This window comes from Podarcis gaigeae (assembly GCF_964106915.1).
Source record: "Podarcis gaigeae genome assembly, chromosome: 15".
NCBI lineage: Eukaryota > Metazoa > Chordata > Lepidosauria > Squamata > Lacertidae > Podarcis > Podarcis gaigeae.
In genome coordinates, this window is record NC_139692.1 from 21,651,316 (window position 1) to 21,939,673 (window position 288,358).

The 288,358-nt window shown below is 46.8% G+C and overlaps 1 protein-coding gene across 7 annotated transcripts; it reads right to left on the bottom strand.

The window, feature by feature from the left end:
- Positions 1–5,781: 5,781 nt before the first annotated feature.
- On the bottom strand, positions 5,782–202,041 carry NECTIN1 (nectin cell adhesion molecule 1). 7 transcript variants are annotated; one of them, XM_083714050.1, is made up of 12 exons: positions 200,772–201,968; positions 96,949–97,299; positions 93,245–93,547; positions 92,337–92,454; positions 87,389–87,418; positions 84,677–84,828; positions 33,581–33,728; positions 32,014–32,104; positions 31,505–31,618; positions 23,415–23,527; positions 19,837–19,881; positions 8,181–8,366 (listed from the first exon to the last, which is right to left on the bottom strand). In XM_083714050.1, exons 1-12 carry the CDS (start codon positions 200,851–200,853, stop codon positions 8,318–8,320), a joined length of 1,596 nt encoding a protein of 531 aa, XP_083570176.1. In that variant the 5' UTR covers positions 200,854–201,968; the 3' UTR covers positions 8,181–8,317. The 7 variants fall into 7 exon arrangements, with proteins under 7 accessions (XP_083570175.1, XP_083570178.1, XP_083570176.1 ...); XM_083714053.1 differs by lacking the exon at positions 19,837–19,881 and having other exon boundaries at positions 200,772–201,966; XM_083714055.1 differs by lacking the exon at positions 19,837–19,881 and having other exon boundaries at positions 8,254–8,366; positions 23,339–23,527; positions 200,772–201,966.
- Positions 202,042–288,358: the final 86,317 nt, after the last annotated feature.

Sequence of the window (288,358 nt, forward strand, 5' to 3'; positions counted from 1 at the left end):
ATAGCATCCAGGTGCTGTTTGTGGGCTTCCCACATGAGAACAGCGAATGCTGGAACACATGGGCCTTTGACCCGATCCACCAGGACTATTCTTATGTTCTCATGTGGGTGCAGCCACTAATCTAGGTGGCTTTGAAGAAGTATCAGACAAATTTGTAGAGTCCCACAATGGCTGTTGCATTTCTCAGTAGCTACTAGCCACAATCACTCATGGAACCCACATGTATAGATATCTGAATATGTTGTTTCAGCTTTGTGATGTTTCTTCTTCTTCGGGGCTTTCTCTATCCCTGGGCATCTGCCCTCTTGTCATTTGAAACACATACGCCCCTCTTGGGGACCTTTCATTCATAGAGCTAGCGGCACGAGCGAAAAAATGTTCTAATTGCATATTGATCGAGGTTTGTTCAGCGGTGAGTCTTGTGTTTGAAAACTGGGCTAATTTTTTCTCCTGCTGAGATCTCAGGGAAATGTAAACCAACCAGAAATGCATGCTGCACATCCTTTTGTCTCTTCACAGGTTCTCTGTGAAATCACCTAGAGGTCAATTCCAGGAGTGGGGAACCTCAGGCTTGGGGGCCAAATGCAGCTCTGAAAGCCTCTCTAGCTGCCCTTCAGGACTTTCCCCAGGCCATACCCTTCTCTGGCCACACCCCCTCTCCCCAGACCACATCCCTTATCACCTCAGCTAGTTTTGAAAATTTCATTAAATTAGGGCCACATGAAATTTGGCCACTGGTCGCATACAGTCCATGGACCACAGATTGCTCCCCCCAAGGGCTATGGCCTTCTAGAGGCATACCTCTCAACTGTCCTGGTAAAACTGGAACATCCCCTTTTCTCACATGTGAGCTCAGCAGCCATTTTGGGTGTTGAAATCTCACCCCCCCCAAAAAAGGCATATTTTGGGGGGACGACTGTGGCGTTTGCCTCGTAGGTGGGTCATAAGGAAAGGGTTAAAATGAGTGTGATGTGATTGGCCAGTGGAAACTGATAGGAGGAGTTATGGTTAGAGGGGGAGTTGTGTGCAGTTGAGAGTTGGGAGTTGAAGAAGGAAGAGGGAGGATATAAGTCTGTGGGTTGGTCGTGTTGTGTGGTGATTGAGTGAGAGGAATTGTTAGGTGGAGTCAGGTAGTTAGTTGGGATAATCAGTTTGAAGTTGTTAGGAACAAATAGGACAGTTAAGGAACTAAGATTAAGAAACTGCCAAGAAAAATTAACTGAAACCATAAGCTTGTTCATGCCTATAAAATAAACTTGATTATTTGTTAATGTTACCAACTGACTGGACTCCGTCTGTACCCGCGAGGAGAAACGGGTTGGTGTCAGTGAAGAAAGCAATTACAGTGCTGGCACAGTGTCAAACGTCTGGGGCCCCTGTGTGTTCGCCACAAAGACAAACACACTGCACCCCAAAATGTGTGTTTCTGGGCACCATGCTCTTATGTAAGAGCACAGCCGCCCTCCCCAAGTTGCATCTTTCGGGGTCACAATCTCACATGGGTCACATGACTCCTGGAGATGCATGGCCCAGTTTTTCATCTTGATGTGTTGCAAAGTATGTGGAGGCATATCTGATACTGGGATGCACAACCAAGGAGAGAGCTATTGCTTGAGAACAGAAGGTTGGACTAGATTGGCCTTGGACCTGATTCCATCTCCCTTCCTTCCTTTTCCCTCTGCTTTTCCCCTAATCCCTATCCCTCTGCTTCTTCCCCTTTCCCATTTTTTCCTCTTCGCTGACTTCAAAATTCCTGTCATCCCCCCCCCCCCCAAGTCCTTTTCCCCATTCCAACGCATCTGCTGCTGCTTCTCCCCTAGCCTTGATTAATCGGCGGATGTTTTTGCATAAACTACTTTTGGCCACAGCTCAGAGCAATGCCAGGAGATGTTTGATCACCGCTGGTGCCACCGGCAAGAGGAGTCAGTACTGGGCCACAGTGATTCATGGGCATTAGTGGAGCATGTAATTAAATGGGAACTGTCTCCCTTCCCTGCACTATTGATGGAGGAAGCCGCGGCTTTCACAACTCAACCCCTCCTTGATGTTTTCCATGCGGCGTGTCAGCACCAGACAAGGCCTGTCAAACATCACCTTGAAGCAAAGACGTGTGCAACACGCTCATCAATCCAAACATCTAACACTTCAGGAAGCAGGCTTTCTCTCTCTTGTCCTCCCTCATGCTCACACATTAACTCCTTGCAGGATGTCAGCTAGGAGGCCGGCGCCACAACAGAGTGTCAAGGGCGGGTTTGCACATTCTTGAACATCACTTGATTTCTTACCACTCAATCATTCCACATGTCAGCCTGATTCGCACATGCAAGGGCATGATCTGCATTCTCTAAACTGAGTTATGCTCAAGATTGATCCATAAATACATGTTTCGATCTCCTGCAAGTGTGTATGGACCACTGGAGAAATAACAGCCCAGGAAGAGTTTTCATGTAACCCTTTCCTCTTTGCCTTGGTTTTGGTGGGGAAAGTTCACACATTCATTCATTAGTCTATCTACTGTCATGGCTGTTGAGCAATCAAGCACATGTATGAATCGGACTGATATGATTGCTAGTGATTAGGGATGTAAGAGACTCGTTTTCCATTTTGCCCTGTATTCGTTTGTATGCAGCGCTGCTTCCATTCCATTGCAGTTTGTCTTCCAGCAAAACCTGCATCGTTCTTCTTGCCCCAAACTATGTTATTCATCTTGCTGTTGGCGGTGGCGAAGTGATGTAACTTATGCAATCTACTTAATTAATCACATAAATTATATTGTCGTTATGTTATTCCACCAATTCATTTCAATGCAAAGGAAACACAATCAATAACGTATAGTTTGCAGACTGAAAGCAACAACAGCAATGAATATCGATCTTATTCTCTGGATTGATTTTTATTCTGGGCGCGGGGCAAATAAGTGTGCGCTGTCAGTTTCTACTCCTGTTTCCATTTTCACAGGAATTACCTGACATCCCTCCCATTTATGGGTGGGAACCAAGTTGATCATAACACAACCTGGCTGAAGATGTGCAAAGTTATGGTGACTAATAATAATAATAATAATAAATAAATTTATTATTTCGACCCTACCCAACTGGCTGGGTTTCCCTAGTCACTATGGGCAGTTTCCAACAAAAGATTAAAAATACATTAAAACGTCAGTCATTAAAAACTTCCCTAAGCAGGGTTGCCTTCAGATGTCTTCTACCTGTAAATGTCATATAGTTCTTTATTTCTTTGACATCAGATGGGAGGGCGTTCCATAGGGCGGGTGCCACTACTGAGAAGGCCCTCTGTCTGGCTCCCTGTAGCTTCACTTCTTGCAGTGAGGGAACCACCAGAAGGCCCTCGGAGCTGGACCTCAGTGTCCGGGTTGAACCATGGGGGTGAAGCCACTCCTTTAGGTATACAGGACCAAGGCCGTTTCTCTCCATAGTGCTCAGTCAATGATGGGACAAGGAGGAATTACTGCTTGACAGGGGTGCCAACTTGAATAAAATATTGTGGGAACCCAGGTAAGCCCCTTCCCCACATAATCAATCACATGATGGAGTGCACACACACCATTTGAATGGGAATTCATATCAATTTTGGGGAGGGTCCCCCGGCCCCCCTCGGGTTACATAAGCTTCAGGTTACATACGCTTCAGGTTACAGACTCCGCTAACCCAGAAATAGTACCTTGGGTTAAGAACTTTGCTTCAGGATGAGAACAGAAATCATTCTCTGGCGGTGCGGCGGCAGCAGGAGGCCCCATTAGCTAAAGTGATGCTTCAAGTTAAGAACAGTTTCAGGTTAAGAACGGACCTCCGGAACAAATTAAGTACTTAACCCAAGGTACCACTGTATTGTGGGGCTGAAGCCCCCTCAGCCCCTGGGATTTGGCTCCTATGGTACTTGATGCTTTCGAACTGCTAGGTTGGCAGGAGCAGGGACCGAGCAACGGGAGCTCACCCCATCGCGGGGATTCGAACCGCCGACCTTCTGATCGGCAAGTCCTAGGCTCTGTGGTTTAACCCACAGCGCCACCCACATCCCTTTACCAACTTAGGTAACTTCAAAAGAGTATTGGAGAAATAAGACTGCCAATGGTTACTAGCCATGATGGCTATGTTCTACCTCTGTTGCAGGCAGGAAATGCTTCTGAACAGCAGTTGCTGGAAACCATACAGGGAAGAGTAATCTTGTGCTCAGGTCCTGCTTGCAGATTTCCCACAGGCATTTGCCCGGCCACTGTCAGAACATGATGCTGGACTAAATGGGTCATTGGCCTGATTCAGCAGGCTCTTGTGTAAGAACATAAGAATAAAACAGCAGCTTTATCAACCTGCCTGAGAGTGACTTCAGAACTTTCCCTATCCCCATCCCTCATTGTACAGCAGACATGGGGAAGCCATGGTTCTCCAGATCAAGCCAAGCTACAAGTTCCATCATCCCTTAGCATTAGCCTTGATAACTGGGGCTGATGGGAGCTGGAGTCCAGCAACACCTGGGGGAACATGGGTCTTCCATCTCTGCTCTGAAGGGATCTTGGCCACCATTTTCCTTCTCTCTCACACCTGTGCCTAATCCAGAGGAGTTTGCTTTTCCACCTAAATTTCTCTTCCATGGAATCTGAGTCTGAAACCCAAGTTAGAGAATTACTGCTGTTGTTACTAGAATATCTGAAAGCCCCTGAATAGTTATGTGATGGTGTGTTGTGAATCAGAGGTCAAGATAGCCAGCAACTGAACACCAAGTGACTGTAGAAAATCAAAAATTTGCACAGGATGGGAGATTTGGTGTTGACCTGGCATTGATCTTTGTAAACTAAAAGACTGCAACAGGGCCAGTTTTGTAGAGGATCATTCCCTGTGCTTCAGAGCACTTCAGTTGTTAAAGCTTCTTCTGTGCAAGATGACAGTTCACATATTCTGCCCTGCTGATGAACGTTCTCTGCACAAAGGTTCCCAGGTCTATTCTTCCCGTAATAAAAAACCCAGAGGTTCTCATGCCATTAGCAAACACACATGGATTCTCATGGATCAGCCTGAAATGGTGACAGCCTTTCCCATCCTTGTTTCCATGGATCAAGCTCTCAGCCAGTCTGCACCAAAGTGTAGTTTGAAATCTGGTGGAATAAACTCACCTACTATTTCTGCTTTATTTAACTCAAGAGTTTTCCATTGACAGAATTCAGAGTTATGGGTACCCAGGTGGTTAGCTGTCCAGCATGAGGCTTGCCAGGTTCCCTGTAGTGATGTAGCAGCAAAGTCAATGGCAGGCAAAGGAGCCACTGGAGTCACAGAGGCTGTGAAAGCCTATTTACCAGCTCTTTGCTCCCCTGCAAGAGTAGCACGGTGTCACCGTGACATCAGAGCAGGCCAGCCAATGGCTCCAAAGGTGCCTCAGGGTTTATTAGGGGGTAGGTTTGGCAACCCATCAGACTGATAAATGAGTCAGATGGGCAGGGTTTAAATATTATTATTATTATTATTATTATTATTATTATTATTATTATTATTATTATTTCCTTGGAACTGTGGCAATGCCTCTTCCTTTGTCTGGATAGAGGATAAAGAGAGGTGTGTGTGTGTGTGTGTGTGTGTGTGTGTAGAAATGGTTGCTCCACCCACTTTTGCCTCTGGCTCCACCCACCATTGGCATGTGGCCCACGGAAAATTGCCCAGATGGGAAAGTAGCCCTTGGGTTGAAAAAGTTCTCCCACTCCTAGTCTATATCTCAGAGCAAGTAAAGGAATGAAGGCAGATACATACCACCAAACAAAATACCCCGAACAACTTAATTCAGCTGGGATTTAATTTTGGGCCACATATTTAAAGTGCTAACATATTTTCATTACCCCCCCCCAAAAAAGGAACATTCCACGCCATGGCCAACATAGGCCTTACTAACAACAATAAATATTACCACCAACTTTGGGTGAGGAAGTGCATCACTCCCTTTTCTTTGCTCTGCAGAGGGTCTTGAGGGGGCAGGAGGAAGCCAACAGCACCATTTGTCCCGATATTCACATTTCCTCAGATGGCTCACCCGCCTCTTGCCTTAGGCAGGAAATGACATCACAGCTCCAGGCAATGGCTCCGAACTGGAAACAGGTGGTGTCAAGGAGTCAAGAGGAGGTGCCGCCATCTTGCTTTTGGTCTCATCACCATTGGCTTCCCATTGTTTCGTTTTTAAGCTTGCAGGAAATGGCTGAGGTAGTGTGAACACAGTTTAGCTTGTGTGTCAAAGGAAGGGGGCGGTAAAGCTAAACATCAGCATGGGGGAGGGGGCACAGGGGAGAAGTGAAATCCAAAGTGAGGACCTAAAGTGCATGGAAAACAACACGGGGATCCAAAGTGCATCAAGCAATGTTAGCCTTCTTCAACCAAAGGTACAAAAATAAATGTTGACTCAGCTAGGTTGTGACAGCCTCCATTGCACTGTTTCCCCTGGCAGATCTCCTCTAAGTTGTGAGACCCTTAATACCGTAAGGGCAGAAATATGGCTCATAAGAGCAAATGATCACTTAGGGGTGGGTGTGCCCTTTGCCCTGATGTCCTTGTGGGTCACTGGCAGAAGGGCACACATAGCTCACCCCATAAGTAGGACGAGAAGATAATCCCAACCATTGACACATCTGTTTTCATAAATGCATCAATTTCTATTTTCTTCGGCACTATCCAAGGTGCTTCATGATTTTTCTTCTTCCTTGTGACCTACTCTTCTCCAAGACTTTGTTTCCTCCACCATCCTTTCTTCAGCACCCCCTGTCACAGGACTTCATACCATCCTATTGCATGTGAGCAAAGAGGTGAGGTGGAGATGAATGTCCTTATCTATAACACTTGGAGGATGCAGGAAAATACACATGTGTTTTCACGCCCACCCACACTTTGAATATAACTATGCATATCTATATATCTGAGAGAGATACAAATGTACAGTCCCAAACTTGGGTTGTTGCGGTGTATAAAACTGAGACAGAGAGGAGAAAAAAAGGGAAAGAAAATGGAAAAAAACGTCAAAGGTCTGATCCTGCATTGGCTTTCATCCTTTGTTAAAAGCAAGGAGGTTACCTGAAATCATTCATCTCCACCTGCCTGAGTTGATTTGAGAGTTCCAATCAAATTTGTGCATAGCAAAACGGGGAGGCTGTTGATTCCTGAACTAAACTTAAAAGTTATAGATGCATTCCCCCCCCCCCCTTCCTAATTCAAGGCTTTTCCTTTTGGTCTTAGGTTAAAGGAACGTGTTTCTTTAAATCCACTTTGCAAAACCAACCAGCATTTTCCTTTTGAAACCTCTGAATTGACTGCCCCCTGGGTTAAAAGGAAATAATCAGGTTGCAGGAGGGCTAAGGGACAGGGACCATTTCTTTCACATGGCTATTCACTGGAGTTTTCTTTGCAATGACCTTTGCCTCAAGCTTTCATGTCATGCTTTGTTACATTTCTGGAAACAAGACCCATGAATGAATGGGCAGGATGCAGACAGGGCTCTTAAAGTGGGAAGGTTCTTCGAGGAGTGCAACAGATTGCATTTGGAAGGAAGACAAGAGTCCCAACCTTCAGGACAGGTGTTATAGCAAGGGGTTACGTGTAGAGTTAACTTGGAAGTTTAACCATAGTGCAAAATTGTGTAAATGGAAAACAGACGGTGGACATTTGAGCAAGAGGCACATTCCATCCAGCAGAGGGCAGCAGTGCATGGACACACCAAGCCTGCATGGAACGGAAGCCCCAAGGGGTCAAAATTAGATGGGGTTGGGAAAGAGGAAGATGTTCCTTAACAAACAAGGCAGAGGTTACAGCACAATCCAATGCATGTCGATTCAGAAGTACATCCCGCTCTGTTCAGTGAGGTTCACTCCCTTGCAACTGTGTTTAAGACCGCAGCCTTAACCTAACAACGAAAAGTACAAATGCATTGACACTTTTCAACAAAAACAGTAAAAATAAGAAACGATGGATAGTAGCGATGGGGAGAAACCGGCACTCACACACAGACATCACACACACAACCCAGACACAATCCCCAATAGCTGGAGGGGGTGCAAGTGGGTGGGTTCAAAGGCCGTAGTTGATGTGTGATAGCTGGAAACACATGGAGATTATTTCTTTTGCCCCTCCTGTCTTCATTGCTTTTCTGCGGGGTTCTTTTTAAACATACTGTTCTTTGGGACAGATGTACGGAGCCCTGGAACCGGGAGGTGGGCAGCAAAAGGAAGCCTCAGAATGGCGGGATGAGTAGGCGTCTTCTGGGAGATATGACAAGGGACTATAGACATATGGTATTCTTGCCAGGTACTGGTCTTCACGTGAGTAACGGCAGCTTAGGTAATCACCCGCATCCGGTATCTCTGTGTGACGCTTTCCAAAGTTCTGTGGGGAAAGGGTGGGGGGAAGAGCCACAGACCGTAAAATCACAAGTTTAAACAACATTGTAATGTAAACACAAGCCATCGCATTACCAAGGCTTCATTCACAGCATACATTGAAAGTGCCGTGATCCTGCTTTAATCAGGCACGGTTTCCCCCAAAGAATTCTGGGAGCTGTAGTTTGTTATGAAGGCTGAGAGCAGTCAGGAGGCCACCCCCCGAGCTACAAATCACAGAGTGGTTCCTCCTTCACATGGAACTTTGGGAATTGTAGCTCTCTGCAGCGAAACTCCTCAGCACCCTTAAAATACTACGGTTCCCAGAATTCATTGAGGGAAGCCATGGCTGTTTAAAGTGGCATCATAGCGCTTTAAATGTATGCTGTGAATGTGGCCTTATTCTGCCCAGCATAAGATGAGGATGGTATAAAGCAGCTTTTGCCAACCTGGTGCCTTCCAGCTGTTTTGGGGCTATAGTTCCCTGTAGATGGGAGTTGCAGTCTGAAATAGCTGGAGGGTATGAGGTCAGTATAAAGAGCAGCCTTCTCATTGCTTTATATCTCAGGCAGTTATGCCTTGTCAATTTGTTTATTTCATGTTTAAAAGAATGTAGGAACATTTCTATTTTCCACCCTTCCACTGTAGGAAGAACAACCCAAATCAACTCTGGGTAGCTCAGGGAATGCTAGAAATATCAGAATGGTTCTCTGGGTGTTAGGATGCACATTCAATGTCCTTTGGTTTTGCAGAATGCATTTAGCAGCGGTATCTTAACATCCCGAATTGAGCAGATGGCCATGCGCTGAGGGAATAATAAATACACAGAAAACAAATGAGTTTCAGTCATAAATTCGAGGGGAAAGTAGTAAATCGGTAGATGGCAGAGCAGTTTTTGAGATCATCCTATGCAGAATCCACTTCCAGATTTCCCACCCCTTCCTTTCTAAACTGCCATGATGGATACGCAAATCTGCCAGTTTTGTGATGGACAGATCTGTCAGTTTCAGTTTCACTTGGTTCCTTCTTTTACCTATCATAAGCTCAATTTTCTGTAGCACTAGTTTACAAATTTTATTTTTAAGGCCCCATGAAAATTCATAAGCCCTTTTTGTGCACATTACTCAGGATATATGTGCTTTTGCAAACCATTTCCCCTAATAGGATACATCTTTATATGTTATTTTCACTAATATATACATTTCTATGCACACTTCCCCCAAATCTATGTATGTTTGCACACATCATTTCATTGGAAAACTGCACTGCATAATTTTGAAGAACTGAAAAGTTTGAAGGATGGCTGCGTTTTTGTTTGCACACTGTTTCAGTAAGTGAAAATTAAATAAGTTTGCATTTGAACTGTGAGCTGAACTAGGGTTGCCATGTTTCAAACAGTGAAAATCAGGACAGTGCTGCCAACTGCAGTATTCTGGATACGTCCGGCAACCCTAGCTGAACTGAATTTGTTCCTTATCCCATTTTGCATGATAAAGCCTTAGCTTTGCTTTCCAGTGTTTTGCAAGTCTATCTACCACTTAGGAGTTTCAGGATGGATGGATCCAATGAAAAGAGTCAGTGTGAGACAACCTCACATATAGTCCTTGTGTTAGCTAGTCGCTACCAAAAAAACTGCAATCAAAAGGTCCAGCACTTGTGTGGTCAAGTTGACAACCAATCCCAACATCATGTGCAGACACACAACTGAGACCCCATATGCACCCTATATTTGAAGCACTAGGACGCCACTTTAAACAGTCATGGCTTCCTCCTGGGGACTGTAAAGGTGGTGAGAGTTGTTAGGAGACCCCTATTCCCCTCACAGTACTACAGTTTACAGCGTGGTTTAACCACCAGTCCCTCTTTCCAGGGAACTCTGGGAATTGCGGTTCTGCGAGGGAAATAGGGACTCTACAAGTAACTCTCAGCACCCCTAACAAACCACAGCTCCCAGGATTCTTTGAGGGAAGCCATGGTGGTTTAAAGTGCTATGATACTTCTTTAAATGCATAGTGTGGATGGGGCCTGAATGTTTATCACGCTTAAACCATTTCAAAGACTTCTGTTTCCCGATTCAGTCACCGTGATCCAGAGAACAAAAGAAGAAGAAAAAGAGTCCAACTCTGAAAAACAATTCTCAGGGGAAAAAATCAAAGAAAAATCTGCCATGTCAGTTGCTCATCCCATTTTGCTGTCTCTCTATGGCAGGTGAGTGGCACTGAACTCACTCCCTTCCAAATGAGGGCATGCTCCAAATGTAAGCTCAGAAAATGGATAATTTTTATATAGCCTCTCATTTGTATCAACCCTTCTGTTATCCACCTTTGTAAATTACTCCCCAGACCTATCAAGTGCTTTGGAGACTAGGCTGTGAGAGAAATGTATAATTTAGCAGACAATTCCACCTTTTCTATGTACTAAGCAGAGTTTGGCTACGAAGCTGGAAAACACTTGACGGAATCCATTGAATAGACAGTGCTGCTATGTAGGGCAAGCGGGAGACAATGACAAGGCAAATCTGTATCAGCAGAACATGCTTGTTTGGCACATGCAAATGTCATGCTCGCCCCTCCCCTCGTTGCTATTTCGTTCCCCACAACCGAGGCAAATGAAACCGACACGAATTAGGAGAAAAGAGCAGGAGGCGTAGGAAAGGAGGAGGCAGCAACATTCCTCTAAGTGCTATCAGCAATGGAGGTTTCCACCTTGGCTTTGGGAGCGAAGTTCAGGAGAAGGTGCACCACCCCTCGCAAAACAGAAGTAAGAAGCATGCCTGCAAAGTCTTACGTTTCCGGGTTCCCGGCCTCCTTCTGCACATGGAACGTTCATAGGATTCCTAGCCTGTGTAGCTCATGCTATTGTTTCCCCATTCACACCCACCTGTCTCCAGCTAGCAGGGACACTGTGGCAACTCTGCTTGGAAGGGGTTGCAGGAGAAGGCAAGCCTCACAGAGTTGCCACCAACAGATCCACAATGGCGGAGAGCCAATGAGGAAGCTGGTGGTGGCGTCTCTCACCCTGTTCCTTCCCTCTACTGATCTGGACCAGGAATGGGAGAACAAACACACTGTGATGGCGAAGAACAGCAGGTCCAGGGGAGCTCTTGACAGGAGGCCTCTTTCAGGGATTAGAGCCCTCAACATATACCTAACTATGCCAAGCCTTGATGCTAACGCTGCAAGGTGGGTATATATCTTTTATCAACTTTATAGTTGATAGAACTGGCAAAATGTCTCAACAAGGTCCCTGCCTGGGACTCACAGGAAGTGTTAAGTACATAGCTGTCAAGCGTCCCTTATTTGGCGGGACAGTTCCTTATCCCAGCGCCATGTCCCGCTGCTGTCCCTTATTGATGATGTCCCTTAAATAAGTTACTGAAGGTAATGGGGCCCTTTCTATGTCCAGCTGTCCTTTGTCAATAACAAATTGTTGCTTTTTTGTGTGTTGAATATATGCTATATGGTAATTTATGGACCTAACAGGTATCTAAAGCCATTTGCATGCAACAAAATATGTATTTTATCAAAGTAATTGTTGATCCCTTATTTTGGCTGCTGATCCCTTATTTTTGAGGCTGCTGGTCCCTTATTTTCAAATCTGTAAGTAGACAGCTATGGTTAAGTAACTTCCTGTTGTGCGGGTGTTGCATATGGCTATGGATGTTGAGGGAGTTGGGTCTGTTTAGCCTGGAGAAGACTGAGAGCTGTGCACAATATTCTTTTGAATACAGGAGATCTGACCCAACAAAGTGATCTTTGGGGAGAAGAAATAAAAAATTAAAATAGTCCAGTAGCACCTTAGAGACCATCTAAGCTTGTTCTGGGTATAAGCTTTTGTGTGCATGCACACTTCTTCAGGTATCTGCACACAAAAGCTTATACATAGAACAAACTTGTTGTTGTTTAGTCGTTTAGTCGTGTCTGACTCTTTGTGACCCCATGGACCAGAGCACGCCAGGCTCCATGGACAAAGACAACAGAACAAATTTAGTTGGTCTCGAATGTGCTACTGGACTATTTTTTAATTTTTTATTTCCACTGCGTCAGACCAACACGGCTACCTACCTGAATCTAGAATTTGGGGAGAAGGTTGCCTCTGGGCATGGGTTGATCTTTAACAGGAAATTGCCTTTTACCAAGTTTCTTGGGGCCAATTAGCTCAGTACTGTCTACACTGACTGGCAGTAGCTCTCCAGGATTTTAGGCATGGTTCTCTTCCAGTCCTGCTTAGAGATGCTGTTGCAGATTGAACCTGGAACCTTCTGCATGCAAAGCTTTGAGAGCCTTGTCTTGGCTTCCTATCACCTTTCTAAACACTTTCTCTTTGATCTGCATTCCACTTTCCGACTCCTTTCCTCCCTCCTTCTCTCTGACCTGCTTAGAAACCCTGTCAAGGGCTTTTGTTTGGCATCAAGGTCTTTTTGGATTGTCTTTGCTTGGGAGAAAAAGCCTGAAGGCTCAGGAAGAACACAAAACAACACCTTGCAAGCCCACTTGAGATCTGCCAACCCCACCTGCTGCCAACTTCCATGCTAAATATTTCATAATGGTTGGGTTTGGGGGTTTTTTGGAGGGTGAGAGAGGAAACCACCCTCCACCCACATTGAAAACAAAATGTCACTAATGATTTATTGATGGAACTGCAAAGTCAAATGGATTCATGAGGCAGGGAGCGCATTCTGGAGAACTGTCTGTTCTTGGCTGGATGTGTGAAGGTGGATGAATGAAGTCTAGACCTTGACTGGAGCAACGGGGGTAAATTAAGCACTGGGGGGGGGGGGAATTGGTGAGTGGAAAGGCAGGGTAGTGGGTGGAGAAGGAATGCCTTGTGCTCCTCTTATGGAATCATCCCCTCCAGGAAAGCAATATGAAAAGAGTCAGTCTGTGTGCGGTGTTTTTTATTTTATTTTTAATGCAACAAGAAAAGCTGAATGCTGAAAACTGCAATTATGCAAATTGGACAACTTTGCAGAATGTCACCTTATTATCATTTATTCTGCATAATGCATTCCAATTTGATTAATCATGAGGAGGGACTAGGCAGGAGGCTGAAGACCTACCCGCTCCTGAGCACTTGCTACCAGCTTCCGAGATTTTAGCAAACATTTTGCCACCACTATGTCCCCCGGCATTACAATCTATTTGCAGCCAAAAGGCTTTGTTTTCAGTTTTTCGAGTTAACAACAATAGTCATCCTTTACATTTATATCCCCCATTTCGACTTCCCTCCTCTCCTTCCCTGGTTGCAAAATAAATTCATTTAATTACACTGCACCTCCCCCTTAACATCTTTTTTTTTTAAAAAAAGTTCTATCTACTTTCCCCCAAAGATCACCTTTTAACTGCTTTATTTTAAATTAGTCCTGCTAATGTACTTAGTTGTTTACAATGATTCTTCAAATAATCTACACAGCTTCCCCATTCTTTAATAAAGAAAGTATCAAAAAGAGAAGGTTTTGTTTAAAGGAAAGCCCGGATTTCTCAGAAGGCTGATTTCTGCACACAATAGGTTGTAGTCCACTAAGTTCTACTCAAAGTAGACAGACTGGAAATTAATGGCCCTTGGGTAGTAATGAGTAGAAAGTTGACAACAGGGCAATATATAATTCTGTCCCCCCCCCCCCAGCTCTTGTGGGATCACTGGCCATAGTCAGTTTATATATGAGACAGCTCTGTTTATGCCATGGTTGTGTTATAATTTCAGATACTGTTCTTCTTAAAAAGATATATTATATTTTGGTAGTTAAAGATACAAATAATTTCTCTTTGGCCATGAGGATGGAGTGCTTGGCTAAGCAGAAGTTTGTCAAGTGAATTTGATTCCTTATGATTCCAGAAATCAGGTCCTGGCTGGAAGAAGCCAATTGCCGTTGGAGGCGCTGGGTTGCCCAGGTCACAGGCGAGCCCCTCAATAGCTATAGTGATCATGCATGTTATGGTGATTACATATTGATATGCAAATGAGCCCTGGGCCCTCTGGCATTTGACGGTGCTTCCAGGGTGGCCTCAGGGTGCTGGGCAAGCTGCCTGTCCAGACACAGGATAATTTTTTCATGTCAAGCTCACCATCTGCGGCCTCACACCATGAAGGTTTGTATGCAGTGAAGCCTTCATGCCCAGATATCACAGAGCTTATGGGTCTGAACGCAGACCAAAGAAAGCATCCTTCACAGAGGCTCAGGTTGATTTACAAGAGGCTAAAGGACTGGGTGGCCCTGTGGGTTAAATCACAGAGCCTAGGACTTGCTGATCAGAAGGTTGGCGGTTCGAATCCCTGCAACGGAGTGAGCTCTCGTTGCTCGGTCCCTGCTCCTGCCAACCTAGAAGTTCGAAAGCATGTCAAAGTGTAAGTTGGTAAATACGTATCGCTCTGGCAGGAAGGAAAACAGCATTTCCGTGTGCTGCTCTGGTTGGCCAGAAGCGGCTTAGTCATGCTGGCCACATGACCCAGAAGCTGTATGCTGGCTCCCTCGGCCAATAAAGCGAGATGAGCGCCACAACCCCAGAGTTGGCCACGACTGGAGCTAATGGTCAGGGGTCCCTTTACCTTTACCTTTAAAGAACCATCTCCTAGTTCCCGCCCTTCAACTTAAAATATTGGAAGATTTGGAGCCTCCAAGGCTTTTACATTTGCCTCCAGAGGTCATGTGTCTCCACGCACAGCCAGACGTAATTATTATTATTACCATGTCAGACATCTGTCCCACCTAGCTCAATATTGCCCACACGGATTGGCAGCGGCTTTTCAGAGTTCCAGGTAGGGGGCATCTCTAGTGCTACCTGGAAATGCTAGCGATTGTCCTTCTGCATGCCAAGCAGATGCTCTGCAACTGAAGGTAGAGAGGCAAGCAAAGGAGAGTCGGTCTTAGCTCAGGCATCTGCCAGCCAGTGCCCTTTGCCGCTCCTGCCAGTCACTCCCCGAATCTCCCCGAGTCTCATTTACCTTCAGAAAAATTTGATATTAAATTAAGGGTAATGAGCTAATTAAATTTAATGGGCACCAGTGTCTCTTTTCATCCCTGTGTCTTTACCCTCACCCTCCCGCCCTTTATCTCCAAAGCGATTCCTACATAAGGCTAAATTATCTCTTTTCTATTATTATTTTAAATGGAATGTCAAAATCCCTGCATTTTTTTAACAGCCTGGCAGATTCTGGTTTAAAAGGTCTTCATTTGATGGGTTAGGAAATGCTACATGGGAAACCAAGATTCCCTCCCCACATGCTCCTATGCCTCCAAATGTGTAGTAAGCCAAAATTCAACAGGGGAAGTTTTCCCCACTCTGTAGTTCCATTTCCACTATTCATGAAATTATTAAAGGTACAAGAGCCCAGCAGCTCAGGTAGTGGCACAGGATTGGATTGCTAGTGGCCACCTGATTCCCTGACCCACAAGGATTCTGGCTCTGGTTGTTTGCATCTTGGATCAAACTGCCTGCAGTTACCTCCTTTGACCAATAGGGCAAAGAGCAGGGAATTACCATATTTTTCGCACCATAGGGCGCACCGGACCATAGGGCGCACCCAGTTTTTAGGGGGGGAAATCAAGAAAAAAAATCTTTTTTCCACCAGCCCCAAAGAGCAGCGTACAGGCTGCGCACAACCTCTCCCTGCCGGAGGGGTTGTGCGCGGCTATGGCACAAACCAAGGCAGTGAACGGGATGGATCCCGCTCGCTGTTTTGGCTTCCCCTTTAGCCCCGTGCAGTCTCTCCTTGCTGGGAGATGCTGCGCAGGGCTTCTCCTGGCTTTCCTGGGAGGTGGTTGGATTCCCTCACCTCTCCCAAAAGCCCGCAGAAGCCGCGCAACCCCTTTAAAGAGATCACGGATTCTCCTGGCTTTCCTGGGAGGTGGGGGGGATTCCCTCACCTCTCGCAAAAGCCCGCACAAGCCGCACAACCCCTTTAAAGAGATTGCAGATTCTCCTGGCTTTTCTGGGAGGTGGGAGAAGGGACTGATGCGGCCAGTCAGTCCCTTCTCCCTCCTGTGGAAAAGCCTGCAAGAGCGCACAGAGCTTGTGTGCGGCTCTTGGGGGCTTTTCCCGCCTGCCACCCCCCTGCATTCGCTCCATAGGATGCACAGACATTTTCCCTTGCTTTTTAGGAGGGAAAAAGTGCGTCCTATGGTGCGAAAAATACGGTAATACATGCTCTACGGTGCTCTTGGACAGTGGAGAAATAAATACCATTTTCTTCCAATTTCATCTTCCATGAGTCCTCAACAAACTGAGCATTCACCTTTGGGTGTTTTAGAGTTTCTGTAACCTGTGTGGTTAGAGATGGGAAGTTCAAAGGGAAAAGGAGGCACCAGAAGCCCTCAAAGAAGCCTTGAGAGAATTCCCCCCCTTTCTTTTTTTAATACAAAATGTGTCTCAGCTGGGAAATTTCGCTGCAATGAGATTACATTTTCAAAGTGCCATATGACTGGCTTTAGTTCTTACTTCAGAAGAACTGGGAGGGCTCCCAATTGTGGATTTTGCAGGATTACCATCCTTTCGCTGACAATAAAAATCATCCACCTCTGGAATAAAGAAACAAAAAATATGAGACCTCCCAAGGCGGATTGGGCAGGGGGAGACGGACGCTCATCTCATCTGTTTCACGAGGAACAAATTCCCAGCTCAGAGGGAGAAATGCCAAGAATGGGGGGAGGGTAAGTGATGAGAGGGGAGAGGAGAACCATCTCAAGACTGTTGCTGTAGTTATTGATATGTAATCGGGAGAGGGGTGTCATTTGGGAACAAAAAATAAGAGCTGTTTTGGGGGGGGCTGTCTCTGAAGTTGAAAATCCAAAGAGTTCCCCCCAACTCATTAAAGTGTGGCATCATCTAGGGCAGCCTTTCTCAACTGTGGGTCCCCAGATGTTGTTGAACTACAACTCCCATCACCCCTAGCTAGGAAGGTCAGAGCTCAGGAATGATGTGAGTTGTAGTCTGGGGACCCACAGGTTGAGAACCGCTAATCTAGGGGGAGGATCTGCTGCACAAATCTCACTGAATCTCCCCACAGAAATGCCCCCATGGGCCAGATCGGTCTATCTTTTCCTCTGCTCACCGGGCCTGGTGCTAGTAAATGCCACCATGCCACTGCTTCACTGCCCCTCAGCACCCACACATCATGTTGGGTGCAGTGGCACCCTAGAAGTGTAGAGTTGGAAGGGGCCTAAGGGGTCATCAAGTCCAGCCCCCTGCAATGCAGGAATGACAGCTAAATAATCCCTGGCAGATGGCCATCCAACCTCTGTTTTAAAACTTCCAACAAAGGAGGGTCGACCATCTTTCGAGGTAGTTGTTGAACAGATCTCACCATCAGAAAGTTCTTCCTAATACAGATATACCTCATGTTACGTTTGCTTCAGGTTGCGTGTTTTCAGGTTGTGTCCCGCCGTGACCCGGAAGTACCGGAAAGGGTTACTTCCAGCTTTCGCCACTCGCGCATTTGTAGATGCGCAAAATGACGTCACACGCATGCGCAGAAGTCGCGAATCGCGACCCGTGCACATGCAGACATGCAGGCGTGGGTTGTGTTCTGCTCACGTTGCGAACGGGCCTCCGGAACGGATCCTGTTCACAACCAGAGGTACCACTGTATTTAGTCAGAATCTCTTTCTGTATTTTCAATCCCCTGGTTTGTGTCCTACCTTCTGGAGCTGAAGAAAAAACAAGCTTGCTCCATCATCCATGTGACAGTCCTTCAGATATTTGAAGATGATTTTTGTATCACCTCTTTTCTCTTCTATTTTCCAGGCTAAACATACTCAACTCCCTCAACCATTCCACATAAGGCTTGGTTTCCAGACTCTGCACCATCTTTATCTCTCTCCTCTGCATACATTCAGCTTGTTAATACCCTTCTTAAGCTGTGGTGCCCATAAATGGATACAGTAAACCCGGTGGGGTCTGACCAAGACAGAATAGAGAGGTACTATTCCTTCCATTGATCTGGGCACTATACCTCGGTTGATACAGTCTATAATTGCGTTACTTTTTTCTGCTGCGGCACCACACTGTTGACTCATTGTAGTCTGCTAAGACCCCTATATATTTTTTCACATTACGGAAATAGGCATGAAATCCAGGAGGTGAAACTGTATGTCAGCTTCCTCTTCCTCAGTCTGAGTTTTGCCCTGTATAACTCAGCAGAGAGGAGGAGGATGGGTTAAATCTAGAATTGGTTGGCTCTGCCTGTCACTTCCTCTGCCTGTCACTTTCCCACTAACCACCCTTGGATGGATACCATTTCCTTTCCACCACAGTGTCTCAGGCACTGGGTGAATTCAATGCACTGCATGTGGAAATGGCAACCACCAACAGAGAATGCCATTGTATTTGGTGGCTGCCATTTTGTTTCCCCCACAGTGCCTTAGGGCTTATCCACACTTACCAGGCATAGGCCTGCGCTTTAAAGCTTTGTGTCCAAGCACTATTCCCCCCCCCCCCACCAGAGCTTTCCCTGTGAAAATCCCCTGTTTAGGGTTCAATCAAAGCACATGGCAGTTTGGGTTTTCTGCAGAGTGCCATTTGCTCTGATTCAGCTTTAAAGAGCAGGGTTTTGTGTGGGAAGCTCTGGGACAGGAAAAAAAAATAGTGCTCAGACATGGAGCTTTAAAGTATAAGCATGCCTGGAAAGAGTGGAGGAAAGTTAAATTTGGATAAGCCATGAGATGGACAATAGGCCATGTCCCACTTTGGACTGAGAAAAAGAGAGCTTGGTTCAAGCCCTTGGACGGTGGCTTTCATCCAGCACAGGTAACAGGAAAAAGTCTTGAATGCATAATTAGCAGAACTCACTTCCACTATATGTGGGTTGGCTGCTGGCTTAGATGCTTTAAAATGGGATTGGCCATGTTCATGAGTGATGGATATATCGGCAGCTGTTTGCTTATTTATCACATATATATAGCAGCTACTTCCTGCAAAGGCATCTAAGCTGTTGGCTATGACAATTCAATGGAACCTTCTGATTATACCCAGGATTAGTCATATCCAAAGTTAACCCGTTGACATTATTAGACATGGCTAACATAGGTCCATTCATTGCAACTGATCCACTCTGAAATGAAGACACTAGCTGGAGACAACCCTTCCATCGTTGGAGATAGTTTGCCACTGAACTAAATGCTACTTCCTCAGGCTATTGCCTTCAAGTTCTTGGTGTGAATATCCCAGAGGCATCTGTCAGCCCACTGTTATGAAGCAGGATGCAAAGCCAGATGGGCCTTTGATGGGTCCAGCAAGGCTCTTCTTAGGATATAACTATCTAGGTATTTGCCAAACCCTACAACATCAACATTTCCCAATTCGGTGCTCTCCAGAGTTTGTTAGATTACAATTCCAAGTAGCCCATGGCCAATGGTCAGAGAGGACAAGACTTATAGTCCAACAATATTCAGAGGTGCCATCTTGGGGAAGGCTGTCTTAGGAGCTCCCCCCCCCCCAATTCCCCAAATCCATCAGGAAAGGGCAAAAGAGAAGAAAACTTACTGTCCACTCTCGCTTGTTACATCTACGAAGACCTTGATCCTCATTCTGAACGCAGGACACGAGTGAGACACCGTAAAACAGAGAGGTTACTTTTGCCGCTCTTTGGCTAGGCTAGAACTAGTGCGTTCCTTACCTACTGCTGTTGCTTTCTCTACGGCAATCACAGAAGGCTCTACAGGGCTAGTGGCATGGCAAGGGAGACAAAGGGAGCAGCAAGAACAGAGGGAGGCCCACCCAGCCCTATTGACACCCCACCTCCACTCCTGCCTTTCTGGCCTTGTTCACAGAGGGGTCCTGTAACCCCAAATGCTCCTCTTCCAACCCTTCGAGAAAACACCTGGAAGCAGCCTCCCCAAAGCCTTCATCATAAGTTGCCCGGCACAAACGTTTGCCAGACTTGATGCAGGAAAGAGGTCTCTTGTGCAGTTTCCCAGGCTGATGTGACCATGGAGCAGGGATAAAAGGCATCTTGGTCAATATCAAAGTCCTGCCACCAGACTGACAGCAGACCTTTATGAACAGCAATGAACTAAAGATATTGGCACATGAGGGACTGAGGGACTGGTCAGTTTCAGTCTCTCGTTTCCCCCCAGTCTAAATTCAGTTTGCCACATTTACTAACCATTTTGAAGTTTTCTTTTTCTTTTCTTTTTTAAAGAAACTCACAAAGATTCACCAGCATTTTAGTATACATTTCCACTAATATGCTGCATTTCTGTATGAATAATTTTTGCTAATATATGCACTTTCATGCACACTATTCCCTATTATATGCAGTTTTGTACACATTTGGGGATTGGAGAAGTCCACTGTCAAATTCAAAGTGTGAATTTCAAAACATAGCTGCATTTCCACCTGTGTACTGTTTCGGGACATGCAAATAAGGTAAGTCTGCATCTAAATGGGGCGGGGGTTGATCTATCCGGTGGCTCAGATTGTTATCTCCCCTCCGCCAGGTCAAATTTGACAGGTGGGTGGTGCCATGTACCTGTCAATCACCACAAGGCCTGAAAATCCCCCAAGCCCTTGCAATGATTTTTGCAAGATCTGACAGCATTTGTAAGCTAATTCAAAGAAGAATTATTATTTTCTCCTAATCTCTTCCAGGGCAGCAGCTGCACCTGCCTTTAAGGGAATCAATAAGCAGTGTACAAAGAGCTGTACCCTCTGCACCCCCCAGATCATAGAGAAGCTGCTGACCATGTATCACAATGTCCATCATCCAGTGCTTTCAAACCCCATCTCACTTACTTGCCCTCTGCTTCGGTGTCTTTGCTCTCACCCTCACTCAGTATGACTTGCCACGTGCCACTATGCTCTGTTGCAAACTTTTGCCCCCATATATGGCAAATTCTGGGCAATCACAGCATTGATGCAAAGTGCACAGCTGCGGAGAGCCAATGCAAAAATAAATAAATAAATCACAGCTCCCAAAACAAACACTTCCGTGCCTTTTGTTACAGGGGCTGATTTCCTGAGCCTCTGCCTGTCTTGCAGTATTTCATCTCCCTCACTGTTACAATGCAAATCTGAACACCTTTGGGGTAAACTAGAGGTGATGTGTACTGTTTGGTGATTTGCACATCTGTCTAGGTCTGGTTCCAGGTTTTAGGGAGCCTGGTCCAACTGCCCGTTGGTGGGCCATGCTTACTTGGAGGTGAGCAGCAGTGGTCTGAGCTGCACCAGATAGCTTTGTCTAGCCACCATTTTGATTCCCCCTATTACCCCCAATGGCCTACTATTCTATGGTGTTCTGAAAAGTTAACATGTCAGCTAGACCCAGCCAAGTGTGCCAGTGCAGAAAAAGAGGTATCTTATAGGACATTCACTGCAGACATTGGCATCAGGCCCTGATGAGTTGCTGGAGCCCTGGCTACTGCCCTAGCATGCCAGGGTCTGACAGCAGCCTTGGTCTGTCCAATTCAGATATAAGAAGTAGGATACATCTTATATTTCAAGATGGGGTACTTGAGTGAGTGAAGAGATCTGAATCCTCCACACTCCTGTAGTCTTATCTCCCTGCCCTCCATCACCAAATTTCACTAGGTTTTACACATAAGTGGCACCAGGCTTTGCAACTTCCCCCCTCTCTTGACAGGATTCCTGTGTCCTTAACAGGTGCCTGGCTGACAAAAATTCCACAAGGGAAAGATATTCTCTGCCTGGACACCATGTCCATACCCATAGCAGTTTCTTTCACAATGACAAGACAGTGGTCCAAATGATGGAAGTGGACTTTGTGATGGAGCAGAGCCAGCACCCTGGACAGGACTCAGGGCACTGGCTCAGAGTTCAACCACAACAGTTTCAGGACCATGGACAACAACCCTGCCTCAGCACTGGTCTGCTGCAACCACCACAGATTTAGTCAGATTAATGCTCCACCTTTTGTGCCCTTTGGTGGAGTAATTGGCTCTTTCTAGATGGCAAGGCTTTGGGTGGTGGAGACTTGGTCCATGGAGACTCTGCAGGGCTTTCTTGATCCTCTGTTGCCCATTCTTCAAAGTTTCTAAGCCATGGGATGCTAAACTGTGGTCCTTCAGATGCTGTTGGACATCAACTTTCATCATCCCAACCATTGGCCATGGCAGTTGGCACTGAGCTGGCCAGCTAAATCCCACTTCTCAACACTGTGAGCCTCTCCAGAATCTCTTGCTGTGTGCTCTTGGGTTGGCCTATTAGGACAGACCCTGAAGAAGTGGTGGCTTTTATCTGCACACACCTTTCTTCTTTGAGTTTGGTTTTGCAACTTCTTGACTTTCCAACCACCTTAGATAACTGTACAACCTGGAATCCTGAACTTCAGAAGCCTCTCTAACCTCTCTCAATGCAGCTGTTTGCTGGATTCCTTCTCACCCATCTCCCTTGAGTATCCTCTTGCTCTGCTCAGATCCCAGAGCTGGCAGAACTGGCTGAGGACAGAGGGTGGGTGAATGCTCTTGGCTCTAAGCTCTCATGTGACCTCCCCCAACACAAGTACTCCTTTCCTCCCCATCTCACAATCAACCTCACCCTAGGCAATCACCAGATCAATTTCAAGTGGTGAGCCAAGTACTTTCTTCTCTGCCTCACCCATCCACTTAGAAAACTTCAAAACCCTCCTCTCACTCTCCCCCCAAAGAATACAGAAGCCCTGTCTCCAGAGCAAAGCTCCTGCCCACCCTCCTGTCCTCCCCTCCCCCCTGCTGTACAAAGCAAAAGAGGGAGGCAGGCCATGCCGCCACGAGCTACATGCACAAAGCGCAAGGCAAAAAGCTGGGTTCAGCTCTTGTTCTCTTTGAACAGGCAACACCAAAGGGGGAAACCATCCATTGCAAGGAGGGGAGCATGCAGGTCCATGGCAAGGAGAAAGAGGGGAGGGGGAAAGATAGGATGCAAAGGGGAGTGGGGAAGCCATTCCACAAAAGGGGGGGGGGAGGAGGAGGAAAGAGACAGACATGAAGCCAGAAATCAACCGAGAGAGGAAGGACTGGAAAAAAAACGGTGCTTTGCTTTTGTGTACCTTGAGGCCAGAATCTGAGGGGGGAAAGGCCTACAGTGTCATGCGCTAGCATAAGTTAGCCTGGATGGTTGCGTACTCGACAAGGTCTCCGCCAGCATGGATCGAAGTCCTGGGGCTGGGTGACGTCGCCAGAGCGGAGGTGTCCAACTCTGCGTATTGGACGTCGGAGTCCTTGCTGTTGCCAGAGTTCTGGAGACGAGAGAGCAGTGAGGCATGGAGATGTGGAAGAGGGTGGTGGCGGTGGTGGAGGACAGGAAGGGAACAAGGTGACGACATCGGAGGAAAGTGTGTTGTGTGAGGAAGAGACACGAAGGCAGAGAGGCGTGGAGGAGAGAGAGAGAAAGATGCACGCACACAAATGCACATGGACGAAAACACACAACCAATGGGATCGTGCCAAGAAAGAAACAGGAAGAAAGGGAGAAACAGAGGTATGGGGTGGTTCATGTGTGGGGCAGGAAGACAAAGTGAGGCAGAAAATAAAGAATGACAGTGGGGAAGAGATAAAAAAAGGTTTAAAATGAACAGTAAAAAAAAGGCATCGTACATCGCATTGAGGACCTGAATGCTTGCCTGCTCCACATTAACAATTGTGTAGTGTATTTCAATTTGCCATCTTTACTGGTTTCTTCCCTGCAACAACAACCCTTCAGAGTCAGCTGCTATGATTCAAGACCACCATCAGGAGAACCGTATAGTAGCAGGGCCATAGCTAGGGGGTGGCAAAGTGGGTCGCCGCCAGGGGTGCAGGCGAGAGGGGGGCACAAAATCAAAGTCGGTGCTTTTCCTGAAACTGGTGCCCCAGAGTTAATTTGTCTGTTGCTAGGGGGCTCAATTTGGACAGTTCTGCCAGGGGCGCAAGATCACCTAGCTGCAGCTCTGTATAGCAGATGTCCTCTGTCAGATTTCAAGTGGGGAGGGAGATCACCTTTAAATCACCCACCTTATATCTATACCAATGTGCCCAACAGTATCCTCTATGGTGCCTGCAAAAGGACCTGTCTCTCATTCTGCTCTTTCAGATGTGGCAGCCATTTTGTGTTAAGCCACACATTCCATCGCAGCAGCCATTTTAGCAGCTGCCACACACAGGACTTTTGAAAACCCTAAAGGTGCTCGCTGGCCTTCAAAGGACAGGTGGACCCCCTACAAAGAAGAACTACAGCTCCCAGAATCCCCCTAGACAGATGGGAGGACTCTTGAACCAGTGTAAACCTGTGGTGTGGAATATACTCAAAGACCTGGGCCCCCAGGACTCCCGAATCCAAGACTAGCCTTCCCTGTGCCTTCCCTCTTTGGACACCCATGACATCAAACACACCATTCTAAAGCCATGAAAACATGGCAGCATCCTGAATCTGCGCTTGACCAGGTGGATTTTATTATTATTTTTAACATACAAAGGGAGGGACTGTTAGCAGAGGACCCTCTTCCTCTCCAACTTTAAGGACTGGGGAATTAACAGTTGAAACAGCATTGTTGATACAGCCAAGTCTTCAGATTGGGGTGGGGAGTCTCTTAATGAACCTCCCCATTATTACCCCCCCTAAACCCCCAATAATGATCTCTCAGCTTTTTCCCTCCACATGAAGCACTGCCTTGTCACAGATATTATGCAAAAGGTGCTTCATTCCAAGGCACCTCCCACCCCTTCTGAAATGGTTCACAGCCATTTACCAGCTGTGGGGAAGCCACTCAAAGAGGTTTATGGCTCCATAACAAGCACTTTAGAGCCTGTTGTTACAAGGGCTGATTTCCTGAGTAATTGCCTCTGACTGCCTCAGAGTACCATATCCCGGACTTGGCTCTCTGTTAACATGGCAGGCACTCGGATGCCTTTGCTGATGAGAGATTAAATAGCACGCTCCTGTCCATCTTCCCATCTTCCCCATCGCCATATATTTCTTAGTCCCTGAGAGGAAGAAATTCAACAGGGGAAGATTTCCCCTGCGTATATGTGCAGCAGTGGTCCAAAACTGTGCCTGTTGAGTTTTCCTCACATCAAGAAGATGTTTTTAAGGCACCACTGTGGTGAATCAGAAGAAAAGCACCAGAGTTTGGAAACCCTGGTTGTAACAGGTAATGTGCACAGCAGCCATTTTCTGCCAGGACATCTACATAGGGCTGTGGTCAACTCTGAATTTGGCAAGTAAGAGGCTCTCGATGGCTGGATTGTAGGTGTTTCCTGGGTCCACTTTGGATTGTGCTGCTTCTTTTAAATAAAAGGTGGTGGTGGGGAAAGGTCTGTAACTCCCACCACCTTTACTGTCCTTTAAACCTCCACTTGGTAAGGATTCAACAGCAATCCAGCCTGGGCACACAGCTCTTGCCAGGATTACATTTAGTTTGGCTCTGTGAGATTACAAAACGCTCACATCTTCAGCTCCTTTCTCTTCTGGTTACCTGCAGGTCTTCAGCATACAAGTAGATAAAAAGACATCACCCATTGACATCAGCACTAGGAGCCTCAAGAGGAGGAAAAAACTGTATGGGAGGGGGCAGCGCTTTTTTTTCTAGAAAAATAGGCACTGGTTCTCACTGTGAAGTTGCTACAGTAAGTGCCACACTTTTTAACAACAAAAAGAGTACCCCCTGGAGGAAGAGCATGGGGGAGGAGAGAATAGAGAAGGACAGACCATAATAACCTGCCATCCTGAAGCAGCTTGGAAGAAAAATATATTGCTGAGCATGCCCAGGGTCTGAGGACTGACTTGCAAGGACCTGTCTCTGCAAGAGAACCAGATTCATCATCCATCTTCGTTCTCTAATCAGAATGAGAGAGTTTGGGGGCAGGGTCTAGCTGGGGGGCAGGGTCTGGAATGACAAATTAGAATTGGATGCAATGGAAATTTGCAACTAGTCCCTGCAACCACCCTGATTCTGGAAGAACATAAAAGTTGGACAAAAATGTCAGTTTCGGTCCCTCTCTGTTTCCTGTTCTCCTAATCTTAAAATTAGTTATGTCCACTTCTGCACAAGTTTGTGATTTATATTTTTTAAGCAGTATTCCTGTGGAAAATCTGTCTCCATTTTTGTGTGCATTTCACTCTAATATACACAGTTCCATACTGGTGTATCATATACATTTTTCTAAAGCAATTTTCTCCAATGTACAGCAATTTCGTACATTCTTTTCCATAACCTACATTCTTTTTCTGTATGCATTTTTAAAAATGGAAAACTATGTCACAATATAGGGAAAAGGACAGATGTCAAAGGACAGCTGAGTTTGGGTTCCCTGAGCAAATTTCTTCCCCAGTCTTACAGAAGAATGCCACCTATCCTCTGGGCTCAGAATTCCAGAACCTCTCCGTTCATTATAATTTTCTTCCCCCTTAAGATTAGATCATTGCTCATTTCTACCGTGGAAGCTTCATCTCTTTCTTCCCTCCATCCCACTTATTCTTCTTCCCTGAGAGAGCCAGTGTGGTGTAGTGGTTAAGAGCGGTAGTCACATAATCTGGGGAACCAGGTTCGCGTCTCCGCTCCTCCACATGCAGCTGCTGGGTGACCTTGGGCCAGTCACACTTCTCTGAAGTCTCTCAGCCCCACTCACCTCACAGAGTGTTTGTTGTGGGGGAGGAAGGGAAAGGAGAATGTGAGCCGCTTTGAGACTCCTGAAGGGGAGTGAAAGGTGGGATATCAAATCCAAACTCTTCTTCTTCTTCTTCCTTCTAGGTTCCCCTCTCTCTACCACCCTCCCTATTTTGTCCCCACCTCCAACCTCCAAACCCAAACAAGTTTCCAGCTCTGCACCACCATCAACCAAAGGGACAGGTGTGCATTCACATATTCTTGGATGAAATCAAATTTAAATGAGGCGGCACTGCAGTATTCGTTTTTGGGAAAGTGAAGGGCGTCCCTTCCTTAGCATTACTTCCACACTGTTTTCAGTCCTCAGGGAACTTCATGTATGATCAGCCATCCCTACAACTCTCTCCCTCTCTTTGGAGGATGTGGGGTAGCACAAAGATAAGAGCCCACTGATTGCTTCCTCTCATGCTGAGTTCATATACTGCCAAGCAAAAGGTTGCTGCTCGGCTTCCCTGCCCCTGGGTAGAGAAGTGGAATGGCAATATTTTGCAGAATGCCTGCCCAGTGGTGAAAGCCGTGGTGGGCCAGGGGGGTTGGGGGCAGGAGGCAACAATCCCATTTTACTTCAGGTGGCAAAATGGGATGGGCCTTCCCTGAATCAGTTGCAAAGAAGTTTTCAGAATGTTTTAAACTGTTTTTAGAAATTTATTTTGATGTGTTTGCCACTCTGGTCTCCCAAGGAAGGAAAGGTGTGATATAGTTTTAAGAAATAAACTACAGCACCACAAATGGTCCAGTGGCAATCATTTAACAAGCTAGGGCCATGCCGCTAAGTATATGATAAGGCAAGGTGGGCAGGGGGGGATTATTTAAGAAAACTTGTTTGGGATGGCCTTGTTCAGAATATGATGCCCACAACCCTCCAACTGATTTTACACAGGCCGTACCAAAGACCAGGTGGAAAGGCTGACCCCAATTGCAATGGAACACAATCAGAGAAAACCAATTTACAGTTGACCTCTTTGTGCTGATTGCGGTGATGGGGTTGACCCAGTTCCATTCTGAGGCTTGTTGTACCTTAGTCAGTCAAGGAGTGTAGCCTTTGGGCTTGTTTTCAGTGCTTGGATTTAAACTGATACAACAGGGGCCTGCAACAAAATATTGCAGCATAGTGTGCTCCTGTTTAGTTCCTGCCCACCAGCCAGCCAGCCAGCCAGCCAGCCATGCCCTCTTCCAGGTTACTCCTTTCCCCGCTTCATTGATTTCCAATTCCCTAAGCCCTAGCAATCAGTCAACACTCCTCACCAACTGAGCATGCTCAGTCCTCACTGGACCCTTTGGGGGATTATCCTCCTTTTATGCTTCCCCTCCCCACTTCTACAAAATTTGAGGTTCTCCTCATGCCTGCTGATCCCTCCCTCTTGTAGATGGCATGTTGAATGTGCATTTTGTGCACCCCCCAAAATAAATGCCTCTTCCTGAGACTTTGCGAGTTATAGTGGACAAAACTGGCTTAAACAGACCAAGGATCTGATCTGTTCAAAGATCAGCATCTTGAGTTGCTAGTGCTGCCATGCACTTTTATTCCATTTGGCGAAAGCCATTGTTATGTCCCAGGAGATATGGGGAGGTGGCGGCACTGCCTGCATCACCACATAATGCGCAGGCACCTGTTGCCTCCATACTAATGCTGCCATTGTGCTTTATCTGCTTTTCTCAGAGTCCCTGGCCTGATTCTGGAACTGCCCTGCCTGGCAGGGACTAGGGAGGCCACATGCCTCTGGGACTGTTCTGCCAACTCAGAGGACCTGCTGATTTAGGAGTCTGCTAGGAAAGGAGCCAGCTGGCAAACTGACCACAACATCAAACAGCAACCGGCATTAATGTCCAGGGTCATCAGCCTGAGCAGGGCAGACACAAGGCACAGAAGTGAGTCCAATTTCAGAAGCTGAGGGTGGTCAGGAAGCTCGGGCCATGTTCACACCACACAGTGCCTGTGATACGACTTTAAACAGTTCTGGCTTTCTCCTGGCGAATTCCTGGAACTGTAGTTTTCTAAGGGCGCTGAAAGTTACCAGGTGACCCTCTATTCTCCCCCCAGAGCTAAAATTCTCAGGCTGGTGTAACAATCAATCCCTTTTTCCAAGGAATTCTGGGAACTGTAGCTCCGTGAGATGAATATGGGGTGTCCTAACAAGCAGGGAGCTGCCACGCTAAACGATCAATTTATTACAACTGCGGAACAGATATTATGTGGCACTTGCAACAGTGCCAAATCTGCAGATTGAAGTGGTTGAGTGGGTATCTGTGGGGTAAAGCAATACTGCAAGTAAACTGGTCCCCAGCCAGTTTCTGTATGAAAAATCATAAAGGTAGAGAAAGTGCAGTAAAGGACAAGGAAAGATTTTTGAGATTTTTACGTTTAGCCAAAAAAGATGAGGAAGGGAAGACAGGATGGAGGTTTCTAAAATTATCGTCAGTAAGAAAAGAATCAATAGCAATAAAAGAAGACCCACAACACTAGAACTCAGGGTCATCCCATGAATCTGATGGGCAGCAGGTTGGGACTGACAAAACAAAGCGATTCTTCACCAAAGGTGCAGGTAGCTTACAGAACTCACTACCACATGATGCAGTGCTGACTGCAAGCTGAGATGGCTTTACAGAGGATGACCCAAATGAATACAGGAGGAGTGATTTGCCAGAGGCTGATAGCTGGAATGACGGTACAGAAGCTCCAGGGTCAGAAGCAGCGTACCCGCAAATAAGAAACATTAGCATTGAAACAATAGAGAATCATCATCTTACTCTGCTTCCCAGCAGAATCTGGTTGGTGAAGCTAGGAAGCAGGTTGCAAATGGGCCGTTGGTCTGAACCAGCAGGACTCTCTAAAGTCCAGCTCTTTGCTCTCCTCATGTACCAAGTCACACGATGATCTGCATGGTGCACACTGTTGTTTGGGATGTGAATCGGTGCCCTTCCTGCACCATTTGAAGCTTGTTGTCTAGGGCAGGGGTAGTCCATGTGCCACCTTGAAGACTCCAACTCCCATTAGCACCTGCCACCATGTCCAATGATGGGGGGAGTTGCGTTCTAATAACGTCTGGAGGGCACCACATTGGCTACCCTCTGATCTGTGGCTCTGGATCACCTGCAAAGCAGCCAGAATGACACAGTTTGGGGTGAACCGTCACCTCCATCACCTTCCTCAAGGGGCCCACCTGGGCTAGTCTAAGGCTTTGAATGTGCAGCTTTGGGAAGCGCCGAGCGGCTGTCTCCCTTGCATATGGGTGTTGCAAGCCCATCATGGGCTAGGGAGAAAAAGCCACCTTCCTCCTCCTGTTCTGTATTCCTCTCCCTCCTCCGAAGTGGCCTCTCGCCTGCCTCTCCACTCAACTCGCTTCGCCTTCGGTGACCCCCCCACTAATCTCCCTGCTGTCGCTCCTGCTTTGCATTTACCGTCTTCCTGCCTGCAGCTGAAACAGATTCATACAATACAAGGGCTTTCAGGGAAAAAAAGTGCTGTCCTCATTTAGCAGTCAAGCACCAGCACGCTCCGCTGGCAGATCACTCATCTGCTGTGGCATCCGCCTGCCCTCCCGCCCCCTCTCTCCATGCTCTGTGTGGATGTCTTCCCAGTCTCGGGCACGCTGGCTGGTGGGAAGCCCTATGCTTCCCCACAGGCAAAGCTCCCCCTTGGGAACCTGCACACAGGCCCCCTGAATCATTGTTGCTTTCAAGCTGGCCTCCTCCACAGTCTGAATCCTGCAAGAGGGATGCAACCAGAACCAACAGCAAAGAGCAGAAGCCGTTGACTCTGGACCAAGGCCTGCCCTCTCCCCCTTTCTCATCTGGTCCCATGGCATAGCCCAGCATCCCAAAGAGGCTACTGCTCTCCTTTCACATTGCACCATCACCATTTTCTCCCAAGCTGATACCCTGGCAATCCACCCAGGCCCTGAAATGGTTCTCAAGTCCCATCTCACAGAGTTGGAGAAGTGCTCGCAGGATGTATCACAACAGCCATTGCTTGCTATGAGTGACAGGCTTAAGATTATAAAAGAAACACCTGTGGTTTTTTTGCTTCTCACCCAGAAAAGGAATCATGATGCAACAAGGGGTTCTTGATGGGAAGTTACCTTTTGGGGATAAATGGGTGGGAGAGACCTAATAGCTGAGGGAGTCAGACTGGACCACCAGCTGACTACCAGGGTGCTTAAGTTATATGTCAGGAATGGGGCACCAGTTACCCTCCAATTGCTTTTGGACTCCAACTCCCATCAGCCGCAGCCAACATGGTCAATGGTCAGGGACTATGGGAGTTGGGAGTCCAGCATCCTGTTCCCCATCTCTGATATATGAAGCAGCATTCCACACTGCATAGAAAAAAAAATGTTTAGACGAGACATTCCCTCCTGAGAGCAAGGAAGGCCTCCTCTTGAATCAGGAACGGAGACACCTGTGGCACACCAGATGTTGTCAGACTCCAACTCCCATTGGCCCCAACCAGTATGACCAATGGTCAAGGAGAATGGGTGTTGTTGTCCAGCTGTTCCTGGAGGAATGCAGGATCCCCATCCCTGATCCATGGAAAGGTCCAGATTGTGGGCAGGCAGTGGCCCCCATCCTTACCATCTTGTCAGAGTGAGGGGTTGGCTCGGTGGCTGCCATGTCATAGTAGGGGGGTTGTGGTGGCAACTTCTGGATCTCTTCCTCTGGCTCCTTCATGTTGTCCAAGTGCACTACCTGTGGTTGGTGGAGTGAGCAAAATTCAAGAGAGCAGATTAGCAACTCTTCACAAATATTATCAGTAGACCATCCGTATTATTTGCCTATTAGAATTATCTTCTTTCCCTCTCTCCCCAACTCCCTTTCCCCCTTAATTCTATTTCATTCCACCCCTTTTCTTTTCCTTGCCAAATTTGCAGATTGAATTACAGTATCCCTTGAAGGAACTATGGAAATGGCTACCTCACCACATCCTACCTCACCATCCTACCTCATCACACCCATCCTATCAAATGGGCTCCCCACCAAAAGGCTTCCCCAGATAGGCTGGGCAGAGCAACTCTGACCAGTGGCTGGAGAAACCATGCTTCGTTCTGCTTCAGGTGAGGATGGTCAGCAACGGGGGAAGGTACCTGGATATCCTCTGCTGTTAGGTGGCTTTTCATCTCCTGCTTCCGCTTGGGAGGTGGGGGAGCAGGTTTGTGGGAGGGGGGAAGGTCAATCCTGCAGGAAGAGAAAATGTCAGCCATAGACACAATGCAGGGCACAGGAACATCCCAGAAAGCCTATTTTGTGAGGTTCCAGCCTTCATCTTAGGGACGCGGGTGGCACTGTGGGTTAAACCACAGAGCCTAGGACTTGCCGATCAGGAGGTTGGCGGTTTGAATCCCCACGATGGGGTGAGCTCCTGTTGCTCGGTCCCTGCTCCTGCCAACCTAGCAGTTTGAAAGCATGTCAAAATGCAAGTAGATAAATAGGTACCGCTCCGGCAGAAAGGTAAACGGCGTTTCCGTGTGCTGCTCTGGTTCGCCAGAAGTGGCTTAGTCATTCTGGCCACATGACCTGGAAGCTGTACGCCAGCTCCCTTGGCCAATAAACAAGATGGGTGCCGCAACCCTAGAGTCGGCCACGACTGGACCTAATGGTCAGGGGTCCCTTTACCTTTACCTAGCCTTCATCTTATAGCAGAGTCACTAATGTGGTGCTTTTGGGTGCCAGTGTGCTCACTGATACCTCCTATGATGCTCGTGAAAGGTCTCTGTAAATATCCTTGCAGAAATCCACCATCTTCTCCCCTCCTGCTGAGTTCTTTGTTTGCATTGGATCAGCATCTCCCAAATTGAACACACACCCTTAGACATGCCCATATTTCACTGGATGCCAGGACTGGATCTCTCCCACTTCAGTTCTGAACAGAGGAGCAAAGAGGAGCTCTCAAGGAGTGAGCACGGTGGTGGCTGATGTAGGTTTCCCCCACTTACAATATTATTAAGCAATCCCAGAGTCTCCACGATGAAACTGGCTCCATGTACAGACTGAGTCAAGGCTGATGTGTCATTGGTGCATAACTGGCATACAGGAATGGGCTCAAGTGGGGAGTGAGATGCATTTACAAAAATGGACAGGCCATGCATTGTCCTGGCACAATAACATTTTCCCTAGAAACCCTATTCATCTCCAGGGATGCTTTGAGAAGCTGCAGGCAAGGCAGAAGAGAGAGGGAGGTATGTTCAAATGCCCTCTGAAGAAAGAATATTTTCTTTACCAGTACTAAGAAAATGGTCCCGTTAAAAGGGGAAGCAATGAGATGAAGGCTTGCAAGCCCAGGACAGGGACTTGCTAAAGCTATTTGCCTCTTAGAGTTGAAATTAAATGGGCAGAAAGGGTGGTCCAGAGAGTGCAAAAGTGAATCCTCTACATTAGATTTCCATTGGATGTATCTGATCTCAATGCATCCCAATAATGGGGGCCTCAGGTTGCTCTTGAGCTGTGTCATGGAAGATCAGCACCACGGACAGCTCTTTCCTACTATTAGAGGTGCATAACATGGTTCCTCAATCCAGGGAATGCCCATGCAATAGCATCTTCCACAATTTGTGCCCTATCCTTTTATTGGCCCATGCAATCTCAAAGTTGATCCTCCTCCTTCTCCTTTTTGGGAGAACAGCTATGGGGTTGTAGTGGGCGTGTGGTACTCACAGATCATTGTCAGTGTCAGAGCGGCCCTTTTGCTGTCGCCTGTAGACAATGAAGACAGTCACAGCCACGCTGATAATGAGGGCAGCAGCAGCAACGACGCCCAGGATTCCAAAAATGCCTCCTGGTATCCCTCGGGGCAATGGCTTATCTGTAATGAATAGGAAAAAGTAGTCTTAGGCATGAAGATCATATAAGCAACATTCTATCATTTCTCATTTGCAGAACTGTTCCAAGCCTGCAAAAAACAAAACAAAATGTGGAGTATTACCCTTACATCAGCTCTGCATGGTAGGCCCTTATCACACCATTTACTCCCTTGATGGGCAACAAAGGGAAGGGTTGCAGCTCACTGGCAGAGCATCAGTTCTGCAAGCAGAAGATCCCAACATCCAATCCCTGGTATCTCCAGGTAGCTCTGGGAACATCCCCTGGTGAAACCCTGAAGAGCTGCTGCTGGTCAGTGCAGGTAGTACTAAGCTGGATGGTGTGGCTTGATATAAGGCAGTTTTGTCTGCTCCTATGTTTCTTGTCTGTTTGCATTTTAATTCTCATAGCAAAGTTGACTTCAATTAAATGGTATATAAGTGCTGTGAAACATGTGAACAAATAAATAAAATAAAGAGGGAGCAATATCTACAGGAGTGTTAATACTCCGAGCCCATGCTTCCTATGTTCAGGTTGTATATATGCATAAATAAAGCCATATATCATAAAGATACCATCTGAGCTTCATTCCAAGGAATTTAAACCAAGGTAAGTGCAGGAACCTCTGGAGCCTCTCCCTGCTTAGAAATTGGCATGGTATGTAACACACACACACACACACACACACACACACACACACACACACACATACTGAATATTTTTAGGACCCACCTTATTTCTGTGATCGAAAGTTGTTTTGAATTGTTTTAAATATTGTATTTGAATTGTTGTAGCCTGCCCCGGGACCTTAAAGTGGAGGGTAGAACACATGTTCTAAATAAATAAGTGATAAATAAATAAGAGTGCAAAGTGGCTTGGAATGGGTGGAGGCAAAAGTACCAACCCATTGTTTCACCCTGTGCAAATTGCACCCCTCTCCCTACCTTTTTGCAGCAGAAAATCAGTATTGGCTGTGAGTCTCAGCCCAACACGCAACCTAGAAAGTGACCCATATTGAGTCAGTTTATACCTGCTCAGGAAAGGTGCTTCTTTAGCTGGTTCCCCAGCAAGCAGATGTGCACCCCCCCACACACAAATACCGCCTCTACCTTCCTGTGATCCCACCAGTTGTACATCTTCATCTCGCCAGGCTGTCATCTTTCCCATGTTTGCTTGTCTTTGTTGAGTTGTTTTATTCTCCTGGCCCTGATATACTCTCACGTCTTTTTTAAAAAATAAAGCTGCCTGCCGGGTGATAAATGGATCCTGCCGGGCCTCCATCATGCAGCGACAGGTTCCTTCTGAGCTGCAGCCGTTGCTGGTCTGTTGGGGAAATGCCTTGATGGTGAGGAAGAGTGGGCAGTGCCTTCTGTAGAAGGCGATTCGATGGTGTTGGGAGGGACACAGGACCAAAAACCCAGGACCCGCTGGCTCCGGGTTAGACTCCCATCCTTAGGCCAGTTTGCATGTGGATGTTCAGCAGCTGACGATGGCACCCTCAGGTGTAGTCTTTCATGTGTGAATGAGCCAAACGCAGCTAGAACTTTAGTGCCATCTCCCCTCCCCACTTTTATTTCAGCAGATCCTGTTCACCCATTCAGGCCAGCTCCACACAGACAACAGAATGAGGTGGTACATTGGAAATGGCACATTTTCATACTGGAAGTGGAGGTGGGTTATATTTTATGAGGAGGGAGGGAGGGGGAAAGGATAGGGAGGAAAGAGGAAAGAATAGGGAAAAGAAAAAGAAGAAAGGAAGGGATAGAGAAGGATGGAATTAGAAAACTCTGCCATCTAAGACTTTGGGACACCAGAGTTCAAGTCCTCAGTTGGCCATGAAACTCATTGGGTAGTCTTGGGTCAGCCACTGCCTCTCAGCCTAACCAACCTCAGGTGATTGTGGGGATTAAAGAAGGAAGCAGAGAACCATATAAACCACTTTGAGCTCCTTTCAGAAATAGGTGGATTGGGACATAAACGCAATAAATAAGTGAAATGCATAAATAAATGCAATAAATAGAGCTAGCAAGGAAAAATGTTCTAGCCCAACCTTTCCTGTGCTTTCCTACTTTTCTACATTCAGAGAGTCTAAGCTTTACTTGTACAGGGGACATTCCATATTCTCTCTCTCTCTCTCTCTCTCTCTCTCTCTCTCTCTCTCTCTCACACACACACACACACACACACACACAACTGTCTAACGTGTTGGACTCAACTTCATTTTGCTTTATGCTTACAGCAGGTGTGAGGAACCTGTGGCCCTCCTGATGTTGCTGAACTACAACTCCCATCAGCCCTAGCAAGCACGGTCAGTAACTAGGGATGATGGGAGTTGTAGTTCAGAAACATTAGGAGGGACAAAGCTTCCCCACACCTGGAACAGAGCAAGCCTTGGCTGTAAATAATCCATGGTGTGTGTTGATAACCACACACAGAGAGAGAGATTGCAGTGAGTGACATTCACTGTCCTCAAGCTTATAGTGAAGACATGAAAATGAAAACGACAAAACGAAAAGAGAGGAGGAGGAAGGAGAAAAATGGCAAACTCAATCACTCATCTTAAGTAACAGAGTTCTTGTAACAACCAGCTTAAGATTTCAAGGAGATGAGCAGAGAAATGTTGTTGGTTTCTCAGCTGAGACCATGGAGAGGCCTTGTTTCCCTTCTCTCTCTCTCTCTGTTATAGCCAGGTGACAATTGTTGGGTTATTTTCCGCTGCCTCTGTCTCCCTTTCATTTTAAAATTTCCATTTCTCATTTCATTTCATTTCATTGTACTGTATTGTTTATCGGATGGCTTGTTTTAGCCGTTTTATATTCCTGTGTGCATCTTTGATAGTTGCATGGCAAGAGAAGTAGTATATTGGTTCTAGTCTGGACTGGAAAAGCAGAAAAGAAGCAGTGTGGAAGCAGGTTTCAACTGAGCGTTAGGAAAACCTTCCTAATGGCAAGAGCTGTTTGGAAGTGGGACAGATTTGCCCTGGTGGTACTTGAGCCGACACCTTTCATGGGTGCCACCATCACATCGTGCATTGCAGAGCCATTTTGCATTCATTGGTGGGTTTGGCCAGATGATTTCTGGCTTACTCCTTCCCACTCTATGATAAAAAAAAAATATTCTTATAAGGAACTCCATAAATAAATATGAAAACAAAGGTGCAAAATCCAGCACCCTTCAAATAATTTTTGGGGTGCTGCTGAAATTCTGGAGCAGCCCAAATTCCAGGAGCCTTTCTATCTAAACCGAAGTCACATTTGTATTTCCAATTGTTATTTGCTTATTTTTGGCATTTAAATGCTGCTTAATCATTGCTGTTGTTGTTTAGTCGTTTAGTGGTGTCCGACTCTTCGTGACCCCATGGACCAGAGCATGCCAGGACCTCCTGTCTTCCACTGCCTCCCACAGTTTGGTCAAACGCATGCTGGTAGCTTCGAGAACACTGTCCAACCATCTTGTCCTCTGTTGTCCCCTTCTCCTTGTGCCCTCCATCTTTCCCAATATCAGGGTCTTTTCCAGGGAGTCTTCTCTTCCCATGAGGTGGCCAAAGTATTGGAGCCTCAGCTTCACAATCTGTCCTTCCAGTGAGCACTCAGGGCTGATTTCCTTCAGATTGGATAGGTTTGATCTTCTTGCAGTCTATGGGACTCTCAAGAGTCTCCTCCAGCACCATAATTCAAAAGCATCAATTATTCGGCAATCAGCCTTCTTTGTGGTCCAGCTCTCACTTCCATACATCACTACTGGGAAAACCATAGCTTTAACTATACAGACCTTTGTTGGCAAGGTGATGTCTCTGCTTTTTAGGATGCTGTCTAGCATCCTAATATACTAATGTTAATCATTAGCATATCTTGAACTGAGTACATAAATAAAAACCACACCAAGTCAAACAAAAAAACAAACAAACAACAACAGCCCTCAATTAAACTGAGCCCATGACCTAGGACCCTCGTACCTATGGGACCGCCTCTCCTGGTATGCCCCACAGAGGACCTTAAGATCCATAAATAGCAACACCCTAGAGGTCCCGGGCCCTAAGGAAGTTAGATTAGCCTCAACCAAAGCCAGGGCTTTTTCAACACTGGCTCCGGCCTGGTGGAACGCTCTGTCTCATGAGACCAGGGCCCTGCAGGATCTGATTTCTTTCTGCAGGGCCTGTAATACAAAGTTGTTCCGCCTGGCCTTTGGCTTGGAGTCAATTTGATTCACTCCCCTTCTTTCTTTTACCTTTCTCCTCCTGTGATGAGGCTGCATTTTAATGTTTTAATGTTGTATTTTAATCCTGTTTTTAAGTTGTATTCATTCAACTTGTTTTTATTATTGCTTGTAAGCCGCCCTGAGCCCGGCCTTGGCTGGGGAGGGTGGGGTATAAATAATTTATTATTATTATTATTATTATTATTATTATTATTATTATTATTATTATTATAAAATGCCTCCTGGAGCAAGAAAGTCGTTGTTCAGCAAAGAGGATGCCTGTACAATCTTAGCCCGGAGCCTTGGAGCCACAACATGGAATGCACAGCTTCTAGTCGCTAGGAGCTCTGCGTCTGAGCCAAGTAGGGGCACCAGTAGTGACTCCCCCAAAATCTCAGTGGCTGGGCTATGATATAAGGGACTAAGCAGTGCTTCTTTGCAATGTCAGATACAAAGATGACCTCAGCCTTTGCATAGTGGCATTCAGAATCCCTCTTATCCTGTCCTGTCCAAAAAGATTTGACACAGTGCTGAACATCTCTCTTCCTTGCAGATCGTTTGAGAGAGCTCACCCTGTAAAATCAGCCAGTAAAGACTCAGTGAAAAGGGAACAGACGTCTCAGTCAGCGCCCTGCCCCCCCCATGGAGCTGGAAGGCCCCAATCCAAGTTAGTGTGTGTGGGGGGGGGAATACAGAGACTGGGGTTGACCTCAGAGTGTGAAAATGACCTTCACATTCAAAGGCAGGGAATTTGGGGGTTGGGGGGTGGAACCGGGGTGGGTGGGGAGGCTGCGTTGGGTGGGGGGGAGCTTGATGGGAAAGGGCTTTGAAACATATGATAAAAGGATTTAATTTGCTCTACCTTCCAAGCTAATTAAAGTTGAAAACCAGCTAATTGGTACTTTGTACTTCCAGCTCCAGTGGTGATGAAAGGGAAAGATAATTGCAGGAGAGGAGGGGGGAAATTAAAATGGGGGGGGGGAGAGGGCAAAATGATCTGATCACCTGCAAATAATGGAAGGGTGAGGGAGGAGAATAGAATATGTAGCTTGTAACAAAGCACATCCAAGCCTGATGTCTTAAGGGGTGTGTGTGTGTGTGTGGAGAAACGCTACAGAGATTATCCTCCTCCTAACATCTGCTGACATAAAACAGGCATGTGAGCATTACATTATGTGAAACAGAATTTTGTGACACGCCAGTGTGAGCAAGCCAAAGAAGCGAGCTGTTTTCATGAGGTCTGACAGCGCGGCCCATCAAACGGGTTCTTTCCTGCCTTCCGTGAAGGAAGCAAACCTTCACAATCAAGTCGAAAGGTCCCCGTGCTAGATTTTGCCGTCGTAAATGCGGCAGCCTTGTTCCCACTTGTGACCGTTGCGTGGATGAAGACATTTTTGGAAGTGCTGCCAAAAATTCTATTCCACTCCTAAAGGTACAGGAGCTGTATTGTCCTAATGGCAGCCGATGGCCCAAAGCTGGGGAGTTGTTGTTGGACTCCAACTCCCATCAGCTCCAGCCCACGTGGTCAGTGGTCAGGGATGATAGGAATTGTAGTCCAGCAACATCTGAAGGTCCACAGGTCCTCCACCCTTGCTCAACCCCATGGATGGGGAACCTCTGCCTTTCTAGATGTTGCTGGAATACATCATCCCTGATGGTTGTCTCCACTGGCTGGTCCTGATGAGAGCTGGAGTTCAGCAGCATCACATGTGCCACAGGTTCCCCTTCCTGGTCTCTGGTCCCTGTGCCAACAATATCACTGTAGGTATTATTAAGAGGCAGCATACAAATGAAGGGATACAGTGACAAAATTGCTGTTAAAACAAACCACTTCCACAACAGTTGGTTTTAAATTATTTGGGGAGAAACTCTTGTTGAGTAAGAACACAAGAGCCTGCTGGATCAGACCAATGGCCCATCCAGTCAAGTATCCTGTTCTCCCAGTGGCTGACCAGATGCCTGTGGGAAGTCCTCAAGCAGGACTTGAGTACAGAAGCCCTTTCCTTTTCTGAGGTTTCCAGTAACTGATATTCAGAAGCATTACTGCCTTCAACTAATGGAGCAATGGACTCCCTTAGTTTATACCCAGAACCAGGTACCAATTATATATATATATATATAATTTTTATTAAATTTTCTGTTTTACAATTTAAAATACTCCTTTTACATCCTTAAGATATCAGTGACTTCCCTTCTTCTCTTTCCATGGTTCATTTTACATATGATAAATCCCTGCATATTTTACAGAAGCTATACCATTCAGTATTCCATTACTGCATCCATCAAAACTTGTTTACGCAGTTGAATTTATCTTAATGCTGCCAGCGTTTTCAGCTGTACACAATTATTTCCCATATATCCAATAAACGTTTTCCAATCTTCTTTAAACGTATGTTCTTCTTGTTCTCTTATTCTAGATGTTAGGCCTGCGAGTTGTGCATATTCTGTCAACTCAAGTTGCCATTCTTCTTTAGTTGGGATCTCGCTCGTTTTCAAATTTTTGGGCTAGCGAAACACAGGCTGCAGTAGTGGCATACATAAATAACCTTTCTTTTGACACCTGGGAATTTCAGTCTGAATTATCCACAACAGAAGGGACTCTGGTCTATCGACTTCTTGGTCATGTGGATCTTAGAAGTGTGGCAAGGGGAGAAAATCTCCTTTCCACATCTCTTTGCATACCTTTAGGGCACACCTGCCTTCCTCTCCTCTCCCCCTGTGTCCTACACCCAGCCTTCTCTGCCCTCCATTAAACTGCATGAGCCTGGATGTCACCAAGATGAATTGGAGCTGCTGGCAGTTATCGTAGTGCAAGGCCGATCTTCTCCCTTCTCCTTCCCCCTCCCGTCCCCGTCCTGTACCTCCCCTGGCTGTGTGTCACTCTCTTTCTCTCCTAAACTACATTATCCCGTAAATAATATTTCTGCTTCGAGACAGCTCACTTAACTGCCAGGCCTAAGCAGACAGCCGGAGTGATGCGATATGATCCCTTTGACTACATTAGAGATTGTGGCAGGGAAGGAGATGGCAACAAACTGGGGGAGTGGGTGGGGGAACGATAGCTTTGGCTGGGGGGATTTTTCCCTGTGATGGATCGGCCCCTAATGGCCCTCCTGATAGCAGGTAGCAAGGGGAGGGGGATGCCATCAGCTCCCCTGGAAAGGCTGTAAATCTAATCAGGCACTTTGATTGGAAAGGTCTTGACGGAAGGGGAATGGGATACAGAAATCAATGTGAACTTTTGCTGCAAGCCGAAGTAAGGGATGCATGTTGGCAAAAGTGGAGAGAGGAACACATGGATGAGAAGGAAGATGGAGAGATGAGAAGGAGAAGGAAGGATTAGGGTTGCCATATTTCCCAAAGTGAAAACCCAGGCACAAACGTTGTTGAGCTTTTTTTTTAGTTTTACCCAAAGTTGTTGGGCTTCCCCCCCAAAAAAAAAATCCTCAAAAAAGAAGACGTTTTAAAGATTTTTTAAAAAGAAATTCGCCTAAATCTACACTTTCGACATGAGTTGCCATATATCCAGATTTTCTCAGACATTTCAGCGATTTCCGCCTGGACGCTGTTTCCAACAACTGAATTCCGGTTTGTCTGGGAAATTCCAGTTGTATGGCAGCCCTATCTTAGATGGCTGTTTGGACGCAAACAGTAAAGCAAGTTCCTGTTTTAATATCTTGAACCTGCCTTTCCAAATTTCTCTAGGCAACATACAATACAGCATTAGGGATGGAGAGTTTGTGGTCCACCAACTGCTGTTGAACATCAGCTCGCATCATGCCTGACCCTGGCTGTGCTGGTTTGGGCCAATGGGAGTTGGAGTCCAGCAACATCTAGGGGAGCACAGATTCCACAGCCCTGTTGGAGCAGGTCAGCCTTTTTGTCTCTCTTTCCTAAGGTTGTCTACTCTGACAGGCAGGTCTGTTTCCCAAACCCTTCCTAACTGGAAATGCCAAGGATCTAAATGATCATCCCTCACCACTGGCCATGCTGGTTGGAGCTGATGGGAGCTGGAGTCCAACAATGTCTCGAGGGTGGTGGGTTCCCCATCCCATGATTAATAATAATAATAATAATAATACTAATAATAATTTATTTATACCCCGCCCAAAAGCTTCCATAAACAGGGCTGCCTTCAGATGTCTTCTAAAAGTTTGGTAGTTATTTTTCTCTTTGACATCTGGTGGGAGGGCGTTCCACAGGGCAGGTGCCCCTACCGAGAAGGCCCTCTGCCTGGTTCCCTGTAACTTGGCTTCTTGCAGCGAGGAAACCATCAGAAGGCCCTCGGCACTGGACCTCAGTGTCGGGGAAGAATGACGGAGGTGGAGACGGTCCTTCAGGTATACTGGACCGAGGCCGTTTAGGGCTTTAAAGGTCAGCACCAACACTTTGAATTGTGCTCGGAAACAGACTGGGAGCCAGTGTAGGTCTTTCGAGACCAGTGTTGTATGGTCTCGTCAGCAGCTCCCAGTCACCAGTCTAGCTGCCACATTCTGGATTAGTTGTAGTTTCCGGGTCACCTTCAAAGGTAGCCCCACATAGAGCACATTGCAGTAGTCCAAGCGAGAGATAACTAGAGCATGCACCACTCTGGCGAGACAGTCCATGGGCAGGTAGGGTCTCAGCCTGCGTACCAGATGGAGCTGATAAACAGCTGCCCTGGACACAGAATTGACCTGTGCCTCCATGGACAGCTGTGAGTCCAGAATGACTCCCAGGCTGCGCACCTGGTCCTTCAGGGGCATAGTTACCCCATTCAGGACCAGGGAGTCCACACCCTCCCATCTCCTGTCCCCCCAAAACAGTACTTCTGTCTTGTCAGGATTCAACCTCAATCTGTTAGCCGCCATCCATCCTTCAACCGCCTCCAGACACTCACACAGGACCTTCACCACCTTCACTGGTTCCGATTTGAAAGAGAGGTAGAGTTGTGCAAATGGCTCTTTTACCTCCCTGGGTTCAATGTTCAAAACAGGGGGTGAGGGGAGATGGATGGGTGTCACCCTTAGCATGCTTGGGTGTTTTGTTTTTGAAGCACATGCATATTTCCAAATATACAGGTAAAGCAGATGGGAAGCAAGCCCACAGGGACACAGGAAGTCAAAACCATAGCCCTAAAGCAACAGCAAAAAACAAACAAAACAGAAACCATCCACATCCTTTCACAGTTCCTGTCAACCCCCCCCCCCCCGACTGCTCCTTAACAATCTATTTAGCCAAACTGGAGTCGCTTCAGAGAATAACAGAGATGGCCAAAGGTGTGGAACACAAGTCCTCTGAGTAAAGATAAAGGGGGTAAAGGGCTCCTGGATGGTGAAGTCCAGTCAAAGGTGACTATGGGGTTGTGGCGCTCATCTCGCTTTCAGGCCGAGGAAGCTGGCATTTGTCCACAGGCAGCTTTCTGGGTCATGTGGCCATCATGACTAAACTGCTTCTGGCGCAACGAGACACTGTGATGCGTGCCACAGAGCACGGAAATGCTGTTTAAAGGTTGAGGGCACAGGGAATATATTTAGCTTGGGGGAAGACTGAGTATGTGATAGGATTCTTTAAATACTGAGATATAAAAGTGGGCATATTGTAGCTCTTGGCTGACCCAGAATCCTGGAATATATCTTCAGTTACAGGACAGGAGATTGCATGTCAACATTAGGAGACATTTCTTAAGAATAAGAGATCCAGACAGTGGAACCAACTACCTAGAAGGTTGATGGAGCTCTCTCTCATTGGAGGCTCTGCCAGTCAAGGCTTGGGCAGCCATTTCTGGAGGATGCTGTAGCTCAGGATTTCCTCCATGAAGCAGCAAGTTGGACTAGATGTCATTGATGGTCCCCTCCAGGTCTGTGAATCTAACTCCAAAGTGCCAAACTCTCTCGCATCCTTTGACATCTTATTAAAAATATAGCCTCCTCTCCTTTCAGTTTGAAGTCCAACCCTGTAACACCCCTAATTGTTTCTGAAAGGCAGCAGCCTGATTTCTTCTGGAGGATCATTCCATGGGTTAGGAGCCATTACCAAAAAGACCCTGCTCTGCACCTCCATGGTACAGTCAACAGAGCCTCCCCATCAGATTGCAATAATCTGGGTGATTTGGTATGGGAGATGGTAGTCTCTCAGATGGTGTGCTTCTCAGCTGTTTAGGGCCTTATAAGTCAAGATCAACATAGGGACATTATACGGAGTCAGATCATTGGTCTATCTAGCTCAGTACAGTGGTATCTTAGGTTAAGAACTTAATTGGTTCTGGAGGTCCGTTCTTAACCTGAAACTGTTCTTAACCTGAGGTATCACTTTAACCTGAGGTATCACTTTAGCTAATGGGGCCTCCTGCTGCCGCTGTGCCGCCGGCGCATGATTTCTGTTCTCATCCTGAAGCAAAGTTCTTAACCCGAGGTACTACTTCTGGGTTAGCGAAGTCTGTAACCTGAAGTGTTTGTAACCTGAGGTAAAGGTAAAGGGGCCCCTGACCATTAGGTCCAGTCATGGCCGACTCTGGGGTAGTGGCGCTCATCTTGCTTTATGGGCCGAGGGAGCCGGCGTACAGTTTCCGGGTCATGTGGCCAGCATGACTAAGCTGCTTCTAGCGAACCAGAGCAGCTCACGGAAACGCCGTTTGCCTTCCTGCCTGAGCGGTACCTATTTATCTACTTGCACTTTGACGTGCTTTTAAACTGCTAGGTTGGCAGGAGCAGGGACCGAGCAACGGGAGCTCACCCCGTCGTGGGGATTCAAACTGCTGACCTTCTGATCGACAAGTCTTAGGCTCTGTGGTTTAACCCACAGCACCACCCGCGTACCACTATATATATAAACAAACAAACAAACAAACAAACAACAACAACAACATACTGGCTGGCAGCAGCTCTCCAGGGTTTTAGCCGGGTTCTCTCCAATTCCTACCTTGAGATGCTCTGGCACTGAGCCAAGGCCCCATCCCCAGGACCTCCCTGTGGTTCCCTGCCTTCCAACATCTGCCACCCGAGGCAGCTGCCTCACCCAGCCTAACAGTAGCTCTGTTGCTGTCATCAAATGATCCCAAGTTTGGAGTGTTAGAAGAAAGGGAGAGGGTGAAAACAACAGCCTCTCCTCTCTGTCTTTTCTCCATGCCACACACTGTTTTATAAACCTCAGTCACATCCCTCTCCACCCCACTTAGTAGATTTGTGTTTTCAAACTTAGAAGCTGCAGATGTGTTCGCCTTTCTCCTTCTTATGTGCTGTTTGTGAGTTCCTGGAACATGACACCCCACCCCCCACCTTGCAACACACACACACAGCTCCATGTATCTGTCCTCAGCAATCACCATGGAATATAATCTGTGGCTTATTTAACCCAGTAGCTTGCAGAGACTTTAACAGATCACGCAGTCATTGCACAGAAGCCGTCAGAATGGATGAGTTGTCATGTCAGGGTGGAGCATTCTCTCCCCTTCTCTGTCCCCCCCGCCCCCGCTTCTGCCGTAGCCTGCTAGCTATTAAATTCTCCTGTAGAAAGGCTGCTGCAGGGTTGATGTTTCCATTTGCAGTGACAGAGATCTGGATCAGATTTACTGTCCTGTCCAATAAAACAGCAATGGAAGCATCATTCCTGGTGCGGTAGAAGACAGACAGAGTTATTCAAGTGCCGGGTACCCAGGGGGTGAATGAGAAAGAGTTCTTAACATTGAAGACGAAAGATACGGAGGAATTGAAGGCGGCCAGTTTCAAAGGAAGAAAATGAGCTTTTCTTTAATAAATAAATAAAATAAAATGCTATTATTATTTGCAAAAACACAATTGCGAGAGGGTCAAACAAAAGCAAGGTCCTACACATGCTTAAAACAGACAGTGGCAAGACAGAAGGAGAGAGAGAGAGAGAGAGAGAGAGAGAGAGAGAGAGAGAGAGAGAAGTTGGGTAGATGACCTCACATATATCTAAATCAAGAGTGGGGAGCAATTTTCAACCCAAGGGCCACATTCTCTCCTGGGCAACCTTCCAGGGGCCACCTGCCCATGGTGGGTGGGACCAGTAGCAAAAGTGGGCAAAACAATAGGTGCCATTTCCTCCCCCTTTTACAGGAGGCTACTTTTAAGGTGGGATGTGGGTGGCGTTGTGGGTTAAACCACTGAGCCTAGGACTTTCCGATCAGGAGGTCGGCGGTTCGAATCCCCGCAATGGGGTGAGCTCCCGTTGCTCGGTCCCTGCTCCTGCCAACCTAGCAGTTCAAAAGCACGTCAAGGTGCAAGTAGATAAATAGGTACCACTCTGGCGGGAAGGTAAATGGCGTTTCCATGCGCTGCTCTTGTTTGCTAAAAGCAGCTTAGTCATGCTGGTCACATGACCTGCAAGCTGTACGCTGGCTCCCTCGGCCAATAAAGCGAGATGAGCGCCGCAACCCCAGAGTCGGTCACGACTGGACCTAATGGTCAGGGGTCCCTTTACCTTTACTTTTACGGCACACTCGGATACCCTTTCTCTGTTCTTCATCCAGAAAAGCAAAAGGCATCATCAGTACGCAAGTGCACATTCCAGTCCAGCCCACCACCATGAGGAGGGCATGAAGCAGGGCTAGTCAGGGCTGTGGCCTGGGGAGAGGGAGTGCAGTTGGGAAGAGTCCCAAGGATCAGGGGATGCAACTTGAAGGTCCACCTTTGGCTCCTGACCTGAGGTTCCCACCGCTGACTTAAAGCTTGGTTACTGTTGGGACTGACGATTTGGGGAGTAAGCCAAAGAGCATGCAGGAGAGGTGGATTCTCGAGACAAATATGAAGGATGGGAGAGAGATGAGATCAGCGCTGGGTTCACAGATGAAGTCAGCAAATGTAGGTTCCTCCCTGTCCACCCCATAAATAATTGGCAGAATGGCCCAAGGGAGACTCCATGTGAGCCAACTCCTAGGGCAGGCATAGGCAAACTCCGGCCCTCCAGATGGTTGGGACTACAATTCCCATCATCCTTGACCACTGGTCCTGTTAGCTAGGGATGATGGGAATTGTAGTCCTCAAATATTGTTGATGAGCATTGTCATTCAAATGGTGTGTGTGTACCATACCATGTGATCTATTATACCTGCCCCCCATATTTTATTCAAGTTGACACCCCTGGGACTCTCTCCTAGCAGCTCAGCCACCCCAGAACCCTTCCCCCCATCCCTGTCAGCAAGAGGAAATTTGGCTACCCCTGGGTTACAGGCACCCAGAACTTGCCCACGGTTACTAAGGGGAATGGGTTTATTTCATTGTTGATTAGGGGCATTTATATGCCAAGCAGTCAAACATGTCCTCTGGGCAGTTTGCAGTTGTTTGTTTCTTTATAGTTAGATTTATACACTGCTCTTCATCCAAAGATTACAGGGCGGTTTACAATATAACCAATAATCAATAACAATAATAAAAACACATGTAACAGCTAATATCTCTATATAAACTGCATCACTACAAAATGAATGTTGAACTGAAACCATGCGCTCCAAGAAAAAAAAAGCACTAAAACTCAAAAGTTTGTTTAAAATGTATGTGTGTATGAATGTATAGCTGATGTTGTAATGTGCACCTCTCCCCTGCACCACCCTCACTGCAACTAAGAAAGCAGTGCGCATATTATCCCCATTTAATGTAGGGGAATGAAGGCTGAGAGATAGAGACACACATCCATTTCACTTTCAGACACCCCCCTTTTTAAAAACACCTCTGCCGGGTTGGTGGTCCATAAAATACGGACTGGAATTCCAGATCGAGATTGTGACCCTGCCGTGCAAATGCCCATCAGTGTGCTAAGGTATCTTTGATCACAGCAGGCTCCCTTTCACCTCCCTTCTCCTGCAGGTGAGGCAGAGGAGCCATCAGCCATTAAACAGTCACTGGATATGGGGGGAAATAATCTCTTGTGGAATGCAGCTTGACCCCCTGCGACCCTTTGCTGCAATTTCTCTTTGAGTGCATTCCAGGTAGCAGGCAGAAGCAGAAGCAGGAAAAATAGAAAGTGGATTTTGGTGCTGAGAAATCACAGCGGGAGTGGAGGATTAACTCAGTCACTCCTGGAAGAAATTTAATCTGGAGTACTAGCGAGGGGGGGGGGGAATAAAATCAGGCTTGGTGAAACAGCTCCAATTGCTTCATCCGCTCTTAAATTGGGTGTAAAATGCTTAGTCCAGCTTTGTTTGGCAAAGAGGTAAAAGGAGAGGCTCTTCTTGTCGACCCATAGGTGCTTCTTTGACATCTGTCTGGCAAGCCATGTGTCCAAGGACATATCATGAACAGCTGGTGCAGTCTACACCTTGTTGCTAAGGTTGCCATTTTTTTCTGGCTCTGCACCTCCATTTTTAACAGCTGCCTGCCATACAGAAATTAACCAAGTGACCTTTTCCTCATGGCCTCATCGCTCTGTCAAGAAAAGCCCCAACCCTTTAAATTTCTGACTGTCAGAGGAACAATGGAAAAGGCCTTATATTACCCACACTGACCGCCAGTAGCTTTCTGGGGATTCAGAAAGGGGCTTTCCCTACCCTAATCTCATACCCTCCAACACCCTGAAAGCAAAAATCAGGACGCCATCTTCCCAGGCATGTTCTTCTCTTTCCTCTTGCAACAGACTGGCATCCATTTTGGCCACTGTGATTTGGTGCAATTTGGTGCTGTGATCTCGCCCTGAAAAAGCACTCCCCCCCCCCTTGGGAGAAATCACGGCGAGAAATAATGCCAGATCCCAGTGGCCAAAATGGCTGCCGTTCTCTAGCAAGGGAAAAATGGGATGTCCCAATTTTTCCAGGACACTTGCGATGTGTGCCGCCTGGAGAATCTGCGGGTTGAACTTGAGAGCTTCTGTGTGCAAAGCAGATATAATAATAATAATAATTTTATTATTTATACCCTGCCCATACATCTGGCTGGATTGCCCCAGCCACTGAGCTACAGTCTGGATGCAGTAAACCAGGCCAGTAGAAAGAGGGGGCTCTTCACTCATGGCCAGTTCTCCTTTTCCCGGTTTTTCTCACATGAGTGTTAGTGCTGCTATCCCTACCCATAATTCTCCTTAGAGCAGGGAAATTTGTCTTTCACCATTTTCAATTTCAAGTCGAAAGACCTCTTAAGATAACTCAAAACTTTGACCTTGCCTGGTCAACAGGACAGGACACAGTTCCAGGTTCCAGCAATGGCAGAGTTTAGAGAATTTATGCTCCCTCGTGGTCTAGGTTTTGATCTCCTTGGCTGGCTCTGAGAGCAAAGAGGACTTTTACTCTCCCCCCCACCCCCCACCTCAGTGAAGGATGCCAAAAAAGCAGTTGGAGAATCCCAGGAGCTGGAGAGGCACCCAGACTCAGTGCTTTTTTTCTGGGGGAGGGGACACAGGTGTACGCATACCCCTAAACATTTTGTGAATCCAAGTCTGGCCTCAATGAGGGGCAGTATTTCAATATGAGTAGGAAAATGAGAGTACCCCTAAACATTTATATTTTTTTAGAAAAAAAAGCACTGCCCTAAGAGCAAACAAACATTTCCTCTGCACGAGTGATGCTTCAATGTGGAACGGGGAGAAATGGGGAAGCACTGTCTATTCTGCTGCTGAGGTAACATTTTCAAAGACAGACCCTTGCCAAAAATGTATCAGTCAACGACAATTGGGAACTCCTCATGTGCTATTAAAAAAAATAAAAAGCCACTAATACGCTGGAACTATCCAGTTAAACGCCAATTACGAAACCCTGCAAGCTTCCCGGCTGCAGCATATTAATAACACAATTAAACATGTATCACTTAATGCAAATGGAAAAAAGATAGAACTTAATCGGATGGCAGTGCAACCCCAGGAAGTGACCATTTAACAAACTAATGTCTATTTAATTATAGGCCCCTCCTCTGTAATAAGCTAAAAGACGCCAGTCTTTATCATTTCTTTTCTCAGAACTCAGTTGCAATGCTAGTCTGAGGAATTCCATCTCGGCTTCCCCGCATTGGCAGTGACTCAAGCCCTTGGACAGCTGTGGAGATTAAATTCCCCGAATGGTCCTTGGAATCTTCTCTTTTCTTTGCATTGTCCAGCTGCAAACAGCTGGATGGGACATATATTCCCACCACCAGCTTCTTCTCTGGCATTTAATGTGGGTCTATCCCAATAGAGAACTTTTGGATCATTGTGTTCTGCTATACCATGGTTAATACAGAATATTCCTGCACTGATATATGATTTTCACCTTCCCACTGGTAGGTTGCTGGTTTCCAAGCGGATTCTGAGCCTAAGCGATCATTTGGAAATACAAGGTGAAGCCCCTAAATTTAAAGCTCTGTGACGCCACTTTAAACAGTCCTGGCTTTGACCACAGAACTCTGGAAGCTGTAGTTTGTTATGGGTGCTGAGAGTTGTTAGGAGACTGCCCCCTTCCCTTCGCAGAACAACAATTCCCAGAGTTCCTGGGAAGGGGGATTGATTGCTAAACCACTCTGAGAATTGTAGCCAGCCTCATCAGAGATCACAAAGAAAGGAATATATGATAACAACAACAAGAAGATGAGGAAAATAACAAAGAGACTATCTGGACAGAAGTGGACAGAACTGTGTAATTAAAGCAGCAACAAGAGTGATGTTTGGATCCCTTTCGGAGCTCGAAGTATGGGTACCCCCAATAAAATTCTAAAAATTTGGCTGTATAATTTGGAACTAATGTGATTTGGAATTAATGTGATTTGATTGGCCTGTTAATAATTTTTTTTTTTAAAAGAGAATTGTAGCCAGCCTCACTGCTGCCTTGCCTGTCTCCTTTCTAGTAAGGGTAAAGGTAAAGGACCCCTGGACGGTTAAGTACAATCAAAGGCAACTATGGGGTTGCAGCGCTCATCTTGCTTTTCAGGCTGAGGGAACCAGTGTTTGTCCACAGGCATCTTTCTGGGTCATGTGGCCAGCATGACTAAACCGCTTCTGGTGCAACGGAACACTGTGACAGAAACCAGAGTGCATGGAAACGCTTTTTACCTTCCCGTCACAGTGGTACCTATTTATCTACTTGCACTGGTGTGCTTTCAAACTGCCAGGTTGGCAGGAGTTGGGACAGAGCAATGGAAGCTCACCCCGTCTTGCGGATTCAAACCACTGACCTTCCGATTGGCAAGCCAAGAGGCTCTGTGGTTTAGACCACAGCGCCACCCGCGTTCTTTCCAGTAAGACACAACGACATTGATAATGGGAGATCAAGTCTCTACATGACTGTATTATTGGGGGGGGGGGGCTGAATGCATGAAAGCTTCTAAGCATCTCCTCCCAGGTGTGCTTCAAAGTCCCCATTCAGACCTTTGCATTCAACATGGGAAGATTGGGGGTTGGAGTACACAGGGACATCGGGGGGGGGGGGTCAAACCAGCATGCAGACCACCTCCTTGTGCCTTTGCCTCCTGAGCCAGGCTAGCGGTGTGAATGGAGCCATTTGTGTCATTGTGTATTCATGTTGCTAGTCAGTGTGCAATGCTAAATAATAAAATAATTTGCAAAAATGGGTCAGCTCATGGTAGGCCAGTTGATGAGTGGAGCATGTGGCGAACCACTGAGACGAATGGTTTTAACATGCAGAAATGCCAGCTTAAGGCTGATTGAAGCCACGTCCTGCCATGTCGAAACGGTCATGCACATCAACCCGCATAAATGGGAAATGGCGCATGTTTCCTGCTCCTCGGGGAGCCGCAGCAATTTCCCTGCAGAAAGCACAAAGCCTGCGAGGTCAGGACCGGCTGGAGTCTCTCTGTGACGGGTGATCAGTTCAGGCTGACAGGTGTGAAGTTGGCAATTTTCTTTCCCAAAACGGCCAGATAAACAGGCTGGCAGCAGTCAGGAGAGATGGAGAGGGACGTGGAGATAAGGGGGGAATGGAAACAGAAAAGATGGGCAGCTGGAGCAGATCACTCAGCCAGCTCTGTCACAGACCAGAAGCAAAGAAAAGGATTAACCCTACACTGACTGGCCCACCCACCACAAGAAACATCTTTGGGGTGAGATGGAAAAGGAATAGATTTACAGATCCAGGCAAGGGTTTCTCTGGGCTCTTAAAGGCATGCACCCATGATGTAAATGTGCATATGCTTAGATGATAGATAGATAGATAGATAGATGATAGATAGATGATAGATAGATGATAGAGATAGATAGATAGATGATAGATAGATAGATAGATAGATGATAGATAGATAGATGATAGATAGATGATAGATAGATAGATAGATAGATAGATAGATAGATAGATGATAGATAGATAGATAGATAGATAGATAGATGATAGATAGATAGATAGATAGATAGATGATAGATAGATAGATGATAGATAGATAGATAGATAGATAGATAGATAGATATAGATAGATATAGATTATAGATAGATCTATAGATGATGATAGATAGATGATAGATAGATGATAGATAGATAGATAGATAGATAGATGATAGATAGATGATAGATAGATGATAGATGATAGATAGATGATAGATAGATACTGTAGATAGATGATAGATAGATGATAGATGCCTCTGGGAAAATTAAGGCAGACTCTTGCTCCACCTCCTGTTCTGGCTCAGTCACCCTGTGGGCTAAGCTTTGTTTTTGTTTTGTTTTTAAAGGGAGGGGAAGAGGCAGGAGGTGTGAGAGGTCTGGCACATAAGATCAGGGACTTGGGTTCCCCGGGCATCCTCTAACTCTGGTCCTGCATCCTATCCAAGCAAGGAGAACCCTAATATTTTCATTATACATAGGAGACCAGTTGGAAATATGGTCCTATGTTGAGCAGACTTGGGTCCGGTCCAAAATTTCACAGCTTTCAGTTCTCATACACACCCTCCAAGTGTCACGATTTTCCAGGGACTGTCCCAGAATTACGAAAGCCATCCTGGCTTCTGATTTGATCCCTGTTTGCCCTGCCAGTGCTGCCAGTGCTGAGCTTGGGAAGGAGGATGAGCCAAGTGATGTCCCAAGCGATGGGGGCAGCAAGAGCGGTGACTTCCCCAAAAGCCTCAGTAATCAAGAAGGGATACAAGGGATTATGTCCTACATAAAAATGTTAGCCATGTGTGTGTGTTCAAAGTCTGTTGTTGTTTAGTCGTTTAGTCGTGTCTGACTCTTCGTGACCCATGGACCAGAGCACACCAGGCACTCCTGTCTTCTCAAAGTCTGTACATATGAACTTTAAAAAAATAAGTTGTTGTTGTTGTTGTTGTTTGATTCTGCCTTAAGATTTTAAAACTAGTCTGATTTTAAAACTAGCCAATTAAAACTACTTCTTATATGATGAACAAGACTGTGTGTGTATGCTATGACTTAGGGGTTAATGGTATGATCTGCAGTAATTAAAAAGTAGAAAACAAAATCACCCCCCCAATTTAATGCAGTGTGTTTCAATTGATTTTAGTTCATGAATATGCTTCATGTGAGCTCTGGCTAATACTAAAAGGTAGCCGTCCCCCAACCTAGTTGCCTCTAGATGTTGTTAGACTACAACTCCGATCATTCCTGATGACTGGCCCTGTTGGCTGCGGATGATGGGACCTGGAGTCCAACTACATCTGGAGCGGGTTGGCTTGGCAAAGGCAGGCTCATTCTATCACTTTAGGCCTCCAGGTCCTCATCTAGTGGCAGTGGTAAACCAGGCCTGATTTATATTCTGTGTTCGGGGACTCAGCTACATTAGTCAAAAAAGAGCGTCTTAAATGTGTTATAAACATGCAGTACCAGATGGTGCTATAGGGCCCCAAACATTTCTATGTGATTTCACATAGGGTTGTTGTTTAGTCGTTTAGTCATGTCCAGAAGCATCTTTGGTCCCCATTGCTTAAAATAAAAATAAAAATGGGTCTAGTAAAACCAATTTGAGTTGCACTACTCAAATTGATTGATTGATTTTATTTTTTCATATATCTTTCAAAGTTTGAAAGTTAGTAGTACACACATAATTCTTGTGGTAAACAACCCCACGGAAGAAGATCACAGTGGTTACCCAGACCTTGTGGCTGGTTGTGAGGAGGCCACCATGACATTTCAAGTTTCAGGGCACCCAAAATGAAGGTCTGCCACCTTTTCCCATGTGAATCTGAGGGCCTTTGCTAAAAAAAGAAAAGAAAAGAAAGGCCACAAACAGACACATAGCTCCCAGCTCAGACATCGTCTCTCCTTGCCAGTTGCTGTCTGGCTACTGGCCAAGCTGCTTGCTTGCCCCTGAGGGCAGTGGCAACTGAAAGAAGAAAGCTTGATGGAAGGAAATAGAACATGAATTCAAGCACAAGGTTCTCAGGTTGGGTACCATACTTAACACAACAGCTATATAGTACAATGGTACTTCGGGTTAAGTACTTAATTCGTTCCAGAGGTCCATTCTTAACCTGAAACTGTTCTTAACCTGAGGTACCACTTTAGCTAATGGGGCCTTCCGCTGCTGCCGCATGATTTCTGTTCTCATCCTGAAGCAAAGTTCTTAACCTGAGGTACTATTTCTGGGTTAGCGGAGTCTGTAACCTGAAGCACCTGTAACCTGAAACGTCTGTAACCTGAGGTACCACTGTATTTTAACTTTAGGATAAGAAAAATCTGTGGAGACAGTGATTTGGTCTTTAAAAGGAGTCCTTTCAATATAATGTTGGCTTAAAGACATAGCTTTGAATATCTGCTGGGAAAGAAATGTCCGGATTTTTCAACTGTTTCAATGTATTATTCAGGGCAAGAGAGACGCAGTCAAGAGGCCATGATGAATGCTGAGCAGCCGTTAAAGCAGCCTCTAGCCCAGGGGCTGCCCATTATGTTGGATCACTGGGCCCATTTGGAATTTCGAAAAAGGGTCGCAGGTGCCAGTCACAAAATGGCTGCTCTGCGGGGTGTGTGTGTGTGTGTGTCATAACATAAAATGGCTGCCATACCTAAAAAAAGCAGAAGGGGCAAAATATGGGGCAGGCATGGCCCCCATTAGATTCCACACCTCCAGTGGAGGTGAAAAGGCAGCTACATCAGGACCGCCACTCTCATTCTAAGAGAAGTTTCTTTTTGTTCCTTTCCTTTGTTCAGAAAGGGAAGGAGGGTTGGTGTCCAGTCCTTGCAATGGAATATGGGCATGTTTCAGGGAACATGTGCAGTGTACGAGAGGCTGAGCTGGTGCGGACAGGAACTAAGCAGGAAGAGCAAAAGGTATCTCATTGTGCTATGGATTTCTGAGAGGGATTTTGCTCAGACCCTTCATGGGTGCCATAGGAGGTACTGGCAAGCACAGTGGCCCCTTTGGGCACTACGTTGGTGCCCCCTGCGCTAGCCTGACTGAGAATGCAGGGCCAGCCCTAACATTGGATAGAGTGGAGTAGATGCCTCAGATGGCTGATGATGGGGATTGGGCAGAGATGGCAAGGAAATGGAAAACAGAGCTGTGTGTGCCACGAAGTCAGACTTGCATGGCTTAGTCTGCTGCTCTCAAGCTAAGTCAATCCTGATACCCCTTGCCTGATTGATTGATTGATTGATTGACTGAATAGCATTTGTATACCACCACTTGATTGTAAAAATCTTGGACAGGCCTCAAATATATGTGAGACTGTCTCCTTTTATTGAGAATCTCCTGGGTGCTGTGATCAGCAGAGAGGTCCCTTTTAGTTGTTCCACCTTCCTCAGAAGTTTGGGGTGGTGGTTACCTGGGAGATGACCTTCTCTAAGGTAGCCCTTAAATCCTGGATTTTCCTACCCACCGGGGCGAGTCTGGCACCTTCACTGTACAACTTTTGGTTCTGTTCATTTCAATCCACAAATCAATTTCATTGCAATGGGCCTACTCTGAATAGATTTTAGTTGGCTGCTACCTTATAGGGTTGCATCCAATGAGCATGCCCATTGCGGTCAATGGGCATGACTAACTTATGATTCATTCACTGCAGTGGGATTACTCAGAGTGAAATGTGGTTGCATACAACCTTATAGCTATGCCTAAAGCTGAACTGTGCTGTGAGGAGCTCTGGCAATGCTGTTTCTAAGCTGCAAGGGCAATTTGAGAAACTCTCCCCCTTCCCGCCCTGCTCTCTCTGTGGGAATTTTGGACTCACACCTGTTCCTCGTTTGTTCCAAGGAAACCCAAACTGGGAGTGCACCCGCTCCAGGCTCCCTGCAGCTCCAACAGAGCAAGAGAGAGCTCTGTGTTATGGTTTTATCCCCTCATTGCTCAGCTGTGAGAGGGACAGGCCTGGGAAAAGAAAGGCAGAAATTCCCTCTGGGTTGTTGCTGCAGTGCCATTTGCCACGTTGCAGCCAGGCTCTCGCTCCCTCCCTCCCATTTCCAGTTCAGTGCCCAATCTGTGTGCCTTTGTTCTCTTTTCTGCACTTGGCTAGCTGTGTTGAACCAGCTGTTAGGAATCTAGATTTATACATACTAGGGATTTGTGGGGCCTCTTCCCTCACCCCCCCCAAGCCTCGAGATCTTTCATTCATCTTATCAAGACTCACTTTCCTCTAAATTCTTCAGGTGCTTTTCCAGAGCAAGAACCTCAAAATTCCTTTCGAAAAAAGCCATGAGAAACAGTAGTTCCAGGGAAATGGTCTGTTGGACTATTGCTTTCCTCGCCCCTCACCTTTGGCCATGCTGGTTTGGGCTGAAGACAGCTGGAGTTCGACCACATCTGGAGGGCCACAGCTTCTCCACTCATCTCATACCAACTTTGGCCAATGCAAAGACTGTTTCTTCACCAGCCCTCGACTCCCAACAGGGTCTCCAGGACAGTTGAGGATTGTGATGCCCATAGGACAGCTGGACTAGTAATCCGTGACGGGATTAATTAACATAATGACTACAACTCCCATCATTTGTGACCAATGGCTCTGCTGATTTGGGCTGGTAGTAATTGAAGTCCAATAACATCTGGAAGTCACGATCCCTGGTATGTGGTAATGCTTTCTTTCTGAGGGCATCAAGAAAGGGTGTCTTATCATTCATCCCTTGAGGTGTTCTCTCCTCCTTCCATTTCTGAGCATTGAGAATCCTGGAAACCCTTTCTAGTCTATTTAAAAAGCTGTTTCCCCATATGTGAAGACCACAGCAGGGTTTGAAGTGTAAGAAAGCAGGAGACTATATTAAGAAACATGTGCGGATGGAATTAGATAAGACAGAACCTTAAACCTCAATTGTCGGTATTTTGGGTTATAAACATCGATGCTGGGTGAGCGGGAAGTTAAATTGGAATTGTTGAATTGGAATATAACTGTTGAGTAACAAATTATTTCTATATGGAAAAAAGAATAAAATATTGTTATAAAAAAGAAAAGAAAGAGTGTCTTATCAAAACTCTTTGGGTTCCCTACAGATTCCTTTGCTGATCTAACCAAGGAACAGTCTGAATGTTGGCAGCAACTCTTAGGCGATTTGAGCAATGCATTTCACAAGGACATAAAAACAGTCTGCTAGACCAGAAGCATTCTCCCTCAGACAGTGGAGGTAGAACATAACCACCAGTGCTCAGCTCTCAACATGGCCCCCAAGTGTCAAGGAAAGGCAAAAAGGTGATGTCCGCAATGCAGCTCAGCTAAACATACACATTAATGTTCTCTGTGGGTTCATTCCCATAGACAGCAATGGAAGTGCAGTGCCACTGTTAGAATTCCACTCATTTTAGTAACACTTTTCTTTGGCTTCTAGTGAAATTCTGCTGACACGTCTTCAAATTTGTCTTGAAATTTGCTGTGAGGGGGGAAAACAAACCTAAAGCCAAGGGCATCTCAAACACATACACAGCACTGATCCGCTAAGCAGCAAGGTAGTCTCCGCTGGATCTCTGAGCCTGACAGATGGTATTGGAAGCTGAAGCTCCTTGGGCTTAGGCCAAATGCTGCTCTGATAAGGAAGGGCAATGGAAGAGCAAGATGGCTGCCAGACCAGACCAAAGGAAGTACCATAACCTTCCCCTTCTAGAGCAGATCCTACAAGGAGCCTTGATGCCAAATCCATCTATCCAGACAGTCCCCCTCCACCGCTGCCAATGTCTATCTATTTTCCTTTCCCCCAAAGGCAACCTGAAATGACAGGTCCCCAGCTGGCACTCGGAAGGACACATCATGGCTTCTTCTGCCAGCCAGGGACCTAGTGACACATCCCTGTGATCCAAAGTGACAGCCACATCCTGGTTGAAAATCATTGTGGGGTGATTTCTCATTCTTTGGCCCTTCCTGAGCCAGCTCCAGTGGAAAGGATAAAGATGCTCCTCCAGATCTCAGCTTTCACTCACAGAACCACATTTCCCAGGGGTTCCTTGGGCAGAGAGCTCAGAAGCCAGACACATGGGAATCTGATGAACACAGAGCAGTTACCACAAGGGGTGATGAGCTAGCCGTTTTCCAGATATTCTTGGACTACAACTCCCATCAGCTCTGACTATTGGCCATGGTGGCTAATGGGAGTTGGGAGTCCAACACCAACTGGAGGGCCACAGGTTCTCCAACCCAGGTTACTGAAAATGAAATTTCAAGATGGCGATCAGAATTCCCTGCCTTGAAAGTGAAGCAACTCTGCCATTTCAAATGAAGGTGGGAAATTGTACGACGGATGACATTCCTTGAGTGATGGAATTTCTGTAAACTCCTAAGATGCCATTGAGCTTTACCTAATCATGAAATCTGGATAGTCCTATTCAGGTAAGGAAAACATCTGATGAACTTCAGTGAAGGCAATCCCACCCCCCTGGCCTCCAACATTAATAAGTTACCAAGAGTTCTGAAGGGCAGTTTGTACATCCCAGACCAGGGACAAGCAGAGAGGGGACAGAGACTGTGGTCCGTGAACTGCAAGGGCATGTCAAGTGGCATTTTAAAAAGAAAAGCTTCGCCCCCCCCAGATGGTTATTCACACAAGCAACTGTGTGGAGAGGTGCCCCCATGGTTAGAGATGAGGCAGGCAGTCACAGGTCAATTGGGCAGCCCCCAAATGCAGGCTGCCTATAGCCTCAACAACAGTATGGCTACATCCATGAACGGAAACAGACAACTGGTAGAAACTGTGAAACCAGACTTATTGCCCCACTTGGGCTTAGACAAATAGTAGCATGAACAGCTTCTAGTCATGATAGGTATACTTTGCTTCCACTTTCAGAGACGGCATGACTCTGAATATCAGTTGAATGGAATCACACCTGGTGGAGAGCATTGTTGCATTTAGACTCTACCTGTGAGCTTCTCATAGGCATCTGGTTTGCTACTGTAAGAACAGGATCCCGGATTGGACATCCCTTTGGTCTGATCTAGCAGGGCACTGAAATGCTCTCTCTTTTTGTGTGTATATTTGCGCATAGGAGCAGGCCATGCCCCAGTGGAGAAGGGAGGAAAGGGTCAAGAGGCTCATAGGCAGTCAATGTCTATGCTAGTGCCATGCAGACACAGAAGGGGTTGGTTGGAGGTAGGCTTCTTTCAAGGTGATGGGGATGTCTTGGGGGGCATGTGGGGAATGGGCTTGGGAAGCTGCCTTACTCCCAAGTCACACTACTGGTGCTCCTAGCTCAGTATCATTTACACAGACCAGCTCTTCAGGGTTATCTGAAGCAGGACAATTGCAGCCCTTAGTGGAGACTGAGTCTAGGAGTTTCTGTTTGCAAAGCAGATGCTCTAACCCTGAGCTATAGCCCTTAAGATAAAGGAAGCTGCTTTCTACCGAATCACACCACTGGTCCACCCAGTTCTATTGTCTACAGTGATGGGCAGTGGCACTCCAGGTTTCAGGCAGGGATCTCTCCCAGACCTACCTGGAAATGCCAGGGACCCTCTGCAAGGAAAGGTGATGCTCTGCCACTTAGCTATGGAGAAATGCTGTAAGAGGAAGGAGAGGCTTAGGAGGCTTAGGAGGCACTTCTCCCCTGAAGAAAAGGCAGAATTAGAGGACAAGGAGAAGGGCAGGGTCTGCCTGCCAAGCAGCTTCCTTCCAAAATGGCTTCTATGCACCGTAATCCAGCTACTACAAGCAGACCGACAGCAGGTTAACAGAAGCCGCAGGGAGCCTGAGAGTAGCTGATGTTGCTGCCAGTTCCCCCTTCATCCAACATATAGTTTTGCTGGTGGTCCAGAGGAGGCAAAGAACCAGACCAGGTGCAAGCTTCCAAAGAAGAAACAGATCCAGGCGCTCCAGCTTCCTCGTTTTAAAATTCTTTATTTATAAAAAAGTACATTTCTTTCCACAGTTGAACCACTAGTTCTCTCTTTTTTAAAAATTTTATACAAGTAAAAGAGGGCAAAGCCATTATTGCTTCCCCCAAAATGAAAAAAATCCCCCAGTTCAGCCCAAACAAAAAAAGGAACAACGACAAAAGTTATTATTACAAAGAATGGGGAAACAAAATAAAAAGAAATAAAATAAAAGAAACAAAAAATAATAATCATAAAAGCAATTTCAGTCCATTACATTATTCATAATATTCTTCTCTCTCTCTCTCTCTCTCTCTCTCTCTCTCTCTCTCTCTCTTTTTACAAAAGCACTTACAACACAGATTACCAAAAAAGTAGATTTTTCCCCCCGAATGCTGTTTTTATTTATTTATCTTATGTCACAATGATCATTACAGCAGCAGGTGGGATGGGAGGAGAGGGGAGGAAAAGGGTGTGGATACAGTCACGAGTGGATGAAAACACTTTGGAGATTTTCTTTTTCTTTTTTAATGGAAAATAAAATAATCATCCAAGTTTTCATCTGGTGTGCAATTAATCCCCATGGTTATCTATTTACACCGGTTTGAGTATCTTACCCTAGAGAGCCATTACATATACATTCGCTATCAAGAGAAGAAGGACCCACGGAATGTTCTAGCAAAACAGAATACCCCCACCCTCCCCATTTAGCACCACGTTAACACAAAAAATTCACACCCTTGTACTTTTGGTTAATCGTTCCAGAGTCAGGAACGCCCTTGGGTTCCGGTAGTGACACGGAGAACCAGGGTTTAAACCGGGGCCTGGTTTATGGAACTACATTGGGATCAGGCTGTGCAGCATAGTTCCCTGTAACTGGCAAGTGGTATGAAGCATCAGGATTGGCTAGCCAAAGTTTGAATAACTACCAGGATCCTAGCCCTTTGTCTTTGTAAGGTCAACCAGTGATATGTTCGCCTGTTCTCCACTTCAGGTAAAGACACTGATCTCAGGGATCACCTGAGCTGGAAAGGTTTTGTATTTGGATAGAGTGGCTCGCCCCACCACCCAAAAAGGTCTCTCTGGGACCCTGGGTGCCCAAGCACCCATAGAATTCCCCATGAAGGAACCCAGCACCCACAAATTTCGGTGCCAGGGTCATGCACGCTGCATGACACCCACGGCCCTGGGCTCCCACAGTCACTGGGCCAAGCTGGCCACTATAGTTGTAGTCAACTTGGATTTAGGCCACTGTCAAACCAAAGCTCTAGGATTCCACCTTAAACAGTCATGACTTCTGGAAGCTGTAGTTTATTATGGGCTCTGTGAGTTGTTAGGGGATTCTGATACCTGATGCAGTTCCCCGAATTCCCCACAAAGAGGGATTGATTGTTAAACCACTCTGGGACTGTAGCTCTGGAAGGGGAATAGGAGTCTCAAAACAACTTTCTGCACCCTTAACAAACTACAGCTCCCAGAATTTGGGTGGGGGCAGCCATGTCTGTTTTGGAGTGCTTCAAATGTATGACATGAATGTGGCTGTAGATTCCCAACTATATCTCTGACAGAATTCTCAGGGAGCCTATGCATACCTCAACTGCCCACTCACATGTTCTGGCATCCAATATTTTGTCTCAATCATTTGCCTTCGTTTTAAGGATTTGAAAAAAAAAACCTTTGGCCAAATCTCCTGGTGATTCTACCCAAATAACGAACGGCTTTCCGGCATCACCACCCACTTAAAAATCTAAATGGCTTCTTCTTCCCCAGTATGCATCTTGCTTTGCAATCAAGCCCACCCCAACATTTGTGCCTCCTCCCCTTACAGGATACCTTCCCTTTCTCTCTCTCTCTCTTTTAAATGGGCTGAATAAAAATGATTCAAAGGGAGGCGAGGAAAGAAAATCGGTCCCATAATTAAATAAGGGAAATCAAATCGCTACGGTAAATTGAGATGGGTAATCCCAGACATAAATCCCATCAGAAAAACACCTGCCATGTTCTATTTCAAACAGATTTAATTTGGCCGATAACACAGATTTCTCCCCCCCACCTTTTTCGCTGGGTGTCCAGGAATGGGGGTGACAGAGATAAGTTTGTGCCCAGAAACACTGTTCGCCTACCACCCCACTGCACATCTTTGGGATCAACCTCACATTAATCAAAATGAGCAAGGGATCGAGAAAATATGGGGAGTGGTTCTAACAATAGACTATTAGCCATAAAAGTTAAATGGAACCTCCAGGTCAGGGGCAGTCTACCCCTGAGAACCAGATGTTGCAGACAACAGGATAGGGGCTGCTGCTTTTGTGCCATGGCTGAGCAATTTCAGACAGCAGGTGGCTGCCTGGTGTTGGGAACAGGATGCTGGGTCTCTAGCAGTCTCCGCCAACTTGGTGCTTTCCAGATGTTGCTGAACCACAACTCCCATCAGCCCCAGCAAGCATGGCCAATGGATAGTCACTGATAGGACTATCAGCAACATCTGGAGGGCCAAAGGATTCCCTGCAACTGCTTTACTGTGTCATCTCCAAGTCTCTGGACCAAACAGCAACTAGTGTGTCTTCCTTCTGTAATGTGGCTTGTGCCAAAGTTGCTATGCACCCCAATTGCATAAAAAATGGCCACCTCCACACCTACAGTCTGACTCAGTGGCTAGAGAGCCTGATACAAGATGTAACACTCTTGTAGTACAACAGGAGTGAGGAACTCCCAGTCTGCAGCTTAAGGGGCTTCTCTATTGGGCCTGCGGGACCTCTCCACCACACCAGCAGTTTCAGTACAAGCTGGTCTCCAAACTGGCAGCAAAGTCGACTGGGAAGAGAGGTGGAGGCAATAAATGGGAAAATTGGGGGGCTCAGAATGCGCTCGGAGATCCTTATTAACAAGGACAGGATGTGGCCCAGATGTTGGGCCATGCACAGCCAATACACTAGGTCTGGGGGTGAAGATATGCTGGTACCTAGAAGAAGAAAACTATAGCTGAACATGGTTTGGTTTTTTGTTTTACATTTCCCCAGGTCCTTCTCCTTTCATTGCTGCCACTTATTTTGCAGTGGATGCAACACTGTTTTACTCTCATAAGTTGGTTAAGAGTGAATAGTGAAGACAGGAAGCATTGTCCTCATTCTGAACTGGCTTCAGAACTATGCTATATCACCATGGGCATCGACCAGAAGTGTGGGCAATCCTTCTTGCCCTCACTCTAAAGGGGCTTCTGGGAGAAAAAACATGATGGTTGTCATGTTAAAGTTCATTTTCTTTTTATGCTCAAGCCTTAACTCAGCCTTTTCCTTCCTTCCTTCCTTCCTTCCTTCCTTCCTTCCTTCCTTCCTTCCTTCCTTCCTTCCTTCCTCTTTCTGCCTCAAGCCGCTCACCAGAAAAAGCAGTGGAACCCAAAACTGCCTACAGTTCTAATAAGAATTTTTTTCAACTGGAACTTAGTTCTGGCACCTCTCAGATGGGTGCCATTATAAGAGAACAAGTGAGGCATTCATGGTGAGTTCTGGCACCTCTTTTTCAAGAAAAATAAATACTGGTTCTAGTCTTGGTGATTCCTGGCAAGGCCGCTATGAGCTGCGCTCTTCAGGACTTGGTGTAATGGAGGGGAATCAAGAGTTAACAGAGCATCCCCTTATGCATTAACCAGGTTAGCTTTCTAACCAACCCATCCTCCCGCTTATTTAAAATTTTAAATTTACATTGCCACCAAATTTTGGGGGAAAAGGAGAGAAAATTCAAGCAACACATGCTCAGAAATGATAAAAGTAGCCTAAAGCAGTTTCAGAAGATTTCTGAATACTTCTCAGATGGACTTTCCACCTTTCTGAGGTGCTAATAAACCTTTGCATAAAACAAAATTCAAGGAAAGCAAGGAAAACAGAGCCCATGCTCAATAGCTGTCTGCATTTCAAGATACACAAACTTTCCTAGGATTACTGGTGGTTCCTGGTTCTTGGTGGGGTGCTGGTGGAGAAAAGCAGAAATCCCGTATCTCGACAAAACCACCTGATGCTTCTATCCATCTATGGGTCTATACTGCAGTTGTTCCCAACTATGAGTCCCCAAAGGTCACTGGGTGACCTCCTGTCATCTCCAGAAAGCATAGCCACTGGCCAGGGACAATGGCAACATGAATCTCCAGATACCCACAGCTGCAGCAACGGATGCTCCTAGTGTTATCAGAGGCCTGGCACTGACAAAAGCCTTGATCCATAATTTTTTTTTCTGTTTTTTTGCTTTTACAGGCATCTTATTTCACGCTATGGATTAACTGTGAATCATTTAGCCTTGCTAATTAGGGTCCCGCGGGGGTCTTGCATGCAATTCAGGGCCGCTTAATACATGGTGAATTTCCTACACAGATTATCGATGCTGCGCAAACAGCGACGTGGCACCCGCGCATTCTCCTGCATGCCAAATTAACACCCGCCTCTTTTGCCTCACAAGCGTGGCCTGGAAGCTCCAGTTGGGTGCTGTCATACGTCTATATGGAAGCGGTATCTGCTGCAAACCTGGAGTCCTGCTCGCTTCAGCAGGCACGGTACGAAGGCTGGTGGTTGCTTTGCCTTCCCATTCCATGGCAGATTAAGAAGAACAAGTGCATAGATGTACATACAGGAAATCTGTCCTGGGCGTTGGACTCCAAATTGACTCATTACATGGGCAATTGGAGAGAGGCTTTTCAAATGGAGGATAGGTTTGTCTGTGATATTGGGCATCATATGTCTATAGATCAGATGTGTCCAGGATCAAAACAGCATATATAAAGTCCCATCTGCATTATGCATTTAAAGCATTATCATACCACAACTGTGGCAGATAATTTAAGGGTGCTGAGGATTGTTAAGAGACCTCTATTCCCTCCACAGAGTTGCACTTCTCAGAGGGGTTTAACAACTGATCCCTCTTCCAGGAGAACTCTGGAAATTGTAGTTCTGCAAGGAGAATAGGGGCCGCCTGACAAGTCCCTGGATTCTTAACAAACTTCACTTCCCAGGATTCTTTGTTCGGGGTAGGCCATGGCTGTTTAAAGTGGTATGGTATTGCTTTAAACATATAGCGCAGCTTAGCCAGCATAACTTCCTCCCAAAGAATGCTGGGCACTGTAGTTTTGACTGTGTTGAACATTCTCTACAGTTTCCAGGGCTCTCTGGGGAGAGCGGATGACTGTTGAAGCCTGCAGAGTAGATCCCTCCAAGAGGAATGCAGCAGATGCTGCCTCTGTTTTTGCTACAGCCTTTGACAAACTGCTCTGTGCCCTGTGGCTATTGAAGACACAGATGCAATATTTAGATCAGGACTTGCTTTTTGTTTGTTTGAAACCTTTCTCATTTTCTCTTACAAGGAGCCAACAGCTTACATACAGATCTCTCTGTGCATTCCACATGGCCATGGTCTTGAAGCCATCTGGAGGGATATTTGGGATCTTGGATGTATCAAATTTCACTACAAGAAAACACTGTGGACACTGAATGTGCACAGGTTGGGGTGCCTAAGCCCAGGATCCACCTCTGATCTATGCATATCCAGTATCCATGGATACAGGACACCTGAGAGGGGCTCAAGTTTCCAGATCTCATTACTGCCTGTAAAAACACCTCTGTGTTTTTCCTCTGTTCCTCACCCCTTTCTTGAAAAAAGCAAATGATGTCCCCTCCCACCATCCAGATTATTTGAAAACTCAACTCTCAACATAGGAGGAAATGATGCACATCTAGTCATATCAATGCAAACAAATGTGTTGTTTATTCAGGTTGCAGAATTTCGGCCTCCCAGATGCAGAAAATTTTGGAATCCATTTCCCCTACGGCATACACATCCTGCTTCTGCCTTCCCCTCAAGACATGCAACAGAAGCAGGGGGTCTTTCGTCCCTACGTTACCCTGAAAGATGTCACATGGCAGAAGTCCCCTGTGCTCAGTCTGAGAGAAGCCTCCAGCGATCAATGAGCCACGGGAATGAAAGCTATGCACACAGTGAGCAGCTGCTGAAAATGTTAACCTCCTCCTCGTGGTAATGGCTGCTGCCTGCCAAGTCCCCAATATTTAAAGAAACGCTATCAACACGCCCACTTCCATTCCCTGCAAGCAATGATGGGTGTGAATGCATGGTCAAGCAAAGACTGATCCTGTGGAGGAGGCAACAACTTGCCTGATCCAGCCCTTGGAGATTTCTTCCTCCTTCATAGAGCAACACTTGGGAATGCAGGACGTTGCCCTTTGACGAAGCCAGGCCTCAGGAAGCTGCCTTATATGGAGTCCCTCTAAGGTAAAAAAGGTAAAGGACCCCTGGATGGTTAAGTCCAGTCAAAGGCGACTATGGGGTTGTGGCGCTCATCTCGCTTTCAGACTGAGGGAGCCGGCGTTTGTCCACAGGCAGCTTTCCGGGTCATGTGGCCAGCACGACTAAGCAGCTTCTGGTGCAACAGGACACCGTGATGAAAGACAGAGCGCATGGAAACGCCGTTTACTTTCCCGCCGCAGCGCTACCTTTTTATCTACTTGCACTGGTGTGCTTTCAAACTGCTAGGTTGGCAGGAGCTGGGACAGAGCAACCGGAGCTCACTCATCGCAGGGATTCGAACTGCCGACCTTTTGATTGGCAAGCCCAAGAGGCTCAGTGGTTTAGACCACAGCGCCACCCACATCCCCTGTGGAGTCCATCTTCCTCAGTACTGTCTCCACTGACTGGCAGAGGGTCTCTGGGATTTCAGGCAGGGTCCTCTTCCAGCCCTACCTGGAGATGCCATTTGGGATCAAACCTGGGACCTCCGGCAAGCAAGCCCACCTTTCAGCACTGAGCTGTGGCCTGTCCCCTGCAGCCTTCAAGTAACACTGAGTACGTGGGAAGGGAATCGCTCTGCACAGTTCCTGGAGCAGGAGGTTGGCAGGAGTTAGCAGAGAGAGCCACGGGAGCCGAATGGCCCATTGGCAACCTCTATGTTGGGCCCAATTTGACTCTGTGGTACCCCTTCCTTGTTTATCTATGTGTGGGGGTGGGGTGGGGAAAGCAAATTTTGATAACACACACAGTTTTCTGAACACGTACCAAAAGCCTCACGAGGCATACCCATCGTGGGAAACTTAGGGAGATAGGAAGCTTGCCTTATACTGAGCCAGACCACTATTTGTCCATCTAGTTCAGTACTGTCCGCACTGATTGGCAGCAGCTCTCCGGGATTTCAGGCTGGGGTCTACTTGGGAGGTGTTATTGGGATCTGAACTCAGGACCTTCTGCATGCAAAGCAGTGCTCTGCCATTGAGCTACGGCCCTCGGACGCTCCACCCCTCCGACTGAAAATAACAATAATCGTTAAAAAGCAAAGCGAGAACACAGGAGGAAAATTGCTACACTTGCCCTCCTGGATATCATGCAGTTTCCTGTTGTACTTTCACGGTTGTTCTTTTGATGATCAAGTCATTCGTTATGTTTCCTAAAAAAACACACACACACACAAGGCTGGTGGATTTCGCCTCCCCACCACAAGTGCATTGTGGGAAACGGCAACAGGAGCTCAAATGAATATACAGATAGAGATATACAAGCCCCCTAAGGGTGGAGATGCCTTTGCCGCAGACCATCTGAACTTTTTGTGCTTTCTGTCTTTGTGACCCCCCTCCCAGTCCAAAATTCATTGGTGTGTGAGTTAGGCCCCCGTCCCCCGTACAACGTTAAGACAACATACAAGTTCCAGTGTTTTTTTGTGTGTTGGGGGAGAGGGGGGCATCGGGAGGGGAAACCCAAATATTGACAAAGAGACACCTTAAGACTACAAACAGAAGGGTTTTTTCGGGGGGGGGGGAGGGTTCAGTATACTATACAAGGGTGGGCAGTAGTCATTAAAAGGAAAGGAATCTTAACACCAAAGCCACAGAAACAACACTTTAGGGAACAAAGATCTGGTGGAGGAGTTAACGGAGTGGGGGGGAGGCAGGGAAGGAGAAATATTCCCCCCTCTCCCAAACCCCTCCCTCCCCCCCCACAACAAAAGCAAAAATGGATAAAACGAACGACCAGCCCCCTCCTGCCTCGCCTTGTCCTGGTTGCCTCTGAACCAGCAGCAGTTCATTAAAGGAAAAGAAAACAAAAAACAGAGAGTCTCTGTCACACTATGCGCCCTGCCCAGGCCGATGTGTGTTGTGTGTGTGTGCGCATGGGCTCGTGCGTGAGGAGGGCACGCAGGGGCTGTGCGTGACAGTTGGTGTGGCCCTGGGGCTTGGAGGCAGCGCGTGGCGAGTGCGAGGAGGCAAGAGAAGGGGGGTTGGCCGGAGCGAGCTAAACATACCACTCCTTTTTGGAAATAAAAGACCCGTCGTTCTGAGAGACCATGTTATCGGCTATGTCCAGCTGCTCGGGGTCGTACTGGAAACCGAGTGTCCTCTCGTCGTAGGCCTCCGAGCGGGCCTCGCCCTCGTCCACCGTGAAGTAAGGCCGCTTGGAGTCGTCTTCGTACTTGCCGGGGGCCCCCCCGCCCAGCTTGCGGTCCCCTCCGGCGCCGTCCTCCTCCTCATCCTCGTAGCTGTGGCCCCCCAGCGGGCCGGCCTTCTTCTCGTCGTCCGAGTCGTCGGGGTACTGGATGTTCTGTGCCATGGGCGAGTGGTGCTGTGGGATGCCGGCCTTGCTGTAGCCGTTGCCGTAGACGTGCTTCTTGGTGCTGTAGTCGCCCTTGAAGGTGTGGCGCCGGTGGCGGAGCACGACAAAAACCACCACGGCCAGCACCACGACCAGGGAGACTCCGCCCACCACGCCCCCAATCACAGCGGTGGGGATGGTCGACTGCGCCACGGATGTGCCCGGTGGAGACGGGGTGTAGGGGAATTCTGGGTAGGAAAAGACAGATGGAAGGGGGAACAAGCGTCAGTCTGTGAGGAACGGCCACACCATGCTTTAAGAATTTAAAGAAACAAAAGTAAATAAAAAATAAAAAATATCGGGGAGGGTGGGGGGTGGGGAGATGAGGAGAAGGGAAAAGGGAGGGAAAAGTCGGGAAGGGGGGGTGGCTACCTACGGAGCCCCTCTGCTCAGCCTCTGTGCGTTGGATTAAGCCTCAAAGTCCGCTTCTGTCAGCGCAAGCAAGTTAGCATCATGCATCAGCCCAGCGCATCGGAACATCCCGATTCCATGTTCCTGTCAGAGCCGGGAGCTCTGAAATGCCAACTGCATGCACCCACCCCACCCCAGGGAAATATCTTTAGGTGTTGGGGACCAGAGCTGAAGACACCGTGCTCCTCAAATTTCCTTCAGAGTTCCACCCCACATTTTTTAGACCCCTATCCTGAGCACTTGAAGCACATCTGCCGAATATTCGCAGAATATTTGACAGTGGGTGATCATCGGGCTTCTGTTGCTGTTTGGTACATGTCTGATAAAGTTTCTCGCTTGGAGATGTTAAGATCCCATGAAAAATCAAAGCAGGTGGATAGAAGCCGCCGAGCCTTAAAAACGCAGCGTCCTATTTGCAATGCAACTTTGAATTATTCTTGCTTCGAGTTTGCAATTTTGCAGGCAGTTTATGCATTTAAAATTTATATACCGCTGGGTTGAAGAAAACCTCAAAGCAGTTTACAATGAGAATAAAACAGTAAGGTTATTGGTATTATTATTATTATTATTATTATTATTATTTTAAAAAATCTTTCAAAGAAGAGCAGCTATTTGCAAAACAGCAAATTCTGACATGTTGTCCAGTTTGGTGGGGGGGACTCCTATCTGCGTCTATTTGCTTCAGCTCAATGGGCACCCCACTTGGGAATCAGCTCTGGTCTCTTGAGGTTGCCTGGAATAAGACCCTTGTGTGTGAGCTTTCCAGGGATAAACAGCAGGCACACCTGAAAAGAGAGGCACCCTCTCCCACCACTCTTCCCCCCAAAGAGACCCCCCATTCTTTCACAGAAAGGTAACATTTCATTAGATGTGGCTTCGCCACACAGATGCCCAAACCATGCCATTATTCCTCTTTGAAAATTGGGGAAGAGAGATTGTGTGAGCCAGACACCCAAGTGGTAGGATGTGGTATTACGTCCTCTCCTAGCTCGTCCTAAATATTTGCAAGAGGCTTTGGAAAATATTAATGTGATGCAATCCATTAAACCAGCACTGAAAGGAAGTTCCATCAGGGCAGCTGCTGTATTCAGCAGGGATGTGTTGCACTTATTTAAATAATGATAATCTGCACCAAGTTAACCCCATATCTGCACCCAGAGAGAAAGCCCCTCAACCTGTTTGAGTTATCAATGTTTTATTTACTGATTTTGTATAATCCGGCACTCAGGGGTAGACTGCGTGTGTATATGGAGGCTTCATTTTTTTTATTTTTATTTTTGCTGCCGAGTCCTACATCCCTCCATGGAGTTGACTGGCCAAAACCACTGGTGCCAAGACACTGGTCACCTCTGCATCTGGGCTGGGGTGGGGGAGAGCAAACTCCCTAAGTTAATGACACCTCATGAGAAGCAAGGGCTTCTCACAAATTTATGCCCTGCCAGTTTCACTATGTTGACCCTGAGTTCTCCCCGAGGGAAGGGAATGGTTTCCTACCAGCAACCCTCTCCCACTGCTCGGAAACTTACTAACCTCCACGGCACACCCCGTCATCCATTTCACACCGAAGCACCAATTTCCACCCCATCTTCTCTCTCTTCATAATAGAGGAAGTATTTTTTTCCTTCCTCCACGAAATGGAAAAATGAGTGCGAGAAGGTAGACCAGCCAAGGTCATGCAAGAACTCAGAACAGGGCGGGGGTGAGGTTGGGGTTGGACGCCTGGCTTTGAGCCAAAGGCATTATCGTTGCTGCATATTAGCCCAAACAAATGCTGGATGGAAAGAGAGAGAAAGAAGGAAAGAAAGAAAGAAGGAAGGACAGAGAGAGAGGGACCATTGTATCTTGTTTGGTGCATCCAAATTTAAGATGCTTGCCAGAATCCTACAGCTGAAAAGCCCCCTCACCACAAACCCCAGGCTCACCTGCATCTGTCAACCCCACCAGTATATTTTCTCATCTCCCCCCAAAAAACATCAAGTTGTTTTCACTACATGTTCCAGTCTAGGAACCTTGCCCTCCAGAATCCACCACATGGGGCTGCGATTGCCTGTTGGTGCACTCTGCAATCTGCTCAGAAGTCCTCTCTCCTCTCTACTGCACTATGTGAGTTGGGAGTAGCAAATTCAGTCCTGCACTCCCAAGAGCCCTCGACAGGGAGCATTTGTGGGGAGGGGGCGCATCTCCCCAAACAGAGAACTCCAAAGGACCAAGCAAGCTTTGCATTGCAGTTGTAAGGAGGGTGCTGCCAGGGACCGAGCAAAGGAGCCCATCTCCCACCAGGACAGACCTGCACAACGTGAACAAGGAGCATAGCTTAGTGGCACAGCAGTCTGCCTTGCATGCTGGAGGTTCCAGGTTCGATCCCTTGTGTCTCCAGGTAGGGCTGGGACAAAGATCCAGGCCTGAAACCCTGAAGAGCTTCTGGCAGTCAGAGTAAACAGTACTAGATGCACCAATGGCGTGAATGGTATAAGGCAGCTCCCTAGGTTCCTCACTTGCGACCTGTGGGGTGAGCAAAACAGCTGGGAGAGGGGAGATCTTCCCTCTCTTTCTCTGCCTGTCTCTCAATTCCAGAGAAGACTGCAACTCTGGGCTCAGACTCCAAGCTCACCCATCACCCCCCCGCCGCCATGCCACACTTCCCATTATTAACAATTCAGTAGCAAAATAGCAAGATGCCGTTTGTTTTCACACAATCCCCCGGCACTTGTGTGCCCGCCCCTGTGACACCCCGTTGCCATGACACTTCCACAGATCTCTCCTTCCCCAATACCGCCTGCAAGGTGAATTGTGGTTGGGGGCTGGCCGGGGGGGGGGGCGGGGGGCGGGGAGAGAGAGATTATAGTTTCCAGCATTTGCATCCAGTCTCTCTGCTTCTCTCAAAGCTTCCCTGCTCCCCACCCCCAAAAATTTATCCTTTGCCCCCAAGTTGTCTTTTTCTCTTTTACTGGGCTTAAAACAAAAGGCTTGACACACAGGGATGTTTCCTATTCCTTTCCTATTGCAGAGAAAGCCTTGCCTGCTAAATGGCTGGGTGGTGTTGCACTCAAGGTAGGGTTCCGCTTAGGGGCGGAGGAGCAGCGGCTGGTTAGAAATTTGGCAACCTCGCACAGCTCACTGTTCAATGACTTTGGGAGACCGTGGGTTCAATCCAGGGCTAGTCCTACTCAGAGTACCTTGACTACCTTAGAGTAGTTCATTTCAATGGGTTTTCTCCAAGCGGAACCGGGTTGGCTACAAGCCCAGGAAACCCAGTTTTGTGGGGGAAATTCCAATCAGAAGTAGAAAAGAAGGGAAGGGAAGGGAAGGGAGAGAGAGAAAAGGAGAGAGAGAAAGGGACGACCATCTTATGGAAGGGACAATGAAAAGGAACGTTCATGACACCACCACTTGGTGGCGCTAGAGACCAGCTCTGTGCCCCAGATTCTTGGTGGGGAGGCGACTTTCAAGAGCATTTTGAGATTCCTTGCAGTGCCTTTGCCCTCTACAAACATCCTTTGCGGAGAGGCCTGCCTTCCTCCCTTTCTGTCCAAGAACCAAGCTCCAACCCAGGGTTGCTTCCTGTGAGATCCCCTAAGGACAGGGAGATCCTCTACAAACAGCGTCATCCCAAACTGTTGGGATTCCCTTTGAAGCTCAGAAGATCCTCGGCCTGTATCCCAACCTTCCCTCTCCCAAGCCAGTCATACTAGGAACATTTCGCATTCTCTGACTGCATGGAGATGTTCAGAAACCTCAGTGAGATGCCAGGTTGTAACAGGGTTGGGAAAACACGTGGAATTGCAATGATATGTCCCCTGCCAAACAGTGATGGGGAGCCTTTTTCTTCTTCCAGCCTGAGGCCTGCATGCCTTCTAGTGGCAAGTGGGGACAGAGGCAACAGTGTGTGGAGGCAAGGCCAAAAGTAGGCAGAGCTATGGCTGTGACTCTTAACTTTCTGCAACAGGCTCCATTTCAGCCATGCAAAAATCCAGAGGCAAGGAAGACAGTCTGTGGTTCACTTCTGTCATAGTCCAACACTTTGAATGCTACACTACACAACATTGCCTCTTCTTGAAGGCCAGATTACATCTAACTCTAGAATTAGGAGCATTCTCACCTGCAACCCCATTGGACTATGACCTCTGTTTGCGTGCTCCAAAATTACCTGGGACCTCAGGTAACTGGCTTTTTCTCAGCCAGCTCCACCAAAAGACAAAACATTTGGGGTTGCATCCAATGCTAGTTCTACTCAGAGAAGACCCACTGAAGTTGATGGGTGATGTTGAAGAGTTGCCGGAACTCACCATGAATGCCTCCACTTCAGAGGTGCCAGAACTGAGCTTTGTCGATTTCTGGCCGAAAGAAAGCCCTGGTTGTATCTAACTAAGGTTCATTAATTTCAATGGGTCAACACAGTGGCATACAAGCTTTTGACTCCCCCCCACCCCACCCCCAATCCCACATCAGTGTCATCTTTCCACCCAGCTCTGCTGGCCCAAAGTTGACCTCTGCTGCTGATGAATAACTTATCCTTTCTGCAGGGCTCATTCCAGATTCCCTCACTCAGACGTCTTGGCTGCACCGTCTGTCCTGTGTGGTTCGTTTCGCACATTGCACAGCGGCAGAAAACACACACCACAGGCCTGCACCACTGCAGAATATACCTGGCCAAAGCCCGACATCCTGGACTAGATGGGCCGCTTGCCTGATCCAGCAAGACTCTTCTTATGTTCAAGTCCAGCATCTTACTCTCCAACCAGATGCCTTTGGGAAGCCTCCATAAAAGACCTGAGCGCTCTCTCCCGCTGGTGATGTCTAAATCTAAGAAGCTACCCAAGACTGTTGTCTGACCACTCAGCCCTTTAGCCCACTCTGCAGGATCATTCGCTTCCTGGTGCATTGGGCCCCAAGCCAATGAATGGGTGTGCATGTCTGCTGTTGGGGCTCCCCATCTCTGGCACCGAAATGGCTCAGACAGGCCCTTGCAAAAGGGTTGTGCCAGTCTCAGAAATCCTGGGGACAACCATTGCCTCCAAGGGGCCCAGTCTTGCTGCACTGGGGGTGGGAGTCTGTTGCTGCATCTGAAAACCCCATTAGGAGGAAAACAATCTGGAGAGGATTAAAGCCCTGCCATGACATAGGAAGCAGGCAGAGGGTGGGGAGCGGTTTAAAGAGAATCCATCACACTTCTCCTCCCCCTTTGGTGGCGTATAAACCTCTTTTGTCCTCCCCCCCATTAAAACAGCGGGCAGGGGCATGAAAAGCGGCTACCTCGGATTCCACCCCCTCCTCGTTTTGCTCTGACAGCTGTTGCATTCAGGCAAGGCTTCCTGTCCTGCTGCCAATGGCTCTATCTCCTGGGGCAGCAGCTGGAAGCAAAGAGAATAGAGGGATCGCTTTGGGTTTCGCTCTGGAACGGGGCCGAGGCTGCTGCGTTTCTTTGATCCCGCCAAAGGGAAAGACAATGGGGGACTTATTTAGGAAGGAGCGATGAGTGCGAACAGGGGCCTGCACGGGAGTCAGGGATTCTCCTCTTCTGGGCAAGGAGGTTTGTAGGATCCTTTCCAGGAAAGGCTGGCACTGAGTGGGTCCCACCTGTTGCTGACAGACAGCTGGAGGGGCCACGGCAGCAAAAGATGCCCAGAGAGGGCCTCCCCTCTCTTCCCACGAAGATGGAAACACAGCACACCAAATTAATAACTCTCACACTGATTATTCGCGGAGGCACGCCATGCCGTCGTTTTCCAGCACGCAACAGAGGTTGGAGGGAGACCTTCCATTTGTCAAGTTTCTAGATTCCCTTTCTGCCACAGAATCTCAGGGGCTGCTTCTCTCATTAGAACTTTGCAGAGTCGTATTTGAAGTCACACGTCCTGAGCATAAGGAGAGAGCTTTTGAATGGTAAAAGCTCCTCATTCTCCCACCCCTCTTTCAACCATATTACATACAAATGCCAGAGTTCCCTTTTGGCTACCAGTACATCCATCTGCGGGACACGGGTGGTGCTGTGGCTTAAACCACAGAGCCTAGGGCTTGAAGATCAGAAAGCCGGCGGTTCGAATCCCTGCGACAGGGTGAGCTCCCGTTGCTCGGTCCCTGCTCCTGCCAATCTAGCAGTTTGAAAGCACAAAAGTGCAAGTAGATAAATAGGTACCGCTCCAGCGGGAAGGTAAATGGCATTTCCATGAGCTGCTCTGGTTCGCCAGAAGCGGCTTAGTCATGCTGGCCACATGACTCAGAATCTGTACGCCAGCTCCCTCGGCCTATAGAGCGAGATGAGCGCCGCAGCCCCAGAGTCGTCTGCGACTGGACCTAATGGTCAGGGGTCCCTTTACCTTTATCTTTACATCCAGCTGCTATTCTAGCCTTCCCCAATGGCCAGGCATGATGAGAGTTGTAGTTCAGCACCCTCTGGAGGGTTGGGGAAAGCTACATGACACTACCTTAATTCTACCACCTCTTCCTGCAGCAAGTTGCAAAGCCTGGGGTGGAGTGTTTAGGGAATGGGCTAAGCATGGATTCCTTCTCCACTATGATGCTCATCAGGATATGATTCTAAAAGTGGGTGGAGACAAGCTTCAATGAAACTGTGGACTGGATTTGTGGCTTGTGGCTACCCAGCCCATAGGGGCATAGTCAGTGGGCTTATGCTGAGTCAAGACCATTGATCTCAGTTTTGTCTACACAGACTGGAAGTGACTCTGCTGAGGTTTCAGACAGGGAATCCTTTTCATCTCCCCTATGGTGATGCCATTAAGGTTTCAACCTGGGATCTTCTGCAGGTAAGGCAAGGCAAGGCAAGGCAGGTGCTGTATCACTTAGCTATTGCCCCTTCCCAGCCTTCTGGCACACCAAACCACTGGAAGGTTCAGGACAACGAAAGTCCTTCTTCTGCAAGAACTATGGAACTCACTCCCGCAGGAGGCAGGGATTAGACAAATTTATGGAGGAGAGAGCTCTCAGTGGCTACTAGCCACAATGGCTCTGGGCTCTGCTTCCATGTTTAGGAAATAATGCGGAAGAGTTCTCTACCTGGTTGGCCACTGTGAGAACAAGGATGCTGGCTGGCTGGCCATCAGTCATGGATGCTTTAGTTGAGATTCCTGAATTGCAAGGGGTTGGACTAGATGACCCTGGGGCTTCCTTTCCAACTCTACAATTCAATTGGACTGATCCAGCAGGCTCGTCTGATAATAGAAGGAAACTGCCTTTTCTACCATAGGGTATTGTGCCAAAGAAGAGAGAAAGGGTAGGTTTGTGTGCAATGTCCCTTTCTGAAACCACTGGGGACTCGCCCAGAGGTTCAGCAGCTGCCGTCGGCTTTCCAGGCTCCTGCGATAGGTTTCGGGACAGATGCCAGACGGGTTTTAGAATTTAATCTTTCTGCAGGGTCACCTATTGCTTGTCAATCAAGCACTTCCTGGCGGGGGACTGAGGTGGGGGCTGGCATCCTGCCCCCCCCTGCCCTGCCCTGCAGACTAGGAGGCCAGGTTTCAAAGCAGTCGAGTTTCACTCCTGAATGGGGGGTGCCTGGGATGGTGCTCTGCTACTGTGCAATTTACTTGTCCATTTACCTATATGAAATGTGTTGCTTTCCTTCAAGTTGGGCCCAAAGGGACAGGTAATAAGAGATTTGAAAGTGGCACCTTCTCACGGTTACTCATATCTCCCCTCTCCTCTTCCCATTCCCCCCAGTTGTTGACTTTGGATCCAGAGATGTCTCCATCTATGCCGGAACGCTTTTCATTGCTTGCTTAATTCATCACCAACTATCACTGTCTCCTACACGTCCTCCTTTAAAGCTGTCATCTGATTAAAGATATGTACATCCCTGTTTGATTTCTGGTTAAAAACCCAAGAATCCATTTTCATTCACTGATCACACTGAAAACAAATACGAGTGTTACTGAAACCTCTAGTCAGGAGGTTGCCGAGGTTCATGCGAGATAACTTTCTGAAGCCTCTCACAACCAGGCACGATGAACTACAACTCTCCAGCGCAGCTGTTGAGGCGTTGTAGTCCAAAATGTCTGGAGGGCACCAGGTTGGGGAAGCCTGCTGTGAGCTTTCAGAAGCAAAGTCTCTTGCTTGTCACTGGAATGAAACTGCACCATCGCTTTCCTGCAGTTTCCTTTCCTTTTCCTCCTCGCACAATGAACGAGAACCAAAAGTGTCTCGGAGAAAACTCCACGGCCAAATTGTGTGTAAGCATTAAACTGCCAATCAACTAAATGCAATTAAAATCCACGAGGGAGAGTGCTGTTGCATTCAGGCATGGACACCAACTTTAATAAAATATTGGGTGTGTGGGTGTCAGATAAGCCCTGTCCCCGATCCTAGCAACGGAGGTACCCAGGGCTGCTAAAAGTTTATTCCCCTCTCACACCAACTTTCCCCCCACAAAACAGCTTTGTGAGGTGGACTGGCCTCAGAAACGAAGACTGGTCTAGGGCTACTCTGAATCCGTAAAGCTAAAAAAGCTAAAATGGGACTTAAACCCAACTCTCCCCAAGCCCAACTTTCTGGACATCTGGTTGCCCCCCCTCCAATAAAATAAATCAATGAAGGCTGGCTGCAAAAATATGCTCTGGCCTGCTTGGGCATATTTTTAGGACCCATAGTGTTCACAATTGCTCTTAAATATTGCATTTTAATTGTTGTAACCTGTCCTGGGACAATGGGTGAAATGGCAATGCCTATCAACTGGGGGGGGGCAGCCTCCTCAAATATTTTATTGGGGGGAGGCTGAAGGGAGCTGGTGGAGTTGGTACCCACACACTCGGGTCCTGTCTATGGGTTTTCCACAAGCATCTGGCTGGCCACAGTGAGACGAGGATCCTGGACTAGTTGGCCTGATCCAACGCGCTCGTTTTCCATTCTTATTACTGCTCAGGACTGTGAGGAAACATAAGTAACTGAATGTCTGGGTGCGCGCATGACTGCAGCAGAGGAAGATCCTGCCTCGTTTCCAACTGCGTAGCTCTGGCTGATTCTGCATCTGTGCGCCCGTGCGTGAAGCTTCCCTGTGCATGCCTGCGCTTCTGCGCCCGCAGATGCTTGGTGGAGCGTGCTCCCCTGCAGGGCAACATGCAAATCCTTGGGAAGCCCCTCCAAAGACACGTGTGGGTGCCGCTAAGCCTCTCCTCGAGAGCTTCCTCGTTCTGCACCCCCAAACACACAAGCAAGCCGGCCGTAATGAAGTTGCACGTCTTGCAGCCTGGATTCACCTCGGCTGACAAATGTCCTGCAACGCCAAGAAAGCTATTACGTGAACAGATTGTGGGAATAAAATATTAAACTTCCACTTATCCATCTTTTTAATGTGCTGTAACTCTTAATGCCAGCTTGCAGCCAGTGCTGGGAGCTCATCATCAGGGGGTTGGCCCAGGCAGGCAGGCAAACAGACACACACACTCCTTTCTTCCCAAGGCAGAGTGAGATTCTGCAGGGCGGAAGAGCATTGTGGGAAACTGTGTTTGTTTATGTACAACTGCAAGCACGAAAACTCCCGAGACAGCCTTCTCGGAGGGCTCTCCGATGTGGGATCATCTGTGGTTTTGCCTAGATGACTATTTGCTGGGAATTTCAAGGCAGTGTAATAAATATCATTTTAGTTTGAAACACAGTGAGTTCAAGGTCTTACTATTGGTACAGAAAACCCTTAAGAGCTCGGGGCAAGTTTACTTAAGGAACCGCCTTAATCTGTACCTCAGGTTAAGAACTTAATTCATTCCTGGGGTCTGTTCTTAACCTGAAACTGTTCTTAACCTGAGGTACCACTTTAGCTAATGGGGCCTCCTTCTGATGCCACGCCGCTGCACGATTTCTGTTCTCATCCTGAAGCAAAGTTCTTAACCCAAGGTACTATTACTGGGTTAGCGGAGTTTGTAACCTGAAGCATCTGTAACCTGAAGTGTTTGTAACCTGAAGCGTCTGCAACCCAAGGTACCACTGTATATGCCTATTTGATCAATTCGATCTACAGAATGGGAACTTCTGCAAGGGCCACACAATGCCCATTCTGATTTTGTAAGGAGGCACACTTTTACCGTGGCAGCACATGTCCTTTGGAACTCATTGCCTTTTGATCTTAGGCAGCCACCATAATTGTAAACTACCCTATGATCATCAGATGAAGGGGCTATAGAAAATTAATAATAATAGTAGTAATGAAATTCTGACACTTACTGAATACTTTTCTGTTTCAGCAGTCCTATCCAGACACATGATTTATTGCGTTTTAGCCTTTTTAGATGTTTTAAAATGTCTTAAACATATTTCTTCCTTTTCCCTATTGCAGATACGTTTGCTACCCTGGGCTCCTTTGGAATTCAAGAAATAACCAAGTAATAAATAACATGATGATCCATGTCTTCTAGCTCTTGATTCAAAAAAACACACATTTGTCGACGCTGCCAAAGAGGCAGCAGGTTTCAGAACATTATGGCCAGATCGGAGTTAATAAAAAGCACGGAGGCTTGATGTGCAAGGCTTTGCAACATCGAGTCAATTGTGCATGCTATGTGCCACCGTGGATCACATCTGCAATAGACAGTTTACAGTAAACTTCACCAGCTATCGGATGTTGGAGGTTATGACTCTCATCAGCCTCTTCCCGGCCCAGATGTATGTGTCTGGGGCTGAGGGGGGCATGGCTGTGTTGGCTGGGGCTGATGGTAGTTCAAAGAGCCTGGGGGGAACTAGGGTGGGCAAGGATTTCTTGAGAACAACCCAGCTAAATCCCCTCCTTGAAACCAATTAGGAATGGTGGTGGGGGAATGAATGAAGCTAGCTCCAGCTTGGCCCAATCTTAGGGCCCCTTAGTGGAACAAGGAGGCTCGGGGTCCCACAGATTCAAATCTATCTCCAAACCACCCCAGGAACATCCTATTTCAGGAGGGCCAGCAGTAAATGGAGACTTGGGGAGCCTTCTACAGGCCTTTGCAGTGGGACTGTCTGCCCCATTCAGAGCAGCACTTGTTCCCCACTCAATTCCCCCCTCCAGGTTAAGGGTTGCATGCAGTTCTGCAAAACATGGTTTCAGTTGCTACCTTCCATAGCCAATCCTAAGTGTTTATTCTCTATGAAATTCCTATTTTCCTTCTCTTGTCGAACCCACTCTGGGAACTTTTTGATAGAAAAGCAGAATGTTGATGATGGCGTGTGATGCGGGAACAATTCAGATCCCTTGCAAGAAAATAAATAAATCAGTCTGGCAGACAACTGTCCCAAATACTATATTTTTCGCTCTATAAGATGCACCAGACCACAAGATGCACCTAGTTTTTGGAGGAGGAAAACAAGCATTCGCTCCATAAGACGAACACACATTTCCCCTTACTTTTTAGGAGGGAAAAAGTGAGTCTTATAGAGCAAAAAATACGGTATGTGCATTTGGGAGGGCTGAATATCTGAGGAAGTAAAGGAACAATGTGATAGGCATTGCACTATTCCTTATGCACATTAATTCTACCGCCTGCCTTTTTCTTACTTTCCTAGCAGAACAGGTTGCGCAGGTTTTGGAGCCCTCCCAAAACCTACGTAACCTCTTTGATCAGAGCAGAACAAAAGCAAATAATGACTGCATGAGCCATGAAGATATCAGATCACCCTGTAAGGGTCGCCTCTGCCCCTGGGGACCCTCTGGCTGCTTGGTGGTTCAAGCTGAATGTGCGGCAGGCTGTTCTTGAGGGAGAAAAGAGTTTTCTGCCAATGACGCCTAAATTGCCTGCAAGCCCCAAACAAATCTACCTGTAATAGCCTCAGAGAGGCTGACTGAGTCTGCTCCATCGCTAGCCTAATCGGCCCTTGGGGAGAGCCGGATAAACATATTCCGAGGCCATGAATGATTAACAAGGATTTTGCTTTATGTATCCTGGTCTAATGAGACAGCTGCTAATCCCGGCAAACGTGGTATCTCCTGGCAGAAGCTCCTGACCAGCCGCCTTACTTGCCACCTGGGCTCTCCCCGCCCGCCACCTCCCTGTTCAGGGCATCAAAATCCATACTGGGGGGGGGGAGCATTTTGCTTATTACTCGTTTTGTTTCATTTCATTTTGCTCAATTCCTTACCGACAATTATTCCGATTAAGACTGTCAACGTGCTTAAGAGAGCCGTTAATTGATTAATCACCCGCCTTTTCAACTGATGCATCCATTAACCAACCGATTAAACCGCGCAGCGGATTTGCATACAGGCGAAAGCCCCGCCGTTGAAAGGAGCGCTTAAAAGGTCTGAAACTGAAGAACAACAAAAAGCGTTTCTGCTATTTGTTGCTGTATGCAGTTGCTGCACTTTTGCGCCCTCTGCGCCGGCATCGGAACAAAAACAACCCTTTTTGCGGGGGAAAAATAAATAAAAATAAGTAAGGAGGTCTCCTTAACTTCCAACCCGCGGATTAAAAATCCGCTGTCGCCAATTAGTCTGCCAATTAAACCAATTAAGTGTAGGGACATGCTGCTGGAAAAGGCCAAGCAGTCCACCTGGGTAACGCTAGATTTCCCCACCGATAGACCAATCCTCCATAACTTTGTCTAATCCTCTTTAGAAACCATCTGTGGCTTGCTCTGAGAGGGGAGACGGATGAGGTGGAAGAGTCCTGAAGGGACTGTGCTCATTCTGACTGCGGTCAGGGGTGGGGAGGGCACATCTAGAACATGTAGCTGAAACAGGCATGAAACACTTCATTTGTCCTGTCCTTAGAGATAATTATTACATTAATGTTGCAGATTTCCTCCAAGAGCTCAAGGCAGTGAATATGGTTCTCCCACCCATTCACTTTCATCCTACCAACAGCCCTGTGAGGTAGGTCAGGGTGAGAGCATGAGATTGGCCCAAGGTCACTCAGTGTTCATGGTCATTTGGAGACTTGCACCTGAGGCTCTCAGGTCCTATTGTGGTTGGAGTGTTGAACTGGACCCCAGGAGGTCAGATTTCGTGGCCCTGCTCAGCCACTAAGCTCAAAAGGTGACCCAGTTAACCTACCTCACAGGGTTGTTGTGAGGAGAAAGCTGGGAGGGGAAAGTCACGTATGCCACCTTGAGCTTCATGGAGGAAAAAAAGGGGGATATGAATATAAGAAACCACAGAATAAATATCACACTGGCTCAGTTCTGAACCAGCATTTTGAATTTAGAGTAAAGGCTCCAGTGAGATTCATGGCTGAGTGGGTTTCTGAACTGATGCCTCACAGGGTCTAGCGTGGCGCTTTCACTTCCTACGCCACACAGAATGCCCACTGCCCATCTGCTTCCTTGGACGACCTCAATAGCCTAGTGTTATGATAAATGCATAATAATTCTCCTCATCCCCAGCAAATTCATTCAGGGTTTTGCAAACCTGTATCACAGTCTCCCTTGTCTTTGAAAAGCAAAACAAAATGCCCTTCCCCAACCTGAAGCTTTGGACTACAACTCCCATCAGCCTCAACCAGAACACCCAATTGGCCAGGGATGATGGAAGCTGTAGTCTAAGGACAGGTGGAGGCCACTAGGTTGGCTAAGGCTGGTCTAACTTTAAAAAAAGCAACAGAGAGAGACTCCCAAACCTGGCTTATGTTACATAGAAGGATTTGTCAGAGCTGACCCCAGATGCCTAGTCCACCTTAAATTTCCCCCTAACCCCAGGAAACATCTTCTTGCTGATTTGCTAACAAAAATCTTGGCTACACCCATGCCATCAGCCCCAGAAGTTTTTGGCATGTTGTCAAGCAAGCTCTGTGTCGTTTCTGCTGGGGAAGAAAGCATCCTTCTCTCTCCTCACCCACCACATCCCCCATCTCACAGAAGCCCCATGGGCCCATCAGCAGAGCGTTCCCCTGTGTAGCCTCTGTGAAATAATCATACTTGTCTTGGACGGTTGTCAAATGGGGAGCTTCTTCTTGGAAGAATTTGCATTTGCCCTTATTGCTGAGCACCCTGGCATTGATAAGACTCAAAGACTATTGGAAACCAGAGACTATGGGATGACCAATCTGCTCAGTGACCTGTTGCTGCAAACTGTACATGACTATTTCAAAACAAGAGGTGAAGTCCAGCCTTCCTCATCTCTCAAACACCTGGCTGTGCACTACTTTCTCCTCTCTGTTCCTTGTCCCCTCAGGTTTTCTTTCTACCCCCCTTTCCTTTCTCTTTCACTTCTTTTGGACAACTCACTCTTGAAACTCTTGGCCGACTTCAACATCTCTGGCTGGCCTTCCTTTCCTAAACCCCTAATTCTTCTGTTTGATAGGCAGTGCTATTTTTCTAGAAAAAGAAATGCCGGAGTTCACCATGAATGCCTCCCTTGTTCTCTTATAATAGCAATGGCACCCACCTGAGAGGTGCTGGAAGTGAGTTTCAGCGAGTTCTGGCTGAAAAAAGCCCTGTCTATAAGCTTGGCCTGCCCATTTCGGAAGCTCAACCAACCACAACCTGGTAGCCTTCTTCCTGCTCTGTGACATCAGGGCAGTTCAGCCAATCACGGCTAGAGGCTTCAAAACCAACAAAAAAATCTCTATGTGTCTTACAATATAGTCTTTAATAATAATAATAATAATAATAATAATAATAATAATAATAATAATAGCAGCTTATCATTATGAGCCAGAGGACAGACTGCCTGGGAAGCAAAAGGAAAGCCTGGAATCTGGATAATCTTTGGGATTTCTTGGAGATGGGAAACCACACTGTTCTGTTCACCCTTTGAAAGCCTGTTCTGCCACCAAACAGAAGGACATTGGAAATAGATGTTTCTTTTCTCTCCAATCACCCAGCTATTCCTTTATGATGCAGATACTGCCATTGGTTGATTATTCCTGTGTGATGTCATTTCCTCTCCTTGCAGTACCAACAAGAACAAATATCATTTCCTCTGGGCCAACCCAACATCTTCCATTATTCTGCAGCATTCCCCCCTCCCCTCATAACCTCTCACGTTGTCATATGACATCACTTCCTCAATGCCTCGCCTCCCAGTCTCACCACTTCCTTCTGAAGCTTAGAGGAGTGGTTCATCTCTATGATTTCTCGTCATGGACCTTGTTTGAGCAATACTCCTTAAAAAAGGTGCAGACAAATCACAAAGTAGAAAATAGGCTGGGTAGGGACATGAACAGACAATTTGCTCAGAACTTAAAAATAAAATGAAAAATCCACACACACTCCAATAACCCCAAAACAAACCTACCGAGACCAAACAAGAGAATTTCTATAGTGGATGCCCTCTGTTCCTTAGTCCTTTGCAAATAAGTGCAACCTCAGTGGGATACATTTCTTTTTTTGCCACCCCTTTGTGACATCTCCTTTTGTGCCTCTTTCACTTTAGAGCACAGCTCTGATGCTCTCCTGCTTTGTTTGAACCAGACGTAGAAAGGAAAACAAGGGGGAACAAAGTACCAGCGAACAAAAGGAGGGGGAAGCGCAAAGAGGAGATGAAACAAGTGATTCCAGCAAGACAGCTTTCCTTTGGGACGCACTTCTTTGAGCATGGCGAAAGAAGCATCGGGGATCCCCCGCCAGCTTGGTTCAGCCCTGAGAGGAAAGGGTGGGAGGTGGGAGATCTGTCAAGCGACAGTGAGGCAGGGGGAAAATAACGCTGTGCGACTTGCTTACACTTCCCTCCCACAACGCTGGCGCTTTGAGCAAACGGAGGCTGCCTTTCCGGCAAGGGGTTCCTACCTGTCACGTTAACTTCCACCTGGCCAGACCGTGTCCCGATGGTGTTGGTGGCCTCGCAGACGTACGTCCCTGCCAGGCTGTAGGTGACGGGCCCCTTGAAGAACAACGTGCTGTTCTGAACCTCCACGTTGTCGGGAAGCGATCCGTTCAGTCTGTCGCAAAAGGAAGGCCAAACGGTTAGGGAGAAAGTTCTTTCCTGTAGCCAGTGAATCCTGGCTAATTCCCTGGAGCTGTTATAGGACTATCCAAGCCCATCTGTTTGAGCCCACCTAGTCGAGGTTCAAGTCCATCTTTTCTACAACCCAATTTTCTTGCCAAAACCTTCATTGCCTACTACCTTCCAAATCCAACATCTTCTCTGCTTTAGGGTATGTAAAACTGCCCTTATACAATAAGGCCCACTACATGGAGTGAGTGGGTTCGTATTCACTGACTGCCCCTCACATGTGTGTTTGGGGGGGGGGGATAATACCTGAAAAGGGCTTAGATGTAATGGCAGCAGGTTGTGGTCAGTGCAATGGAACGACAACCAAGTAGCTGCAGGATTTGAGTCACAAAGCTCAGAGTGGCCTTGGCCTAGCCATCCTTTCTTGGCCTAGCCTACCTACCAGGGTTGTTGTGAGGATAAACTTGGTGAGAGGGAACTATCTACATCACCATGAGTTCCCTGAAGGGTGGGATAAAAATGAAAGATGAATTTACAATTGTACCTGCACCCCTCCCTCCCCATCTTCAAACAGGGTTTTGATTTTGGGAGCAATAGGGGCATGGGGTAAGATCTGCAGAACCTGGAACCCTGGAGACAACACTGACTTAGATGGACTAATAATAATAATAATAATATCCCGCCCATCAGACAATGTTCTGACTCTCAATAAGATTTCCTGTGCTGAAAGAGAGAGAGAGAGAGAGAGAGAGAGCGCAAGATAGCCAGAGAGAGAGAGAGAGAGTGTGTGCGAGAGAGAGGTCTTTCTCAATTTGGCCACCTACAATCCTGTCAACTGAAGCTTTGCATTGGGAGACAATTTATGTCAAGGCACTGTGGATCATTTTATAGGACAGGTTTACCATCTGCCTGTTTTTTTTCTTCTTTGTACTTTTGCAATGGTTTTAAGAAAATTATTGTGATGATTTATTCGTTTAACTGGAGGTGCTGGGGATCAAATCCAGGACATTCTTTGCGTTAAAAAAAGATGCTGTGTCACTAAATACTCCTCCCGACGCCTTTTCCCAAGCCATGGACATCTCAGAAGAGAGCTGGGTGGTGTGTGTGAAGGGGTGGGGGGTGGGATCTCAGGGCAATAGCTTGAATTCTGTGAAGTATGCAACATCAATAAATTATGCAGATTATAACTGTGGTCATTGCATAATTTATTCTGCTTTTGCTAGACCGGGCAAAGAGCTAAGTTGGTGCTAAAGCCCCACCAGTTGGAAACTGATGCCTTGTCCCGTCAGCTGGAAATACTGGCTACACTCTTTTAGATCTACCTCCTAAGTTTCCAGGGGTTGGAAACTTGGATTTATTAAAAAAAAAAAAACCCCACAAAAAACTGAGATGCTGAATTTGGCAACTGGTGGCAATTTCTTAACCCTGTAGCAATATTTTCAATTTGCCTGACTTCCATGCTAGCAAAATCAGTCTTATCTCTACCCTGATGGGTTTCCCCCCAATCTATCAAGCAATAAAACATGGCAACTCAGAGCAAGGCTTTTAGTTCCCTTGCCCCTGTTCTGTAGAACAGTATCCCTGTCGACATACGACAGGCAGCCACTCTCTGCATTTTCCAGAAACAACTGAAGGCATTTTTGCTCTGATGGGTTTTCTCAGCTGGGTGAATGGGTCTTTGCCACGGGCGTCCAGTTTGTATTGTTTTAAAATTTATCTGCTGTTGCTTTCTATGTCGTTTTTAATTGTTTTTATTGCACGTGGTTTGAGAGACGTTTGTGGAAGGTGACTGAAATGTTGTTGTTGTTGTTATCCTGGAATCAAAGGCCAGCAACTCATTGATGAATTAATCCCAAACTGTTTCGGAAAGTCATAGAGCAAACAAACATAACCATAACTGCATGTATACATGCAGGGAAAGAATAATGCAGCTTGCTCATTTTTAATTACCGGTACAAGGTAAAGCAATTACTTTAGCTAAAGTAATTGGATCACCCAAAAGCTCAGCGGCAGAGTGCATGTTTTGCGTGTACAAGGACCCAGGTTCAGCCCCAGAAAAATCCCAGGTAGTTGTTGGTGGCAAACACCTCTCTCTGCCCAAGACCTGAAAGAACCACTGCCAGTCAGAGTAGGCAACCTTGGACCAATGGAGCAATTTAGTAGAATGCAAATTCCTATTGACAGTACAGGAAATTCTTCTATCCTCGCCTTCCCCTCTGAAGCACTAACAGCAATCCGCAAGTAGTATATAAACAGGAAAGGTTAGAATTTTGTCTATGACTACGTTAGCATGCATAAAAGCAAAGCTCTTTTTAGTTAAAGACCCAGAGATGACAGAGGCGTTTATAACCCAAGCCAAGCCATGACAGCCTTATCCATCAAGTGTGTTGTGCAACTCTTGAAAGATGAGGGCGCACTTCTGTGCAGAGCGAAAGGGAAGATCAGAGTCAAATTCTGAATGGCTAAAGGGCAGAAGATGCCCAGCATCAGTCGTGCAAAGAAGCCCACAAGTTACTAGTCCATAGGAAATGTGATGGCCTGCTCACCTATTCCTACCTACGTTAGGCAATGGGACCCTGAAAGAAAAAAGGAACACTTTGGTAAAGATTTGATTATTATTACTGTGCACCAGACAAATGAGAAAAGAGGGAGTTAGCCCACCCCACCCCTATTTTGGCCACAAAACCTTTCCCCTACCCCCATGACTTATACTTTCTACCATTTGGCCGCCAGTTTTAACATCTCCATATTGGGATAGTACGCATGCTGGCTTATAAATGAATTTGTAGCCAAGCAATGCACCACCTTCCATGAGCAGAATGTTCTCAGGTTCACCCCTTGAAGATGCCTCACAGCTATTCACACTTGTGGGACATTCAACCCTCCCCGTTTCCCATCACACCTATATTTTCCCCGCTTTCTCACAGTCCTTCACCCTCCCTGCCCCCAGCTCTCATATGTTTAATCTCTCTTTCTCTCACTTCTCTTCCTGCACTGCAGCCACCTCTCCTCCATCACTTAACATTCAGAACTATCTTACAATAGTACGTGCATTGGCTACTTCAAGCTTTGACTACTGCCATGCACTTTGTTTGGGACTTCCTCTGTGCTTGACTGGGGAATTGCAGTTAGCGCAGAAAGCGAGACCCTATCTGCATTTATAACAACTTTGCTCAGGGGTCTACACCGATTGCCATTTTACTACCGGGCCAAATTTAAGGTGTTACTCTTGGTGCATAAAGCCCTTAACATCTTGGGGGGTGGTTTGCTTGTGAGATCGCCTTACCCTCATATAGGCCCAAGTGACCATTTCCATCTGCAGAGCTGGCACAGTTAGAGGTACCACATAACTCTCGTTCCACACTTCTAAGAAATAAGCCTCTTGGCAAGGCAGCACCCAACATTGAAAACAAGTTTGCCGGCTGAATGGGAACTCGATCTTTCAAGTGAAATTAACAAGGGACCCAGGAATTGCCCTTCTGCATGTTTAGAACACTTCATTCCACACAGCTTGAGTACTAGGGCTGGAAACTCTGAATGGTGGAGATTCCTGATATCTCCCAACTTACCACCACACACACAAAAAATTGGGAGACTCAAAATATTTCCACACTGAGCAGAAAGCTGAGGTTTGATACCATTACACCCAGTTAACTCAAAGGGACATTTATAACAATGGACACACATCTTTCTCAGTGACACAAAATGCCTAGTTCAAAATGAGGAGCTGAGGACAGGGAAACAACTAGAAGATTTAAGTGTGGCCTGACTCTGTAGCTCAGTTGGCATCATGGTGCAATTTGGCCTGGAGCCTAAACTGGAACAGATTCTGCCGGCTCCGTAAAATGCACATCTCAAATACCTTCTTCCACTTTCTTCTCTTTCAGCTAAGGTAGAAATGAAGCATTTTGGAAGGATGCTTCTTGCCCAGAGATGGAAAGACGACAAGATACCTACTAGGGCGGACTGGCAGATAAAATTATTGGACCATGCAGAGATGGCAAGTTTAACTGGGAAAATTAGAAATCAGGAGGATCAAAACTTCAACAAAGAATGGGATAAATATATAATGTACTTGAAAGACCACTGTAAACATTTGAACTCTTAGGCAGGCTTTACGTGACTCTTGCAATGATGCATAGATTTTGGATACTATGGAGCAGGCTTCCTCAAACTCGGCCCTCCGGATGTTTTGAGACTACAATTCCCATCATCTCTGACCACTGGTCCTGCTAGCTAGGGATCATGGGAGTTGTAGGCCAAAAACATCTGGAGGACCAAGTCTGAGGAAGCCTGCTATGGAGGATGACAAACTAGATAGACTGACAATATCCAGTTTAAAACATTAGTTAAAGAACCCATGGAGGGAAGGAGGGAATCTTGAGATACACAAGAATCTTGGGTAAAGTTTAATATTTGTGATAATACTCTTTGTGTGAATGAATTTGTATAAATCAAATAAAAATTATTTCAAAAAAGAAATGAAGCATTTTGATCTGGGTAGTAGACCTGTCAGTGGCAGAAAACAATGGTTCAGCTCTGTAGCCTCTTTTAAGAGTTTCCGCCTGGCTGGAATGTGTCCTTGGGGGTGGGGGGTCTGAGAATGCCTCTTGTTTTGTCTGGCTGCAAGAGTGAGAGGGGCATTGGAATGTGTGTAGAAGCCAGTAGGGTGTACAAAGGTAAAATTTACATTCTTTGCCCACCCACTTTTACCTCTGGCTTTACCCATCACTGGCATATGGCCCTTGGAAGGTTTCCCAGAAAGGACTGTGGCCCTCAGGATGAATAAGGTACCCCCATCCCTGCCAGAGAGATTTGATCAGGGAGATGAAAGTCAAGCTTTTTATTCCAGAAACACCATTGTTAGGCCTATATCCCCACTGGCAAAGCTTGGGTGAATAAAAGCTCATACTATCAGGATTTTCTTTGTCTCATTTTAGCAATTTCTCTCTCTCTCTCTCTCTCTCTCTCTCATTCTATCTGCATTGATCCTTCTCTCTTCCCAGTGGCTTTGGTCCATGCCTTGATCTTTTATTTTATTCAGCAAAAAAAACTGGAACTCAGAAAGTGGTTGAATCCATTCCACTGAAACAATGGAACCTGGAAGGGGAAGAACTAGCAGCACTGCTTATTAGTCAAGGCAGTGGTTCCTATAGACTCTGTCGATCAAAAATGCTTTTTAAGGGAGCCCATAAGACCAGGATGAACACAGGGATAAATGCTGACAAACCCTTTCCTGAGCAAAGAGAAACACATGCCAATTGGGCAGGTGAGTGGAAAGCAGCTTCTTCTGCACTCCAGCACAGCTGTACTTAACACACAGGTGGAAAGTATTTGCAAGTCTGGGCCAAAACTCATCCCTTCAAAGCAACAACAATAACATAGGCTGCAGAGGGCAGTCTAGCTTTTTTGGGGAGTGGAGGAGTTCTCCTTTGGGGAGGAGAACCCCATTGGTTGGTGGTCACAAATAAATTTGTGGTAGGGGCTAAGAGGGAAATGGCAGCCAAATGTCAATCTGAGCTTTAAGAGAGTTCCTATGCAACAGAAGATGGCTAACCTATGCCTAGGCTAGTAGGGGTGAGCAGGCTCTTTCTTTACTAGAACCCCCAAGGTCCACCAATTGGAGTTAGGTGTAAAACAATGGCTCAAGCAGGTGGACACAGGCTGTGAGTTGTCTCTGGTGCAGATGCACAATCCAGAAATGCATGACCAGTACTAGTCCTTCCAGACCAATAATCCACTCCTGGTTTTCCTCTGACTGTTGTTTTCAGCTGCCTCACCGAGGGTGGTGAAAATGGTTTTTAGCCAACTGAAAAACAGTGGGTCAGGAAATCCTTGCTAATCTATTGCAAGTCAGTAGATCTCTACTACCAGTTGATCTTGATCTGCCTTCTGACCCAGCCCTAGACTGTACCCACTTCCGACTGCACGTGGGAGGTCATATGACTGCATTTAAACAAGAAGCAAACAAGCAAAACAACAACCCCTGCACATGGAAATTTGGTATTTCAGGGAGAAGGCTAGGCTGTAGCCCTTCTCCTCTGGCATGCTAGCTTTTTATATATGGTGGATTTTCCCTTTTTTTTAAATGGAGGAGCCAGAGGAGTCCTGCAAGCTGCAGCTAGAATCTGTAAAGTCCAGACACAGGATTACCTCCTCCTCTGCTGTTTGTGAGAACTAGGCCATCTACTCGCCTGCCTAGCTCCATCCGGGTCATCCCAGGTGATCAGGCTTGTGAGTCACCCGGCTGCTGATCAAATCTGCCTTGCCTGTAACACACACACACACACACACACAGCAGCCTTTTCCTCTCCACATATGCCCAGTCAGGGATGCTCATCTAGGTGGAAACTGACCTCCTCAGCAGAGCCTTCATTACAGAACAAAGATGAAGGAGCATTATATAAAGAGGAGAGTGCCGGGGGGGGGGGAGCAAGGGGCACCTGAGGATGTCACGTGGACAGGCTTGTGGGATGTACCATATTACTAGAACTTTGGGGGACACCAACCAAACTCAGCTGCATAACAGCATTTGAGAGAAGACGCAGTGACTGATCGCACTCCATGAGTTGGGGTGACTTGCTTCTGCAAGCACGCATCTGCATCAGAGCTACTGAAACTCAGAGATTCTCACAGTCTTGTGGGGCGGGCAGCTGTTGTCTCTCATTGCTACTATTAAGTGATTTTGAGTCAGAAATGTGTGTCAATCTGCAACAAATAATCTAGTGGTTGAATGGTAGGTCCTGATCTATTTTCTGTCCACTCATATGGTATATATGCAGTTGCTGCTTTGAAATCCGGTGTGTTTGGGTGGGTTTTCCTGTGGCCACAAGGGTTTAATGTCATTTTTGTTGTTATTTTGGAAGAGGTGACTTAGCACAGGTCAAATCATCATGGTCCGTTACAGCCAGGCCTGGATTTCTCTGAGGTGTTTGGGCTGCATTAATTCAGACTGGACATGGGGACTGACATGACGAGATATGAATGAATGAATGAAATAAAATGCTTGCAAGGAGTAAAGCAGCACATCATGGAGAAGGCTAAGCTAGACTGCCACCTCCTTGATATGCTAGCTTTCTATGGGCAAGGCACTCATGGGGGTATTGTCGGAATAGGGACTCATATGAAGGAATATAAATGAATGAATACAAAAAAAAAAAAAAACGCTTACACAAAATAAAGCAGCACTTCAGGGAGAAGGCTATGCTAATCTGCTTCTTTCTTGATATGACAGCTTTCTACATGCCAGGCGTTTGGCCAGTATAGGAGGTAACTCAGTTGCGTCACACACAAAACACATTCTCATAATCTGCAAAACCTGGAGTGGTACTGCCTAGTTCGACATTGACCATCCCAACAGTTCCGTAGGATTTGGGTGCAAAGGTGCGATGCTCTCAGCAGAAAGAAGTCTCCCTCCTGCCCAATCGAGGATCGCTCTGCATTCGGAGTTAGAGGGAAGTCAAGTCAAAAGGGACCCTGTAGGTGGCTACTTACAGCTTCCACTGGTATGAGGTGGCAGGAGGGTTGGCATCAGAGATACACGTCAGCTTCACATCTTTCCGGTTGAGGTACCAGTTGCCATCAAAGCCATCGATCCTCACTTCGGGCTCGTCTGTGAGGAGAGGAACAGGAATGACAGCAGAATGGGAGGGAGTTGTGAAGGGCAGGCAGGTGAGAGAGGAGAGGAGAGGAGAGAGGAAGAGAAGAAAGGAGAGAGGGATGAAAAGAGAAGTACAAAGATGTGGATGAGGGAGGGGAACAAAAGTCCATTAATATTCACTCTGGCTCACCTTTGTCTCATAGTTGAGCTCTGGGGCATGCTGCAGATCTAGTGTGGTGCAGTGGTTAAGGTGTTGGGCTAGGATTTGGGAGACCAGGGTTCAAATCCCCCCTTGGCCCTGACCTAGGGCCAGTCACTGCCTTTCAGCCTAGCCTACCCCACAGGGTTGTTGTAGGGATTAAATGAAAGAGGGTGAGAACCATGAACAGCACCGTGAACTCCTTGAGAGAAATGGTTGGCCATGAATACAACAAACAAACAAGATTTTGACTTTTGTTTGCATTATGGATGGTAACCCGGGGTGGGGTGGGAGAAAAGCCCTCTCCACATGTTCAGGGGTGCTGTTACATCTTCACTCATTCTCACAGGGGAACCCTGACTTTTTAAAGGAAAATGCCCTATAGCTGCTCCCCCACACCCAAATCCACCCCTGTTCTGCCCAGGGAAAGTCAAAAGTCTCAGGGGCCACAAGCCTCTTCAAGATACCAACTCCGCTGCTGAAGAACGAACAACAGCATCTCAGATTTATAGAGCTGGAAGGGACCACGAGAGTCATCTAGTCCAACCCTCTGCCATGCAGGAACCTCTGGCCCAGGCTGGCCTCCCTGCCTCTCTCACTTACACAGCACGTTGAGGGTCATGCTGTCAGTGAAGCGGTCCAGTTGGTAGTTGACCACGCATGTCAGTTGCTGCCGATGGGCCTCGCGGCTGGGCAAGAGGCGGTATTGGCTGACCACGGTGAAGGTGCCGTTGGGGTTGCGGATCTCTTGGTATTCCGCCACCCCTTTCAGCTTGGTTTCCCAGGACACGGTGCTGGGGGGCTTCCCGTTGGAGGAGGTGCAGGTGGCGACCACAATCTTCTCCGTCATGCCGGCCTTGGCAATGAGCAGGCTGGTGGTGGCCTGCATCCGGTTTGTTGGTTTGGCTGAGGAGAAGGCAGGAGGCGAGAAGGTTAGACGAGAGGGGAGGGTCTTTGAGGTTACTAGCGCGTGCTGTGAGCTGTTTGGTCAGCCCTTGGGGTTAATCTCCTGCTGAGACATACAAGGGGTTCGAAATCAAAGTGGCTTCGCTGATTCATCAGTATACACTAGCTTCCCTGGCCTTCTGCAAAACGCAAACACCAAACACCATTCTGTAGAAACTGAACACAAGCCTTGTGCTCTATTGCAGTGTCAATATTTATCAGAATTCCACCTTTCGTAAGAATGTAAGAAGAGACTGCTGGATCAGGCCAATGGGCCGTCTAGTTTGGCATCCTGCTTTCACAGTGGCCTGCAGGAAACTCTCATGCAGAACCCAAACATAAGAGCCCTCTGACCTCCTGCAGTTTCCGCCAACTGCTATTCAGAAGTCAACTGTCTTGGACCATGGAGGCAGAGTATAACCATCGTGGCTTGTAGCCAGCTGATGGCCGTCCCTTCCTTCTCCTCACTCGAGTTCCATAGTTTAACCATGTCCTGCACGAAAATGTTATTTCTTTTATCTGCCCTGAAACTTTCAATGCTCGTGGGATGTCCTATGAGTTCTAGCATTAAGAGACAAGGAAAAAAAACCTTCTTTGTCCACTTTCCCCATGCCATGCATAATTTTGCCAACTTCGATCATTTCACCTGTTGCTCCACTAAAAAAAAAAAAAGCAAGTTTCTAGTCCCTTATAGGTTTGAACACAAATGCAGCAATGTGAAAATATTGTGACGAAAGATCTTCAGTGTGCTGGAAACATTCCAAAACGGAGGCGTTCAGGAGCTGATGTTTGACTGTATACTCCCATACATTATTACATGAATATTTTTGATGTTATTATCCTAATACATATGTAGATATTAATAGCCTACTACATTCTGTAGAAACTCATCCTAAATGTTATCATATTTAGCCAAACAAAATCTATGCCTTCCTAAGCTTCATGCTGGACTGTATAAGTATGGCTGTACTGAGAGAGCTAAAACTTTCAGTGGAGAATATTCTTCTGAACTAAATGCCTATTGTATGGAAGGTAACAACAAGATAACAAAAATGGATTCTAATGGTGGCCAAGAGACTGATATGGATGAATGCGAAGAATAAAGATATATTATCTCCTTTAATCAATAAATTGGTAATATGACAACTACCCATTGCACCTTCAGCCATACATAAGACCAGGCATAGTCAAACTCCGGTCCTCCAGATGTTTGGGACTACAATTCCCATCATCCCTAGCTAACAGGACTAGTGGTCAGGGATGATGGGAATTGTAGTCCCAAACATCTGGAGGACCGGAGTTTGCCTATGCCTGCATAAGACTTTTGGAGCTTTGATAATGGAATCTTATGGAATCTTTGGAGCTTTGATAATGGAAATGCACTGAAGCAGGAGGGGAGAGAGAAAGACTCAGTGACAGGGCTTGGCTCCAGAGCCACATCCTCTCCAAAAAAACTTCAGACACAAAGGAAGCCAAAGACAATGCTTCCCAACTTCCTTCTGAAATCCATTTTGGGACATCAAAGGAAAAGGCTTCCAAAGGAGCATTGTTTTCAAAGCTTTACCACACCTTTGGGAAACAGGTCAGTACACCCAAACCTTATCCAAGATAATACAGTGGAATAAGCGAGACAGCAACCTGTCTACGCCAAGGATGCAACTCTAAAATGCATCCTTTGCACAATGATGGCATTGTCATTATCATCACAAAGGCAATCATCACCAGGAAGGAGAACACGGAACAGAATCCCACAGGACATTTGGTATCTGGACACAGAACCACTCCCCCCCCCCCCATGCCCTGCATCAGTCCAGAATCTAATAGTTTGTTCTTGCTGGTTCAAAGATGCTGTTCCAGTGGAAGGGGACTGAAAGCAGTTTGCAACAGAGGGAGAGAGAAACGTTCAAGGAAGCTGCAGGGGGGCTTGCCATGTTTCACTCGCTGCTGTGGGTACAAGGTTAGGAGATTTCATTTCAAGCTGACCTGATGCACGGGGCTGTCCCAGTGGAATGGGTCCGAGGGGAAATGCAAGAGGGAGGGCATGCCTTAGCTTCTGAGCATAGGCTTGCTGATGTGGATGAAGAAAAATTAACTCATCAGCACAGGAATGAGCAACCTGTGCCCCCCAGGTGATTTTGTACTCCAGCTCCCATCAGCACCAAGCCCACATAGCAATGGTCAGGGATGATGGGAGGTGTAGTCTAACTGGAGGGCCAAAGGGTCTTCACCTTTGCTTTAAACTGAGAACAAAGCAGGACTCTGGGTAAATGCAGAATATGATACTCAGAATCTTCTATGATAAAGGCTGAGCCAATGTTTTGAAGATCAACAGTTTTCATGCAAAATAGCAACATTTTCAAAGGTCCCCAAACTAGGTCCTGCAAAACTAGCCTTTTTCATATAATTTCTCAATTTATTCCCTATATTCTACAGGTGCTGTTTCAGTAGAACTTTTTGTCTATCATCTGTCTATCTATCATCTATCATCTATCTATCTATCTATCTATCTATCTATCTATCTATCTATCTATCTATCTCTAAAAGGAGTTGTCTTCTTGCTAAATACACAATTCAACCAATAAGGGGTGATATAGGCAGTGCGGTGAAATCACGGCACTACCTTACCAATCAGATGTGGCTATGGGATGACAATATGAAGCCACATCAGAGAGAGAGAGAGATAAATAGCTCTTGCCCTCACTCCGAATTAGAGAATGGTTCTGCTCCATTTTGCAGGACCTCCAAGTTCTCTCCTTGGTTGAAGGTGAGGGGTGAGCATCATTGATGGCAAATGTTGTAAAATTTGCCTTCTCATTTTACCTCAGCAGACTAGGGAAGAGAACAAGCATTTCCTAAGGACTTGGGCTGGGATTCTGCAGAGAGTGGGGTATGGAAGTTCTGCACCCTGGCGATCAAGGGTACTCCTTGCCGCTGCTTCCTCTGCTGTCACTCAGCAATGGTGGCTGGATGACGACCGTAACCCCACCACCCCATGAAGGGAAGGAGAGGAGAGGAGAGGTGGGAGAAATAGACTAGGCTTTCCCTCTCAAGCTCACTAGGGAGCTGGCTCCCAGTGGCATAGCGTGGGTTGTCAGCACCCGGGGCAAGGCAAGTAATTTGCGCCCCCTAACCCATGGATTTTAGTAGGGGCAGAGAGCTGCGAGTGCAAGCGCAGATGTTGCGCCCGGTGCGGCCGCCCCCCCCTGCACCCCCCACGCTACACCACTGCTGGCTCCCAAACCTCTGCTCCTACTCAAGCCATTAGTGTTACGGGACCAGTATGTAAAACCTGAGGCGCTGTTTGCTCAGACAGGAGTGCAGAAGGACCACTAGTTGTTTGGAAGGCAGCAAAGCCAACTTACCCAACACAGTGAGGTTGAGCTGATTCTCCCGATTGCCATCGGGGAATGTTGCAAACTCGCAGATGTAAACGCCTTCATCCTCCAGCTTGAGGCGTGACAGCTGGATGGTCCCATCCCTGGTGGAGGAGTTTCGAAAGACCATCCGGTCCTTGTACGGGGGCAGGATGGAAATGCCCATGACGGGGTTGGAGATGGCCACGTTCTGCTTGGAGCCATTGGTGGCCTTCTGCCAGGTGACCTGGGTGATCTTCATGCCGAGGCTGGGGTTGGTCAACGTGCAGTGCAGGTTCACGTCAGTCCCAATGTACCCGGAGACCGTGTCGTTGACAAGCACCATCTGAGCCCAGAGGCCTGCAATGAGAGCAGAAGGGAGGCGGGGGAAGAGGAGTCAGTTGCAGAGTGATAAGAAATGGTCCTTGTTGCTGGGATTCCAGCGCACCGTTTGTCCCAATTAATTCTCTCTGCTTGTAGCTTGGAAGCAGCAGGTTCGCGCAAGCCCAGCTAAATATGGCTCACAGCTCCGCAGATAAATTGGAGAGAGAGAGAGAAATTGACTACGGGACATAATTTCCCCTTCCCAACAGTTAAACAAGTGCATTTGAGTTTCCTGAGCCTGTGACGGAGCTGGCTAGAGGAGAGGAAAGCCACGCAAATAGTCCCACTATGTTCCGCCTTCAGATTTGCCTGCCCGGTGGTACATAAAACTGTGCTGCTCACCTGCGCCCAGAAATGGGAGACAGGAAACGTCTGTCAAATTGCCCTGCTTGCTTGCCTGGAAGAGATGGCTAAGGCCACCGAGTAGCCATACTTCAAGGGGACGGGAAACTGCTTTTGGCTGAAGGGCCATGTTCCGTTCTAGGCAACCTTCAGAGGGCCACATGCCACTGGCGGGTGGGGACAGTGCCACAGAGGAAAAGGTGGGCAGTGCCACAAATGCAATTTTCATCTTTATACAGTAGACGGCACACACTCCCATATCCTGCTTGATCCTCCATCCAGACATGTAAGAGGCATTGGCAGAATTGAAGCACACATCCCAGCTAAGACCCAAGGGGGTGGGGGTGGGTGCAAAGCAGGGTGTGTGTGTGAGGGGTGTGGCCTTGGGTTTGTGCTGCGAGGAAAGTCCCAAACGCCAGAGACAGAGGCTTGGAGGATGGCACTTGGCTTTGAGGGTTGAGGTTTCCCACCCTTTCTAGACCAGATGGGTGACTCTACCAGCCTGGCATAAACATACAGTGGTAACTCGAGTTACATACGCTTCAGGTTACATACGCTTCAGGTTACAGACTCCGCTAACCCAGAAATAGTACCTCGGGTTAAGAACTTTGCTTCAGGATGAGAACAGAAATCGTGCTCCGGTGGCACGGCAGCAGCAGGAGGCCCCATTAGCTAAAGTGGTGCTTCAGGTTAAGAACAGTTTCAGGTTAATAACGGACCTCCGGAACAAATTAAGTACTTAACTCGAGGTACCACTATATCTATATAAGCTGGTCCACAAATGTATGTTTAGAGCGCATTGACTGCAGTGTTAAGTGGCAGCTGGCATGTGTGACTGAGCCACCCCAGCTCTGATACTGCCGCTAGGACTCCAGTCTCCTCACCTTTCCGCCACATCACTGCACAGCTTCAGGTGTTGGGCTGTGAGAGTTGAAAAATGGTGATGAGAAAGGAAGCGAGGGGGTATGCAGATGTGAATCCACCCCCCCTGCATTGAGTAATGAAGTGGCAAGAGATCGTGCGGAATAAGCACACATGGAATGCCATCTTTACAACAGACCGCTTTAAAATATTGATGGCTTGAAAAGAGGACGAGACAAATTAATGGAGGACAAGGGTATCAATGGCTGCTAATTCTGATGGCTGTGTTCCTACCTTTTCCTGGCTCTTAAGACTGCAAGGATAAGTGCATGTGTGTGTGTACATCTGCAGTGCCTGGCAGATCTTGGAAGATTCCCAGGGTTCAGGGGGTTAGAGATTCAGTGCCCTATGCAGCTCTGTGCCCCTCCCTGCGACTAGCAGGACGGCAGAATGAATGACGCAAGGTAGCAAATATTGCAGAGTGAATCATGCAAAATGTGTGTGTGTGTTTGTGGGGAAAATCATGCAAATGTGTTTGATTTGCATAATTTATACAGCATATAGAATATCTATCTAGGTCTCTGCAGACAGAGATGTAGATATATAGGGAGGCTGTCACCCACTAGTGGAGGGGGGGGGTGGAGATCATGCTATCCAAAGTCTCACTGTGTTTGACAGGCCTTGCTTTCTAGTGTTGATGATTGCAACCGAACTTTGACTAACTGCATGATTTGTAGTCAATTAACCAATTAATTTCACATGCACATAGCATTTTGGAAGGGGATGTGCGTTCCTTATTCATGGACTCCTCTACTGAAAGGGGAGCATCAGGTTTGCATTTTTGAGAGTTACATTCTCTCCAGCCACTAGTGATACAACATGATTAAACCCTTTCCCCAAATCCAAAATTAACCTCTGTCTTTGGGAATAAAAATAAAGACTGCTGTGTTTCTCGTTTCTTCTCTCTGCCTGTGTGCTTTGCTTAAGGCATGAAGACAGATCTGGCTAACAGCTGGGATTCATGCTTTCAAAAATGGGGAGCAACTGTGACTTCTTAATCCTTGGGGTGCAAGCAAATGATTGGCAGCCCCCTAGCAGAGATTTACTCTCCAACTTGGAGAGGAGGAAGTCAACAAGCTGGCCTCATGGCTACAAGAGCTGGCTTGCTGCCTTGCACTTTTTTTCATTTAGGTTAGCCTTATCTATGTTATGTTCAGAAGAACCTGCTGGATTAGGCCAAGGAGACATCTAGTCCAGCCTCCTGTTCTCACAGTTGTGAACCAGGTGCCTGTGGGAAGCTCGTGTGCAGGATTTGAGCACAAGAGCCCTTTCCTCTCCTGTGTTTTCCAGCAACTGGCATTCAGAAGCCCTGCTGCCTCCAACCGTGAAGGGAGAGCCGAACCATCATGGCTAGCAGCCACCAGTGTGGTGTAGAGGTTAAGAACAGTGGACTCGTAATCTGGTGAACTGGGTTTGATTCCCCGTTCCTCCATGTGCAGCTGCTGGGTGACCCTGGGCTAGTCACACTTCTCTGAAGTCTCTCAGCCTCACTCACCTCACAGAGTGTTTGTTGTAGGGGACGAAGGGGAAGGAGATTGTTAGCCGCTTTGAGACTCCTTCGGGTAGTGATAAAGTGGGATATCAAATTCAATAATCTAATCTCTCTCCTTGCACCACACAGAGGTGTAGAACTTGTGGTCCTTCAGTGTTGCTGGACAACCTCTGGGGAGAATTGGGTTCCCCATCCTAGGGTTAAATCCCTAAATGGCCTTGGTCCAGTATATCTGAAGGAGCGTCTCCACCCCCCATCGTTCTACCCAGACACTGAGGTCCAGTGCCGAGGGCCTTCTGGCAGTTCCCTCACTGGGAGAAGCCAAGTTACAGGGAACCAGGCAGAGGGCCTTCTCGGTAGTGGCACCCACCCTGTGGAATGCCCTCCCACCAGATGTCAGAGAACAACAACTACCAGACTTCTAGAAGACATCTGAAGGCAGCCCTGTTTAGGGAAGCTTTTAACGTTTGATGCATTACTGTACAGTGGTACCTCGGGTTACGTACACTTCAGGTTACATACGCTTCAGGTTACAGACTCCGCTAACCCAAAAATAGTGCTTCAGGTTAAGAACTTTGCTTCAGGATGAGAACAGAAATCGTGCTCCAGCGGCGCGGCAGCAGCAGGAGGCCCCATTAGCTAAAGTGGTGCTTCAGGTTAAGAACAGTTTCAGGTTAAGAACGGACCTCCGGAACGAATTAAGTACTTAACCTGAGGTACCACTGTATTTTAATAGTTTGTTGGAAGCTGCCCAGAGTGGCTGGGGAAACCCAGCCAGATGGGCGGGGTAAAAATAAATAAATTATTATTATTATTATTATTATTATTATTATTATTATTATTATTATTATTATTATTATAGCATCGTAGAGTTGGAAGGGACCCAGTGGTTCATCTAGTCCAACCCCCTGCAATGCAGGAACATCTAGCTGTTCCATACAAGGATCGAACCTGCAACCTTGGTGTTATCAGCACTACTCTCTAACCAGCTTTCATTTTCTTTTATCACATTTAGATCCACAACCCACCCCTCTTTTCCTCCAAGGAGATCAAGGTGATACACATGGATCTCCCCCTCCCGCTTTCATCCTCACATCAACCCTGTGAGGTTGGCTAGGCTGAGAGATGGCAACTGGCCTAAGATCGCCTTGTGAGATTATCTGGTGTAATACGTTGCCTGCCAAAGACTTCTGAAGATCTCTGAAGCTTGCCACCATTTTGCAACCTTTTCCCTCGGTCATCCTGAATGTTTCATTTCTTCCACTGAAGACCAACAATGGCTGACTTTGCTTTTTAAAACATTGTCTGTACTCCATCTGAGGTAATACCTTTCCCTTCCACCAAGAAAGAGGGAAGTACCGTATCTTACAAGATGAGCAACATTTAAATCCAGCTTCACATACACCCCCCCCACACACATGCAAAATTGCTGCTGTGTCTCTCCCTAATCTGTGTGTTTAGAGAGAACACTCCAATAATTATATAGCTGGTCTTTATATTCAAAGCAAAAAAGAAAAAAAGAAAAAAGAGAGCAGGGTAGTGGTGCAGAGGACGGGTGGTGAAAGTGTAGCAGAAAACTGGAAAAACGGGTCATTCGAGAAATGGGAAGCCTGGGGAGAGGAGGCCAAAGAACAGTGGTTCATGCAAAGCATGAAAGAGAATGAAGAGTGATTAGAACAGAGGAAAGCCACCTTATATCCTCAGTCAGAGCACTGGTCCATCTAACTCAGAATTGTCTTCCATGGCGGGCAGCTATTTTCCAGGGTTTCAGGCAGGGGGCATTCCCAGCCCTACCTGCAAAATTCAGGGATGGAACCTGGGGCATTTTCCATACAAAGCAGTTCCTTTACCAGTGAGCCATGGCCTACAAATCAAATAAGATTCTAGTCCTCATTGTTTTAAATAAAGGCTTCTTTAAAATAGGAATGTAAGAATCTGCCTTGTTCCGAGTCAGAGCTTCAGCCTCTCCAGCTCAGTAATGTGCACATTGACCGGATGCTGCACTCAGACAGGGGACATTCCCAGCCCTCCGTGGAGATTTTGGGGATTGAACATGGGACCTTCTGTGTGGGAAGCAGATCATCTATCACTGAGCTATGGTCATTTCCATGAGGGACATGGGAAGGAAGGCTAGAGAGGCTGTCAGAGTGGGAATGTGGCACTGGAAAGGAATGATTGCTCCACACAAGGAGAGGAAGACAGTAGCTCTTGCTCGCAGGAGCAGGCCAGAGCCAATGTATTTTGCTGCTTGAGACGGAGAAGAAAGTGCATCTCTCCTCCTGCCCCAAGTCAAGGTCCTGAACATGTGCAGAACTGATGTTAAAGCAGGAACAGAGAACCTGTAGCCTTTGAGGTGCTGTTGGACTACCTATAATTTCCACTGCGGTCGTACCACAGAAGTCAAATGGAATCGGTTCTGGAAGTCCGTTTGACTTCCAAAACGTTTGGAAACCAAGGCTTAGCTTCTGATTGGCTGCAGGAAGCTCCTGCAGCCAATCGGAAGCTGCATCAGATATTCGGGTTCCAAAGAACGTTCGCAAACCATAACACTCACTTCCGGGTTTGCGACGTTGGGGAGCCAAAACGTTCAACTCGCAAGGCGTTCGTCAACCAAGGTACGACTGAATTCCTGCCCATTTGCTGTGCTGGATCTAATGGGAGGTAGAACTGAAAAACATCTGGAGGGTCACAAGCTTCCCAACTTCTGCTTTAAAAGAGCATTTCGAATCAGATCAACAAGTAGACCAAACACAATCTATGGTGTTATGCTGCCTGCCTCCTACTCCAGTAGGGTCCACGATTTGGGTCCAACAAACCCAAAGAACTGGGGCAGGAGCAGATCCTGTGAATTTGTTCATACAGTGGTACCTTGGGTTACATATGCTTCAGGTTACGGACCTCCAGAATGAATTAAGTACTTAACCCGAGGTACCACTGTACTTTATTTATTCCTTCTTTTTCTGTTTTTATTCATGAGGAATACCTTGTGCACTCTTATATATTCATACTGGGTTGTCTCGGGAGGAGAGGCGGGAACTACCACTTGGCACCTGCCACCTGAAGCAGCCACCTCACTTTACCTAACAGTAGGGTCGACCCCAAATGTGGGGCTCGGCAAAAACAAAACAAAACCTTTGCCCCCATCTTTCTTTGCCCTGCCTTCTCAGGTGGTGATTTTTTACATCTCTTCTCAACACATCAGCATCTTGGCAGAGAGACTGTCACACACCTGCTGCAGAAGCCCCCCCCCCCCAAGTTGCAAAGGATTCTGGGGCGTTTGAGCACATGTTGAATCTGTGTGACACACCAGACCAGCCTGTTGGGCTGGATTGCCACCACCCCATGTGAAATGAGATTTCATCTTTACAACACGCCCCTATGACTGAGCGCTGTAGAAGATCTGTAGTGGGTAGCAGGAAATATTGTGCTCCCTTTCTGATCTTGCTGCAAGGTACCCCTGATAAGCTTCTGAGGAACCTTGGCGTTTTCCAGAACATTCTGGGGAAACGGCTAAGAACAAAACTGGCTGTTTAACTAGCACCCTGGCAAAGGCTTGGAGGAACCTCTTTCTGGTGTGTAATTTCACAAGCCCTCGCCCAGGGGTGCTTGCAAAAGTGAACACTCCTCTTTCAATGCAAAGGGCTGCAACTACTGCCCCAGTCCCCTAAGGGTTTAGTGATTGACCTGGAGAAGTGCAGAGCAAGATGGAGGAATGATGCTCTGTAAGAGCTGGTGGGTGCCCACCTCCTTTCTCTGCTGAGCCCCAAATAAGTCTCAGGTCTTTGGGGGGGGGGGGTTCTTGATGGTGGTAAGAGCTTTCAGGGCATCCCCCAAACTTTGAATGCAACAAATCCTTTGGCATGACTGCAAAGACTCTGAATACTATTTACTGGAAACTGAAGGGGAGAGTGCTGTTATGCTTCTGTCCTGCTTGCAGGCTTCGCACAGGTTTCTTGTTGGCCACTGTAAGAACAAGATGCTGGACCCTGGTCTGATTCAGCAGATGTTTCATAGGTCCCTATGATAGTGCCTTCCTGGGGCACACACCCTGACTTACTGGTACAGGTAACCAACCCACACAACCAATTCACAAATCTCTCGATTCCTCCACATTTGGTGACTGGCAGGTACAGATATCACCTTTCACCCACACAAACACTTTCTGCTTAAAGCAGGAGTGGGCAACCTGCAGCCCAATGGCTGAATGTGGCCCTAGCATGATTTAATGTGGCCCTCAGCCTAATTCCATGTGAGCAGCAAGGAAGTGTGTGTGTGTGGGAGAAAGGGGCGACAAGAGAGAAAAAGAGTTGGCAGAGGGGAGGAGAAATCAAATTGTGCTCCACCCATTTTTGGTTCTGTATCTACCCACCCACAGTCCAGACAGATCACCCGGGGTGAAGGCAGCTCTCCAAAGAAATACGAAAGTTCCATCTATTAGATCTGGGATGGCTCGTTCATACATGCAAGTTATCACTTGAGGCTTCAGTCACCCAGAGATAATGATACGAAACTGCCTTATGTCGGGAGGCTTCCAACTTGTGTTCTCATTCAAGAGGTGACTCAGAAAGAGTTTACAGTCCCTGGTAGGCCCAAGAAGTTCTGGCTCATAATTTTGGGATAGGCCAGCCTGTCTACAGGAAAACTGGCCTTCCAGCTCAGGGCAACAGTGGAGAGACATTTATGACCAGGGACTGTGTCCAACTAAATGCTACTTGGCATAGTAGTTTCAGTAATTAATGGGCCTAAGTTTGTCCTGCTAATTAATTTCAATGGGTCTACTCTGCATAGGATTCACACTGGGAACAGCTTAAGGGTTGATCATTTGTATTCTGTCCAAAAGGCCACAGGGACACCATGAATTTTTGAATTAAACCAGCACTAAACAAACATTTCTCAAACTTTCTTACCTCCCTTTTTTGCAGATAATTTAAAATGGCTGGGTGCCTCAGTGGACAACTTAATAAAATTTGTGTGCATGTGGGGGGCATTTAGATTACAAATTAAAGTACACAACTCATATTTTAATAACTGTAGTTTGCCTTCATGATGCAATGTATGCGCCCATTTCAGTGAGCAAGGTTCTGTGAAGCCCGGTGTCATTTTCCCCAGCTTACCACAACCCTGTGAGGTAGGCCAGCACTGATTGCCCCACCCCCTGGCTTGTTCTACAATATATCAAGGCAAACCCTTCTTCTTCCAGATGGTAGCTGGGATACATTGGAATGGGATACTTTCTATCCCAAGAAATCGCCAGTGGGCTTTGGAGCCTGCCGCGTCAACCAAGCTGCTAAAAGGTCTGGATCTGGGTATATTTCTGTCCCCAAACCCATACTGGTTGACATTTAAAACTGTGTTTCTGACAGGACACAGGGTTACATTGCAAAGGGTTGTGACAAAAGCCTTGCCATTCTGAATGGCTGCTGAAATGAAGAGGGGGAGAAAGAAAGAAATTTGGTTAGAGCTTCCCCAACCGATTGCTCCTCCAGATGGCCAAAGAGATGCATTGGAATTGGATGGGCTGCTGGTTAGTGACCTCTGGAAAAATACCCCCCTCTAACACAGATGCAGCCTGAATGCTTCCCCAAGACCCTGAGACACTAGCAGACCCCTTTCTCCAACACTCATGTACACCCACCCACACCCTTGTGGTACCTTCAATCTACACAATTCCATGTTTCGTGATCCAGCTTTGACAACCCTGTCACTACATTTTCTGAGGTTCCATCTCCTCTGCCGCCCCTCACTTCTGTATGACCGATCACAGATGCAAGCCCAGACAAAGCTTTGCGACACACAGATGCAATCTGGTGCCTGTGGCACCGCCGCCATTTAGCTGCCACACATGCCCTCTCCGCTGAGCCTGCTGGCGGTCGCTGTTTGGCTCAACACACTGCCTGCAGCTGTACGAGCAAAAACTGGGCTTGGGAATGCGGGTGCGATGGAACTGCTGCCCCATTGTTAAAGATATTGCCAAGGGGTGGGGAAGAGATGCGATGTGCTGATCCTGGCACCAGTTGGACTAAGAATTCCAGAGCTGGGCACAGTGTGAGGATGGAAATGGCAGCTCAAATGCATCGTCTCAGGTAAACTAAAATCCACTCCCTCCCAGATTGCTGATTGGTATTCTTGTTCTCCTCATACCCCCACCTTTGGACAGGGCCAAATATCCAGGGCAAGGTAATAAAAAGGAGGATCAAAGAAACAGCAGAAACTGTGTGATGTTGCGTTAGGAAGCAGCTCTGCTCACCCTGCGAAGCCGTCAGGTGACTGCATCCTCCACACTGAAAAACCATTAAAATTCCACAGTCCAAATTCTGCAGCAAGGGAAAGTTAGATTCTGCTTATGAATCGCTAGCAGCCTCATACCTGGTGTCGTTCCTGAATGCTAAGAACTCCAGACCACCCCCAGCCCCCCAAAAAACCACCCTGCAGTTTTGGAATCAAAATCAGCGCAGCTCCATCTTGATTCAAAATTATGTCCAACTGTACAGATGCAAACTTGCTACTTGATCTCAGGAACTACCATGCAAATTTTGGTGGTCATCTCTTAACGGATGTCCAAATGCATAGCAAACATCTTTCCAAAATATAAAATAGATGCAAATCATGGGGAAAGATACCTTTCTGCTTAGTATGCACCATTTATTCTGCTGCTTTTGCAAGTCATGGGAACAAAAGTATGTAAAGGTGGGAAGAGCTAGCTAGGTTTCCCAGTGGGAAACCTTCTTTGATCATCCTTTGAAGACTGCAGAAGGTACTGCCTATTCTTTTTCAAGTCCAGCTTTGAATTCATAAGGACTAGAAACATTGGGGCTAGTAGCCATTGATAGCCTTCTCCTCCATGATTTGGTCCAATCCTCTTTCAAAGTCATTCAAGTTGGTGACTGTCATTGCCTCCTGTGGGAGCAAGTTCCCATAGGTCAACCACACTGCAGGAAGAAGTATTTTCTTTCCTCTGTCTTGGATATTTCAACATTCAGCTTCACTGAATGCCCACGAGTTCTCATGCTATCTTCTTCTTCAACCTGACATTCCCCCAGAGCAGAATTCTCCACCCAATATTGCTTTCTTCCCCTTCTCAAAGATAATGCTAAAAAAATATGTCTCTGTGGACAACAAGGGCTCTAATCTCAGAAGCAAAAGGGTTTGCTGAGCAAGACTTACAGCAGTGGCACTGATAGGAGGGGAGACAGAGAGTTCTTCACTTTGCCACAACCCTCCTATGACTAGCCAAAGCAGAATAAGCTATGCAAAAAATAAAATAAAATGTATGTGCTCGGGGGATTAGCAAACAAGAGAAATTGGTCTGAATGTGCCCAATTTGCATCATTTACGCAGGATTTGGCTTCCTTGGATGCACTGTTTTGGATTGCCCTGGGATGGGATTTAAATTTTCTTTTTCTTTTTCACTAAGTGCATAAGCTCTGGAGAGAGAGCGTGGGGCCTCCAGCCAAAGCACAGGGCCCACAGAGAGGAGAGCATCACCAAAAGGCAGAAAGAGAGAGAGAGAGAGAGAGAGAGAGAGAGAGAGAGAGAGAGTGTCGAGACAGCAAGCGCCTCAAGCCTGCCACTCTCCCACTCCCTCTGCCCTTCCCGAGGAAAGCAAAGCTTTTGACTCTGGAACTGCCCACACCTGTACAAGGTGATTGAGCCGCTGCCAAGCTCCAAAGTGTTTACGGCTCCCTGAGCGTGTGGGAGCTTGTCGGCTGGCAGGAGCCGTCATGTAACCGAGGTCCTGGGAACAGTCTCCCTGCACTGAGCTGCGCCTCACTCACTCCCAGGCTTTGGGGAGATGGCGCTCGGCTGCGCTGGGTCCCCGCCCCTGTTTCTTGAAGCCCAGCCAGGGAGGCTTATTGTCTCTCCTGCTCATTAAAATGGCATTGCTAAGAGGCTCTCCACTCAACTGGGCAGCGAGCTCAGAGGTTTGGGAATGGGCACCCTGTTTCTACCTAAACCAGCCTTGCAAATGCAGCGAGCCAAATTTCCTAGCCCACATTTTAAAAAAAGACCACCTTCCCACATGGGGGCTTTCTAGAAAAGCATGTGACCCCCCCCCCCAAATAATCCTGGGAAGTGTAGTTTTGTAAGGGTACTGGGAACTGCAGCTCTGTGGGGGTTAAATCACACTTCCCAGCATTTTGGGGGAGAAGCCAGTGTGCTTTAATTGTGTGTTAAGTGGTGCAGACACAGTCAAATAAAGCAGCAGCAAACTGGGCTAGGTGAGCCCCCTTGCAGGGCTCTTTGGATACCTTTACAGTTGTGCTAGAACTTCCATGTCCATTGGCAGTCTACCAAGGAATATTAGTTGCTGGGGGGGGGGTGAGGCTCTTGCCCCATGCCTTATTTGTGGGTTTTCCAGTGGACATTTCAGTTAGCCAGCATGGAATCCAAATGCTGGATTAGATATGAAAGGGGGAAAACAAAATTTTCACTGAAGTTAACTATGCCTTGCCACAGCTTCTGTGTACTGTGGGCTTCAGCTGGAACACTTGCACCCTGCTAGATTGCTGATTTTGAAAGGGAACTACCACTCATTCTGCCCCAAAGGGTGACACAGTACTTCAAGATCCTCCTGGTCTAGGAAGTCTGGTGACACCAAAGAGGCCAACAGAGAGCAACTGAGGGGTACAAAAAGATACACACACTCTACCAACTAAGCTATCTCAACCATTTAGGGGGCATAGGAAGCTCAATATTTTTGCAGTACAGTGGTACCTTGGGTTACAAACACTTTAGTTACAGACTCCGCTAACCCGGAAGTAGTACCTTGGGTTAAGAACTTTAACTCAGGATGAGAACAGAAATCGTCTGCCGGCGGCACGGCAGGCCCCATTAGCTAAAGTGGTACTTCAGGTTAAGAACGGTTTCAGGTTAAGAACGGACCTCCGGAATAATTAAGTTTGTAACCATAGGTACCACTGTACCAGCCTACAAACCTGTTGCCCTCCAGATGTTTTGGATGACAACTCACACCAGCCTGCAGCTGACATGGTTAGGGAAGGCTGGTCTACACTGATTGGGTCTCTCTAGGGCAGAAGTTCTCAACCTGTGGGTCCCCAGATGTTGTTGGACTACAACTCTCATCATCCCTAGCTAGCAAGGCCTGAGCTCAGGGATGATGGGAGTTGTAGTCCAACAACATCTGGGGACCCACAGGTTGTGAACCACTGCTCTAGGGTTTTAGGAAGGAGTCTTTTCCCAACCCTGCTTGGAGATGCCATTGGGATTGAACCTGGGTCCTTATGCCTGCATGCAGATGTTCTGCCACTGAGCCACAGAACTTGCTCTGGCAAACAGTATATCAATACAAAACAGTAAAAACCACCCGGAAGCAGCCAAATCCTTTATTAAAGAATTATTAAAGAATTCATTAAATAAAGAACGGGTTTATTTTTTTCCCAGAGTCCTCAAGAGCTTGGCAGTTATCTGAATGCCTTTATACTTGCTGGACAGAATGGAACGTGTCAATGTTTTGCTTGGCAACTGGGCAGGTAGCAAACTGTGCTGCACATTCCCTAGGCCCACTTTTGTCTCTGCTTAAATCAAATTTTGCTGGCTTGGTGTCCTCCAAATGTTTTGGACCACAACTCCCAGAAGCCTTTGCCAGCATGGCCGACCAGAGATTATGGGAGCTGTAGTCCGAAAGGTCTGGAGGGAACTAGGTCGGGGAAGCCTGAGTTAAACAATAGGGATAGAGACATGTGTTTTAAAAAAGAAAACAGTTGAAGATTTAAGCAGGGAACTTGAGAGCATTCCTGTGGAAGGGAGGCACACCTACAGCGTTCAGCACCACCCCATGGCGATGGACCTGCATAAGCAGCCAGGCTCTTCGGAGATATACTTTGCTTGCAGCTGGTTTAGGGAAGCCTCACCTCTCTGAGGCTGCCAACACAAACTATGTGCCAGCTGAGGAATGGACCCTGAAAAACAGCTCATCTCTGCCAGGCAGGCTTGCAACAGGCCGCATCAAGCTCTTGCATGCCCCTGCTCTCAAAACAACACATTCCAGAGTTCAAGTCTGCAGGGAAAAGGAAGAAGAATGCAACATCCAGGCCGGAAAACAAACTTCCACCCAAGACACATAGGGATCCAAATGGGAAGAACGAGACAGCCGCTCTCCTGGCCCACAGGAACCAGGGTCCATTGGTGGGTGCGGGAGAATTGAACCCCAAATAGTTCTGGTAATTCCTTTTATAGAGAATGAAAGAAGCAACTGCAAGACGACTGTGACGTCATTCTGATCCCTGCTATAAACTCAAAGCACACTGATTCTACGTGGTTGTAGGGGTTAGAGCAAAGATTAGCTGACAGCAACCCCAAGAGTCTTGTAGCACTGTAAAGACTAACAGCATAAGGCTAAGATTTCGTTTAATGAATGAAGTGGGATCCTCAGTTTGCAGGTATGCACACACACTGCAAACAGTGGCATTGTAAAGCACTGAGGTCAGAAGGAAAATGCAATGCAAGCAGAGATGGTGACAATTCCATTAGGGATGCTATCTATGTAAAATAAGCTCAGCGACCCTTTATGACAGCAGTGATACAACAATAAACTTTGTAATGCTGAGTTAATCAAATCAGTGGGATAGGAAACCTTCATCTCCATTCAGACCGAACTGAGAAGATTTGAACTTCATCAAGAATTGTGATTCATTCAGCAGCCTCCCTTTGAAGTTCCTTTATTCAAAGATGGCTATCTTTAAGCTCACTAAAATTGAAATTTCTTCCTACTGGTTTCTGAACCTTGCCAGCTCTGCTGTCAGATTTGTGTCCATTGAGTCTTTTGTTGATCTGAAGGAGGCCATAACTGAACAAAGGAATTTCGAAGGGGGGCTCCCGTATGAAAACTATGGATTGCAGTAATTGATTCTCTTCACTGGGGTCTGAATAGAGACAATGGCTTCTTGTGAGATTACAAGCGTTAATTAACTCAGCATTACAATCAGGTGGTTTATTGTTTTACCGAATAGCACTGATGCATATGCACTTATTCTGCATGTGTTTTAGCTCTAACTAAATTGCCGCTATATGTAAAGGCGACTCTCAACTTAATGCAGGGTTTACGTTCTGGGGATAGCGCATATATCCCATATAACCAAAACACATTGGGTTCAATGATGGGTGGGATTGCCAAAGTCTCTTTTCTTGGGTGTCCACCCCTCTTCCTCCCCCTTTTAAATTTCTAAAAATATTTTTGTTAAGTGCATAAAGATGAACGTGTGCAAGTTAAACGTGCTTAAGGTGTGAGTCACCTGCATGTAATTTCTGCATTTCATGTCCCTCCAACCTCACTATTAACATCCCCTCCCTGCCATGTATAGGTGGATGCTAGTCCACAAAGGCATGGTAAATTTGTTAGGTACCACAAGACTCTGCAGTTTTTATTGTAACACAGATGAGGAACAGATTTCCCCAGCTGGATAACTGGGTCTTTACCATGAGTGCCCACTTGTTAGGATTTCAGTCTTATTGTCAATAGATTTGTTGTTTTTGTACCTGGTTTTTATTTTTATCATCATTATTATTTTAAAAACCACTTATCTCTCATGTGTAAATCTCCTTGAGATGATGAAGATTAAGAAATCAATTGTAACAACACCACCAACCACTTCACAGGAAGCTGCCGTAGGCTGAGGGTAAGTATATTGGTCCACCTAGTCCAGCATTGTCTAAAACAAAGGTTCCCAAACTCCCCTCCCCCCACCATGGACTACTTGAAAAATTGCAGAGGGTCTTGCAGACCACTTGGTGAATTTCCTGTGTGCCATAGCAATTGTAATTCTGAAGAATTCAAATTGCAAAAATACAATATAAGAAATAAAAGAAGCAAGAAAACCCCCAATGAAAAATCAAAATGAATATTCAATGGGATGGATGGGTTGTTCCATATCATCAACCAAAAGTCCACAGGGATGTCGTGTGGCAAATCTCCTGAATGAAGCTCACAGACCACCAGTGGTCTCCACTGATCATTTGTAGGGAACCTCCGGTCTAAATTTACTAGCAGCAGCTCTCAATCATTTCAGATGGGATCTCCCCCAACCCTATCTGGAGCTGCCAGGAATTGAACCTGGGATCATCTGCATGCAAAGCATTCTAAGCATTCTAACAACATGCCTACTTCTCCAGAAATAGTCAAGAGCATAAGGCCATAAGAAAAGGCTGCTGGATCAGGCTAATGGCAGAGAGAGAGAGAGAGAGAGAGAGAGAGAGAGAGAGAGAGAGAGAGCATGCTTGGGCCTGCAACCCTACAAGGCACTTACCACCGGGACGTGACCCCCATTGAACACAGTGGGGCTTAACTGATGATTAAGCATACCTGGGCTTGCACTGTGAACGTTTTGAGATGCAAGGTGGACAGTGAAATCCCATGTATGCTTAACTGGAAGCGTGTCCATTGGGGCTTGTACTCAGGTGAAGTGTGCATCTGTGTGCAGCCTATGTGAACCAGGGTGCAGTGCTTCCAAGCTCCATCTTTCCAGCACCACTGGTTTCCTCCTTTCCTCCTGCCTTCAAGTGGGGTCAACCAGCTAGCAGAGTACTCCACAAAAATTGGCCGTGCACATCCAAGCATGCTGGGTTGAGCGCCTCTCTCTCTCTCCCTTTCTCTCGCTCTCATGTTCAGGGCCAAAAAGCAGCTGAGTGCTGGAGACACTCTGGTGCCAAGCCTTCATTAGCAGAGACCTTGGCCCTCCTTCCTCTGCTGTTGCATTTGAAGTGGTTTGTGTGGCACGCCTGAGCCGGAGAGACTGGCTGGGTCTTGCAACCATAGCTCCTCCGAGATGCCTTCAGAAGAAGGCAGGCAACTCTCTCCTGCTGTCAATTCTAAGAAGCAGGTGGATGGATTATTTGTAAGACGGTGCTTTTGGAACATGAACCAATAACACATGGAGAATAGATCTGCTGGATCAGGCCAACCAAAATGCCCCCATGGGCATTTCACAGCGGCCAACCAAATGCCCCTATGGGATGCCAAGAAGGGGGGCATGAGCACCCCAGGAAAAAAATGTTTAAAATAGCCTTTTCTTTAAGAACACAAAAGCAAAAAAAAAACATTGAAGCTTTTCTTCTAGGAATTGTAGGTGCCAAAATTCCAAGTGACCACTGCTGCCCAGACACTATTAGCCCATAGATGGAAAGAAGGCACAGTCCCTACCAGAGAACAATGGCAGATTAAACTGATGAACTATGCAGAGATGGCAAAACTGACCAGAAGAATGAGGAATCAAGAAGACCAAAATGTCAATAAGGAGTGGGGAAAATATATAATTTACCTAAAAATTCATTGCAAATAATTAAGGCTGTTAATAAGATTGTAATGATGCTTGCAGTTAAGTTTTGGACTATGGCTTTATTGGAGATTTAATAGAATTGGATTAACAGGGAAGATGCAGGTGAGAAAAGTTAACATCAGGACCCACAAAGGGGAAGTTGGAAGGGAACTGATGGAAAATCTTTTATTTGTTTGCTTGATGACGGTTGGTAAACTTGAAAATGTAATTATTATTGGGGGGGGGCATGAGCACAACAGCCCCATTTGTGATGCCCAGCAAACAGAAGCTGTGTGCCCCTGCTTGTCAGTTTTTGGTTTTGCCCACAAAAGGAAACTTCTACTGTCATTTAGGAGCAGTGGGGTAGCGTGGGTTGTCAGCACCCGGGACAAGGCAAGTAATTTGTGGCCCCTAACCCATGGATTTGCGCCCCCTAACCCTAACCCCCAGATGTTGCACCCAGTGCTGCCAGCCCCCCCTGCACCCCCCACGCTATGCCACTGTTTAGGAGAACCCCATGCACCCAACATCACAGGCAAAGTCTGCACAAATTGAGCATACAGGCTTCTTGCTGCCTCAAAATTTCACCCTGGCATTTGAGCTTTTGCAGGGTTGCTAGAAGCTGCTGGGAAGGAAGGAAACTGCCCAGGTTGGCAATTTTCTGCTGTCCTCTGCGGTGCATACAAGGACGCTAAGCGAAAGCTTCCCTGGGGCTCTGAGGCCTTCCTAAGCTCAGGGGTGACTCTACCAGGGTGCATTTATTTTCTTTCTTCTTTTCTCCAACTTCTGGAGAGGGTTTTGGCTTGGCCTGAGCCAACGGTCCCCCTTGATCCTGTCCCGCAGAATAAGGCGGTGGCAGTACAGAAGGGGGAGCAAGGCCACGGACTTTGTGAGCTGTGATGATAGACAGTGCCAGATTTACGCACAAGCTAAACAAGCTATAGCTTAGGGCCCCACTCTCTTGAGGGCCCCCCAAAAATTGAAGGGGAAAAAACCCTGGATGTACATTTTCAAAATATAAGATAAAAAACTAATAAAATAAAACCTACATACAGCAACAGTTTTTTGTATTGTATAGGCTCCTATGATGTAAGTAATGGGCCCCACCTGCTAGCCTGCTCCCTAAAATATCACTCGTTTCCTCATTTCTATATATAGGGTGCCTACATTCTGCATGGCAAAATGTGCAAATGGCTTTAGATACCTATTAGGTCCATAAATTACCATATAGCATATATTCAACACAAAAAAGCAACAATTTGTTGTTGACAAAGGACAGCTGGACATATAAAGGACCCCATTACCTTCGAGTAGCTTAGGGCCTCATCAAACGTAAATCCGGCCCTGATGATAGATATAAAATATTCCTATTCTCCCTTCCTACCCCCAAAACTTCCTTATTCTTCCCATATCTGTATCCAACATCCGCACATAAAATTTCCCTTCTAACATCTGCAACGGAAGGGTTAGGGGACTTTTCTTTTGCTCCTGTTGAGGGCTGGATTCCCTCAGGACTTGAAGGGGTGGTGAAGGTTATGCGTCATGGACCAGAATTAGGTGGGGTTGAAGCCAGGGATGGTGCGGGTCAAAAGAGGTCAGGGATATCCCCCTTTCTCTCTCTTTTGCCAAAATTTTATTATTTTCAGTTGCAACGACTTTAAGAAATGCTGGTGGTCTTGTCATACTAGCATGAGAACATAGGAAGGGCCCTGCAGGATCAGGCCCATAACCCATTTAGTCCAGTATCCTGTTCTCATAGTGGTCAACCGGATGCCTGTGGGAAACCTTGAAAGCAGGAAATGACCACCTCGGGAGACTTTCTCCAGAATCTTGTAATAAGCGGCTTTACTCTCTTTGCAACATTAGTACCCGGAGAAACGCATTCAAGCATTCTCTTTGCTCTCTTTATTCCAAGAGAATTGTTAAATGTCCCTCCACAGCACATCAGTACTCTTGCAGAAAGGTTGAAAACATAAAATGAAATTACCTCTGAAAACCCAAATGTGTTACTAAATTATTGTTAACTAATCCTCTGCTTGCGTATGAACGGATTGCAGATAGACGCAGACTTTCTTTGGATAAATATGATGATATTTGGAATGGCTTTGCACAGAATATATTAGGTTATTGATAAAGATATATGCACTAGGATAATAAGAACATACACATCTGTATTTATGGAAATACAACAGAGTATTTTTCCTTTATTTCTATTTTCACACTGTTTTTCTTTTCCCCCTCACTTTTCTTTATAAATGAAATTCTTCTTCTATTAAAAAAACTAAGCCTTTCCTTTGTGTGCATGTACATATACATACATATATGCACACATACACCCGTGTGTGTATATGATAAAATCTGTCACATTTGAATGTTGCTGTTGCTCTTAGAAGCTCAGAATGCCTTACTTATATATGAGTCCCAAGCTAGTCAGCTATTCATTGAGCGCAGCTTAAGTCCAGGTCTTAGCAACTGAACTGCTCCATGCTCCTTTAACCAAGGCTTTGAGCCCCAGAAATCTCCTGGCTCCAATTTGTAACTGGATTAGCAGACCTATTTCAAAGTAAAAACAAACAAACAAACAAGCCCACAGGTTCGGACTGTGGCTATATCTCATCATTTCTGCACCATCCCAATTCCTGATCTGTGCTTAGCTGTGGGGTGACTGGTAAAATCTGGGCTGAGTTAAGACCAGGGACCAGCTGCTCAAATGGCAAGGTCTCACTGCTCAGATTAACCATGCTTGTAGTTCCAGTACTGTACAGTGGTACCTCAGTTTAAGAACAGTCCAGTTTAAGAACGATTTGGTTTACAAACTCCGCAAAACCGGAAATAGTGTCTTGGTTTGAGAACTTTACCTCGGTCTAAGAACGGAATCCGAACAGTGGAAAGGCACTGGCGGCGGGAGGCCTCATTAGGGAAAGCGTGCCTCGGTTTAAGAACGGTTTTGATTTAAGAATGGACTTTTTGAACGGATTAAGATTGTAAACCGAGGTACCACTGTACATGTCGCTTTAGAAGCTGTACTGCAACCGCCCACTCCCCCCCCCCATTACAAAACCAAAACCTACTTTTGGCTCTCACTGTCCTATCAGCAGGAGCTGGACTGAGTAAGAAATCATAGTGGAAAGTGCTTTACTGTGTTAGGCTGCAAAAGCAGAGGTTCAAGGAGAGGCTGCAAATTTACCACCTAGCCTACTGCCCTGACTAAGCCTCGGAACACAATGACACCCAGTGTTTTACCTAACATCTTGGGGGGGGGGGGAAGAAATCACTTGGGTACTGAGTGAAGCCCTCTTGACTTCTCCATGCTTTTAACTCTTACTGATAAACTTTAGCACACCGTTTTGCAGATTTGCTGCCTTTAGTTATTTGCATCTCCATCTCACCATTGTGCTTGCGTTAATAAATAGATTGAAATGATTGCATTCATTTTATATCAAGCCACCCTGTAAATCAGATGGAACGGCGGGGTATAAAATAATCCTGATAACAAACTCAATATTCCACTAAATGGCTGAATTTTCCTGTATCAAGTGTCAATATATGGCCATGGCCATGTAGCCTGTTCCCTTATCTCTTCCCCACCATAGTTATTTATTGCATTTATATCCCACCTTGGAGCTCAAGGTAGAGTGCATGGTTCTCCCCCTGCTCCTTTAATCCTCACAACAACCCTGTGAGGTTGGTTAGGCTGAGAGGCAGCGACTGGCCCCAATTCACCCAGGAAGCTTCATATCCGAATGGGGATTTGAACCCTGGTCTCCCAGTTCCTAGTCTATTGCTCTACCCACTACACCACACTGGCTCTTGAGTACCACTACAGATTCATGTTCTACCTCTTCAAACGCCTGGATGAAGCCGCTCTGTTTGCTTCATCCAGCGAGCCCAGGAGATGCAAATGGCTCGCTTTAGTTTGAACTTGGAGGCCGTCTCTGCCGTGCTCAAACAGGTGCTCCCATCTACTTGAGCTGAAAAGAGTTGGCCTCTTTTGCACTTCACTATCAGGAACTAAGTGCTCAAGAGTCTCACTTCCTAACTTGGGGAGATGATCTCCAATCACCGGGAAGGAGAGATTTATGTTCTCGGCTGCCGAGCATCAAATCAATGACTCTTTGTTAAGAAGAACCACGTGGGCTCGAGGCTGCTTTGCACAACTTCCCACAGACTCAGCCTGCTGCTGCTGATCTCTCTCTCTCTCTCTCTCTCTCTCTCTCTCTCTCTCTCTCCTTCCCAGATAACTCATCCTGCCTGCCAACCCCCTAAGGCACTGGATAGGCGCTGAAACATTTCCTCGGCATCCACCGCACTGCGAGATGTGGCAAGAGAACATCTTGCTAATGGACGTGTCATGGGGTTTAGAGACACGGAAAGGTGGCAGAGTTTGTGACTCAGCTCTGGGGGGGAAAGACCGAAACGAGAAAACTCCAAGCCCCCTTCCTAGCGCTGTAATTTCACAAGAGGATCACGTCGCCAACATCTGCTACCTGGGAGAGAAGGAAGGGAGCCATCTCCCCCCCCCCCAAAGGACTGAACAGATTCAGAAATGCTGCCTCTGTCCCAAATGTTGCAGTCTAATGTATGTATTCACAGAACACATGTGTGTGTGTGTGTGATAGGGAATCCTTAGGCCATTAGCAAAATGTGGCCCTCCAGACCTCTCTTATCTGGCCCTTGGGACTTTGCCCCAGGCCACACCTTCTCACTGCCGCTGGTTTTCTCCCACCTTGAGTGTTTTTGTCTGGTTGGAATGTGTCTGAGAGCTCAGAGAGGGGTGTGCGAGTGTGTGTAGAAACCTATCATTCTGTAGAAAGGTAGAATCCATATTAATCACTCTGCCCACTTTTATTTATTTGTAATTATTTCATATGCCGCTTGATTGTAAAAAACAAAACAAAGAGCTGTCACGGTGGTTTAACAAAAATAATAAAACAATGAAATTAACAGGTGGTTTGTAAAACACACACACACACATACTTAATCATTTAAAAAATAATAATTCAACAATAACCTAAAAAACCAGATAAAACCACATGTCTATATTCTATGTGCCTGGAAAGGCTGGCCTAAAGAAAATTGTTTTTAGCAGGTGCCAAAAAAAAGCACAAGCGCTTGCCTGATGTGACTAGGCAGGGAGTTCCAAAGTTTGGGTGCTGCTGCACTAAAAAGATCAATTTCTTAAAAGATGTGAAATGACTATTATGTGGCATTTGCAACAGTGTTAGTTCCACAGATCAAAGCAGTCAAGTGGGCATATATGGGCTAAGGCGATCTCTTTGGCTCCACCCACCCCACAAGGGAATGTGGCCATCAGGCTAAAAAAAAAGATTCTCTATCCTGAGCATATTTAAACTATGGAACTCCTTGCCACAAGATGTCACCGCCAGCTTGGATGGCTTGAAAAGGAGAACTGGGATTCGTATCAGCCAGTCATGTGATGCAATGGCCTTTTAGGTAGGATGGGCATTTAACATCAGACACAAACACTCCCCACGGAGTGGGTGCGAGACAGAGAAGGAACTTTTGAGTTCAAGCGAAACTGCGAGGGAATTTTTAGAGGAGGGAGACGACTGCCAGAGCTACGGGGTCTGGCCGAGACTCTGAACCAACATCCTTTTTATTGTATATTGGGGAAAGTGCTGGTAACTTTACTGATAATCCCCTGAAAAGCTAGGGTTAAAAAAGGAGAGGGGGGAAACCTACAATATTCGCTGAAAGAGGACACCTTTGCCACACCTGCGCTGAGTCAGTGCTTGGATGCCCACCAAAGGAAGTGCAGGTTCTTGAATGAATCAGTGGCATTCATCACGGTTGCCTCATCAGCCAAGTCCCGGTCCTGCTCAAACACTGCTTAGCTAGCAAGCTTCAGGCGCTGAAAGATTATAGACACCGATACTCAATCACAGAGGCAAAAGGTTGAATTAGAAACCAGGCAGCGCGAGAGAGAAAGGCCTGGCTTCAAGTTAGGTGTGCAGGCTAGACTACTGCAATGTGCTCTACGTGGGACTGCCACTGGAAACTTCAACTGTATGTGCCTTCCTTTTCTTTACATTTCCAACATCTTTGCTATTTTCACTGGTGTTAAATACCATCTCTACATCATTTTCATATAATTTTCTTTCAACAGAGAGCACACTGTAAATTTTAATTTTTACCACATGTGGTGGACATGCAAGGTAACAAAAGCATTCTGGGAAATGATATATAATGAGATGAAAAACAAATGTTTAAAATAACATTTGTGAAAAAAACAGAGAGTTTTTTTGCTAGGCATTATAGGTACAGAGATTCCAAAAGAGCAGAAAAGACTATTTATGTACGCAACGACAGCAGCAAGAATATTACTGGCCCAGAGATGGAAAGTAGACAAAGTTGCAAACAAAGAAGAATGGCAGATGGTGATGATGGACTACGCCGAAATGGCAAAATTGATCAGGAGAATCAGAGACCAGAACGAGAAGAAGGTTAGGAAAGAATGGGGGAAAATTATAGTTTATTTAAGAAAAGATTGTAAACAGTTAAAAACTTTGGCAGGATTAGAGTAATACTTGTAAAGGATAAAATATAAAGGAAAAGTTAAATAATAGATGTATCAAATGGGGCGGTGGGAGAGGATAATTTGAATAAAAAGAGATGGGAAATGGAAACGAGAGAAGGAAGTGAAGGGATTCTGAGAATCCTAAATGTAGGTGATCGATAGGTTTTAATGTACAGAATGCAGCTGATCTGGTCTCATTGGGACTAGATGGCCAAATCACATTGACCTAATCACTAATACAGTGGAACCTCGGGTTACATACGCTTCAGGTTACATACGCTTCAGGTTACAGACTCCGCTAACTCAGAAATAGTACCTTGGGTTAAGAACTTTGCTTCAGGATGAGAACAGAAATTGTGCTCCGGCTGCGCAGCAGCAGCAGGAGGCCCCATTAGCTAAAGTGGTGCTTCAGGTTAAGAACAGTTTCAGGTTAAGTCCGGACCTCTAAGTACTTAACCCGAGGTACCACAGTACTCTCTACCAGTTGCACCAGTTTCCAGTGGATTGGTGGGGGTGGGGGCAAGACAAAGTGCTTGTTTTGGCTTTTAAAGCCCTACATGGTCTGCAGCTAGTTAGGTGGTTAGATCGTGGTTGAAGGTTGAAGGTTTGATCCCTGTGGGACAGCTGCATATTCCTGCATTGCAGGGGGCTGGACTAGAGGAGGGTCCCTTCCAACTCTGAAGTTCTACGATAATTTGAAAGACCATGCCATACATATAAAGTGCATGTCTAAGATAGAAGAGGGGAAATATGCATCTGGGTGGAATCTGTGGGACTCTGCAAGAACTTTCATTCTAGAATGTGTTTCAGAAATCCTCCTTGTTAAACCAAAATTCAGGAACAGTGGAATGCAGGCCAGGTTGAACCCCAAGAAGAAGAGAGTTAAGGAGAACAAGGGAAATCTTCTCATCCCTACAATACAGCAGCACGGCTGCACTTGCTCAGGAAACATGTCAAGGTTTTATGGTCTGGTGGCCCTACAATGGTGCCATCTACATTCCCCCTGCAGGGTTCCGAGTTCTGCGCAAGGCCACGCTCCGGCCACTGTTTCCAAAAGTGAGAGCTATGAGTGAGGAGAGAGGCCTGAGCATGATACAAGGTGCCTGCTTCTGGTTGAACTGGCTCTTGAGGAAGAGGAAGCTGAGAACTCTCTGCCTGAAGTGCTGACACAGTCCTGGGATTGGCTTCCCTGTTGTAATGCAGGCAAAACCAAAAGCTCAGCACGGCAGCAGAGAGGTTCCTCCTGCAGCCGGGTTCCCAGGGCTGGAGCTCCGCCACCCTCTATTGTGTACAAATCTTGCAGCAAGCGCTTTCTCCAGTTACCAAACCTTGGCAGGTGCCAATGCAGGAAGCTGCCTTCGATCGGGTCGGGCTTATTTGCCCATCTAGTTTGCTGTCTACTCTGGCTGCCTGTGGCTCCTGGAATCTCAGCCAAAGGTCTTTCCCACCAATTCTTACCCAATTTTTAAAACTGGAGATGCCATTGATTGAACCTACGACCTTCTGTGCGCCAGAGCCATGCCTTGTCTCTTCCTGAACCAGGTTGACTGCCATGATCACTTATTACTAGTACTGTTATTATTTGTACACGGCCCTTCTCAGGGCTCACACCACTGTTTTCACATCCGCTACACTTCCCCTGCCCAGTGTGTTCATTCTCACCCCCCTTTTTTGCCATTCATCCATCTTTTGAACCCACTCCTTCACCTTTTAGCCCAAATGTTTCTGGACTACAATTCCCATAATCCATGGTGACTGGCTGCAAATGGGGCTGGTGGGAGTTGGAGTCCAGAAGGCCACTGGTTTCTCCACCTCTTTTACCCTCTCCAAGTTTTGCTACTGTACAGGAATGCCAAAAAAAACCCTCCCTGTTTCTCTGCTAACATAGTCTTTACTGTGAAGGATGAAGAGCCCTCTTTAAATGCCTTTGGGCCACTTAGCCTTCTACAAAGACCTTTTGGGTCAGAGTCCAGAAAGTCAGTGCTGTAGGCAGTACTTTGCTGGCACTGTTATCTGATCAAGCTCTCTCGCATCATCTCTGCGAGTTCATTCCCAGTGCTGGTGGAGTTGTAACAAGAGAGGGACCCTCCTACATTTATGGTGGGAGTGCGATAAGCTTACTGGGGTTTTGGCAAAGTACTTTTGATGTTGCTTCTGCAATTCTTAGTCAGTCATAGAACCCAAACCCTGCTCTGGCCCTTCTGTCACTAGATGCAGATCTAGACCCTGACAAGATATATAGAGATCTAACTGCCATGCTGTTTAACCACTGCCTGCCTAGAGATAGCCAATTGGAAAGATAAGTAAGGTCCATCTCTAACAAGTGAAAGTTTGGGGCCTGGCTCTTTCTGAGCATCTAATGCAACACAAAAGGGTTGTCAGAGATCAACCTAACAGAATCGTTTTGACAAGGTATGGTCCCCATATATCAGCTATGTAAACAGATGTGATGTTAATATCAGACCTGCAGTCACTTGTGTTTGCTTATGGAGAGGCTATGTCACGGGCAGTTGGAGCCTTGGCAAAGCATTCAACGATTCAGTCATTTGACAGTGCCCCTGCTCAATTCTTTTTCTGATGTACGCATGTAACACTCCACAGGTTTTGTTAAAGCTGAGCAATGCCATTTCATTACAAAACCAATAGTATATAAATTTTTAAAGGCTGCAAAGCTGCCCCCAAGAAAACTGCATTGCAAAAATAATAATATCAGAGAACTCATCACTAGGGCCAGCTCAGTATTTAAAAGATGATGGTTTCTGTTTCCCAATGGATTGCTTGCTTCTAATTCTCTGGTGCAACCATTCCCATCACCATCCTGTTGCGTATGAATGCAAGGGTCTGAGTCCCTCCCTCCCAGTGAGCCACTTCTGCTGGGGCTCAAAATGTTGCTCCCCCCTCTCATCACCCCCATGCCAACCTTCCAGCTGCTGGGAACAATGGAAGGCTGAATACTTCTAAATCCGCTGGACCAATTTGTTTCTGAAACAAAGGAAGCAGAGCCCATACCATTTCAGCAGTGGCGGGGGTGGTGGGTGGAGGAGAAAGGACCCAGTAGGGTAACAAAGCACACACACACCTGAGCTGGCAGATTAGAGAGAGGGAAGCGGAAGCCAGAATCTTACACTACTTGGCTGGTAGAGATGATGAGTCACCTGGCAGCACAATGGAGTCATGACAAAAGCTGAAACTGTGCTGACTCAACTCCGAAGCTCAGCGTTCATGGGGGCAGGGCACAGCTAGCTGTGTAAGAACATGAGAAGAGCCTGGCTGCTGGATCAGACCCAAAGGTCTAGCATCCTGTTCTCACAGCCGACAAGCAGATGCTCATGGGAAGGCTGCAAGGAAGACCTGAGCCCAACAGCCCCCTTCCCTCTTGTGATTCCCAGACACATCGAGTCATAGAATTGTGGAGTTGGAAGGGACCACAAGGACCAAGTTCATGGGTAGGCAAACTAAGGCCCAGGGGCCGGATCCAGCCCAATCGCCTTCTAAATCCGGCCCGCGGACGGTCCGGGAATCAGTGTGTTTTTACATGAGTAGAATGCATGTTTTTATTTAAAATGCATCTCTGGGTTATTTGTGGGGCATAGGAATTTGTTCATTTCCCCCCAAAAATATAGTCCAGCTACACACAAGATCCGAGGGACAGTGGACCGGCCCATTGCTGAAAAAGTTTGCTGACCCCTGATCCATAGCTGTCAACTTTCAGATTTGAAAAGAAGGGAACAGCAGCCTCACCTGTCCCAGGGACAGTCTATGGGATATCTAACAATTCGGGATAGCAGCGGGAAGCAGCGGGAAATGGCGCTGGAATAAGGGAATTTCCCACAAAAAAAAGAGAAGGTTGACAGCTATGCCCTGATCTAGTGCAACCTCTAGCAATGCAGTAATCTTTGGTCCAACATGGGGCTCCAATCCACGATCCTGAAAGTCTCCTGTTCTACCGACTAAGCCAACTCTTGAGATATACACATATTGCCTCTGAGAGTGGAGTTACGGCATAGCTAGTAGCTTTATTGACACTTCTTGTCCCTCCTTACTTTTCCTAACATTTCATGTACCAAAATGTTATGTGCTGCTTGACTGCAACAAAACCTCTAAGCTGTTTACAAGAAAAGCTAAAGTTATCAATACAGCAAAGGAACCTGCCTGGTGTCACACAAAAAAGACAATTTATTATGAGTGCAGAGCAGGGTATTGTGTGCCACTTCTAACAGGGCCAGTTCTGCAGATTTAAGAGGTCAAGTGGGCATATATGGGGTAAAATGACCCCTCTCACCCTGTCTTGGCTGTGTATCTTCAAACATCATCAGTCTTCTTTGAAACGAAAAGGTTGCTAAGGGGGATCAGGACCTCAGACAGACTTATATATCAGAGTTTCTAACACTGGTGACCACCAATGAGGATTGTGGTAAGTCTCGTGGGGCCATATTCAGTCTCCCCCTTTTACTCACTCCTAAGAACAAACTTAGACAGCATCCTAAAAAGCAGAGACATCACCTTGCTAACAAAGGTCCGTATAGTTAAAGCCATGGTTTCCCCAGTAGCGATGTATGGAAGTGAAAGCTGGACCATAAAGAAGGCTGATCGCCGAAGAATTGATGCTTTTGAATTATGGTGCTGGATGAGACTCTTGAGAGTCCCATGGACTGCAAGAAGATCAAACCTATCCATTCTGAAGGAAATCAGCCTTGAGTGCTCACTGGAAGGACAGATCCTGAAGCTGAGGCTCCAATACTTGGCCACCTCATGAGAAGAGAAGTCTCCCTGGAAAAGACCCTGATGTTGGGAAAGATGGAGGGCACAAGGAGAAGGGGATGACAGAGGATGGTTGGACAGTGTTCTCAAAGCTACCAGCATGAGTTTGACCAAACTGCGGGAGGCAGTGGAAAACAGGAGTGCCTGGCATGCTCTTGTCCATGGGGTCACGAAGAGTTGGACATGACTAAATAACAACAACAACAAAGAGCATAAGAAGAGCCTGCTGGATTAGGCCAATGGCCCATCTAGTCCAGCATCCTGTTCTGACCATAGTGAACCCATAAGCAGGACCCGAGCACAATCTCCCTTCATCATAGTTTCCAGCAACTGGTATTCAGAAGCATTATTGCCTCCAACTACGGAAGCAGAGAAATATGGCTAACATCCGCTGAGAACCTTCATCTCCATGAATCTGCCCATTCTTCTTTCAAAGCTATCTAAGTTGGTGGCCCTCACTGCCTCCTTTGGGATCAAGTTCCATAGTTTGGCGTTGCTCTGTGGGAAGCAGTACTTTCTTTCCTCTGCCCTGCAGCTCCCAACACTCAGCTTCCTTAGATGCCCACAGGTTCTTGTGCTATGAAAGAGGGAGGAAAGCTTCTCTCCGTCCACTTTCTCCACGTCCGGCCTAATGGCATATATTCCCATCATTTCCTTTTACTCGCCTTTTCTCTAAACTTTAAAGACCCGAGTGCTGCAACCTTTCATCACAGAAGAGTCACTCCATTCCCTTGATCATCCTGACTTTAAGAAACGGAGATTACGAGGGTGGGTGGGTAACATCACAGCAGCTATCAAATACTCAAAACAGCTGCCATCCGAAAGTGGGTGAGGAACGGGTCTTATCAAGCGACAGAAGGAAGGACAGGGAACAATGCGCACAATTTAGCAAAAATTAAATCCTACGGAAATGGCGTCCACTTGAAATCCAGCTCCATCCCCTTGAAATCAAAGTGACACAAGTGCACAGCTCCGGCACGTAATGCACAACTGATTTCGCCGGGGCTTCGGTGCACTTAACAATTCCCTGGACTGCATCCAATGAGTCAAAAAGAGAGAGCGAGAGATTTAGAGGTGATAGGAAGGGAAAATGTCCCTCCTGACTGTATGAACTGTTGAGCAATGGAAAGACACCCTTGGCCAAGTTGGTTGCAGCATCTTCTTCTTCCCTGAACATTAGTTATCTTTTTGGTTTCGCAACCAGAATTTATGATGACTGACCCATGGGAACAAGTTTGTTCTCCCTGAAACACACGGAAGGATCAAAATTAACCCTAACATATATTTCCTGGATTCAGGTAGGTAGCCGTGTTGGTCTGACACAGTCAAAATAAATTAATAATAATGATGATGATGATGATGTCCAGTAGCACCTTAGAGACCATCTAAGCTTTCGTGTGCATGCACACTTCTTCATGCACACAAAAGCTTATATATTTTTTTTTGCTTACCCATCACTAGAGCTGGTGTTTAATCAAATAAGTTGAGGAACTGGGTTCACTATGTTAGGCTATGTTTGTAGGCTTCTAGGCAACTATCCACATGTGATCTACAGGTGATGCTGGAGGAACCAGCATGGAGGGTGGGTCAGGCAGCAAGATCCATGACATTATTGCAATCTTACCTTACTCTCCTCTTTCCCTTCCCCCATCCCACTGGACTTGCTGCTCCTACTAGTCTGAATAGACCAGATTTGCTGCCGTTTCAACATCTGCCCCAAGCTGCAAAGTGGGATCTCTGCAGCCAGACTGGTATAAAGTATCAATCTCTACAGATCCAGATGACAAATGGCCAACCATTTCTCCCATCTGGATGGACCTCTCGACTTTCCTACACAGAGAAAGCCTTCTGGCAGAGAGTCCTTGCTTGTCCTCTTTCAGCCCCACCCAGAAGAAAAACATGCAGTATTTACAGAGAGCTTTGAATCTTCAAAAGATCCCCCACCCCCAAACGTGAACCAGTTAATCCACCCAATACCCCAGAGAGAAGGAGAAATGCTATTATCCCTGTTTAGCAGGCACCGAAACCTAAAAGCCAGGGAGATGAGCCATCATTCCCCCAAGGCCACCCAAGTTAGCCAGGATTCAAAGTCCAAAACAACAACCCTGTAGGCTGCTGGAATGCCCCCCCCCCCACCTCCATGAATTTTGAGGTCTTGATCCAGGGATCAGGATGGGCAATAGCTTTCAAGTTATGTTCTTAGCAGTTTTGGAGCTCGTTACCAGACGTTCCCCCGTGGTAAAAAACAGGGGTGCAGTCAAGGTTCCTTAAACACTTCAAATCTTACTCTCAGACACCCACCTGTGACTTTCACTGCCTTTCAAACATTTATCCAAAACCATGAAGTCTAGAAACTTTGTTCTTGTTGCGGAAAGGGGAGTTTCTCAGGGAGCTGAACGAATGCTCTGTCCAACTTCATTAATTCATTTCTATTTTAATTATTCCTGCATGGCTTTCTCCTTGTCCCCCATATTTCATGCTCACAACAATCCCGCAGGGTAGGTCAGATTGTGACTGGCTCCAGTGATCTTTGTGGCAGAGAAGGGATTTGTAATCCAGTCTGCCCGGTGCCAGTCCAACCCTCTTATCACTGCAACAGGGCACAGGAAGAGAAATGACTTGTTAAACAGAACGTGGAAAGCCCTGGGAGGGTACCCTCCTCCTCAGTTCCATGAAAACTGTCTTTTATGCAGGGAATCACACATGCCTCCCACCCTCAACAGAGACTGTGGGCCAATGCAGGGGAGAGAACATTCGTGTTGCAGGTATTTACAAACCCGGATCAAAACAGCAATTCAGGGCATATCACAGATTCCTCCGCCCACCCAACAAACTTTTTTTTTTTTATAAAAAAAAAAAACATATGACTTTAAGGCTGGCTGTGCTGATGCCCAGCCTTGATATATCCTCATCTGGAACAAAGCAAATGAATGGCTCAACATGTCAAGACAAGGTGCCATTTCCTGTTCCAAAACTCTGCAACATAGAGAAGCAGAATAAAATGAAGGGTTTCCCCCCCTACATGCAACCCCCCCAAATTTTTTTTTTTGGATCCAACAGCATTTTTTAGGGATCACTGGGTGATTTGTTTATTTGGCAGGAGTGTATGCTTCAAATAAATAGTTTTCATAGAAAATGAAACAAACAAAAAAATCAAGAAAGGATTATGGGACCACTAGGGAGTCCTACCTTATGTCAGACCTGTGCCCTTCTAGTTGAAGGTCAATGTACTCTCTAGAGACATCAAGGGAGGCTTTTATTTATTTTTTACAGAAACGGTGGAACCAAAATGGGTTTTGTTCACAAGCCAAGGCTCAACTTAAGCTCTCCCCTGTGTCTACCTACTGCCCCACACAACATGCTCATCTGAGATGCTGCCTTCTCAAGTTCCCGTCTTCCTGTCCTACCTTCCTACCTAGGGGATAGTTGAGAAATTTGGTCTTGGTTTTAGTACTGGACAGATTATTGGGACGTACTCTCCGTTCACTCAGAGCAAGAATGAGGACTGGCCTGACTCCTGGGTCTAGATCATGTCCCAGAATCCTTTGCACGACGCTAGGGTTGTGAGGCAGACAGATTGATTTGGGAGTCTTTCCCTGCAAGCAGAAAGTTGAAGACCCTCAACCATCCAAGATGCTCCAAACTTAGCATCGACCCTGGTGACGTCCACAGAACCCATTCAACCAAACTGCTGCTCAGGAAAAATGCTGTGAAGCTAGTACTCTTCTCCCCCAACTCACAAATGAATTGTGACTTGCCAGACAATCTTCCCAGGCTCCTGGCCCAGTCAGCTAATTGTTCCTGATCCCCTTGTGAGACGCCTGCCGAGGGCGCAATCCCTCGCTTGGAAGAGAGGAAAATTGGTAAATGGTGGTAATTTGGGGTTTGCCTAATGGGATTTTGCATGCCTGGGGTCTGCGCCAGCAGCAGCAAGTAACGGGAAGGCAGCAAAAACATAGAGGACGATGGGCCAAGATCAGAGCCATCCTTCCGGCTTTGTGGTGCCCCATTATCCCCCCAAGAGACAGCTGTCTTTGGTCTCCCAGGCAGTCCGGAGCCCCGGGAGATCAACAGTGAGAAAAACAAGTGGAGGATGGACCAGACGGAGCTGGAATTACAGGTTGCGCAGAGTGACTCAACAAGAACATTACCACCTGGGTAAGGCACCATCGCCAACATGTGTGTGTGTGTGCGCGCGCACACACACACACACACACATGGACACGGACACACAACAGAGGATTGTCTGCTAAGCACACTTCGTACAGACAGAGGTTTGATTTGCAGCAGCTGATTGCAACTAGAGAGTCTCTGGGTTCCTGCTTTGCTGGGGATGTGAGATGGGTGGTGGAGCTGCCTCTGTACAGCACCTAGCACAAAGGCTTTGGGGCAACAATGCATGCTGCCTTCCACTTATGCAGGCCATTGATCTATCTAGCTCAATGCTACTGACACTGACTGGCAGCCGCTCTCAAAGATTTCAGGCAAGGGTATCTCCCTGCATTACCTGGAGATGCCAGGAATTGAGACTAGGACTTTATATATATGGAATGCATCCTTAGACTGATTCTTTCAAGCTATACTTCCACCAGCATTCTCGGCCATTGAAAGAGCATCAGATTAGCTTTCCTTCAGTATAAGCCTTGGCCAGCTGACAAAGGTCTTTCTCCCACCTGCATGCAAACAGCTTTGCCCAGATCATGCACTACTTCACAGACAGACCTGGGTCAACCAGACTCCCAACTCTTTCTGTGGCCTGCAAGAGACTCGGAAAGGAATAATCAGGTTTGCTGGCTTTTTTTTATATATATATCCACAAAGGGGTGCAATTCAAGGGATCTTCAGCCTCAGGCACCAACATGGGCTGGAGGACTTCCATTTGCAACTAAAAGATGCAGGTTCAATCCCTGGCATCTCTAGGTAGGACAGACAGAGACACCTGCCTACAACTCTTGAGAGCCACTGCCAGTTCATGTAGACAATAGTGAACCAGATGGGCCAACGGAGTGGCATAGCTTAAAGCAGCCTCCTAGGTCCCTACATTCCATAAACCAGCCTGCTATCCTCAGGTGCACTGGAGGCTGATATCCTGCTGCCAGTGTTGAAGTAAGATTCAAATGTTGGTCCAATCAGCTTCTGCACAATGAATGGGGGGACTGGAGGAGGGGGGTTTCCTTTTTCTTCAGGAAACAAAATGTCTCGGACTGGTCCTGCCTTCAGCAGGCTCTCCTGTTGGACCGTACCACTTCAGAATTTGCGTGTAAAGATTTCAAGCTTGAATTCCAACCCACCCCTTTCACTATGAAGAACCCCCAGCACAGAGAAACTTTCAGGAAGAAAGTTTGGCCAGACCTGGACCTCCCTGACCTTCCACCTCACCTTGCATGCATGGAACATGTTTCTTATGCATGTATTTAAGCTAAATTCGCTCTCAAGCGCTTTGTTGCTGAAGCAACAGCGGCAAGCACCGGCCTTCCTGACCTGGGGAAATGAGCAGCATCCAGGCAGATGGAAGAAGAGAGGGAAACGAAAGCGGGGGGGGGGGGGGGAGACAGAAAGGGAGAATCAGCCTCTGTCTCCAAAATATTACTTCGTCCTTTGGCGGGCTTGCTCTCCCCCATCCCAGATACACATGCCTGCTTTCTGCCCCTCCTGTAAATAAGGTTTTGTCCCCACCCCGACCCCGCCAGTTTAGTCTTTGCAGTTTGCTCTCTGCTGTTTTCATCATTCTGATGGGTGCACGGGAGACTGCGTTTGGCTTTCTCGGGGGCGGCTGCATGTTCTTTTGGCTGGTTGGTTTTTCTTTTTCAAAATATAAAAAATAAAAAATGTGAAGCAAAGCAAACTGTTTCATTTTTTAGTAGACACGGCAGTTTGGATGCCATCCTTCTAGCAAGCGTTGCATTTTTAATTATGAACTTTACCCCTCCCCTCCTTCCCAAATGTCAAGCAGCTCCCCAGGCAGAAGGGAAATGAGTAAGGAGGAAGATTCATTTGTGGGGAGGGAATCTCCCCTGGAGAACTCCCTCTTCTTTTTTAAAAGGATGATTTGGCAGGGTGGGATAAAGAGGGAGAGAGAGAAATTATCTTCTTTGCACTTCAGTCGGCGGGGAAGTTTTTCAAAGGAGCGTTTAATGCTATAAATTAGAACCCGTTTGGGAATGGTTGTGCATGTTCAAAACAGAGCAATGGTAAAGGTGATGAAGCCCCGCCCTCTTATAAAGCCACACCCATACGAGGCTCTGCTGCTCTTTGGATCTTCCCCTCTGCAACAGCGACCATGTGATAACCAGTTCCTCCCCAGTCTTCTCACACCTGAGAGTCTGCAAAGTATAAGTAATGTGGGAAGGGAATGCTATTGAGTAATCGGGGGTTAGGAAGGTTAGAACAGGGGAAAGTGGCATCTCCAAGGAAGACGCCAATTCTTCTCTCTCTTTCTTTTACCAGAAACCATACTTAAACGTCACCTGTCCCTCACAAGCTAGGTGAGGCAAATGTCCTTCGACTACCCCACGAGGAAGGGACAGAAGGATTTCCCAATCTCAGTTTTTAGCATACTTGAAAGGTCAAGAAGAAAAGAAGTCCTTTCAGTTGAGACTCAAGCCCAGGAAGGCACCTAGTCATCAGGGTCCCACTGAACAAGCCAGCACACGTGTTTGGGTATGCAAGCGTTCAAGAAGGCATGTTGTGCAAGAGCAATTCTTGCAACTTTTCATTTTGTTCCATCACAACTCTTCCATGCTACATTGGAAGAGGCCAATGGCTGAATCAGGCCAATGGTTCATTTAATACAGCATCCTCAGATGCCTATGGGAAGCCCTCAAGCAGTACCCCACCCCAAGAGCACAGTCCCTTCCTGTAGTTTCCAGTAACTGGTATGCAGAGGCATTGCTGCCTCCAACCATGGAGGAAGAGAACAGTCATTGTAGCTAACAGCCATTGCTAGTCTTATCCCCACTCCCCCAATTTGTCCAGTCATTTATTAAAGCCACCCAAGTTGGTGGCCATCACTGCCTCCTGTGGCAGACAGTTCCATAGTTTAACAATGTGATATGTGAAGAAGTCTTTCCTTTTCTCCGTCCTGAATCTTCCAACATTCAGCTTAACATCCAACTTAATGAGCATTATGAGAAATGGAGAAAAGGGTTTTTTTCTGTATCCCCTTTCTCCATGCCATGCATAATTATATAAACTTCTATGAGGATCCCTCTTACTCCCCTTTTCTTTAAACCAGAAGGTCCCAAATGCTGCAACTTTTACTCGTAGGAGGGTCACCCCACCCCCTTCATCATTTTGGTCGACCCTACAATTTTCTTTTCGTGGTGAGGTACCATTATATGCTTCCCCCCCTCAATTATTCCTTCCCAGGATGCTCCCCCAACTGTAACCTGCCCCATCGGCAAAGGAATGAAAGCGGTTACTCCCCAAAGAGCTCTTCTGGCCAGCCAGACTCAAAGTAGTGGGCCCATCCATCACCCGTCATCTGATTATGCAGAGTTCTGCCTAATTAGAACGAAAGCATTTTATCAGAGAGAAAATGTTTTCCAAAAAATATTTACAGGCATTGATTTTGGCAGCTGAGCTAATTGGTCCCGAGAGAGATTCTCTGCCAGTATTACTTCCACTGTTTGGGATTCGGAAAAGCACCTGGCAAGGTCCCGAACAGGTATTTCCAAACTACTCCGAGTAAACCTGCTTACCATTTGTGGTTTGCTTGAAGGAAGCCAGCCACATGCCTAGTTTTGAATAATGCAGCAAGCCAGAGTCTGGCTTATTTCAGCCAAAGCACCCCAGAAACTTTATAGAGCAGCATGCACCAGCACACTCATTCACAGCAAACCATAGTTGGTTTTAAACTATGGTCTGAAGTGAAGTGCAAACCAGGCGACTAAACACCAGTTGCTGGGGAACATAAGGCGAGTTCTGCTGGATGAGGTCAAAGGCTCATTTAGTTCAGCATCCTGTTCTCAAAGAGGCCAACCAGATGCTGTCTGAAATCGCAGCAGTTGAGAAATATTGAATTCCATGTTGGAGATTGTTAAGGAGATAGAGCAACTAACTCCTCTATGAGGAAATGTTACAACATTTGAGGCTTTTTAGTTTAGAGGGAAAGTGAGTTTATAATATTAGGAATGTTTTGGAGAAAGTGGATAGAGAAATGTTTCCCTCCCCGTCATACTCAGGGACATCCCACGAAGCTGAATGTTGGAAGATTCAGAATGCTGAACTAGATGGGCCACTGGCATGATACAGTGGTACCTTGGGTTACATACGCTTCAGGTTACATACACTTCAGGTTACAGACTCTGCTAACCCAGAAATAGTACCTTAGGATGAGAACAGATATCGTGCTCCGGTGGTGCGGCGGCAGCGGAAGGCCCCATTAGCTAAAGTGGTGCTTCAGGTTAAGAACAGTTTCACATTAAGAACAGACCTCCGTAACGAATTAAGTACTTAACCCGAGGTACAACTGTACAGCAGAACTCTTATGTCCTCCTTCAACTGCACAGGTAAGCTGGGAAGGCCTTCTGGGAAGGGAGAGGTAGCCAAAACTCAAAAGCCTGCAAATGTCCTGTGCCCACTTTGTGCCCACACGAAGCACCCATCCTCTGTACACACTCACTTGCAGGACATGCAAAAGACTGAGTCCTTTCCTCAATCCACAGCAGAGGAGCTTGTGCTACCTGGGCTATTTCTTAATGCAAAACTATGTCATTATTTAGGGATGTGGGTGACGCTGTGGGTTAAACCACAGAGCCTAGGACTCGCCGATCAGAGGGTCGGCGGTTCGAATCTCCGCAATGGGGTGAGCTCCCGTTACTCGGTCCCTGCTCCTGCCAACCTAGCAGTTCGAAAGCACGTCAAAGTGCAAGTAGATAAATAGGTACCACTCCAGCGGGAAGGTAAATGGCATTTCCGTACGCTGCTCTGGCTTGCCAGAAGCAGCTTAGTCATGCTGGCCACATGACCCAGAAGCCAGCTCCCTCGGCCAATAAAGCGAGATGAGCGCCGCAACCCCAGAGTCGGCCATGACTGGACCTAACGGTCAGGGGTCCCTCTACCTTTACCTATGCCATTATTTAATAAAATTCCCATTATCCCTGAGGGGGTCTAGAGGACTTAAAGGTTCCTGAAAACACTGAGTTTCCATGTGTTTGGACATTCAGACTTGCCGCAGGAAGAGAAGAGAATCTAAGGAGGGGAACTTTGGGAGGAGCTAGTCAGTGCTGCAAAACATCACGGGCATCTCTGACATATTGTCCCACAATATTTTTGTGTGGAAATTGGACTCTTATAACACCACAGAGGACTGAAATTGGACTCTGCTCCTTGCAGACCGCCTAACGCCCCAGTCCCAAAATGTGCAGGTTTTCTGCTGTCAGTTTCTCAGCCTGCAAATGCTGGGAAAGGCACACCCACCCACTGGAAAAGTTTGTTCCTCTGCATTCACCACCAAACTCTCTCTCTCTCTCCCACGGAAACAGCCTCTTGGCGAGGAACAACACCCATCCAGGGAAAGTGTGCACTACCCCTGCAAACCCCCATTCAGACAAAGCCAACCCTGACGGCAGGGGATCGTCTCCCCAAACCAGTTTGCAGCCTTCCAGCCATGATGCGATCAAGCTGGGCTTGGCTCCGCTGCTTTCCAAAAAAGTCGAAGGAAGTGGATCGAGGGAATCGATAGCAAGTACCAACACCGGCGCTTCCATTTGCCACTGGCATGGCAAATCCTTTGCCTCGCCAGGCCCTTTGATGAGCAGTGCCAGCCAGGCTGCATGCTCAGGATAAAACTGATGCAATTTTATAACCTCCAACATTTTTCTGATGAAAATAGGGGTGCCCTGTTCAACAACAACAACAACAACAACAACAACAACAACTTTATTATAACAACAACAACAGCAACAACTTTATTATTTATACCCCACCCATCTGACTGGGTTGCCCCAGCCACTCTGGGTGGCTTCCAACATACTGTATATTTTGCTCTATAAGACTCACTTTTTCCCTCCTAAAAATTAAGGGGAAATGTGTGTGCGTCTTATGGAGCTAATGCAGGCTGCATGTCTTATGGAGCTAATGCAGGCTGCACAACTATCCCAGAAGCCCGAACAGCAAGAGGGATTGCTGCTTTCGCTGCACAGTGATCCCTCTTGTTGTTCTGGCTTCTGAGATTCAGAATATATTTTTTTTCTTGTTTTCCTCCTCCAAAAACTAGGTGCTGTCTTATGGTCTGGTGCGTCTTATAGAGCGTGAAAAATACGGTATATAAAAATGTTATAAAGCTTTAAACATTTTTTAAAAAGAACTACTCTATAAAGGGCTGCATTGAGATGTCGTCTAAAAGTTGTATAGTTACAGATCTCATTGGCTTGAGGGTCGCATAACTCCATACCATCTGACATTTCTCTGATGAAAATAGGGACGTCCTAAGGAATCTGGGATCAAATCAGAAACTGGGATGGCGTCTGCTAATCCAGGACTCTTCCTGGAAAATAGGGACACTTGGAGGGTCTGCCATTGTACAAAAATGCAGGTTTTCAGGGTGGAATGGAGGGACATGAGAACCGAGTGCAGGACAACTGACCACAGGACCACTGTTACTACTACAAATAATAATAATCCCAAAAATGATTCTACTCTTCACTTCCTGGTGTTTTAATCATCTTACATCAGCTGTTGCTATTATAATTCTTGCTGCAGTTTATCGGTTTTGATGTGTTACACACTGCCCTGGAATCGACGGCGAAGGGCACTACAGCAAATTTTAAAATAAATAAAGGAACAGATGTGTGCACAGCATATTTTGCATTTTTCGTGCCCATAAGGAGTTCCAATAACCGTTGCGTGCCCATTCCCATCATTGGCTGGATTATCTAGTCAACAGACTTTACCCTTTTCCTGGAATCCAGCTTCCCCCCTTCTTTCCTTATCTACCCCCCTCTCCATTTTCCACCCATTCCCCTTTGAAACTGAGGCATTTTAATCTCCCCTCCTCCACCTCCTGCCCCCAAATTCCTCTCCATTTAAGGCAAATCGCTGCTTTGCCCCCGCCAGTACCCTCAGATCTCTCGAAGTATGAGGTCTTTCTCTCTCTCTTTCCCTCTCTTTGGTTCTTTTTCATGAACCGAAGGTCTCCTGCGTAGCAGAGCGATTCATCGAGAGACAGCTGTTTGGTTTATAGGGCTGTTAAGCCATTTTAATTACCTAGGATCAGTGGAAAAACAGGCAGTGGATGAGGCAAGCCCAGCGCCCACAAAGGGGCCGGGATATCTCACTAAGAGCTGCTTGTTGATGTTCTGTTTGATTAAATTCTGACATGAGAGTGAGGGAGGCTCCAGCTTAAGGCAGGGAGAACTAATCTAACAAAGCCTTTGAGAGGCAAACAGGGGGAGAGGGAGGGAGGCCCCTTCGCCCAGCCAAGGGCAAGAAAAAACCTGTTGGGGGGATTGCTGGGGGGAAAGAAGCCTTCACATTCAGGCCAGGACAGAAATCCCCCATTTACAAAACTCCAAATTGCTGGTTGGGCATTGGAATGGAAGAGATTTGGCAAGGTCAGCTAGAGCTTCGGCGACGACGAATACAACTCTGTGCATGGGAAATATTTTATCGCACATACATAGTCATACATAAGAATGCATTTTTTTTGCAAAATCTAAGCCTTATGCCACACACAAAGGCTAAATTCTCCGATGTGTTAGAAATTTTTGCAAGCGTTTAGCAGATTTGCATATATTTCTCTGGCATAATTCACCCAGCTAATCAGGGGCAAAGAGAGCTCTGGAGAGGGGGGTGGGAAGAGGGGCTCTGAGCTCCAAAGGGGAAGGAAATTATTCCCTCACCGGTTCAGTCCTCAGTGTCTCCAGTTGAAGGAACTCTGGGGGCAAGCGATGGAGAAGATCCTTCTCTGCCAGAGGACGTGGAGAAACACTGCCAGACAGAACGGACAGAATCGGGGGGCTGACTCAGTAGAAGAAGAGCTTATTATGTCCCCATCATGCAATTCCAGCTCTCCGCACTTAAAAGGAACAGTCCCAACTCTTTCTGATGCCTTTCCCTCAGAAAACGTAGCTTATCCTCATTTTGCCCTTTGGGGAAGATTCCCGAGAAACTGCATCCTCGCTCTCATGCCCATGCATGTCGGTGCAGGTTCTTGGGCACAAAACATCAGCCCACAACTCCTTGTCCATTTACCACCTTAAGCAGTGAGACAGAATTGCAGCTGAAGGAGCCAGAGCAGTGGAGAATCTTGGCAGCAGGTGAGAAAAGGCTGTTGTAGTGCTGCAATGCATATCTGTGCCCATGTGTGTAAAATCTCAGGTCGTGGTCCTTTGTCTCAAAAGGGAGCATTGCCAGCACACAAAAAACTGCCCCTGTTTGCCTCTCTGAAATGCTGCAGGGTATTAGCAGTTTTTTTATATGCCTGTTGTCTTTGTCCATGGAGTTCCAGGGAAGAGAAGACTCCCTGGAAAAGACCCTGATGCTGGGAAAGATGGAGGCCACAAGGAGAAGGGGACAACAGAGGACGAGATGGTTGGACAGTGTTCTCGAAGCTACCAGCATGAGTCTGACCAAACTGCGGGAGGCAGTGGAAGACAGGAGTGCCTGGCGTGCTCTGGTCCATGGGGTCACGAAGAGCCGGACATGACTAAATGACTAAACAACAACATCCAGAAGGCGACAGCAGCAAATGAAGCTAGCTAATACTGAGCCGAAGAATTGATGCTTTTGAATTATGGTGCTGGAGGAGACTCCCATGGACTGCAAGAAGATCAAAGCTATCCATTCTTACGGAAATCAGCCCTGACTGCTCACTGGAAGGACAGATCGTGAAGCTGAAGCTCCAATACCTTGGCCACCTCATGAGAAGAGAAGACTCCCTGGAAAAGACCATGATGTTGGGAAAGATTGAGGGCACAAGGAGAAGGAGACAACAGAGGACGAGATGGTTGGACAGTGTTCTCGAAGCTACAAAGATGAGTCTGACCAAACTGCGGGAGGCAGTGGAAGACAGGAGTGCCTGGCATGCTCTGGTCCATGGGGTCACGAAGAGTCGGACATGACTAAACGACTAAACAACAACAACATTAGCAGTTCTTACAACAGCCTTGCAAGGCGGGCCAGTCGTATCATCTACATTTTACAGACTGTGGCAGAGAGTTCACAGGTTTCCCCCCAGACCACTGCTGATGTGGTATTTGGGTCTCTTGGTTCATAGCACACACTCTTAACTGCTATACCAACTCTCATGTCCTGAACAATTGTCCCCTAACTGTTCCCCTCCCACCTTTTCTTTCTGGACACTGTAAATTGCTGTTTTGCTGCATAGACGATGCCTTTCCAGAAGGGTCATCTTACCAAATTAATACGAATGGAGGAAAATCGCTGTGAAGCAACATTTCCACAGCACCGGCAGTTGAGTAAATCAGATTTCAACGCTGCCTGAAGAGACGCGTGGAGATTTACAGCAGCACAGTGCAGAAGAAAACTCTTTGGCGGGCGCCAACTATAATTAAAACCTAATTTTTAAAAACCAAAAATTTCAACCAGCAATCGAATGAATTAAGGAGCTGCATCAATCCAATCAATTAAGGCTTTTGGTGCTAATGCAGACCCATTATCTGGGACTTGGTGGCAAGCCATGAGCCAACACATCACAATGGAAATCTCACTCAGGATCAGCCAAACTCCCGATTGCCCCGGCGTTCCCAGAGGCCATTCAGATAAATGAAGTTGTAAAGCCATGTAGGAACAGCTGTCATGCTAAGGAACACGTGATGATCCCAGGGACCGACCGCCAGTACCCCACAGGCTCTTTCCTCTCGAGGTGTTCCAAAGGTGCTAACTCATAATTCATCGTCAAAACAATATCCACAGCCTTCAATTAAATCTTTCCAAACGTCTCAGGGCATCAAAGGGACTCTATGCTGCCACCTTCTTTCCCAAAGTTCAAAATCCCTGTTTAGTGCCAAGAAGTAAGCCCAAGGATCCAACCAGGTACTTGCCTTGGCAGAGAGGTTAAGCCCCACATAAGTTCCTCTTGGCATGCAACTCCACATAAAGGCCACATGCACTCACTTGTGCAGCTACCCAAAACCCCAAACGCTTCTAGTCCACACAGTTTCCCACTCTGTTCAGATTCAGATCGCAATTCTTTCGACCCACCAGGACCAATGTGCGTGGCCACGCTCAATCATTTGGCATGTGCGCAAAACCAATCCAAGCTACCTCCGCCACACTGTCGGAACTGGTTCTGCAAGCGCCATTTTGCATGGCTTTCCATTGTAAACCACCACATTGGCAAGCAACTTCTATAATGCATTTCAAGCACTTTGTGCACATGTGAGTTCAGCACTTTTTTTTAATCACATCCCTGCAAAGAAAGCCAGAGGCTGAGCAGGACTGGATTGGCTCGTGAGATAAATCTCATGCTATACTTGGGAATGTGCTCTGCCTTTGCCCCAAACAAATTATGAGTACGGGGAGGAAGTTAATATGGAGTTAGAAATCAAAAATTTGATCACACTTCTACATGAAGGCCCATCTTCACGTTTCAATGAGAGCCGGTGTCATAGACAGCTTTTACTACAGTGGTACCTCGGGTTAAGATCTTAATTTGTTCTGGAGGTCCATTCTTAACCTGAAACTGTTCTTAACCTGAAGCACCACTTTAGCTAATGGGGCCTCCTGCTGCCGCCACCACACGATTTCTGTTCTCATCCTGAAGCAAAGTTCTTAACCCGAGGTACTATTTCTGGGTTAGCAGTCTGTAACCTGAAGCGTATGTAACCTGAGGTACCACTATACGAGCCAGGGTCCATGTGATTAATATCTCAGCTTGTTTGGCACAGACTCAGTGGCGCTATTAGTCAAGTCACAGCCTCTCAGCTCTTTTTCCTCTCCTTCTGTAAAATGGGAATAATATTGGCCTATCATGCAAGGTTGTTGTGATTCCTGAGTCAGTGAAGTATTGTGAGCACTTTGGAGGGGATGTGTTGTGGTGTAGGGAAGTGTAGGTGCTCGTATTCAGGCCATCATTAGGGAAAAGGCTACAGCTCAGTGATACAACACACATTTTAAATGCCAAAAGGCCCACATCCAATCCCTGACATTTAGTGTAAGATAAGATAACCGATGTTTGCAATGGCTATGTTAAGGTTTCCATATTTCACAGATCAAGATGCATGATGTTGATGCTGATGCAGATCATGATGTTGAGCTTTTGGGGGCCAAGGTTGTTGAGCTTAAATCTTTTTTTTTAAAAAAATGATTTTTTTCAAGTAGGGAGAGAATAGGGTGTCTGGTTGCCCACTCTGAAAACAGGATACTGGACTAGAGAGGGCCTTTGGCTCTTCCTTTCTTGCCTCTAGGCTGAGCTGGAAAAGACCTGTGCCTGGTACAGTGGTACCTCGGGTTACATACGCTTCAGGTTACATACGCTTCAGGTTACAGACTCCGCTAACCCAGAAATAGCACCTCGGGTTAAGAACTTCGCATCAGGATGAAAAAAGAAATTGTGCTCCAGCAGTGCAGCGGCAGCTGGAGGCCCCATTAGCTAAAGTGGTGCTTCAGGTTAAGAACAGTTTCAGGTTAAGAACAGACCTCCGGAACGAATTAAGTACTTAACCCGAGTTACCACTGTACAGTGGCCTTTTTTGAAATGAGGCAACCCCTATAGAAAGACAAGGGGCCCCCTCCTGCTTGCCCCGAAACGCTCCCTTGCCCCCCCACCTCCTTGCCTACGTGATCCCATCTTCCCCTTCCCTCTGCCTCCCCCTTGCTCTGCCTCCCCTCCAGGCATTAGGAGAGGTGCAGTTTCGATCTCACAGGGTCTCTTGCTGTACCTCCTTGCCACCCCCCTTCCCCCAAATCGAGGTGCTCCTGTGGGAAGCCGCGCCCTGCCCAGTTCCAGCTGCAACTTGCAACCTTTCAAGCACTTTGCTGCACATGCTGGGACCTGCTGCAGCTGCCACCTCCTCTTCCTTTGAACAGGAGCATAAACTGGTGAGGCACATCGAAAGCAGCAGCAGCAACAACTCCCCCCCCCCACTCCAAGTAAAACACACCCACCTACCTGCCACTGTGGCATCCCACCAGGAGCCTTGCATTTCCTCTCCCAGGACACGTACGTCAAATCACTCAAATCACGGCAGGCAGAAAATCCATGGGTATTATTATTCCCATTGCTCGTCTCCTACTCGGAGGAGACCCACTGAAGCTAATGAGTATGACTCACTTAGGTTCATTCATTTCAAAGAGTCTACTCGGAGTAGGACGTAGCTGGAGACAACCCTATACTTTAAACACTGGGGTGGGCAGTGTTTTGCTGGTACATCTCTGTGTGATGTGCAATAGATGGTCAAGGTTTCCAAACAACAACATTATTTTTATTAGGCTCTAGAAAGAAAACTTTGGTCTGAAAGGACTGTGAACTCAGAACAGTTCTGGGACCAAAAACTGGTTTCTAAGCTCAGAAGCAGCCTATGCTTCAATTTTAACAATGAGTCTTAAGGTCAAACATGGCGTTCTAGTTCAATCCAAAGTAGAGTCAGCAAGCCTGTGGTTTGCACATCCCTGCCTTAATGCACTTCTGTGAACTTTTATTTGTAATTGGAATGGTGAAGGAATGCAGGAGGGCAGTCAGTTGAATCCACAGCATCTCCACTTTTTAAAAATGGAGGATTTGGAAGGAGCAGGTGATAGGAGCCACAGCCAGTCAGAGTGGCCAGTCTTGGATCAGATGCACCAATTCCAGCTTCCCCTTTCTTTGGAAAACGGTGCCATCACATATTTTTTTATTTATTTATGAATCAATTTAAAATAATTGAACTTCACATAAATCCTACAAAACATCTATTAAAAGAAGAAAACCTGGATAGATTTGATAAGATTGCATGCAGTAAACAAAAATGTGAAAATGAGCGGCCATTTTTCCAAGATGGCAACCAAACTGATAAGAAGAAGAAAAAGGTAGTTTGCATTTTGAACTGAGCACACTCTTCCAATTCAGAAACACCCAGTTGCATCCAAGTCCCCATCTGAGGAGGGCAGTGCCAGTGAAGGGTGTGGCCTAGGGAAATGGGTGTGGCCTAAGAGGAGGGGGCATGGCCTGGGAAAGCCCCAATGGTTGGCTAGAAAGACACTTGGCCCTGAAGCTCCCCATCGCTGACACAGAATAAAACCCCTGCTGGCATTCTATTGTGCTTACTTCCAAGTCTGTTTAACTCTGTGCCAAGTCTTAAGAGGATTTCCATAAAATTCTCCTGTATATCAGAAGTCCTCTAGGTACCTATCTGAAAACAGTGACATCCTCAGTTCCAGGCTGAAGCATATTCTCTTCCTTCCACCAGCTAGTTTTGGACCTGCCTTTGGGTAAGGTCCTCGTCGCAAGGCAGAAATAAGCCAGTGCCTCCTCCCTTACACGATAGGTCACTCTACCTGCCACACAGGTAAGGTTATTTGTAACTCTGCACCTGTCTGGGTTTCTGAGAGGCCGTAGAAACATTGTGTGCAACTAGGTCAGTAAGCTAAGCCTGGATTCTGATTGGGTTTCCCCAGATTTACATCAAAAGCCATTTAAAGATGCCCACGGATGTACCTTTCTCCTTCATTAGCTACACCTGGCTGGTTGCTGCTGGTCCAAACTGCAATTCCAAATGCATCCACTTTGTGGTTGTTTGGGGAAACCATGCTGAAACTCTATAAATACTAGACCACAACTGATGTGGGCAGAAATTTGCTGGTGTGGATGGGAAACAAATGCATATGCACGTGCGAACATATTCCAGAAAATGCCTCTGTTTGAGTCAAACCACTGGGTCAAAAACAAAACAAACAAACAAAACCACAGGAGATGCCTTCAAAGATATGTCAATTGGGATGCATCTAAAGGAAGATCTACACTACAAACTTAAATCACTTCCCAACTAGTTTAAATGCCATGGGCCTCAACTAAACAAATGAGGGATTGTCGTTTTCCCACCGATATCTGACTGGCCTCTGTGAGAACAGGATGCTGGACTAGATGGGCCACTGGTCTGATGCAGCAAGACCATCTTACGGTCTTACAGTCAACGAAGGGGCCAAAGTTCTTGGAGGTTGCTTTGAAGCACATTCAAACCACAGGCACTGTTTAGCCAGGAGGCCCATAAAAACAATAGGACTGCCCTGCTGGATCAGAGGAAAGCAACCAACTTGACCAGCCTGCTGCATCTTGTGGCCACATCCGCATCCTACATTTCAAGCACTTGGCTTTCCCCAAAGAATTCTGGGGAGTGTAGTTTACCCCTCACATAGTTACAGTCCCCAGCATTCTTAGCAAACTGCAGTGCCCATGATGCTTTGGAGAGGGGTGTGCTTTTCGTGCATTTTAAAGGGACAGCATCTACACAGCCTATTCCAAGAACGTGCCTTCCTGCGAAGCCACAAAAGTCAGAATTACTGGAGGGAACCACAGCCATCGAGCCAGTTTCCAAGAGGGTTGAATTAAGCAGCCTATATGTGCCAGAGCGTATCAACCTTTCAAGCCTCAGCGCCTAGGACTTGCCGATTGAAAGGTCGGCGGTTCGAATCCCTGCGGCGGGGTGCGCTCCCGCTGCTCGGTCCCAGCGCCTGCCAACCTAGCAGTTCGAAAGCACCCTCGGGTGCAAGTAGATAAATAGGGACCGCTTACCAGCGGGAAGGTAAACGGCGTTTCCGTGTGCAGCTCTGGCTCGCCAGAGCAGCGATGTCACGCTGGCCACGTGACCCGGAAGTGTCTCCGGACAGCGCTGGCCCCTGGCCTCTTGAGTGAGATGGGCGCACAACCCCAGAGTCTGTCAAGACTGGCCCGTACGGGCAGGGGTACCTTTACCTTTTACATGTGCCAGAGCGTATCAACCTTTTCTGCATTGCAGTCATAGCTGTCCAACTTACAGATTTGAAAATAAGGGATCAGCAGTCAAAATAAGGGATCAACAATTACTTTGATAAAATACATATTTTGTTGCGTGCAAATGGCTTTAGATACCCATTAGGTCCATAAATTACCATATAGCATATATTCAACACAACAATTTGTTGTTGACAAAGGACAGCTGGACATAGAAAGGGCCCCATTACCTCCAGTAGCTTATTTAAGAGACATCATCAATAAGGGACAACAGCGGGACATGGCGCTGGGATAAGGGACTGTCCCGCCAAATAAGGGACGCTTGACAGCTATGATTGCAGTTTACACCTCCCTAAACCGTGCCAGGCCAGAACCCTCCAGGAGCAGAAAATGTTTGGGGTATCATTTTGAGAACTGCATGGAATTGCCAAAAGGGGATTGAGGAAAGCGGGGTGGGGTGGAGAAGGACCCAGCAGATGTGGCCATTTTTGTGTGTCCCCCTCCCCCCTTCTCCTGCAACTAAAGTAATTGCATTCTGTGGGAGGATGGAGCGGAAATTGATGAGACAGGACAAGAAAAGGAGAAAGGAGAGTAGCTGTAATGGAAACGGCAGCATACCTCCCTGTGTTTGCCCGATAAAAATAGGCCCACTTGCTTTCCATTAAGCAGAGGAGCTGCTCCTTGCGGGCACCAAGTGAGGGACAAGCAAACTGCTTCGCAGGATCTTGAGGTCAGCAAACAAGTCTGTTAGAAACCTTAAATATATTCTGGGGAATCAATACTCTTCCCTATAACCCACAAAACACATCATTTCGCTTGTGTACATCCAGTGCCAGCAATTACTCCTGTTAATAGTGAACGCAGGTGGGGAGTGCCAATGGAACAGGCCACTAAGAAACAGGAGAGACGTCAGCAGGTTAGGAGAACAGCAAAGAGCACCAAAATCCGCCTTCCACAAAAGCCGGAAAAGGTAGAATGCCATTCAGTGAGGACTGCACACGCTCAGTAGCCACAGAACTGTAAGTGGTAGTTTGAGAAGGAAAATGGCGGAGGGGAATTGGACTAACCTGGAGGAAAAGATGGATGGATGGTTAGCTGGCTGGGTCCCTAAACTAGAACCCTCCTGTTAAAAGGTATGATGCACTGCAACACTTTGTTGTAGCTTCCACTGGTTATCCTTTACATGCAGTCCCATACCCACCAACAGAAAGTACACCCCATTGAACTCAAAAGGACTTAATTCTGAGCAGGCATGTACAGGACTGTAGGTTAATTTTCAGTATTTCTCAACTCTGTGGACCAGCCCCTCCAGAGGTGGTTAGAGCCCCAGCTCCCACCAGCCTCAGCCTGAGTGGCCAATGGTTAGGGATGGTGGCAACTCGGAGCCCAGCTAATTGGCCCTCAGCTGTCCTTGCTAAATGGCTGGACTCCGAAAGAAAGGGAGATGGAAGCAGGTATTCAAGCAGCCAAAGAGGATCATTTGCTTTCTTCCCCCTGCATGTCTCTTTTCAGCAGAAAAGCGATTCATACAGCTCATGAATACAATTTCGAAGGTTGCATTCCTAATATTAAAAAAGGCAGCATCCTCCAGTAATTGGAACACACGCAGCGAGGAAGCGGGCGCTGTATTTATTTCAGGGGTGCAGCAGGAAGTTAAAGTTGTTAAGTTTACAGTTTTTGCTTTTGAATGGTGTATGTGTGTGAGAGAGAGAAAGAAAGAAAGAAAGAAAGAAAGAAAGAAAGAAAGAAAGAAAGAAAGAAAGAAAGAAAGAAAGGAAGGAAGGAAGGAAGGAAGGGTGGGGGAAGGAAGACATTCAGGGAAGCAGAATAAGAACTGTAGGAATATGGGGGGGGGGGGTTGAACGCGGGGAGTGTGGGAGAAAGAGAATGGGATCTTGAAGCATTTCAGTAGGATAAAAGAGATGTTCCGAGAACAGGAATTGTTCCTTCGCCTGACCGCTTTTCTGTCCCTGCTCTCTGCCTGAGAAAGGGAACAAAGGGGTGATGTTGACCTCTGCGATACCTACAAGAAGGGAGCCCGGCGCAACTTCTCGGAAAAGTGAAGGTGCCTTTTGAGGAAGAGGCAGCAGGATAAAAAGTCAGAGAGAGGGAGAGAAAGAGAAAGAGAGAGGAGAAAAGGAAGAGCCCCGATGCCTAAACTCAGCCTACAAGACTCCCTGCAGCCACCTAGCCTATGCGAGGATGCTCTGGGCAGGGGGTCCAAGTGCATGAGAACCTGACTGGTAACCTAGCAACCTAAGGAGGCCCATGATTGGGCAAGAGTCTTCATCTCTCACCCTTCCACCCACCTCCTTTAAAAAAAAAAAAATCTTCAGCAGACTGGCTGGGATTTCCTATTGATTATCCTTTGCCTCCTGGGGATGCTGTCCAAAGGAAGAGGGGAGGATGGGGGAGGGGAGAAGGTGCAGGACCTCAGTTCTCCCCCTCTATGCATATTGTCTGTGGGTGGCCTTGCCAAAGCGGCTTAGCTTGCCACTGAAGAAAGAGCACTGAGCTGAGCCGTCACCTGATAAGGCTGCAAGGACAAAGCTGCCTGGGTGGGGAAGGTGGAGGGAGAAGAGGCCTGAAGTCCTCTTCTACCCAAAGCACCTCCATCTTTGAGCAGAGGAAGGCAAAGAGCAGGTCCTGTCCCGAGGTCATATAATCGCTTGGAGATCCTAAGTCAGGGATAGCCATATGGACTCCAACTCCCATCAGCCCCCAGCCAGTGCAGCCAATGGCTAAGGACAGGGTGGATTTGATTCAAATCAAATAGAAATCACGATTTAAATCTCTAGTCAGTAAGACTTGATGTAAATCATAGTCAATAAGACTTGATATTAATCTCTCTTTTTTTACAGAAAGACTCATTCTTGCTGGTATAATCTTAATATTTACAACCAGATGAAGGTTTCATTTTTGGAGTAATAATTTTTCAGGGTAGTTTTTACAGTTATATAAAAAAACTACTGATTTGGTTATACTATTAGAAATACATTGAAATTATTGTGGTTTAATAAGTTAACTGTTTATATTTGGACAACTTTTCTGCTGTACTTTATTGGAAGGAGAAAAATAACCATTTCCTTAATAACAATTTAAACTAAACAATTTAACTAAAATAATAACATTATGGCATATGTATCCATGTTTGTTAACTGATGTGGTTAAATGATTTTTTTAAAAAAAGAAAACAAAACAAAAACCTAAGACTGATTTTTAGCACACAAGAAGAACTTAAAACAAATCCTTATTTCCTGATGAATAACCTTTGGACTATAATGTAACTTACCATAAATAGAAAACTATCTTTAGAAAGATTTTCCCTCCAAAAGCATTTTAAAAACCCATTTAAATTTAAAAAAAACAACACCTGATTTAAATTTTAAAAATCTGATTTTTTTATTTTTTATTTTTTAAAAAATCATTGATTTCTATCCACTCTGGCTAAGGATGATGGGAGTTGTGTTCCAATGCCACCTATAGGGCTGCCTCTTCTCCAAAGCTGCCATATGCACTGAAGCTCCCTTTGTGCCATAGCCACTCCAACCCTACCAGTGTGGTGTAGTGGTTAGAGTGCTGGATCAGGACCTAGGAGACTGGGGTTCAAATCTCCACTCTGCCATGAAGCTCACTGAGTGACCTGGGGCCAGTCAACTGACTCTTTCTTGTGAGGACTGAATGAGGAGGGAGAGCACCATGTACAGCACATTGAGCTCCTTGGAGAAAAAGGTGCGCTATAAATGCAATAGGCAAATAAAATGCTCCTTTCAACTGAAAGCCTGGTTTTGGAAGAGTTTTGCAGCCAAAGAGATGAGATGAGGGCAGCAGAAAGCTTTGATCCCATGAAAGGACACCACCACTTCAACAAGTGAGTCCAACATCAGCCCAAGAATTTGGTGTAAAATGGACACAAGGACTTTTTGACCTAGAATTGATCCCAGACTCCCAGAGAGCAGCTGTGTTGTCTTAGTGGCAAGGGAGGGGGCAAACTTCACTCTGCACATGCTCAAAGTGCCCTTCTTTATTTATATTTCAGCACTAATGTGGTGATACCTCGGCTTTTTGTATAGATTCTGGAGCCAAGCCCTGGCTTAAAATTAAGCCCTTGCCTTTTCCCTTTCCATTTTCAAACCAAGGAGGTTTCAAAAAGTTCAAGGCTCTGGGGCGGTTTCTGCAGGTTTCAACGCATCCCTCCGTTCCCAGGCCAGGAGACTCACCTCTCTTCGCCTCCCTCCCCCACCAAGACCTGCACAGCGAAAAAAAGGAAAGAGAAAACACCCTCTCCCTCTCTCTCTTTCCCCAGATCAGGAACAAAGGTTGCCCAACCTGAAAATGAGGCCTCTTGCTCCAACTTGCCCAGCCGAAAAGGGAGCTTTAATCAAAAGTGTCAGTGCGGGGGAAAAGAGGGAGAGGAATGCAAACCCTTCTCTTGTAGCAGAGGATCGGGGCCTGTCCTGGGTAAACAAGGAAAGGGTTGGGTACAAAAGCAGGGAGGAGGGTCTGTCTTGGCTTGCAAAGGAATGTGCCCATTACTCTCTGCCTTGAAAAATAAGATGGAATTCAGAGATTGCTGCTTGGCTGGAAGACACGGCACCCTCTGCCCATATCCCACTTTATCACTACCCAAAGGAGTCTCAAAGCGGCTAACATTCTCCTTTCCCTTCCTCCCCCACAACAAACACTCTGTGAGGTGAGGGAGGCTGAGAGACTTCAGAGAAGTGTGACTAGCTCAAGGTCACCCATCAGCTGCATGTGGAGGAGCAGGGAAGCGAACCCGGTTCACCAGATTATGAGTCCACCGCTCTTAACCACCACACCACACTGACTCAAAGATCTAGTGCAGCAGAGATTGAAACTGGCATAAGAGAAGGATGTGGGTCATAGGGAATAAGGTGATCTCTCAGGTATCTTCAGCCCTGAGTTCCACAACAGAAGAGCAGTGGGACAGGAAACGAACCATGGGTTCCCAAATTGTGGTCTGTGGACCAGTAGCTGTTCATGAGCCTCATTCAGATGGCCTGTGATGTGTCTGTAAAAATGCAATTAAAAATATAGCATCTAGCATGGTAGATTACAAATGCTACAACAGGCAGGAGAACCATTAAGTGGTCTGCTGAAGCCCTCAGCAATTTTCAAGAGGTATTGGGAGTGGGGGCAAAGTCTGCACACACAACGAAAGCGCTGCATTTCCCTTGGAAAGCTTCCTTTTCCTCCCGAGCCATAAAAGATTATCCCACCTCTCTGGTGGACACATAGGACGCGGGTGGCGCTGTGGGTTAAACAACAGAGCCTAGGACTTGCGGATCAGAAGGTCGCGGTTCGAATCTCTGTGACGGGGTGAGCTCCCGTTGCTCAGTCCCTGCTCCTGCCAACCTAGCAGTTCCAAAGCACGCCGGTGCAAGTAGATAAATAGGTACCGTTCCGGCGGGAAGGTAAACGGCGTTTCCGTGTGCTGCTCTGGCTTGCCAGAAGCTGCTTAATTAAGCTGGCCACATGACCTGGAAGCTGTACGCCGGCTCCCTTGGCCAATAAAACGAGATGAGCACCACAACCCCAGAGTCGGCCATGACTGGACCTAATGGTCTGGGGTCCCTTTACCTTTCCCTGGTGGACACACATTCATGGTCTGAGGCAGTGATGCTTCTGAATACCAGTTGCTGGAGGCCACAGGAAAGGATAGAGGGCTGTTGCACTCAGCTCCTGCCAGCAGATTCCCCAAAAGAGATTGCCAGAGACCTTCTTATGTTCTTAACTGGAGATTTTTAGGTCCAGGATCTACCACAGAACTAACACAATAAACAAAAAAGGAGAATATTTTCCATTGTGTGTCTCTTTCCTCCCTTCTTTCTGGGACCCGTCAAGAACGACAAGACAATGTGCGATGTGACATCACCCCGCCATGCATTTTCCCCCTGCCCCATCTCACATCATCAGCTGTTGGCAGAAGAGAAAATGCCCAGGCTGATGGCATCGCATCACACGCCATGTGTTATAATAGACACCGGCATTGGGAGAAAAGGAAAGAGATTCAAAATGACAGCCGTTCTATGTGTTGTGTAACATCTAGACCAGCCTTCCTCAGGTTCTGGATGTTGTGGGCTACAACTCTCATCAGCCCCAGCCGGTGTGGCCGCCAGCTCCCAGATTTAAGAAAGGCCCAAGAAAACTGCTTTATCTACAAGATGAGCTACGCAGTGCTGTGGGAAAGTTTGGCCTCAAAGGTTTTCTGTGGTTCAGGCAAGGCCGTAATGACGAACTCGAGACTCAAGACTGATCTCACCCGAGACTTCTCTGAGGTTTGCATGCAGAGCCCTGAGGCATCTCTAGGCCCACTTTCAAAGAAAATCGAGAATGACTGATGGTGCCCACATCACATCAGGTGATGCATTATTCCAGCAGCATAGTGAAGCCTTGCTGGGGCAGCGGGGGGCAGAGGCACATCCTGAGGGTGGCATGTGGAGCTGGAAGAATCACCCCAAAGCTTGGAAGGCATTCAAATCCTACATTTGTACCTTTCTGCTAAACAGTCAGGCCTCTAATCTGCCTCCTCCTCCTCTTTCTCCTGCCCAAACTCATAAGCCAACCTGTCATATGCCAACCAAATCTTATGAGATGACCACACTTTCCCCGAAGATTCTTAGTAATGGCTTTGCTCACAATCTGAAAGACACAACTTTAGGAGGATACTGCTCTGGTCTCGCTCTCTCTTTTACACTTATATAAAATATAACATTTATATAAAATCCTTATTTATGTACTGCTGTTTGATATTTGAGACTTCCATGCTTTGTTGTGAATACCTTCAGAGATCCTTAATAAAGAATGTTAATAACCATACTTTTAAAAATAAAAGTTATACTTTCTTTTGTTTCTTAAACTTGCACATTAAAGGCAAAGAAACCTCTAATGTCACTGGACCTAACTCTCTGTGTGTCTGCCTTTCTGTCTCCACTCCCTGCCCCTAAAACAAGCTTCTAGTCCCTCAGATCTCCTGGAGACTCTCTAAAGAAACCAGAACTGAAAGATAAGGGAGGAAGGGCAAAGCTCCCAAGAGGAAGACAAGGCTTCAGAGGAGATCTGTGCAGTTATCTACAATTGCAATGCACTGCACCAAGTTAGCAAACCTGTGCACATTATTTAACTTGCAGGATGCGTGCGGATGCATTTGGCTGTTCTTGGCCCAGGATTTGGATGTTTCAAAGAACTGATTAATAATTTTAAGAGCAGAGCAGTAGATCAAATTGCTTCCAATACCTGGGAGCTCAGGACATGTCTCCTTTCCTCAAGAGTGCTGTGAAAAGCCAAAGAAAGATCCCACCTTGCTTCCTCTTTAGGAATAGCAGCTTTAATTGTTGAGTTTTTCATCCCCATTATTTTCCCCCTGCACTCTCTCTCTCTTAGCTGGCTGGCCCAAGGCTACATCTCTCTCTGACTGCACAAGCAAATATTTGCCCTCTTTTCTTCCTGGGAGGATGGCAAGCTTGACTCTCTACAGCCTCTCTCTCTCTCTCTCTCTCTCTCTCTCTCTCTCTCTCTCTGAGCAGGCGCTCACCCAATTTCAGCTCATTTGCAGGGCGATAAGTGGGGAATTAAATCATGGCTCTAGCCTGGGGAGAAAGGAATTAAGAGCCCTGAGACACAGGCAGGGAGCAAGAGGGGTTTGAAAGAAGGATGAGGGAAGGGGTTGGAAAGGCTCTCAGCTGGAACAGAAGTGCGCAAGAGAGCTCTCAAGGCAAGGGATGGGTGGGATTAGGAGGGTGAAGAGGAAAGGAAGAAGAAATGCATCTCCATGGAACAGAGGGGTAGCCAGGCCCCAAACGCAGCTAGCGAAAAAGGTTCTGAAGTAAATAGGGACGACCACGGTCATATGCTCACTCTCTGGGGAACGTGGCTCTCTGAACCCATTGGGAAGTAGTGTGGGAGGTCAAGAACATGGGGAGGCAAACTAAGGCCCGGGGGCCAAATCCGGCCCAATCACCTTCTAGATCTGGCCCGCGGACGGTCCAGGAATCAGTGTGTTTTTACATGAGGAGAATGTGTGCTTTTATTTAAAATGCACCTCTGGGTTATTTGTGGGTCATAGGAATTTGTTCATTATTATTTTTTCAAAATACAGTCCGGCCCCCCCACAAGGTCTGAGGGACAGTGGATTGGCCCCCTGCTGAAAAAGGTTGCTGACCCCTGGTCAAGAAGTAATGCTGTGTTTCATGCTGGTTTCAGTTGGGTAGAAGGCACTGGCTGGGCTTATCGTTTCATGATTTATTCTATCCTTGTCCTACATGCTACAAGCATGCATTTTACTGTTTATGTGAACAGATCTGAGAGCTTGACCGGGTGGATGTGCATGCAAACACCAGATATGGTTGTATCTAATCTGTAGCCGGGGAAGGGGGGCAAATTCCCTGTGCATGTGGGATAATGGGTAAGAGCATTGGTGTTGGCCCAGCGAAATCTGGGTCCATATCCCTCCTGCTAGGGCTAAGAATCCACTGGTTGACTTTGACAAGTTGAGCTTTCTTTCCAGCCTACCTCACAGAGTTGTGTGGGTAACAGGGAAAAGGCACATTCGTATGCGCCACCCTGATCTTCCTTGAAAGAAGGAGAATACAAATGTGAGGAATAATGATTAGTATCATACTTTCATCAACATCCTACTTTCCCCCCATGAAACTCAAAGGCATTGTAAAAGTGGGCTCTCATACAGGCACTGTATGGCCAAACGCAGGAATCCTTAGCTTCAGCAAAGTGGTCTACAAAATTCCTATTCCACACCAGTGTTAACTTAAGAAGTTTTATACAATTCCCCTGGTAGGGCTCTGAACACTTGCCTGCAGCAGTGTTTCTCCTGCAAGAGAAGGACTGTGTCAGATTTAGGGGAACAGCGCACAGCAGCAATGTGGTCTTTCTGAAAAAGATTGAAATGGAAAATTTTCTGGGAAGGAAAACTGGAAAAAAAAATCCCTGCTCAAAGTAGGATAATTTACATCGGGAAATGTTCTGTTTGCTTTGGAAATTCTTCCGATCTCCCTTGAGAGTGATCTAACTTACCATGTTCCTTTTACTTGTGTTCAGCAAACAAAAGCTAAAAAAAAATAAAAACTGCCCACCTTGCCAATATTTATTTGCAATGGGCATCCAATCGTTGTTACTAATGGAACTGTGAAATGGGAAAAAATATGCAGAAAAATGTAAGCCTTGGAAAGTTTCCTGCCCAACATCTCTGGTGCACTGCCAGGTAGAGCAGACCTGGGTCTTCTTGCATGTGGAGGTGATGGTTCTCCACTATGTCTACAAAGCTGCAAAGCTGTTGGGCCAATGTCGTTCATATCCTCAGTGGGAGCATACACTTCTGCTGCCTCAACTGAAATTATTATTTTAATGAATTTTTAAAGCGCCTTTAAGTATTTCTGTTACTGCAAAGCTTGTTTTCAATTAAGTTGTGCATGCATGTTGATGGGGCTTTTGTTTTGTTTTTTTCGGTGCTGGGAATCACTATGGGTATAATGTAGAGAAATGTAGCAACCCCACAAAAAGTGGACTGACTGTGGCTGTAAAACTCATGTATTCGTGGCAGCATCTTGGGGTTATTCCTGCTTTAAAAGCAGGATGGGCAGATCAGATTCTAGTGGTAGCTCCAGACTGCAGCATCTGGGACTCTTGAGTTTAGAGAACAGGTGAGCAAGAGGCGACATGATAGAAGTTTATAAAACTATGCATTCTCCTCTCATAACACAAGGATTCATGGGCATCCAATGAATGTTGGGAGATTCAGGATAGATAAAAAGTACTTCTTTGTGCACCTTGTTAAACTATGGAACTCTTTCCCACAACTTGGGTGTCTTTAAACGAGGAACAGACAAATTCATTCACAGGAGGGGGTAGAGGGTTCTTCTTACGTTCTCTCTGGATGATTTTCCTGGACAGTTTAGTCTGGGCTCAGCTGAAGATCTAGTCTTGCTCTAGATCTCATTCATGGCACATTGGTTAGTCACTAGGGTTTTGTTTGTTTTTCTCAGGTCATGAGTTGCATTGCCAGAACACACCGGAACTCAGTTCTAGAACTTCTCAGGTGAGTGCCATTGCCATTATAAGAGAACAAAGGAGATGTTTATGTTGAGTTCTGGCACCTCTTTTTCTAGAAGAAATAGCACTGGACATCCCCGTTTTCATCAAAAAAATGTTGGAATGTATGGCAGCTATGTGACCCCTGAGCCAAGGAGATAAGTAACTATACAACCTTTAGAAGACATCTGAAGGCAGCCCTGTATGGATAAGTTTTTTTAAAAAAATGTTTCATGTTTTATTGTTTTTATCTATGCTGGAAGTCACAAAAAGTGGTTGCGGCAACCCAATCAGAAGGGCAGGGTATAAATAATAAAATTATTATTAATTATTATTATTATTATTATTGAACAGGACGTCCCAAATTTAATTGGAGATATGTCAAAGGATATGTGCTATACCAAAAAATGGCATTTTATCCTTGTAGGAAACTCTTTCAGCCCAAGAGGAAAACCCTCAATGGGTTGGGGAAAGCAAAAGGGGGGGGAAAGGGGATTACCATGAAAATTCAGAAACAGCCCTTCTTCCACACATTCTCATTATGCGGCGAGTGAAACCTTCCTGCCATTTCAAACGCAATCAAAACCCGGAAGCCCTCCTGCCCTGCCCCATTCATTGCAAACACTTGCCACGCTCCCAAAGTACACAACAACCCTCTCGGGTCCAATCCTGCAACTGGCCAAGCTGATCTCAGCAGGAGGGAAGCGGAATCCAACAGAGCACAAAAGTGCCAGACTCTCCTTTCCATGTGCTCGTTTCTGGGTTTCTGCCACTCCTGACAGAAGAAACATCCCTATAATGCGTACTGTGGTGCTTTGGGTTAAAAAGACCCACACCTGGAACATGTCTCACTGCTGCATACGCAGCAATTAAGTGGCAAGCACAGAGGTTGTGTTGAGGGATGGGGTAAGCCTGGCTCATTATCGCAATTATGGCTGGAGCTACTTATCCCTCCGTGGAAGTTGGCATGAGATGCTCCGCAGGTGAAGATGGTGAGTCGTCCCATAAATGACAGCACCAGAGGCGAAGCAGGTGCTGGGAGACTGAGACAAACGCCCACCCTGCCTCAGGCCCCGACGTGCCCCTCCGTAATAATGCCAATTTGTACTTATCGCGGCTCGATGTGGGGGATCCCAAATACCCTGGCGCACCGCAGGGATGACTGAAAGTATGTGGCTGCCAGGTCCAGATGGGGAGACTGATTGCTGCAACTTTTTCGAGGGTTGTGCTGGTGGGTTGTGGGGTGGGGAAGCTACCGGGTGAACTCCTTTGATACGAAAAGCTGCAGTAGGCAAAATTCTCCCTTCTGTGCAAAACTGCAAGGCAGGGGATGGCAAAAAGGGAGGCAATTCCTGGAGTAATATTTGTGCACAAGGTCTCAGGGGAAGGGAGACTACCCAGGCAGTCAAAAAAAATGCACAGGCCTAGCGAAGAATTGGAAGAAACAAGATTTACCAACTATCAAAGAACGGCAGATGAAGATGATGGACTATATGGAACTTACCGAACTGACCGGGAGACTCCGAGACCAGAGAAAAGAGACGGTGGAAGAAGATTGGAAGAAGTTTAAAGAATATTTGGAAAAATATGTTAATATTTAAATCTTAGAATAGTTTTGTAAGTGGATATAAGCTGTAGGGTTAGAAGTAGAAGATAGTGTATTTTAAAATAGTATTATTTGTAAGGGATAAATTGTGAAGATTTTTATGGCAAAAGTAAGTGTGATAAAAAACGGTTAAAAATTATGATATATGTAAACTGCTAAAGATGAGGTAGCATGAAAATCAGATAGGGGGGACTTGGGGAAGCTCACCTAACCATGTTTAGAAGAAATAAGGATAAAACAAGAATTTGTTTGTATTGTTTGTTTTTCTGTTTATGTTGTTTATTTGTGTTATAAAATGAATAAAAAAAATGGGGGGGGGGGGAAATGCACAGGCAGTTCCAGCTCACAACAACCCTGTAGGGTAGGTTATTGATGTTCAATGATGCCTTCTGAATACCAGTTGCTTGTAAACTGCAGGAGGGGAGAATGTTCTTGTCTTCCAGTCCTGCTTGTGGGCTTCCAAAAATGGGCATCATCTGGTTAGCCCCTGGGAGAAAAGGATGCTGGACCAGATGGGTCAAAATCCTGATCCAGCAGGCTTTTTTTATATATTCTTATGTTAGGTACTGTTGGGCTCCAACTCCCAGCAGCCGGGATGGTCAATGCCCAGAGACGATGGGAGTTGTAGTCCAACAACATGCCACAGGTTCCTCGCCCCTAGTTTAAGTGGAGAGACAGTGACTGGGTTAAGGCTACCCGACGTGCTGTAGGCTGAGTGGGGATTTGAACCCAGGTCTGCTCAGTGCTAATCCAATGCTCTCACCACTACGGCACCCAAGCTCTCAGCAGTGTCACAGGTAGGAGGAGGAGCTGCAGCAAGTGAATTCTATTTGGTGGCCAAGGGAGTGGTGTGTGCAAGCACCTGCACTGTCAGCTCTCTAGCAGGAGGTCCCAGCGAACGTGCAGAATTTAATTCAAGCCAAACTCAATGTTGCAGGATGGAAGTGGCGTGCCTCTAAGCATGTCCAGCGAATTTGCCCCCCTTCCCAGCCAGAGATTAGATACAACCATATCGGGTATTAAAGGAAAGGATTTATGAAGCGGTGCAGGCTGGTGTTTCCGTAGCCCCCTCCGTTACTATTTTTGAAAAGCAAGGCAAGATTAAAGAGGATAGTGCCTCTGAGCACACACAGATTTCCACAGCATGGATTGTTTATTACTTTATTAACCACACTTGGTCTTTGTGCCCCTAGGAGAAAGCCACCAGCAGCTCAAGCTGCTTTCCTGCGCACACTTACATGGGAGTAAGCCCCACTGAATGCAGTAGGACTTACACCGCAAGCATGCAAAAGGTTGCACTATAAGGCTTATTTTCAAGCGAAAGCCATGATCCCATCCCACACATCAAAGGCGTCTTGAATAGAGTTCTTTGAGCGCCTTGGCATTCTCGTTGCCTGCAATTCTTTTGGAACGGGTGAGATAACCATCTACATGTGTATAAAAGTTGAGGCGATAGATGACATTGCCCTATTAAAGATTGGTATTAATCCCGGTGGGATCATTGGCTGGCGCAAAATCCCACGGCTAGAAGTTCCGCAGGTCGATCACATGTTACGCCAGAGGAGCTAGTTGTTTCTGTTATTCTGGGTCTCCCATTCCTTGTTAAAACCTTTTCAAGTACCAACAGGCTGATGTGGCAACATGACCCTGAGCGGTGAAGAGGTAACACAAGGAAGCAGGGAGGGATGCTAAGTTCCCCCCCAAACAAACAAGCAAACAAATATGTTTTCCGTCAAGAGTTTTTCCCACGCAGACAACATCTCAGCCCAGACTTGCCATTTAAGAAGAAACAGAGGCCCAGTCTAGACGTGTAGGAAGGAGGTGGTGGTGGTAGAGTCCTGAAAAAGTAGAGCAGACTATACCACTTCAGGGTGCAGATGGGAAGTGGCATGTAAAAAAACCAAAAAGCCCTGCCGGTAAAAAATAAATCAGAGCTAATCCTTGAGCCCCAATGCGCAGGGAATGGTGAAGGAGGGAGAGGAGACTCCTAGAAGTGTGCGGTAAGATTGACTGAGACCAGAGAATTTGTTCTTTTTTCTTTTTAGAATTGCCACATTATAAACCTGAACCCATATCTGAGCAGGAAAGTCATCACATGGCTGCTGAGGCAGAACAAGCATTTTGCAGAGCACGGTGCAACAGTGGGTCGTATCTGGTTGCATTGTTTCAATTATTAAATATGGGCGCTGAGGTCAGATTGAGAAGGCAAGATGTTTTTGCTCACCCTCAGCTGCTGAACAGCTCTTATCTGCAGGTAAACTCTGGGCCGGGTGAGCAATCCCAGAAGCTCAGGGTTCACAAAATAACCCAGCTCCTCAGCAAGGGATTTCAGTGGGATTTGCACACCCACAAATGGATGCATGATTTGGAACCTCACACTGCATTTTTACTCAAAACTGTGTTCAGCAAGGATTACTCCTTAGGATATTTCATTGACTTAGGTTTGCAGCCTAAAGCTACAACTCTATATCCACTTACCTGGGAATTAGCCCCATTGAACACGATAGGACTTACTTGTGAGCAAAAAGTGCACAAGGGAGCATGCTGTGACTAATTTTATTTTCAATTCCCTAAAGGAGTCGTTATTGCATAGTTCTTAGCTATGCAGAACTTTTTTGCGTTTCCCTCCACCCACCTCTCACTAATAAAAAAGGTATATTAATTTTATGGATTATTTTAAACCATTGATCCTGCCTTTGGTTTCAGGGATCTGCTCTTTTGGATTCTGAGCTCTTAACCGAAAGCAAGGGGCAGGGTAACCTCAGGCTTGAGGGGCTTATGTGGCCTTCCAGACCTCTCCAAGCAGCCCTCAAAACTATCTTCAAGTCACACCCCTTCTCCCCAGGCCACACCCCCTCCCTGGTCTGCCTATGTAAGTCAAGTGCTTCTGCTTGGCTGGAATGTGTCCTTGAACTCTGGTAATGATTTTTGTTTGCCTGGATGGAGAATAAAGAGGAGTGTGTGTGTTTAGAAGCAAGCCTACTGTACAAAGTAAAATATTACAGTTGTTGTGCTTCTGCTACTAGCCCCACTTGGTTACTCTGACCAAAGGGAAGCTAAGCCAGAAGGAAATGAGGCCCTCCGGGTAAAAAAAATAAAATAACAAAAATAACACTCTCCACCTCTGGGCTAAAGAATGATTGCATATACAACAAGAGAAGAGTGATAAAAATGCAGTAATATCCAGATTTCTTCCAGATCACATGGAACATTGTCAAGAGTTTTAAAATGTTCCAGCTCTGAACTCACTGCCACCCTGCTGAAGGTCACACCCTGCATCTGCTAGTGCTCAGCGTAACAAAGAAAGAAAAAGCTCCAAGCCCTGTCCACCTCCCACCTCTGCTGCATCACGGAGCAATGGGAGCCGTTCTCTATTTGATTCTCATAGATTGCATTGATTCATGGGGGACCTGGCAAAGAGATGAATGTCCAGAAGATGGCAATTAGTTCTGACACATTAATAATAATGATTAAACGTGCCTTCATTTATTCACTGTATCTAATTCCCACTCCTTGTGGCAGGAGAGAGAGGAGGGTTGGCTCACTCCGTGTGCAACGTGGTGTCAGAAGAGAACCAGCTCTCGGGTGGGTCGAGACACACTTCATTGTCTTCTCCACTCAGGTACCCTGGGGCATTTCCCAAAAGCAAATGATAGTGTGAAGGGGATGCCCACACATGATGCCAGAACCATGGACAAAAAGCCAACATAGGCAATGTGGTGTTGTCCAGGATGTGGTGGGACTACAAGTCCCATCATTGCTGCCCATTGGCCATGCTGGCTGGAGCTGCAGTCCACCTGGAAGGCACAATGTTGGCTACCTCTTGGTTTACTTAGTCCAGCCAATTTGCTTTGAGGGAGCTGAGGATCAGGGTACAAGGAGATGCTCGGGCTGGACCAGAACACCTAGACACCTCTGGGAAGCTGACAAGAACAAGCGTGTTGTGTTCCGTCAGTGATTGGGGCAGAGAGCCCCTAACACTGGAGGCATTATACAGTCATCATGACTAAAAGCCCTATTCAAAGTCATTGCAGCAACATAGTAATTTTCCCAAGAACTTTGCAAAATAGGTCAGTATCATTATCCCCATGTTGCAAATGGGAAAGCCGACAGCTAGAGAACATGAGGGGTCTCCTTCCCTCCACCTCCTTACGCCTTCCTAGTAAAAGCCAAACTAGAAGTCCAGAGTTTCCCTTTGGCTTTCCATAGGGAAACAGTAAACGACATCCAGACCTCAGGAGAGGCATGTTAACCCTTACTTCTGCGCCATTTTCCTGCTTCAAGCCAACGCACCAAAGCTGTTTGCATTTATGCTAGCCTGTGCTATATCTTTACCCCACTTTTCTACCAAGGAGCTCACAGCAACTTACACAGTACCCCCCTCCTGCTCATTTAATCTGCACAACAAACCTGTGAGGCTGGTTAGGCTGAAAGCCAGCGGCCAACACATCAGGTGGAGCTTTTTGGCTAGCATGGGTTTGAACCCAGGATGACCTAGTGCTGGGTCTTCACACTCCAGCCACTCTGCTACACTGCCTTGTCTCTATTCACAGCTCCGTCTCATAGCCGCTGCTGATTGGGATCTTGGAGGCTCGCTCTCTCCCCATCCAGAGTCACTTGTGCTGTGCAGATTTCAGGGTCTGTAGTCTGCCTTTCCTTTCCATTCTTTCCTTCTTTGTGCTGACCCACCCTGTGAGGTTAAGAAGCCTGCCCCTCACCCCAGTATAAGGCCTCATCCCTCTCTACAAAAAGGATTTAGACAGTCTCAGCCTCGGTCCTCACCCCCCCTTTCATCATCTGGACTCCAGAAATGCAAGGCAAATTGTCCTGAACCTCCCCGCCCCTCTTCCCCCATCTCCAGCTGTATTTATATGTGGGAAAGGATTAGGGATGGTCTGAAGCCCAACTGGAGACTCCAAAAATGCTGTGGTTGGTTGCTGGTTTGGCAGAGGGGCTGAGGAGCAACACCCCTCCAAGGTAATACCCTAGACTTAAGGAGAGTAATTGTGTTGTTGTCGGCAAGGGGATGGAAGCCTTGTCATTTGGATCCTGCAGTCCTCCCTAGATTTGCTGTGGGGATTAAGGGGACAGAGGGGGGGGGAGGTGGGGAATTTAGAGGAGGGGGCCAGGAAGGGTCCAGAAGCTAGCCACAGGGGATAAGAAGACAAGAGGGAGATTTGCTGTGGATTTCTAAACGTGCTCAGCCTTGTGTAGCTGGCTGTCTGCAAGCGATTGATTGATAGTCGGAATCCATTTATATCTCACCTTTCCCCTAGGAGCTCAAGGGTGACTGGCTCAAGGTCACTCAGTGAACTTCATGGGATTTGAATCCAGATCTTTCGCCTTTTAGCACCTTAACCACTGTGCCACTAGCTCTCCCAAGGGGTGCATACAGTTTCTCCAGAATGTGGGGAAACAATGTGGCCTCGTTCTTCATTGATCCAGCAAAGTCTCTCTGAACAAACAAGGGGTGTCAAATAACAAAGCCAGACCCTTCGTCCAACCCACCCCCATCCCTGTCACTGGTTGTGTCATTGGTGCAGGTGGCCTCTGCTAATGCTTCCTTGCCCCAGCTGGCTGGCCATCAGGAGGATAAAGGGATTCTGTCTCCCCTCCCCTGCCCATCTCTCTCCAAAGTCCAGCCCATCACTCAAAGAAGTAGAGTCTATCCTAAGCCTTAGGAGGGAAGATGGATGGCCTCAGAGATTGTGTCGCTGGGAGCCTCTCGCAGCCCAGGCACTGGAATTGTCAAGCACACAAAAGAAAGGGGGTGGGGGAAAGGATCAACACACACACACAGCAAGCAAGTGAGGTGGATTTGAAGAGATTATGGGTGATTGCTATTGGTGGAGCTGCCAGGGGACAGAGGTCCAGGGTCCTTGTTCTGCAGAAAGAGAAGGAAGTACCCAAAATGTAACAGGGAAAGGCTGGCTGGGCCACATTTTGAAGAGAGCAACATGAAAGCATTGCCATCTCAAGTGGGCTGAGGTTATGTCCAGAGTCTACGCCAGGCACCAGAGAAGGAAAGAGTTCTCTTTTCCTTCCTCTACTCTCATTGCCACCAGAGCAGTAAGAAAGATAAGTTGATGAGATGAGGAAAGGACTTGGAAGTGGATAGAGAAGGGACAGAGTGAATCCTTGTTCAGAACTTTGGAGTCTCTAGTATCCACCTCAGATCTGATTCAGTCCCCAAGCCGGAAAGCACAACATTCAGCAACATGGCTACTACAAAGCAGTGATTCATGCAGAGAAGCAACAGGCATCCTCCTTTGGGTGGGTGTGACTCTGCTGTACTTCTGGGTGCCTTGGGATTGACTGAATGATCCCAGAAGACCTAATGTAGCATTACCCATCCCTGGCAGAGTCTGACTGCAAGGAGGCAAGGCCAGACCAATGAAGCCATGGGGACATAGCAGGCAGCCTCCTGTTGATGGTTGTTGTGAGCGCAGAGGAGTCTTTAATTATTCTGCTAACTTATTTCTCACAGCAGACTATGTTTTCCCCCCACAGAAGTGTAGTGTGCCTGGGCACACAGCTGGGAAATTATTTCCGTGGCCCTTATGTAGCTTTCCCCATGCCAGCTAGACAAAACCTCTCTTCAAAGGTGGTGTAAGCTACGGCAGAAGTCAAGGGAAAAGCCATTTTTTTATTGTTGCCAAATGATGATACCCACATTTGCTCATGGGAATGATTATTAATCGGCTTGCCTTTTCTTCTCACTCTCTTTGTAACAGAAATATGTGATTCTTTGGAGAGACAGGGAAAGAGAGAGCAGGAGAACGGAACAGCTGTCGAGATTTGGAAACAGCATAATAAAGTTTGATCGTAATATTTTGCAATGCTAATTCCTTAATGTTGTGTTTTGCAATATCGTCAGGCATCTGAGAACAAAGGCTCTTTTGCTTGAGATACTTGGGAGAAGGAGGACACCAAGGTCAGTCTTTGCACAGCATCCCTGAAGGCTCTGCAAAGTATTTTTTAATCACCCTCCAGTCTTGCTTCCCATCTTTAGCATACTGAATTGGTTTGTACTACGTACAGCATGCCAGACTAAGATCAGGGAGAGCTAGGTTCGAATCCTGACTCAGCTCTCTGGTTGACCCTCAATTGTTATCTCTCAGTCAAACCAATCTTGCAAGTTTATTGTGTGTGTGTTGAGAATTGGGGTAGTTCTCATTCTGCCATGGGAGCAGTCCAGATTTGCATTTTCGAACACTTGAAGCTATGTGAATCCTTTTTATAAAAGAAGCCACTCTAAAGCATGCATACCCTGTTAGCAAGCAAGGAAAAGCTCCTAGAGGGAAGGTTTTGACACTGAGCAGATTAAATAGTGGGGGGGGGGGACAGGAGTGAAATCAGACACAAACAGGGGAGCTTCCGCCTCCATTATTCTCTGAGGGTCCCCAAATTCCCATTATCTCTTCTGTGCAACACACATTAAAACATCAGCACACCTCTTTCCCACAGAGCTGCAGTTGCTCTGGAGGAATGTTTTGCAAGGCAGGTGCTACACTCAGCTCAGATGCTGGGCAAGATTTTGAACTTCCTTAGTCCAGCTGGGATTGTGGCACCTGGTGATCCCCCAATCTCAAAAATCCAGGAACACCAGGGTGCCTGACACTTGGGAGCTTTCGCGATGGTTTAGCAAACCACAGCAAAACAAAATCATTGTATTTATTATGTTTGTTAATTGCTTTTGTCACATTCAGCAGTTACTCAGTAACAGAGGCCTCTACCCCACCCTTACAGTCTGACTCTTTATGTTGATTATATCCATGTATCAAATAAGGGCCTGATCCTAGAAGAGAATGGATATGTTTCAAGCAGACCTCATCTCTCATCTCTGAAGCATTGGAGCGTGTGCATTGGTTGGTTGTGGGGACCAAGTGGTGATGAAGGGCCATAACTCAGTGGTGAGAGCATGTGCTTTGAATGCAGAAGGTCTCGGGTTCAATACCCAGCAACTTCAGTTGGAAGGATCCCTGGCAGCAGAGGACAGGAAAGACCTTCTGCCTGAAACAATGGAGAGGAATCTGAAAGACGAAACTATACTGGACCAGGTGGGCAAAGAGTCTCTGCTGGTTTAAGGCAGCACCCGATGTTCTGCCCATTCTAGCGCCCTTCATCCTTGAGTCCCCAGATGTTGCTGGACTAAAACATTCTCTAGCCAACTTAGCTGATGATGAGAGGTGATGGGAGTTGTTGCTCTGGAAATCCAAGGATGAAGGATGTCAATAGTGAAATCATGACTACTGACTGATAGGGGTTCCACAAGGCTTCATGCAGAGAGGGGTTTTTCTTAGCCCTGACATCTCACTCCCATCAACTGCTGGGGATCAGAGCTGAGACCTTCTGCTGGCTCCATCATAGACCTCTGTCCATTTGCTTCTCCTCCGTAGCTGTTTCATCATTAACACAGGACCCGTAAACTTTATCGGCGTCCAGATGGAAATGGAGGCAGGAGACGACTGCCAACAGTTACAGATGGGACTCGAATGTTTCCAGCTCTGACCATGACTGAGGGAAGCCTGAGCAGTGCCCAAAATGATGTGCATGGGCAGCAGCATGCCAGAGTCATCTAAGAGCAAACAGGGACATTGCTCCTCCGGGGAATGGGACTATGGAAGCGGAACAGAAGCAGAGCACTCTGTGGAATAACAACCTAGAGATCTGCCTGGGTTGCAGTATTGCTTAATGGGTATTGGGGGGGGGGGAGTTCCTGTTGATGTTATTGCTGCCCTAATGTTTTGGGTTTAAAAATAATAAAATAACTGCTTTTAAACTTGTATATTTTTAAATTCAGGGTTTTGGTTTTTTTTAAATTAAGGAACATAATATGTGCCTGGGAAGGGATGAGCTGGGGAGAGCTGGGGTGACCCCAATCACAGTGGTTCTGGGCAAAGGGGGGTACAGTCATACCTAACGTTATGTCCGCTTCATGTTACGTTCTTTCAGGTTACGTCCCGTGGCAACCCGGAATACCGGAAAGGTACTTCCGGGTTTAGCCACTCATGCATGCGCAGAAGCTCAAAATGACGTCACGCACATGCACAGAAGTGGTGAATAGCAACCCGCGCATGCACAGATGCGCAGCTGCGGGATTACGCTCTTTTCATGTTGCAAACAGGCCTCTGGAACGGATCCTGTTTGCAACCATAGGTACCATAGGGCAGGTTGAGTAAGAGGCATATGACACAGGCAGTTAGTGACTGTGCTGTGTGCCAGCCCCTCCTTCAACCTGGGGAATTGTGGTTGTCCCATCAGCCAGCCCTCGGGTCTGTGACTGCTGTTGCTGAAGGCCAGGTTGGCCTTGAATAAGACCTTCCTCATCCATGATCTGATCATGGATGAGATGGCCAATCTGGTCTGTATCACTGACACCTGGATGGGTGAGCAAAGTGTGGTTGGTCTCACCCAGCTGTGCCCACCTGGGTACTCAGTGTGGCATCAGGGCAGACTTGAGGATCAAGGAGGGGGAGTTGCTGTGGGCAACCTCTGGAACGTCCAAATGGCTGGAGTCACTGACATGAATGCCCTCTCCCACTTCATGCAGCCCACTTGGGTCCCTGGGTTACTCCAGAGCTTAGGGTGAGGAAACAAGGTCAAACATGACTGGAGGAAAACTCTGGTCAAATGCAATCAATCACTGGTGAGGGCTCATCACTGAGCCTACCTAGTGGTGGTGAAGGCAGGCAGCAAAGAAGGAATACTTGTGCCATCTGGCAGAGCTTTTCCGGTAGTGTGGGGCTTCTTACTGTTTGGCCCAAAGGAGGTAGAGCCAACAGTAGCTCGCTGTGAGTTGTTTGAACAGAATTTCGAGGATAAAATCACTTGCCTACACCAAGATCTTGGCTCCAAATGAATCTCAGCAAATGAATCTCAAAGGGTGTTCAGAGCACTGTCAAGTCCTGTTGTGTTGGATGAGTTTTAGTTAGTAAGGCTTAAGGATGTGGAGAAGCTGCTTGGATTGTTCAGGGCCACCACTTGTGCTCTGGACCCTTGGCCCTCTTGGCTGATAAAAACTAGTAGGGAGGAAACAGCTGGCTGGCCAGGGAAGTGATTCTTGCCTCCTTTCGAGAGGGGGTGGTCCCTGCCTGCTTGAAGGAGGCAGTGGTAAAATCACTCCCCAAGAAACCCTCCCTAGATACAGGAAATTTAAGTAATTACCAGCCAAGGTTCTTGAGTTTGGTGGTTGCAGGCCACATTCAGGCACTCTTAGAGGAAACTGGTTTCCTGGATGATGGGAGTTGTAGTCCAGCAACACTTGGAGGGTCAAAGGTGCCCCTGCACTTGCATTACTGTGGGGGTCAGTCACACACTCTCAGCCTAGCCTACTTTTCAGGGTTGTTGTGAAGATAAAACTGTGAATGCAAGTTGCTGGGAATCACAGGTGACCAGGGTGTTTACACCAACGTCCAGCTTGCAGGTTGAACGGCCACTGTGAGAACAGGATGCTGGACTAGATGGGCTTTGTGGGAAGAGCAGAGCTGAAGGTAGTGAAATAGGTATTTAATTAATAGTGTTTAAAAATCATTGACATCAATTCTGAAGTCAACATTACTGTTTTGCAGCAACGACTATCCAATTTAATGTTGCCGCCATCTCACCTGTCAATGCTCATTTTCAGCATTCTCACAATGCTAATGCTTTAAAACTAATTGGCTCTTATCTGACCAGTGAAACGGACAACCTGAAATCTCTCCTCCAGCTAACCCAATTTTGCTTAATAGACAGCACAATAGGACGAAAAGCGGAATAAGCTGCATCAGCCCAGCGTGGTACAGGATGGTACAGTATGGTGATTAGGCTTTCCGAAACGGACGCCGGGGCCCAATTAAAAACAGCTAGTAGCACACACCAAAAAAACACCACCAGTCCCCACTCCCAACCCCACTGAATTTGCTCTGGATGGAGCCGAGGATTTAACTGAAGGCAATCTCAAAGGATATGAAAACCCAGTCCTGTCTTTAACAGAGGAAAATGAAGAAGTAGATAGGGAGGGGAGGGGAAGGGAGATTCAACCACCCGGCCAAGCCAGTTTCAGGAACCTTATGAAATATTTACAGCTCAGCAGAGACCAGATGAAAATGCCAGTCGCTTCTCATTGATTCAAGCTCGGCTCGCAGTGACCCCTCTCACTTAACAACCTTGGTACCTGTGTGTCTCCACAAGAGCAGTCTGGGCTCAAAAGCGGGCAAAGGGTTAATCAGATATGTATTCTCTCTCCCTCCCTCCACCCAAACAGCCTACCTCCCCACACTTTGTGCGACCAGAAAAGTGGGGAAATGACACCACGCCGTTGGAATAAATGATTCAAAGAGAGAACATCTGCCTGAACCAGCTTTACTTTGACTTATTCTATTCTGGTTGTAAAACTGGAGTAGGCAAGCTCTCACGCTCTCTGGATTTTCACACACGGGCGCATGCGTGTTTTCCATCATAGCGGAGGAAGGATGGACAGAGAGGCATTGATCCAGGTCCTTTGCGGCGCTGTAGAAGCCACAGGGATGATGCTCTTGAGTTCCGAAACAAGACAGAACATGTGGTCCAGCAGTGACAAAACAGGTGGGTGTACAGCAGAGCTAAGTTGAAAGGTGTGTGTGCAAAGGTCCTTTCCATCAACATTTTTGGCCATGGCCAAAAGCAGCATAGTTGTATGGGGCAAAGAAGAACAAAAGTCTTAATTCCTGCATTGCAGGAGGTTGGACTAGAAAACCTTTGGGGATCCCTTCCAGCTTTACAATTCTTTGATTCTATGATTATAAGTCTGTTCAGATTGAGGGCAAAAACTGGTTTGAAGTTCATATCATTATATTGGTTTCATAATTTTTTGCCCTGGCAATATATCCCAAATCATGATGCACGTGTGTATGTGTAAGACAGAGAGTGTGCTACGCAAAAAACGCGATGCAGGAAAAACTATTTAGCCAGCCAATGCCTCTACATAGCTCCATCCTTATTCCAGACATCGTGATATATCACAATGTTGAAAACCAGATATCGCCCAGCTGTAGTGCGGATGCACCAGGACTGAGGCAGCTCACTGTGGCTGGTTCTGGGACACCACTTGCCCCGGGTCCAAAGTGTCACAACATCCTTCCTGGCTTGATGTTTCCACTGCAATTCCACCTAAACATTAGGAAGAACTTTCTGACAGCAAGAGCTGATCAGCAGTCCAACGGACACCCTCTGAAGGTACTGGACTCTCCTTCATTGGAGGTTTTTAAGGAAAGGTTAGATGCCCATCTGCCATGGATGCTTTAGTTGAGATTCCTGCATTGCAGGGGCGTTGGACTAGATCAGTGTTTCCCAACCTTGGGCCCCCAGCTGTTTTTGGACTACAACTCCCATCATCCCTAGCTAGCAAGACCAGTGGTCAGGGATGATGGGAATTGTAGTTAAAACAGCTGGAGGCCCAAGGTTGGGAAACACTGGACTAGATGACTCTTGGGGTCCCTTCCAACTCCACAATTTGATGTTTCTATTATTCTAAGCCACACCCACAGCTTCTCCTTGCATCTTTCAATGCACCAGACAAAGAGACAAAACCTTATTCTTCCTGGCCTTGGTTCTAATTATTAACGGGTAGGAATTGGGTTGGGGCAGGGAGAAAGGGAGAAGGCAGCTGTTTCTCCATCCAGGCTCCGAGCCAATGCCCAGCCCTCCCCACCTGAATTTTGAACACAGATGGGCAAGTTTCCTGCCGCACGAAGATCAAATAACTCATCACTCAAAGGAAAGATATTATCCTCTATTACTATTCAATACAGACTCCAAACAAGCGCTCAGCTACTCAGATTAAAAGCCAATTAACGAACTTTGCTTTTCAAGGGGATAAGGAGCCCAAGTCCCCCTTCTTCTGCTGCTGTTGCTTTTTTGCTGTTGTTTCAGCCACGGAGGGAATTGATTCATTTAAGTGCCTATTGACGAGCTACTTAAAAATAAAAATCAATTCCATTATTAATAATAATAATAACAACAATCAAGAAGCCTTGCATTTTAAGGCCTCCTGTTTGCTTTGCTCACAAAGACCAGGAGTGGGTAAAAGCAGAAGTTATTGTGGATTTGCAGTGACATATTGAACCAGCTTTGCGAAGGACACTCTGGTTTACTTTATCATTTTCACTCAACAAGGAGAAAACACACAGTAGCAGGTGAAAAACTCTGGAGCACTGTTGGATTAAGTCCAGTCGAGACACTTTTTTGGGGTCTTCATGGTTGATTATATTTATACCCCAGCTTTTCTTCAAGGAGAAACATGGTTCTCCCCTTCTTCCTTTAATTATCACAACAACCCTATAAGGTAGGTCAGACTTACCCAAGGTCACCCGTGAGCTTCATTTATGAGTGGGATTTGCACCCTGGTCTCCCAGGTTTTAGTCCAATTCTCTAACCACTATACCACACTGACTCTCTCTCTTCTTGCATTATCAGAAGCTGCCTGACTCCAAGTCATATCGTTGGATGGTCTAGCCCAAGTGTGAGGAAACTTCAACCCTCCAGATGTTGCTGAACCACAGCTCCCATCAGCCCCAGCAAGCATGGCCAATGGCAAGGGGTGATGGGAGTTGCAGTTCAGCAACCAGTGGAGCTGGATTGCAGCGGATAGGAAGGTGCTGCTCTGAGGACCATGCAGGGGCAGGAAGCCATGATCCAATGCTAACCTGGCCTGGCTGCTCCAGGATCTTCAGTTCTGCCTGGCAGGTTGGGGAAAGCTGCATTACATCATCTGCATGGAGGAGGAGGGGTAGCCACTCCTCCACTGTGTGAAGTACCAGGCTAACCTATGAACTACGGGAGAGACTCAGTGCGAAATCAGGGAATTGTAAAGGAACCAGCCCGTGGTCCTTCTGGTCTAACCTGTCTTTGCAAGGAAGGCTCCATCCGTCCATCCTAGACAAGTTAGGCAAGTGCAGGGTACAGTACGAGGGAAAGTGTGTTGCGCAACTGCACCCGCAGCGCCAAGCACTCCGTGTGACTCAAGCGAGCGAGTCAAGTCACACCCTAAGGGGTGAAGCATCACAACAGGATAAAAGATTTCAAGGTCAGCAAAGACAAGAGGCTTATAAAATGATGCAAAGTGGATAGGAAGAGAGGGACAATGGATCCCTGAGCTAGGTGCTGTCAAGCACTGACTAGCAGCAGCTGTCTGGGTTTTCTGGCAAGGGGGAACACCCAATCCTACCTGTAGATGCGGTGGGTTGAACTCCAGGGCTGAACTGATCAGCAGTCACCGCACCTATCCCCAGCTTCCCCTCATACCTATCTGCATGCCTAGCAACCAACATGCCTCACATGAGGACAAACGGCATGCTTAACTAGCCTGGAAGCAAAGTGGCATAAATGAACACGGGCCGGCAACTAGCTGCCTTTGAACATTCCCATCACCTGGCAGGCATTTTGCTAGTAGTAAAGAACTGTATTCCAGCTTTCATGGTAAAAGCTAACAAGGCTTCTAGACCTCATGGTTGAAGAGGAAGGAAGCAGCAATGGAGAATTGCAATCTGCTGAACTGGACCGGAGAGGAAGACCACATGGTATCTTTAATTGAGTCAATTTCTTACGGTGATGGAGTCTACAAGCTCCTGAGTTGAACAGAGCTCATCGGCTAGATGAGAAAGCAGCTAATTCTCATCTGTGTAGCAGGCAAGGTAACTGATCGATGCAAATCTGGAGCTGCCACTGGAGATTGCTCTGCTTATTTTCATTTTCACCTTCTCCGGAGCTTGCATAAATCCACCACATCTAAGCCTAGAAGGCTCTAGGCAAACATACATTTTCTTTTGTTCCTCTCGCTGGGTTGTTTTCCCCAACAACATTTCACTAAGGGGAGGGAAGGGGAAATCTTTCCTCCCCCCACCGCTTCCCTGTTTTGCTGGTCTCTTCTCTGGCAGACTTCGTGACAAGCTCCTTTTGAAGAGAAACTACATTTGCAGCCTAATCTGGCCTGACAAATGACTCTTTCAATGAAAACAAACAGAGGAGTGAGAATAACAAAACTGGACGAATTCTGATTTGGAACATACAGCAAGGGAATGGCTCCACGTCTTAATACGGAACGATTTAATGGACTTCCAGCAAGGCAGAGTGTTGGAGCACATTGGTGGTGGTAAATGGCGTAAATTGTAGGCCAGTTCTGGGTGCCTAGCACAAAGCAGCTTGGGTGATCCCCTCTTAAACAGGACACAATGAAGGGTGCAAGCTCAACCTCATCTCAGGTGCTCCACGCAAACGGCAGTGCTGTGCAGTCCAGGGACCTTTTGATAGTTTGCCAGGCCCAGCTGTCATGACGGCAATTAAAAGGGACAACTAGACTTTAGATACAATTCCAAGTACCTAAAGAGCTGTTTTACAGGTGCTGGAGCAGATCTGTTTCCCATTGCAGCCTTCCCAAGGTGGTGCCTCCAGATATGACTGGACTACAGTTCCCATCAGCCTTAGCCAGCATGGCCAAAGGTCAGGGATGATGGGAGCTGGAGTCCAGATTGAGGAAGGCTGCTCCAAAGAGCAGGACTAGAACTCTTAGCATTAAATTAAAAGTGGGAGATTCTGAGTCAATGTTAGGAAGGAATTCCTAAGGATAAAAGCTGCTTATAAGAGTAGCAGGTGTGGGTCTCTTCCTTGAGATGTTAAAGCAGAGTTTGATGGCCACTACAGAAGTGGTTTTCATGCATCAGCATCGGGGTTGGACTGGATGACCTCTGGGTGAATAAAACCCTAAACAGGGGCAAGGATTAATGAGGTGGCAGGAAAAAGGGTCTGTCCCTGTCAAACACAGGGCACTGGAGCCTGCAGGAGATTCACCCAGTCCAACCCCCACCAAAGAGGGTGTTATTTACATATGCCTCACTCAAAGGATTCACGACTGAACTTACAAACTGTCTCTACTGGGAGGAAAAGGAACTTGATTTTCACCAGACACCAAGAGACATGAAAGCTTGCCCGGCGACGCTTGATCTGCAAAGATCAAACTTGCAGTACTAAAGTACACATTCAAAAAGATGGATGATGTGTGAGAAGTGAAGGAAAGCAAAGTGACAGCCGGAAGTCCAGGTGTGCACATCGAGAGCAAAACCCTGCAGTTCCAGCAGAAACCCACGTCTTTATCCCCCCGCAATCTGGTTTGCAAACCGAAAACTGAAAAAATAAGAAGCAATCTTGGGGGTTTGATTTCCCACAGACATTGCTCACTAGACATTTCCTCTCTCTCCAGCCACTCTCTCTCACCAACTGATGACTCCCTGAGCCAAAGTCTAAAGAAAAGGAGGTGAGATTCATCCCTCATCTTGTGGGCCCAGCCAGTGGTGCTGCTGGCCTAGGTTCACTCTAGGACTATGACGTCATGGAATCTTGTTTCCTGAAGCAAATGCTGAGGACAGGGATACAGAACTCATGGTCCTCCAGGTGTGGCTGCACTACAATTCCCATCATCCCTGACCATGCTGGCCAGAACTGAGAGTTGTGAGTCCATAATCTTCCGGGAGGCCAAATGTTTGCAACCCACTAGCCTAAAGAGCTAGAAGGCATTTCCAGGGGGTGTGAAATGGCTCTTCCAGAACATCACTGCCATCACTGCCATCCCGCCACTCTGCCCTGGGTAGGGCAGTTTTAACAACTGCCGCACAGGCTGAAGTTTAAGATAAATGAAGCTCTCCCTAGTGCAGAGATGAAGCAGTGGCGGGGAAAAAAGCTTCCACCTGTTTAATCTCCTTCTGTTGCACACAGCACCCTGCCAGGGAACAAAATCCTTATCCTAGGTTACCCGCATTCTAGAATGAGGAAATACATGCTGCTGAATTTGTTTAATCAATAGCTGTCTGCGATGATAGTTGAATGGAACCGCCAAGTTCAGGGTTAGTATACCTTGGATTGCCAGGTAATTACTAGGGCTAAATAAGAATGAAAGGTCATTCATAATTTTGTGAGAATCCAGAAGTGTCCAGTGGGGGGGGGAAATGATACTCAATTGACCCACGTTTGATCCAGCAAGGGAGCTACTATCCAGCTTCGATCCAACAAGTTCAACTTTTCCCAACCTGATGCCCTCCAGAGATTTCTGAGGGCAACTCCTATCGGCCCCACAGTCATCAAGGGCACTATACTAGGAATGGCTGCATTAGGGAGAAGCAGTGTGGTATAATGGTTAGAGTGTTGGTCCTGGGAGACGAGGGTTTGAATCCCCATTCAGCCACTAGGCTTACTGGGTGCCTTGGGGCCAGTCACCATCTCTTAGCCTAACCTACCTCACAGGATTGTTGTGAGGATGAAATGGGGAGGAGGAGAACCATGGAGACCACCTTGAGCTGTCTGGAAGATAAAGGTGGCATATCGATGCAATAAATAAATAAAAATACAGTAAATACGTCCACATGCAAAAAGCCTCACTCAGAACTGTGGGTGGTGGGATGCAATGGAACACGATGCAAATGTATAACATGATTAGACCTACAATCCTATCCACTGATACCTGCCCCATGTGTGCGTTGTGGTCAATTTACTAACAGAAAGCAGGCGGTTTCAGGGTAAATCAATACAGCAAACAGCCTTTAGCAATGTATATTGAGCAGGAGGAGGTGGGAGCAAAAGCATCAGTCCCTGGAGCCAGGCAGCTCCTATGCATGTTTTCTGAGAAGTCTTACAGGACAGCAACAGCCTTCCTATCTACCATATTTTTCGCCCTATAAGACGCACTTTTCCCCCTCCAAAAATGAAGGGGAAATCTGGGTGTGTCCGAATGCAGGCTTTCGCTGAAGCGTGGAGAGCGAGAGGGGTCGGTGCGCACCGACCCCTCTCGCTCTCCAGGCTTCAGGAAGACATCCACAGCCTAGGCAGCGCTGCGAGAGTTCCCGCAGGGCTGTCTAGGCTGCGGATAGTAGTCTGCTTCCCGGAGCGCCGGGCGCCCTGAAAGCAGAGCGCCCGGCGCTTCGGGAACACATCTGCAGCCTAGGCAGCCCTGCAGGAGTTCCCCGCAGGGCTCCCCATGCTGCGGATAGCAGCCTGCTGCCCGGCGCGCAGGGCACCCTGAAGCAGAGCGCCCCTCGTGCCGGGCAGACATCGGCCAGCCCCACAAGCTCGGGGGACAGCAGGGAGGCGCAGCGCCGCCATCCTGCTGTTCCTCGACCTGGTTCGGTTTCCCCGACCTGCTTTTGGGGGGGAAATAAAGGGGAAAAAAATCCTTTATTTCCCCCCCAAAAAAACTAGGTGCGTCCTATGGGATGGAGCGTCCTATGGGACGAAAAATACGGTAAGTGTGCATAAGGTAGCAGCCTTGGTGCAAAAATACGGTAAGTGTGCATAAGGTAGCAGCCTTGGTGGAAGAATCAGGCCTGCTTGTCATGCATGCTGGAGTGCTTCTGTTTTCCTCTGTGAAGCTTTGAAGGCTACGGATGAGCATTTGTCTCTTTCCCCACAAATGGCTTTATCTCAGCTTGGCATTGTAAAACAATAAGCTGTTTCCCAGTCTTCCAAGGCTGCTGCAGGAAGCACGTGAAACAAGCCAGTCAAAAAGCAGAGGCAAGGAGAAGCTCGCAAGCTCAGAGGGGCACAGTACCGGCTTCCTGCTTTTGGGACTGCTCACAAAGCCAGCACACATAGTGGCTGGAAGGCCAAGCTATGGTGGAGAAGTTGCGGGTGCGAATCTCGCCTCTGCCATGAACTCAGTGGCCGGCCTCGAGCAAGCTGCGCCCCGCTCTCAGGCTCAACTTGCCCGTTTGCATTATGGAGCTAATAAGACTGACCTACTTTGCAGCGTTGCTGCAAGGATGACAAGATAATGGGCACAAAATGCTTTCAACACTCTAAAGACAGACAGAAAAGACAAGTATGGTACCACTTCTTCTTGTTGTTGCAACTGCTGTTCTTAATTACTAGCACGTCACCCTAAGGTCCCAGGGTGGGTTATAACATTGAAACTTAAAGTAAAATAAATGGCATTACCTAACACCCTCCAGATGTTTGGGACTCTTTGTTTGAGAGTGGTAAGTGCAATACTAGGACCTGGGTTCAAATCCCCACTCAGCCATGGAGCTGACTGGGTGTGGCCTTGGGCCAGTGGCTGCCTCTCAACCTAGCCTACCTCACAGTATTGTTGTGGGGGTTAAACGAGGTTGGGGAGGGATATAAATGCAATAGACAATTAAAATAAAAATAAGCTCAAATCACCTTTGACCACTGGTCATGCTGGCTGGGGCTGATAGCAGAAGCCTTGTCGCAAACCATTGCTCTGTGCACAGAGAACCTGTATCATGTGGTGGCTAACATGCTGGTATAGAACCAGGGAGAGCTGAGTTCAAATCACTGCTCAGATACCCCAAAGGATCTGGTGGAATGCTCTGTCACAAGACTAGGGCCCTGCGGGACTTGACATCTTTCCGCAGGGCCTGCAAGACAGAGCTGTTCCAACAGCCCTTTGGCCAAGGCACAGTCTGACCCCCTCCTTTGGTAATCCTCACAAAATTCTAGCCAAATGGTTGCCATTAATTTGATTTTGAATTGATTTTAGAATGCTGTGTTACTTTTATTGTTGTTAGCAGCTCTGAGCCCGGCTTTGGCTGTGGAGGGCGGGATATAAATTATTATTATTATTATTATTTATTATTATTATTATTATTATTAATTATTATTATTATTATTAACAACACCATTCACACTGCCATCTAAAGAAAGCCCACCCCACCTATGCGAGCACACAAATGCACACAACCATCAAATCCAGAGTCTAAAATGACCTAACTAAAGTGCACCCTTGCTTGATGGGGTTACATTGGGGTGTGGTGGGGTGGGGGGGAGGGAGAGTTCAACTCCCCCTTTCTGAAGGATGCAAAGCACCCAGCTCTAGCAAAAAAAGGCAGCCCAGGGTGCGCACTACTTGGTCTTTCCACCCTACACAAAGCCCAGGGCTAACATCCTCCATGCCTCCTTCCCTCTCATCTCCCAGGGCTGAACAATGCCCCACAATTGGTGCATCTGCAGGGAAACAGACGCCTATCACTCCAGCAGCTTCTTGGGAAGAGACATGGGGGAGGGGGGATACACGTAAGATAAAAACCAGGTCACCAATCTCCAGTTAGATTAGCTGATCGCTCTGTCCACTCTGTGTGCTAGAGCTAGCGTGACATGCTAGCATCAGAAAGGAATTCTCCCCCCGCAAAATCCCAAGAGTGCTGCCGGGGAGATGCATGCAGGTCCAACATTAATGATGCTGTCCCACTCAGGACATACCCTCCAACATTTTTCTGCAGAAAATAGAAACATCCCATTTCATAATGATCATTTTACTATTTATACCCCACACATCTTACTGGGTCGCCTCAGCCACTCTGGGCAGCTTCCAGCATATATGAAAACATAATAAAACATTAGAAAGGCTTCCCAATACAGAATTGCTTTCAGAAGGCTTGGGGGGTTGGAAAACTCCATATCCTCCAACATTTCTCCAGTGAAAATAGGGACATTCTAAGGGAAAGCGGGACATTTCGGGGTCAAATCAGAAACTGGGACAGTTTTTCTAAATCAGGAGCATCCCTAGAAACTAGGGACACCTGGCGGGGGGTGGGTCTGACAGGACAGTGTTGTTGGGTTTTTTTTGGGGGGGGGGGTTGAAGGATCTCCAGTGTGCTGCTCCCTTAACATGGAAGAGGTTGTGTGCTTCTTCTGTGAGACGTCTTTTCTGACACACAGCAGAGAGCTGAACAACAAAGCCATACAGTTCAGTTCTTGTGTCTTTCAATTCTTCATCATGCAAATATTAACGAATAAGTATTTCAACGAAGGTCTCCTTTCACAGCATAGGAAACCCTCAAAGCAAGCAGTTCTGCAACAGCTGCACAGCAGATACACCAGAACATCTTATCAAGCTGCACAGATAATGCCAGGGTCACTTATTTTTCTGATTATTTCTGGCTATCACTGCCGAGAGAACTCTGAATCTTTGGCTTACACTAGATAAGTTCATCCAGAGTCCTGGTAGAATTTGACATATGACAGTTTTTTCTGTGCATGTGTGAGTTGCCAAAACTGCAAAAACCCAGACCCTCACCACATCTCCATGGGTCGCTCCCTCCCTGTGGCTGACCCCTTCCTCACGGAACTCCTCGCCCCCTCCTCTCCTCCACTCTCTTACCTTTGCTGTCTTCGGTCTCCTGCTCAGGAGAAGATGACCAGCCCTAGGTGACTGTGGACAGCTATGTGAAGCCTGCTGGCCACTGGCTCTTGAAGTTCCCCACAATCCTTAAGAACACAGTGGCTAACCAGAGACCCTTTAGAGATGGTGCAGGACTCCAATTCCCATCAGCCCCAGCCGGCATGGCCAATGCTCAGAGGTGATGGGAGTTGTCACCTTGTCAACAAAGGTCCGTATAGTAAAAGCGATGTTTTTCCCAGTAGTGATGTATGGAAGTGAGAGCTGGACCATAAAGAAGGCTGATCGCCGAAGAATTGATGCTTTTGAATTATGGTGCTGGAGGAGACTCTTGAGAGTCCTATGGACTGCAAGAAGATCAAACCTATCCATTCTTACGGAAATCAGCCCTGAGTGCACAGGGCTGTCACTGGAAGGACAGATCCTGAAGCTGAGGCTCCAATGCTTTGGCCACTTCATGAGAAAAGAAGACTCCCTGGAAGAGACCCTGATGTTGGGAAAGATGGAGGGCACAAGGAGAAGGAGACAACGGAGGACGAGATGGTTGGATAGTGTTCTCAAAGCTACCAGCATGAGTTTGACCAAACTGTGTGAGGCAGTGGAAGACAGGAGTGCCTGGCGTGCTCTGGTCCATGGGGTCACGAAGAGTCGGACATGACTAAATGACTAAACAACAACAACATCCAGAAGGCGACAGCAGCATATGAAGCTAGCTAATACTGAGCCACACCATTGGCCCACCTGACTCAGTATTATTTGCTCTGACTGGCCGGGCCTCTCCAGGCTTTCAAAGCAGACACCCTGCCAATGAGCTACGGTCTAGGGCTGGGTGTTCAAGTCCATATCAGTTTCATAGTTTTTGACCCGGCAACATATCATTAATCATGATGTGTGTGTGTGTGTGGTATGCAAAAAAAATTGCAGTGTGGGAAAAAGCATGAAGGAAGCCAAAACCTCTCCATAGCTCCATCCTTATTTCATTGTGACATATCACGAGGTTTAGCTGGTGATATATGATGAAGTTGAAAATCAGATATCGCCAGCCCTACTGTTCGCCTTTGCGTAGTTCCACCCTTATTTCAGACATCATGCTTTATTGGTGTATTACGATATTTACCTGGTGATATATCATCATGTTGAAAACCACATTATTACCCAGTCCTACTAGGGTCCTTCCCATGCTCACCATCCCTGTTGCAGTGAAAGAACTATGAAACTCTCTCCCACAGGAGGCAGAGATTCAGACACCAACTTGGATGGCTTTAAAAGAGGATTCATGGAGGATATGGCTATCAGTGGCTCCTGAATACCAGTTGCTGGAAAACGCAGGAGAGGAGGCAGCTCTTGTGCTTGGGGGTCCTGTTTGCAGGCTTCCCACAAGCATCTTGTTGGCCACTATGAAAAAAGGATGCTGGAATAGTTGGGCCAGTGGCCGGATCCAGCAGGACCCTTCCAATGTGCTCAGGAGCTGTAGCACAAGACACACCCACAATCTGCACAACCTTAACAATTCTTGGCCGGCGCCTGCCTCCTTCCTTGGCCTCCGTTCTGCTTTTGATGGATTGTGCTCCTACTAACCACGCCAGCCCCCCCCCTCCCCGTTTGTCCTTCCAAGGAGGAAGAAGCAGCCATCCCACATACCCCCTGCCTGCGTTTCAGGCTACCAAGGTCAGCTAGCTCCTACGGGGCTCTTATCGAGAGCGGAGCATGCAGAGGTGGGAGGCACACACACAGATGGCCCTGGAGAGAGCTAATGGGAGCCGGCAACCTTGCCAACTCTAGCCAAGGATCAATCCATCATGGCCCAGCGTCCGCCCCCCGCCGCCGTCTCCCTGACCCACTGATAAGACGGATCCTCCTCTGCCCTTTTCCCTCCACCTCTGCCCTGAGCTGTTGCTGAAAAATCCGGCTGCCTCGCTCACAGCTCCCCATGAGACACTCTGATCAGGAGAAGCAGTGAACCCAAGCTGCAGGAGCTAATAGGTTTGGCCTCCTCGCCATCTCAATGATCAGGAAGCAAGAAAGCAAGAGGAACAGCCATAAAAACTGGCTTGTTTCCCCACCCAAATGTTGGTGTTTCTTCTGCCCTTGGATAAAGTAGTATTCCCTACCTACCTTCTACCCCAAATCCCTGCTCAAGCATTAAATAAATAGTTATCAATATCAGTTTTCCTACAGAGCACATTGCAGAGAGAACCTACTGCAGGGAACCTCAGGTTTGGCAGGGGTGGATGTGGCCCTCCATGGCTTTCCTTCTGGCCCTTGGAACCTTTCCAACACATCTTGCCTTGCTTTGCACCTCTAGTGTTTTTGCCTGGCTGGAATTTGTCCACAAGGGTCATCTAGCCTGACCCCCACCCCTGCAATGCAGAAATCTTTTGCAGGGGTGGGGGTCATTCTACTGACTGAGCTATCACAGAGGCATGGAATAATTATTTTCCTGAGATATTCTGACAGCAAATTCCGTACACATCCCTGCCCTTACAACCACCCTGCTGTGGCGAATCAGCAATAACCCCATGTTATAGGTGCAGGACACTGCAAAGTTGTGATGCAGCCAACATGGTTTCACAGGTGAGTAAAGAGTGGAACGCAGACCTGCCAGGACCAGATCTAAAACAAATGTGCCCCAAGATCAGTTCAAGCACTTGTTGTGCTAAGGAGCTGGAAACAAAAGTGGGGGGGGGGACGGAGGGGGAGGGCTCTGCCCCAAGGAATATACAAATAAAACAGGTAAGAAACACAAAGAAGGGAAAGGGAAGTAGCTCAGTGGCAGAGCACCTATTCCACATGTAGGTCTTGTGGGTTCAATGCCTGACATCTCCAGGTGTAGCTAGAAGAGACTCCTGTCCCCAATCCTAGAGAGCTTCTGCCAGTCAGGGTAGATAATATGGAACTGGATGGACCAAAGGTCTCACTCAGTATAAGACAGCTTTCCTAAGTTCAAAGTAGTCAGGGAAGGAATTTTTCAATTGTTTTAGGAGCAGGGCAAGGATACTAGCCCAGCCACAACAGGAAATGTTTACGTCAGAAAGTAATCTGGTGGGGAAAGGCTGTAGCTCAAGTGGTAGAGCCCATACTGTGCATGCAAAAGGTTCCATGCTCAATCTCTGGTGCCTCTAGATAGGGCTTGCAAAGTCTCCTGCCTGAATCTCTGGAGAGCCAACAGCAGATAATGTCAACAATGGTCTGATCTGATAAAAGACAAGTTCGTATGTAATGTAATGGAGCTCATAAAACCTAAGAGACAATGAACTGTGATGGATAGAGTGCTGAATTTAGACCGGCGGGAGGCCTGAATTCAAATCCTTGCACAAATGATGCTCACTGGGAGTCCTTCTCTCTCTCTCTCTCTCTCTCTCTCTCTCTCTCTCTCTCTCCCCCTCCCCTCCTTCCCTGTAAACTCTTACATCATAGGAGTGTTGAGAGGATAAACTGGGGAAGGCCTGTTGCATTGCTCTGATCTCCCAGGAAGGAGTGTGGCATTTAACAACAGCCAAGTGAATATGGAACTTTATACAGAGAGGTAGGAAAACCTTGTGGTCCTCCAGAACCCCAGGGACTCCAACTCCCATCATCCCTGCTCAGTGGGGCATTGATGATGGGAGTTGTACAATAACCCAGCAAAGCCTCAAAGCTACAGATTCCCTCCCCTCCCTGCTATAAAACACAATGTTCTGTCCAGGACTTACAGACTTTGACCTAATCACAGGCCTGCCTTTGATAGTATTCAAACCCAGCACTGTTATCATTCACTTCAGGGTATAAAACAAGCCCTCTATGTACACAGCTGCGTACTGTCGGCGCCCCAGGGGCCTGGGAGCCTCGTGCAGGAGGCTCTCCCCATATGAAGTGGGATCGATTGACCTGTCAGGCTGCAGCCGCGCAACCTCCACTAATTGGAATCGCAAGAGGCATGCTGTGGTGCCTCTGAAGTGGCATCAACACAGAAAATCTCAGCCGATGTCTCCTTGCTCTGGAGAGCAAGAGGACACCGGTACACAGAGAGCAGGGGTTCTGGAAGTCAGGAGAGTTCTCAAAACGGGAGGCAAGCCCAAGGAACTTTTTTCCAGCTTGAGAGCCACATTCCCTACAGGACCACCTTCCAGAAGTCACTTCATGCCAGCAGAACCAGAGGCACAAGTGGCCAGGGCAACAAAAGCAAACTTCTCACTTTGTAAAAACACACACCACTTTCTACACATTCCTCCATCCAGACAAGCAAACAGCATTGTCAGAGGTCAGGGATGCTGCCCAAGCAAACCAACCCTGTTTTCAGAAGATCCAGAGTTGCAGAATATATATACCGTATTTTTTGCTCTATAAGACGCACTTTTCCCCTCCTAAAAAGTAAGGCGAAATGTGTGTGCGTCTTATGGAGTGAATGCAGGCGGGAGGCTCTGCTCAGCACTCCCTTTAAAGAGCCCCGTGGAGCATGTTTGTGGCTCTTGGGGGCTTTTCCCAGAGGAGGGAGAAGGGCTGCGCAGAGATCCCTCGTGCTGTCCTGGCTTCTGGCTTAGCCGCGCGCAGCCTCTTCTGGGCAGGGGGAGCCTTCATCCCGCTACCCAGGAGAGGCTTCGTGCGGCTATCTCAGAAGCTAGAACAACAAGAGGCTATCCAAGAAGCCAGATCCGTCTTGCTGTTCTGGCTTCTGGTATTCAGAATATTTTTTTTTCCTCCTCCAAAAACTAGGTGCGTCTTATGGTCTGGTGTGTGTCTTATAGAGCGAAAAATACAATACTCTTAAGTTCAGGTTTGAGTATGCCTCGAGGGGGCAGGGGCATTACAGCATCCAACCACACCAATCCACACACCCCTGGGCAGCATTTATCCATCCATCCCTATAGTTGGCACACCCAGTCTTAGGCAGCCCAATACAATGGAGCAGGGATGTGGTACTCTAGAAGTTCACAGGCTCCAAATACCCCATCGGCTGACATAGTCAATGGTCAGGGTGATGGGACAATCCAGTGACACTGGATCCAGTGATACTGGGTTCTCCAACACTGCATTAGAGAAGGGGCAAATGTCTGGCCCCTAGGATTCTTCCCAAGCCAAACAACCTCCTCAGCCACACACCCTTTTCTCAGGCTACTTCCCTCACTGACCTTGCATCACATTCCCCTCCAGTGTTTTGGCTTGCCTGGAATGTGTCCTTGAACACTGATAATGACTGTCATGTTCCTGCTGGGGAAGGAGGCTGAGGGGCATCCAGAAACAAGCCTAGTATACTGAGATAATGTTAATGTCTGTGGCTCCTCCCACTTTTCCCTCTAGCCCCGCCCTCCCCTCCCATTCAGTTTGCAGAAGAGAATGCAACCTTCAAACTGATAAAGGTCCCCCACCACTGTATTAGGGGAAATAAGCAATGAGTGTTGGCCAATCTTGATTCAAGGAGCTGCCAAGAGCCTAAATCTCTGTCCTGCTCACCATAGCAGCTGCCTGCGTTTATTTGCATGATTCATGATGAGCAAGAGATGCCAAGACTTGCCTGTGATTTGTTGGTCACGGTCAACCAGAGGCAGGAAGAGCTGGGCTGAGTAACTGAGCAGGGCAACAGAGCAGCATCCTGGGACCACTTGCATCCCTGGAGACTACATATATATTATACCTTTAAATAATTAGAATGCCTAGAATGAGATGCTGCTTTTAATTATTAGTAGACCCCTGCAAATAAAAAGGAATTAATTTTTGAGAAGTGCCAGGGTGGCTATGGGGAGAGGAAAGTTCATTTTCCACATCACTTGAAAGCAGCAATTATAAATCTCTCTGAAAGATGCATCTCCCCAGGCTAGCAACATTTTCCAAACTCCAGGAAAGTAGGCTGAATGGCAGAGAGGACGACCATAACCCCCCTTTTTTGGTATTTATACTGCAGGCTCAATTTTTTATTTAAAACACAAATAAAACCTGCCCCCTGCTGTGTTTAACATAAGAGAAGGAAAGAAACAGAAGAGCAGGAAGAACCTTGTGGGTCATGTCATGCATCCCAGTTTCACAGAACAGCAGGAACTGGAGCTCCCTTGGGTAGCATGGGAAGATACAAGCATCCCATGGCTCCCTTCCTAGAGCATGTTTTGACTGTACCTCTTGGGATGGACCAGGACTACAGCTCAATGGAAGAACACACACAGAACATCTCAGATTCAGTCTTTGCCATTGCTGGTTTAATAGGGGATGGAAAAAACTTCCATCTGAGGCTCCCAAAGCAGTGTTTCCCAACCTTGAGTCCCCAGAAGTTCTTGGGACTACAATTCCATCATCCTCATCAAGGATGCTGAGAGATATAGTCCAATGACATCTGGGGATCCAAGCTTGAAAAGGCTGCTTCAGAGAGACCTCCTGTCAGTCAGGAGACATGTATTGGGCTAGATCAGTAGCCAGTGGAGTGCTCTCTGGATGTTGACTCCCAACTCTCATCAGCCCACGGCCAGACAATGGTCAAGGATGATGTGCTTCCAAGAACATCTTGAAGGCATCATGTTGACTACCTCTAAGCTAAATGGACAAATATTCCAACTTGATGTAAGACATCTTCCTATATTGAGATACTGTATACAGTGGTACCTCGGGTTAAGAACTTAATTCATTCTGGAGGTCTATTCTTAACCTGAAACTGTTCTTAACCTGAGGTACCACTTTAGCTAATGGGGCCTCCTGATGCTGCCACGCTGCCAGAGCACGGTTTCTGTTCTCATCCTGAAGCAAAGTTCTTAACCTGAGGTACTAAACTAGGTCGTCTTATGGTCTGGTGTGTCTTATAGAGTGAAAAATATGGTGCAGTGGTACCTCGGGTTAAGTACTTAATTTGTTCCGGAGGTCCGCACTTAACCTGAAAGTGTTCTTAACCTGAGGTACCACTTTAGCTAATGGGGCCTCCCACTGCTGCCGCGCCGCCGGAGCACGCTTTCTGTTTTCATCCTGAAGCAAATTTCTTAACCCGAGGTACTATTTCTGGGTTAGCGGAGTCTGTAACCTGAAGCGTCTGTAACCTGAGGTACCGATGTACTAGAAGGCAAAGTCTGCCACTGGTCAGAAAACAGGTGACCAAGTTGGTTCACCAGAACGAAAAACCATGGATTCAGTAAAATACGAACATAAGAAGCAACTGCTGGACCAAGCCAATGGTCCATCTGTTCCAGCATCCTGTTTTCATAGTGGTCAACCTAATGCTTGTGGGAAGCCTGCAAGCAAGACCTGAGCACAAGAACCCTCTCCCCTCCTGCGGTTTCGAGCAACTGGTTATCCTCCATGAATCTGTTTAATCCTCTTTTAAAGCCATCCAGTTTGGTTCCTACTGTGGGAGGGAGTTCCATAGCTGAACTATGAGCCGTGTGCAGAAGTCCTTCCTTTCATCTGCCCTGAATCTTCCAATGTTCAGTTTTGTTAGATGTCCATGAAAGAAACAACACGTTCCCCTGCCCACGTTCTCCATGCTGTGAATAATTTTATAAACTTCTATCACGTTATCTCTTACTCGTTTTTTCTCTCAGCTAAAAAAGTCTGAGATAACAGTGCAGCTGGGCTCAGTCGAAGGCTAAACAAAGCCAAACGGAAGGTTTCCAGTTGCTCATAGCTCTTCCTTTTGAGGAGAAGCTCTGAGCAGCTTAAAAGCTGGCATCCTGTGCTTGGATAGCTCAGTTGGAGGCATCATGGTGCTGATAATGCCAAGGTTGAAGGTTCGATTCCTGTATGGGACAGATGCATATTCCTGTGTTGCAGGGGGATGGACTACACTGTGATTCTATGATATCTGATATCCTGCTTTGCAAGCTCTGCTTAGTCCCACAATTATTTACTGAACCCACAAACTCTGGTGTCAATTGGATACAAGGGGGGCTGCCTGTGTTTTCTGCCCCCAAAGCTTATGCTCTGGGACCTGAAAGCAGCTATTTTCACACTGTGTCTCGGTTTGCCCACTCTCAACTATCTCCCCCACCCCAACACTTTCAGCCACAGGAAATTTTTGGGTACACTGTCCTGTGACTTGAGAGGCCTTGTGTGTGAAACAAATCTGCACTCTGGAAGAAGCTTGCAAATGAGCCACGGAATTAGCTAACGTGGGAACGTTGTAAATTCTAGATGTTGTAACACTGTAAATTCATGACTGTGCAAATTCGCCGCAACCTCGCCGTCAGAGCTGCTATGATTCCCTCCTTCCCATAATTAAGTAACAATTGCACCAGGCATATAATGTATAGGTTACCAGGCACTGGGATAATCAATTCCACGATGTGTGCAGCACCAGATTAACAAGCAGGGAATTCTAAGGGATGGATTGAGCAACAAGTCTGAAATCAGTCCAGGTTTAACAGACTTCTCCACAACTGAATCAAACTGTGTTGGTTAAAGGAAATGCAAAACACAGAAAATACATCTATATTGGGTATAGAATTCAGCAAGCTGAGAATCTCTGCTTTGAATTTTAAAAAAGGAAGTTTGTAAATTCTTACGTTTTGCTTTGCAGATTGGAGAAGACTCATCAGCCCTCCTACAATCTTCTGTTTGGGAGAACCAAAGACAGAAAAAAACCTCTTGTTGATACAGGAGATTGTATTTCAGTGTTGTGGGCTCTTGAGGGTGTGTGATCAACTGCAAAGTGTGCAGTTAAAATAAACTTTAGTTTTTTAAAAATCACTCTAAGATAAGATTTGAACTGACAGCCCGCAACCTGACAGTTGGCCTCCCTCTCTCTTCTGAGGTTTTACAAGGGATTTGTCCAGACTTTTTCAAGCCAATCTTCCCTCATAACCTTAAGGACTAGAAAGTTGGCAGCGGTGTGCTGCTGTTCTTTTTTCCTTTAGGGAAAAAAATACACATTTTAGGATGTTAGGATGATGAAATCTGTGCCTAGCAGAAATTTATCTGCTTGGCAGAGGAGTGACAAACATGTGCAGACTGTCTTTTTAGGAAAAATAGCCCCCAACATTTCTAGGCAACATATTTCATTAGTGGGCTTGGATGTGGACATTTCCCTATCCTCAGCCAGCCTTCCTGTCATTTAAGACCACATTTTCCCTGTGCTATTCCACAATGGATGCAGCCACTGGTCATCTTCCTTCTTCCCTATCCATTTTTTAAAATATCTGGATGCTTATGGCAAGACAATGAAGCATGGGGGTTAGGAGAGCAAGAAGCAAGCTGGGAAAGTCCCTAATTTCACCCTGAATATGACCTCACACAACATCCCTACCCCTCCTTTGGTAAAATGAAGATAATCCCATAGGACTACCTCACAGGGTTACTTTGAGGATTGCTCAGAAAATGCGGATGAAGCAATCTGAACATTCAAGAAATGTGTCAAATAAATAGCAAGATTCTTGTCATTCCATTTACATCCCGCTTTTCTTTCAAGGACCTCAAGGCAGTGTACATGTTTCTCTCCCGCTCCACTTTTGCAGCATTATTATTATTATTATTATTATTATTATTATTATTATTATTATTAGAAACAACAAGCCTGCAAGGTAGGTTAGGCAAAGAGAATGTGATGAGCCCAAGGTCACTCAATGAGCTTTTGGTTTGAACCCTGGTTTCCTAGGTTCTTGTCAGAAACTGGAAGGACTGTACTACATTGCCCTATAAATGACAGCTACAAATCTAGTTGAAAACGTAAGATCTACCAATGAAGCTCCATTTCAAATTCTGTCTCCTGGGGACAGTTCTCTACCAAAAAAAAGCAGGGCCTTTTCAGTGGCTGCCCTGGAACTTTGGAACTCTATGTTGCAAGTTGTCCATTTGGCTCCCCTCCCTTGTCAATTCAACTGTAGTTTGTTAAGAGTGCTTAGAGTCTTCTAAGTCTTCTAGTGCCCTCCTAGAAATGAGGGCACTAGAAGACTTAGAAGACTCTAAGCACTCTTAACAAACTACAGTTCCCAGCATTCTTGGGGGGGGGGGAGCCATGGCTGTTCTAAGTGGTATCATAGCGGTTTAAATGTATGATGCGATTGTAGCCTTGGTCTCACACTTGAGAGTGACAGGGTGCTGGAAGCATGCCACCAGATCTCAAGAACTGGCTTCTGCAGAGATATGGACTAAAGTTCCCTCTCAGCTCTCGATTCATGCCATTCACGTCTCCCTTCATCCAGCACCTCCACTGTGCACGGCATAAAAAATGACAGACTCCCAGCATCCCAGGGAGACTTTGGCTCTCGAGCAACACTAACAGCGACCCAAATGCCAGGAAAATCAATCCCTCAAGATCCCTCTGTGCTGCGATCATCCCCTCTGGAAGGAGACCAAGATAAAGCCTGCCCTGTGACTCAGATCGTCATCTTTGGAGCTGAACTGAAGCCACACGGTCTTGCCAGCCGCAGATGCACAGCTAGCGGGCAACAATTGCTTTGTCGCGGTGTTCCGAAGCTCCTCTCTCCCACTTCCCGCTTCTCCAGCCTGGGCTCCGCTAGCAGGGTACTAGTCCATGCCGCACGTGCCGTGGAGCCGGCGCTGTGCCCTCGTCCGCAGTCCTGTCACATCCCCGCCTGAAGCTTGATGGGCCGCACCTGGCATGGCAGAGGAAGGCGACATACAGATGTCCCAAAAATGACCGCATTTGCAGCTTCAGCTATAAATAACACCCAGCAGGACAGCTGTGCGTCCAGCACATAGCGAACGAGACACAGCTGGCTTTGAGAGGGCAAAGCCAACATCTGTGCGATGCAATGAAGACTGGAGCCACCAGAGGGGGGAAATAAAAAAGAGGCAGGAAAGAGATGGGTTGTTGTTGTTTTTTAGAGAGAAGCAAAGCTCCAGCCACAAGAAAAGAGAGAGATTAGGAAGCCTGAGGCCTGTGGACTCAGAAACGAGCACAGCAAGAAGTGGCACAACCGCACCGGCATGAAAACACGTCAGAGTTCCCAGAATGCATCTGGCCCCACGCTAACTCCAGAAGCTAGCAGTAGGTGACTGGCAAGTTTTCATCTAGCGCCACAGCAGATATTTATGGAGGGATTAGCAAGGATTTGATTCCCCTCCCCCTGCAATCATATTTCTTCGTGGAAGCCTTAGAAATAGCCACACCCAAAATCAAGGTTGGCTCAAAACATTTTGCTGCCTGAGGCAAATGAAAGGATGGTAGTTCCCCTCCATCTACACCAAAGCTGACTGGACTGACAGCTGAATTTATTGCAACACTGGTAAGAGGGCACTGGCCTTTTCTGCATCTGAGGACAGCAGGATACCTTAAGGAAGCAGAGGTCAAGAGAGATACCCAGCTGTGTCTCACTGCCACCCCTCAGGGCCTGCCGCCTGACTCTGCCTAATGTTCGGGCCAGCCCTGCCTGAGATGCAACATCAACAGAAGAAAAAAACAAACCCAAGGGTTAACCCTATACACGAATAGCAGTCGAGGTCCATCACTTGACCTGTATTGGTCAGAGGACACTGAGCCAGACAAACCCCACACCTGTCAGAATGAGAGCTCTACAGGGAAAAGGCTGTACCTTATTGGTGGAGTATATTCAGAAGGCCTTGGGGGCAATCTCCAGCCTCTGGGGGAAAGACCCTTGTCACTCTGCATGTAAACTTGGGATTCAGAAGCAGGATTTTAAAAAGGAGATGGGCCTACGGAGGCCACAAGTGGAGAGCCAATCAAAACTTGTCCATCCCCACATCTGGTGATGTAATATGCATTAAAGCCTTGAGCAGGGAAGAGAAGCTATTTGTGACTGTGTGGCCATTAATAACTTTTCTCCAGCCCCTCAATTTCACACCCAAACAGACTTCCTATTGTATTCAGAGACACTTGCTGGCTGTTTCGGAGAAGTGGTGCTTGGGGACATCTACCAGCTGGGGAATCCAGGGCTTGCCTTTCAAACACTTGACATCCTACCACAAGACAACCTGCTGGCATCAGAAGCTACAGAAGAGCGAGTGACAGGAAACACCTGAGCTGTCAGCTCCTGCAGGAAGTATAGAAGCACCGCTTCACACAATACATGAAGCCCTGAGGTGAGGCCGGCGGGCGGGTCTCAAATGGGGACCCCCAGCTTACGAGGCCCAATGCCTTATTTCCTACACGGGTGTGCCATTTCCTCTGCAAAACCCAGCAGACCAGAGTTCTTCCACCTTGGGTCTCTAAATATCACAACTCCCACTATCCCTGACCACTGCCTGAGCTGGCTGAAGCAGATGGGAGTCCAACCACATCTTGGGAGACAAAGTTGAAGAACTCGGCAGCAGACTGGGTTGTTTGCTTTGAGGGTACCACCAAGGCTGCAGGACCAGCCTGCTGGAGAACCTGGTCAGCTGACCACCCCCTGTTCCCAGCCAGCTAGGTCCTATAAACCCCCAGCCTCAGCCCTTCCTCCTCAGACTGTGTAGTTTGTCTCATGTGTGAAGACTTAGCCAAAGTTTGTGTTTCCTTGGACCGTCTCTGGTTTTGAATATCCATCTGACCTTGGTCACCCCGATCCTCCACTGTAGCTTCTCCTGCATTTGAACTCACCTATTCCGGACCATGTAGTGTTGTGGCTGGCTCAACTGGACTGACAACCAACCCAGCCCAGTTCTACAGACTGGCTGCCTATTGGCCTATCCCTTGTCAATGCTGATGCATGACATGATGAATTGCTCTGGATTTGTTGTCACCAGTCCTGTATTGTGTTTGATGTGTATGTTGTAATCACCCATATTTTCTCCAGCTCCTTCCTCTCCTATTTACAGTTCTGCTTTTAACACTTGGGGGGGGGGGATGTAATGTATGATGAGCGAATCTGTCAGTTTCCATTTCTCTCAGTTCCTTGGTTTTCTAAAGTTTCGCTTCCCCCTTCTCGACCTCTGTTTGCCAACTTCATTGCAAAAGCCTGCATGGAAAATCCTGATTGTGGATGCATTTTGCATACGATGTGCATTTTGGCAAACATGTTTCTCCAGTGTAATGCGTTTCTGCCATGATTTTCCCTAACTGGGGGCACCCTTCTCCTTCATATGAAAAATTCATTACTACTACTACTAGAGAACTGCATCACAAAATTCATAGAAGGGCGAATCTTGAAGAGCAGCTACATTTGGGTTGGCATGTTGATTTGAAAAAATGCTAATTAGGGAGCTTTGCATGAAAACGTGATCCAAACTAATCCCACCCACCCCCCACATCTATACTACGAGGAGACACTTCGCCAACTGAACATACATTGAATTCTACCTAAAGAATCGAATAGAGGCGCTTGGCCCCATTCCCACAAAATGCAAATCCCATGGCAAAGCTGCTGCCTGGGTGGCACCACAACCAACTGCAAGAGATTCCCGAGCTCGGCAAATTTCAGATGCTGTTGAGTAAGTGAGCTGTTTTCCCCTCCTCTATTATTTAATTAGAAAGTAGCACGTCTCTCGCTGTGTTTCCTCCATTCCCCTCTGCTCTAATGGATCTTGTTTTGCCTCATGCAGAATGGCAAACAGATGTAAGAGTATACACACACGCAGACACACACACACACATGCACGCACACACACACACACAACCCCATAAACAAACATTGCTAAGGGAGGGGGCTGCAAGCCATAACACCAGGTGCTAAGCACCTGCAGAACAGGAAACAGGATCCGCTGGATTCGGGTGGAGGGGCTGTAAACCTGCAAACACATCCCATCTGCTGATGCACATCCCAAGCAAAAAAATAAGCTCTGCGAATGTGCAACTGCACCAAAGCACATTCATCCCTCTCCCCCCCCCTTTTCTCTCTCTCTTCTTCGGCTGCTTCCCACGCTTGAAATTGAGATTGCAAAGTCCTAGGGGCAGGGTGCTGTCTTTTTGTGCTCTGTAAAATGAGACTCACACCAATGGTGCAGTATAAAACAAAGAAAGTAATGAGTTATTACTAATAATAATAATATCATAATTATTATTATTATTAACCAGCCCTTTACCCTAAAGTCCTAGAGAAAGTTACAATGATTTAAAATAGGGTTTAGAACAGTTCAAAAACTTACAATTAAGAGTGCTGTTAGGAGACCCCTGTTCCCATGACAGAGCCACAACTCCTAGAAAGGCTTAATAATCCATCCCTCTTCCCAGGGAACTCTGGGAATTGTAGTTGTAGGAGGGGAACAGGCATCCCCTAACAATGGTCAGCATCTGTAACAAACCACAGTTCCCAGGATTCTTTGGGGTAAGCCATGACTGTTTACCGTGGCACCATGCTGTTTGAAATATACAGGAAGAGGGGGCTTTTCTCTGCCCCACCCCTTCATCTTGGGCCTAACCACCCACGGGGGCGCACCCATGCGGGCCAGAATATCTTGATGACACAGCACTGTTGTCCCAAACCTCTTTTCGCCTGGGGCTACAGCTGTTTCACTGAAGCGCAGCCAATGTCTGTTCCCTCCTGGCCTCCTCTGCAACCTCTCCCTGCTTATCTCCTCTCGCTATCTAGGTTTGTATGCCGCACCCCATGGGGCGCTATCTGGCTTATTACACAGCCCCTGTTTCCCTGCAAGAGAGCGGGAAAGCAGCAGACAGAAGGAGGCGAGGTGCCACTGGCTAGATCAGGCCTGGGAAAGCAGGTCACTTGGGAGCTAGATCTTCCAGTTCCTCCTCTGACTCAGCTCGGGTGCAAGACAATGCCCGCGGGAGCCTTCATCGCTGATTAATGGCAGTGCCAAAATAAAATAATAACCATGTAGCAAGCTCCTGGGTGAGGAAGGCAGAATGAAGACTGGGACACAGCTTCCAGACTTCGCCAAGGTCACTGGCGGTCCTGAGCCAAGGAACAACGTTCCAAGAAAGGCTGCTTCTTCATGCCCACTAAAAAAAACATTTCCCCCATATCTCCTATCCATGCTCCAAGCACCAGCCAAGCCATGTCTCCTTGCACATGGGATCTCAGACGAAGAAAAGCAAAAAATGCAATGGGATGCTGCATGTTTCCAATGAGATTTGGTGGGTTTCGCTCAGGATCTGACAGATGCAGCTGGGTCAAATTCTGCTTCTCCCTCTTTCTCCCCATACGGCCAAGTACCAAAGCAGGCTTTGCCACAGTCTAGGCTTAGCAGAGAGCTGAGGCCAACCCTGGCTCTCCAATGGGAATACCTTTATGATGCACAAGTTTCCAAACGCTTGCTGGGTTCATTCATACACTACTAATTTAGGCAAACGCTTAAAAATGTTGCCCGCTTTTGAAAATGAATGATTCAATGCTTGTCCGGTTCTCAAGCTCATTTCTCCATCAAGCCACAGCAGAGAACCAACTATAGAAGATGAGACAAGACCACACTGGTTTGTTCTGGTTCCAACCAGTACTTGCTCCCCTCCAAGTCTAGACATTTGCCTCTGGCTGCACCAGGGCTGGTGGGTTCTAGCAAATCCCATGAGAAGCAAAACACACACATGTTCAATGCTATCCCATAAACAATGGCATCTAGTTGTATTTTTGGAGTGTGCAAGGGAAAAAACACACAGTTGTCATATCAACAGAGTTTTTTCTATATTTAAGGTAGTATTTCCACATCTACTGATCTACCAAAGGAGTACTGCACTCCAAAGGAATCTGCTGTAGATTTCTAGCTCACTGCAGAGGATTCTGGGGGATTGTTCAAAGGGCCTACAATCTACCCCAGTCTAAGTTAGTAGCTGCCACCATAAGAACTTACGATGAGCTCTGCTGGATCAGACCAATGGCCCATCTAGTCCAGCATTGTGTTCTCACAGTGGCCAACCAGGTACCACAATGAGAAGTCCACAAGCAGAATATGAGTGAAGCAGCGTCACTCTCTGCCTCTGATAATTGAGGCGACAGGAAGCCATGATGGGGAGTAAACCAAGGATAGCCTTTATGCTCCATGGATCTCCTTTATGCTCCATGGATCCACTTGAGCTCATCCTATTTAAACCAAGAGCAAAACCTAGGTGTTCTACATCTGCAAGGATAACAGTGAAAAAGCTGTATTTTGGACAGATAGGTCCCTATTACTGATCTTTACATAGGCAAACCTCTGGCGAACTTCCAAAGAACCTCAAGGCTCAGCAGAATACAATTTGGAATCCATTGGCCAACTAGGAGGCTGACCAACTGACCAGACACATCTTAACAATGAACACACAGAAACACATGAAAGCATTTTATGTGGAGCCAACTGGCCCGTCCAACTCAGCATGGGCTGCTCCAACCTTCCTCTACCTGCTATTTGTCAAATGTTGTTGGACTCAAGGATGATGACGTTGTAGTCTAAGAACATCTAGGGGGCAACAGGTTGCGAAAGGCTGGCCTACTCTGATGTAGAGGTTCCTAGGGTTTCAGCAGTCAACAAACTTCCCAGGTCTGTTACCTAAGAACAGGGCTCCCCAAACTCGGCCCTCCAGCTGTTTTGGGACTACAACTCCCATCATCCCTAGCTAACAGAACCAGTGGTCAGGGATGATGGGAATTGTAGTCCCAAAACAGCTGGAGGGCTGAGTTTGGGGATGCCTGCCTAAGAACATAGGAAGCTATTCTATACTACAGTCAGAGCACTGAGTGCATCTCACTCAACATGGGTGGCAATGACTTGTGGCAATTCTCTGGGGCTTCTGGTGCAAGGGTCTCTCCTAGTCTTACCATGAGTTGCCTGTGATTGAATCTGGGACTATCTGGACACAACACAGAAGCTCTATCGCTGAGCTGTAGCCCTTCTGGCAAAGACACAAATTGAACCAGAGAATGTCTATGTGCAAATCCCAGGGATACCTAATTTGGGCTGGCTGGAGGCAACCTTCTGTTGGCTCCTTTTGCCATCCCTTCCCACTCTCACCATGCATCAGTTTTTGCCAATTCCATTCCTCAACCCGAATCCTAGTCATCCTAGTCATCCTCCAAAATTGTCCTCCCAACCCTCTTCTCTGTAACAACCCCCACCAATTCCACATACTGCATTAGTGGCTCATCCTCCCTAGCTGGCCTGGCCTGGGCTTGCTGCTCCTTGTCCCACCTCCCTTCACCTCTGCCCTGTCCATCTTGCTTAACCTTTAAGTCCTCAGGGCAGGACTAGCATCATGTCTGCATCATACTTAGAGAACCTCATGAAATTCAAATAGAGCGCAGGAGATCATTACCTTTGGGCTTTGCCCAGAGGCTCTAGCTCCTGCAAACATGCTGAGACAAGACGATTGATGGGGACAGACTATCACCAGCACCTAACACTGCTTCTCAAAAGCTTGCCCTGGCTGCCATTATACTATCAGGCTGGGTTCAAGGTTCTTCTATTAATTTAAAAAGGTAAAGGACCCCGACACTTAAGTCCAGTCGCGAACGACTCTGGGGTTGTAGTGCTCATCTCGCTCTATAGGCCGAGGGAGCCGGCGTTTGTCCGCAGAAAGCTTGTGACCAGCATGACTAAGCCACTTCTAGTGAAACCAGAGCAGCGCACAGAAACGCCGTTTACCTTCCCGCTGGAGTGGTACATATTTATCTACTTGCACTTTGGCGTGCTTTCGAACTGCTAGGTTGGCAAGAGCTGGGACCGAGCAACGGGAGCTCACCCCGTTGCAGAGATTCGAACCATCAACCTTCTAATCAGCAAGCCCTAGGCTCAGTGGTTTAGACCACAGCGCCACCCGCATCCCTGATTCTATTAATTTACACGGCCCTTAGTAACCATTCCAGATCTCTTACATCCCCATTGAATCACTGAGGCCTTTGGGGGAGTTACTGTATGTGGTCCCCCATTGCTCAGATGCATGGCTCCTAACCAGTGTTAGAAACTCAAGATATATAAGCTAGACTCCTTAAACTAAGGCTGCAGTCAACAAAACAGAATGCCTAGTTGCCATTTGGAGGCAAAACAGCTCTAAAGCCTTATTTTTCAAATGATGGGCTGACTGTGATTGATTATCTGTTAAACATCTGGCTAGTTCAGATGACAACCTTGAGCTGGCTTAAGAATTTTGAGTACTCAAAGAAGAAGAGTTACTTTATCCAGGGACAGTCCACATATATATTGACCTATCCCAACCTCTTTTTTCTTAATGGTGACTGCTCCGCCTCAGGTTGCACAGAAAAAGCAATGTGGTTCCAGAAATTCCTTCTGACTGTCCAGACAAGTTATAAGTGATAGAATTCTACATTAGTGTGTGAAACAGTGTGCATTAGTGGCACTTAGGATGCGGGTGGCGCTGTGGGTTAAACCACAGAGCCTAGGACTTGCCGATCAGAAGGTTGGTGGTTCGAATCCCCGTGATGGGGTGAGCTCCCGTTGCTCAGTTCCTGCTCCTGCCAACCTAGCAGTTCGAAAGCATGTCAAAGTGCAAATAGATAAATAGGTACCGCTCTGGCAGGAAGGTAAACGGCATTTCTGTGCCCTGCTCTGGTTCGCCAGAAGCGGCTTAGTCATGCTGGCCACATGACCCGGAAGCTGTACGCCGGCTCCCTCGGCCAATAAAGAAAGATGAGCGCCGCAACCCCAGTGTCGGCCACGATTGGACCTAATGGTCAAGGGTCCCTTTACCTTTACCTAGTGTGTGAAATCAGTCCAGGTCCAAGGATCCCCAGATGGTGGAGATGTCAGGCGCCATCTTGGTGCCCATACATCTTCACTTGGTCTCAAAGTGGTCAAAAGGCTGGTGCAAAATGCACCTAGCACCTGGCTAATTTCAAATACTGCTCGTATCTAGCAGCAGGGTGGGCCCAGTTCTCAGGAACGGTTGAGGTCAGACAGGCCCTTCCCTGTTGAACTTCCAGTGCTTACTGAATAATTTGTTTAAGAATAACCAGTTGGATCAGGCCAATTGCTCATCCAGTCCAGCTGTGTTCTCACGGTGGCCACCCAGACGTCTGTGGGAATCCCTCAAGCAGCACCTTCCTCCAACAGGCTTTTAAAATGTCACCTCCTCTGTCAACATCCAGACTGTAAACTCGTTGGGGCAGGGACCTGCCTTCTGCTTATGCCATGCTGTAAAAGCCACAGCACCAAGATGACATAAATAACCATCATCTTCTAACTGAGCTCAGTGCTGAAAGTTCCCAGTGACTCCCTGACAGGAACACACCCCACCGCTGTCACTGACAAGGCCTGGTGTTATTTTGACCTCTGCATATTAATCAGGGATTAACATGAGGTGGGGATCAGCCCTCAAACCTGTTTTCCTTTCCTCAGCACTGCCCTGGAACATGGGAAGTAAGGATGATAATACAGGATGGACCCTGAGCATGTGCAAAGTGCCTTTCCGCATACCAATCAGTAAGCAAAGCTGGTTCTTTTGCTGAAAATTAAGGGCACTTGCTTCCAGGCAGGGCTGCGTTCCAGCATCTCTCTGAATTAACTACTGATGATAATCACTTATGGTTTGTTCAGCAACTTGAAAGAGTGTGTTTATTTAGTGTTGGAGCCCAGCGTTTTCCCAAGGCTCCAGGGAGGTGACAATTTCCCTTGTGCTACTTATAACAACTGCAGCAACAGCAAACAACTGCCACCTTTCCTTGCAAGGCCCTCAAAATGATGGCCAGGGAAACTGGGGTGAAGAATTCCACTCTCCCCTGCAAGATTGCAAGTTCTTGTAGGAGCTGGATCTGAGCTCTGAAGCTCCAAGGGTTAAGGCTAACTGTTTTGCTGGGTCAGTGGGACCCATTGGACCCCCAACCGTGCACACACAATGCAGAGACAGCCTGTTTCCCTTACTCAGCACATCTCATGCCCAGGCCTCACCACAAGCCTCTACTTGTGTTGGAAGGGATGTGTAAACCCAACTTCAAAGGAGGGAGGAGGGGAGAGAGGAAATAAATGCAGCTGTCAATTGAGTCTTACAGTCCAGGGGAGATCCTAGCTAGAAGGTCCTTTTGGCTCAAAGTGGAACACCTATGCAGGAACTCCAATCCCATCTTTTTTAAAATATCTGGAATCTGCTTTGTGCCTCCATTCTACCATTTTACTGCTGCTGCTGATGATGAAGTTTTCTGCTGTGCATGATACTGGCTTTTTTAAATCTCTGCAAACACAGGAACCTTTTTGGTTTTTGCAGGCTTGTTCCTAAATTCCTAGTGCATCACCTATACCAGGATATTCACTGATATTATTATTATATTGTATGGTTTTCACAGAGTGGCCCAAAGCAACTTCCATTAAAACCAATTATAATGTAGGATGGAGAGGTGCAGACACACAGTAGAAAGTAGCAGTGTAAGTCACTTGGAGATCTTTTAGGTAACAAGCGATTGGTAAGTTTAATTAATTGCAAGAACTTTGCTGTGATTTCTGCATTGCAGGGGGTTGCAGTGATGAAACTTTGCCTGCCCCCAGTCTTGCAAGTCTATGAACAGTCCACTGTCTCTCGAGACAGAGAAGTCATCTTCAAAACCATCACACATTCTTAGACAGACTGTTGGTCTGCTCCGAGTGCCATGAACAGTGCTTCCCTCCATTGTACCCATTTCCATGACAGGCAAGTAACAAAATTGTTCCTCTTTTTTAAAAGCTTCTTTTTAAGAGCATCGCGCCCAGCAGCCCTGAGCGGTTTGTCATCTTGCACCCCCACCCCACTCCCGGATGTTTCAGAGTATTAAATAGTCAGACCTGCGTCTCGAGTCATCCAAACGTGCCACAGCCTGCTATAAACTCTGCAAGGGAAGGGAAAGTACGCGGGTTGCATCATAGATTGCAGAAGGCAGATCCGCAATGGGTACTTGAGCCGACCATACTAAAGGCACATTTACGGAACAGGATACAGTACTGCTTTTTTTTTCTTAAGGGGATCTTCCATCACTTTTATGGCATATATATATAGATCCCCTTTATTAGCATAAGAGAAAAAAGCAAATATTGTAATAAGGAGCGGCAGGCAAAACCGAGAAGTAGTGAGAGTAATATATCTAATTCCCCATATTAAAGGGATGCATATGAACAACATGAAAGATACTGCGGAGAAAACACTTAAAGACAGCCTGATGATTCCATTGCAGCCCGTCTGGTAAGAGAAGGCAGATTCACTCTGTCCAGGGCATCAGGCCAGGAAATAAGGGGGGGTGGGGAGCAAGGTGAATTAAAAGCGTGTGCTTTTGACCTGGGAGAGAACTGAAAACAATAATCATGCACTCTTAAATCTCTTCTCCCTTTCCCCCCACTCCCTAATGTGCAAGATTTCCACACCACAAGTTTCATCATATGCATATAAGCATTACCTCCCTGCTACTGTTAACTGCTGGACACCCCAGCTGCAGGAAGTTTCCAAAGCAAAGGTCTCTTTCTCCTCAGCTGCTAGCACTGGCTTTTCTTGAAATGCAAGTGGGGTTCCTCCCACCACACCCCAGAATCAAGGAAGGGAGCTAATAGATGAGCCTGCTATATCATAACCAGGAAATGCCATAGAAATATATCATTCTGCTCCTGAGACCAGATGTGGTCTTAACTGCCCTTGTGAGCTAAACTGCCCACAGACATCAGCATCTACGGTGCTCTGAGACACATGCCAGAATGAATGAATGCTCAAAGTGGCACAATGTGGACTAGCATGATACTGCAGCACAGCCACACGAGGCCTCTGGAGTAAACCTTCTGTCCTCATCCACAACTGAAACAAAAGCCTAAGGAAGTGGGATTTATTTTACTATCAGAATACAAACTACACCTTTCTAATACATAGGTATAAACAATTGCTCACCTAAGTAACTACACTTGCTCACAGTCACTCTGTTAGCTTTGCTTCTCCCCACTTCTCTCTTCTTTCTCCCCCACCCTCGCCTATCAACATTTAGACTGTAGGCTCCTTGGGGCAAGGACTTTTTCCTCATATAAAACTTACAGCACCATGTATGTGGATGGTGTTGTCCAAATGCAAAAAAAAAAGAAAGAAGAAGCAGGAGATTTGGGTAATGGGAAGAGAATTTAAGAGTGACATCCATGACTAAACATGGGATAGATGCATTGTAATACTTTGCTCCTATCAAACTCTCGGAATGCATATCTGCAAGCAGAAACCTCTTCACTTCAAGATTCTGCAAATAGCTGTGTGAAAACCCCTGAGAACTTTATTCAAATTTAACATATGCAGTTCAATTCCAAGTGGCATTCTGGTCCCAGATATCCCATTCAGCTACTGTATAAACCAATGTGTGTGTGTTTGAGTAGGCAGATTTCAGTGAATTTCTTGAGCCTAGGAAGCAACAGTTAAAAGCTTTTGGAACACAAACATCTCACACTCCCCACACCACACCCCCGCTCTTAAACACACAATATTCCCGGAAAGCATGCTTGCATAATATTGATTCTTTTTCCTTGGCAAGGAAGTTGGGGGGGGGGGGAGACAGAAAGAGAGAGAGAGAGAGAGAGAGAGAGAGAGAGAGAGAGAGAGATTTCAAAATCGTGGGTGCATGTGTTAAGTATTTTATTAAGCTACCAAGACATAAAGATATATATATTTGGAAAATAAGAGCCCACTCAAGATTACTTCATGGATTTGATTCCATTCACTGAAGTTTACAGAAGAAATGTGCTGAAGTTTTGGGAAGCATGGAGTTAGAAGGGGCCCCCTCAACGCAAATTCTGACAACACCAGTGTCTCACCTGCTGGCCTCCAGTCCTGAGGTTCAAAATACTTTTTAAAAAAGTAACCCTACCTAAATCACCCACCTGCCTCTGGAAAACTAACATCCACTTTAGAGGTCCATCGCATTCCCAGTACCCCTCTCTTCAGATTTTAAACTTATGATCCGAATCCTCTTCTCCCACCACAACTCTGGGATTGGGACAAGAAAACCAGCTTTCAGAGCAGCCTCTCTTTCAATGCAAGGAAAACTAGGGACTAGAAGCTTAAAATCCTCTATGGAAGGAGTTCCAAGGCAAAGACTCCCTTTCCATCATGAACACAGCTCGTTCCTGGGGATCGCCTCCTATGAGATACTGTTATGCCACCTTGCTGGCCCTAGGTGAGAAAAGATGGGGTCACTACCAACTGCTGTGTGCTTTGAAGACTCTGGATCCCACTTCCTACCCTCCCCGTAGCTTCCGCCCATCCTCAGGCCTCAGTTCAGCCTGCCCCCTGCTGTACCAGCAGCAGCAACACCGCTACAGAGAGCCAAGCCAATAGACCTCTTTGCCAACTGCCACTCCAGTGGGCACCAAAAAGCCAGCAGTGAACATGGACTCGGAACAGGCTCCCACCACAGCTTTCCTCCAGCGACCCAGCTGCTTGCAGAAGGAAAACCCCTCTGGGTTCTCCGGCCCCTTGCAAACTGTGGGCACTCACTTCCCTGCACATTTCTGGAACTGAACACTCAGTGGTAGCAGCAGCAGCTGTATCCTCCCAGAGCATCTTTCCCCTTTTATTGCCCGCTGCAGTGCTCCCTCTCCAAAAGGCAACCCCTCCCACTGCAGCACACACACACACACACACAGCCCCTTCCTACCCCTGCAAGACAAGCTGGGCACGGCAGATCTGGGGGCAGTGATACACACACTTGCACATCTTCCTTGCAGGGCAGCCAGTTGCCTCCACAGCCCAAAGAGTTAAACCTCCCAACAAGACCTCCCCCCCAAACCACACTTGGATTTCCTCCTGGAAGACGGTTTTCCATTAAGGGCGCTGACACACAATCGGCTTGGACTTCCCATTTTTTCTCCAAGCCTCTGTCTCCAGCCTCCCCAGGAATCATCCTGCACAGCCACCTTGTGTCTTCTCGGGATGTGTGTCCCCCCACCCCAATCCACAACTGGATTAACCCACTGTGTGCAAAGCAAACAAAAGCACAAAGAGGAGGGTTTTTTTTTTTCCTCTTTTCAGTTGGGGAAGAGTGGGCAAGCTGGGTCAGCTGCCCAGCTGGGCACAGGAAATTAAAAAAAAAAAAAAGACAAGATCGTACCAAGAGACAGAGCCTTCCCCTTTTCTGCTTCGTTCCAAGAGTCAGGCATACAGGAGAGAGTTGCAGGAAAAGGGTGTATATTAGGGCATCTGTACCCTGCTGGCTGGGCATCTATCAGAACCAAGACGTATTCTGTCAAGGGTGGGCGATGGAAGAAGAGCGGCGTTCTCTACCTGACGCTTTGGACCCGGAGGAGAACACACCTAGGACGTTGGAGGGCACAATGCTGGAGCAAGCTAGCCTTCCCAACTGCTGTGCTCTGGCAAAACCAGGGTAGCACTCGTGCCATGTAAACCCAGCAGGTGAAGGGAGCTGATAGTACCTCAGGTGGCCAAGACTGGGTTTTTATTTTAAAAATAAACAGGCACTGGCTGGCAGGAGCCAGCCTGGCACCTGCTGGCATAACGAGCCTATCCAATGCCCAGCGTCTTTAATACCCCTTTCTTTTCCCATGCCACCAGGCAGCTGCCCACCCTCTCGCCATACTCGTGCCACCACCATCACCTGCTCCAGACCGAGGCAAACCTTTCCTCCAGTTGCCCAGCTCAACTTTCTCGGTCTCCTATACAGAGATCCCGAGATACACAGAGACCCAAACGCTCCAAGGTAGCTCCACCGGAGAACCATCGTTCTTATGAGAGACACGAAAAAGAAGAGAGCGTCTTGTTCAGACGATCGCTCACCTGGGACGTAGGAAAGCGCTGTTAAGCAAACTCCGGTAGTCCACCAGCCCCCAAACCAGCCCTTCTGCAGTTTCCCGGCCATCGGGGAGAGAGTTCCTTAGGTTGCCTGGTTGGCGAGTCAAACAAAGATGAAGCGACGCCGAAGGTGCGGATCGATAAGCGAAGAACCCCCCCACGCTAGTAGCATCAATCGGATCCGCTGCCAAAAAAGGGCGGCCCTTTAAAAAATAAAATTACGGGCCCCGGAAAGGGCTAAAGGGGGAGTACAATATCCACCAGAGGAAATCAAGCCACACACGCCCCCCAAGTTGCTTGCCGAGATCGCGCCCTCAAAGCTCTCCTTTCCTGGGGCGGTCCTTGGCGACCCAGCCGCTTGCCAATCGCCCCCTGCGCTCTCCAAGGCCAGCCCAGTCCGGTCGTCTCCTCTGGGATCGGGGGCCAAAGCTGGCACAGAAACGAGGAGGCAAGCACGGAGGGCGAGAAAGGAGAAGACCGCCTCCTCCTGGGCTGCTTAGACCGGATCCTGGCGACAAGTCATCTCCCGATGCTCCGGACACCCCTCGTGCGGCGAGACGGCACAGCCTCCGACCAGGGATCGGCTTTGCCCCGCTTTCTCTCCCTCCTTTCTCTCGCTTCCTTCCTTCCCTCCCCCCTCCTCTCTCGCCAGCCACCGAGCCGGATCCCCCGTGGCTTTGGGGCTTTTCTGGGACTGAAAAAGAGAGCGAGCGCGGTCGGATCCCGCGAGCACGTTGCTGTTGCTCCTATTGCTGCTGTTGCCGCCGCCCGGCGATCAGAGGGCCCCGGCGCGGAGCAAAGTGCTCCAAACAAGCTCCATGTCTCGCAGATCCCAGCTTTCGGCGAACCCCACGGCAGGCGGGAAGGAGGAGGAGAGGCGGCGGCAGCAACGGCGGCGTCGGATCTCCGCGATTGGGACTGGCGAGAGCACTCCGAGGAGGCTGGAGCGGCGAAGAGGGCGGAGAAGGACGACGACGAGGAGGAGGAGAGCAGCGGCTCCTCGCTGCAACATCAGCACCGGCGAGAGGCGCCTCCCTTTCTCTGGGCAACCTCGGCTTGCTCTGAGCTGGAGCAGGGTGGCCAGCCGGAGAGCCGCGGCGGGGGCGCGCCTGCGCGTGCACCCTCACCCGCAAGCGCGCGCGCGAGAGAGAGAACGCGAGGAGAAAGGGGGAGAGGAATGGAGCGCGCGCGCTCTCTTTCACACACACAACTCCCACCCGAGCCCCGCCGCTGGATCCCCGGGCCCGCCCCCCGCGGCTGTGATGTCACAGCATGCAAAACAGCAGGCGGGGCGCCGGCGTTAAGTCTCCGCGAAAGGGGCGCGTGCGCAGTGCCGCGCGTTCCTCCGGCGTCCGTCTGGTGCGGTCGGAGAGGCTGCACGCTTCCCGCCACTCCCCCTCCTGCCCCCCACGCGGTTCGTCTTTTCCTCCTTGCCCCTGCGGTCCTCCCCTCCGTCTTTTCCCACTTGCAGCACAGGAGCTGCTGCTGCATGGTCCATGGGTACTAGCCCAGTGTTGTCGACACGGGCTGGCAGCGAGCGGCGGTCCCGGGTTTCAGATCAGTCTTCGGCATTTCCCACCAGGAGACAGGGTAGTAGGGGAAGCTGCGGCGCTCCAGGACTACAACTCCCATCACTCCTGAGATTCGGCAGTGCTAGCTGGGGCTGATGGGAGTTGGAGTCCAGGAACAGCTCAAGGCTCATCACCCGTGTCTGTCTGGAGAGGCCAGGGATTGAACCTGGGACCTTTTGCATGCGGACCGCGTGCTGTACCACGGAGCTACGACCATTCTTATTTATTCCTTTATCAATTTCTTCCTTTGCTTTCATTCCCCACTCCCCGCTACATTTCTTGACCTTTTCCTCTCTTCCCCTGCCCTTCTGGGTCTGATCCAGCCATAGTGAAACACTTTGAACTGAAGCCCTTCTGGTACTCTATTGAGACCCTCCTGGATCTCTTTCATTGGAGTGGGGACAGCGGTGGCTCAAAATGGAAGGAATGGATCCAAATGGGTGTGTTTAAAGGAGGAAGAGAACTGTGCGTGCTCCTTGCAGGATTACCCCTTTCTCAGTTCTACTGCTAAGCTCTCCCTATGGTCCTCTGCTGTGATTGTGAGCTTCCCAGGGGCTGCTGTTAGAGATGGGATGTGTGAATGGATATTTCCTGAAGAGGGGGCTCAGTGGTGGTGGAAGGCAAGGAGCCTAATCATAGGCTGAGACAGAGCCAATCACAAGCAGAGCCAACTAATTCTAGTTTAATCCCATCTTCTTCCTCCCTGCTGAGTTCCACGGGACAGTAATGGGACTTAAGGAAGATGAAGCTGGGAGGCAGCCCTAACCCAGGGGCTGTCTGGATAAAAGAAGGCAGGCAGGTAGAGGCTGGGGCAGAGCCGTAACTGAACAGCTTCCGCTAGTGGACACAGAGTTAAACCACAGCATCATTTGGTCAGTGGAATGGAAAATAAAACTGCCAACATGATAATGCCATTATACAAATTTGTGGTGCTGCCTTATTTGTGTACAGTGGTACCTCTGGTTAAGAACTTAATTCATTCCGGAGATCCGTTCTTAACCTGAAACTGCTCTTAACCTGAAGCACCACTTTAGCTAATGGGGCCTCCTGCTGCTGCCACACTGCCGGAGCACGATTTCTGTTCTCATCCTGAAGCAAAGTTCTTAACCCGAGGTACTATTTCTGGGTTAGCGGAGTCTGTAACCTGGAGCGTCTGTAACCCGAGGTACCACTGTACAGTTCTGGTCTCCTCCCCTCAAAAACGGCACCGTTGCAAAAGGTTCAGAAAAGGGCAGCCAAAATGATCAAGGGGATATAGATAGAGCATAGACCAGGAGCTTGCCTATGAAGAAAGACATTTGGGGCTTTCTAGTTTAGAGAAAAGGTGAGTAAGAGTTGTGTGATGTTGAGAGTCCCATGGACTGCAAGAAGATCAAACCTCTCCATTCTGAAGGAAATCAGCCCTGAGTGCTCACTGGAAGGACAGATCCTGAAGCTGAGACTCCAATACTTTGGCCACCTCATGAGAAGAGAAGACTCCCTGGAAAAGATCCTGATGCTGGGAAAGATGGAGGGCACAAGGAGAAGGGGACGACAGAGGATGAGATGGTTGGACAGTGTTCTCGAAGCTACCAGCATGAGTTTGACTGAACTGCGGGAGGCAGTGGAAGACAGGAGTGCCTGGCTTGCTCTGGTCTGTGGGGTCACAAAGAGTCAGACACGACTAAACAACAACAACAATGAATAGCGTGAAGAAAGTAGATAAGGAAAAATTTTGCCTCATCTCTTGTAACACCAAAATTCAGGAACATCCAATGAAGCCGAATATTGGAAGTTTCAGGACAGATTTCAGGAAGAAAGCGCTTCCTATAGACCAGGGTTTTCCAAACTTGGATCTCCAGCAGTAGCAGAACCAGCGGTCAGGGATGGTGGGTATTGTTGGAGACTCAAGTTCCGAAACTCTGCTATAGAGCATAGTTAAACTAGGGAACTCACTCCCACTGGTGGTGGTAGGGGCCACCAACTTGGATGGCTTTAAAAGAGGACTGGACAAATTCATGGAGGAGAAGGCTATGGATGGCTACTAACCACAATGGCTATGCTCTGCAGTCAGAGGCAGTGGTGCTTCTGAATAACAGTTGCTGGAAGCTTCAGGAGGAGAGAGCTCTTGCACTCAGGTCCTGTTTGCCGCTTTTCCACAGACATTTGGTTGGCCACTGCAAGAACAGGATGCTGTAACAGAAGCCCTGTTCTCTAAGCTGAAACAAACATGTCAGGACCAAGCAGGGCTGCTGGAACCAAGTGTTTGTGTGTAGCTGCCCCATGTGGTGCCCCATGGAACTCCAGTTTGGAGCATCTTACCGGGCAGTGAAGTTTTCTCAGGTTCTGGACTGTCCACACCCAGGCTATCCATTGATTGTCTTGGATCTGAGGATGTATTTTGGAGCGTGGCTCAACTCTTGACTCCCCTCTGGTCATAGCTGTCAACCTTCCCTTTTTTTGTGGGGGGGGATTCCCTTATTCCAGCGCTGTTTCCTGCTGCTATCCCGGATTGTTAGATATCCCGTAGACTGTCCCTGGAACAGGGGAGGCTGCTGATCCCTTATTTTTGAGGCTGCTGATCCCTTATTTTCAAATCTGAAAGTTGACAACTATGCCTCTGGTAGCTGTTAATGGCTATCAGTCTCCCAATATTAGGGGAAGACAACTGACCAAGGATTGTGGCACTGCATTGGCTGTCTTGTGTCACCTGCCTTCACAGCTCAGGAAGTGTTCAGTGGAACTGCATCTCCCCTCATTGGTTCCCATCATATACCAAGGAAGCTTTTTTTGCACCTCCGGTACCTGAGAGCCCCTTTTCCATATCCCCGCATTGTATCACCTTACAATGCAGGAATAGGGAAACTGTGGCTCTCCAGGTGTTAATGGACTCTAAACCTATTTGTATGTATTTAACAAAGTGTATATAACATTTGATTGTAGTAAAAACTGCCAAGCGGTTTGCAAGAAATAATTGAGGTTATCAAACAAAACACTTAAGAACAATTAAAACATTCACATTTAATTAAAATCTGCAGTGAAAGATTAAAACACGTTGACACCTACGTGGCTGGATAGGCTTGCACAAACAGAAATGTGTTAAGTAGGGACCAAAAAAAAAAAGAGTGCAGCAAAGGAGATTGCCTGGTGACAATAGGCAGGGAGTTCCAAAGGTTGGGGGTCCATTACATTAAACAACCAATTTCTTACAAGTGTAGAATGAGTATTATGTGGCACCTGCAACCGTGGCTATTGTGCTGACTGAAGTAGTGGGGTGGGCACATATAGGGTAAGAGGGTACTGCAGGCAGACTGGTCCCAAGTCACTTTGTATACCAATAGTAACAACTGGTAACAAATTAGCAAGCTGTGCAATTTTCCAAGCAGATATACCATATACTTACAGGCTCTCACTCCTTTCAGTAACCAAGCTGCATCATTCTGCAGTAACTGCAGTTTGTGGGTCAAGTGCAAGGAAAGCCCCACACTGAATGCATTGCAGACTACAACTCCCATCATCCATTGTGTCATGCTGGCTGGGGCTGATGGGAGCTGGAATCCGAAAATATCTGATTCCCCTTTTGTGAAAAGTTTCCCAGTTAGGAGAAGTAGCCCACCCACATTCGTTCTTGAGTTGTTAGTGGGCTTTTATTTTTTGCGAATGCAAAAAGAAAAGAGGTGTGTGTTATTTATTCTTGCCCAACAAAGCCTCAATCTCCAATCTGTAGCAACTTGGGCAATGACAGTGAGGCACAAAGACGTAAAGAACAGCCGCCGTCACCACGCCGGCTAGAAAGTCATGTTGATTTCAAGCACCATTAGAAGCAGCCCAGAAAGAAATCAATGGCTGGCAAACAAGAAAAGAGACAATCAGATGGGGAGGGTGTCACACACAATGGAAAATGGAGAAGGTGGAAGAGGGGGAAAGGCTATAAAAAGATGCCTTCCTGTGTCCTTGCAAGCCTTTGCTTCGTTTATCTTGCCAGTGGTTCATCTCCACAGACATAAAGGAAGTTTGCGGCTGAAATGACAGAAGATTGTGCTGGAGCTATCTGCTCACGTAGCGAAATGGATGCAGTAGACTCCTGAGGTAGGAGGGTTCACTGCGCCACTTCGGGGGGCAGGAAGGACCTGCCATGGCTGCATGTTCCTATGAAAATAAGTTGTCCCCCTTCCCAACACACGCTACATAAGTAGAAAGCTAGCTCATCAGGAATTGAAGTCCACAACTTCCCTCCTTGCTGAGCTAATTCTCTTCTTGCAGAAAGGGACCGTTTTTGAATGCTGGCTCACCTGCCATTTGCAGTGGTTCTTGCCCGTTCTACCACCTGATCCCGCTACATGTAACCATAGTCCCACCCAGGAGCTGATCAAGACAGGAGGGAGACCACAGCAAAGTAGTGGGCCCACCAAGGCTAATTAGCGCTTTATTAGAATTTCCTCTTACTACACTAAAAAAAAATCACCTTGCCAACAAAGGTCCGTATAGTAAAAGCTATGGTTTTCCCAGTAGTGATGTATGGAAGTGAGAGCTGGACCATAAAGAAGGCTGATCGCTGAAGAATTGATGCTTTTGAATTATGGTGCTGGAGGAGACTCTTGAGAGTCCCATGGATTGCAAGAAGATCAAACGTATCCATTCTTAAGGAATTCCACCCTGATTGCTCACTAGAAGGACAGATCGTGAAGCTGAGGCTCCAATACTTTGGCCACCTCATGAGAAGAGAAGACTCCCTGGAAAAGACCCTGATGTTGGGAAAGGTGGAGGGCACAAGGAGAAGGGGACAACAGACGACGAGATGGTTGGACAGTGTTCTCGATACTACAAACATGAGTCTGATCAAACTGCGGGATACAGTGGAAGACAGGAGTGCCTGGCGTGCTCTGGTCCATGGGGTCACGAATAGTCGGACACGACTAAATGACTAAACAACAACAACAACACTAAAAAAATAATGTGTGTGTATATTTATAATCTTCCTATATACATAGAAATGTAAGGGTGCCATCTCACTGCAGTTCATGTGGCTACCAACAGGTGGCCATACCAACTCTAGCAAGACAATGGTAGGCAGCAGGTGAGCAAGCAAGCAAGTAGAATGGCGGTCAGTTGGCCTGGGCAAGCTGTTAAATGGGGTTTGTGTTCGTGTGCTTCAAACAGTGATTTAGCAAGTTGTTGTGTGAAGTCCCTCCATCTTTCCTTAAAAAAGTGTTGGGGGCTATCCTGAGGTATGAGGGGAGGGGCTTGAGGTGAGCTTTGAGGGGAGGAGGGTTTGGTCAGGTGTAGGGGAAGGGTGGTTGGCAAAGGGATGGGTGGAGTTGGCAAGCTGGGACATTACCCTCTAAATAAATCACTCCAACGGCTTGCACTTCCTATCAATTTTCTCTCCTCCTTTTTCTCAGCATTGCCCCTTATAAAACTCAGCATGAAGGAAGAGGATGGGGGAAAAAACTATACAGTGGTACCTCAGGTTAAGAACTTAATTCGTTCTGGAGGTCCGTTCTTAACCTGAAACGGTTCTTAACCTGAAGCACCACTTTAGCTAATGGGGCCTCCCGCTGCCGCCGCGCCACGAGAGCACGATTTCTGTTCTCATCCTGAAGCAAATTCTTAACCCAACGAACTATTTCTGGGTTAGCGGAGTCTGTAACCTGAAGCGTATGTAACCTGAAGCATATGTAACCCGAGGTACCACTGTAATTTATTGGCTCTGCCTCTTACTGGCTCTCTAGTGCCACCTACTGCTCGACTCCCTGCCTTCCACCCTACCGGTTCCGGTGGGCACCAACCGCCACTGCTATAACCAAACAGTGAGGCATGCATCTACCACTTTTGACTCTTCCTTCTGTCAGCTTGTCCTGTTAATTAGTTGCATGTGGGAGTTCAGAATTGTGTAGGAAGGACATTGTTTTTGTGAGTGGTTTGTTTGGTTTTTTACTACCTGTGACTGCGTGTATTTAAACTGATATGAGTAATGATATAATATTTATGGTTCTGACACTGCTCCTAGTGGTGGTTTATTTTAGGGTATTTTGGAGGAGGGTGTTTGTGTGTAAATCAAGAACCTTTTATGCCATTTGGAATAGAAACAGCTGCCTATCGGATCATACCTCTATTTTTTTATTTTATTGACTCTGAAAACTATCATTTGCAACTGTGAGTCTAATTAATTGTCAGGGCGCCTGGAGCTGGGTTATGGGTGTTTCCCCCCCTCTTTTTTTGCTCTTCTCTTTCCCTCCCTCCCCCATCGCTTGAAAGGGCATCTCTTATTGTTCATCAAAATAAATAAATAATGAGCCTTGTTCCTACAGAACACACAATGGCGGCCTGATTGTCAAGCTGCACTGCTTAGCGCCTACGGCTGCAGCCCCAATCAGCAGAAGCAGCTCCAGATTTGTAGGAGTTGGGGGATGGTAAGGGGGGGATGGTGAGGTGGGGGTGGGCGGCAGCTCGAGCCCCTACCTCCTCCTCCTCCTCCTCCTCTTCTTCTTCTTCTTCTTCTTCTTCTTCTGTCTCTGCGTCATGTGCGATTGGATTATTCCTTCACTTCCCAAACAGAGATGCAGCAGCATCCTCAGAGGAGGCTCCCCATTATGTATAATCAAGTCTCTGGGTTTTCCTCCTTCCACTTAGATAACCTCATTTATGTGTCAGGTGCAAATGCATCATTTGCCGACTCCCAGTTCAGGTGCAACAGACTTATCAACCCTTGGAGAAGGCTTCTGCATGAGTCTCTGTTCCAATCTACAGTTATCACTTGGGTTACAGATGCTTCTGGTTGTGTCTTTTCGGGTTGCGCACTGCCCCAAACCCGAAAGTACCGGAACAGGTTATTTCTGGGTTTCAGCACTCGCGCATGTGCAGAAGTGCTAAATCATGCTTTGTGCATGTGCAGAAGCGCCGAATCGCAACCCCCGCGTGCGCAGATGCGGCACTGCGGGTTGCGAATGCTGCAGGTTGCGAACGTGCACGGATCACGTTCGCAACCCGAGCATCCACTGTATTATTATTCATAATGTGTTGTGTTGTTGTTTTTTATCCTGTTCTTCAGCTAGAGATCTCAGGGTGGTTTACATGCTTCTCCCATCTCCACATCCTCATGACCGGGGCTTTTCCCCCCCAACTGGAACTCAGTTCCAGCACCACTCAGGTGGACGCCATTTCCATTATAAGAGAACTAGGAAGGGGTTCGTGGTGAGTTCCAGCACCTCTTTTTCTAAAAAAAAAGCAGCACTGCTCCCAACAACCCTTTGAGGTGGGTGAGGCCAAGAGAGTCTAAGATCACCCAGAGTTGAATGGGGGACTGGAACCGGGGTCACTCCAGTCCTTGTCCAATGTTAACCACTACACCACATTGTTTGAACATGTATGTTTTTAAGCAGTCTTTGCTTATGTGTTATCATTTCATTTTAGATTTGATATTATCAGTCCTCCCCCCCCAAAAAAAGAAAAATGTTTAGGGGTACTCTCATTTTGACTCAAAAAAATCACCATTTTTTAGTTCATTTTTTTTTTTAAAATCTGTTTATTGAGTTTTATACAAATCACCAAACGGTCATCTAAAACAGTAACATAACATACATGAAAAAAGAAAAGAAAAGAAGAAAGGAAAAACAAGAAAAGCAGAAAGAGAAAAGAAAAAGAGAAGAAAGAGAAAAAATTACGGAGAAAGAGTTCAAATTACGGAAAATAAATACAGTAAATGCACAATTGTACAAAGATTCACAAAATGTTTAGGGGTATGCGTACCCCTGCGTACCCACAGAAAAAAGCACTGGATATTATTAGTTTTACTATTTTATTATTTATTTGTGTTTGATACCCAAAGGTCTCCAAGTGACCTGCAACATATTTAAAACATACATATAAATACATTGTATACCATAAAGACAGAGCAAAACAATTGCCATCACAGGAAAGTTTGGCAGAATGCTGGTAAGGAAGGATCATCATAGTCTATTAAAAAGTCTAGGAAAGAAGGGAAGTCTTTATCTGGTGCCTAATAGTTGTCAATGAAGGTGCTTGGCAGACAACATTGGGGAGAGCATTCCATAGAGAGCCACAACAGAGAAGGCCCTCTCCCTTGTCACCACCCTCTCGTCATCCCTCAGACGAAGAACCTTAGACAAAGATCTAAGGGTTGAGGTAGTCTCATACCAGGAGAGTTGTCTCAGAAATTATTTGGGTCATGAGCTTTAGAGAGCTTCATGGGTTAAAACCAGCAGCACTTTGGTTTCAGACTCAGAAGCATATTGGCAGTCAGCGTCGTTGGAACAGAACTGGTGTTATACGATCTATTTGTCATAAACCTGTCAACACTTGGGATGTTGCATTCTGCACTAATTGAAGGTTCTGAGCTGTTTTGAAAGGCAGCCCTGTGTAAAGTGCATTGCAGAAGTCCATCCTTGATGTTATAGAGCATGGATTACTGTAGCCAGTAAATAGTAATTAACTGGCGTAAAATCAATTAAGTTTCAGCATAACGACATAAGAAGAGCCTGCTGGATTAGGCCATTGGCCCATCTAGTCCAGCATCCTGTTCTCACAGTGGCCAATCAGATATTTATGGGAAACCAGCAAGCAGGATTGGAGCACAGGAATACCCTCCCCTCTTGTGGCTTCTGGCAATTGGTAGTCAGAAGCGTTACTGTGGAGTGTAGCCATCCTATCTAGTAGCCATCAATAGCCCTCTCACCATTGCAATGTCAATACTCCATCACCATATAAAAGCCATCTCCTATTAATCTGGGGGTGTATTGGCCAATCCTCACTGAGCAAGACTTTAAGTGGAGGGCATTGAGTGCCTCATGTTACATGGCAACGAGTTAAACTCTCTATGAGATGGAAAACCATAACCGCGCTGTAAAATTTGCCCGAGCCTCGGAGACTAGCTGTATTGTAGTAAGTAAATTGGCCATCTCTTATCGGCCCTGTCATGCTCATGAAGTTCTTGAAATTGCAATTAAAGCATGTAACAAGACTTGGTCTGGGGAAAGATAAAGAACATGTCAGCACATAGAAACTGGTGTGTCTCATCTCACATGAGCAATGTGATGGTCTGACAATTCAGCTAGGGGTGGGCAAATCTGTTGCTTTCTGCTTCCCTGTTTCACATTATTGAGTCCATTTCTCCACATTTCCACATCAGTTGGTGATTATTTTTTTTAAAGCCCTCATGAAAATTCACCAAACACTTTAGTGCAAATTTATACTAATATAAACGTTTTTGCAAATCACCTTCCCCTAATATAATGCCTTTTCATACGCTATTTTTCACAAATATGTGCAGGAACTTGGAGAGGTTTAGGAAGTGTCTGTTGGAGTTTTAAGCTGCGAGCTTCTACCAATGATCAACCTGCAAATTTGTAAATAAATGCAAATGTTACAAAACACTAATAAGCCTCCTGTGATGGCTGCCTTCCAAAGGAAATCGAACCCAGATATGTGCTTAAATCTCTGGGACTGAGGTGCGTGGAACAATTGAATCTGCCTCCTACCTCCTCTCACCTTCTGAGGTTCAAAATCTCTGCATTGTTTATTCCGCATCCGTCCAACAGAGAAGTCATTCATGTGCGTTTGGTGAGTTTTCTGCAGACATTGCATTAGCAGAGCACTCCATAGGGGTGAAAAAGCACTGTGGAAATGGATGACATTATTATTATTATTACTAATATTAGCATGGAGGCTGAAAGGGGAAGAAATTGCTCTCTGGAACACTCCTCCTCCCTGGGGCTTGGCCGATGCTTTTGTTCTGAGGGCAGCCCCACTGCTCTACGCGGGAGAAAATATTTGACACTCTTGTCACCGCTGAGTACCTGCCGTGCTTATTTCCTGCTGTACTTGATTACATTACCTTTTGGTGTTTATAAACATTCTAAATCAGTGCAGAGCGCCGTGTCAAACAGAATCTGAATGCCAGTGCCAGCTTTATTTTCGCTCTGTCGTCTGTAAACACATTAATGCATCCACAGATGGAGGAACGGTGAACAAGGTGAAACACTTTTGGCCTACACAAGGGTGTCAGCCAAGGGCTAGTTTCTTCACTTGGGAGGTAATCCTAATTATCTCCTGGCAAAATCTGCTTCAAGAGATTTCCACACAGGCTAGACTACCCTGCAGGGTCGTTGCAAGAAGAAAGCATTTGACTACAAACTGTTTCTGTTGTACTTTGTGGCATCACGCACATTCTCTCAGTAATACTCAGGGTATGTGGCATTTTGATGCCTGCATCTCTCCGCTCTCCTGAATTCAGATCCTCCAAGTGTCCCTATTTTCCAGGGACAACCCCAGATTTATAGAAGCCATCCCAGTTTCTGATTTGATCCTGGAATGTCCTGCTTTACCTTAGGATGCTGCTATTTTCATCGGAGAAATGTTGGAGGGTATGGAGTTAACCGACCCCTGAGCCATGTGAAGGCAGCCCTGTATAGGAAAGTTTTTTGGTTTTTGTTTAAAGGTTAATGCTTTATTATTATTATTATTTTTATCTGCTGGAAACTGTCCAGAGTGGCTGCGGCAACCCAGACAGATGGGCAGGGTATAAATAGTAAAATTATTGTTATTAAATAGGACTTCCCTATTTTCAACAGAGAAATGTTGGAGGGTCTGAGAATTTGCTGGCATGTGACTGAATCCCACATCAGTCTGGGAGCTCCTTCTGTTCATCTTTCTCCCCAGGGCTGGTCTGGAGTCTCTTATTGCCTGAAGCAATGAGCAAGTAGCAACAACAACAACAACAACAACAACAACAACATTAATAATTATTATTATTTATACCCTGCCCTCCCCGGCCAGAGCCAGGCTCAGGGCGGCTAACAACAGTAAAATTACAATAAAAACATAATAGGGGAGGGGGGGAACCAATTTAAAATACAGGTTAAAAATACAATTTAAAATGCAACCTCATTTTAATAATAGCTCATAGATCAAAACCATAAGGGGAGGGAAACATAAGGGTCAGACTGAGTCCAAACCAAAGGCCAGGTGGAGCAGCTCTGTCTTGCAGGCCCTGTGGAAAGATGTCAAGTCCCGCAGGGCCCTAGTCTCTTGTGACAGAGCATTCCACCAAGTTGGGGCCAGTACTGAAAAGGCCCTGGCCCTAGTTATAATGGTTATGCTGTACTTCCACTGTATTCAGTATGGCTCTGAATACCTGTGAGGCATCTAATCATAAGCCTGCATTTTTATTAAGGCTTGATCAGGGCCTGAATCTTAAAATGAGCTTAAAGATTTTCAAATGTTTCATGCCAGGCAGAAGACTAAAAAACCTTGGCAAAATGTTTTTCCTCCTAAGATAAGGGGCCCCCCTGATTTATAGCAGAAAACAATTCTCAAAGTCGTAAATAGGGAATTACAGGCTGAGAGCCAAGGTTACACTGACCCTACAAATTAAGGGTTGGTAAATAGTAAAATGAGCCATATCTTCTTCCTAAGGTTAAAAAGGCCAAGAGCAGTGAAAAAGGCAACTGGCTTGGCTGGAGAAGAAGAAGCTTCTTTCTATTTTTATTTTGAGGCTGGAAACTGTTCCTTCCTTTTCACTTTGAGAAGGTTTAATTCTTTTAAAAGGCTACCTATGATAATGTATGAAATATATTAGCTTAAATGTAATTATGCAAAGGATTTAAGAAATGCTAGATTCTTATTTCATAGAGTCATATTGCAATAGGAGACCAGAGGGGCAAATGAGCCCAGCCTCCTGCCAGACAGGAGACGCCATCGAGCACTCCTGATATATAGTTGTCAGGCCTTTTTGTTTAGACACCTTCAAATGAAGGAGATCTTTCAATGTTGATGTGAACTAAAGATCCTTGAAGATAAAAATTTAAGATTAACCATCTGTTTTGGAAGGCAATAGGGCAAGGAGGGCAAGAGGTGAGCTGGTAATTAAGATTCCTTGTTGAGACACATGTAAGATATATTACTACTTATTTGTCATTTATAGATATAAGAATATATAGCTCTTTGTGTTCCATAAAAGGACAGAAGGAAATGGGTGTATCTTTTGTGATTGGTTCTAGCAAACAGCCAATAGGAATTTCAACCAGGCTGATTGGACAGAGGCAGCCAAAGGAGGAGCAAGGGGGCTGGATTAAGGAAATATAAGTGCTGGCCAGAATGGCAGGAGGCCAGGCCAGAGCTTGGTAACCATACCACTGTGCCTCTCATTTATTTGTCTGACAAATAAATTATTATTTTAATTTCTCTATTGCTGCGTTGAATATTTCATTCCAGCTAAGCGTTAACCACAAGCAGGGTGCTACACCTGTTTCTGGTAGAAGAAGAGAGCACTCTTGTATTCAGGTCCCGCTTGAGGGTTTGCAGCAGGCATCTGGTTGGCCACTATGAGTACAGTATGCTGGACAAGATGGGTCATCGGCTTGATCCAGCAGGACTCTTCTTACAATATTAGGTGAAGATGATGCACCCTGCTACTTCAGGTCCAGAAGGTGGCCAGGGGACAGTTGAATTGTATTTCAGGACGGCAATGGAATTGCAACTTCCACTGTAGGCCAAGCTTAATGGCAGCACTCAGCTCTGTAATTTAATACCTTTCCACCACTGCCTACCCCTCAGCATTTGCCACCCGAGGAAGCTGCTGCACCACGCCCAATGCTAGGGCCGGCTCTGTTTCTGCATCCAAGGCTTTGGGAAGTTAAGAACATCTCTATGCCACTCCCCCCACCCCTTCCTTTGTGAGATCAGCAGAAGGAGACCCCCGGGAAGACTCTGCCAGCTGCATGGATGCTTATAATATCTTTCGAGCACTACTCTCAATAAATTAGCTCCATTCTTCTCTCTGTGCGGTCTGTGTGCGATTTTAATAAGGTACTCTGCAATTGTGAGCACACTTCTGATGGAGCAAGCCCCACTGAGCTTATGGGGACTTGAATGCCACTGAGTCAGAAACTGCAGCCTCTCCAGATGCCAAAGCCCGTACATCAGGCATGCTCACACTGCAAAGGAAAACAATAACAATGCAAACTCTTTGCACAGGGAAATCTGTTCTCAATCCTCCCAGGCAGGGTTCTGAATCTGCAAAGACTTTGCATTCCTCCTCTCTTTTGCCTTTATAAGGGAAGATGAGAAGAATAGAAGCACAACTTTCTAGCACCATCTAGTGTCTGAACAGCAGTGTCTTAAGCTGATGGCTTCATCTCTTGTCCAGCAGAGGCTTGGACAGTATGGATGCGGCTGCTTTGTCCAATAGGGATAAGTTCCATCCTGGATACAGGATGCCCAATATAGATAGATATAGATATATAGATATATTGGGATGGGAATGAATTTGTAATTCCCTTGATGGTCTCCCTGACCTTGATTCCCCCCCACATAGTCTTTGTAACTTGACCCATGATGAAAATGAAAACTAAGAAAAGCAGAGCAAATCCTTTTAACGTTTATTGTTACGTTCAAGTGGATAATATTTTAAAAGTGTGTTAACCAAATGCTGCAATTCTTAACAAGGCATAAATTGAAGCATAGATCTCAGCTTCCAGAAGTTACAAAAGAGTAGATTAAAGTCTGTTCTATTAGTTAGTAAATTTTAACACATGCTTTTCTTGCTGGTAAAGGATCTGAGGTCTCCAAAGGACATTTGCTTGGCAGGTTTAGTAAATGGTGCTTTATTTTTCATGTGAACTGAGGTCTTGCAAGGAGTTCTTATTTTAAGATCTAGATCCATGAAATCAAAGGAGAGAATGCTCCATCAAAGAAGTTCAAAGCAGTTCAAAGCAGAAGCTCCCAATTTCAATCTCTGGCATCTTCACACAGGGTTGGGACAGATTCTTGCCTGAAACCCTGGAGAGCTGCTGCCAGTCAGTGTAAACAGCACTGAACTAGATGGTCTAATGGTCTAACTCAGAATAAGACAGCTTCCTGCATTCCTAAGGACATGGTAGGTATGTCTACTTCTTTGAGGTCCTTTGGAGAGGAGAAGTGCAAATGTGGTGCTCAAACAATCTAATATAAAATTAGAATGTAATTAGAGGCAGTGTTGGTTCAGTGGTTAGAGCATCAGACTGGGACCTGGGAGACCAGGGTTCAAATCCTTGCTTTGCCATGAAACTCACTGGGTATCCTTGGGCTACTCCCTGCCTCTCAGCCTAACCCACTCCACAGGGTTGTTGTGGAGGATTAAATGAGAAGGGGGAGAACCATGCAGGCCACTTTGAAATTTTTGGAGGAAAAAAAGTGTGATCTAAATGCAATAAAATGCAGGCTGAAGGGGGAGGACTCCTTTGAAACATTACTTACAGCCTGTCTAACTACTCAAAATGGCTTGATCTGCCAGGGAATGCCATCGCTCAGTGACAAAGCATCTTGCTTTGAATGCAGAAGGCCTCAGGCTCAGTCCCTAGCCTCTCTGGGTATGGTTGGGAATGTTCCCTGCCTGAAACCCTGGAGAGCTTCTGCCAGTCAGTGTAGCAAAAACTGAGCAAGAAAGACCAGCGGTCTGGCCTGGCACAAGAGAGCTTGTTATGTTCCTATGTGATGTGTTTTTGCCGTCACCTATATCACCTATATGATGTGGGTGGCTCTGTGGTTTAGACTAGGGCTTGCCGATCAGAAGGTTGGCACTTCAAATCCCCGCAACGGGGTGAGCTCCCATTGCTCAGTCCCAGCTCCTGCTAACCTAGCAATCTGAAAGCACATCAAAGTGCAAGTAGATAAATAGGTACTGCTCTGTCGAGAAGGTAAACGGCATTTCCGTGCTCTGCTCTGGTTGGCCAGAAGCGGCTTAGACATGCTGGCCACATGACCCAGAAGCTGTATACCAGTTCCCTTGGCCAATAAAGTGAGATGAGCACTGCAACCCCAGAGTCGTCTGCGACTGGACCTAACAGTCAGGGGTCCCAATTCCTTTATATTAAAAGCTGCTCAACAATCTTTGTTGATCACTGGGTCGATTTTTGGTGTAACCCACCTTGCATTCCTCCCATCAGTAGAGGGCAGTGTTTGAGATTAACAGAGAGTCAGGGGAAATATACTCTGTGGTCTAACCATCCAAGCTCCATCTCTTCCTCACTGTCTTTCTTCTCCCTCCTTCTTGCACAAGGATGCAAGGAAAGCAGCTCCAGTCATGTAGTTTAGAATCCAAAGCCACTCTTGCCGATATGAAATAACTGTCAGTAAGGAACAGTACTCTTTTCTTTAGCAATGGGACTCCAGTGTCTTCTGTTTTGCATTTTTAAGGAATGCTAGTGATGTGTGAAAATGATACAGAATGGATGAATAGGGTAGCTCCATCTTCCAAGCCTTTCTGATATACATACGTACACAGAGATCCAGCACAGAGGGCCTTCTGGCAGTTCCCTCACTGCGAGAAGTGGAGTTACAGGGAACCAGGCAGAGGGCCTTCTTGGTAGTGGCACCCACCCTGTGGAACTCCCTCCCATCAGATATCAATGAAATAAGCAACTATCCTACTTTTAAAAGACATCTGAAGGCAGCCCTGTTTAGGGAAGTTTTGAATGTTTAATGCTGTATTGTGTTTTTAGTATTCGATTGGGAGCTGCCCAGAGTGGCTGGGGAAATCCAGCCAGATGGGCAGGGTATACATAATAAATTATTATTATTATTATTATTATTATTATTATTATTATTAGTAGTAGTAGTAGTAGTAGTAGTAGTAGTAGTAATAGTAGTAGTAGCAGCTATAGCTATAGCTATAGCTATCAATTGGCAGACTGTCTGCAAGGTCTATATGAAAGCTGTTGGAGTCCCCAAAACCAAGACAGAACTTGGGCAAGAATGGTTGGGGTTGTTAATGGCAATCTTGTATGTCATCTGTTAAAAACAACAAGAAGAAGAGGAATGTGGAAAGCCAGACTCTGGTTTGCAAAGGGTGCACCAGAAAAAGAAAAAAAACTAGACACAGGTACAACGAGTAGTTAACAATGTCTAGGAACACAAAGGGAAGGAAAAACACAGAAGCTGCTTCAGGCAGAGAGCTCTCCAACCCACCTCTGTGCAGGCTCAGGGGACAGCGGGGGGAAACCACACAAAGAATATGATAGATACAAGGTTTCTCTCTTTGCATTTCAAAATACATCAGAACTTGATGCAGCTAACAAGTTTCTGGAAACCTGATGCAGCTAACAAGTCACCTCCCACATCCCTTCCAGCTACAGCAGATTTCCCCAACCTGGTGCTCTCCAGATGTTTTAGATTGAAACTCTCACTGATCCTGGTCATGCAGGCTGGGGCTGATGAGAGTTGGAAAGCATAGCATCCGGAAGGCACTAGGTTGGGTAAGGCTGAGGCAGGCCAGGAATCAGTCTCATCCACCAAACATCTCCTCTGCAAATTTTGTTGTGGAATATTCTGCAAATAACCCTCGGTTTTTGCATATTTGATATTCCCGTTTGATGCTTGCTTAAATTTTATTTCATGCTATGTCCTTGGATATAGATTTTGATATTTGATTGCTGGCACATTATTGCATCTGGCAATTGATGGCATTTGATTGCTTGACATGCAGCAATGTTTCATACTTGACAGCAGCCGAGGGATGGGATTTAGTAATTTTCTTGACTGCCGACATGCAGTGGTCTATAGCATTTTATCATATGAGATGGTTAGCGCTCAGTGGTGTTTAGTGTTTGCCAGTTAGAAGGTTTCATATTCGATGCCTGACAAAATGAAAACTCACCAAGTACTGTCAGCCAATCTTAATAAACCCAATATCTGGAGCAAAATTCCATATCCAAAATGAAATTTCAAAATCTGAAAAGTGAAATTTGAAATGTTTGCACACTTTGAGTCTTTGCAATTATTTGTTTAATCTCTTCATCCAAGATATATATTTTAGACACACTGCCTGTCAGGGGCTCAGGAGCAGAGGCACAGGAGAGGGAGGAAATGGAGAGCGAGGGGGAGGAATCCGAGGGGAGCGTAGGCGGTGACAGTGGTCAGAGGGATTCCATGAGCCTCTCCAGCGAATCGGAAGATTCACAGAAGGGAGCGCCGATGGCCAGGGCAAGGGGGGTGCCAAGGGGGAAACCCCAGAAGGAAGGGGCCAGCGGGGACTCCCAGAGCAGCAGTTGGAAATCAGGACCAGCTTCCCCACCAGAGCGCAGTGGGGGGGGGAGGAGTCCCAGGCATCGGGACCAGTGTTCTCACCACCAGCGAGAGGAGATGAGTCAGGATTGACCACGCCTCCATCGGAGAGCGGGGAAACGGTCAAGAGGAAAGTTACCGGCTGGGCGCGTGCGCCAAGTTCAAATGTACAGGCGAGCGGCACAGCAGGTAGCCTGGATAGGGAGCCAGGTCCTAAAGCCCGCCGGAAGGAGGGGCAAGACTCAGGGGGGTCAGCGTCAGAAGAGTCCAGAAAGGAGGAAACCCCAGGGGGCAGAAGGACCCAGAGGAGGAAAGAACAACGGAAGAGGTGGAGTAAGGCTAGAGTCTTAAACTGGTGTCTAGGAGGCGGAGACTCAGATGGAGCTTCGCCGGTCTAGGTTCTAAGACGTAGAGTTGCACGCTGCGGTTTGGAAATGGAAACTAATCTTCAATAAAGACTTTTATACGTTATTACTGACTAGCGTTGGTCCTCTGTGAGCTGGGACCTAGAGGCAACTCTGACACTGCCAAATACCACAGTTTTCACAGGGAAAAGCTGAAGTTGTACTGTTGGGACCTGTGTTTGTAATACTATTTAGGGCCTATGATACTGTAATGAGATTGGGGCTGGACCAAATGGGTTTTGTGGGGTCCAACCCTGTGATTCTGGCTTTGAAAGAAGACCACTAAAAAGTCAAACTGGGTGAACTTTTACTGTCTTAGTTAAAGGCAGTGATGCTTCTGAATATCAGTTGCAGAGGGGAGAGTGCTGTTATGCTTGGGTCCCACGTGAGAATTTTCCACAGACATGTTCCAAATTGCATAGGAGCTCTTCCGCTTGTCATGACAGACTTGGAGACTGTCTCTGTGATGGAGAGGTGCTGCCATAGCCGCAGAAAGAAACTGGAAGCCAATGTACACCTGTTTTAAGAGAATGGTGTGCAAGTTCTGTTATCCACAATGGAAGTTCATTGAAAACTCGGCTTCATTTGCATGCACCAGAGCCATAGCTACCAGGGTGGAGTGATAGTCAGGCTTTTTGCCCCAGGTGAAGCCTCCAGAGGGGTGTCATTGAGGCGCCAAGCCTCTCTCTGTATATGCAAATGTATATGGGTGCAAACTGGGTCTTTGCCCTGGGTGAAATAAAGCCTAGTTTTGACCCTGCATGCCGAGAAAATAGATCTAGGCAACACATGGAGATCTGCCTTGATCCTTGCAATGAATCCCTCATTAAGATTATTGTGCAATTATAAGGTTATTGTATAATCACTGAAGGCTGTATAATCTTCGATGGAACATGGCTGTGAGGAGGTGTGGCTCTGACCCTGCACTTCTGAATTTGACACTACACTGCTGGATGAGGCCTAAGGCAGTGGTAGAGCAAGCCAGTTAGGCGCCTGGGGCAGCATGCATGCCCTGTGCCCAGGGGCGGGGCCAGCCACATGCGGGGCAGGGCGAGCCGGGGCAGGACACTCTGTGGGGCTGAGGGAGAGGCGGCGGGTGGACTGTTTGGGCAGCGATGAGCCTGTGCGTGCTCAAGCCAGTGTGAGAGCCAGTGTGGTTTAGTGGTTAAGAGCAGTAGACTTGTAATCTGGTGAACCAGGTTTGCGTCTCAGCTCCTCCACATGCAGCTGTTGGGTGACCTTGGGCCAGTCACACTTCTTTGAAGTCTCTCAGCCCCACTCACCTCACAGAGTGTTTGTTGTGGGGAAGGAAGGGAAAGGAGAATGTTAGCCGCTTTGAGACTCCTTCGGGTAGTGATAAAGTGGGATATCAAATCTAAACTCCTCCTCCTCCTCCTCCTCCTCTTCTTCTTCTCTTCTTCTTCTTCTTCTTCTTCTTCTTCTTCTTCTTCTTCTTCTTCTTCTTCTTCTTCTTGCCACTGCATCTCTCCCAGGAGACATGCGTGACTCGGTCATGCTGCAGGCCCCGTGGTGGGTGCCACCCGGCATTTTGTCACCCTCCTCAGTGGTGCCACCCAGGGCAACCTGCCCCTACTGCACTCCCTTCCTCCACTCCTGGGCTAAGGAAGATATCCTTGGAAGAGGTGTTCCAGTGCTAAGCCTCTGAGTACTAAGGAATAAAGAATGGTGCATTTGTGTGTGTGTGTGTGTTTAATCACTACCAGGCCTTCTGTGTGTACTTCATCTCAGGCATTGTTGGTTTCTGCAGGGGGTGGGCCCTGGTTGTGCTCAAGGCACAGCAATCCCTATATCGCTCTGTCCCTTTATTTTCTTTCACAGTGAAGTTTAAAACACACACTCGCTTTCTCCTCCTTCCTGCTAAATGGTTTTCCATTATCTCATAACAGCTCTGCCCTTTTGGCGAGTACTGTGCTCTCTCTCTCACTGAATCTCCCTCCCGCATCCCCTCTACTCCAGTGACCATACAATATGGATTGATGATGCGAAAAATGGAATGCCTCAAAAATCCCCAACCTTTCAGCCATAAAACTTGCTTTCTCCGGCTCGATGCAAAATGTACCAGGTGAGCTGGCCACAAACAAAGGCATTCCCAAGGAGATGTGGGCTTGTTCAGGGAAAGGGTCTCATAGAATCATAGAGGAGCCACAGGGGTCATCTAGTCCAACCTCCTGCAATGCCTGAATCTCTACCGACGGAGCTGTCCAGACTGGTCAATCCAAGCAGGGCTGGATATTCCCTCTGCCTGAAACCCTGGAGAGCTGCTGCCAGTCAGTGTAGACAATATTGAGCTAGATGGACCACTGGTCTGACTCAGTATAAGGCAGCTTCCTTGGTTCCTGTTTAATTCAGCTTTTTATCCAGAGGCATGAGGACTAGAATCTTACTTTATTTTTAAGTGAATTGCTCAGAAGGAGAGCAACCTGCTTCACAGGCAGAAGGTCTCAGGTTCAATCCCTGGCATCTCCAGGTAGGGCTGGGAGTTCCCCATGTCTGAAACCCTGGAGAGCTGCTGCCCGTCGGGGTAGACAATACTAATGGTCTAATTCAGAATAAGGCAGTTTTCAGTGGAAATAATGCTGAGAAGGATGCCCCTTGCACCTTTAAACTTCTGGTTGAAGCACAGAAAGTAGCAATGAAGTCCTGAGCAGAGGCAATTTTACCCTGCTGGGTCAGAGGGAGCAGGGAAGAGGGTGTGGAGAAGGACATTTTCCCAAGATGGAGGCCTCTCCGGTGAAAAGGTCAGGCCAAGGTGCCTGATTTAGTGCCTCTGAAGTCAGAGGGGAAATCTGAGTTTAGTTCAGTTCATGAAGGCAGAGAGATGAACATAGGAAGCTGCCTCAGATTGAGTTAGATCCTTGGTCCATCTAGCTCAGGGTTGTCAGCACTTCTTGGAAGCTTCTCTCCAGGGTTTCAACCAGGGGACATCCCTAGCCCTACCTGGAGATTGAACCCAGGGCCTTCTGCATGCAAGGCAGATGCTCTGCTGCTGAGTTCATGGCCCTTCCTTGGATAAAGAAGAACTAGTAGTTCCCAGAATTCAGAGAAGGGCCTCCCAGGTCAGTGAATGAAGCTCGAGCAGGCAGGGGGAGAGTGAAGATGAGCAGTGTCTGTGTTGACTGCAGGAATGAATTTTAGGCCTCAGACTGAACCAAGCCAGGAACCAGACACCAAGCTTTCTGCCAGGGGAGAGACCTCTACCTGAGACCCAGGAGAACCTCTGTCGGTCTGCGTATCTGTTATGTAATAAGCTTGGATCCTAGAACAATAGGCAAGTAGGATGGTAGAATGCAACAACTGATTGACTTGCAGGAGAAGACCAATCAGGCTCCAGGAATAAATTAATCAGCCTCTTAGGCTGGTAGGATCGTAGAATGCAATAACTGATTGGCCTGCAGGAAAAGACCAATCAGGCTCCAGGAGGGAAGCAGAATCAGCCAATCAGACAGGACTCATTGTGTAAATAATGTACAGTATATAAAAGCCTGAGGTATGGGGGGCAATTGAATCACTGTTTTACAAGTTGCAATAAAGAGCATGAAATGGCTACAGGACTCAGAGTATATTTCAGTGTCTCGGTTTTCCTCTAGCTGGTGATCTCCACTTCTCATTGGACTACAACTCCCATCATTCTTGGTCATAGGTCATGCTGGAGGGGGCTGATGGGAATGTAGTCCAACCATCTGTGGAAGGCAACATGTTGAGGAAGGCTGGCATGTAGATTGGATGCAGTGATCATCTGAACTGGAACGAGGCAAGCCCTTTGGTTCCAGTATAGGGATAAAGGCAAACATCAAGTCTAGAAGGCAAACCAAGGATCAGGACTGAAGGAAACATGTGCAGAGGAGGGTGACCAAGATGATCAAGCTTTATGAGCAAGAGTTAAGGGAGTTGGGTATGTTTAGCCTGGATAGGAGGAGACTGAGAGGAGATACGATCGCCATCTTTAAATATCTCAAGGGCTGTCACATGGAGGATGGAGCAAGCTTGTTTTCTCCTGCTCTGGAGGGTAGGACCTGAACCAATGGCTTCAAGTTACAAGAAAGGAGATTCCTAATGAACATCAATAAGAAGTTTCTGATGGTAAGAGGTGTTTGGCAGTGGAATGGTCTCTCTCCCTCAGGATGTGGTGGACTCTCCTCCCTCGGAGGTTTTTAAGCAGAGGTCAGATGGCCATCTATCATGGATGCTTTAGTTGACATTCCTGCACTGCAGCAGGGCAGTGACCCTTGGGTTCTACAATTCTATGAAACAAGAATACACAAAAGCTCAGAAAGACTATGGGCCTTTCACTCTGCTCTGTCCAGGCACAGGTTCTCACTTAAAAAGTGTTTGAGTGTTTCTTTTTTACCCCTGGAACTTTCCCCATGAAAACCCACTCTTTAGCACTCAATTGGAGCAAATATCAATTCGGGTTTCGCCAGGGATTACAGTATGCTCCAAATGAGCTTTAAAGAGCGAGGTTTTGTGGGAAAAGCTCTGGAGGGGGAAAAAGGGTGCTCAGACATGGAGCTTTAAAGCATGGGCTGTGCTTGGAAAGAGTGGAGGAAAGGTAAATATAGATAAGCCCTGTGTCACTTGGGTAAAGCTTGACTGCAAAACAAAGCCCTTTAGCACTCAGTTCAAATCCTGGCAGTTCTCTCCCTTCCAAAATGTCCTTTGCTCCTTCTGTGTACGTCCCTCATCCATTTCGACCCCCTCCCTCCATCACAGCCTCTGATGCATATTAGCCTTTGCAGCACCGCTTCTGAAGATAAGCGGGTTGGCAAACGGACTCTTAAGAGTTTCCGCTTTAATGTAGAATTAATGTGCTGAATGTTTAATAGAATGTTTAATTTCACTACTGATCTCGTTCTATTTAGAGAAGAGCTGCAGCTCAAATGCACCAGCGACGGCGATTATCTGGATGGACAGTAGTAGAGGGGATGGCAGAGAAGCGACCGTACTATTCGATGTGTGCACCTGCACTAGAAAAAAAATATATATTTCAGAAAGGCGACTCCAAATCTCTTTCTCCCTCACCCCAGAATTGTCAAAATTGGGAGGAAGGTTTACAAAGAGCCAAAACACAGAGCTGGAGCACATGCTTGTTAGAGCTTCTGTTCCTGGGAATTGTGCTGGATCTGTGCATGCTTATACAAGGTAAACATCACTTTGGGAAAGCCCCCTGGGGGAAAGTAGCAGCAGCTGTGGATTTAGGAATATAGGATACGCTTTATACCACATCATACACTTTGTCTATCCCATAGTGTAGTAGCAAATTCAGAAGTGCAGGGTCGCTTCATGATTGTCACAGCGCATTCCATCTAAGATGATGCAACTGTCTACAATTATAAAATCATCTTATAATTATGTAGTTAGGGATGCATTGCAACAATCAATGCAGATCTCCATATACAGGGACAATGTTTTTGGAATGCAGATGGCCACGCAACCCTTGTTTAAAAACCACCACAGAAGGAGAGTCCGCTACTTTCCAAGGCAGTCAATTCTACTGCCAAACAGCTCTTACCATCAACACGTTCTTCCTAATGTTTAGTCACAATCTCCTTTCTTGTAATTTCAATCCATTGGTTCAGGTCTTATCCTCAGGAGCAACAGAAAACAAGCTTGCTCCATCTTCCATGTGACAGTCCCTGAAGATCATATCATCTCCCATTTTTCTCTTCCGCAGGCTAAATAGTTCCAACTCGCTCAACTGCTCCTCATAAGGCTTGGTTTCCAGAACTTTGATCATCATTCCAGCTTGTCTATATCATTCTTAAACTGTGGTGCCCAGAACTGTGACCAAGGCAGAATAGAGAGGGGCTATTACTTCCCTTGATTGGACATGATGCTTCTTTTGATGCAGCCTAGAAATGTTCACATGTTCAGATCCACTCTTTTCCCTAGTCCAGTTGGAGTGAAAACAGGACAAACAACCTGCATGCACGCATCTGTGTGCAGAGAAATGGCTGGATCCCTCTGCCTTTATCACTGGTAAGGCAAATAGAAACCTAGCATACTAGCAACTTGGGTTGCCATCTTGTTTTGCTGGCTCTGCTTCTGCACCTATAGCACCATCCCAACACATGGAAATTTTGCAGGGGAGACTTTTGCTGGTACAGAGATGAACCATGGAGATAAGAGCCTCTGAGTTATGTCTATGGCACCCCTGTGGGTCTCCAGAGCCCAGTTGTGTTACCCTTTGCTTGCAGAGCTGGTAGCCTCTCATCCTTTTCCAAACAGCCTCCCTTGTGGGGTATTCCCTCAGCTTCCTCCCCTTTCCTTGGGGCTCCTCTGGGCAGCCACTGCTGCCACCCCTGGTCTCTGAGTCCTCACCCCCCACCCCAAAGAGAGGTGTCTCCTCACACTGCTCCACAGGGGCCTGGGAAGCACCTCCTGGCCAGCCCCAGAGGCACCATTCACCTGGGGAGCTTGTATCCAGGGTTGCTGCAACAAACAGCTGTGCACGTCTTTGGGAGACAGAGAGGGCATCAGAGGAGGGACAGAAAGAAAGAGGGACAGAGGCCAGTGTTGCCCATGGCACTCCTGACCATCATTCAAGGCACCCCAGGGTGCCACAGCACACTGGTTGGAAACCACTGCTATATAGCAAGCAAGCAAGCAAGCAAGCAAACAAGCAAACAAGCAAGCAAGCAAGCAAGCAAGCAAGCAAACAAATAAACAAACAAACACCTGCATGTAATCCCTAATGAGAGGGAGAGAGGGAGCAAAAAGAACAACACACCAATTGCTGGGAGGGAGTGCAAATCAAACTCAAAAGACCCCAAGCTGCAGGCAAAATGGAGCCATAGTGGCCCATATGCTGCAACCCCCCATGCTCTATGGGGAGTGTGAGATAAAATTCATTGCTGCACTTAACGGTGGCATAAAACACGTAATGGGAAGCAAACAGAGTCATTGACAGGCATAAACAGAGGGCGAGTCAAAGGTACCGTTAACCGGAGGGGCTGCGGCATGCTATGACCTTCGCGGAAGGACATTCCATGGGTGTAGAGGAGGGGAATGCAGAAGAACATGAAAAGAGGGGGTTGAGCTGAGATAAAAAAAGAGGATGATGTTGGGGGATGAGGGATGGGAGCCCCACAGGCTGAAAAGGATTTATCTCTGCCAGAATTTGCTCCCTTGCTTCTTGTGGAGCATATCTGAGCCTCTCTGTATGTGGTTCATGCAGGAGCTAAATGAAATGTACCAGTGCTGTGCCAGAACATGCCCTTCAATTCATAGAAAAGTTTTCTCCTGCAAAAGAGGGCTTCTATTTTTCTGCCTCTTTTGCAGGGCACTCTAATCTATATCTATCATCTATCTATCATCTATCTATCTATCATCTATCTATCTATCTATCTATCTATCTATCTATCTATCTATCTATCTCTGTCTTCTATCTATCTATCATCTATCATCTATCATCTATCATCTATCTATCTATCTATCTATATCTATCTATCTATCTATCTATCTATCTATCTATCTATCTATCTATCATCTATCATCTATCTATCTATCTATATCTATCTATCTATCTATCTATCTATCTATCTATCTATCTATCTATCTATCTATCATCTATCTATCATCTATATCTATCTATCATCTTGTGGACAGTGGTGGAGGAAGGGGAGTGTGGTGGATGCGGTCCACCCCAGGTGTAATCACGGAGGGGTGTGTGTGACAAAATGTCAAAAATATGAGTTAAAAATAATAATAAAATAAAATAAATTGGGCTCACAAAACTTTTTAGTTCCGTCAACAAACGCATTGAAACACAGCTGGCACTGGGCACCACACCATGGCGGCTGGCACTTACCGCGAGGCCTGCAGCGTGCCCAAGCCATGTGTCTCTCCTGGAAGTGATGTGGTGGCTTATGAGCCTGCAGGCTCAGCGCTGCCTGAAACGGCAACATGGATCTTGCGTCTGCCCACCGCCTCTCCCTCAGCCACCCTACAGCTGAGGGGAGGCTGCGGAGAGGCTCCACGCAGCACCCCGCCCCTGGCTGCAGGATGTGTGCGCTGCGCCGGGCACCCGAGTGGCTAGCTATGCCACTGCTTGTGGGCAAGGAGGGATCATGCTACAAAGCGGCCCAGAGTTGTTGCACTGCTTCCTGATCTGGAAAAACAACAACCCATGGAAGGATCTATCTTACAATGTGGTCCCATGTAGTGGTGCAGTGGTCCAGGGTCACGAGTGTGTATGTGTGTCAAAGACCTGTTAAAATTTCTGCAGCAGGGTTCCTGCCTCTAGTGTTCTAGAGTCATCCAACCAGCACGAAAGAGGAGGTTTTAGCCACAGAGAAGTCGTCTTCTCACCCTTTGTGCTGAGTGGAGCCAATCAGAGTGAAATGCGGTGAGTCAGCCACTGAGGACTGGCTCCTAAGATCACTCCAGAGAAGGCACTCAGGAAGAATACTGAGGAGTCGCTGTTCTGTGTGCCTCAAAGCTAAGCATTTAGGAACACTGAAAACACAGCAGTTTCATGAGAATGGCATGCAATGGAACTTCAGGGAAAGCAATTATGTTCTGGAAGAAGATATTGGAGCACTCCAAACCATTTCCCAAGTACGTGCACAGGAAATGGTAGGTCCAGTTGAAGGTTACACATAGAGAGTTGCGTTGATCGTTGCAATGCATCCCTAATTATTATTATTGCAATTGTAAGATTGTTGTAAGGAAATCAGCCATGAGTGCTCACTGGAGGGATAGATCCTGAAGCTGAGGCTCCAATACTTTGGCCACCTCATGAGAAGAGAAGACTCCCTGGAAAAGACCCTGATGTTGGGAAAGACTGAGGGTACAAGGAGAAGAGGACGACAGAGGATGAGATGGTTGGACTGTGTTCTCAAAGCTACCAACATGAGTTTGACCAAACTGCGGGAGGCAGTGGAAGACAGGAGTGCCCTGCGTGCTCTGGTCCATGGGGTCACAAAGAGTCGGACACGACTAAATGATTAAACAACAACAAAAGATTATTGTATAATCTTAGAAAAGAGCATAACTCTGTGGGGCCATGGCTGTGACAATTGTGAAGGGGCCATGCATTTCTGAACTACACTACAACTACACTATCGGTCCCGTGGACTTTAGCTGAAGTATGGGAAGATGATTGGACTGGCTACCCAGTACCTAAAATCTGTGCACCCACTGATGTTGGTTTTAAGGGTCAGTCCTTACCAGAGGTCCATCAGCCGCTTATGTCAAGAGTCCACTGATGTTCAAATGTTTAACTCAGAGATGGGGAACATCTGCACCCCTCCAGATGTTGTTGGACTACAATTCTTACCATCCCATGAGCTAGCTGCTGGGAGTTGTAGTCCAACAATGTATGGATGGCCATAGCATTCCCATCCCTGGTTTAACTCAAAGAAGTACCACCACCAACCCATCCAATTTGGTTCAAATTTTGCTTTTAGCAAAACTTTTGGATAAATTCATGGAGGGTAAGGCTGTCAGCGTCTACTGGCATGATGTCTATGCTCTGCCTCCATGGCCATAGGCCATATCCTGAGTACCAGTTGTGGGGAATCACAGGCAAGGAGAAACGCTGGTGTTGGAGAACAGGATGCTGGACTAGATGGGACGTTGGCCTGAGATGTTGACTCTTCTTATATTTTTGGTAGCACACTGGTGCAAAACTTGTATGTTAAAGTGCCAAGGAAAGATAGCAACAAGGGGGCAAGCCAGAGGAATGAAGGAAGTTGAAGGCTTGTTCTTTTTCTGGGAACAGGATGGGGGATGCTGGGGGGGGGGTGTTTCTTGGTTATCATTTGAATGGCAGAACCGGCTCTCTGGCATCTGACAGCTGCCATCAGACGGAGTAACATTTATTCAAATGAGCATTATTGTGCTCGTTAATAATGTTCCCCATGGCTCCTTTGGTCCTTACATGAATCTATCTGTAGCTAAGCGATGGAAAATGAACCCATTAATGGTCAAGGCCTTTTCAGTCAATATAGGGAATCAATTCTGATTGATGAAGAGGGGAAGGACTCAAATGTGAAAGTAAGTGCGGGGAGCATTGGGTGGGTGGGAATTAAGAATGCAATAGCCTTCCAAAGCCATTGAGGAATGCTAAGATGCTTATCACTTGATATTTATCACTGCTAGCTATGATGCCTGTGCTCTGTCCCAGCGACTGGAAGCAGGAACGCTTTTGAATGACAGCTGCTGGAAACCGCAGGTGGGGAGGGTCCGGCTTGCAGGTTTCTCACAGGCATCTGGTTGGCCACTGTGAGAAGAGGATGCTGTGCCAGATGGGCCACTGGTCTGACCCAGCAAGCTCTTCTAATGTTCTCATTCAGGGGAGCTGAAAGGGTGTTCCCTTCCTGTGCAACATATCGAGATGGGGCAAGTAGGAAGACAACAAGGTAAAGGTCCAGTCATGGACAACTCTGGGGTTGCACGCTCATCCCGCTCTATAGGCCAAGGGAGCCGGCATTTGTCCGCAGACAACTTCCAGGTCATGTGGCCAGCATGACTAAGCTGCTTCTGGCAAACCAGAGCAGCGCATGGAAAAGCCATTTACCTTCTCGCTGGAGTGGTACCTATTTATCTACTTGCAGTTTGGTGTGCTTTCGAACTGCTAGGTGGGCAGGAGCAGGGACTGAACAACTGGAGCTCACCCCATTGCGGGGATTCGATCCACCGACCTTCTGATTGGCAAGCCCTAGGCTCTGCGGTTCAGACCACAGTGCCACCCACGTTCCTGCAGTAGGAAGATACCCCACTGTTTATTTGAAAGAATTACATGCAGGTCATGCAGTGGCTGGGCTGGGGTGCAGAAATGGCACAGGAGAAGCAACAGCTAAGGAAATGGTGGCCCAATGGAAAAAGAACCAGAACAGCCTCATTGTGTGTGTGTGTGTGTTTCCCAAGGAAAAATTTGCAGAACAATGGAAAACCCACCGTTGAGCTCCAAATTCCAACAGATATTCAACATAACTTCCTGCATTTTCCCTTTCAGACTCTGGCCACATTCACACAATACTTTTAAAATGTGGCTCTTTTTTGGGTGTGTGTGTGTTATTGAGTTGTTGTTTTTATTTTGATTATATATATTGTGGTGTTTTATGTCGATCTTTGTTCTGTAAACCGGCCTGAGACCTCCAGGTATAGGGTGGTCTAGAAATTAAATGAATGAATGAATGAATGAAAAGCACTTTAAATAGTTGTGGCTCTCCCCTCAGAATCCTGGGAACTGTAGTTTGTTGAGGGTGCTGAGAATTGTTAGGAAAGCCCTATTCCCTTCTGGAGCTCCCATTTCCAAAGTTCTGTGTGTTGATCATTGAACCACTCTGGGAACTGTAGTTCTGAGAGGGATAATAGAGGCCTCCTAACAACTCCCAGCACCCGTTGCAAGCTACAGCTCCCAGAATTCTTTGGTAGAAGTGGTATCCTAGTGCTTTAAATGCATGGTGCATTCACGTATACAAATGATGCCTGCCTACCCATGGATGTAGTGCATCCCTTACCTGAAAATAAACACAATCCAATACAGATCTTATTTCTTAGTAGGCATGCACAGGATGGTGTTGCAGGTGGCATTTGTAATGGTGCTTGTGGTGTCCCTCTGCTTGCTCAGATCTAGCTCTGCAGTTTTATAAATGTTTGGGGCATTCTCCCCCCCTTCCCCTCATCGCTGGAGAAATCTGCTTCATTAACACAACACTTTCCAAATTGCTTTCTTGTAAGCCATGCTGTGACTTCCCCCCTAAGGTACCAGGTTACAGCTTACTCCAGTATGTGTATATATATTTGCTAAGGAAGTTAACAAGCTTTTTAGTATTGGTTTATTGAGTCCGTGACTCTAACAAGTTCATCAGTACTGTTGGAAGGGGACAGGAGCAGTGTGTGCGTGTCATCCTATTGTTCTCTGAGATCAGCAATTTGAAGCTGAGATCACCTGGGAGTGAACCTTTCTCATGAACAGCAGGTATGGTAATTAAAAGGCAAAATCCAGGCATATGCTTAAGAGAAGGAACAGATAACTCCCCTACTCCTCCTGCAACTGACCAATCACTTGGCGGTGCCCACTTAGCATTTAGTTTTGTTCAAAAATGTCTCAGACTATTACACTGAGAAATCTTGTAACAGAGCAAGGCATGGATACAGCTGCTGGTGGAGGATTTCTTTGTTAGGCAGATTACTGGCTGACATCTCAGGATGGACAGTTCATTGATGAGTTTGAAAATGATCTCCATGCAGCTGGAGAGCTCTCTAAAGCGTTTAGCATTGGGGTGGAGAACGGTGATCTGGGGAACATATATAGCCCTTGGACTAATTTTATGTGTTCCTCACGGTCATCCTGCTCTTCCCACACTGGAGAGCCACTCCTGCTTTCCACAGCCTCCCCTTGGGAATTGTTTCAGATCATTCAGATCCCAGACTCGCAAAGTGGCACAGGGTTGGCAGGGCGGCGTGAGACGGATGCAACAGCCATATGCCCTTCAATCCCAGCCCAGCCCATGGGCCTCAGGGGATTCACCCACCAAGGGCTGTGTCAGCCAGCTGGGCCGCCCCCCATGTGGGCAGGCAGGTGGCGCAGTGTGGCCCCGACTGGCTCTGGTGGGGGATTGCTCCAGCAGTGTCTGTGGCAGTGGCTGGGCTGGCACGGTGGGCTCTGTTCACCCTCTACTCCCTACTCCCTAGTGTGTGTCTGTCTGCCCTGGGCACTGGCAAACAATGCTACACCACTGGACTAACAGATAGACTGGGAGAAACACTTTGTGGTTTGCTGCTAACTACCAACTCTTCCTCTTCTTGTCTCTTGCATGAAGATGCCATGAAAGTTAGCTCCAGTGTACATGAATCTGAAGCCATCCTTGTAAATATGAAGTTACTTGAAAGTATCTTTTTTTCTTTACCAATGGGACTCCTGTGTCCCTTGTTTTTCCCTTTTAAGAAATGCTAGTGTTGTGTGAATAAGACAGAAAGGGTGGGGAGACGTTGTAGCTCCAGGTAGCTCCAGCTTCTATGCCTTTTAACTCTGATATATATTTATATACTATAAGCCAACCAATTTTAATTTTTAAAACCGACCAGTTACTTTGTGTCTTCTCCCACATACACATATTCCTTATACGTAGGTGCGCATTGATAAAAATACTGCAAAAAGGAAAAAGAAATAAGCAACCTTGGGGCAACATTTCACTGATGTGCACATGTCTGCCTGCATGGGTTCTGCCAGATGTCTTGTTTATTCAGCATTCATCCAGATCTGCTTGCACAAAGCTTACATGGAATATGTCATCGGCTCTCTATTGAGCCTTTATTCTGATTGTGTTGCAGAGAGGTTATAGATGAATCCTGCATTCAGCTTGATTTGCTTGAAGAGTGTTTATACATCTTCCCATTAATCATTTCTTTATTCCACACTTTCTATAAATTTCCCTGTCACTTTCCTAACTGCAAAAAGTATTTTTAAAAAGTGGACTTTTTGCATTAGGATGACAGAGCTCTTTAATTGGCTAAAATTGCACAAGCAAAAAGAGAGAGAGAGAGAGAGGGAAAATCCCCCTTTATGCAAAGTTTAACAATTTTGAATACAGTGGTACCTTGGGTTACATACACTTCAGGTTACATACGCTTCTGGTTACAGACTCCGCTAAGCCAGAAATAGTACATCCTGAAGAACCTTGCTTCAGGATGAGAACAGAAATCGTGCTCCAGCGGCATGGCAGCAGCAGGAGGCCCCATTAGCTAAAGTGGTGCTTCAGGTTAAGAACAGTTTCAGGTTAAGAACGGACCTCCGGAACAAATTAAGTACTTAACCCGAGGTACCACTGTATGTAATATTATTCTAGTGCACCAAGAAAGCTCTCTGTTTCTCCCAAACATGCAAAACATTTCTTTGACCATAAGATTTTATTGCTGGCATTATTATTTTTTACCATTACCTAAGTTCGCCAGGCATTCTGCAACCAAACATCTACAGCAGACAGATTGCATTTCTTTCAAAAATAATAAAAATAAAATAAAATGCCTCAAATATGTGTTGCGATGAGAAAATTATTTGCTAAACATTCGTGTTCTGTTTTAACATATTGTCTAGACAGTCATAATAGGAACATTGCTAGCTTCAAAAACAACATTTCTCTAGTTATTTCCCTGATCGCTGTAACTATCAACCATAACTACCTGCAACACTTCGGGAATTTTGATGTAGTCTGTCTATGGAGGGGGCAATAGATTGACAATTGTCAGATTTCCAATGTGGTATCATCCAGATGTAATGGGCCACAGCTATCATCTGTTACCATTGCCCATGCTGACTTGAGCTGATGGCAGTTCTTGTCCAGAACATCTGGAGGGCACCAGGTTCAGGAAGGCAAGTGTTTTGGAATATTTCCTAGACAGTATGTCAGATTGCTGGTATTTAGAGCACACATAATGCCTAGGAATAAAGTTATGGTATGCTACCACCAATGCCCAGAAGGTGTATAGAGCAACCTTGTCATGTCTTGTTTATTGTCTATGGCCATGTCTCTCCTTGACCCATCACCAATGACCCATCAAATGGGTTAGAATGTATCTACCTCATCCTTTAGGGTGAGCAGTATTGGTTGCTGAAACAGCTAAACACATCCAAGAGGAGAGTGCGGTGGATTCTAATATCACAAAAGCACTCATTTCCAAACAGAAAAACAGGAGAAAGATGTATTTGAAAGATTGCCTCACCCCTTATGTATTGAACTGAACACTGTGCTCTGCAAGTGAGGACCTCTTGCAGTTGCCATCTTATCAGGAGGTCCACTATGTACAAAGTAGAAAATGGGCCTCGAATGTGGTGTCACCTGCTCTTCAGAAATAGACAGGCACTGTCTCCTTCATTATTTTGGTGCCTACTGAAGATCTTCCTTTTCAACAAACCTTCTAAGTCAAAAATTTAATATGTTTTAAAGATGTTTTATCACTTGTTATTTGATGTCATGGGTTCCTTTGGGAGGAAGGGTGGGATATACTTCTAATAAATAAATATTTCTTAGTATTTTAGAAGAAGAAGAAGAGTTTGGATTTGATATCCTGCTTTATCACTAGCCGAAGGAGTCTCAAAGCGGCTAACATTCTCCTTTCCCTTCCTCCCCCACAACAAACACTCTATGAGGTGAGTGGGGCTGAGAGACTTCACAGAAGTGTGACTGGCCCAAGGTCACCCAGCAGCTGCAAGTGGAGGAGCAGAGACACAAACCCAGTTCCCCAGATTACGAGACTACCACTCTTAACCACTACACCACACTGGCTCTCTTCTTTATTCACTTCTCAGCTCTCCTCATGTGCAGAGTCCCTTCCTTTCCCTGTAGATACTAGATTGTCTCCAAAGTAACTCAACATAACTCATTCCACCAGGACTAGGATTTCTGCTTGTGCAATGGAACCCCACCCTTGACCCTCACCACTAAATCTGTTATTGGATTCCCCCCACCCCAACCCTCCAGATTAGATCTGTGTATCTGTTGATGGTGAAGGGTGAATATATGAACATCAGAGGAGCCTGCTGGATTGGGACATCTGTTCCAGCATCTCTTCCAGCATCCTCTTCTCACAGTGGCCAAGCAGATAACTTTTAGGAAACTTGAAAGCAGGACCTAAGCAGAAGAGCACTCGCCCTTCCTGTGGCTCCCAGAAGCTGGCATTCAAAAGCATCACTGCCTCTGACTACGGAGGCAGAGGAAAGCCATCGTGACTTGTAGTCATTGTTAGCCATACCCTCCATGTGTTCAAGAAGAGGGTGGGGGGAGTTCCACTGCTCCAGCACAAAACCTTCTGCTGATGGGACGTGTTAGCTGGATACCTCCCTGCCTATTTATCTGTCACTCTCTCTCAGCTTCCCAACAGCCAGAAAAGCCATTCATGATGTGTGTAACCCACCCATACCAAGATAGATATGTTGGGGCATTTCAGAAGATAAACCATAGCCAATGGGTTCGTTCAGCCTCGCATCCCTGGTCAAATGTCAACGAGAGAAGCAGGGTGAAGAGGCCATCTTCTGGCCCTGACCCATTTCCCTTCTGGCCTCTTCTTCTCCACTCTGTGACCCACAGGTCCAACCTTGCTCCTTTTCCTCCTGAGATCTGAATCTGCTCCACTGACATCAGTGCCAGCCCCTCGCTGGGACTCTTGAGCCCCATCAAGAAAGAGCCAGTTGAAAGCTGAACAGATGAAGGATTTACTGCCTGTGAACAAGTGTTCCAATTGAATTAGGCAGCATTAAACATTTTCAGATAATTAGGAACAGACGCCCATTACAAAAGCGAAACAGGGGAAGAGGGGGCTTTTGAAAAGCGATCCGAGCTCCTTGGCATGCCAGCCAGGGGGACGGATTTCAAAGATGACTTCTGAGGGTTTTCAGATGCTTTGAGTGCAATACATCCTGGGCTCTCCACCTCACCAAAGATTCCTGTCCGCATCTGTCCCCCTCTCCTCTCCTCTTCTCTGCTCTTATTCTGTTTCATTGTTATAAGATGTGTGTGCGTGTGCGTGCACGTGAATGCATGTGCGCTTTAAAAGTCTTCCTCACAAAAGGATCAGACCACAAAGTCTCCCATGGAGAGAGTCACCTCCTTGAAGGCAACTCCTTTCTTCTCCAGCCAAATGGCACCTCCACAGCGCTAGAACGGAAAGGAATGACTGATCTCCCCTCTAATCCAGCCAGGGTGTTTGTCTCTTGTGAAGCCTGGAGCCACTTGTGAAGAGGCTTGCTTGTTTGTGACACCCACACACCCACACCACTCAATTCTCAAGCTATTTGAAGCCTATTGGGTCACTGGTTGGCAAGACAATATCTTCAGAGCTTCTTGGCATTTCAGAAATTTTTTCCTGTGCACACAGAGCTTAACATGCCTCCTGGAAATGATGGATCAGGCATGCTGATTTTATTCGTGCCCAGATGCTTCTCCAGAGAACATGAGAATTAGGAAGCCTGGAAGAGACAATGATTCATTTTGGGTTGACTTCTGCTTACAGGGTAGACCACAGTCAAGTGGTGGTTAATTATTCAAAAGTGGGTGAGCAAGCCCCTGTCTATTTTCAGATTTTGCCTTACTATGCAGAAATCATCTATTTGCCAAATGAAACATGCTTCTGCGAGGAGGGCCGCTTATGCAACCTTAAAACTACATGATCCATATTGCAGTGTGAGGACGAGTGAATGACACACAAGCATAAATGTTGATGACTAGGAGTACAGGGCAAGGCACTGTGGCTGCAGTTGTGAGTTGCCATTCCTTTAATTTTGTCAACTGCTTGCTTCAGTTAAAGTTACGAATGTTTTGTGCATAAGTTCTCTGGGAAACCTGTCTTTGAGCAACAATGCATGGTTTTAAGCAACTGCAATCAGTTCCAGTGAACTGCTTAAAACCAGAGCCCATTTATTGTATCCATTGCTAATAATAACATCAATTAAAAAATAATGTGTCTACTGGGGAAGAAAGCGTCAACTTTCATGGGTGTGTTCATGACCTTTGAGGTCATTTAATCCAAATCCCTGTTCTGTGAAAGATGGAACGATGACATCCTTGACCAGTAGATACCCAGCCTGTGATGGAATACCTCCAGAAAAGGACAGCCAACTTGGCATAATCTTCAGTCTCTCACTTCTGTAAGGCACCATCAGTTTCTTGAAACCCGACACATTGCAGCTCACCTGGCACCTGTTTGGGGTGCAGAAGGCCAAGAAGCTGGCAGGCTGCAAATGGCTGATCTTCCGTGCATCTCTCACCAGCTTGCCACGAAAATCCGCTTGGATCAAATTGAACTGCCATTGAGAAGGGGAACCCCGCTGTGGGCTGCTCAGCTTTAATTACAAGCTTTTTTTGATGGCACTGAGGAATAATCCGAACACTTGTGAGTCAGGTTTTTTTTAATGGAGAAAGGAAGATCCAGAAAAAAACATAAAAGGGGATGGAGAGCTCAGGGGAAGTAGGGAGGTGTGCAGTATCATAATCTCTCCCCCAAACCACATGGAGTGGAGGAAGAACTGTGGTCACACACTTAAATCTAAACTAAGCCAAATTAAAGCTTGATATATACAGTGGTACCTCGGGTTACATACGCTTCAGGTTACATACGCTTCAGGTTACAGACTCCGCTAACTCAGAAATATTACCTTGGGTTAAGAACTTTGCTTCAGGATGAGAACAGAAATTGTACTCTTGCAGCGTGGCAGCAGCAGCAGCAGGAGGCCCCATTAGCTACAGTGGTGCTTCAGGTTAAGAACTGACATTCAGAACGAATTAAGTACTTAACCCAAGGTACCACTGTATCTCATTTTAAGGGGGGTCCCCATAACAGTTAGGGTGCCTCCAGGCTGTTACTATGGCCCCTATGCATTTAAAACACTTTGATACCACTTTAAACAGTCATGGTTTCCCTGAAAGAATCCCAGGAAGTGTAGTTTGTTAAGGGTGCTGTGAGTTGTTAGGAAATACCTAGTTCCCTCACAGAGCTACAATTCCCAGAGTAGCTTAGCAATCCATTCCTCTTCCCAGGAAACTCCGGGAATTGTAGCCATGAGAAGGAAATAGCTCTCCCCAAGCAACTCTCAGCAGCCTTAACAAACTACAGTTCCCAGGATTCTCTGGGGGGAACCATGACTACTTAAAGTGACAGATTACTTTAAAATTTATAGCACAGATGGGGTATATTTTGGGAGGGGCAGAGGATCCAAGCGCATGCTGAAACTTTAGGTCAGTGTGATTAAAGTGGGTTAAAGAGGCATGATCAGAGTTCAAGGACATATTCCATTCAGGGATGATAAGAAGCAGAGCCGACTTGAGCAGAGAGGGAGTGGCCATGGCTGGAGAGAGGCCAAATTGAGAAGATAGCATTTTTATTTTATTTTACTGGGAAACAACCTAACTTGCATTTTCCAAGCCAAATGTGACTCAAAACAAGAATATCTTTAGAAACGGATGCTTCTCCAAATTTTGTGATGCAATTCTCAAGGCAGAAAATGTATAAGAGATTGCGTATGTTATGGGGAAAACAGCATAGAAAAGTGTGCATTTTGAGAAATCTGCACATAGATGCTGATGAGTTTTCATGGGGATTAAGCCTCCCCCCCCAAAAAAAAACCCCAAACAAACCCCCTGGAAGTTCCTGAAGAAATGTGAAGAGGGCAACTTAACAAGAAAGTAAGAGAACCAAGCATAGACAGATTCACCCATTCCTACTTAGGAACATCTATTGTGAGTCTCTCCCCCCACAACCCAAAAAAAAAAAAAAAATTACCTGTAATGACTCCCAACAATGTTATCCACACAAGTCAAATGCCGCCCTGCCATGCACCTTATGTGCAGAAAAAGATTCCGCCCCCCTTTACCAGGCAGATCCATTGTGTAGCAGATAAACCCATTTAATTGTTTGTAATAACAGTCATTCGACAGTGTACAGAAACAGTGAGTTAGGCAGAAGTATAGGTGTTCTTGAGTAAATAATTACATGAGACTGAAATGGGCTGGAGGTGGAGTGGGTGGGGCAGAAGGAAGAGAAGCGGTTGCTCTTCTCCCTGCCTAAAGGGTGCCTGGACTTTAAACATGGCATTGATAAACCACAGGGATTCCCACCCCTTCTTTTAAACTCCCCCCCCCCCCATGAAAAAAATGGGATGGTGAGGAAGAAAGGGTGACATTTGACTAAGGCCACACTCACACCCTACATTTAAAGCACTATGATACCACTTTAAACAGCCATGGCTCCTGTCGTCCATTAAGGGTGCTGAGAGTTTGTGAGGAGGCCTCTGTTCCCCTCCCCAAGCTGCAATTCTAGGACCCTCATACCTACGGGACTGCCTCTCCTGGTATGCCCCACAGCGGACCTTAGGATCTGCTAACAACAACACCTTGAAGATCACGGGTCCCAGGGAAATTAGACTGGCCTCGACTAGAGCCATGGCCTTTTCGGTCATGGCCCCGGCCTGGTGGAATGCTTTCCCACAAGAGACCAGGGTTGTGAACGTGATCTATGCGGGAGGCACGTTTGCAACCCGCAGTGTTCGCAACCAGCAGCGCCGCATCTGCACATGCGTGGGTCACAATTCGGCGCTTATGCGCATGCGCAAAGCATGATTTAGTGCCTCTGTGCATGCGCGAGTGCCAAAACCCGGAAGTAATCCATTCCGGTACTTCTGGGTTTGGTGCAGTGCACAGCCTGAAAACGCATAACCTGAAGCATCTGCAACCCGAGGTACCACTGTATTTTATTGCATATGTCACCGAAGAGACACATTTTTGCAAGCAGTTTCCCCTGATATAATGCATTTTACCGAATAATATATGAATTTCAGGTCACCCCGATGTACACAAAAACTGGAAGAACTGTGGGCCCTCTGAAGGGTAGCTGCATTTCCGTCTGCACATTTCAGAAAGTGCCAATTAGCCAGGTTTGCACCAATATGCACGCAGAACGAATTCCTCATCCATCCCTGCCCACCATCTCTTTCTTTTTCATACACTCACATGCACACTGAGACACACGAGCTAACCTGCAGAGCCAGAACTAATTTGAAATCAGTGCTAGTCCCAGGGATTTTATTTGCGGGGGGGGGGGGGGGGGTGTTTGGCGCTGAGAAAGAGATGCCCTCAATGCCCCGTCGCTGCCATCATTCCCACCTGCTGCTTCACCTCTGCTGCCAGGGAGAGCCAATGGACAAGCGGGGGGTGCAGTTTTCCCTCCTCCTTCCTCCCACTGCTGCTCTTTGCTCACTCATCCCAGGACCAATAGCTGGGTGAACAAACAGGTGGCCATGGTGGAGAGAAGGAGCAGGCCCAGGGGTATATTGTCAGCATTGCCCGTGCCTGCAGGGGTGCAGACTGTTGACAGGTGCCCAATCATACTGACCCTGTACAGTGGTAAAGGTAAAGGGACCCCTGATCATTAGGGCCAGTCGTGACCGACTCTGGGGTTGCGACACTCATCTCGCTTTATTGGCCGAGGGAGCCGGAGTACAGCTTCCGGGTCATGTGGCCAGCATGACTAAGCCACTTCTGGTGAACCAGAGCAGTGCATGGAAACGCTGTTTACCTTCCCGCCGGAGCGGTACCTATTAATCTACTTGCACTTTGATGTGCTTTCGAACTGCTAGAGTTGGGAGGAGCAGGGACTGAGCAATGGGAGCTCACCCCGTCACGGGGATTCGAACCGCCGACCTTCTGATCGGCAAGTCCTAGGCTCTGTGGTTTAACCCACAGCGCCACCCGGTACCTCAGGTTAAGAACTTAATTCCTTCTGGAGGTCTGTCTTAACCTGGAACTGTTCTTAACCTGAAGCACGACTTTAGCTAATGGGGGCATCTTGCTGCCGCTGCCCTGCCACTGCACGATTTCTGTTCTCATCCTGAAGCAAAGTACTTAACCCGAGGTAATATTTATGAGTTAGTGGAGTCTGTAACCTGAAGCGTATGTAACCCAAGGTACCACTGTATTCCTTTATGACAGGCCACTCTTTTGTTCCCTGGAGATGCCTCTTGAGTTGAATTGAATCAAAGGATGCAGGCAAGCTCGTTCTCTCCGCAGATCCAGCTTCTGGAAATTGCTACTTATGTGGATTGCTCTATGTGCGTGCATGCACATACATGCTTGTTAATGGTGAATGTGTTAACGTTTGGGCATAAGACACACTCACACAGCCCTCCCTCCTCCCCAGGCCCTGGTGGCTGGTGGTCTAGAGAGCCTTTGCAGCACCCTCCTGCCGGCTGCGACACAACAGGGGTTGGGCTTGTGATAAATGGCAAAGGACCCACGGAGGGCTCTTGTCACAGTGATTTATGTCACGGGGAATCATTAGCCAAGTGAGGCCAGATGCCTCTCCCCGGATGAGACAAGAAGATGCAAGCTCTTAGCGAGAGAGCCGAGTGGCACCAAAAGGGGGTCAAGGGGAAGGGGAGCCCGGCAGAGGCGAGTGAAAACGTTGCTGTCAACTTGAAGGACGGCGCAGGGAGGACAAGTTGAGAGGAGGCCACAGGCAGGGGAGGGGAGGGGGAGGAGGAGAGGGAGGCAGCACTGGCGGAGCTGAGTCACACGTCGGCCCAAGCGCCAGAAGCCCAGCTCAAGCAGCGGAGCATGAGCTCTGCAGAAGATGGCTGGCGGGGCTGAGTCAGCGGGAGGTGAGCTCCACTCAGCATCGAAGGCTCAGCTCTCAGAGCTGCAGGAAGAAGCTCCTCCAGAACAGATGGTGGAGGTTTGCCCATCACTTCATTGTGGGTGGAGCAAAAGCTGGGTTGGGGGTGGCATGTATGAGGGGTGAGAGGAGGAAGCTAACCCTATATCAAGACTGACCATTGGCCCACTGAAATATACTCTGAGTTGAGAGTGGATTTCATGCTCTTTATTCAGCTCATAGTGGTGAGGAGGAATGAATGTCCCCTCAAAGTATCTGCTTTATATACATTATTTACACAATGGGCTGCACGTGATTGGCTAATTCCGGAATTCTCCTGTAGGCCAATCAGGTTGTGGATTCACTTCCATCTGGAGCTGGATTGGGTGCTCCTGCAGACCAATCATACTGCTGCATTGTTCTAGGACCAATCAGATTGCTGAGTTTTGGATCCTATTGTTCTAGGACCAATCAGACTGCTGCATTTTGGATCCTATTCACTCAGTACATAACACCCACCTAGATCAGGGCTGTGGTGGGGGACCTTTCCCAGGCAGAGGACCACATGGTCTTCTAGGCAACCTTCTTTGGGCAAGGGAAGCACATGTCAGTGGTGGGTGGAGCCAGGGGAAAAGCACTGCCTGCAAATTTAACCACTGAATGGCAGCCTGGTTTCTCCATGCTCCTCCCGGTCCTCCATCCAGACCACCTGCTATCAAAGTTCAGGGATAGATTCCAGCTAGCCAGGCAAAAACACTCATGGAGGGCTGCCGAGGGGTGTGGCTTAGGTGAGAGTCTCAAGGGCCAAACAGAGAAGCCTGGAGGGCCACAGGAGGTTCTCCACTCCAGTCTAACTCAGTATTATCTACACTGACCAGCAAGGTTTCAGACAGGGAATCTTCCCCAGCCCTAAGCTGGAGATATTGGGCATTGAATTTAGGGGGATTGATCAGTATAGTCTTCTGAATTTAGGGGGGTTGTTGTCCACACTGACTGGCAGCGGCTGTCCAGGATTTCAGGCTGGTGGTCTTTTCCCAGCCCCCCATGAAGATTGAACCTTGGACTTTCTGCATGCAAAACAGTTGCTCTGCCACTGAACCTTGGCTCTCACCCAGCTCCTAACTCTAGGAAAATTCTATTTTTTAGTTTGGAGATCTCAGAACCCCATACTTGCTAAAGAATACCGGCAATTTTTTGTAGGTTTTTAACTGTGATGCTTTTATTTTGTGGTTTTGTGTTTTCATGAACTTTGTAAGCTGCTTTTGGACATCAGCTGTGATGCCTGAACTGCAGTGGGTTGGATTCCCAAACTTGGGTCTCCTGCTGACTTTGGATTACAGTTCCCATCATCCCTGATGATGGGTCCTGATGGCTAGGGATAATGGGAGTTGTAGTCCAAAAACAGGTGGAGACACAAGTTTGGGAAACCCTGGTTTAGATTACCCTTTCCAGCTCTAGAATTCTGTTTTTTCTTGAATTAAGTGGGAATGTGGAGCAGAATATATTTTAAAATAAATTAAGTAGTCACAAACAACTGTGCATGTGGGAAAGCAGGGTCAGTAAGGGGTGTGGCCTGAGGAAAGGGGCGTGGCCTGAAAAAAGTCCCAAGGACCAGACTGGGCTTGGAGAGCTGCATTTGTGTCCCGGATTTGAGGTTCCCTGACCCTATGGCTAGATCAAATGAAAGAGCACCTCCCCTATTCCAAACAGCCTGGCTGGTTTGCAAACTGAGCAGGCCTTTCTCCCTAGGCTTTGCAAGATTGCTCATGCCCAGACTTGCCCCATTCCCACTGTCTTTTCTTCCCTTCCCTTCTCTCGCCTTTCCATGCTGAGCAACTCTGAGGAGAGACTGGTGCCGGCAAGAGCTGCTCGTGCTCGGATCTTGTCAGGAAGCATGAGTAGATGCCTCCGAGGGGGTGTCAGAGGCAGTTACGGTGACACACGATATTTATAACAAAAGTGTGGGGGAAGGCGTCACATCATATTAGGCTGATCGCCTGGGCGCTGGAGATTCAGGGATGCACACGGCAGGGACGTGATGGGGGGCAGGGAAGGAAAGCCAACTCAGGAAAATAAAAGGGAAATGAAATAAAAAATAACGGCTTTTCACCAGAGCAACATGCAAGAAGCTTGACTGTTGGTAACAGGACATCCTCCCCCCCCCTTCCACCACACTTCGATAGACCACAAATGTCTCACTCAGCATAGTGACTAACAACAACAACAACAACAACAAACTTCAAACATTAAAAACCTCCCTAAACAGGGCTGCCTTCAGATGTCTTCTAAAAGTCAGATAGTTGTTTATTTCCTTGATATCTGATGAAAGGGTGTTTCACAGAGCAGGCGCCACTACCAAGAAGGCCCTCTGCTTGGTTCCTGGGGGATGCACCTGGGTCCTTGAGGCAGGACAGTGTAGATGACTGTTTTTAAAAACGAAAGAAGGAAGGAAGGAATTCACAAGCACGAGCTGAAACAGAATTTTACAGCCTGCCAGGAACCCTGCCCTCTTATAGGAAGCACTATTCCCAGTCACATGCAGTTTTTGAACAGCGAGTCATGGTGCACACTCAGTCCTCAGTGGGTTTCCCCTCCCCATTTATTTATGTTTTACTTTTACAGGCTGAAAACATTTTGCCAGCCTCATGTGTGTGGCTGGTGCTGGTCTGGCCACACAAACAGAGGCTGAGCTTCAGAAGCAGGGGGAGCAAGCAGGCCTCTGATGGAACTTTGCAGTGTGGACTGTTCCTGTTCAGGGTTCAAGACACAGGTGGTTGGTGCCCATTTGGGACTGATAGGGCAGAAGGCAGGGAGACCGACACTAGGTGGCGCCAGAGATGGTGATAGGTTGAACCAAACCTTGATCAGTTGTAAGTAAGATGGCAGACAAGGGAAGGCTGACTGAGGCTGGTGGGGTAGCAGCTCATTTTAGCTGCCACTGGTTCAAGAGAGTTAGTTATGGTCTTTTGTAGAATACCCCATTCAATTTCCTCTTCCTCTCTGCTTCCACTACCTCCCTGGTATTCTCATTTTATCTTCGACAAGCAGCATTTTCTGCCAAATGAACATGTTCAGTCTTCACAGGGTTGTTCCCTCCCCCTCCACACTTTTAGTGGTTCCTCCCACAAAGACGCTTTGTATTTCTTCAACTCTCTAGGATTCCCCCAAGCCCTTCTTATACCTCTGTCTCCTGTGTGCTGGATAATGATCTACACTCACAGAATGCATTTGCTGCTCATATGGAGGATGCATCATTCTTGGGACTCTCTGTGGAGGTCACGCTTCACAGTATGGTGAACAGTATGGTGTTCAGCTGGAGAAGCCAGGAATCCTTTTCATCATTTTTTCATCTGTCTGCCTGCCGTCTTTAACCACTCAGCTGCGCCACCTCTGTGAAGTTGATTAAGGAGGAGAGAGGAGGGCCCTGATTCCATTATGCTCCTCTTCTGTGAGTGTGTAGAGGCTGGGAATTAGCATGACTCTGTGAAAATGTCCCTTCCTGTTTAGGAAATAAAGACTCCAGTCCTCATGTCTGGAGATGAAACAGAAAATCGCCAATAACAGCATCTTCAGGAGGCTTTGTTGTTTCAGTGATGGTGTTTCTTTGCACCATCTGGTGGTCCTTCTCCTCTTAGGCTCCAGCCTGAACTTTGATCCATCTTTCTCATACGGCGGCCAACACATACCTTGGCAACACATTGACAGAATTCTGCCAAGAGCTTCCTCTGTTACAACATGCAGATTGCCTCCCCTGCCATTCAGCTGCTCAAATGGGTGGACCTTTTTTCTTCTGGTTTTTACACAGAAGAGCATAGAGCTCTACTGATATCCCACTTTATCACTACCCTAAGGAGTCTCAAAGCGGCTAACATTCTCCTTTCCCTTCCTCCCCCACAACAAACACTCTGTGAGGTGAGTGGGGCTGAGAGACTTCAGAGAAGTGTGACTAGCCCAAGGTCACCCAGCAGCTGCATGTGGAGGAGCGGGGAAGCAAACCCGGTTCACCAGATTATGAGTCCACTGCTCTTAACCACTACACCACACTGGCTCTGTCGTTTAGGGTGTAACTGTGTCATAGCCCTCCTTCAGAGATACACACTGCCTCTAGACAGCACTCTGTCACTGCTAGTTGACAACGACAGACCTAAATTCCACCTTTTCATCGCCTCTATTTCTCGTATTCATGCTTTGAGTGCTGAGACCTCTGCAGTCAAAACATCCATCCATGCATAAGAAGGAAGAATCCACAGCTTGTGGGGTGGGGAACTCCAAGATTCTTTAGAAGTGTGGAAAATTCTTTGGCGAGGGGAAAAAACCTCAAGGAAAGTAAGGATTGAGCATATTGGCTGGCTGTTTGCAAGAGTGTTGGTAGAATCCCGAGCATACAGGCAAAAAAAGGCAAAATAGGTGATCCTGTTTTTACTGTGTGCTCATTGCAAGCATATTCCAAGGCCCATTCCCTCACCTTTGTCCCATTTTCCATCTCCTTCTATGGCACCACAGCTTTCGCAAGGGGAAAGTTCTTGCTGCAACCAAGCAATGAGATCAGCACCCTGTCAGGGAAGATGAAGTGCTCACCTGGATAAAGGCAGCAGCGAAGGGAATGGTCTGGAGCAGACATCTCCAGCTTGATCGCAGGGGGACAGGGACAACTGGCTGAGCAATATTCAAATGCAGGAAGACATCTCGAGAATGAATAATCAGTGGGCGTCAATGAAGGGCAATGAGGCTAAAGAGAGGCATCTCTCCTCCAGTGCACTCCGAATGGGCTGGTTTTCAGCATCAGCTCATGATGACACGTGCAAGCTTCCCAAACTATTGCACATGGGTTGGGCTCTCTGGGGGTCTCACAGCTTGAGCAGCAGCTGGAAACACTTCAACTTTTAGCCGTCCCTAGGAATCTGTCAATTTTGGTTTCTCTCGGTTTCTCACTTTTGCAATCCTCAGTTCAGTTCTTCACATTTCCACATCAATTTGTGGTTTTGTTTTTTTAAGTTCTCATGAAAATTAATTAGAATTCAATGTGAATTTATCCTAATATACGTGCGTATGCAATATAGCCCAATATACACATTTTTGCATGTCCATTTTCCTTAATACTGCATAATGCATTTTTGTATATTATTTTCACAAATATATGCATTTTTTTGCACACTTTACCCAAGTATATACATTTTTCTGCCCATTACATGGCTAGAGAATTGCACTGTGAAATTTGGAGAATTTCATTTAATTAAGTGTGAATTTTGAAAGACGGGTGTGCTTCAGTTTGCTTGTCATTTCAGAAAGTGTGAATTAAGTGGGTTTGGCTTTAAATGGAAATTGCATTGAATTTCCCCCTCATCCCTACTCATTCCTTAGCCCAGCTGGTCCAAAATTCCTGAGAGCCTAGGCTCGCTTTCCCAATTCTTCAACCTTACACCTGGAAAAGGTGGACTTTTTGAATGTGCCACCATAAGAAATGTTCTCTTTGAGAGAAGCAAACACCTCAACTCCTTCCCGTGTGTTTCTCAACAAGTCACTGTTTTTAAGTGTTTCTTGTAACTGGAAGAAGGCATGCCAAGGGCCAGCTATTCATATGGATCCCTAATTTGTATCCTAAAAAGGGTGTTTAGCAATGTGGCCTTTGAACTCCACCTTCAGTTTAATTGCAGCACAGACCTTAGAACAGAGTTCTATCTCTCTGTACCTGATCCACTCCTGACTTCTGCCCTGTATCAGAGAGCAAGTGACAGCAACCCTGTATGGGTACCAAATGGTTGCTCCATACACAGATGCATATTGTTTGCATCTTTTCCTCCAGTCCTAACCCTGTTACTCTCCAGCCCCCATCTACAATCCAGTTGCTCTATCAATTTCCTCTGTTCTTGCAATTCGTTCCCCAACCTCCCCTGCCAACCCCCACCCCAACCAGGAACTTGTAAATAAAATTTTGCAGAATTCATATGTGTGTGCGTGCACACAAAATGTTTTGACCATGGGACTGGAGTGTTCTGATTTAGAATTATATCGAGTCAGACCACTGGTCCTTCTAGCTCACCCTGATGGACAGAGGCTCTCTACGGCTTTAGACAAAGCCCCTCCCGAACTACGGAGGGGGGGGGGGTTGCGGGCGCGCGCCCCCTTCCCGCATTATCTCGCGGGGCTATCCTAGCCCCGCGAGATTCAGCCGGTTCATGCATATTCATTTCTGGCTCCACCAGCCAATGGCTGGTGCCGGGGGCGGGTCTACCGGGAGGGCACTTAAGGTCAGGGCAGCCTAGGCTTGCCCCTTTTCCTCCTCGGCAGCGACAGCGGTTTCCCACCCACCCACCCTTTAGGCAGGCTTCGGGACTTTGCTATGGGCTTCGGCTGGTCGCCGCAAGGGGCCTGGTAGGAGTTTTTCCATTTGGCTAATTGGCTGTATTTTGGAGCCACTTGGTTTTTTCGCCTACCTCGTAGCAAACGTCACAACTTTCTGGTTTTGGCGGTTAGGCATTGGCCAGGGTATAGTTATGCAAATGAGTTCGGGGGGGAGGAGCGCCATCACATCCCCCATAGCTTGGAGGGTAGTTCATTAAAGGACTCCGGGGGGTGTCGCCTCGTCCGAAACCTACGGAGGCTAGGGCCTAAAGCGCGCTCCCGAGCGGTAACCCCTCGGGGAGCGCCTACGGATTTACATCTGGGGGGCTCCCCCTGCTGGTGATTAACCCTCCCCGGTCAGACCGGTTATTCTGTTAGGGGGGCCAATGCCTAAGCCAATACCGCTCTCACCTGTAATCAATAAAGTTGTGGCCATTTTTGCCCATTAACCTTAATTCCGGTCTCCTGTGTCTTTATTTATTTCATCTGTGGGATGGGGCGGGTATCGCCATGCAAGAGTATTTCCCAGCCCTACCTGGAGATGCCTCAGGATGAACCTGGGACCTTTTGACATGCCAAGCAGATGCCCTACCACTGAGCTTTGGTCCTTTTCCCTATATATGCAGAACGCCAGACATGAAAATAGCACCTGAGCATTCTCTTCCAATGGAGGTGGCATGAAAACAGACACATATAATAAATGCTGGCTCTTTCAATTGCCAGTACACATCTGTATGCACTGCTAGGTGCGCTTCTGCAGACTAAGCAGCCTGCTCTCTGCCCCTGCTTCCCCCTCTCCCCGCAATGCACAGCCCCTGCATATAATTTTGAATCTCAGAACAAACCTGCCAGAACACTTGTCAAGATCCTGTGCTTAATTGCTCAGGACTTAACATTTGACAGGAGACATTTATACATTATTGAGGATGTACAGTCATCCACCAAGGAGAGCTTGTGACACCTGGTATGACACTGTGGGTTACAGATGCTGGGGCTGAAATTTCTCTTGCAGCAGGGAGGAGGAGGAGGACGTGGTGAGAGATGCAAGACTGGGGGGCCCTGGACATGGATGAAACACACTAAGAAGACCCCAGCAGAAGAGTTCTTCGCTCTCCAGGTTTCCACAACTAATTGGAATGCTCTTTTTATGTTTGACTGATCTTAAGAACATAAGACGAGCCTGCTGGATCAGGTCATTCACCCATCTAGTCTGGCATCCTGTTCTCACAGTGGCCAAGCAGATGTCTCTGGGAAGTCTTCAAGCAGGACTTGAGCACCAGGGCACTCTCCCTTCATGTGGTCCTTCACAAGTAGTCTGTAGAAGCATTAGTGTCTCTGACCATGGAGCAGAGCATAGTTATCATGGCTAGTAGCCATTGGGAGGCTGGTCCTCCATGAGTTTGTCCTAACCAATTCAGCTTCATTGAATGTCCACCAGTTCTAATTTTGTGAGAGAGGGAGAGAAACATTCTTCGGCCCACTTTCTTCATCCATAAAAAATTTCATAAACGTCTACTGTTGTCACCTCACTTTTTCTCTAAACTAAAAAGTCCCAAATGCTGCAACCTTTCCACATATGGGAGTTGTTCCACCTCCTTCATCATCTTGGTTATCCTTTTTCTGAAATACTCCTGTTTTCAATCTTTGTTTTTGATACATTATTCTGTGGGATGTAACAGAAGCAGTCAAGTACAACACTTCCTCTTTGACCAGAGTGGACACGTAGGGGGGTGTTACTCCAGTTCCAAGAGGACTTCCTGTCACACCTGGTCTGGAGCATCCTTCCCCCACATGTGACCAGGTAGATGGGCGTGACACTATGAGACCCTGTAAAAGGGCCAGCCACGCAGCCATCCTTCTCTTTTGAATATTCTTCCTCTTGAGGCCATGCTGTCTTGATACTGATGTATTTTGCTGTCTGCTGGCTCTCAGCCACCAGGACATGGGCTCATTCCCATATGGGACGAACATCAACCCTCTTCTGTAAATCTAAGCGAAAGCCTGCCTTCAGGGATCCAACTGTAAACTGCATAAGTAAACTTCTTATTACTGAATGAGTGAAATGAATGAGTAAACTTCTTATTACTTTTGAAAGAAGACAGTTGTGTCTTTATTCTTTTTAGGAGGTATAAAGGGGGTCTTACCAGTAATATACTCCAATCTGAACAAGGCCAGATTGGATTGCTCTCTCCTGCCTCATGCAGGGGGCAGAGAATCACAAGAACAGGCACTGGGAAAAATCACAATGCAGGAAAAACTGTGAAGTCAGACAATGCCTCTACATAGCTCAGTATATTGTGATGTTTAGCTGACGAAATATCATGTGGTTGAAAACCAGATTTAACCCAGCCCTACTCAATACATATGGCTCTGAACAATGCAACAACAACAAGAAGAAGAGTTTGGATTTGATATCCCGCTTTATCACTACCCTAAGAAGTCTCAAAGCGGCTAACATTCTCCTTTCCCTTCCTCCCCCACAACACTCTGTGAGGTGAGTGGGGCTGAGAGACTTCAAAGAAGTGTGACTAGCCCAAGGTCACCCAGCAGCTGCAGGTGGAGGAGCCGAGACACGAACCCAGTTCCCCAGATTTTGAGTCTAGCACTCTTAACCACTACACCACACTGGCTCTCAGTGTGAACAAACCATATTAAAGCTGGATTTTGTAACTTTTAAAATTATGGCCACTAGAATGGAGACAGGACTACTCAACATGCATGTTCCAGGTGTTATTTTTTCCTGCTATGAATTCATTTGTAAATATTCTTCACTGGGTATTATTTCAGTGGCAGCATGGCAGCAACTGGGTACATCCCAGATGAGAACGGAGAGGCTTCCTACTTGTTTTATATTAAATACAAGCAAAGCCTAATATCCCTGAGAACAGAAAATCCAACCAGCATATTTCCTATTGCTCTGGCTTGTTTCTCTTCAAGTGCTTTTCCCTCTGGGGCTGCTGCAGCAGCTTAACATACACAACAGCAGCAAGGCAGGAGCAGAACAGATTAAGAGTTCATCTTCCATTGCTGATTAGCTTTATTTGCTGTGCTCTTGTTGACCTACACACAGGAAAGAAACTAGGTCAAGTTGTGCCTTTCTGGCATGGTAACAATGAATTGGGCAGTGCATGGGGGTTTGTTCGTTGAGACCACATGGCCATGCTCCCGGGCAATTTGCTGTTAAAGGGAGTGAGGACCATAATTAGTTAGGACCTTCCCTCCAACCTGTCAATCACAGCATGGGGGAAGGGGCTAGGGGGAGTAATGAAAGTTATGGTCACCATGGGAAGAGACAGATAGAACTTGGCATCTGGGAGGGGGGCAGTCTCATCACCACTGCCTGGTTTTGGGAAAGCAGATGGGTGATTAAACCTGAGACAATGAACTCATCAGATCAAGTTGCAGTGGAACAGGCTGTCTCTGAAACTGTCTCCTGTGCCATTTGCTTCAAAAATACCAATAGGGAGATTCAGAGGTTGATGCCAATACGCTGTTCACTAGGGAAAGTTTTGGACTGGTTGACATTAATCAGCCAATATCTTTTCCCTGCCACATTAACATGTGCTTGCTCAGCAATTTGTTCACCCTCTTTTTGCAATCATCTGATTTTTTTTTTTTAAAATAAAAATATCTGCATGAAAATTCATGCAGCATGCAAGCTAATGGATTGTTACATTTTGAGGTTCACATCAGTCCAGGAGCTGTTAATCTGCCGCGATCAAATTTCTGCAGCATCCCTCACTCAACTATGTGTGTTTGTCACTGGGTTCCATAAGACCAGTAAAGGACTCAGTGCTGAAGCAGCACCTCTTTGCCATCAGGAGCTTCTGGGACTTCAAGTGAGAGCCCTGGGATTGGCATGCAGCTATGCTGTGAGCCACCCAACTGCAGGCTGCAGAATCTATCCAGGCAGTGAAGTTATGCTCAGATACTCCACTCACCCAAGTTGGCCAGTGGACACTCCTGATCAGGAAGGATGGCAAGAAGGCTTCCTGTTCCAGCTAAGCTCCTCCTGAGCATCAATATGTCTTGGCATTGTTTGAGGTCCTGACTTCAGGCATCCTCCTCAATCAGCTGGAGTGTGGCTCCCATCTCCTGATTCCATGTTCATTGGGACTGGTAGAGCGGAAGGCAGGGAGTCCAGCCAGTGACAGAGACAGAGTCCATGACAGGCAGAGCCAAATAATTCTTGTTTTGTCCCCATTCTCCTCTGCCATGCAACACTAAGACTAAAGAGGAGGAGGAATCTGGCAGGCATTGCCACACCTTGGACCGATTGTGAGTCAGGAGGCAGGCGGGCAGGCAGGTGGTGGCTGTTTGGGGACAGACTGAGGTGGGTGGGATGCTGTTCCATTCGCCCCAATGGATCAGACTCCACCATGCTCAGCCCTGGTGGTTTCCTGATTTCCGTGGAGGATCCGTGGGAATCAGAGAGTGCATGAGAACAATGTATTTATTGAAATCTCATTGTTCGGTTCCACAACAGAACCCTCCAGAGCAATTTAACCAACGCTCGAAAAAGCGAAGTGGTAAAAAGCAAAATGTGAAATCCCAAAACAGTCAGCTGTAAAAAAATAATAATAAAAAAAGAATAGAGAGAGAAAGGAATCCAGCATAAACAAAAAGAGCAGCATGCAGCCAGAATAATAAGTTGTATAACTGAAGGAGAATGCTAGATCAGAGAAGTATTTAATTGGCACCTAAGAGAAGATGCCAATCAGATGCCCTGTGGTGGGGCAATCCATGGCCTGGCCAACCCTACAGAGCTCCCTCTCTTCATGCCCACCAAGAAATTTGAGCTTGGAGTGGCCCAAGCAATGAAGGAAATTCTTCCCCATTTGGGCTACACAGGCATATCCTGAGGGCATGACCCAAAGCTACATCATGGGATGGGGGATTCTCAACACAGTCCAAGGGCAAATGCAATGCAGAAGATTCCACACACTACTTATTAGCTATGATCAAGCCAGGTCCACATTCTTCCCCCCTCCACTGCATTTAGCCCAAATATTCCCCCCTATGAAAATGGGGACCTGATATTTTCCATTATATTTTCCCCCCTAGTGTGCATGTGTACATTGCGCCAAAATTTTCAGGAGGTATTTGCTGCTTACCTTACTCGGCCTTGCCCAGAAGTGGGAAATTGTAGAGATCCTTTGTCAGGGACAGGCAGGAGACGGATGAGTGTTTACCAGGGGAAGAGGGGATAGAGTGAGGAGAATACAGGTCTGTGGGGACCTGTACCAGCCAAGAGGCAAGAATCAGAGGCAGGGGAAGCTTCAAAGCTGGAAGGAATGGAGGAAGAGGCAGGCTAGGCAAGTGAAGGGCCAGGTACTTCTCCACCCTCTCCCCCTCCACCTGAACCAGTGCATATAGCCCATCAAGGGAAAGTACATAAACTCATACAGGAAGAATGGTGCCCAGTTGTTGCAGCTGCTCCATAGAGCATGGACCTTGGAATAGCTGCCTAGATGGTAGTTTGGTGTGTGCAGGTCTCCAGAGCTGTAGAAACAACTGTGTTATCTGTGACAATAAAGAGTTAACTCTCTGCCATGTGCATTCCTTGGTTGGGAAGCACCCTTGACATCCTTGCACAGCTTCTAGAATGCCTTGGAAATGTGACATCACTCCTTTCCAAGGGGTTCCAAAAAGCCTAACTGATGGGAAGTTGTGGAGAGAGAGAGAGAGAGAGAGAGAGAGAGAGAGAGAGAGAGAGAGTCTTGAGCAAATGTGATTTGTATGGAAGTTATATATATTTTTTTGAGATAAACAAACAGTAACCCCCCCACCCCACTCCAAAAACTCTTTGTGACTTTATAAGGTTAAAGTAAGATAAGCTGCAATCCCCTCTTGAAAATTTCAGAGATTTTTATTTCCTTGACCACAATCTTTTTGGAGGGGTTGTTTCTCTCCCACTCATAAAAAATAAAATAAAATAGTTGGGAAATAAATTACTAATCTTTTTGGCACAGCTTCATCCATCCATCACAAATTGATCATGCCTGTTAGCTACAATGGCCTCCACATGCAGTGATTTATTGATTGATTGAATTTATTGATGTATATTTTTATTGAATTTATTGCTTTTGCACCTAGAGCTGTGCTCAAAGTGGCTTACAAGAAACACTCACTTACCAAAATCCAAAGCATTGGGGGTGGCGGGGAGGGGGGCAGTTGAGAAGAAAAGTCCATTTACAAAGCATATCAGTAAATTCAAATGGGACAAAAAACCAACTATCTAGCTAACACAGAAGAAATTCAATCTTACAAAAGAAATAACCTAGATCACTGGTTCCCAAGCTCTCTCTCTTTCTCCCCCACTCCAATAGACCACTTGAAAATTGCTGAGGGTCTTAGCGGACCACTTAATGAATTTTCTGCCTGCTGTAGCAAATGCAGTTCCACAGAACTCAAATTGTAACACAACAAAATGCAATAAAAGAAGCAGTGAAAAAACAATTAAAAATCAAAATTACCATTCGGTGCAATGGATTTGCCCTCCTCAATCTTCAGCCACAAATCCACACATGTGCCTCAGACCACCTGAACCAAGCTGGCAGACTGATGGTGGTTCCCAAATCCTTTTAGGTTGAGATTTCTTATCCCAGTCTGTACCTGTATTGCAATGCAATGGTTGGTGTTTTTATTGCTAAATTGCCTTGAGATGTTTTATAGGGAGAGATTGACAAATGCAATAAAATAAAACCATGGAAAATGTGCACACAGGCGTGCACACACATTTGCAACCCTTTGCTAGACTGGCATCTAACCAGGACAGGTCAAATAAATGATTTCTCATCACAGAATCTGAAATTGTGTTTGTGTGTCTGTGTGTATACGTGTGCAAAGGGTCAATCTTGTGTATTTCAATTGTAGCCTTCAATGGGATGAGGGTGGAGTGGAGACCCATATCTGCCACCCTAATCACCTCATATGAGGAAGGGCTCTAACTGTGGTGAAATTAATCATTCCCCCCCCAAATGAAATTTGTACACACTGTGCACCCATATGCAGAGGAGCATCCTCTCCAACCCCCATGAGATTAGCATCTAAGCAGAAGAAGCAAAATCAGAATTTTGAATTGCTCTTGGGGGCATGCGGGGGCGGGGAAGGGTCAACCTTGTGTGTTGTGATCTCATGTGTTACTGCTGGAGACATGCACTTCTTTGTTTAGCCTTAAGTGCCTGGTGCTAAATGTTCCCAGGACAAAGACGACGCACACCACACAGAGGCCTCAGCTGGTCTTGTCCGCGCTGTGTCACGTGCTCGGAGAGAGATGTCACATCAGATTAGCTTCCTTCTCCAGCAGCGTGTATATCGCTGGAGCTCTTAGCTTGGCAGCTAAAGAGGAGGAGGGGGGGTTGGTTCTCAAGCTACCCTGTGAGGGGAAACCCCCCATGGTAATGTGGGGCAGGGCAGGGCAACGCAGGTGGGGTAGGGCAGGCCGAGTCCTGTGACACTGGATTAGAACCCTCAACCCACAGAACATTCTGGTGCCTCCAGGGCTGTCTGGGCTGTACGAACCAATCAAGGTTTCATCCCCATGCTCATTTACATGCTGCTGTCAGATTGGTTGCCGTGATGGACTGAACCATGGGAGGGTGGTAGAGGGGGAGCCAGTGTATAGGGCATCTGGGGGCAGCATCACTTTGGGCTTCCTGTCTTCAATTAGAACCATTTTAGACAGGAAAGTGAAAACATTCATGGAAGAGGAGGAGGAGCAGCAGTGAAAGTATAGCTGTGTTGGGTTGCATAACCATTTGGTTTTTTGCTTGTGGTTGTTTTTTTTGGCTGGCCTCCCGTATTCACCGAGGTGCTCAGAAATTCTTTCCAGCTTCTGCTTAGAAAGGCAGCCTTTCTCGGGGTGAATCAGGCTTTCAATGGTTAGTCTTCTGCGATTTCTGAGCAAAATCCTTATTCCTGAGACTCTCAAGAAGAAGCAACATTCTGGCTCTCAAGCTGGCCAAGGTATTTCTGAAAGCATTTAGGTAATCTGTCAAAACCTCCAGGAAAGTGTCATAGGCCCAGAGGAAAGTGTTCAGGCCCAGAGCTGTCTGCATGCTGTGCTATAAATAAAACACAATTCTGTGCCGTGGAAAATCTGAATTCTGCAACCACCACAAATTAGCATCATTTCTCCAGCCTCTGCTAGCCATTGTGAGAGGTAAGGAGGTGTCCAGGGTCCTGAACCTCTTGCCTTACACTCTGGGCTTTTTTATAAGCGTCTCCTCCAGCGTTCACTGGGCATTGCCTACTAGTATCTGAGTTTGCATTCAGAACCATGAGAACTAGCGGCATGTGTTGCTTCTGAATTTGTAGGAACACTTATTTTCTGGAGGGCACAGACCTCTGCGTCAGTCCACTTCTGGGCTGGGGGAAGGTTAAGGCAGAGGATACAAGCATTTTGGGCTGTGGAATTCAGAAAAGGAATCTAAAGGAAGCCACGGAAAAGTTATTCCTGAGTACAATTACAACTGTGTTTGCGGAGAATTCTGAGAGAAGTTCCAAGAATTTAAATCAGATTAGAATAATTCCCCAAGGGAGGAGTTTCACATCTCTAGTTGGCATCAGATTTCACTTAAAGCTAAGTGCATTTAAAGATTTCTGGTAAGGCACGACAGCAGTATTAAATTCAAATAAAGTAAAAGGAATTGCTCTGAGAGTAACTGTGGTTCTCAGGGTGGCACAGAGGGATCTGCAAACCTTGATACGCAAGTCATACTAGTTTCTTTGTTTTGTGTTTACCTTTTGGTCTGAAGGCATGAGGCCATCACCTTGCCAAAGTGAAGCAGATCTAGATCTGTTCAGAGCCTGGATTGGAGGTCTCCTGGGAACCACATGGACTCAATTTTGGATTCCATGACAGGTGGGATATAAGTGTACAACCAGAAAGAAAATAAACTCCCAGGCCCATAATTCACTCTGCCAATAATTTTCCAAAGCATGCCTTGGCTGCACAAGCAACTGTGGAATCTGCACATTAGTTGGGCAGTCAAGCCTGTCATGTCTATGGAAGCATGAAGGAAAGGAGGAAGGCCAGATATTAGAACTCTCTCTCACACGTACACCCACAGGTCTTTGCAGCCTGGCTTTTCAGAGACCGCAGCTCTGCTTTCAGGCTGACATCTCATTAGGCACCAGATTCTGTGACTGACTCATATTTTGCATTCAACTTGCATATTGCCAGCCACACAGCAAAACACACACCATTTACGGCTATGATTTACTGACATCACAGGCACCACACTGAGCAACTGCCTCTATAGAATCTCATGCTTATTCTTAGCTGAATGAACGAAACCCTCCTGCCTCCTCTTTGTGCATTGCCTGATGGCATTGCATCACAAATACTAGCCTCCCATCCAGGATATCGCAGAGATTTGCACACTCTCTGACAGAGCTAACTGCATTGCCTGTCCTATCCGAAAGGAGCATTCTGTAATGGGTGTCAAAGAGGGGAAAGGCCAGTCAAAATTTGGAGCTACTCTTCCATGCTAAACAATGGGAGTTAAACTTGTTGTGCCTTATATTGACCCAACAGTTTTCATGAAATTCACGCTCCTGGCTGCACCACTTTAAACAGTCATGGTTTACTTCTGGGAACTGTAGTTTGTTAAGGGTGCTGATGGTTGTTACAAGAACCTATCCCCCTATCCCCCTCGCAGAGCTCTGATTCCCAAAGCTCCCAATGAAGACAGATTGTCTGTTAAACCACTCTGGGAATTATAGCTGTCTGATGAGAATGCCAGAACCCTTAAAAACTACATTTCACAGGATTCTTGGGCTGGGTGTGGGCATGGCTGTTTAAAGTGGCATAATACTGTTTTAATGTATAGTGCAGATGAGGACTTAGTAACAATCCACATTAGATAGACTGGGACAAAGAAAATAATATAGTGGTACCTCGGGTTACAGACACTTCAGGTTACAGACTCAGCTAACCCAGAAATATTACCTCGGGTTAAGAACTTTGCTTCAGGATGAGAATAGAAATCACAAAGCAGCGGCGCAGCGGCAGCAGGAGGTGCTTCAGGTTAAGAACAGCTTCAGGTTAAGAACGGACCTCCAGAACGAATTAAGTTCTAAACCCGAGGTACCACTGTACTTTAACACTATTTCCTAGTGAGTCCAGAGATCTATATTTACACACTCCTCATCTCATTTATCCCCCCCCCCCAAATTCTTCCATGGAAATTGCAGCAAACAGTGAAAGAGATGGTAGTAGCAATCTGGAGAGACCCCCTCCCCAAAAGCACCACTGAATTTACTTACATTTTATTATGCTGTTTAGCAGAACCCCAGAGCTTGTAATAAAGTCTTAAGGAAGTGGAAGCCACATGGTTTTTATTGATCTCCACGCCTCCCCCCCCCCCCCCCGTGGGCTGCTATATTAGTGGAAGCACCTATAAACAATGAGAAGAGAATTAGTTCCCCCTCCCTTTTCCTCTGCCATCTTCTGTGAGCAGAATTATTGAGTGATTGTTTCCTGAGCTACAATGATCACAAGAAGAGGAGGAAGAAGAAGAGTTTGGATTTGATATCCTGCCTTTCACTTCCTTTAAGGAGTCTCCAAGCGGCTAACGTTCTCCTTTCCCTCCCCCCCCCAACAAACATTCTGTGAGGTGAGTGGGGCTGAGAGACTTCAAAGAAGTGTGACTGGCCCAAGGTCACCCAGCAGCTGCATGTGGAGGAGCGGAGACGCGAACCTGGTTCCCCAGATTACGAGACTACCGCTCTTAACCACTACACCACACTGGCTCTCCCAGTGATATCCCCACAAGGCGATATGAAGGCATCAGGAGCTAAGACCATGTGAGAGAAAGATGCAATCTGTCCCTAGTGCCATCCTGAAACCCAATGGCCAATGGCCCGGTGGTTGGGTAGGCTCTCAGCTCAAGTTGAAATCTCAGATAAGCTATTTGGCTAACTATATTTCAAGCATCTGTGGCTTGCTCTTCAGTGAAAGAAAGGCCCAAGATTGACTTACACGCAATCAGTTAAAACGTGACAGTCCCTGCCCACAGGCTTACAATTTAAAAGACATGACAAACAAGGGAAATGTGTCAGAGACAGAACAGAAGGGGGGAAATGCAAACCCAGGAATCAATTCTTAAATAGTAGTTCTTACAATGAGAGTCAATGTAGAACTGGACCTGGGAAACCAAAATTTAAATCCCCACTGAGCCATGAAGTTCCCTGGGTTCCTTTGGACAAGTCACTGCCTCTTAGCCTAGCCTACCTCAAAGGGCTGTTGTGGACCTGCCCGAAAGTGAAGGCCTTCTGGGAAATGATCCATAATGAACTAAAAAAGGTACTGAGATTTACCTTGCCTAAGAAACCAGAGGCCTTCCTCCTGGGCATGGTAGACCAGAGAGTGTTTAAGAAGGACAGAACCCTTTTCATGTACGCTACCACAGCAGCAAGGATCCTGATTGCAAAACACTGGAAGACACAAGATTTACCCACGCTGGAGGAATGGCAATCACAGTTGATGGACTATATGGAATTGGCTGAAATGACTGGCAGAATCCGAGACTTGGGAGAAGAAACAATTGAGGAGGACTGGAAAAAGTTTAAGGACTATTTGAAAAAACACTATAAGCTGTATGAATGTTAAAAAAAAATGCACCTTTCAGGAAACTCTAGCTTCAGCAAACGTAAGTTAATGAAATGAAAATTAAGACACAAGAATTTAGAGGTAAAATAATGAAATAACTTTATTGTGTTCAATACAAAGCATACAAGAATTGGGTTACAGTAAAATTGAAATCAGGGAACATGATAAAATGGAAGATACAATAAGTTTTGAAATAAGTTAACAAATTGCTGATGTTTTATATGACAGGGAACGTAGGGTTTGGAGGATGTGGGGAAGTCCTTTAGATTGGATGGGAAAAGAACATGGAAATTTGTTGTTCTTCTATTCTATTTTCTTATAACTATTCTTTATTCTTTTTTCTGTATTTCTTAAAATTAATAAAAATATTTAAAAAAAACAAAAAAAAAACAAAGGGCTGTTGTGAAGACTGAATGTGGAGGGGAAGAATAATGTACCTTGAACATCTGGGAAGAAAAAGGGGGATATAAATGCAACAAATAAATAATGATCAACTGGCATGGAAACAGTTCAGGGGTACAAAGTACCCAATGGAGCTGGTATTTCAGCAAAGCTGATGGAACGAGGTATGAGTCGGCATCACAACTGGTGGAGCATTGGCTAATTGGTCTAAAACCAGTTAGTATAAAGAGGTATGGTTGACTATCCACCCTGGCTTCCCCCTTGTATGTGATCCCTCCTGTGTAAGCTGATTCCTCAATGTAAGAAGACAGCTTTATAATGATGCAAGACTGCAACTGGAATAAAGCCCTACTTGAAACACAGCTTGACTCCTGAGTACTTTGTGGGGTACTTTCCATCAATCCGAATATCTCAACACACTGCTGTTTGTTTTTGCATTGTCCTGTGTGGTATGGCTACTTGTCACCTGGAGCCATTCCTTCCAGGGTCACCTGCTGATAGTGCCTCTGCCCCATGGTGGCATTATACTGCCATCTGTATTGTTTAAGGTAGTTCTCAGCAGGCAGGCAGGCAGGTTCATGGTTCTGGCATAAGTTGCATTTGATACCTGCTGCATCAGACAACTAGCACATCTTCAGTGACTCCATGAGCAATTCATAGAGGATTGTAATATAATATAGCCCAGCGAGTGACCTCTGTTGTTTAGATAGGAAGGAAGAGGTTGGCATAAATGGAGCCTTGTTTTACAACTAGCATGGGGTTTGCTTTCTGATTCAGCACCATGGTCAGCTCCATTCTGTTCACCCCTGTGTGCTGTTACAATTTCCTATGCAGCTTTTTGCCCCACTAGCATTTTGTGCGGAGGGACTGCTGAAAAAAATCTAAAAGTTGGAAGCCATTAGATTAACTATTATATGTGTGTTTTGTGCTGAGCTATCACTATCTGCCCTTTTTTTGGGGGGGGGGCTCCATGCTATCTTCTGCAGAATTTTATGGCTTAAAGAAAACAGTACCAGAGTATATGTGTGTGTGTCTGTGTGTGTGCGCGCACACACATTTTTATCGCTGAAATACTCAGAGTAGGGTGAACTGCCATGTTCCAGTTTTCCTCTTCCCTGCTGCTGTCCTGGATCCTCAAAGGAGATATTCTACCTCATAAGTATATGGGATCCCCAGCAGGCAACCATCTCATTAGACAAACAGCTCCGCTAAGAGAGGGAGATGTGGATGTTTCAAGTAGAGAAAACTTTGCCTGGCAGAAGTAAAGCTATGTAATATTCATGCAAATTTAGAGGAAGAAGAGTTTTCTGATGGATCTGCTTGAAGCTCATTTAGCCTAGCCTCCAGTTTCCCACCAGTGGCCAACAAATGTCTGTGGTCAGCCCCCAAACAGAACCTGAAGGCAACAGCCCTCTTCCAGCAACTTGTATTCAGTGACGTGCTGTCAGATAGATAATTTAATTTCTATACCACTTAATCTATTAAAAATATATCCAAGTGGTGTGCAAAAAAGTGAAGCAACAACAGACAACTTAATCAAAATATTACAAAAATACACCGTTACATAGAAAAATGTTACATGAATACAAAGTTGCTAATCAATGCCAATTAATTTTATTTCTGACATGCCCTCTCTTCTCAGTCTCTGGTTCTCACCCAGGGCCCAAGCACACTCTCAGTTCACCCAGAAAAGTCTCACAATGAGAAGAGTGGAAACAGCAGACAACACCCTGATCTCTCACTCTAGACTTGCTTTTTGTGGGCAGGCTCAAGGTGGACGGTACTTCCTTGAGCTGTCCCATTCAGCTTCACTCTCCACATCTAGTTCTGGGTGCAGCAGGTTTGCTTAGTTTCCTAGAGGGGCCAGAAGATGGGAAAAGGGCCCCCCTCCACTCACAGGTCTTTCTTCACCCTCTCCTCTTCCTTCAGCTGCTTCCTTCACTCTTCTTCCTCCTACAGCAATAGACACTAAAAACAAAGTCATCTCACAGGACTGGACTCTTATGTAGTCAAAACATAAGAATCCACATACATGCAAGACAGAGAGAGGGCAGACTTGGAGATGCTGCAAGCTTTGCAGAAGTACTGCAAGATAGGTTTTAAAGGGAGGGGACGTCTCAAAGCTTCCAAATGAGGACTGATCATACTCAACAGGCAGGGAATGTTGACTGACTGTTGGAAGGGGGAGCGGAAAACTGGTGGGAGAGATGGAATGGAATATACTGATGAGGTGGATTTGTTGCAGGTGTTGCAGGGCTGTAGCTTGGTGGTTAATGCATCTATTTTGCATGCAGAAGGTCCCAGGATCAATCCCTAGCATGCCCAGGTAGGGATAGAAATGCCCCCTCTCTGAAACCCTGGAAAACCACTGCCACTCAGTGCAGATAATAAGGTGCTAGATGGACTAATGGTCTAACTTGCTATCAAGGCACTTCCTATGTTATGGATAATAGCCATTGATAGACCTCCCTTCCAAGACTGTGGCTATCATGTTAGGCTGAGGTAGCCCTGGAGGCTTGACAAATGTTCAGCTCCAGTCTATGAGGTGGTGTCTACCAGGACAAATCTAATGCAAGGTTGCAGTTCTAGTGGGCAACAACATATATGGAACAGTTCACACATCACACTGCAGCAAACCCAGGTTTGAGAAGATGAATTTACAGTGGATGGTTCATTATGTGACACCAAATTTCCTCTGTATAAAAAAGGAATTAGAAAACAGGCTTCCAAAAATAGCAACACTATGCACAATAGGACCATAAAAATTACATAGAAGAAGAGACGTGCAGAATGTTCACTCAGTAGAACAAAGCAAGCATTCATCACTACGGTAGATCGATCACAAACCCTAGTCACGGCACGGCAAATAAAATACATGAGCCTCATTCCATAGTAAATGTGCTCCAATCAAAAGAAATATAATTTAAAGTTGGATAAAATTCTAAATTAAGGCTTGACTTACGTTCTCAAATCAGGAAGATGAAGAGCCTTGGGTTTCCCGCATCGTTAATCTCTCCAGCTGTTGTGTGTGCCTCGTTTAAAGTTTGAGGCAGAAGCTTTCAGGGGAAGAAAGAAAAAGATTCAGAGTTTCAAAAGTAAGGGGTGCTTTGGGAAGCTGTGGAAATTGACGAAAAGCACTAGGAACCATCTCTTTATTCACAAATGCAAGTAGGACTGGGAGGAAAGGGTTGAGGTGGCATTTTGATGCAAACCTCCTTAATTCAGCCATTGAAAGCCTGAACCAGGCCCAGGTATCTGGTCTGCCTTCTATGTGTTAGTCTGGGGATCACAATTTTCCCCAGCCCGAGAGCTGCATTGTCTTCTGGGAAACTTCCTCTCAGTCACATGCTAGTGGTGGGCCTAGAAGCAAAAGCGGTTGGAACAACCAATGTCAATTTTACCTTTGTACAGAAGGCTAGTTTCTATACACATTCACAAAACCCCTCTCTATCCACCATGTAGACCAGTAAGAGGCATTCTCAGAATTCAAGGAGGTGTCTCAGCCAGGCAAAAACACCCTGAGGGCAGTGGCATGTAGTCAGTGGATTGTGGGGAATAGGCTAGACACCTAAATTATCCTGGTGGAGTATTAAAGTATTAAAGCCTGGCGCCTCCTTCCCTAAGCCCAGGAAGCTTCTGCCCAGCTTAGCGAGGGAGGTGTGATACTCACGCACAACATCCTAAGTGCAAGCTGGCACCTCTGGCCCTAACTGTTCCCCTACAAAAAAATTCCACCGCAGACCACTGCCTGAGGTCCTCTGAGGGGGTGCATTTCAAGGGCTATATAGAGGCCCAGAGGGCCACATTTGGCCCCTGAATCTGAGGTTTCCCACCCCTGTGTTAGTCTCCTAAAATATTTACTCGTGGCATGGGAAGCAGATGACCTTTGCAGGCAAATAAGGGAGTTAACTGCAATATGTAGTGATGTGCCTTCATTGACCCAGTCTAATAAAAATTTAAAGAACATACAGCTTTTTTGTGGGCACAGAACAAAGGCCCATCAAATTCAGCATTCAGTTGCCAGGAATAACTGGCAGCCACAGTACATTATGCTATTCCTGGGAATTTAAGGGAGGCAGAGTTCATGCCTCTTTCCTCCAGAAAACCCTGGACTGGTTCACACATGTGGCAGATTTCCCTCTACACTTGCTAGCTGGCAGATGAATGTGTGAAGTGACTTGACTATGGGAGAAAAAGGCATGTTGCATAAGAGGCAATATGAGAGTTCCATCTGTGCTGCTAGATCTGTGGCTTTATTTATTCATTTATTTATTTGTATTTCCATCCTGCCAACATGGCGCCGCTTCTCCTTCCACCACCCCTTTAGGGCATTTCTCAGCGAGACAAACAACAGCCATGCAAAACAATACAAATAAACTTAAAGCGCAATATTAAAAAAAAAATCCAATTAAAATCAGCATCATTATCCTTTAAAATGAAAACCCAAATTATATAAAAACGGAATCTGTTTTCAAACATCAAACTGCTTTAAAGTGGCAACTCACAAGCAGCAGATGAAATATGCTCCATTTAATTCAGGGATGGGCCCCTGCAGGCGTTGTTGGAATCCATCAGCACGGCCAATGGTCAGGGATAGTGGGAGCCAGAAAACAGTCCAACAACATCTAGAGGGCCACAGGTACCCCATCCTTGGCTTAGATTAAAATAAAAATCCAAACTAAATCACCATCCAAATGCTTGCTGAAATGAAAATAAAATAAAATAAATTCCTTACTAATTTCTGAAAGGTGAAACAGCCTGACAAGCTTCTCTGGGGTGAGAATTTCAAAGAACAGTTACCGTAAGTAAGGTGCTCCCATCAGTTGCTATCAATCAGGCTCCCATTTTTCTAACTGAAGGCTCTAAGCAGTCTTTAAGAGTAGCCCCACATATAGCATATTGCAGTACTCCAGCCTTCAAGTTTCCAAGCGTGTGTTACTGCGGTGAGGTCAGCATTCTCCAGTATAGGTGTGGGAACCATGGGAGTTGCAGTTCAGCAACATTGGGAGGCAGTGAGGGCCACCTACTGCCTGGCGTCAGGGAATCCAATCCTCCCATGGTAGGCTGCCAGGAATAGATGGACAAGGAGAGTTCTTACCAAAGCATTTTATTCAATATTCACAGAGAGAGGCTTAGAAATGTAGCCTCTTGGAGTAATGGCATTGCTCTGAGTAATCTCCATCCCCTTCTCTCCTCAATCGTCAACAGCACCACCCACCACCCATCTTGCTATTTGCCTCCGAGCCCTTTGCTCTCCTACTTTCAATGCTCGCCAGGTTCTGGGAGAAGGGGGGTCTGGAATGCTTTCTAGTGATAACGTGACAGCCAGCTGCTCTGGCTCTGCTTCCCCCCTCCTCTTCCATTATTTCCCAACCTACCTCTGAGCCGTGACCTTCCTTAAACCACTGTTGTAAATCTGTACTGTCTTCCTCTTCTCTGGAAGGTTCAGGAGGGGCAGGCGGTCCCCAGCATTCCTCCTCTGCCCAGTCCCTGATGCCTACTTGGATGACTTTATAAGAGGACTGGACAAATTCATGGAAGTTAAGCCTAAGGCTATGCTCTCCCCTCATGGTTGGAGGCTGGGTATCACAAGTGGGGAGAGTGCTCTTGTGCTCATGTCATAGTTGTGGGCTTCCCACATACATCTGGTTGTCCATTGTGAGAACAGGATGCTGGACAAGATGGGCTGCCCTGGTGCAGCAGGCTCTCCTTTCGTACTTACATTGATTGCACATGTTCAATTTCTGCAAAGATGAACCTCTGCTGCTTCATTTCATTTCTGCATAAGTATCGCAATGCAGGGATGCCTTATACTTGAATGACTCTGATGAAATCTTTTTTTCTGTAGAGCTATCCAAATTCCATTCAACTTGATCTTGATTCTTAATTATATCATTTGAACTCCTTCCAAGCTAATCTACTGAAACTTCGAACTCCCGAATCATCTAAGGAGACATCTTTGCCAACCTTTTGATCCCTTTTGCTGATACAACTCTGTTTGAAGTATTTAATAGCATCATACTTCTCGTCAGAAGATAAAGATGCTAGATTTCAGTATAAGCTATAAGTACATGAGTGTGCTGAGATGGGGGCCTGAGGACTATCCATTTCTCCTCTAGGAAGAACCATTATTCCAGAGTGATAGAGCCAGGATACCTTTCACTGCACCAAATGTCAATACACCTATTTAAGACTTACATTTAGAATGCACCTAATAATACTGGGTATTGTGGGAGGAGTTATTGTTATTGTTTATTTGTTATTTGTTAGGTATATAGTTCTGTATTTTTATATTGTAAACGACCCCGTCATCTTTAGAAGAAGGGCGGTATAGAAATTTAAATAACAACACAGCAGCAGATGCAGCAATAATAATGGTTTTAGAAAGCAGTGGTAGGGAAACTTTGGTCTTAGAAGTGAGTCCAGCATCCTGTTTGCCCAGTGGCCAAAAAGATGCTCATGTGAAGCTTACAAGAAGGACAACAGTGTTCTCCTCACTTGTGTTTCCTAGCAACTGGCATTCAGAGGCTGGATCAGGTCCATCTAGTCTGATCCAGCACAGCTTTTCTTATGTTCTTATATTTGGCCTGCAGGCCTGAGCTTTCCCATCCTACCATTCCTTGTAGGACACACACTTTATAAAATCCACACTGCATCAAACTCCTGCCCATGCCTTCATCTGTCCCCACTGGCCCCACCCCCACTTGTGGTACCCCACAAAGCAGGTTGCTTCAATCTGGAGCATGGAATGGCCTGATTGTTGATGTATGTGAGATTCTTCTAGTGCTCTACATAAGGATACAAGAATCCTGGGTCAGAACACAAGCCCATCTAATCTAACACTGGCCAATCCTGCACTGGTTAATCATATGCCAGCCACCAGAGGTCCACAAACAGGACAGCAACCTTCCTCTGCTGTTGCTCCCTAGCAAATGCTATTCACAGGTAGACTGCCTCTGTACAGGGAAGTTCCACCTGGCCATGTTGGTTAATAGCCACAGCCACTAGACCTCTCCTAAACCACGAATTTGGCTAATCCCCTTTGAAATCCATCCAAAGGAGTGGAGATCAGCACACTATCCTTTGGCAGCAGATTAGTTAAATTAACAATGTGTTGTTTGAAGAAATGATTTATTTTTGTCTGCACGGACTGTCCTGCCAATCTATTAATGTCCAATGACCCAGACCTCTTTTATCACAAGGCTTGAAAACTCACTTTAAAAATAAAAAACCCTGCTTTATGCATGCTAGCTATTCTTTCTCCTTGGGAGAAATAATCACAGCCCAGCGGACTGGATGTACCTTCCTCAGCAACAGGGTGGGGGGCAGGAAGAGTCTGCTCTCATCTCCACACTTGCAATCACGGCTCTGTACCCTTTTAATCATCCCATTCTTTGTACTACAAGCAGGGCCCGCCTGATCAATCGGAACTTTGAGGTTTTGTTATAAAAATGTAAATGGATGTGCTAGCTAAATAAACCTTTTCTTCCGCGGCTAAATGCCGACTCTCCCTCACCCCTTCTCTCTCTCGCTCGCAGATGCAGACAAAAGCACGGGAGGCGCCTGATAACACTTGGCAAGATCCAGACTCCGCATCACCGTTTTGGCGGGCAAGCCCCACACTCGCCGAGCCTGCCCCCCATGATCTGATTGCTGTTTTCGTGTGCCCACATCCTCCTTCCCAAAGTGCGCCATTCTTCCTAGACGCAGAGTTCTGATTCAGTAAGGGACGGGAGGGAAAAGGAGATGGAAGTCTCCCTTGATTATGCTTCTAAAAATAAGAGATGAGGCTGGTGGCACAAATGTTGTTTTCAAGGAAACATCTTCCTTTCCTTCCCCTCCAGCCCCCTCGTTTGCTAACGACGTCTTAATTGCATCAGATGTGAACGCTGAAGGAAGAAAAAGAAAGTTATTTTAAAAAAAGAACTGAGATGGTGCAGAGCAGAATATTTACTAGTGACAAGTAAATTCTCTTAAACTCCCTGTCTTCTTACCAATAAATCAAGAAAAAAGAGGAAGGGATGGGTGTGGCTTCACTAATCTTGAACCTTGGTATGTCCTTTTGTCTTGGGTCTTGATCCAACTAAAGGAACCATCCTGTGTCTAGATAACCACATATCAGGCTGCTGTTGTGTGTGTGTGTTTGTGTGTGTGTGTGTGTGAGAGACAGAAGAAGAAAGAATCCTCCTCCACACCAAAAGAAAAATCTCTTTGCATAAAGAACCGGCACGTCTATGGGAAGACTGGAAGCCTTCTTCTTGATATGCCATTTCCCTGTGTGCAGGGATTATATGATCTGCCCGTACACATAAAAATGTAAGGTGGTCATCACACAGTTTCCAGTGGATTTGCATGAAGTCAGAGAGGGAAAGGGGAGCAAAAGAGAATGAGGTTTTAAAATTGTGGTTTTAAACAACAGCAGAGGTTTGAATAAAGCAGGGGTGGAAGGACACAGAGGGACTGGAAAGCAACGTAATGAGGAGTGGCCGTCGTGTGTGTGTGTGTGTGTGTGTGTGTGTGTATGTGTATGTGTATGTGTATGTATGTATACACATCCTGACATGTGAGACCTTACCAGCATTCCAAGATAGTCCTTTCAAGAAAACCCCTACCTAGAGTTACAAGAAAATGGGCTCTTGACATTTTCCACCCTATATGCGTGCAGAAAAAGTTGTTATTGTTGTTGTTTAGTCATTTAGTTGTGTCCGACTCTTCATGACCCAAACTAGGTAAAGGTAAAGGTAAAGGGACCCGGGCCATTAGGTCCAGTCGTGACCAACTCTGGGGTTGCGGCGCTCATCTCGCTTTATTGGCCAAGGGAGCTGGGGTACTTGCACTTTGATGTGCTTTCGAACTGCTAGGTTGGCAGGAGCAGAGACCAAGCAACGGGAGCTTGCTCCGTCGCGGGGATTCGAACCGCTAACCTTCTGATCGGCAAGTCCTAGGCTCTGTGGTTTAAGCCACAGCGCCACAGGCATCCCTTGTGACCCAAACTAGCAGGGGTCTAATTCACTGAATTTCACCAAGGGGTGGAGAAATTCTGCTACAGTTTCTCAGAGGTGGGCTCAACTGTAGCAGTGACTGTAGCACAACTCCCTTCTCCCTCCTACCCCTTAAAAAATTCGCATTGCTAGTTGGGCAGGGGCAGCAACACTGTTGGCAGCTTGCCCATCATTTTGCACCAGCTACAGTGCCCTGGACCTAGAATTATTTTAGGGCACAGGTGGGGTTGCAGAGAAGGAGGGAAGAATGCTGGCTGCCACTTAAAATGGTGGAAGATATTTGAGGGAAATTATGTAAATTGTCCTTTTTTCTTCCGGCGGGGTTGGGTGGAGAAGAAATCCCAGAAATGTTCCATGAAAAATATATCCTGATGAATTTCATCTCAGCCCTTGTTTTACCATCCCATCTGCAGTTTATAAATAATTGGAATTGGTCTATTGCAAGTATCAAAAGAGAAAAAAGGAGAGGGTAACATGAGCTGCAGGGAGTAATATGAGCAATGCAGACAGTTCTGTGCCCCAAGGAACTTGCAATATAAAGTTCCAGGGCAGAAAGGGAAAAGAAAGTTTGGAGCATGGGATGAACATCAGCCAATAGCTGCGCCTGGAATTTTCAGATTTTTTTTTTGTCACTAATATGATTGCTGAAGCAGCAAGGGAGCTTGTCTGCATTCTGAGCAAGGAACGGAGTGGAACAGGTGCTTGTTATTTATTTCCATTTGTTTTTTTAAAATGCATACCCTGCTTTTCACCACCTGGGTCTCAAAGCAGCTGACAACGATAGAAATATGCAATATACACAACTCACGCCCAAACTGAATCTCAGAAAATTTGAAACCCCAGAAAATTAAGAACTCAGAAATTTAAACAAAGGCTATCAAGAACATTTGTAAAGCATCATGAGCCAAAGACCTCTCGAAATAAGATGGAGTTAACCAGGTGCCTGAAACTCAGCAAGGATGGTGCATGCCTGACTTGAAGTGTGAGTAGCTCCACAGCCTTGGGTCTGCAACGCTGAAGGCATGATGTCTCACTGATGCAAAATTATGCTTCTGTTCCATGGGGGACCACTAATAGTGGTTTGCATTGTAAACCGCCCCATGATCCTTGGACGAAGGGCGGTATAGAAATTTAATTACAGTGGTACCTCTGGTTACAAACTTAATTAATTCCAGAGGTCTGTTATTAAGCTGAAACCATTCTGATCCTGAGGTGTGCTTTCACTAATGGGGCCTCCCGCTGCACGCGCACCAGAGGCCCCCGACTTCCATTCACATCCTGGGGCAAAGTTCACAACCAGAAGCAGCTACTTCCGGGTTAGCGGAGCTCATAACCTGAAGCATTCATAACCAGAAGCGTTTGTAACCAGAGGTACCACTGTAATAATAATAGTGCTCCCCTGGATGATCTCAGTAGGATGTACAGTGGTACCTTGGGTAACATATGCTTCAGGTTACAGATGCTTCAGGTTACAGACTCCACTAACCCAGAAGTAGTACCTTAGGTTAAGAACTTTGCTTCAGGATGAGAATAGAAATCACATGGTGGCGGCACGGTGGCAGTGGGAGGCCCCATTAGCTAAAGTGGTACCTCAGGTTAAGAACGGTTTCAGTTTAAGAACGGACCTCCAGAACAAATTAAGTTCTTAACCCGAGGTACCACTGTACAGGGTAAATCAAACCTTAAGGTATCCTGGGCCTTAAGGGATTCAGGGATTAAAACAAGAACCTTGAATGTGGCCCAGCAGCAGATGGGAAATCACAACTGTAACTTCAACCCTACTGTCATGTGTGGGTGGTAGTGTGTTCCCATCATTAGTCTAACTGCAGCTGAAGCTTTCAGACAAGTAACAGAAAGGCAGAAACTGGGAGTTCTCACACCCACCCTGCGGCCCCTTACAAGTAGTGGAGAGGTCAGCAGGGAAGACAATGTGCCTCTTAAGAACCAGGAGTACTTCTGGGTGGTTGGGCTAATTTCTCTTTTTGGAAACTTGTCTCTTGAAATGTGCGGTTAAGATTCCCAAGTGACCAGGAGTCAGGAAAGACCTAGCTCACTCTTGTGGCTTTGAAAGTAGCTTGAGATGCAGAAATTTCTTGAAGAAAGGAGAGGAACAGAATAGCTGGCTCTTGCGCCTGTACATCAAGGTGCTGTTTAATGGCACAGCTGCAGCGGTTGGGTGGGAAGTTGGCACTGTACCCCCTTGCAGAGCTGGTACTGTTACAGGTGCTCATAATATCCCAGCAGCTACACTTTGGAACTCCCTGCCTATTGACATCAGGCATGTGCCTTCACTGTACTCTTTTTAGCACCTGCTTAAAAACATTTTTGTTTATATAAAGGTAAAGGGACCCCTGACCATTAGGTCCAGTCGTGGCCGACTCTGGGGTTGTGACGCTCAACTCGCTTTATTGGCCAAGGGAGCCGGCATACAGCTTCCAGGTCATGTGGCCAGAGCAGAGCACGGAAACGCCGTTTACCTTCCCGCCAGAGCGGTACCTATTTATCTACTTGAACTTTGACATGCTTTTGAACTGCTAGATTGGCAGGAGCAGGGGCCGAGCAATGGGAGCTCACCTCATCGCGGGGATTCGAACCACCAACCTTCCGATCAGCAAGTCCTAGGCTCTGTGGTTTAACCCACAGCGCCACCCGCATCCCTATGTGCAGCACCCAAATGTGTAGAATGTTTTAATCAGTTTTTAGTCATTTTAAATTGTTTTCATTGATAATTTTATTGTTTCATTCTCGGTGTAAACCACTTTGAGGGATTATTATTATTATTACAATCAAGTAGTGTAAAAAAATATGATACATGATAAATATGTTTTGTTACATTTTTCAATCACAGCAGCAGCAGTAGCTAAGCGGCAGTCTATTTTTGTTGCTCTATAATATCCTTTTATTGAAAGCATTGATTATATACACTAATTATATGGTGGGGAGGGGAGGGGGAGAAAGAAGAGGAACAACGACGGTTGTATCAATTAGCCCTGACAAGCCAATGGCTGCAGACTTCTATACTGAATATTCTGTTAGCACAGTGTAGGATTTCTACTGGGAGAATTCGACTTCCTTATTGTAATGCTGGCCAAGGTTTTTCTGGCTACACAATTCATGCGCGCATGAAATGTTTGGTTTTGATTCAGTTCCTCTAAGTTGCTGCAGAGAGGTCGGGGACGATCCCTGTTGGGGGTGAGAAGAAAGGGTTTCTCGCTTATTAAATTTTCCATCTGCTTGGACCATCTCTGCCTTTTCCAGCTTCCTGGGAATCTGACTCAAATGAGGCCAAGAGGCGTCTTGGGGGAAGTTGACAGCTTTACTGGCTCCCTCCCTCCCCAAAAAAACACTTGCTGTGTTTTGCTGATGAGTCACACAAATCCTCCCATCCCACCGATCAGGAGGCTGCTGAGCTGCACATCGCTGCCGCTTTGCCAAGGGCACCAAGTGTGCAGGAATCTGCCAATGTAGCACAACCACATGCACAGGGAGACTCCTCTGGCATCGTGCAAGTCAAATGCAGAGAGAGCGTCAGAAGGAGAGCCCGGCTGGATCATCCCAGAGGCCCATCTCCTCCAGAGTCCTGCATCCTCTGCTCTAAAAAGGGGAAAGAGATGGTTGTTAGCTTAGATTTGGGAAAAGGTAGATTCCTGGAAGAGAAGAGGGCTCTGGATAGCTATTGGCTGTCATAACTAAATGGAACGTCCATGTTCAGAGGCAGAATATCTCTGCATTCCAGGTTTGGGAAACAAACCAAGAGAAAAAGTCTTCATGGTCATGCCTTGTTTGTGAGAACCTAAAGACATACTGTAAGTAGAGCCTGTTGGATCAGGCCAATAGCCTGTCTAGTACAGCATCCTTTTCTCACAGTAGTTGACCAGATAGATGCCTGTGAGCAGGAACTGGATTTTCAGTCAGCTCTCTCCTCACTGGTGATTCCCAACAACTGGCATTCAGAGCCATTACTGCCTCCGACAATGGAGACAAAATGCAGCCATTGTTGCCAGCAGCCATTGGCAGCCTTCCTCTTCCATGAATTTGTCCAATCCTCCTTTAAAGTCACCTGGGTTGGTGGCTATCACTGCCTCCTGTGGGAGGGAGTTCCATAGTCTAACCATGCCCGGCATGTATCTGTCCCAAATCTTCCAACATTCAGCTTCATGTGGACTTCCACAAATTCCAGTGCTATGAGAAAGGGAGAAAAACTTTCCTCTGTCCACTTTCCCAATGCCTTCCATAATTTTATTAATTTCTATTATGTCATCTGTTACTCACCTAAAAAGTTGCAGATGCTGCAACCTTTCTTCATAGGGAAGCCATGCCACCCCTTGATCATTTGGGTTGCCCTTTTCTGAACCTTTTCCAATTCTACAATATCTTTTTTGAGGTTAGCTCCATGGAGTGTCTGGATGGTTGTTGCTGGAAATAGATGTTTGGCTACTTGGGCGTCATTGGCTCTTGCCAGGAACACTGGTGATCTTAGGCAGGGGTAGGGTAAAAGATGCAGGATGCATTTGACCACATGCTCAGAGGCACTCTTGTCCTTAACTCACTAATTCTAGCTCTGGCATTGGAAAAGATGTTGCGAAGCCATTGAACTTCATTCAGAACAGTTGCTGATCATCCAAAACTCAAAGAGGCTCTGCACACAAGCAGATATTGCCCCTGTGTAATGGCTCGCAGCTTAGGGCCATCACTTTCCAGAGGCCAGACTGATTCTAGGCCCCTTCCCCACAGCTCAAGCAAGAGTCTATCGCCATGCAACCCCAGCTCATTCCTCAATACATCTGCTGAACCTCTTCCCCCCCCCTCCACCAGCAAGAGTGACAGGCAGCTCCAGCTCTCCAGGAGATGGTTAGAGAAACTAATTGAACCTGCAAAAAGTGCTGACGAAGTCAACCTCTGTCCTCTCTGCTTGTAATTGCTATTGACCCGCTGCTCCACTGCCTGGAGGTGCTCAGCATCCCAACACCCAGTTGGGCAAGGTTCCCTCCTCTCCTCTCCTGCCAGGTGCTTAGTACAGCTGTATGCGCCGGCTTTTCTCAAGCTCCATCAATGTCCCTCAGATGGCTGCTCCAAATCTGTGCTGAAGCAGAAAGGAGAGGTGGAAAAGGCTCCGTGGGACAGCCAAGCCACTCTGCAAAGATCCGATAGCTGGGCCTGCAAAACGTTCTGCACGTTAAGCAGGTTTCGGGGAAAGGGGTAAACAAAAAAACAAAACAAAAAACCTATACAGTTTTGCTGCCTTATTGATAGCAATTCGATAGGGAGGAATTAGCTGAAGGGGAGGATTGTGCTGAAACTGAAAAATAAAATAAATACATTGCTAGGGCTGGCTACTGTTTCCCAGCTGACTGGGGTTTTTTTATTCCAAGACTAGTAAAGGTAAAGGAACCTCTGACCATTAGGTCCAGTCGTGACCGACTCTGGGGTTGTGGCGCTCATCTTGCTTTATTGGCTGAGGGAGCCGGCGTACAGCTCCCGGGTCATGTGGACAGCATGACTAAGCCGTTTCTGGCAAACCAGAGCAGTGTTTACCTTCCCGCCAGAGCGGTACCTATTTATCTACTTGCACTTTGACATGCTTTTGAACTGCTAGGTTGGCAGGAGCAGGGACTGAGCAACGGGAGCTCACCCCATCACGGGGATTCGAACCGCCGACCTTCTGAATGGCAAGTCCTAGGCTCTGTGGTTTAATGCACAGTGCCACCCGCATCCCGCGTCATAGTTCCAAGACTAGACTTCTGCTAAACCGACAAGAGGAGTTGGATCAAGCACTCTACTCTTGGTTTCTAATAAGGGCTAGGACTCTAGATCTAGATCACCTAATTCTCTCCACTGGCATTACCACTAGTCCTGGATGCATGGGGACCAGGAAAGGCTATCAGAAGAGTCCCGCTGGATCAGACCAAAGGCACATCCAAGACAGCATCCTATTGTCAACAAGGCCAGCCAGATATCTTCACCCAGTGCACAGGTAAACTATGGAATGTGTGATCTTGGTGAAGGCCACCCATTTAGATGGCTTTAAAAGAGGATAAGGCAAAGGGGTGTGGTCTAGGGGAGAGTCCCAAGGGCTAGATAGAGTAGACTTGAGGGGCCCATATTTCACCCCCAGACCTAAGATCTTCCCTCTCTGCTGTAGGCTGATCAAGATAGATATTAGAAAGAATTGGGGAGGGGCACACTTTCTCTGGCAACAGCTCATTTCTGCACAGGAAGCAGGTTAAAGAACAACTCAAAGTACAAGCGAAGAGTTTCAGGAGTGGAAGGAAGCATTCCTAGGGAACACTAAACAAGGAGCTGAAAGCTAGAGCATTGGCCAATTTACATGACAGTTAATCCATTTTCTATAGCCTACATATAATGGGTGTTTTGACACATCATATGTTCATTTCAACACACACACATGATTTCCTTAAACATAAAAAATATACCCCACCACTTCTAATTTTTCAGCATAGCTAGTCACTCATTTGCATAATTCCCCAAGACTTTTCAGCAGTTAATGATAGGTACTTCAACTAATTTCCATTTCCTTGCAATACCGAATCTCACAGCTGTAATTAGGTTTGCTCCTGATTCTGTATGAATACTATTAATGTGGTCTTTTAAAACGGACCTAAAAGAGATAGGAGATGAGACAGGGAGATCATATCATTTTTATTTTAGAAATATTATTAATTTAGTTCCAAAATGATTTAATTTTATCACACTCCCACCAGATGTTCATCATATCAGGCCAATCGTAACCACAGTTTTCTATTTTTAAAATACACTTTCCTGGTTCTGTGTGGCTGTAACACCATCTGCACATCATCTTGCAGAAATGTGCAGATATTGAATTCTTGGGGCCATGAACATGCAGATGCTGACTTTCTCTCGCCCCCTCCACATTCCAATTTATATATTATTGCCATGTGAATTGCACATTTCAGGTAAAGCACCTGTAGTTGCCCTGGGGATGCCAGTAGAGCTTGCTTCAGCTGCCTGTAATGCTCACCTTAAAGAAGATGAGAGCACTATGAGGTCCTGAATTCTGGCTTAGATTAAAATCCCCATCCTGGGGAAGAGCCCCCAGTCTACCTACCAAGTGGAGAAAATGCTTTTGTGCTCAGGTCCTGTTCGCAGGGTCATACCCTCCAACATTTCTCTGATGAAAATAGGGATGTCCTATTCCATTGTTGTTGTTGCGGCAAAAAAAAAGGAGATCCCCGGCCATGCCTGCATTAAATGGCCACGTTAAAGGCCACGCCCCCCAGACCAGCTGATTGGCTGGCCAGGGGATGACACGGTTGGGGATTCCCTCATTGCACGGAGGCTAATTGTGCCCCTAACAATTCTACCCCTGGCACAGTCACTCTTGTGTCCCTCCCTATGCTATGTCACTGCCTAGATCTGTTCTAGGGATTCCTTCATCCCACTGCAGCAGATTTGGGGAGGGTGTAGGATGCAAATGGGAGAGAGATTCTTCAAAACTGAAAGGGAGATGTTTGATTAGCATTGCCAAAAGGTGAACACAAAACACACAGCCAGCGGTGGCCCCCCGCCAATACACAGGAGGCTGAGAATTACTAGTTTATCTCCCCTGCCTACAGCTCTTTATACAATTGGAAGTTCATTACCAAATCACCTCTAGGACATGCCAAAAACCGAATTAATGGAAGCTCACAGACTGCAATATGGGATGCCAGTTTGGCCTAATGAAGCAGTGCATGGGCAACTGAAGAATGGGCACTAAAATAAATTTATGGATCAGTTCCTGAAGTTTATTTTTAAACTGATGTCCACGGAGCCTCTAATACAAAGAAACCATAAATCCATCCCAGCTTAATGAACTCGGAATGAACCCAAGAAGAGGTCTTAATAAATATGCCTGACTCAAAATACAATCTGCTAATCTGATCAAGCCAGGAGTCTTTCAATTAGCCATTCATAAATGAATCCTCTGATTAAGAAGAGCCCCAGTGTCTAATTTAATACAGAACCTGCAGTGGGGGCAGCTGATGTTGAGTTCTAAGAGGCCAGTTCCAAAAGGGAAGATCCAGGGGGTGCATTTTTCAAGAAGGGGGATAGTCAGATGTGTGGCCTTCTCCACCTGCAGTCTGAAATGGTATAGTCCAGGAAGAGTTGTACTTACCGTGGGATATTTCTGAAAATGTAGTTTTGGCTCAGATGTCATACAAGAGGGAAAATATTGGGGACCTGTCAGCAAGATAAGTACTCTCTAAAGAGCACGACGATCCATCAGAGAGGTGGCAGACAAATGGTAATTCATTGCCAGAGTTAATGCCTGTTCTGACCTGAAGAGGCTGTAAAAGCTGCTCTCCTTTTGCCTAGGTTGTGCTGTGTTTATTTCTACCTGTTCCCGATGCACAGTTACGTATCCAGCATGAGCCCAGGGATAGAGGGGGATTCTGTTTGGTCTGCATTTTAAACTAAACTGACCTAATTTGCTGCTCCCAGACACATATGCAGATAAGAAGGCAGCTGATTATACATTTCTCCAAATTTTGTGATGCAATATCAGTTTTAAAATACACCAAAAATGCATCAAAAATACACAGGGCAAAAGGCACCAGAAAGTATTCGGAATGTATATTTTTTAGTGGAAGAATGCATAGAAAAGAAAACTTTTAGGGGAAAGCGTGTATAATTAAAATGCAGTTTTTAAAAAGCTTTTAAAAAACAGGACAGGATGGAGCTGTGATCGGGTCCCACTGTCACAGAGTGGAACATCTATCTCTAAACAGCACATTTGGGCTGCAACAATATTTTTCCTTACAGTGGTACCTCAGGTTACAAACACCTTGGGTTACAAACACTTTGGGTTACAGACTCTGCTAACCTGGAAGTAGTACCTCGGGTTAAGAACCTTGCCCCAGGATGAGAACGGAAATCGCACATTGGCGGTGTGGCAGCAGCGGGAGGCCCCATTAGCTAAAGTGGTACCTCAGGTTAAGAATGGTTTCAGGTTAAGAATGGACCTCTGGAACGAATTAAGTTCATAACCAGATGTATCACTGTATTTTTAATTTTGGCACAAAGAGAGTGATTTTGTGGTAGAGATATTCCTGAAAATTCACCCTAGACCATTGATGTTTGGAAGATAAATTGGCCTTCTTTCTTAATAACAGCAAGATTGTCGCATAGCCTCTCAGCAAACAAAGCTGTTCAAAGTGAGGTCCTCACCCATAAGCTTGGGTAGGTTTCTGTGACATCATCATCTAGCCAACTCTGACTGGCTAGGAAGGCCGGCTGTTGTTGTTGTTTAAATGGCTATAGAGCAGCAGCCAACGAAGGTCACAAAGAAGCTCAAAACCTCTGAGGCCAACTGGCACCTTAATGGGAATGCAAATAACCCCTTCACTGGTCATAGAAAGATCATTAGATGAGTGCAGAAGGGGCTTCTTCAGCTGATCTGCAAGGTGTGGGTGCTGGGGAGGGGGGGGTCCAGAGAATCCTGTGTGACAGCCATGTGCCATCTGGTGGTCATGGGTACACATTGTCTTCAGGGCAAAAATCCCCAAAACCCCACCCCTGTTCTAGGGAACAGTTATCTTAAGCCTTATCAGCACTTGGCAGCTTTCCCCAGGTATTCAATAGCAGTAGGCGCTGACTTTCTGGGCCACTGGGCCGTTCCCATGTAGCCAACTGCCAAACTGGCTCCAAAGTCCACAAACAGAGGCAAAACAGCTTAGACATCCTCTGTTTACTTTTGCAGAGTCTGAGTCAAGGGGTGCAGCAACACCTGCCGTTCCTTCTGACAAAGCCAGGTGAGCTGATAGCAGCAACTGTGGTTGTGGCCTGGTGGGCCTTAGGAGAGGCAGGGTGAAGCTGATTGGCCTGACTGCACTCTGCTGATAGCCTTGACGGAGAAAGGCAGCTTTTCCAGCAACGGTGAGCCGGTTATGTCTGAATTTCTTCCCAAAGGCATCAGAGCATCTCTTTTTAAATATCTAGTATACTCCCTCTGGGACGTGGATGGCACTGTGGGTTAAACCACAGAGCTTAGGACTTGCCGATCAAAAGGTTGGAGGTTCGAATCCCCGCGATCGGGTGAGTTCCCGTTGCTCGGTCCCTGCTCCTGCCGACCTAGCAGTTCAAAAGCATGTCAAAGTGCAATTAGATAATTAGGTACCACTCCGGCGGGAAGGTAAAAGGCGTTTCCGTGTGCTGCTCTGGTTCACCAGAAGCTGCTTAGTCATGCTGGCCACGACCTGGAAGCTGTATGCCAGCTCCCTCAGCCAATAAAGCGAGATGAGCGCTGCAACCCCAGAGTCGGCCATGACTGGATCTAATGGTCAGGGGTCCCTTTACCTTTTTGTACTCCCTCTGCTTCCAGAAGAGTACAGTATTAAAGTTGGAAAACCATGGAACTCACTCCCACAAGAAGCAGTGATAGCTGCCAACTTGGATTGCTTTGAATAAGATTCGACAAATTCGTGGGGGATAAGGCTATCAATTGCTACCAGCCACGATGGCTATGATCTGGCTCCATGGTTGGAGGAAGCAATGCCACAGGAGGGGAGAAGGCTCTTGTGCTGGGGTCCTGCTTGCAGGTTTCCCACAGGTATCTAGTTGGCCACTGTAAGAATAGATGGGCCCCTGGCCTCAACCAGCAGGCCCTTCTTCAGCTTGTATTTTGTGATCCTCAGCAGCACACACACTAAAAGAGGCTAGTTGATTGAAGCAAGCAATGTTATTTAGTTATTTACAAGCAGAGGTTTTTTAAAAAAGCACCCCCCTCCAGTTTAAAGCTTCGGTACGCATCACTCACTGGAACACGGGCGCCTGTGATTAAAAATGGCAGGCTGCATTGCATATTTTGACGTGGCGCACATTGTGTGAGCTACCTCGCCATTGCTTGTTGCCAAGTTTCAAGGTTCATTGTTCCCATCTTTGCTAAAGAACCTTTCAAATGTTCTATTTACCGGCACGGCTAGAAAAATAAGAAGCAAGGGGGTGGGGGTGGGGTGGGGAGGAAGACGCTTGCTACATCTGTGCAGGGAGAATTCTCTTGATTCCCTACCTTTCATTTCAAAGTCTTTTCTTTTAGCACCTGTCCTTCGGTTCTGTACCTCTGCGCACAGTCAATCATCCTCCTACTGAGCAAATAACATACATCATATGACAGCAGAAGTTAGGAGAAAGCTTTGTTACCCTTTCCGTGTTCATTCATAATGCACCAATGGTGGCGGTGATGGCTGGGAGGACAGAACGATGTTCTGTCCCGATTTTGTCAAAGGAAGCCCCCCGAATTCTTTATCACCTCTTGAATAGTAAAAAAAGAAGACTGACTTCTCAAGGCAAAAATAATAATAAAATGAGCTGTGTCCTTGAAGGCTTGCATATTATAGGGGGAAAGTCAGGGCTTTTTTCCCCAGCTGGAAATCACTGGAACTCAGTTCCAGCACCTCTCAAGGAACAAGGGATGCATTTGTGGTGAGTTCTGGCACCTGGGACAAATCATAGCCAACCGGTTTGTGAGTGGGGAACCACATGTGGCCCTCCAGACCTCCCTGTCTGGCCCTCTGTACTCTCTCCAGGACACAGCCTTTGCCAGCAATGCTTCACACACCCTCCTTGAATGTTTGTGGCTGGCTGCTATATGTCCTCCAGGCATGCAGTTCAAGGACACAAGTTATCCAGACAGATAATAGCAAAGTAAGGCTGGTAATGGCTGTGACCTGGGAAGAATCTCAAGAGCCAGACAGAGACGTTTAGGGGGCCATATTCAGCATTTGGACCTCACGTTCCCTATTCTTGCTGTACATCAAGATATTCAGTGGATCTCTACCAGAGTAGGATCTGTAAGCCTGGATTTCCTTGGCCAGATATACTCCTAAGCTAGATGGAACAGTGGTCTAACTCTGGGTAAAGCAGCTTTCCCTGTCTCAAGAAATAGGCAGCACTTCCACCACACTTGAAAGCTTTGGGGAAGCCTAAGGGCATCAGCTTAGGTCACATATACACCACACATTTGCAAAGAGTCCTGGGAACTGTAGTTTGTTAAGGGTGCTGGGAATTGTGAGGAGTCTCCTAAAAATTCTCAGCACCTGTAACAAGCAAACCACCATTCTCACAATTCTTTGTGTGAGCAGGGAGAGAGCCAGGAGTATTAAAGTGGTATAAGAGTGCTTTAAATGTATGGCGTGCGGATGGGACCCAAACTGCTCCTTTTCTCTTCCATGCTGCTAAGCAGACACTCTGCCCTGGCCTGTGAACTATGGGAAAAACACACCTCATTTTCCCTTTCATCGACACCTCTTTGCCCGAAACATTTGCCCATCTCTGCCATTGACTAATTGCAAAGGGAACTGTGCTCAGCAGCCACCGCCTAGACTTTTCCAGTCAATTACGCAAGTGGGTTCCCATCATACAAAGTCTGCCATGTTCCTCCATTTTTCACGTTTGACTGTTGCCGGGCAAAACAATGCCGAGACAAAGGCAAAGGAAAACAGAGAGATTTATCCAAGTCGTCACTTGCAATGGGAGCTGACAGGCTCTGTAATGTTACATGCTCTATACAAAAAGGAAGATCATTGTATTGCGGAGCGCAAGAGAGAATCCTTTGTGAGAGCCTCTCATGTTCCTCCTGCTCTCTGCTTAATGGAATGCCCATCATCACCTCCCGCTGTGCTGAGAAGGAGCCTAATTCTCAGCTGCAGGAAGCACCAGCGGTTATCCGATGCCATCCCGCCAAGCTCAGGTCAAGCAGAGTGGGCTGGTTCAGAAAGGCCAACCCAATTGGGTGGCGGTGGTGGAGCATCTCCTTCACAAGGGAAGGCTAAAGAAAAGGTCGCTGTTGAGATAACTGGGTCAATTACCTGTTGAAAACTATTAGTATGCAGAGTGAGCAGCATTTAGCTGGTGAATCTCGGTTGGAGAATAGATTTTACCTATTGCAGTCTCACAGGCAGAGAGATGCTTGTAGATAAGAAAACAATACAGTTGTTCATTGCAAGGAAATGCATAACTTGGATAGAAGGGTTTCTCATTTTAGTCTAACTAGTCGAGCAAAGAACAAGGCAGCCTTGCTTGCTCCTTTGTTCTCTCAGAGGATAGTTAAAGATGTCCTCTCACCTTGAGGTCTGAGAGAGAAGTGTGAGGAGGAAGAGGTAAACAGGATACAACCCCAGAAGTATCAGTGTAAATAACAAGGAGACAGAGAAGTAAGGTGATAGCTTATATAAGTGAAATATACTCGGAGTGCATTTTGGATCCTATTCAACTCAGTACATAACAATAAGTAAGGTGAAAGGTAGAGCGAGACAGTCTCTCTGTCTCACCTCCCACAAACCCTTCTTCAGTTTGCTGAGTTGCAGCTAAACTTCCAACAGTTGCAAACATGTTGTCCTGATCATAGAATTATAACATTGGAAGGGACCACAAGGGTCATCTAGTGTAACCCCCAGCAATGCAGGAATATTTTTGCCCAATGTGGGGCTCAAACCTATGGCTCTACCAACTGAGCTGTCCCACAAGCTCTGGACTACAATTCTGATCAGCACAAGAGTTGTGCTGGCAGTTCCCTCATTATGAGAAATGAGGTTACAGGGAACCAGGCAGAGGGCCTTCTTGGTAATTGTGCTATGGCATTCTCCTGTATGCTTGGCTGTTCTTCAGGCCTGACTCTTGACTTCCCCTTCAGCCAGGCTTATTCTTCAAGTGGCTTGCCCCACAGCTTCTGGTTTCTGCTTCTAGGCTCACCTGAGAAGGTTGTTCTGCTTGTAGGCTCACCTGGTTTCTGCTTCTAGGCTCACCTGAGAAGGTGCCTCCAGGTAGGGCTTGGGAAAGCTCCTGCCTGAAACCCTGGGGAGATGCTGCCAGTCAGTGTAGACCTTATCAAGCTAGAAGGACCAATGGCTTGACTCGACAGCTTCCTATATTCCTAGGTTGCCTAACCTACTCCTAGTCTGCTGCCCAGAGCAAGCCATGACAAGGATCCTCTGGCCTTATGCAGGCATAGGTAGTGTGGTTTGGAGATCAGGAGAGAGGTAGCCCAGCCCAGCCCACCTCACCCCACCCTCTTAGGTGACTTTTGCTTTTCTTTATCTTGCTTTTCTTTATCTCGACACTGGCTCTGCCAAATTGCATGTGTCAGGTTGAGAACAGGGCTTCTAGCAGAGGATCCCTGGATTAATGCACAACAGGGTATTGCGACGTGTGCTTTGTGCATTTCTTTCACGCCCCCCTCACCAAATTTATATATATATATATATATATATATATATATATATATATATATATATAAATAGTTTCCACCTCCAGCAAATTTCCTGGTGTTTTCTATACAGCGTTGCTCTCTTTCCCTTATCTTCACCCAGCCGGCGTGAGATGTTCCCATCTGTTGTGCTGAATGTGCTCGGCTTGGCATTTATGCTGCCAAGAGACTGGAAAGGCAGAGTTTGTAGATTGACTGACAATCCACCTGATATAGTGTCTCCCCCTCCTCTCCCTCCTCCCCATCAACACCCCCCTCCCTTCCCCAGGAGGCAGAAGACACTAGGCAGTCACCGTATCATCCTGGCAATACTTTCCCTGTCTTGGAGAGATAAACCCATCACTCAACAAGCATCCCAAGCAGGTGTTCAGCTACAGTGTGGATTTTCTCTTGCCACCCCTCCTCCCTCCTCTCCCCCCCAGCTGCTAATCTCTCTCTTTCTCTCTCTGTGGTATTGCTCATCTTGTCTGAACATCATGCAACACCCCCAGTGCGCCATCTTCTTGAGTCAGCAGAATCTGGGGAGGGGGAGCTCTGGTGGTGCAGCTGTCATTGTCTGCAAGGATGGGAGGGGTGGCAGGGGGGATGGATTTGGAGTCCCAGTGTTGGCTTGTTATGCACTTTTTAAACGGGGTTGGGGGGCGAATGGTTTCTCTTAAGAGTTGCTGACTCCTTGTTTCCACTCAGAGGGAGAGAATCCCTTCTTTTTCTATTATTATTTTTAATTAAAGATTTCTTGTTACATACAATGGTAGGTTAGGAAGAAAAGAGGGGGAGAGAGGGGGAAAGGTGGGGTTGGGTTGGGTGGTTATGCTTCTATTCTTCTACTTAGTGTATGTGTGGGGTTTTATATCAGTGTTACTTGTATGGGTTCTCTTACTATTCGCTTGTTGTGTTTCCTTGGTGGTGAGAGAGGTTGGGGGTGGCCCCGGATGTGATTGGTTGTCTTGGGGTGGCTGTAGTGAGATTTGCTTTTGTGTGTGTATTTCTGAATCACAGCAGCTGCCAGGGCAAGCATTCTCCCAGTCCTCCGGGGGAGGACATAGGACACATAGGACATTCTCCCAGTCCTATGTGTGTTTACTTGAAAGGGGGAGCCCATGACTTTCAGTGGGATGTGTGCACACCACTCATCGCCCTCACCTAGAGGGGAATAAAATAACCAGATGAAACACAATGCTGGGGGGTCAGCTTTCCGGGATTTCAGACAAGGGACATTCCCAGCTCTACCTGGAGATTCTGCGGATTGAACCAGAGACCTTCTGCATGCAAAACTGATGGTCTTCTTCTGAGCTACAGCCTTTCCCCGGCATTTTCCTGGACCCCAAACCAGATAAGCTTCTGGAGGAGGACCACACTTCCAGCCCAGCACATATGGAGAAAGTTTACCCTGCCAGCCCTCTCCCCACAGGGCACCATACTGGGGAGTCTGCACAGCTGGGAAACCCAAAGCCCCCCCCCAGTGGTGGCATCTCCAACTCCAGAACTTCCACTGTTAAATCCAGGAGCAAATATGGTGATGGGTCAGGCCAGGAGGTGTAGCACATACATCTGGTAGCATGAAGCTTCCCTTCTCTGTGTCCTACTCACTCAGGAATTGTGAAACTGAGTATACTCTGCCTCAAAAACCTACTGCTCATTGAGAAAGGGTGGGGCATTGGGGGAAGCTGTAAAGCTTTTCACTTATTGCCTGGCAGTTGCTGGTGCAACTCTCTCTTCTGCCAAATCCCAAGTCCTGGACCTGGACAAGTCCTCTTCTGTTTCCCTGCTGGAGAGTTCACTGGTCTCACCAGGAAGGTAAAGAATCCACATCATCTTGAAAGGGTAGCCCAGGGATGGCCAACCTCTGTATTCTCTGGAATGACCCTGTTCTCCTGATATTCATCTGGGCTTTGAAACAATCCAGAGCCCTGTAATAAAACTGCTGCCACAAAACTGTAAGGGTTTTATAGGCACCAAGGGTGTGCTTGAATGATGTGATGACATTGATTGAGGATAAGGCTGAAAAAAGTGAACATGTTTCATAAGAAGTTCCCTTATGATGAGTCAGGCCATTGGTCCATCTAGGCCAGTGTTGGCTACTCGAACTGGCAACAGTTCTCAAGAGACTTCAGCCTTTCCCAGCACAGATTGCTGTCCGAGATAAATTTAGCTGGAGATGACAGGGACACAACTTATCCTCATACTACCACTGAATTATGAAAGACCCCTATTGAGAGGCACCTCAGCTGTGCTCTGTTGCCTTTTTGGAATTACATACCTTCAGTTAACGAGGGATGCAGGTGGCACTGTGGTCTAAACCACAGAGCCTTGGGCTTGCAAATTGGAAGGTCAGCGGCTCAAATCCCCATGACTGGGTGAGCTCCCGTTGCTCAGTCCCTGCTCCTGCCAATCTAGCAGTTCCAAAGCACGTCAAAGTGTAAGTAGATAGGTACCACTCCGGCAGGAAGGTAAACGGTGTTTCCGTGCACTGCTCTGGTCATGCACTACGGCTTAGTCATGCTGGCCACATGACCTGGAAGCTGTACACCGGCTCCCTCGGCCAATAAAGCGAGATGAGCGCCGCAACCCCAGAGTCGTCTGTGACTGGACCTAACAGTCAGGGGTCCCTTTACCTTTACCTTTTTACCTTCAGTTAAAGGATGCATTAAATTCTGCAGTTGTGCTGCATCATGGGATTCATAGTCCAATAGCTACCTGTGCCTGCACTTGTGAAAGGGTTACAATGGCAGAAAAAAGCGAAGACAGCTTGGCATATTTTTGGGTAGCAAAAATGGCTTAGATAGCATGAGACTGCAGTTAATTTGGCAGAAATCGAAAGCTGAAACACGGAAGTGATTCAGAGGTCACAACTCATCAGTTCCCCACCCCCCTTAAACCTTCAAAAGGTTGAAAATACAAAGTGCTCATTTATGTAAGCATGCTAGGATGTGGAGTGAGTGCTGCCTTTCTTGAACCAGGACTGAGGAGGGATGTACAGAATTTGTTCAAGTATTAATGAAACTCCCTTTCTGGCATTTTCCAGAAGTTTTCAAGAACATGAACCTCTGAGGACCCTTTGAATTTAATCTTAGGTGAAATCATTCACCTAGAGTTATGTGGGACCCTCATGTGATTTTTAATATTAAAAAAAATCTTATCTACCCTTCTGTTTTATTTCCAAATGCTTCAGAAGTTTTGCTCAAGGAGGCAAAGATAATATTCACCACAAATTTAGCTTTAATGTGAAACTTCAGTAGGTACTCAAGGACTGAGGCATTCAGAATTCCAGCTCCAGTAGCTGAATCTCCTCCTGATAACAGAGGCTTGCAGCCAATGTTATTCCTACTTAGGAATAGACCCACTGAAACTATTGGATGACGGATGTGGGTCTAGGCAGAGTAAAACTTGGTTGCCTACCAATTGTAACAGTTGAGGCAATAAACCAGATCCATGCCCTTCCGAAACATAATAAAAATTGACCGCTGTTCTATAAATCCAGGGCTTTTTTTCAGTTGGAACTCACTTGAGCTCAGTTCCAGCACTTTTCAGGTGGGCACCGTTGCCATTATAAGAGAAAAAAGGAGGTGTTCACTGTGAGCTCTGGCACCTCTTTTCTAATAATAATAATAATAATAATAATAATAATAATTTATTATTTGTACCCCACCCATCTGTCTGGGTTTTCCCAGCCACTCTGGGCGGCTTCCAACAAAGATTAAAAATACATCAAAATGTCACACATTAAAAACCTCCCTGAACAGGGCTGCCTTCAGATGTCTTCTAAATGTCAGGTAGTTGTTTATCTCTTTGACATCTGATGGAATGGCATCCCACAGGCGCTACTACTGAGAAGGCCCTCTGCCTGGTTCCTTGTAGCTTTACTTCTCACAGTGAGGGAACTGCCAGAATAGCACTGTATAAATCTGTTTGCCCCTTTGATCCAACCCATTTTTAAAGATTCCTTTCTGGGCATGTCTTGAAACATTCATGAGACCAGTTCAGGGTACTTTGCATTATCCACAGTAGGGCTGGCCCAAGTCTGATTTCTACTGCAAAGGACAAGATGCCTCCCCCTCCCCGCCCCCATTCAAAATGCATAAGCCAAGTGAACCACCATCCAAATCTTCCCTCAACCCTGGCCATGGGACAGAACCCTTCACCATAGCTGAGGAGGGTAGCAGGTCGCTGTAGATGATTCATGATGGTTCTTGTGGCATACATAGCCTGGGGGCTCAGGGAGAACATCTGGGATGGAGGGGAGCTGCCACTTCATAGCACTTGCCGCCTGAGGCAATTGTATCACTCTGCTTAATGGTGGGGCCAGCCCAACTTGCAAGTACATCTATGACATCCTCACTGTGTATAAAGCAATTGTGCAGACTGTGTCAGAGAGCAGTTCTATTCTGGCAAGCTGGGACTGCCACTGTGTCCTTTGAACAGCGGATTGGCAACAACAAGGATCGGCTTTTGGAACATGCAAAAATTAGCTCCTCCATCTGCCTTGCAACAGCATGACTGCTTTCCATGTCGCACAGACAGCTTTCTCCTCCTATTATATGTTTGCAGTCCATATTGCATTGAGTAGTGTCAACTACAATCAGGCTTGAAATATGGTTTGCTTGCCGTACTCACTGCTTCCCACTCTTTGCTTTGCCTGAGTTATTTTCCCCCTTAAAAAAAGAAATCTCTGAACCTTCTTGAGCAATTTCCAAATATCCACATTTCCCTATGCAAATGGAGAGAACAAACATGCTAAAAGTTCCCAAAGATAGATCTGTGCATCGGATGCAGCAATTTCTGCAGACCTTCTGCTGGTTCATTGAGCACTATTGCCGACATTAGCTGGCAAAGGATAGGAAGTTGGTTTGTAGGCTCAGAGAACCC

Excerpts from the sequence above, each read along its gene's own strand:
- NECTIN1 (XM_083714049.1), bottom strand. The coding sequence starts at position 200,853 with ATGGCCGGGAAACTGCAGAAGGGCTGGTTTGGGGGCTGGTGGACTACC. Across the intron at positions 87,419-92,336 it reads ACCTCATACCAGTGGAAGCT|GGTCCCATTGCCTAACGTAG; the intron begins GTAAGTAGCCAC and ends TTTTTCTTTCAG. Across the intron at positions 33,729-84,676 it reads GGTGGAAGTTAACGTGACAG|ATAAGCCATTGCCCCGAGGG; the intron begins GTAGGAACCCCT and ends TATTCATTACAG.